Consider the following 252,516-nt stretch of genomic DNA (forward strand, 5'->3'; position numbering starts at 1 on the left):
GCTCTGGCGGCCAACACAAAGGATTGATGCTCTGGAGAGGAGGTAGGGATACTCTGTGATCAACCAGTGGGTAGATGAGTGTCCCAGCTGGAGGTGGGATCTTTAATTTTATGGCTTATCTTCCAAAGCTTATACCTCTGTCTTCATAAACACTAATTTCAATGACTCGAGGTCCTCTTTCAGTAGGTCTTTCAGGAGGAAGCCGTGGGGAGAATATATCTTCTCATTCTGTTCTTGAATATATTTAGAGACCTTAGAACCTTCTCATAATGAATTTCCATGCATAAGAAGATTGCATTAGAGTTTGAACTGTTTCTTCAAACTGCTACCTATCAATCTGGTTTTCCAGCTATACTGGGAACTCAATCCGGAAGTGGCAGTATGTGCCACTGCTGTTGTCTCCTTGAATAAAAGCCTTCCAGGACACCAGCGCCTGCAGCAGCCTCACGGCCAGGTCAGGACCACCCAGCTGTGAGTTCTGGGAGGGTGGTGAGGATGTGCCATGGTCAGATTTCCAGCAGGAGCCCAGGACTCCTGCTTACAAGCCCCTTGGATGCACCACCACCCTCGGACCTCCTCACGAGTCCCCTTTGTGTGTGTCATGGCTGGCCTTCAGCTACCGCCCTGCCCAGGCCCTGTGGCCCCCACATTCCTGTTTGACCCTGGAAGCACCAACCCTGAGTGCAGATATATAGGAAAGAGAAGTTGGCAGGCAGGGCTTACATGGAACAGTGGAGTCTCTGATCCCAGTGGATGACACAGATGAACCAGTACCCAAGACTCTCAGGAGGTGGATAATAGAAAAGGGGACAAAGAGGAGGATTTACACCTCTGTGGGCAAGAGGAATGGTGGAGCAAGTGATGGTGTGGGAGTTAGTGAGGTGCCCCAGGTGTTCATGTGCAAATATTCTTAAGTTGGGAGAACACTCAGCTGACAATGGAGTGCCTGAAGAGCCGCTATCTTTAGTCTCATTTACACCAAGCTGAAGTGAAATGAGGCTCTAACTCCTGAATATTTTGAAATATTCAGTTTTCAATGACCTTTCCAACTCCCCTCTTCTTCTCTCTCTCTTCTAGCAACATTTGGTGAATAGGTTCTCTGATTAGCCATGTGGTCAAGTGCTAGTTAGAGCAGGGTGTGTGGAGACATCCTCCCTTCCTACCCCAGGCTGAGTGAATGACACTAACTGCTGATGGATGTCCCAGGACGGTTATTAGACAATATGGCTATGGAAGGAGCCCAGAGAAGTATCAGAACCAAGTTATTCAAATGTTTTTGATATGTTAATGTGGTATCAAAGTGGTGAATTTAGTGACATTAACGGTCTCTCTAGTTTCCTGATTATTTACTTTTTTTTTTTTGCAGTTCTGGGGTTGAACTCAGAACCTTGTACATACTAGGTAAATACTTTGAGCTAAACTTGATTAAGTCATTTAAATTAGTTATTTAACTAAGTTGATAAAATATTTAAATGGAAATAAGATTAAACAAAGGTGAATTAACATCTCTCGGATAAATTAGAAGCAGTTCTGAAAATCAAATTCTGGTGGCAAATTACCACACTAGCAGCTGAAATATCTTTTCTGTATTGTCCTTTTTTTCTCCCAGGAATTTATCTTTAAAGTGATTGGTTTAGGAGATTGATTAAACAGCCCACAGTAGAGGTTCAAGTCTAATAAGAAGTGACTTAAAAGTTGACTGAGTCCCTCTAATTTTTGCTCAATGTAAGGCAATATTGTATAATTACGATAATTCAAGTTGCTGTTTGTGTAGGAGTTAGTCATATTTGATTACCCATGATTTAGATAGGGCAGATGTTCTGTTTCTTTTTGTAGGGAAGGAAACTGAGGCCTAGAGGTTTAAATTAGTTGTTTGAGGTTGCACAATTCTTGAATGACTGAAGAGCAAGTTGAACTTCAGCATATTGTGAGCTGGCTGGCATAGTTACTATGATTTGTAAAGTTGCTTGTACAGTCTTCCATATGCTAGTCAGTTTTTCTTTTCTTTTCTTTTTTTTTTTTTTGGTAACCGAGACACTTTATTTTTTGTCTTCTTCCCTCTGTTCTACTTCCTTTGCAGTTCGTCATGCTTTGTTGAAAGACCCTGATTTTGTTTATTATCCATCTTTGGTCTATTTTAAAAGCAAAACTATTTTGTATACTTAATCTTACCTTGGAGGGATTTGCATATTGTAAGGTTAAATGCAAAAGCAAGATGGGGAGAAGTCTATGTAGCATGATTTGATTTTTATAAGACAAACAACCCAAACCCCTGAATATATGATAATAAATATTTATATATAATTAGAAGCATGGAGTATAAGCATGTACTTATATTAAGTATAAGTACATCCTGAGTTATCAGTGTTGTTTATCTAGCAAAGATGGAAGGTAGTGGAGTAAGAAATAGACTGAAGGAAAAAGTGATGGTGGTGGGGAGTAGCAGGGAATAAACAAAGGAATTACTAGAAGAACAGTCTGTACAATGTCCCACTGATTTTTAAAAACTTTTTTTAGCTGTAGATGGTCATAGCACCTTTATTTTACTTATCCATTTTTATGTGGTGCTGAGGGTCGAACCCAGTGCCTCATGCAGGCCAGGCAAGGGTTTTACCACTAAGCCACAACCCCAGCCTAATACTTAGGATTTTTATATTGAGAAAAGAGCAAGCTATTTTTTTTTTATTGTGGGCAAAAAAATTAGTGCATAAGTCTTCCTTAAACAGAAAGTGTCAGCATGTCTCTCGAGTTAAAAAAGAAAGTTATATATTGAATCCATAAAAATCAGGTTAAATACACAAGGTACAGTTCAAATGATGTGATTCTGGCTTAGAGGAAAATAAGTTCTGAGTACAATGCTTTAAATATCAGCATAATATTTGCACTTTGATATCCTTTGAAGATTAGTTTTTATATTGGGATACCAAATGACATATTTTCTTATTGCACCCTATTTCTCTTTACATCTACCTGTGTACCTGTATCTATTTGTTGAACTGGTAATCTGTTACGTTTCAGAGCCTTATTGTTCTGATGAAGGATATCCATTAATAAATCAGTGGTCAACTGTGAATCATGTTGGACACACTGCCATGTGGACACATTCTGGGAACACTTTTATTTTGCGTATTTTGATATATTGGTACACGGAGAGTGACCAGCTATATGCATTGTTACCCCTTGGTACTCCGGGCTTTTATTTGTGCTATTCTTTTACTTGCTCCGCAGCAACTGTAATTCTTTGTTTGTAGAGCAACTTGCTTTATCTACCATGGGTTCATGAGCCCCACAGGGAAGGAGATAGTGTCTTATTCATTCATAAATTCACTTATAAATCATAAATAAATGATTTAATCACTATCTCATGCCTAGAACATTGAATATGTCTATTTTTTTAAAATGACTAAGTGACCATGGAGGAAGATAACATAAAAATTATAAGAAAAAAAGCCACTTTCAATTTTCATAGTTTACTTATTCTTATGGGTCATCAGAGGAGGAAAACATTTTCCCTTTGTCCCAACACAGAGAACTTGAGTGAGATGACACCAAGATTTCACCAGATTTCTTATTTTTCATTTTCTATCAAAAATTAGCCCTGTTCCTGGTTTCTCAAACAATTTTGAAGAAATGTTTCTCTGGTTTTAATTTATAATGGTACAGTTCTAGAAGTTTTTTTAAAAATTCTTACATTAAATGTTATTTTAATGTATGTTTCAATGCAATTAATTGCACATAAAAGAAATCTAAAAAATATAAAAGCATATATAGTGAAAATGTGTCTCTTTCCTCAAAGTAATCAATGGTACTAGTTTCTCCTCCTCCCTCAACCTCCTTTCATTTTTTTTTTTTTTTTTGGTACCAGGGTTTGAAACCAGGGGTGTTCAACTACTGAGACACATCCCAACCTGTTTTCAAATTTTTATTTTAAGAGAGGGTCTTGCTAAGTTTCTGAGGCTGGTTTTGAACTTGAAATTGTCCTGCCTCAGCCTCTTAAGTCCTGGTTATCAATATGTGGCACCATGCCCCACTTCTTCTCTCTCTTTTTTCTGCAAGAACATGTTATGCATTATGAACATGAATACATGCAAATCTGTATAGTCTTTCTTCATTAAGGAGCCCAGGATAAAGATTTCCTTCATCTTGCTTTTCTTTTAACAATTTGTCTTGGGGATAGTTTTCACATGTACAGAGCCTCATTTAAAAGTTTTATAGTTTTCTGTTTCATGGGTATTCAATAATTTACCTAATTAATCCTTAATTAATGGGAATATAGATGGTTCCAATTTTTTGCTCTTAGAAACAGCAGTCAATATTCTTGCATGGGTGCCACTTTTCTTGTGTTTATACACTGTAAGATAAATATCTAAGAGTGAAATTGCACTTGAAAGGGAACTCCATTTAATTTGATAGATATCTGCATAATGTCCTCTCTAGAAACTGTGCCAATTTATGTCTTTCTCAAGGACCTGGGGGTGTGTCTTTGACATGTAATCATCAAGGAAGACACAGCTTCCATTTCCAAGTTTCTGTGGGAGGGAAGGAGCCTGACCCTGGTGGGCTAACTTCCAAGTTGTCAATCAATTTATTGGATTGTCCATGCTGAATACTGAATTCTGGTTTATTGCTTTTTCAATAACAAAACTGAAAGTTTTCTGTGTTGACAGATTTGTTTTTAATTTTATTTCCCCAATGAGTTTTAAATTGATGACTTTGTCATTTGTACAATTTGTACATATTTCAGAAAACTGGTAGCCCACACATTCTAGAAAATAATAAAGTAATTAAAAATACATAAATAAGTAAAATGAATAAAATAAAAAATAAATAAATCAAATAATAAATAAATAAAATATGTAAAAAACCAATATGAACAATTTTCTGAATGACATCAGTTAATTTTCTTTTTAAAGAGAAGATAAAATCATACTAAGTGAGAAAAGCCAATCTCAAAAAGCCAAAGGGCGAATGATCTCACTGATAAGTGGATGATGATACATAATAGGGGGTGGGAGGGAGGCAAGAATGGAGGAAGAAGGGACTGTATAGAGGGAAAAGAGGAGTGGGAGGGGTGGGGGGGAGGAAAAAAATAACAGAATGAATCAAACACCATTACCCTATGTAAAGGTATGATTACACAAATGGTATGCCTCTACTTCATGTACAAACAGAGAAACAAGTTGTATTCCATTTGTTTACAATAAAAAAAAAGTAGATAAAATCAGAATCACAATCTTTTAAACAGACTCTTAAGGTACTATCCCCAGTAATTTCTTCATTGCACATTTCATATCAGTGTTCCTCAGACTATATATGACAGGATTAATGAGAGGAGTAAAGACAGAATAAAATAGAGTTACAATCTTCTGCATCCCAGCTTCATGCTCAGATGTTGGACTCACATACATAACCATTACTGAGCCATAGAAGAGTGAGACCACAGCCAGGTGAGACCCACAGGTGGAGAAGGCCTTTCTTTTTCCAGCTGCTGATGGGACCTTCAATACAGCTTTGAGGACAAGGACATAAGACCCCATGATGAACAGAAAGGGGATAAATAAAAGCAGGGAGCTTAAGGTGGAGCTTGTCAACTCTATAACAGGGTTTCTGGAACATGTAAGGGTTAACAGAGGACCTGGATCACACAAGAAGTGGTCAATAATCCTGGATCCACAGAAGGACATCTGGGAAATGACAATGATTGGAATCAGGAACCAGAGGAAACCAAGTACCCAGCAGGTGAACACAAGGATGTTGCAGAGACGCCCAGTCATAAGAGTAGGGTAGTGTAGGGGCCTGCAGATGGCCAGGTACCGATCAAATGCCATAACTGCCAGGAAAAAGCATTCTGCAGAGCCCAAGGAGAAGAAGAAATAGAACTGGAGGAAGCACCCAGAGAAGGAGATGACCTTGGTGTCAGACAGGAAGTTGGCCAGCATGTTGGGGACTGTGGAGGTGACATACCAGATCTCCAAGAAGGAGAAGTTGGCCAGCAGGATGTACATGGGGGTGTGGAGTCTCTGATCCCAGTGCACAGCACAGATGATGGAACCATTGCCCATGAGGGTCAGGAGGTAGACAGTGGAGAAGAGCACAAAGAGGAGGATCTGCTCCTCCCTGGGCCCAGGCAAGCCCAGGAGGATGAAGCCAGTGATGGTGCTGGAGTTGCTGGGGGAGCTGAAGGATTTCATGTGTCTGTGAGCTGTAAAAGCACCTGCAATTACCAAACAACAGTGCAGAGACAAATAACGACCCAGATGTTTTTTTATTCATCTTCAGAAATGTAATAAACATTTATACAGCAATAGACAGCTTTTTCTCTAATCCTGAAATATTGTCCTGTTTAATGACTTTAGAAGTTAGTGGGTATCAGTGGATAGACAGAATTTTCTTTACTTAAATGTACGGAAACATGCATAGTATATAAATATATAGCTTAAAAAGTTATTATAAAGAAAACACCACTGCGACTACCACTGAGGTCAAGAAATAGCATATCACTTATACCTGGACTCTCCCCTCATGCTCCATGCCAATCATTATCTCTGCTTCTCTGCTCCAGTTTTGACATTCTTCTTTCCTTATGGTGGTTGCTTCCTTGTTTTTCTGTATAATTTATAAACTAAGTATGTACTCCTAAACAATGTTCTTATTTTTTTCCCTGTTTTTATACTTTGCACAAATGAAACTGCACTTTTGGACTTTGGGCTGTTTCTTTCGTTTGGCTGTAAGTTTGTGAAATTCATGTTGTTACATGTTTGTGCATGTGGTCCATTTTCATTACATTGTATGAATAAGCAACCACTTATTTAATCATTCCACTGTTGAAAGCTTTATTTCCAGTTATTGTTATGATTTGAGTCTTAAGGAGCGATATTATTTTTGCCATATAGTTCATCTTTCCTGGTTCACTTGTAAATACACTTGTGTAGGGACAGCATGCCTTCTACTCTGGTAGATTAAGGTACACAGTTGTCCATCGATTATTGCCCTGTTCTCCACTCTCGGTGGCAGTACATCAGAGATTAGATTGTCCGTGTTCTCCTCTAATGCTCAGGTCTATGTGAGAGCCTGGGGAATGTCATGTAAACTGAACTGCATTTTAACGACTTCCCTCCTTTTCTTTCATCTATGGTCATGGGGAACACTTCTCTCCCTGGCAGTATTTCTTTAAGAGTAGGTGGTTCCATCAAAACTGCTCCATTGTCAAGAGAAACTATTCCGGGAATGATAAAGAAAACAGTTGCCAACCCTGGGTTAGGAGAACAGTTGAATGCAGAATAAAATTTTCAGCCACTCTGGGAAGTTCATTATCCATTTTCATGAGCCTTGTGATCAGCCCTATGATTTAAACCAGGTATTTCCTTACTGTACCTGTTTCTTTTCCTACATGCCTCTACCAAGAGTTCTTTGAATTGGTTCACTCAGGAACATCTTCCTGTGCAGCAAGATTTAAATATCACTTTGCCATGGGCTTAATGTCAATTTTCCTGAGAAGTTATTTTATTAGAAGTGACTGGGAATTAACTGAATGCTTTACACCTAGAGAATTTCCAATAATTATTCATAAAATGAATGAATAAATGCAGTCTTTCGGTTCCCAAAGAAATATATCTATTTGAGGCAAAACTGATTCAAATTGTTTGGCTGTGGAAGAGGGGACCTTTGGGACTATTTGGAATCACTTGTTTCTTTGCGATAGTTAACTAGCTTGTTGATTCATGCTATTTGCAGTCTACCAATTTCAGGAGTAAAACATTCAAATTAATTTTAGGAAGTAACTGCCTCTCACTCTTGTTAAAACAGTTCTCTGGCCCTTGATGGCAGGTGTAGTGGAGGGACAGAATCAGCCTTAATTTCTTCTTGTTGAAACAGATTTTTAAAAAATTTTCTGGGTGGAGAAGGCAAATTTGCAGAGTCCATTGTTTCTTATCCCATTTATACCAAATGTGGAAACTGTCATTATTGATTTAATTTAAGGAAATTTTCACTTGAAAGGAAGAGACATTTTTTTTTCTTCTCCCAACCACAGCTTAAGAGCACCTCCAGGTAGAGTAACTAGGATAATTATACTTCTGCATAATAACTTTATAAAAAGTAACAACAATCCTTTATAAATGACACATGCAGAAGAAACATGAAAAATATTTATTTTCCACTTTTCTGGAATATATCATCTATTAATCAGTCAGCCATAAAAAAGAAAGTTTGCATAGTTATCCAAGGAGACTGACAATAATCTGCTTGGAATATTGAAAAACAGTACGATTTCCCTGGACAAATCACAGATGGTGATGGGAAAGTCTGTTGACTACAGTGTATTGTTATTTGGAAAGAGACTAGAAGACTGATTAATATTTTAGAACTTATAATATGCTTGAAAAAGTGTTCCTTTCTTAGATGTAGTTCTAGATTTTATCTGACTTCCATGACAGGTACACTCATGTGTCCAATAAAATTTTCCAAGATGCTGTTGGTTCATGTCTTAATATATATTGCCTCAGTCCTTTTGTGGAAAGAGCATGTTCCTGTTCCTTGTACTAAAAACTTACATTTTCTAAGTTCTCTTTGACTCTGATTTTAAGGACATATGACCAGGACTAAGATTAGGTCTCAAGATCTCAAATACTCATTTCTTTTGAAGGTGAATTTAAACCAGATGTAAAAATATATAATAAATTTTTGCATTAATTACTTTTTTAGAATGAAAATGTTAAGAAGGCGAGTTTAAAGCAGCTATTTAATCAAAAAATCTTAGTTTTGAATGAGGTCATTAATAAATGTTGGAGCCATGAGAGTCCTTTAACTGCTAATGAATGAAAGGAGTGATTTGAGAGAAAATTTACTATAATAGATAAAGGTGATTTATGGATTTTAAGTAATATAAAGTTAAAAAAATCTGTTTTTTGATCTATAGGTTAGGTAGCGACTAAAGGAAAAGTCAGTTCTTTGCAAAATAAAATTACTAATTATGATTGAGCATTTGAATCAAGGTGTTTTTCAGGATGTTTCTAAATGGTAATGTTTTGAGATAATCATTTTTCTAATTATTTAAAATTATTTTCAGCACTGAATGGTTTTGTTAATGTTCAAACAAAACCTGTGGTCTATTTTTTTTTTTTTATTTCTTTGTTTTTGCAGTATTGTGGCTTGAGCTTAGGGCCTTGCACATGCTAGGCAAGCACTCTACCACTGAACTACATTTTAGCCCCCATAGACCCTATTTTATTGTTTCTTTTTCTGGCCCCTCACATCCAATTCGTTAGTGATACTTGCTGCTTCTGTTGCTATGCTATGACTTCTGCACTTCTCTTTTTTTCCCACTGCCTTGTCCTAAATTCAGACTCTATTAACTCTTTCAGAGTAATTTCATGCCAGAAAGTCTTGCACAACTCTTTAGAGAACAGGGAAAATGTGTAAACCATTCTAGGTAGGCCAATACTATTTTATGCTCAACCTGACATAGTTAGCCAGACTCCATTGCTCCTCACCTTTTATTACTTATCCTCTCTGTGCAGAAGAAACTATGATATTTACCTGGCACAAGTCGGAGCTGGAGCTGTCAAGAAAACAAACCATCCTAAAACATAAAAGTCTATGCTGAGCGTGTAGCTCAGTGGTACAGCACTTGCCTAGTATGTGAGACAACCTGGGTTGCATTTCCAGCACTGAAGAAAAGCACAGCAAGACAAGACAAAACAAAACAATAAAATAAAACAAAAATGTCTAGCTGATTCACTGTGCATCAGCTGCAGAGGGTTCTGTGAACACAGATACGATATTGCATTTATGGACCCAGGCTACATGGATTTTTTGACTAACAAGAGCAATTGCTTTTTTGGGGGGGCGGGGTTCAAGTACTTCTTAAATTAATCAAACTCAGAAAAGTTGAAACAGGTATACCTGAGACAGGTTGTATCATAGTGTTTGAGGAAAACACTATGATACATATCCTCAACACTATGAAGCATATCCTCAACATACGTAATTTTCCCTCAAGGTTCAGGATGTGGAAGTCTTGGTACCTGACCCTGTGCCCCCAGTCTAAAGTCAGTCCAGAAAAGACTTATGGCAATGCAGTTCCCTCCTCTAGCTAGTTTGCACAAATTCAGCGAGGGGACGACCACATCTGTGACTCTGGATAATCAGTTTCTAGAAAATATCTTTAAAAAGCAAGAACTATTGTCCAGATTGATGGTAAATGATGGACAGCTGTGTCTAATAGAAAAATCCCTGAATTTAATGTCAAGAACTTTCTTTACCAGTTACAGGAAGTTAATGCTTAATATCTTTAGGTATAAAATGGGCATAATTATATTCATGTACAAATATATCACAATGAATCTGCACATACACACATACACATATACATTTAAAATTTTAATGCACTAATTAAAATAATAATTCAGTAATGTGAATAGAAGGGAGATCAGTAGAGTAGAGCAAGCAGTGAGGGGAAGGGATGAGAAGAAGGGACAGGGAAGGTAGTGAGGAATGAGGTTGATCAAATTATGTGTGTGCGAATATGGCATGATGAATCCCAAAATAATGTATAATTGAAATGCACCAACAAAAGAGGGCAAAACTGTGACTTTTAAAAGTGCTATCATAAATATTCTGAAAGGGAAAATGTGTGTGGAAGTACCTTGGCCAGTGTCTGACCAGTAAGAGTTTAAAAAGTCAGGCTCACTGGTACACAACTGTAATTCCAGCTACTGGGAGGGCTGAGGCAGAAGGATGGTAAGTTGAAGGTCAACCTGGGCAACTTAGTGAGACCCTGTCCCAAAAACAAAATAAAAAAGGGGCTGGGATATAGTTCAGATGAACACTCCTGGGTTTTATCCCCAGTATTGCCAAAAAAGATAAAAAAGAGTGTAAGAAATATTGGTACTCTGTGTATAACCACAGTAAATTCAAAGAGAACTGTGGGTTAAGACCACAAGATTCTGCAACTATATGAATGTCTTTTTACTCTTCTAAACACTCTATCATGTTATTACCTGTATCAGCAGAGAGAATCCCAAACTGAATCCTCTCAGAAGTTTCCTTTTTATTTTCTTTGAGAGCAGTGATAGTCTTTTTAGCCATAACCAGGAGGAGAGACAAGGTGGTGACTGTGATGTGTATTCTTGATTTAGTTGACTGAAGGGCGGAGGGTTAATAAGCAACCATCAGGCAGTAACTTAGTCTGTTTCTCCTGATCCTTAAGGATCCATATATTGGTTCTCAAAGGAGAAGAGTGTTGAGAGACAGCTCTGTGCTTGTTATTTTCTTCCCTTGGGGCATGCCTTAATTTTTATATTTTTTGGTTGTTTTTTAAACATTAAAATATAGCATCTTTTGTTTACTTCAAACTTCTCACAGGTGGAATGAACTATCGATAAATAACTTGGTAGATTGATTAACCAACCTAGGAATAATACCGTCCGTAACTCCCCTAAGTGTGCCTACCACATGGCCAAGGAAAATCTTACATCTTAAATCTTAGGTGAGGGGAAAAGCATTCCCAGATACCCATACCTGATCTGACATTCACAGAGGAGACTCAGAACTATTTCAGCTGGTCTGATGCTTACAGCTAAGCTGTGCTATTCTCTTGTTGAGCATAAACAATCTCACAGGTTACAACCTCAATCAAGGGATCTGATGAATGTTTGAATTGTTTCCAGTTTTTGGTTATTATAAATAAACCTACTAGCAACTTTTGTGTACACATCTTCATATGGCATTTTCTTTCTTTGACTTGGGTAAAGAACTTGGGATGAAATGCTTTATCAATTGTTAAATGCATGCTTCATTTTGAAAGAAAATTCCAAACTGTTTCCAAAGTTGTTGTACCACTTGAAATTCCCAGCAGCTGTCTATGTGAACTCCCAATTCCTTCATATCATCATCCACACTTGTATGGTCAGTCCCTTTTGATTTTAGCCTTCCTCATGTGTCTGTACCGGTATCTCATTGTGGTTCTACTCTGTATTTCCTTAATGACTTATGATATGGACCATGTTTTTAGTTACTTGTTTGCTATCTGTTAATCTTCCATTGAATGTCTCTTCAAATCTTTTGCACATTTTAAATTAGGTTGTTTGTTGTCTTTTTTCCCTTGTATATATTTGAGGTGTGCAACTCGTTTTTATTTACACATACAGAATTAAATGACAACTACAGTCAAGCCAAAGAACACACTCATCATCTTACATAGTTACTTTTCATGTGTGTACATGTGTCTCCAGAATACTTCAAATCTATCCTCTCAGAAAATTTCCATCAGGTGATAAAATGTTATTAGCTAGGCTTCATGGCGTATATCAGTCTCTGGACTTATTCATCCTTCATGACTGCAATGTATACCTTTGTCCTGTGCGTGCCCACCACTGCATGCCCACCACCTCTGGCAACCACTGTTCTACTGTCTATGTGTTCCATCCAATTCAGAAGCCACATATAAGAGAGACCAGGCCATATTTTTCTCTCTGTGCATGGTCGATTTCACTTACATAATGTCCTCCAAGTTCCATATATTCAAGGGAAGTGAAATAAATATGCATCATGATTCATAATAGCCAAGGAATGAAAATAACCTAAGTAACTATCAGTGGATGAATAAATAAATAAAATGTAGTATATAGGTATAATGGAATATTATTCAGCCATAAAAAGACGTTATTTGTAAGAGCATAGATGGAACTGGGGATCATTATGTTAAGTGGATTGATCCAGGCCTGGAGACACAAGGACCATGTGATCTCACTAATATGGAAATCTAAAACCATTGATCTCATAGACATTGAGAATAGAATGGTGAGTACCATGGGCAGTGGAGACTAGGATGAGATAAAGAAGGGGGAAGGTTGATCAAAGGTTGATGAGTTACAGTTAGGAGCTAGAAGTTCTGGTGCATCATTGCACAGTAGGGTGATTAGAGATAAAGAGCATGTCTGGACATTTTAAAAAGCTAAAAGAAAGGATTTTGAACATTTCCATTGTAAATAAATGCTATATATCTGAGGAGATATTTTAATTTTATTTAAATACTATACAATATATGCATATATTGAAGCTTTACATGGTACCCATTAAATATGTATAAACTTGCAACTTTTAAAATAAATTTAATTTAAAAAGATGGTCATACAAAATATAGTGTCAATTCATGTTCAAAACACCAGAAGAACTAGGGATAGTAGGAACATACCTCAACATTGTAAAAGGTATATATGTTAAACCCAAGGCCAACATCATTCTAAATAGAGAAAAATTGAAAGCATTCCCTTTAATAACTGGAACAAGACAAGGATGCCCTCGTTCACCTCTTCTATTCAACATAGTCCTTGAAACTCTAACCAGAGCAATTAGGCAAAAGAATGAAATTAAAGGGACACAAATAGGAAAAAAAGAAGAGCTAAAACTATCCCTATTTGCCAAAGACATGATTTTATATTTAGAAGACTCAAAACGACTACCAGAAAATGTCAAGAACTCATAAACAAATTCGGCAAAGTAGCAGGATTTAAAATTGATTCATTAAAATCAATTGCATTCCTATACACCAATAACAAATCCATTGAAAGAAAAATTAGGAAAACTATCCCATTCACAATAGCCTTAAAAAAAAAAAACCTTGGGAATCAATCTAACAAAAGAGAAAGACTTCTACAATAAAAACTACAGAACACTAAAGAAAGAAGATGGAAAGATCTCCCATCTTTTTGGATAGGCAGAATTAATATGACCATACTACAAAAAGTGCTATGTAGATTTAATGCAATTTCTGTTAAAATTCCAGTGATGTCAAAGGGAAATGAAGGGAAGGGAAGAGGGAGGGGAATAGGAAAGACGGTAGAATGAATTGGACATGACCTATATTCATAGAGGAATGCTTGACTAGTGTAACTCCACATCATGTACAACCACAAGAATGGAAAGTTATATTCCATTTGATGTGTCAAAATACATTCTACTGTCATGCATACCTAAAAAGAACAAATAAAAATTAAAAAATTCCAATGACATTCTTTATAGAAATAGAAAAAGCACTCATGAAATTCATTTGGAAAAATAAGAGGCCCAAAATAGCCAAAGCAATCCTTAGCAAGAAAAGTGAAGCAGGATGCTTCACAACACCAGACCTTACTTCAATTATGCTACAGAGCTATAGTAAAAAAAATAAAAAATGGCATGATATTGGCACCAAAATAATCAGATAGATCAATGGTACAAAATGGAAGACTCAAAGACAAACCCACATAAATACAGTTACTTCATACGAGACAAAGGAGCCATAAACACACATTGGTAAAAAGACAGGCTCTTCAACAAACGGTGCTGGGAAAACTGGAAATCCATATGTAATACAATGAAACTGAACCCTGTCTCCCACATGCACATAACTCAACTAGAAGTGGATCAAGGACATAGGCATAGGACAGAGACCCTGTACCTACTAGAAGAAAAAGTAAGCCCCAATCTCCATCATGTTGTCTTAGGAACCAAATTCCTCAACAAGACTTTTAAAGTGCAAGAAGCAAAATCAAGAATCAATAAGTGGGATTGTATCAAACTACAAAGCTTCTTCACAGCAAAGGAAACAATCAAGAATATGAAGAGGGAGCCTACAGAATGGGAGAGAATCTTTGCCACCTGCACCTCAGATATAGCATTATTCTCCAGGAGATATAAAGAACTCAAAAAGCTTAACACCAAAACAAACAAACAAACAAACAAACAAACAATCAAACAAACAAAACTCAATTGAAAAATGCAAAGGAACTGAACAGGTACTTCACAGAAGAAATACAAATTGTTGATAAATAAATTTAAAAAAATGCTCAACATCACTAGCAACTAGAGAAATGCAAGTTAAAATTACACTTAGATTCCATCTCATTCCAGTCAGAATGGCAAATATCAAGAATAAAAATAATAATAAGTGTTGGCAAGGATGTGGTGGGATTGCAGATTGGTGCAACCAATATGAAAAGCAATATAGATATTACTCAGAAAACTTGGAATGAAAACCACCATTTGACTCAGTTATCCCACTCCTTGGCATATACCCAAAGGACTTAAAATCAGCATACTGTAGGGACGTGGCCACATCAATGTTCATAGCAGCTCTATTCACAGTAGCTAAACTGTGGAACTAACCTAGGTGCCCTCCAACAGATGAATGGATGAAGAAAATGTGGTACATATACACAATGGAATATTACTCAGACACAAAGAAGAATGAAATTATGGCAATTGCCAGCAAATGGATGGAACTGGAGACTATCATGCTAAATGAAATAAGCCAATTCCAAAAAACCGAAGACCAAATATTCTCTCTGATATGTGGATGCTAACTCACAATAAACTGGGGTTGAGGGTTGGGAGGGAAGAATAGGAGTTCATTGGATTAGCAAAGGGGAAAGAAGGGAAGGGAGGTGGGAAGGAAATAGGCAAGACAATAAAACGAATTGGACTTAACTTTTCTATGTTCACATGTGAATACATGACCAGTATAACTCCACATCATGTACAACCACAAAAGTGAAAAGTTATACTCTATGTATGTTTGATATGTCAAAATACATTTTACAGTTATGTAAAACTAAAAAGAACAAATAAAAAATATGAAAAAATACCCATGGCTTCTTTATAGAACTCAGAAAAACAGTCCTAAAAATCATCAGGAGGAATAAAAGACCGAGACTAACGAAAGCAATTCTAAGCCAAAAACAATGCCTGAGTCGTTACAATACCTGACTTCAAATGATACCACAGAAGTAGAATATGAAAACTGTATGATACTGGCATAAAAAAAACAGATGAAAAGAACATAAGAGAAGACACAGAGACAAATCTGCACTGATACAGTCATCTGATCTTTTACAAAGGTGCAAAAACATATATTGGGTAAAAAGATAGCCATTTTAACAAATGGTCATGGGAAACTGGTTATCCTTATGTAGAAGAATGAGACTAGATCCTTATCTCTCACCATAGACAAAATTCAACTCCAAATGGTTCAAAGACCTTGTAATTAGACCAGAAACTATGTAACTCCTAGAAGAAAATGTAGAGTGAACACTCCAATATGTAGGCACAGGCACTGACTTTCTCAGTTCTACACCTATTGCTCAGGAAATAATTCCAGGAGTTCATAAATGGGAAGGCATCAAATTAAAAAAACGTCTGAACAGCAAAGGAAACAATTAGAAAGTGAAGGGAGAACCTACAGAATGGGAGAAAATCCTTGCTTGGTACTCTTCTGAAAGAAGAGTAAATCTAGAATATATAAAGAACTCAAAATACTTAACAACAAAAAACCAAATAACCCAATTAATAAATGAGCAGAAGAACTAAACAGATACTTCTCACAAGAAAAAATACAAATGGCAAACAAATATGTGAAAAAACTGTTCAACATAATTAGAAATTAGGGGAATACAAAGAAAAACTACACTGAAATTTCATCACACATCAGTCAGAATGGTAGCCATCAAAAACACAAACAATAATAAATGCTGGAGAGTTTGTTGAGAAAAAGGGACACATTTACACTGTTGGTGGGATTACAAATCAGGTCAACCACTATGGAAACCAGTGTGAAGGTTCTTCAAAAGACTGGGAATGGGACTATCACATAATCCAGTCATACTGCTTCTTGGTATTTATTCTAAAGAATTAAAGTCAGCTTACTGTAGAAATACATGCATATACATCTTCCTAGCAGCACAATTCACAATTGACAAATTATGGAACCAGTGTAGGTGTCTGTCAATTGTGAATGAATAAAGAAAATGTGATATAGATACACAAAGGAATTTTATTCAAACAAAAAGAAAAATAAAGTGATGTTGTCTGCAGGAAAATAGAAGAAATTAAAAACATGTTGAGTAAAATAAACTGAACATAGAAGGTCAAGGGTTATATGTTGCTTCTCTTATGTGGAAGATAGAGAATAATAAGGAAAATAAAGGTGTATGTGTGTGTGGGGCAATCTCATTAAAATCAAAGGGAGATGAGTATGGTATAAGAAAGGGACAAGAGGGGAGAGAGAAGTGGAGGGAAATTGGAGGAATCATATTAATCAAAGTGTATTGTTCTGTTGTGCCCATTTATGAATATGAAACAACAAATACCATCATTATGTACAACAATAATGGACTAATAAAAATATGAAAAAAATAGAGGCATTGAATTCCTTTAATTTAAATTACCTTCTACCAAATCTTGATTTGAAGGCAATATGTATTTTAATTAGCATGTTCTAGTCCATCACTTGACAGTCAGAAATGGAAAAATTTGAGACTTTGTCTCTAAATGCAAATGGATAAAGCCATGTTTGTCACCCGCAGATGTAAATGGGGGAAATCAAATCAGGGAGAAAACATGATCCACTCATGAGCTCTCATGAATTTTCACTACTTTTTGCGAGTATCTTAATTTTTCTCAAGGCTGCCTTCATGTCTTTGTTCCGGAGACTGTAGATGAGTGGGTTTATAAGTGGGGTCACTGAGGAGTAGATCAAGGTTACAATCTTCTGTGTCCCAGCTGGATTTCCAGAGTTTGGGCTGATGTACATCACCATGAGTGTTGCATAGAAGAGAGACACCACAACTAGGTGAGACCCACAGGTGGAGAAAGCCTTGCGTCTTCCAGCAGCTGAGGGGACACGAAACACTGCTCTGAGGACCAGGGTGTAGGATGCGAGGATGAAGAAGAGAGTGATGAAGATAATGATTGAACTCAACAAGGAACAAGAAAGCTCAATTCCAGGGGCAGGAACACAGGACAGGGCCAGAAGAGGGCCGGGGTCACAGACAAAGTGGTCAATGGTATTGGGACCACAAAAGGGGAGTTGAGTGATAAAATAGATAGGCACTGGATAGCAGAGGAAGGCTGTCACCCAGCAGAGGACCACCAAGACAGCGCAGAGACGATTGTTCATGATGATGGGATAGTGGAGAGGCCGACAGATGGCCAAGTATCTGTCAAAAGCCATAAGGGGCAATAGGAAGGTCTCATTGATACCCAAGGAGAAGAAGAAGTAGAACTGCAGGAAGCAGGCTGTGAAAGAGATGGTTTTGGTCTCAGACAGGAAGTTTCGTAACATATTTGGGGCAGTGGTGTTGATGTAACAGATTTCCAGGAATGAGAAGTTGGCTAGCAGGAGGTACATAGGGGTGTGGAGCTTATGGTCCAGCTTCACTGCACAGACAATGGCCCCATTTCCCATCAGTGTCAGGATGTAGGACACAAGGAACAGGATGAAGAGGAGGACCTGGGTCTCTCTGGAGCAGGAAAAACTCAGGAGTATGAATTCAGTCACCATGTTGGCTCCTGATGCATTCATGGCTTCCTAAGGGCAGAGAAGAAAATGGCAATGTCACATATAACTTCATTTCCTAAACCTTTGATCCTCAGGGATGTTGCTTTTTTTTTCTTTTTTCTTTTTACATCATGAGTTCCTTAGTCTCTGTTGTTCTATTCAATAAACTGATGAAGATAATACTGCTAACTACACTGTGGAAGACTGTCAAACTCTGTGAGAATGCTTTGATGACAAGACTTTGGATTTTTTTATTTAATTTTGTTTCTATATTTTGCAATACTGGGAATTGAATTCATGGCCTTGTGCATCTGGGAAAGTGCTCTACCACTGACCTACATCTCTAGCCCCAGACACTGGATTTTTGCATTCTATTTCTTTTGTATTTCTGAATGTTCTCATAGTCAAAAACAGTGTCTTTTGCAATAAGCCGCTGGAGAAGGTTAATGAGAGTGAATGCAACTTGTGTAAGGAGGTAATAAAGTTACATGTTGGTGTCCATAGAATGAAACATGATACTTCTAGTAATAATTACATGTGTCTTCAAAATGGGATACACAAATGATAGATATCACAGGAGGAGAGAGAAAGGTAATGAATAACACAATGAAATCTTAGTGCATTTCACCTCTTGTTGTACAATTCACTTTTCATTTTGCAGGTATCAGTGTTGGTATGTAAAATAACCCAGACAGAAAGTACCAAAAGTGCCATCCTACCTCTCTGTTCACCAAATTTTGTTCACTCAGGAAACCTTGGACTCTCCAGACATCTGCATAATGGCTTTCAGTTTGGTTCCATTATTTACCCTTATACAACATCTGCAAAACCATAGTCTATGTAAAGTCCACTTGTATGTAGAAGTGACAGTGGATTTGGTATATAATTTAAGATGTTTCAGAAATCTGCCTGGGGTATCAGGATTTGAGGGAGATATTTGGTATCCTGATTTGTTGATGGGTGAAGAGGGTGGCAAAAGCCATACTCCCAAGCAGACACCTCTGTGTCCCGAGGCAAAGGTGGGAGCCACAGAAGATGTGTCTGGACAGGAATCCTCTCGTTTCCCCATTCCCTCTGTCACTTGAATCTCATTACAGTTGGAAGGTTGGCGTTGTTTGGAAAGTGAAGGGAGAATCCTCATAAGAACCTCCTTCTCTGAGTTAGACTCTGTTTGGGACATGGTCTGACTTCCTTTGTGAGAGAGGAAAAACAAAGCCAATGAAATCACCTAAGATTTGGTTGCCAGAAGTTTCATCTGAATAGTTGATTGGTTTTCAGTATGATTTCCATTAATCTTTTGGTCCTAAATGCCAAAGTGAAAATGATAGAGTGATGTTTATTCAGGTAAATGTAGGTTCAGAATACAGTCCCAGACACTATAGAAATTTATAGTTAATAGTATTCAGTAATGTGTCAGTTACAAAATGAACTACTTTCCGGATCGCATCAGGTTCTACTTTTGAAGGATAAGTTTGGTTATCACATAGGACGGAAGGGATTCTGAATTTGTCACAACATACCTCAATTGAAGACTCTTTTTAAAGCCTGTGAATACAGCCTCCTAGGCCTAGAGTGGCTGTGGGTATTTCCTCTAGAGCAGGAATTCTGACCTCAGAAACTACAAGGACAGAGTAAACAGTATGAAATATTTGGTGAGGAATATCAAGTGGGAGTGGACTCACCAATCTGGTGTGCTCCATTATCTTGTTGCTCTCCCTTCCTAGAGGCCGATCATGTGCACTTTGGAAAAAGAAAACATTGCTAAAATAAGAATCATAGAAATAAGGGAGGGTTTTCAGGCCTGCTCCTGATAACCTTTTTTGTCAGTCCTCTCCAGATGTTACCTTACTAAAATTTCTGTTCCTCTAAAGAGCTGGTTCTCACTGAGTCCAATTTGTGATTAATAAAGACAGAAGTTACATACTTCTGAGGGTCTTTCCTCATCTTCCTGTTCCTCACTTCCCTAAGTTTCTCAACCCTCTGACCTGTAAAGATAAACCTCTTTCCATCAATTTATGTGATTTTAGGGGCTGTTCTTCTAGTCACACAAAAGAAGGCAGAGCTAAAGGGCACGTGTAAGAGTTGTTTTACACTTGTACCTCTCCCAAACCCATCTTCTCCTGGAATTGGTGATACTGTGTCATGATCTTCTGTTTTCATTGCAGCAAAAGACAGACAGGGCAGAGTGCATGGCCTCCTTGGAAGCCAGAGACCATAGCAGGGGTGGGGGTACTCAAAACACTTGGAAAGGGACTGGCATATTTATTATGAATCAAAGATTTATCTCTAATAAGTCTCCCATACCTGCTCATCCTGAGGGATATATTCTGTTATGGATTGCACATGAAGGCTTTCTGTGGGAAGACTGTCAATCCCCAGTGTTCTCTTCCCCCTGGAGCCCATGAGTGTCTCCAGTGGTGATCACATCCCATGGGATTCTGAGTGTGCACATTTAATTTCTTCTATTAACAGCTAAGTGTTAAGATGGAGCAAACACTAAAGCAACGATTCCTGTTCTTTCACATACCATTTTGTTCATATTTTGAATCTGTCTGCATGTTTTGCAATCCTTTATTGGTCAATGTCAGAGTTATTACATTATATTTCTCATTTACTTTTTTACGACGCAATCAATGATTTGAGAGGGTGTATGCCATTTAAATTTTTTTTGTAATTTTCTTATTTAAAAACTTTTAAAGCAAATGATTATATTTTCCTGGCCATCTCTGCACTTCTAGTATGATACCCATAAATATGTACTGTTTCACTGTGAGCAGAACCCAGGAGCACAGACATGGAGGTATGTAGGGAAATGCTGAAATTCTAGAGTACATCTCCTCATTTTGCCTTGAGGTTATTTCAGTGTTTTTAGCAGTTTCCCTAATATTTGACATAATTGTTGAAATTTGCTTCCTTTGGTTAAGTGAGGCATTACTTAAAAGATGACATAAACTTTTGGACCTCTTGTTTTCATTATTTTTAAGTGTGTGCATGTGTAAGCAGGGCTTGCACATCCCGACTCAGGCATGGAACAGGACTGTTTCCATTATTGGTTTGGAGCCGTCTCTACTACTGAGACCAAGCAGTTAATGCCTTGTAGTCATACAAGGCATTCAAAAGCAAAGGGAGGCTTTTGAACTGACTCATTTTCTCAGTATTATTCCTATGTGGTAGAAATATTTTTGTCTTTTAAATGGTAGCAACACTTTTAGAAATGATGAGCATTTATATCCTAGGATGCTCAATTATTTTGCTTTACAGAGTGTTTATTCATTAAAGCCTTTTGCTTTAAAGGCACAATGGCCAATTTTCTTGACACTAAGTCTCTGTCAGAATTATTTTTATGAAGCAAGAATTTCAGTATCCCTCAGTGGGTGATAGGGCCATGTTGACATTGGAACTGAAGAATTAACCTTCAGGAATTAACAGAAGAGAAATGAGAAATCAGTTTTCATCTTTAAAAATATGTATTCTAATACATAACAAAGTCATACCTCCTAGAGAGGAAAGCAACTTGTAAAATATTTCCTCCTTATATTTTATCATAAAAGATGATGACATAGTACTGATATTAAGGAGGATGAGAAGCATCAAGCATGATCTATGTCGTATGGAGGAGTTGATGGTCTTAATGAGTACCGAAGAAAAATCTCAAATTCATTAATATATGATGTGTTGTATGAAATAAGCATTGGTTCAGCATTCATATTCATGTTTATTTGTATTTTTGGTCTGACACAAACCACCTCTGTCCTATTAGGCACAGTTGCACAGACTAAATATTTTATCTGTTAAGTACCTCAAATAAAATATATACTCAATAAATGCTCTTCTTCTCTTTCACCCTTCTTTGGTTATTAAATCAAATTTGGTTTTAATTAATTATTAAATTTAGTGTTTTCTCTGGAGATTTTTTATTATAATTTCATATTTGTGAATAAAATAATTCAGATTGTACATGTGCATTAGTATTCTACCATTTTATTAAACAATGAAAAATATATAAATACAATTTTAAATTTAAATGAATCAGTAATAAGCAGAGGAAAAAGAGAGCTAGATACATTAGAAAACATAAACTAGAGAAAGATACCAGATTTCTGTCACAAAATATAGTAGATCTAAATAGGGTGTGGTGGTACATAATAAATAAAACTCTCAATTTGAAGATCAAATATCTTTGAGTATCTCTGAATCTATGATAAAAGGAGCTCAAAACATTTTTCTAATTATGTAATGAGACAATATAAGTCAGAGAAATGAGCTTTTTAATAACATGATACTTCAAAAATTTATTTGATTAGGTTCCCCCATGGTTTATTCAAAAAATTTTAAAAATTAATTCTGTTCAATTTTATTATACAATACACAAAATGCATAAAACATTTATATTAAAGCTTAATGACCCCACACCGAGGTCTGACGTCGCGGAGCACACTCCCCCACACCAAGGTCGGTCTGGCGCTGAGTCTGCCTGCCCGCCTGCCCCCCTACTGCTGAGGGACACTGCACCTGCCTCTGTGCTGACTCAGCACACCTTGCTGGGATCCCCATCTTCTTTGGAGGCTGGTACAGGCACTTTGAATTATTCCTGAGGGTGTGGCCATCATCATTGGAAGGGTGGCTCCTGTCCTGAGACACCTACAGGAGACTGGAGGCCTTTTGACAGGTACCTCTATTTACTCACTTATATCCTACACCCTTTCCCTATCCTCTTGTTCACAACTAGAAATATTGTAAATAGCAATTGAACTGATCTTGTTTTAAAAATATTAAAGTCTTTATAGGGGCTATCTGGTTCAGGGCTGCATTTTCTCTGTATTGGGTACTACTGGTATTGATCTCCCCTTCAAAGGAGAGGTAGTGGAAAACTGCAGGGTCCTAATAAGCCTGCAGGGGGCAAACTTCAGTATCTCTGATCTTCACTGCTTGAGGGGAATATACAGAAACAATATGAAAAAACAAGGGAACAAAGCATCCCTAACAAAACAAGATGCTGTTGTGATAGACTCCAATGACAGCATGGCAGTAGAAAAGACAGAAAGAGTTTAGAATATGCATGATTAAAATGATCCTGAAGCAAAAGACAAGATTTGCAAGACCATTCCAGTAGACAGTTAAAAGAGAAAATGCAAGAAGCAAAAGAACACTTCAATAAAGAGATTGAGATTCTGAAAAAAAAAAAAAAAAAAAAAAAAAAAAAAAAACAACAGAAATACTTGAAATGAAAGAAATAATAAACCAAATTAAAAACTCAATAGAAAGCATCACCAACAGAATAGAGCTCGTGGAAGACAGAATCTCAGACAATGAAGACAAAATATTCAATCTGGAAAATAAAGTTGAACAAACTGAGAAGATGTTAAGAAGTCATGAACAGAACCTCCAAGAATTATGGGATATCATGAGAAGATTGAATTTAAGAATTATTGGGATTGAGGAAGGCACAGAGATACAAATCAAAGGCATGAAAAACCTGTTCAATGAAATAATATCAGAAAATTTCCCAAACCTGAAAAATGAAATGGAAAGTCAAATACAAGAGGCTTACAGAACACCAGGTGCACAAAACTATAACAGATCCAAACCAAGACACATTATAATGAAAATGCCTCACATTCAAAATAAAGATAGGACTTTAAATGCTGCTAGAGAAAAGTGTCAGATTACATGTAAGGGGAAACCAATAAGGATATCAGCAGATTTCTCAGCCCAGACTCTAAAAGCAAGAAGGGCCTGGAACAATATATTTCAAGCTCTGAAAGAACATGGATGCCAACCAAGAATACTATACCCAGCAAAACTAGCCTTCAGATTTGACAATGAAATAAAATCTTTCCATTATAAACAAAAGTTAAATGAATTTACAAATAGAAAGCCTGCCCTACAAAACATTCTCAGCAAAATATTTCGGGAGGAGGAAGTGAAAAACAACAATACAAGTCAGCACAGGGAGGAACTACCCTAAAGGAAAAGCCAATCAAAGGACAAGTAAAAAACCAAAAATAAACCAAAATGAGCAGGAATAGAAATCATATCTCAATAATAACCTCGAATGTCAATGGCCTAAATTCAATAATCAAAAGACATAGACTAGCAGATTGGATTAAAAAGAAAGACCCAATAATATGCTGCCTACAAGAGACCCATCTCATAGAAAAAGATATCCACAGACTAAAGGTGAAAGGATGGGGAAAAACATACCATGCACATGGACCCAGTAAAAAAGCAGGAGTCTCCGTCCTCATATCAGATAAAGTGGACTTCAGACCTAAGTTAGTCAGAAGGGATAAAGAAAGACATTTCATACTGCTTAAGCAAGATATAACACTTTTAAATATTTATGCCCCAAACAATGGAGCATCTACATATATCAAACAAACCCATCTTAATTTTAAGAATCAAATAGACCAAAACCCATTAATAGTGGGGGACTTTAACACACCACTCTCACCACTGGATAGCTCCTCCAAACAAAAACTGAACAAAGAAACTATAGAACTAAATAATACAATCAATGATATAGACCTAATGGATATTTACAGAGTATTTCATCCATCATCGAGCGAATATACTTTCTTCTCAGCAGCTCATGGATCCTTCTCCAAAATAGACCATATGGTATGTCACAAAAAAGCCATTAGTAAATACAAAAAAACAGAGATCCTACTCTGTATCCTATCAGACCATAATGGAATGCAATTAGAAATGAACGATAAAATAACAAACAAAAACTACTCATATACCTGGAGACTAAATAATATGATACTGAATGATGCAATGATAACAGAAATATCAGGTAAGAAATTAAAAAATTCTTAGAAGTAAATGAGAACAATGACACAACATATCAAAACCTCTGGGACACTATGAAAGCTGTACTAAGAGGAAAGATCATTGCATTGAGCTCATACATTAAAAAGAAAAAGTCAACAATTAAATGACCTAACATTACACCTCAAAGCCTTAGAAAAAGAAGAACAGATCAACAACAAAAATAGTAGAAGACATGAAATAATTAAAATCAGAGCTGAAATCAATGAAATTGAAACAAGACCAACAATTCAAAAAATTGACAAAACAAAAAGTTGGTTCTTTGAAAAAGTAAACAAAATTGATAAACCCCAAGCCACACTAATGAAGAGAAGGAGAGAAAAAACTCAATTACTAGAATTTGTGATGAAAATGGAACGATCACGACAGACATCATTGAAATACGTAACATAGTTAGAAGCTACTTTGAAAATTTATACTCCAACAAAATAGAAAATATCGAAGACATTGAAAAATATTTAGTGACATATGATCCTCTCAAACTGAATCAGGAAGACGTACACAATCTAAACAGATTAATTTCAAACACTGAAATAGAAGAAGCCATCAAAAGCCTAGCAACCAAGAAAAGCCCAGGACCAGATGGATTCTCAGCTGAATTCTACAAGACCTTTAAAGAAGTACTAATACCAATATTTCTCAAAGTATTTCAGGAAATAGGAAAGGAGGGAACCCTTCCAAATTCATTCTATGAGGCTAGCATCACTCTTATACCAAAACCAGACAAAGACACATCAAAGAAAGAAAACTTTAGACCGATATCCCTGTTGAACATAGATGAAAAAATCTTAACAAAATACTGGCAAATTGCATACAAAAATATATTAAAAAGATAGTACACCATGATCAAGTGGGGTTTATCCCAGGGATGCAAGGTTGGTTCAACATCCAGAAATCATTATATGTAATTCACCACATCAATAGACTTAAAGTTAAGGATCACTTAAAGTTTCAATTGATGCTGAGAAAGCATTTGATAAAATACAGCACCACTTCATGCTTAAAACACTAGAAAAAATAGGAATAGTAGGAACATACCTTAACATTGTAAAGGCTATCTGTGCTAAGCCCACAGTCAACATCATTCTTAATGGAGAAAAACTGAAAGCATTTCCTCTAAAAACTGGAACAAGACAGGGATGCCCTCTTTCACCACTTCTATTCAACATTGTCCTTGAAACTCTGGCCAGAGCAATTAGACAAACCAAAGAAATTAAAGGGATACAAATAGGAAAAGAAGAACTAAAGCTGTCACTATTTGCTGAGGACATGATCCTATATTTAGAAATCCAAAAAACTCCACTAGAAAACTTCTAGAACTAATAAATGAATTCAGCAAAGTAGCAGGATATAAAATCAATACACGTAAGTCTAATGCATTTCTATTCATGAGTGATAAATCCTCTGAAAGAGAAATTAGGAAAACCACTCCATTCGCGGTAGCATCAAAAAAAAAAAAAAATAAAATAAAGTACTTGGGAATTAATCTAACAAAAGAGGTGAAAGACCTGTACAATAAAAACTACAGAACATTAAAGAAAGAAATTGAAGAAAACCTTCGAAGATGGAAAGACCTCCCATGTTCTTGGATAGGCAGAATTAACATGGTCAAAATGGCCATTCTACCAAAGGCACTATACAGATTCAATGCAATTCCAATTAAAATCCCAATGACATTCTGTTGGGGGCTATGCCATGCGGACTATGCCAAGATGGCGCCTGGCAGCCAGCCCGAAGTTGTTTTGGTCACATCGGCAGTGAGGAGGTTAATTAACATAAGCACACTCAGGTGATTTGTCGTTGGCCGTATTCAATTAAGTCCACACGTACAATGCATGCACATGTGTTCTCGAGTGTTCCTGATCGTGCCTGCTCGTTTTGACCTTTACCATGATTGTGCAGCTGGCTCCTCACCTGATATTCGCATAATTGGCATCAGCCCTACCCTTCACCTCCTGGAGGGATATAAGCTGGCTCTCCTCCAGCGCTGGGGTTCCAGGTTTGAGTTTCCGGTTCCAGGGTTTCCTGAATCTACAATAAACTGTTCCGAATTCAAGAGCCTCACTATTCGTTTGTCTCCCGCGCCAAATTGACTCTGCTGGATGGTGGCAACATTCCTCATAGAAATAGAAAAAGCAATCATGAACTTCATCTGGAAGAACAAGAGAACTCGAATAGCCAAAACAATCCTGAATAGTAAAAGTGAAACAGGAGGTATCACAATAGCAGACCTTAAACTATACTACAGAGCAACCGTAACAAAAACAGCATGGTATCGGCACCAAAATAGACAGGCAGACCAATGGTACAGAATGGAAGACACAGAGACAAAACCACATAAATACAGTCACCTCATACTAGACAAAGGAGCCAAAAACATACAATGGAGAAAAGATAGCCTGTTCAACAAATGGTGCTGGCAAAACTGGAAGTCCGTATGCAGTAAAATGAAATTAAATCTCTACCTCTCACCCTGCACAAAACTCAACTCAAAATGGATCAAAGACATAGGAATTAGACCAGAGACCCTGCACCTAATAGAAGACAAAGTAGACCCAAATCTTCATCATGTTGGCTCAGGATCAGACTTTCTCAACAAGATTCCCAAAGCACAAGAAATCAAAGCAAGGATCAATAAATGGGATGGACTCAAATTAAAAAGCTTTTTCTCAGCAAAGGATACAATCAAGAATGTGAAGAGAGAGCCTACAGAGTGGGAGAAAATCTTTTCCACATGCACTTCAGATAGAGTACTTATCTCCAAAATTTATAAAGAACTTACAAAACTTTACAACAAAAATACAAAGAAACCAATCAATAAATGGGCCAAGGACCTGGACAGACACTTTACAGAAGAAGATACACAGGCAATGAATAAATATATGAAAAAGTGTTTAACATCTCTAGTAATTAGAGAAATGCAAATCAAAACTACCCTAAGATTTCATCTCACCCCAATTAGAATGGCGATTATCAAGAACACAAGCAACAATAGGTGTTGGCGAGGATGTGGGGAAAAAGGCATACTTGTACATTGCTGGTGGAGTTGCAAATTGGTGCAGCCACTCTGGAAAGCAGTATGGAGAGTCCTAAGAAAACTTGGAATGGACCCACATTTTGACCCCGTTATCCCACTCCTTGGTTTATACCCAAAGGACCTAAAATCAACAAACCAGTAACACAGCCACATCAATGTTTATAGCAGCTCAGTTCATAATAGCTAGATTGTGGAACCAACTTAGATGCCCTTCAGCAGATGAATGGATAAAGAAACTCTGGTGTGTATACATGATGGAATACTATTCAGCCATAAAGAAGAATAATATTATGGCATTTGCAAATAAATGGATGGAATTGGATATCATGCTAAGTGAAATAAGCCAAGCCCAAAAAACCAAAGGCCAAATGTCTTCCCCGATAAGTGGAGGATGATATATAATAGGGGTGGGAGTGGGAAATGAGAGAATAATGGGGGAACTTTAGAATATGTAGAAGAAAATGAGAGGGAGGCAGGTTATGAAAAATGGTGGAATGAGACAGACATCATTGCCCTATGTATGTGTATGATTACATGTTTGGTATTAATTTACATTGTGTACGACCATAAAAATGAAATTATGTACCCCATTTGTGTACAATGAATCAAAATGCAGTCTGTAAAAAATTAAAAGCTAAATAAAAATAATTAAAAAATTTTAAAAAAGCTTAATGAATAATTATAAGACAAATATCTAATAGTCACTAACAAGACAAGAAATATATAAGTAACAATAAATATTGGCAAGGATGTGGGGGAAAAATACACTCATACATTGCTGGTGTGACTGTGAATTGGTGCAACCACTCTGAAAGCAGTGTGGAGATTCCTCAGAAAATTTGGAATGGAACCACCGTTTGACCCAGTTATTCACCCTCTGGTATATATCCAAAAGACTTAAAATCAGTATACCATAGTAACATAGCCACATTCATATTTATAGAAGCTCAATTCACAAGAGCTAAGCTATAGAACCAGCCTAGGTGCCCTTCAACAGATGAATGGATAAAGAAAATGTGGTACATATACACCATGGAATTTTACTCAGTCATAAAGAATGACCTTATGACTTTTCCTGGTCAATAAATGGATCTGGTGACTATCATCCTAAGTGAAATAAGCCAAAATCAAAAAACCAAAAGTCAAATGTTCTCTCTGATATCTGAATGCTAATACTCAATAGGGGAAAAGGAAGAATAGAAGTTTATTGGATTAGATAAAGGGGGATGAAGGGAAGGGAGGGAAAATGGGAATAGGAGAGACAGTAGGATGAATCAGACATAACTTTTCCTGTGTTCATATATGAAACTCCATATCATGTACAACCACAAGAATGGGATTAGTTAGAATAAGTAATCATGTATGTATAATATGTTCAATTACACTCTGCTGTCATGTGTATTTAAAAAGAAAAAAAAATTAAAAAGACAAGAAATAGAGCATTTCAGGAACACCGAAGGTGCCTTTGTTCCCTTTCTCGGTCATACCTTTCTGGTCCTAACTTCAATCGTAATGGTTTGTTTTACCTCTTGGGCTTTGTCTTGGTTTGTTTTATTATGCTGTGATAGAACACGTGAGAGTAGGCAATTTATAATGAACAGGTACTTATTTTCTCACAGTTCTGGAAGTTGGAAAGTCCAAGATTAAAGTTCTGGCCTCTGGTGGGAGCCTTCTTGCTGCATCATCACATGGTAGAAGGCAGAAAGGTAAAAGAAAGAGCCTGTTTCTGAAAGCCCTTTCATTAGGGCAGTCCAACCAATAAGGGTAACACCCTTATAGCCTCATCACCTCTTAAATCCTCAGCCCTCAACCACCCAATACCACTATGGGGGCAATTAAATTTCAATGAGTTTTTTTTGGATTGGGGCATGTATTTAAACTATTGCAGGTTGTTTTAACATAATATCATAGGTTGGGTGGCTTAAAGAACAGAATTTATTTCCTATGGTGATGGATGCTAGGAAGTCTAGGATCAAGGTGTCAGCTGATTCTGTTTCCTAGTTTACAAATGTCCACCTTCTCACTGTGTCCTCAAAACATAGAGAGACTGAGTACTGGTCTCTTTTCATCTTTTAAAAAGAGCACTTATTACGGGAGCCTCACCCTCCCAAAGGACCCATCTCCAAATATCCTTGCATTAGGAGTTTGATTTATAGGTTTTAGTGTGACACATTGAGTCTACAGCATACTTATTTGCTTTATAATACTGATCTACCAAAAATGATTTGTTTACTTATTTAAAAAATTCACATAAACAGAATGATATTTATTCTTCTAAAAATCTTATTTTTACTTTACATAAAGTAATATTAACTCCTTGAATTCACTTCAGTTTGATTAGCTTTTGCTTCAAGTATTTTGAAGCTTTGTTGTTAGGCATATACTAAATTTGTAATTCTTATGACTTCCCAGAGAGTCAATCCCTTTTGAATCATGCTGTATCCTTCTGTATTCCCGGTAACATTCCTCATTCTGAAGTTTACTTTGTCTAATATTATTTAGAGTAACTCCAAATTCTCCTGATTAATGTTTGCATGTTATATGTGTTTCTACTATTTTACTTTTAGTCTTTCTATCATTTTATTTAAATTATATATAGACAATAAATACATATCCAGGTTCTGCTTTTCTCCCCAATATTAAAATCTCAGTCTCATACTCATTTGTTTAAATAATTTACATTTAATGTCATTTCTGATATAGTTTTTGGATTAAAATTTACCATTTTTGTAAGTACAATCTTGCTTATTTTATTTGTTCATTTGTTTTCTTCAATCCTTTTTTCTGCCTTCTTTTGGTCTAAGTATTTTTGTGAGTCCCTCTTAACACCATATTTAATTTATAATTTTTATTTTCTTAAAAAATTTTAATAAATGTTTTGGCTAAAATTATAAGTCCTTATTTAGTAAGATTCTAACTTTAAGTAATATTATACTACTTTATGTGTAGTGGAAAGACTTTATTTTTTTTTTCAGTATAATGATGTTCTTATGTATGTTATAAACTCACAAAATATTGCCTCTGTACACATTTTATTCCATTTCTAGTTCTTTTCATTTCTGGGTGGATTCATGTTTCGGTCAATTCCTTCTACTTAAAAAATTAAACATTTCTTGTAGTGCAGGTTGGTATCAATTAATTCTGTTTTGTTTGTATAAGAACGTATGTTTTTACTGGTTCACAGTATTTTATTTTCAGTACTTTAAAAACATTACTCTATTTTATTCTGACTTTCAGTTTCTATTTAGCTCTCTTTGTTATCTTTATTCCTTTATATGTAGTATGACTATTTTTTTCTGACTGCCCTTAAGATTTTTTTGTCTCTGGTTTGCAGCATATCTAAATATACATGTGTTTTTTACGCTGATGGTGGTGGTGGTGGTGGTGGTGGTGTGTGTGTGTGTGTGTGTTTGTGTGTGTGTGTGCATCATGTTTTTCTTTGATCTTTTTTCCTGATTCAGGAAAGTGTGGTCTTTGTTCTTAATTTTGGAAAATTTCTTGAAATACTTCTTTCTTGTGCCAATAGAGTGACACGTAATACCTGGACCCATAATAGACTCAGCAAAACTTAATGGTGGGTAGGAGGTGATGTCTGGGCTCATGTTCCTTTTCAGATTTGAATACCAGTTGCACCACTTACCTGTTTGGGAAGCAGGAGGAACAAAGAGTGCTGAGTCCATGTGTGCTCTCACTATTTGCGGTTACCATTTTGTTATAAAAATGTTATTCAGGTAGAAAGAGAGGCGTGGCAATAAGTGAACAGGATGAAGATGAAGTGACGCTCATTCCATATTTGCTCATCGAAAGAGGAATTATAATGAACAGAGTGAACCCTTTTTTTCCCTTGAGGAATCTATTTGTGACCATGTTAATGCAGTTAATGCAGTTGTTCTTTCCTCTTGATACTGGCCCCTTCAGGAAGCTTGATCTAGAGAATAATTATTGTGGTCTACGGCCATACCACCCTGAACGCGCCCCATCTCGTCTGATCTTGGAAGCTAAGCAGGATCGGGCCTGGTTAGTACTTGGATGGGAGAATAATTATTGTGATGTGTTTATATGACTGTGATTTTGGATAACTAACTTTTACCCTCACTGCCTCAGTTTCCTTATCTTTAGAGTGACAATAGTAACCCTATTTATTTCATATGTTGTGAAGATAAAATGAACTTATACACAAAATGATTACATTTAAATGTAGTGTCTTTCACATTTTTAATGCACAGTAAACATTTCCCATTATTATTGAGAAAGAGAAAAATGTAATTCAGAGCACCAACCACTAACAATTATACCCCAGTGTTTTTGGTTTAGCCTAAATAATTTCTACAGACTATCAGACAAGGTTGCCATATGACTGTGGTGGATCAAGACAAAAGCAAGAACATTTCTGTAATCGACTATGAAGTTAGACAAAGACAAGGACATGTGCCACCACTAAGTTAACAAAATATCACCTTCTCCCAGCTAATATGTGTGATAGTTTTCTTCTTTTTTAAAAGTGAATAACAACTCTAGTGTTGTTACATTCCTCTCAACTTCTAGGAAAAAATGGTTAGGATGGCCATTATGGACTTTTCTGTTTTTTGATAGCACACAATTCAGAACCCTGTTTCCTAGAACTATCCTCTAAACTACACAGCACAAGTTCTGATCTACAATAAACTTGTCTTGGTTCTCATTGAGATGTGCCATTATTTAGTTAGGATGTCCTTTCTAGTTTGCAGAAAATTACCAAAACTGATTGCTATTACTTCCATTGTTGTCATTGATATCTTAAGAAAAACCCATTCATTCTACTGTACATGCAAGACTTACATATCCCTGGCTCTGACTATTTTAATGATCTGATTTTCACTCACTCCAAGTCAGGCATACAGATATATCATGCTCTTTATATTCCAACTGAAGAGTCTTTTTACTAGCAATTCTATGTGCCTGGAATAGTTTTCTCCCAGCTACTATTGATCTCACTTCCTTGCTTCATTCAGTTCTAATCTCTGTCATGTTCTCAGAGAATACTTCCCTCAGCTCTGTTTGAAACATATATCCTCTCTTCTCCCTTGATCTTTATTCCTTTACTCTATTTTTATATCATATAACAAAGTATCAAATGATATGTCTGTTCATTGTAATTCTTTTGCACTCCATAAAGGGTAAGCTTTATGAGAACATAGACTTTGTATTGTGCCTAATTCACTTTTGTATTACCAGTATCTAGAAAAATTTCTGGCAAAAGGGAAGAATGCAGTTGAAAATTGTTAAAATGATGAAAAACTCACTGCAGCATGTCTTTAGAGTCAAGAATAAAATCAAATGTCCTCAGTTCATATGGTTCCTGATATATAAGTGCTGGTTTGACTTAATATTTTTTGACTTTTTGATGGTGCAGTTAAAGCTTTACTTTGAATTTCAGTCTTTTTCTGAGCTAGTGACATGCGGTACCATCCTCTTAGTGACAGTGAACTGTGATTCCCAGTCAGCTCTGAGATCTTGAGTGTAAACAACCCCAAACTTAGTGTGCTGCTTTGCTAAACTATAATATTCTTCAGTTTAGGCAAGTAAAATGTCAGAAAAGTTTTTTTTATAGGACAGTTTGTTTTACTTATTTTATTAGTATTATTCTTTGAGATGAGACCGTGCTAAGTGACTCAGGCTGACCTTGAACTTGCAATCCTCTCACTGCAGCTTCCTGAGTAGCTGAGATTACAGGTGTGTACCACTGCACCTGGCTTCATAGGAATATTCTAAATGAATGATTGCATAGGTTTCACATGTGCTTTTCCTCTTTATTAATTTTATTAATATGTATTAATTGTACATATTAATGGGATTCTTTGTGATATTTCAGCATACACACATAACATGTACTTGATCAAATCTTGTCTCCCATTATTCATTGTTCTCCTCTAGTCCCAACCTCTAGAAATACCTGTTTGATACTCAGGTTGACTTTAAAAAAAAAAAACAAAAAACTTCCATATACGACAGAGAATATGAAGCATTTGTCTTTCTGTTGCCTCATTTCACTTAACATAATGTACAGTTCTACTCATTTTTCTGTGAATGACAGGATTTTATTCTTCTTTATGGGTGAATAATATTCTATTTAAATATACACACCTTATTTTATTTCTTTTTTATTTTGTGGTACTGGGGATTGAACCTAGGGGTGGCAGTTCTGTCTCTTCTCTCTTAAATAAATCCTGCTCTGTTTACTCTTCCCTTCCATGATTTTCCATGGATTTTATTCTTCAAAATTTGAGAGACAAGAACCCAGAGGAAATTGGCTAAGCAGGGAATCTAATCTCATCTCAAAACTCTGGTTTCAGTAGTTCAGACACACAGGATTCCTGAGAACCCAGCTGTGGGAAGTCATCCATGTTTAGCAGAATCAGGCCTGGCTGAGCCCTGGGATACAGAGGTCTGACTCCCAGGAACTGGCAGTCCTAAGAGATTGTTTCAGATAGCCTGGGGTAGGGGACCCTGTGCAGGTGGCTCACCAACTGAGGGAATGCTAATTCTCTAAGCAAATGGCTTCCCTAACTCCACCCATCCTGTTCCTTATAGAAGAAGCCCCTCCTGGTCTTGGTCCTTTACCTGTGTGACACTAAATAAAGGTTAAGTGGGCTCCTCCATGTTGTTGGAGGCCAGATCTGGTATGGTCCCATCTGTCACGCCAACTTCCATATGAAAAGATTATTGGCTGTTATATTGATTATATAAGTTTATTAGTAATTAATTTATAGCCAGCTCTGTCCTCCGAGAGAAATCCCTTCCTTCATCCACACTGGACATAACTTAAACCCCCACAATTTACATTCCTAACAACAGTGTATGAGAGCTCCTTTTTCCACATCTTTGCCAGCATTTGCTATTATTCTTTTTCCAATAGCAATCATTTAAACTGGAATGAGATGATATCTCACTGTAGTTTTACTTTGCATTTTCCTGATGACTAATGATATTGAGTATTGTCTTCTTTTTTTTTTTGTCTTTTTTTTTTTTTTTTTTTTTTTGCAGTGCTTGGGGATTGAACCCAGGGCCTTGTGCATGCGAGGCAAACACTCTACCGACTTAGCTATATCACCAGCCCTTTTTTGTCATTTGTATTTCTTCTTTTTTTGTGAAGTGTCTAGTCAGATCATTTGCCCATTTTTTATTTGGATTATATTTTTGTTGTTTTTGGCTTTTTTGAGTTTCTTATATATTCTGGATATCAATCCTTTGTCAGATTAATAGTTGGAAAATACTGTTCCCCAATCTTTAGGTTATCTCTCTGCTCTGTTGATTGCTTCCTTTGCTGTGTAGAACTTTTTAGTTTGATATATCCTATTGTTTGTTTTTGCTTTTATTTCCTATGCTTTTGGGGTCCTAACCCAAAAAATAATTGTCTACACTGGTGTTTTGAAGCATTTCCCCTATTGTATTGTCTAGTAACTTCACAGTTTTAGGTCTTGCATTTAAGTCATTGATTCACTTAGACTTGATTTTTGTATAGAGTGAGAGATGGGATCCAATTTCAGTCTTCTGCATTTGGGTATCTAGTTTTCTCACCACTATTTATTGAAGAGGCTACCCTTTTCAAATATACATTTTTGGCAACTTTATTGAGAAGCAGTTGGTTATATGTTTATGATATTTCTATTCTGTTCCATTGATCTATGTGTCTGTTTTTGTGCCCCTATAACTATGGCTCTGTAGTATGTCTTGAAATCAGGTCTTGTGATGCCCCCAGCTTTGTTCTTTTTCATTATATGTTTACTTCTCTTAACCATTTATAGTATCTTAAATACAAGCATGTTAAAAAACATTAAAAAAAAGAGACATATATTTTGGGGGGGGGGGCAAATCAATGACTACTATAGTTGAATTATAATATGTCTTATTACAATTTAATAGTTATTAAATTTGGTTGATTTGCACCAGGGCAGCTTTTGGGGGTGGAGGGAGGTAAGGGAAGAATGGAAGAAGGATGTTGTGTAGACGGAAATAAGGGGTGGGGAGTGGGCGGGAGAAGGAAAGATAATAGAATGAGACAGACATCTCATGTACATGTATGAAGACACAAATGGTATGACTCTACTTTGTGGACAGAGAAATGATAGTTATACTCCTTTTGTGTACAATGAATACAAATTTTAAAAAAATAAGAAAAGGAATGTAAGTATGATTTTGTTGTATTTTATAGTACCATTTAGAATCTCCTACATTCTAATGCAATAATTCCTAGCCCTCTTTTTGTATTTCTAACTTCTGGGGGAACTTTTCAAAATACCTGTTTCTAGGTCCCACCCACAATTTTGAGTAAGTTGGTTGAAAAATCCCTATTCAGATAAGGATGGGCATCAATAGAAAGCCCTAAATGTGGTGGTGGATCACTACAACCCTTTCAGCATCTCTGGGGCAGATCAGTGCTTTTCCAACTTTAACGTGCATATGAATCTACTGAGGATTTATATAACAATGAAGACTCTGATTCAATAGACCTGGATAGTTTCTGAGATCTCATCTTCTCACAAGTTCCCTAGTGATAACTGCCTGATAATCCAAAGACCACACTTTCAGTAGTAAGGTTGTATAATATAATGTATTTTAAAATGTGCTGGGGTGGAAGAATATTTAATAAAAAGAAAATGAAATAAAGTAACTTACATTATTAGGCAAAAGGAGGGAAGGAAGTAATTTCCTAGATATTAACTTTCATCTCATTAAACTTTTCCACTAATTTGATTATCATTTCATGGTTTGTTCACTTTAAGTTGACCTCACATTTTTTCAAGGAAAGTTTTTCTTTTCATTTCATCTGCAGGGCATATAAAAAACAAATGGTTATTTGAACAGCTTCTATAGCCATATGATAGAATGACAGAATATAGTGAGGAAATATGAACACATTTATTTGTTTTGTTTAGGTTGACATTATTGACATCTAGGTACCATGTTGGGTTTCTGAAATTACAGAAATTAATAAAGGATGTTCCTGCTCTCAAGGAATTTCAATCTAATAAGGATAGGGAGCATGTGGAAACAGATTTGTGAACAGCTGATTATAACAAAAGGAAGAATGAAGGACATGTTGAATAGAGGCATAGGAGCGTGCCATGGAAGAGGCTGAGAACTCCACCTGGGGAGGCGTCGCTGAGGAAGTGGTCCTTCACAGTCACGTCCACATCTACCTGCCAGCTTCTCAGTGTGTCACTCACAGTGGGCTCCCAGTCTGAATTCAGGTGAGAATAGCTCACTAACATAACATCATAGATCAATTTTAGGAACCTCCTAGAACTTTCTTCAAGGCATCCTTCATTTCTTTATTCCGTAGGCTGTAGATCATGGGGTTGAAAAAAGGGGTCAAAACTGAGTAGAACAAAGTTGTGAACTTCTGCATGCCTTCTGCTTGTCCTGACCCGGGACTCACATATGTTATCATGACTGAGCCATAGAACAGAAACACGACAGCCAGGTGTGAGGAGCAGGTGGAGAAGGCCTTCTTGCGGCCAGCAGCAGAGGGTACCTGTATCACAGCTCTCAACACCAGTGAGTAGGAGCCAATGATATAGAAAAAGGTAGCAAAGATGAGGAGGGAGCTCATGGTGCCACATAAGAGAACTGTCCCTGGGATTGGGACACAGGCTGAAGCCAGGGCCAGCAGGGGACCCAGGTCACACAGAAAGTCATCAATCACATTTGGGCCACAAAATGGCAGCTGGGTGACGAATATCACTGGAACCAGAAACCAGAGGAAACCATAGACCCAGCAAAAAATGACCAGGCTGCTACAGAACTTAGTAGTCATGATGGTGGGGTAGTACAGGGGGCGGCAGATGGCCAGGAACCGGTCATAGGCCATGATGGAGAGAAATAAACATTCAGTTGTGCCCAGGGAGAAGAAGAAGTACAACTGGAGGAGACACTGAGTGAAGGAGATGGATTTGGTTCTGGAGAGGAAGTTGACCAGCATGTTGGGCACATCAGAGTTGACATAGCATATCTCCAGGAAGGAGAAGTTGGCCAGAAGAATGTACATGGGGGTGTGGAGACGGTGGTCCCAGCGCACTGCACACACGATGGCCATGTTTCCAAGCAGAGTCAGGATGTAAGTCATAAAGAATATGGAGAAAAGGAAGATCTGTATTTCCCAGCGGCAAGGGAAACCCAAGAGGATGAAGTCACTCACCATATAGGAGAAATTTCTGGCCTCTGAGCTCAATGTCTTTCCATCCTGTGAGGATTATAACACAAATTACATATCCAGAGGGAGTTACATTTTCTGATTCCTCCCCCCAGGGAAAGTAAGCACACTTTCTTGGTCATAGGGCAGGGGGTCTAGACCAGTGAGTTCTCTTTGTTTTTTGATTGGATACCCCAACAATATAGTTATTGATTGTCCTCTTCTAAATATTTATATTCACTTACAAACTATATATAAACAACTGTCCATCAACAAAGTGAATCTTGGTAAAACTTTTTGGAAAAAGTTTTCTTGGAATTCAAATAAAACTAGAAATCCAAATCTTTTCTTTCTGTATTCCTTTGTGAGTTGCTTGGCATACCAAACTCTGGAGAACACTGGTCTAAACAATACAGATCAGTGTCTGGCTAAAACTAAACTGAGATGTCAACTATGACATAAATAATTCATTTTTAAAATTTTAGAATTGAACTAGGCTTGGTGGCACACACCTGTAATCCCAGAGGTTTAGGAGGCTGAGGCAGGAGGCTGGAGAGTTCAAAGCTAGCATCAGCAAAAGTGAGGCACTAAGCAGCTCAGTGAGACCTGTCTCTAAATAAAATACAAAATAGGACTGGGGATGTGGCTTAGTGGCTGGGTGCCCCTGATTTCAATCTCTGGTACCCTCCCCTTCAAAAAAAAAAAAAATAAAATTGGCAGATGCATGAAACAAAACAATTGTATATTCTAAGCAACATGCAGGAGAGGACATGAGGCTTAAGAAACCAGATATGAAAATAACCATATAGGGACAGAATGACTTTAAGCAAGTTATACCTGGGCTACAATAAATGACCGTTCTGGGCCCTGATTAGTATCTATTCTCTATTTGTAGGTTGTTGTAGTGCATGGGCTACTGACTTTAGTGTGATCAGAATCCTTGGGGATGCCTTTCAAAGGTACAGCTCCACCCTGGTTTGAGATCCACCAGTGTGCCAGAGCATGAACTTTGGAGATACAGCAGGTCTTGGCTGGAATTCTGGCTCTGATGCTTTGTAAGCGGTACTTCCCGGTGAAAGCATTTACTATCTGAAACTACATTACTGTCTCTGTAAAATGTGAATGATTATACATACATAGCAAGGCTGACATGAGACTTGTACAAAGTAATATATACAAAAGTAGTTTATAGATTATAAAGTGCATAAACTATTATAAACTGTTTAGAAATTATTGTGCTGGATATCATTCTCCCTTGTTAGAATTCTATTGGCTACAGAAATCTAGGATGTAATATTTCAAGAGGGACATCCTAATATTTAGGCTTTGGGTTTTCCAGCAGCATGACTCAGCAATCTTGTAAATTAAGCTGATTTTAAAATGCAGAATTTTTTTTTTTTTTTTTTTTTTTTTTTTTGCCTGGGGAATTTTGGTCATGGGACAGGTTAAATATGTGTATATTTTCATATATGTGGGAATAGGAGATAATCCCCTGGATTCTGAGACCACACCAAAGATTCAGCTTGCTAACAGTCTTTCTTAAGGTTGTTTTTTCCCCTCAAATACACCATAGCTCCCATTTTCTTCCTGCAGGCTATCTTCCCCAGCAGGGCTACCATTGCAGTCTTAAATGACAGGATTATTTCCTGATGACTACAATTGTGCTTTGCATTGAGGCCACCTAGATTCCAATCTGCACAATTTCCCGGGTGATCCCTTTCCAGGCTGACCCTTCTCACTTGCTCCCTCGTGGGCCTTCCTGTGAAAGTGAGGATCAGATTGTCCTCAAGTGACCACAATAGATCAGCATAAAAAAAAAAAAAAAAAAATTCAGAACAGGCAGCCTTGTGGAAGCTGTTTTGATTCAACCTTTTTTTTTTCTCTCTTTTAATTTAGTGCTTTATTCAGCTTTAAGGAAACCTGAAAATCAACTGATCCACAGATAGATTCACACATGCTCTCTATACATTTTTTTTTTTTTAATTCAGGGGAACAGAGGACGGTTTATCTGAATTTTGCCTTGATGTAAATCGAAGTTTCACTCAGAAGAAATATGGATTTATCACCCTGATTTTACTTTTTTCTTTCTTCCCCATCTAATAAGCTTAAATGCACTATACCTTTTCATCTCCCCTCCTAACTGTGCTCAGTATCTTTATTTTTAGTTGAAAAATATGTAGTATGATTTTGGAAGTGTTTTTTTTTTTTGTATATGGTACAAAATATTAGCAGAAATCAAGATTTATGGTATAAGAGAAAAATAAAAATATAAAATCAAGGAAGAAAAAACTTGATAACATTAAATATCACTGAAAATATCAATCTGCACCCATTATTTCCTAGCACTGAACATTGAAAGAAATTAGAAGTAATACTATTCCAAATTTTGAATACTTGAAAAAAATACTCAGTCACATTTGTATTAAGAAAAGAGTAGATTCTCACTAAGAGGAGGCAGGGCTTCTGTTGAAGAAAGGATTGATTTCAGGTCTGGGTCCATCTTGTCTTTTCCTGCTTCTTAGAAAGCAAGGAGATACTCGAGAGTGAGTGTGTTAAAAGGACCTAGGCAGATCCCTTGAAGGGGCTTCGGTAGATAATTTTGGGAAAATTTCAGTATCAAAAAGGATAATGGCTGTAATTTATATTAAAACATCAAATGAATAAGAACACTCTAGTGCCCATAATAATGAAACAAACAAAAACGATTTGTTCTACCTTTTCTTAATAACATCAGTTATGTAGGACAAAATAACTCAATAAGCAAAAAATCCAATAAACTCTTATGGAAATTCAATCCTCAACATCTGTGATTTGTGCAGTATTCATTTTCTGTGTTATAATGTACACAAAGGTGTGTGACCAGATGGCACACATACCAGGTGTGTTGGAGCAGCATTTTGTGGGGGCAACTTGTTGACGCAGAATGAATCATAGGCATGTGGGCTCCTTTTACTCATTAAAATCCTAATGGCACACAGAAGTCTGGGATGTGACATTTCGAGGGGGATATCCTAATATTTAGGCTTTGGGTTTTCCAGCAGCATGACTGAACGAGCACTATCTCCTCTCCTAATGCGATGAAAGCCTCACATAATATCAAGATGAAGAAAGCTTGATTCTAGTCCTATTTCCAGGCTCAGAGTTTCTGCTGGAGAGCGGGAATATCACTGCTTCTCCTGCTGTGACTGAAGGCTGTGGTCAGAGCTTTGCAGGTACAATTATAGGAAGTGACAGACGAGCGCTGGGAATCGTGACATCAGCCTGGTGGCAAAGAAAGTGATTGCCCATACTGCTCTCATATCCATGGGACTTCGCAGAGGGCAACTCCCTCTTTGGAGGGGCAACTTGAAGGAAATCAACTTTGGACAGGTTAACCCTTATGTCCAATGTGTATTAGGCGCTTTGGTTTTCTTAATTACACTAGAGGGGAGTCATAGCAAGGATTACTACTTCCTTTCATATATGAAGAGATAAAGGCTCAAAGAGGTTAAATGCCTGAAGTCTTAAACTAGCGAATGGTAGGATAAATTCTATGCCTTTTCTCCTATTCTGCCACTTTCTCCCCATTTGAAAGAACTTCCTGTACATATGTGTCTAAAATGTCACCATCCTAGAGAAAAGATCCAGGGAAGTAATAAAATGTTGCTTTTATTGGTGCTGTTCATGTTATCATATCATCTGAAGGGAGGCAGGTGGGGTCTTCCTCATATCCTACCACTTAGGTGAAATTACAATTTTTCCCCTTTATTTTTCATGACTTTCTTATTTTTGTAATAATATTTTTAAAAACACAAATAGTACATAAAATATTTGATTGCAAAAATTCAGCTTAATTCATTGTCAGTTGTGGTTATAAAATGGCATCAACAGGTCATCCAAAAGGACATCTGCTGTAATTGTTATTTCATGGCATTAATTCAATAAGGTGATCCCTCTTAAATGAACTGGATTAAAAGGAGCAGAGTAGACAGTTTTTGGAAGGGTCATTTTACTCTTTTCTGACTTTTCTGATACACATAGCTTCTCTAAACTTATCCATAGCCTAAGGCAGATCACCCCTCATGTATTTATGCAAAATCTTGAAAATTAAAAAAAAAATATAATTGTTTATTTGCGTTTTTAGTGTTGCAATTCTATTTGTTGGCGCCTTTGATTTATTATTATTTTTTCTTCTCAATTAGATATTATCCTCTTTTCTCTTATTGCCTCCACGAATCCCTATTTTCTACTCATTTTTTTCTAGCACAAAGGGCAATTTGATCAATATGCTATGTCCTCGGGATCTACTTAAAGAGATGGGACCACATCCACCAAGCTATCCACCTGTTTCCTCCTACATTCTGGAGGAAATAAACTGTCAAGTCTGGCTTTTCATTTCTTGGAATTATGTGTTGCTTATATTTACTGACCTCAGAGAAATCATGGATTAGAATAGAACCTTAAGAATCGTGTTTTCTTCTTGCTCTGAACTCACTGAATCTTGGAGCTGGTGGTTTTCCAGCTTCCCTTTGACCAGCAGTGAGTCTGTCTCTTCTACCTTCTTGCTGGTGGTTTTCTAGCTTCTGCTGGAATAGCAGTGCCAAAGAGCTCGTTACAAAGGAAGGCAGGGCTTCACCTTCAGAGCAGCCTTCATTTTTGGAAGTTGCAGTGATCTTCTTGCTCTCTCTCGAGTCACTCTCCCATTTTGATTTACTGCTTTGGTTTTTCACTTCAGGGAAGGGAAATTAGCATTTACTATGCGCCCATCCTATGTGCACCCTCTATAGGCCTTTGAATAACAATTATCCTTTTTACCCCTCCAACAATTGCAGAAGTAATAATAGAGTCACAGGGAGACTGAGTACCCAGTCCATAAACAGTAAGGCCAGTGCTGGGCAAGATTTGTTTCTTTCTCCTACATTGTACAGATGTTCATTGTCAGTCTACACGGCAGCACTAAAAGACATTTGAGGATGGCGTCCGTGTCCTCTTTGAATCTTCTCTATTTAGATTAACACTCTTGGTTTCTTCAACTGAAGATGACGTAATCTCCAGGCCTTCTTCATCCTGTTTACCTTCTTTTTATTGATCATGTTCTTTTTGCAAATATTACACAGAACTCTTCATGCTGTGTGATTGACACAGAGCACAGAGGAATTATAATCTCTTCTGCTTCTGAAAATTCAGGCAGACTTCAACTGTCACTTTCCACTTGATTTTTTACTGAGTTTGCATTCTACCAAAGGCCTGATGGCTTGTTCACAAGAAATACTAAAAACCAGACTGGCCCCATCTGATGCATGTGTTGCTGAGTTTTTGAAGTGAAAGTGGTTTTTATTATTCAATTTTACTGTTTTCAGTCTATTAAGACCTTTTAGACTTTCAAAATATTAGCTTTTAAATTTTTATTGTCTATAAATTGGATTAACATTTTTTGTGAATTTCATCTGTTTGATTAAAATATTATGAAGAACATAAGAAAATGGTTTTTCAATTCACTTAAAATTTCTTCTGTGTTAGCATCGATATTATCAGTGATCATATATAGATGACTAAGCCAAAAATACATGGTACAAAGGTGGTGAAAATCATGTTTTATCTCTGAAAAACACTCCGGTATATATTATTAAACAGATAGTTTATTTAAAATTTGTAGAGACAACTTTTAGACTTTACCTTTATGGTATTAAACAACTGCTGCTTTTGCTCAACTTTAGTTTTTTAAAACTTTCATTATTCAGGAATTTAAAAAGAAATTTGTAATAATCTTAAACTACTTCTGTAAATTCAGCTCCCTGGAGAATAATTTACGTAGGTCTGAATACTTCAGGTACTTAAAACAATTGAGATTTACTTCATTTTCATGTCAATTCTCTTTTGCATGTTTCTTATTTCTTCTTTGTAATGGAAATCATCCTTCAGAGATGTGCATATTCTAATGTTGAAAGACCTTTCCATTGGATCTTAGTCCAGTGAAAAACTCCTTAAATTTTGTAGAGAAACTCATTCTTTTTTATGTCACTATCTTCATTGTCTCTGTATGTACTGTTTGTCTTTCTATTTTTTCCGTGGAGTTACTTCTAAGATGACAAGATCACTTGAGATTTGTGCTTGGAAATTTAAAAAACTCTACAATACTACCTACTATACATAGTTTCAGTGCTTAATCTATTAAAGGGTAATGTTTCATAATATATTTTCAGTAAAATGCCTTTAAAAAACAGCATTAACTTTTTGATTACTGCTTATCATGAACTTTTTTTTATTACTGCCTCTTTGCTACCATTTATTGAATAATTATGTGATAGAAACAATCTTTTCAGGCTTATTTTTAGACCTCATTCTGCTTTATAGCTGTTTATTGATCTAAACTATTTCAAAAATTCAATAAAAGTAGTGCCTATGATATTCTTGTATGCATTTGTATGGTTTTCAAGACAAAGGGTGTTTTGGAACATACATTTATATGCCCACCTAGTGAAATGTCTTTAAAATCAGAAATATTCTTTTCCAATAAAATTAAGGAGCATTATAAGAAGTGAAATTTAAATGTACACATGGTTAAATAATTAACCTCAATATTTCTAGTGAAGATTGTTAATTTAAATATGAAAAATAACATTTTTCTTTTGCCTTTTAAATTAGCAAAGATGAACAAATATGATACATAGTGAATCATCAGTATTGGTAATGGTGCAGTGAAATAACACTCAAAAAATTGTTGTAGGGAATATAAACATCAAAAAGGGATTTCTGGCAGGCAATTTGGAAACAACCAGAGCTTTAAAAAAAATCATGCCCATTAAATAAAAATTAAAATGAATTAAAATGAATAATAAATTCATCATAAAAGTACAGAAGAATTTCCTGGGGAGAATGTTAACATGCAGATTCTGATTCAAAAGGGATGGTTGGGGCCTGGCATTCTAAGTTTCTAATGAACAATGAAGTGATGATGTTGATTCTTTGGCAAAGGTTTATACAGTTATAGAGTTCTGGGCATAGCAAGAGTTTGTATATAGTTCCTTTGTATACATTTTTTGTAGAGAAACTGAATGATTACAAAAGCATAAAAAACTCCTAGAAAGGTATACAACTTTAATAATGACACAACTCAGATAGGTTGTAATTTTCTTATTTATGTGTCTATATTTCTCAAATTTTCTGTGAGCAACATATATTACTTTTATAATCTGAAAAAATAATTATGAAATATTGATTTTGAAGGTACTTACTCTTCTGGATCTTCCACCTTCCCCAAGCACCTTTGGTGACTTGTTATTTCTGTAACATTCCAGAGTACTAAGAAGTCCCCTACTTGTACCATATCTGACTTACCATGTGGGTTATCATCTTCCCTTCATTTGATACTCGAATTGAAAGCTAATGAATTCAGCTTCTGTACCAGCAGGGTTGAGGAGAGAGGGGATCTTTAAGGCTGCATTTTATATTTGGGTGACAAATACCATCTCAGGGGCGGGGATTATAGGTTCAGTTCAGAAAATGGAATGCAACATTCTGAGAACGGATGACCATCCTCTTCTGGAAAAGATTTGTACAGTTTCTCTCCTCTCGTGGAAGGAATCATATCTTAACCTCAGTCTACTTTTCTTCCTTAAAATAAACAAAAAGGAAAATGGCATTAGTTGCATCTTGGGTTTTACTTTAATTGGGTAAGCTTTATATTAAGAAGAATGCTTAAGTTTAGAAAAAAGCTCACAAAACTGTGGGAATGGTAGAAAGGATTAAACAAAGGCAATATGATTATTTATCATTTAGTTTTTCTTTCCTTTCTAATTGATACAATCTCGAAGTAACAGTTTCTTTTAAAGCTAGAACTAAAAGGTAGGAAGGTAGTTTATTAAACTTATATTTCCATAAATATATGTTATATTTTCTGGGTTCCACACTCATGAAATATGAATACAATCTGCCCTTTGTTTAAGGAGTTGGTTCAGGGACTGACAGGGAATGGAGAACAATGTCTGTAGATAAGCCTTCCCTTTCTCTTCATTTCCCCTGGATCTCAGAGTTCTGTCCCCTGTGCTTGTACTTTGAATACATTCGGGAAAATACTTTTTCCAGTTGGAGAAGACATAGTCCCCCTCACGCTCCAGCAGTGATAACAATAAAAGTCTTAATTCTCTCCTTGTCCCTGGTGAAAATATTGCTGGGTTGAAGCCAACTCTCCTGTAGGGAGGAATCTCTTTGCTGAGATTCCCTCTGCTGGATGGACATTACTCCAAGGACCCACTCTTGGATTAATTTATTTCAAACACCTGATACACTTTTTCTCACATTGGACCAGAGATTTTGCTCCATCTGTTGACACCCTGCCTATCTGGCATGCAATTCTGAGTTACTTTGTCTATCTCAACCTACTCCTGCTTACTTGTTTTTGAATTCATTACATGGATCAAAAAGTGTTTCTATGCCATACCTGACCTACTACTTTGCCACACAGACATTAACAGTTAATATTTGTTGAACGCTTGTTATGTGCCAGCCACAGAGATGAGTAATTATGAATAAGCACATTAATTTCCACAACAATCCAATGAGTTTTTAATTACCATTTTAAATTTCTATGTGAGGCCATTGAAGCTTACATAAATTACTTAGCTTGCTCAAGGACTCACATCTAAATATAGTCAAGTTAAATATCTGAATTCTGTACAATCTGAGAGAAGAGCTTGAGTTTTTAAACATTAAACTGAATAGTTTAATCATTTGATTTGGAAGGGAAGGAAAGCAATACTCATCAACAATTCATCTCATGCCAGGCACTGTGAGAAATTCTTACATATGTCATTTTATTTAATTATTGCCAGGTACCACTGTTGCAATTTTTACAAATATTTTTGGTTTTAAATGGACGTAATAACTTTATTTATTTATTTTATGTGGTGCTTGGGATCAAACCCAGTGCATCATAAGTGCTAGGCAAACACTCTACCACTGAGCGACAGCCCCTCCCATGTTGCAATTTTTTAAAGTGAGGCTGTTTGTTCTGACTACCTGTATCTCTCTCTATATACATACATACATGTATATTCATATATACTATATATACATATACATATGTTGATTATCATTGAGGATGAGATAAGTATCTAGCCTCATTCTTCTACCTATGGTTAACCAGTTTTCCCAGCACCATTTGTTAAAAAACTGTCTCTTCTCAGTGTATGTGTTTGGCACCCTTGCCGAGGGTCAGATGACTCTAGATGTGTGGGTTTGTCTCTCTGTCTTCTAGTTTGTTCCATTGGTCTATGCTTCTGTTCTTATGACAGTACCATGAAGTTTTGTTATTATAGCTCTGTAGTATAATTTGAAGTGAGACATTATGATGTCTTCAACATTGCTTTTTAGGGGTTAGGAATTCCTTTGGCTATTTTGGGTCTGCTATTCTTCCAAATGACTTAGGACTGTTTTTTCTAGTTCCATGAAGTATGTCATTGGTATTTTGATGGTGATTGTGTTGAATCTGCATATTGCTTTTGGTAGTATGGCCACTTTCAAAAAATGTTCTATTTGTTCTTTTTAGTTATACATGACAGTAGAATATATTTTGGTATGTCATACATACATGGAGTATGGCCATTTTAATAATATTTATTCTGTATATCCATAAACATGGAAGGGCTTTCCATTTTGGTGTCTTCTCCAATCTTCAATGTTCTATAGTTTACATTGTAGAGGTCTTTCAACTGCTTGGTTAGATCTACTTCTATTTATTTTATTTTTTTGAGGTTGTTGTGAATGAAAGAATTTTCTTGATTTCTTTCTGAGCAGATTCATTACTGTCATATAGGAAAACGATTGACTTTTGTATGTTCATTTTGTAACTGGCTACTTGGCTAATTTGTTGATTAGTCATTTTCTGATGGAATTTTTTGATCTAAGTGTAGGATCATATCATCTGCAGATTATGATAATTTGACTTCTTCTACTTTTATCCATTTTCTTTTCTTTTTTTTTAAATTTATTTTTATTGTAAACAAATGGGATACATGTTGTTTCTGTTTGTACATGGAGTAACAGCATACCATTTGCATATTCATACATTTACATAGGGTAATGATGTTTGATTAACTCTGTTTTTTTTTTCTTCCCCCCACCCCTCCCACCTCTCTTTTCCTTCTATACAGTCCCTCCTTTCTCCATTCTTGCCCCCCTCCCACCCCCCCATTATGTGTCATCATCCGCTTATCAGTGAGATCATTCGTCTTTTGGATTTATGAGATTGACTTATCTCACTTAGCAAGATATTCTCCAATTTCATCCATTTGCCTGCAAATGCCATAATTTTATTATTCTTTATGGCTGAGTAATATTCCATTGTATATATATACCACAGTTTCTCTATACATTCATCAATTGAAGGGCATCTAGATTGGTTCCACAGTCTGGCTATTGTGAATTGAGCCGCTATGAACATTGATGTGGCTGTATCTCTGTAGTATGCTGATTTTAAGTCCTTTGGGTATAGGCCAAGGAGTGGGATAGCTGGGTCAAATGGTAGGTCCATTCCAAGTTTTCTAAGGAATCGCTACACTGTTTTCCAGAGTGGCTACACTAATTTGCAGCCCCACCAGGAATGTATGAGTGTACCTTTTTCCCCACATCCTCGCCAACACCTATTGTTGCTTGTGTTCTTGATAATTGTCATTCTAATTGGGGTGAGATGGAATCTTAATGTAGTTTTGATTTGCATTTCTCTTATTACTAAAGATGGTGAACATTTTTTCATATGTTTGTTGATTGCTTGTAGATCTTCTTCTGTGAAGTGTCTATTCATTTCCTTAGCCCATTTGTTGACTGGATTATTTGTATTCTTGGTGTAGAGTTTTTTGAGTTCTTTATATATTCTGGAAATCAGTGCTCTATCTGAAGTATGAGTGGCAAAGATATTCTCCCACTCTGTAGGCTCTCTCTTCACATTACTGATAGTTTCCTGTGCTGAGAAAAAGCTTTTTAGTTTGAATCTATCCCAGTTATTGATTCTTGCTTTTATTTCTTGTGGTATGAGAGTCCTGTTAAGGAAGTCTGATCCTAGACCAACAAGGTGAAGATTTGGACCTACTTTTTCTTCTATAATCTGCAGGGTCTCTGGTCTGATTCCAAGGTCCTTAATCCATTTTGAGTTTAGTTTCGTGCATGGTGAGAGATATAGGTTTAGTTTCATTCTGTTGCATATGGATTTCCAATTCTCCCAGCACCATTTGTTGAAGAGGCTATCTTTTCTCCATTGCATATTTTTGGCACCTTTGTCTAGTATGAGAAAATTGTATTTATTGGGTTTGGGTCTGTGTCCTCTATTCGGTACCATTGATCTACCTGTCTATTTTGGTGCCAATAACCATGCTGTTTTCATTACTATTGCTTTCTAGAATAGTTGAAGTTCTGGTATTGCAATACCCCCTGCTTCGCTCTTTCTACTGAGGATTGCTTTAGCTATTCTGGGTTTCTTATTCTTCCAGATGAATTTCATAATTCCTTGCTCTATTTTTGTAAGGTACATCATTGGGATTTTAATTGGAATTGCATTGAATCTGTATAGCACTTTTGGTAGTATGGCCATTTTGACAATATTAATTCTTCCTATCCAAGAACATGGGAGATCTTTCCATCTTCTAAGGTCTTCCTCAATTTCTTTCTTCAATGTTTTGTAGTTTTCATTGTAGAGATCTTTTACCTCTTTGGTTAGATTGATTCCCAAGTATTTTATTTTTATTGAGGCTATTGCAAATAGAGTTGTTTTCCTCATTTCCCTTTCAGTTGTTTCATTGCTTGCGTATAAAAATGCTTTAGATTTATGCGTGTTGATTTTACAGCCTATTTTGCTGAATTCATTGATGATGTCTGGAAGTTTTCTGGAGGAGTTTTTTCGATCCTCTAAATATAGAATCATGTCATCAGCAAATAGTGACACCTTAAGTTCCTCTTTTCCTATTCGTATCCCTTTAATTTCTTTAGTCTGCCTAATTGTTCTGGTTAGAGTTTCGAGGACAATGTTGAATAGAAGTGATAAAAGAGGACATCCCTGTCTTGTTCCCGTTTTTAAAGGGAATGGTTTTGATTTTTCTCCATTAAGAATGATGCTGGTCATGGGCTTAGCATAAATAGCCTTTACAATGTTCAGGTATATTCCGACTATCCCTATTTTTTCTAGTGTTTTGAGCATGAAGAGGTGTTGTATTTTGTCGAACGCTTTTTCTGTGTCATTCTTATCCTTAAGTCTATTGACATGATGGATTATGTTTATTGATTTACGGATGTTAAACCATCCTTGCATTCCAGGGATGAACCCCACTTGATCGTGGTGCACGATTTTCTTAATATGCTTTTGGATACAGTTTGCCAATATTTTGTTAAGGATCTTTGCATCTATATTCATCAAGGATATTGATCTAAAATTTTCTTTCCTTGATGTGTCTTTGCCTGGTGTGGGTTGAGGGTGATGTTAGCTTCATAGAATGAGTTTGGTAGGGTACCCTCCTTTTCTATTTCCTGGAATACTTTGAGAAGTATTGGAATGAGATCTTCTTTGAAGGTCTTGTAGAACTTGGCTGAGAATCCGTCTGGTCCTGGGCTTTTCTTGGATGGTAGATTTTTAATGGCTTCTTCTATTTCATTGCTTGATTGATCTGTTTAAATTGTGTATGACCTCCTGGTTCAGTTTGGGAGGAACATATGTCTCTAGAAATTTGTCAATGTCTTTGGTAGTTTCTATTTTGTTGGAATACAGATTATCAAAGTAGCTTCTCATTATGTTCTGTATCTCAGTGGTGTTTGTCGTGATATTTCCTTTTACATCACGAATTTTAGTAATTTGAGTTTTCTCTCTCCTTCTCTTTGTTAGTGTGGCTAAGGGTTTGTCTATTTTGTTTACTTTCTCAAAGAACCAACTTTTTGTTTTGTCAATTTTTGAATTGTTTCTTTGTTTCAATTTCATTGATTTCAGCTCTGATTTTAATTATTTCCTGTCTTCTATATTACTTTTGCTGTTATTCTGCTCTTCTTTTTCTAGGGCTTTGAGCTGTAATGTTAGGTCATTTAGTTGTTGACTTTTCATTCTTTTCTGGAATGCACTCCATGCAATGAATTTTCCTCTTAGTACCGCTTTCATAGTGTCCCAGAGATTTTGATACATTGTATCATCGTTCTCATTGACCTCTAGGAATTTTTTTATCTCCTCCCTGATGTTTTTTGTTATCCATGTTTCATTCAATAGCATATTATTTAGTCTACAGGTGTTGGAGTCATTTCTCTTTTTTATTTTGTCATTGATTTCTACTCTCAGTCCATTATGATCTGATAGAACACAAGGCAGTATCTCTATTTTTTTGCATTTCCTAAGGGCTGCTTTGTGGCATAACAGATGGTCTATTTTTGAGAAGGTTCCATGTGCTGCTGAGAAGAAAGTGAATCCTCTTGTTGAATGATGGAATATTCTATATATGTCTACTAAGTCTAGGTTATTGATTGTGTTATTGAGTTCTATGCCTTCTTTGTTCAGTTTTTGTTTGGAAGATCTATCTAGTGGTGACAGTGGTGCATTAAAGTCAACCAGAATTATTGTGTTGTGGTCTATGTGATTCCTGAAATTGAGAAGGATTTGTTTGGTGTACAGGGATGCACCTTTGTTTGGGGCATAAATATTTACTATCATTATGTCTTCCTGATTTATGGTTTCCTTAAGCAGTATGGAATGTCCTTCCTTATCCTTTCTGACTAACTTTGGCTTGAAGTCCACTTTATCTGATATAAGGATGGAAATCCCCGCTTTTTTACTGAGTCCATGTGCATGGTAGGTTTTTTTCCCCATCCTTTCACCTTTAGTCTGTGGATGTCTTTTTCTATGAGATGAGTCTCTTGCAGGCAGCATATTGTTGGGTCTTTCTTTTTAATCCATTCTGCCAGTCTATGTCTTTTGATTGATGAGTTTAAGTCATTAATGTTCAGGGTTATTATTGAGATATGATTTGTATTCCCAGTCACTTGGCTTATTTTTGGTTTTTAAGTTGGCTTGGTTTCTCCTTTGAGTGGTTTTTCTCTAAGGTAGTTCCTCCCTTTGCTGACCTACATTGTTGTTTTTCATTTCCTCCTCATAGAATATTTTGTTGAGAATATTCTGTAGTGTAGGCTTTCTATTTGTAAATTCTTTTAACTATTGTTTATCATGGAAGGATTTTATTTCGTTTTCAAATTTGAAGGTTAGTTTTGCTGGGTATAGAATTCTTGGTTTGGCAACCATGTTCTTTCAGAGGTTGAAATATGTTGGTCCAGGCCCTTCTAGCTTTTAGAGTCTCGGTTGAGAAGTCGGCTGCTATCCGTATTGGTCTCCCCCTAAATATAGTCTGATGCTATTCTCTCGCGGCCTTCAAAATCCTATCTTTATTTTGAATATTAGGCATTTTCATTATAATGTGCCTTGGTGTAGATCTGTTGTGATTCTGTGCATTTGGTGTTCTGTATACCACTTGTATTTGATTTTCCATTTCATTCTTCAAGCTTGGGAAATTTTCTGAGATTATTGAATTGAATAGGTTGTTCATTCCTTTGGTTTGTATCTCTGTGCCTTCCTCAATCCCAATAATTCTTAAATTTGGTCTTTTCATGATATCCCATAGTTCTTGGAGATTCTGTTCATGATTTCTTACCATCTTCTCTGTTCAGGCGACTTTATTTTCAAGATTAAATATTTTGTCTTCATTGTCTGAGGTTCTGTCTTCCAAGTGGTCTAGTCTGTTGGTGATGCTTTCCATTGAGTTTTTTATTTGGTTCATTGTCTCCTTCATTTCAAGGATTTCTGTTTGGATTTTTTTGAGAATCTCTATCTCTTTGTTGAAATGATCTTTTGCTTCCCACAGGTGCTCTTTCAACTTATTGGTATTATCATTCATTGCCTGCATTTGCTCTCTTATCTCATCCTTTGTTTCGTGAATCATCTTAATCATGTATAATCTGAAGTCCTTTTCTGACATTTCTTCTAACATACTGTCATTGGCTTCTATCAATATAGAATCTAGATTTGTTTGGATCATTTTCTTCCCTTGTTTTTTCATGTATCTTCCCCTCTAGCAGTGCAGATCTGGGGTATTGCTGATTTCCCCCTATATGCTTATAGTGGCCCTATAGGTTTCCAAAACCCTTTCTTTAAGGGGAGATCTATGTTAGCAGTGCCCAAATCAAACACTATGCAATCCTAGACCAAATAGCCCCTATGGGGACAATAACAAAATTGTCATAGTAAACAAAATGAGTTCAAATATTATCTTCAGTAAAACAAACAAGTTTGCAATAAGGTCTGCAGTTTCTAATGGAGGACAAAGAGGATGCAGAGGGATGTAGAATGTGGCTGTTACTGGGATAAGAAAACAATATACAGAATTTCTAGAAAATAGAAAAGGTGAGAGTGTCATCAAAAGAAATCGGATGTTAGCAGGCAAAAGAGGGAGAAAGAGACTCTGAGGGAACAGGTTAACAAAAGAAAAAGAGAGCAAGAAAATCAAGAAATAAAAACAAATTTTTTCTATAAGGAGATAGAAGAAAATCTACTGTATAACAGTCATATGGTAATGAAACCTCCCAGTGTTCAGTAGCCTGATGAATGAGAGGTACCTGACAATGAGTCAAGCCTCCAGCAAGCATCTCAGGATGGGATTTGCCTCACCTAAAGATCAGTGCTACAGCTTCCAGGATTATTCAAGATGGCCGCTCTGGCTTCAAAATGTGTTGGCAAATGGGGAGCTGCAGCTCAGGATGAGGATGTGGTCAGCCGGAGGTCCTGGCGGTGGGATGTGGTTGGTCAGGCAGGGGTCCTGGAGGTCGGGTGTGTTTGATGCTGTTGTGGGATCTTGGAGGCCAGGTGCAGTCAGTCTTGTGTCCCGGTGATAGGGCACAGTCAATTGGTCTGGGGGTCCTGGTGGCAGGGAGCAGTCAGTCGATGTGAGGGCCCCAGAGGCAGGGAGTGATAGGTCGGGCTGAGGGATCCTGGTGACGGGGCTCATTCAGTCCAGCCAGGGGTCCTACAGGGCCTGGCTGTTGTCTGAAAATGGCAGCAGCCACGTGTAATCAAACCTGCAGATACTGGACAGTGAACTTCCAGGCAACTGCAGGCAGCTGGTGCTCCACTGGTGGTCAGTGATTAGTTTGCTGACTGTTGTTGGACCATCGGGAAGGGAACCTCATTTGTTGGGTGATGGATAGGTGTAAGGCAGGCGATGGACAGGAGAGAGGCAGGCAAATGGCGGATGATAGGCACCTGACAGTGAGCAATCTGCACTCAAAAAAGGTGTCGATATGCCGGCAGACTGCAGGTCATCACAGCAGACATATGGGGTAAACACCAGGGGATCGATAAGCAGCAAAAACTGCCTCACTGAGAAACAGATATTCTCTGCTTGAAACCAGAGTTATGGAGCAACAAGGAACGCAGCCTCCCCTAGTGAAGCCAGAATTGGGAACAGGTAGTTAGTGTAGAAATAGGGGATCGGGTCAAATCGAGGAAATGGAGGCCATAAAATCATCTGCCTCTGGAAGTTGGAAACTGCCCCTGGAATGAATGGAATGTCAAGGATCTCTGGAGCCCATTGATTACCAAATTTACCTGCCTTTATCAAGAACTGCAAGCCAGGAACTGCTAATTAATGCCCCCTGGGCCCTTGCCTGCCTGAATCACCTTGGCCCTCCCCCTGCCCATGGCTTTTCACTTAATGCAAAACCAGGCCTAGTCACGTAGGCAGGAAAGAGAGATAAGGGGAGGAGAGAACTGGAGAACAAAAGAGAATTTAACCTATAAAAGATGTAGGGTGCGCTCACTTCTTGGGACTTTTGAACATCAGCCATGGCCCCCTTCTCCCTGCCGGGAGAAGTCTGTATTATTAGCTTTAAATAAAACCTGCTTAATATGCTTGCCTTGGCGAGCTTCTCTAGTGTTCAATCTTCAACATTAGAAGGAGCAGAACTCGTCACCGGTAAATGGCGGTATCACTAGTCCACCATCTTGGATCTCTCCCATTTTATTTTCTTGTTTTGCTTAATTGCTCTTTGTTTATTCTTTCAGATTTTTCTACATAAACATGTAATCTATTTAAAAACATTATTTTGGGCTGGGGAGATAGCACAGTCGATAGAGTGCTTGCCTTGCAAGCACAAGGCCCTGGGTTCGATCCCCAGCACTGGGAAAACAAACAAACAAACAAAAAACCATTATTTTATTTCTTCTTTTAGCTCACTAAACACTTTAACTATGATTTTTCTAAGTTCTTTTTCCAACATTTTCTCTACTGTGGTGTCAATTGGGTCAGTTATTGAAGTGTGGTGGGCTATTTCGGTGGTTCTTTCTCTTGCCTTTTTATTCTGTTTGTGCATCTGTGTGCTAGAGGTGATCACATACCCACTATCCTCCAAAGGGTCTGCTTTAAAGTGGCATAAGCCTGGTGAATGACCGAAAGCATGGGATGATCATTACATTTTTTTTTTTTAAATTCAAGGTACTATTTAGTGAACATCTTTCTTGTGAGAGTTGAGGCTGGGTGGATATTCACATTTTGATTCTTTCACTCTCTGTGTGTCCTATGCTGTACCCAGTATCGGTACCACTTAGAAGACACTGAACCTTGTTTACTACAATCACTTCAGAGCAAAGTCACACTAATATCCAACCTTAGGAAAATCTAAAAACTTGTTGATACTGTTCTCCATTGTTCTAATCCAGGAACAAACTTGTAGCAAAGTTCTGGAATAGGTTAAAAATTTAGTTATTAAATATAATAAAATTACTATAATGCAATATAGTGACTGAAAAGGGGAGGAGAGAAAAATTGAGCAAAAAAAGAGAGAAAGAAAGAAAAAGAAAATAATAATGAAAAACAAGGTAAAAAGAAGAAAAAGAGGGGTGGGGGAGGATTTGAGGCAGTAATGTAAGAGAGAAAAGTGGGGGTAGGAGGAACAAGTGTAAACCTGAGCTAGGAAATAGTAATCCATGCCAAGGTGAAGAAAATTCTTACTGAATCTGGGTTTGAATTTCATCAAGATTTGGAACTTTCAGAAGATGTCCATCTCTCTTTGACTTTGAATACCCCTAGAGTTGCTGGGACTCAGGAGCCACTCCATAGTTGCTATGGACTTCCCACCAGCTGGTTCTCATTTGTCAGCCCAGGTGCCTGAGGCTGGATTCTCAGAGGGCTGTCTGTTGGCTGTTTCTATTGTGTGTGGGATCTCCGGATGTAGGGTTCTGGGCTCTTGCTCTGTCTACTACAGGTCACCCCTCACCCACTCCCCTCCACAGGATCCTCTTCAAAGTGGCATAGAACCTTGGCTAGCAGAAAACATGGACCTTCGTTGTGGGTTCTCTGTGTGTGGTCTGTGGTGCAGAAATGTCCTCCCTGACAGGCACTCCTCTGGTTCATGGGTTCTAGCTTTCACTGTCCAAGATTGTGAACTGCAGGCATTGCTCACCTCTGCTCACTTGGACAGTGATAGAATTCTGCCTGAGTTTGAGCTCCTGTCAGTTTCTGCTCCAAATTTCATGCACCCCCCCACCCCCTGCCTGGGATGGAAACTGCCTTCCTGTCTGGTTTTGAGCTGTTACTTCCCACCACTGGCCACTGCAAATCATGCTTATCTGCATTTTCTCAGTGTAGGCTCCTGTTAAGGCCATTTGGAGAACTTGGTGAGGCTAACTCTTCCTGGAATGGGCCTGCTCCACCCCACTCCCCTCATTCCCTATGGGGGAGAGAGGGTTTTACCAACTTTTGACTAGTAGTGATTCCTCTACAAGTTCAGTCTAGACAGATTATTGAGACATCACACTGTATGTACTTCCTTTGGTTTTATATGTTGCTATCCAAAGGTGACAAGATGCCATGTTAATTGATTCTTCTAGGGCACTGTCAAGTTATGGGCTCCACAAAATGACTGCGTTGCCAGCATGGCTTTCTGTTCAACATCTGGGTTAAGCTGCTTGATTTCCTTCAACGATCCTATTGCTCCTGTCCCATTTCAATTTAGTTGCTTTTCTTTCCTGTTGTTAATGGAGTGAGCTTACATGCTTTCCCTCTCCCTCTGTCTCTGTTGCCCCTCTCCCCTTCTCCCACCCTGGTCTGGATTCAGGGTTAAGGAACTCTGCCTTTATTTTCTGCTCTAGTAACCAAACTTTAAGTCTCTCCAGGTCTCATACTGTCTCAAATTTGGTCCTTGAGCCTTTAGTTTGTCACCCATCTCTCTGGTCAGCTGTTCCTTTAATGCCTCATTTCTGTGTGGAGAGGTCAAGGGTTGATGCCCAGCTCTGCTCCATCATCTTCAGTCTTCAGAATAGTTTTAAAATGTCTAGATTTTCTGGTTTTACATCATAGCTTCATTTTAACAGCAAGTAAAAAGTTGAATAATATGAAAAATAACTCTTCTTAGAAGTATCAGGAAGTGAGGTCACAGAATCATATAATAAACCACATGATCAAGTAATTCACTGCGTAAGAGTCATGTGACAAAATCTAACACCCATTCATGATAAAACACTCAGCAAACTAGGAATCAGGTGGAAGTACTACAAATTAATTTAAAAAAATCTATGGAAAACCTATAGCTAACATTGTACTTAATATTGAGAGACCTGAAGCTTTCTTGCTAAGGTCAGAAATAAGGCAAGGATACCCCCTCCTACCACTACTTTTCAACATCATACCGTAAGTCCTAGCTAATGCAAAAATATGGATAAAGGAAATAAAATTATACAGATCGAGGAGAAATAAGATAATATTTTTAAATGGACTACATGAGTATTTATATAGAAATATCTGAAAGAACAAACAAAGACATTCTTGGAACCCATTAATGATTATAGCAAAGTTGTAGGATGAAAGGTTAATAAGAAAAAGCCCATTTCCTTTTTTTTATACTGGCAATCAAAAATTAAAATTGGAATTTGAAATTAAAAAGCATTTATGTTAGCAACTCCTAACCCAAATGAAATACTTAGGTATAAAGATCTAATTAAATAAACATGAGTTCTATGAGAAAACTTGAATAACTCTGAAAAAATTATTAAAAAAGTAAATAAATGGAGTAATATTCCATGTTCATGAATAGGAAGACTTAATATTGTCAAGACATCGGTTCTTCCCAATTTGATGTATAGATTTGACACAATACCTATCCAAATCCCAGTAAATTATTTAGTGGGTATCAAGAAAATAATTCTAGCATTTTATCGAGAGGCAATAGATTCAAAATAGCCAAAATAATATTGAAGGAGAACAAAGTTGAAGGACTGACACTACCTGTGGGAAGCCACCCATGGCCTGTATGAGAACTGTAATATAAAGCTGATACTCCGCCTCCCAACCACATGTCAATCTGCGCTCTGCCTGCCTCTTACCTTACAGGAATTTCCGGCTTACAGCTGCCGCCATTTTCCTGCTTCCCACCTTACATCCTAACATGCTAAATAGCTATTGGTTCATCAGTCAGCTTGCAAGTATTCTCCTCCGCTACTGGTTCCTTCCAGCCCGGGAGATTCCAATATCTGGGAGAAGTGCACACGCCATCTCTCTCTGATTTCCTTTCTTTTCACCCTGAGCGGACGTGTTAGTCGTCTGCATAATAAAGTCTCTTGCGTGAGACCTCTTGTCTGCGGTGCATTTTTCTGGGAGCTATTGGTGAGCCACAACTGAGACGAGCGAGCGGGCAGCAGTTCAGCGGGATCACAGCAGCCTAGAATCGCCGTGGGTCCCAAGCTGCCTTACAAGAACCAAGTGGAGCTGGGTCATTAACCAGGAAAATGTGGTCTTAGGAACTCTCAGTTATTAATAACTGATGGAGATTGCCTGAGTCAAATGGTCACCCTGCATTAGCTCAGCACTGAAGTTCAGATGCAGGCCCTGGATGTGGGAATGATCTGCTCGAGCCAAATGCCTTGTTTAACTCCACCCCTTATCCTGTTTTTCCTGAAGAAGCTCCTATGGGTCCCTTTTGATCTGTACCTATATAAATAAACCAAGCACAGTCTCCTTCTTTTGTTAGAGCCAGACCCTATGGACAGCTCAATTGGTCATACCCCTGTTCTAAAGATAATTCTGTCTTCTGTTGTTATTTCTGATAAAGAAATTTCTTAGCTATTATTTTGCACCCAGCCCATCCCTCTGGTAGGAACCCTCTTCCTAGTCCATGCAGGAGGTGAGCTAGAACTACCCAACTTCAAGACTTACCATAAAGCTGCAGTAATTAAGACAGTGTGGTATTGGGGAAAGAGAAGACATATAAATCAATGAACTCAGACATAGACTGCCAAAATATGGTCAACTATCTGTCAAAAAAGCAAAGACATCACAATAAAAAAACTTTTGAATAAATGTTATTAGAACAATTTGACATTAACACAGCAAAAAATATGAATCTAGGCACAAATCCTATACCCTTCACAAAATTTAAATTGGATCATAAATCTATAATTAAGACACAAAACAACAAAACTTGTAGATAATAATTTTTTTCTTTTTTTTTTTTTTTTTTGCAGTGCTGGGGATTGAACCCAGGGCCTTGTGTTTGCAAGGGAAGCACTCTACTAACTGGGCTATCACCCCAGCCCAAAACTTGTAGATAATAATATAGGAGACAACTTTGATGACCTTGAATATAGTCATAAAATTTTCAGATGTAGTTCCAAAAGCATGAGCCTTGAAAGAAACAATTCACAATCAGGACCTCATTATAATTAAAAATTTTTGTTCTGTGAAATGAAATGTCAAGACAATGAGAAGACAAGCCACAGAATGAGATAAAATATTTGCAAAAGACATGTAATAAAAGACTGTTTACCAAAATATACAAAACTCTCAAAATTTATAGTAAGAGAAGGAAAAACTTGATTTTAAAAATGGGCAAAAGACCCCAATGTACGTCACCAAAAAAGATATACAGATGGCAAATAAACAAATGAAAAGATCTGCCTTTTAAGTTATCAGGGGATTTCAAATTAAAAGAACAATTAGATATCCTTATACACCTAGTAGAATGGCCAAAATCCAAAACACCAAATTCTGGTGAGATTATAGAGTAACAGCAACTCTCATTCATTGCTGATGGAAGTATAAAGTGAAATGACCGTTTTGGAAGATGGTTGGACAGTTTCTTATAAAGCTAAACAAACTATCATTAGTTGTGCTTATTGGTATTTACCCAAATAAATTGAAAACTTTGTCCTCACAAAAAACTGAATATGGACATTTATGGCATCTGTATTTATAATTGTCAATAAAGACCTAATCAAGATGCCATCTGTAGATGAATGGATATAAATTGTGGTACATCCAGATAAATGGATTATTATTCAGCACTGAAAAGAAATGAAGTATTAAGCCATGAAAAGACATGGAGGGAATTTGTTAAGTGCATATTATTAAGTGCAAGAAGCTAAAACAAAAGGCAAACCTATTACATGGTTCCAACTATATAACATTTGAAAAAGGTAAAGCTATGCAGACAACTAAAAGATCTTTAGTTGTCAGTGGTTAGTTTAACAGGCAGAGAACAGAGGATGTTTAGGGATATTAGTACTATTTGCATTTCAGAATATAAAACTATTCTGTATAATACTACAATGGTATTATTGAAACTATTTTGTATGGCAATACTTATTATATCAGGTTCATTAATACCCCATGAAAATAATGATTTGAGAATCATATTTTGATATGTGCTGTATTTTCCAACTCTGACCAACGTGCCTAGTTGAATGTTTCCTAATTCAGCTTTATCCTCTAGTTATTCTCTTCATGAAAGTGACACTAAGAGAAAACTGAAGTGAGTGAAGTAGCTTCTACCATAGTGGTTGGTGGAAGCCATTTTGGGATGGTCAAGGACCAGTTCTAAAAACCCCAGGCAAAAATAGGTCAGATAGCGATTGCTGCCTTTCATCAATGTTGAGGGATATTTTCGCCTCTCTTTCAGTTGCTATTGGACTGCAGGGTGCAGGATGGGCAGGTTGTGCACTCAGTCACGCTGGGAAATGGCCTTCCCACTGCAGTCTAGGTGAGTGGTGCTTCCCAGAGTTGTACAGTTCATTACCTTTGTGGCTTTTTGTACAGGCTCTGTTATGCCTCAAATAGCAACATCCCACTTGAAGGAGAAAAAAGAGGGAGAGCTATAGAAAAGGTCTTTAAATTGATTTGCATTCTTTGCATTTTTTCAAATGTCCATTTCTAGGTTTGGCCACAACCGTCCATCCTTATCCTATAGACTGAGATTGTGGAAACAGCCACAGTTGCCATTATGCTTATTTCACCCCCAAAATCAACGTCCAGATGGCGGCTCCCCAAAGATCAGAAAAAGGAAGAGAGGAGGAAGGGCAGCAGGCACAGAATATGCGAGTCTCTTTTCATTGTCTGACTTCATAACTTATCTTTCGAAATTTATTATTCTAAGAAGGAAACTGATCATGCCAAATTGCAGCTGTTCTCACTGAGAACAGTAGTTCTCAATAAAGCTTCCACAAGGAGAGTAAAGCTTGTTAGGCTCAGAATATTCCTTAAGAACTCTGAGGGTGACGGATTCACACTTCCAGGCAGCCAGAGATTGCACCCCGTTGCTGCCGCCTCAGAACTCACTAAATTTCTACACCCTAGAGGGCAGTTAGGAGGTCTCCCAGAGTTCCTCTTGTGCAGGTCCTCGGAGAAATCAAACACATAGAGGAGTAAGTAAGCCAAAGGAGACGTGATTTCCTTTAACAACAAACCGGCCAGAGCCCGCGGTGGGGAAGCATTAGAGATTTATGCTTTCTTCTGCAGACTTGACACAGATTCAACTGGAGGTTGGACTTATTCCACCAAGGTAAGTGGGAATGAATTCCCCTTTCATACAGTGGATTGCTAATGCATGTGTGCCAAATGAATGACCTGATGTGTTTTTTTTTTTTAAAGAAGTGAAAGTTATTATAATTTCAATTTCTTATTAATATCAGCTAAAAGTCATTTGTTAAAATTAGATAAATCAAGGATTTTAAATAACAATAACAAATTTGAAATTTTAACTGTAATGATTAACTTTAATAACAATTTTTGACAGATCAGTAGGATATATAAGTCATTATAAAACACACACCTTATTTTCAGAAAAATAAAACGTGTCTTTTACAATTTCCATGTATACTTTCTCAATGTGTGGTTCCTATTTTAAAAATGATGTTGGATTTAAGTCCTGTGACATGGTGGACCTAAAGTGATTTTTAATATATTTTTGAATAACTAATTTATTCATGGGCAAAATTCATATAATTAGAGAGCTATAAAAGTATTTTAAAAAGTGTTTAAGAAATTTGTGTATATATACATTGCAAAACTGTAATGGAAGCTGTACTAGATTTTATAATACTTAGACATTTTAGTTCTTAATGGAAAGTGCATTTCCACCATGTACATCAGTCAATTTCATTGGTAAGTTAATATACTACTTGAAACACAGAATCTCATTTAAAAAAAAAAAAAAAAAACATAGTAAATTCTTTTAGGAAGAGATTGCAGATGATATGAAAAAATATTTTTTGAAATTATATTTGAATGATAGATATGCTAAGTGTGAAGTTCCCAGTCAAAATGTTTTCTTATTTTTGTAGTGTTTTTTTTTGGAGAAATTGATATTAATAACAATAATCTGTAATTTGTTTAACAGCCATAATATCTTCGTAAAAATCAACAAATTGCTTCTTCAAGTAATTTCATAATATCTTCATTGATTTCAGGGTCTTTTATACATTGACTTTTGTTCATTTACTAATTTTGCTTAAATGATTAACAGAACTAGTAAATGTTGAAAGTATATATTTAAAAAGTGTTATTTTTTACTGCAGAATTTGTTTAAACATCGTTTCTTTTTTCTTTTCTTTTTGCGGTACTGGGGATTGAACCCAGGGGCACTTTACCACTGAGCTACTGATCCCTAGGGGGATCAGTTTGTTGTCAACTTTGCTTAAAAATTCATTGTGGTAGATGCTGAAAAATATGTTATGGTGGGTGGGAGGTTCTGTGTTCCAGGTTGTATCCATCTTAGGTTGCAAAGCGAGGGAAGACAGGAGGGAATGCTGATAGTATTCTATAGTGGGCAAAGGAGGGGACAGGCATTCTGAAAATTATTACTATTTTTAAAAATATTTTTTAGTTGTAGACGGACACAATACCTTTATTTCTTTATTTTTATGTGGTGCTGAGGATCAAACCCAGTGCCACACACGTGCTAGGTGAGCTCCTCTGCTGAGCCACCACCCCAGCCCTGAGAATTATTTTTTGATCACACTTTCTCCAGTTTTCTCCAGCTGGTAGAAAACTAGCTGGATTACATTGATTATGGATTCTCATATCATACAGATAGGGGTTCAAATCCTGGCTCTTTCATTTAGTATTCTGTGATGTGGAAAACTATAAAGCATTACTAAAATCCGGAATCTCAGAAATTCTTCCCTGAACAGAAAGCATTTTATTAGCTCAGACCGACAGGACACAACCTCATCTCCAGCCTACCAGATCTAGCATAGGTAAGGCAGTCGAGAGACAGCTGTGTCTGGAGTCCTAAGTTTTAACTAGAATGAATGATTTTCAGAGTTTTTCTAGTTGTGGTTAAATTCAAAGTGCCTACAAAAGTCCATTTAACAAAATCTGTGTAGAAACACTTAGTGAAAGACAGAGGAAGCCAACAGGTTGGGAATCAGACGGGAAGACTATACAGTGTAATACCAAAAAGGGCTCAATTCAAACATTAAAGAAAAGGCAATTTCAGCTCTCTGCATAGGCCCTGGTGGGCTATTTGAGAATTCAAATGTAATATTTTTATTGAAAGATTAACTCAATTCTCTACCATGCTATTTTAAAATATTTTTTGATTGTAAGTATTTTTAATATTAAAAATCCATAAAACTATCATTAAACTTCCATTATTAATCAGATTGAATATCCAGATCGAAGAATATGTCTGCAAACTGAAGATGCTCTCTTTAAATACAAACAAGTAATTTTTAGGAACAATTAGATCTATTTTGCTTTTACTAAATCTGGTTATAAAATTTATCTACACACACTAACATTTACTTTATGCTAGCTATTGTGCTAGGTGCTTTGAAAACATGATCATTTTTAATGCTTGAGGTTTAAATTTTCATTTCCTCAAGGGTTAGAGATGCTGAGCATCTGTTAATATATGATTGCCATTTATATATTTTATATTTATGTATTTTAACTACATTGTTGTTTTCTTGATTATGTAGGTAAAGAAATTGAAATTCAGAGATATAAAGTCATTTGTTTGTCTCAGGTTACAAAGTTCATATTTAATGGAATTAGGATTTCATTTTAGCATTTACTAAATTTTTACCCTTCATTCTTTTAAATAATCTAAAATAATTTAATTGCGGTAAAACTGACCTTCCACTCTTTATTTCTTGGTAGTTTTATTTATTTTTTTCTTGATAAGAAATTACTTTCAATATTTACTTCCATTAGCTCAAATGAATTCCCTGATCAATTTTCTATAGAGAATGATTAAAATATTTGCAATTTTGTCATGTAATTAAAAATACTGATATTATTTTGATCTGGACTAATTTATTTCTATGTAATTTATCAACACAGTTTTTTCAGTCATTTATCCAAATCAAATTTTATTTTAATAGTTTCTTCTGGTATGAATGTGCCTTTGTGGACATTAATTTTTTTTTTTTGTGGCAAGAGTACTTAACAAAATCTATTCTCTTAATTTTTAAGGGTAAAACACAGTATTATTAATTATAGGTCACATGGCAGATCTCTAGAACTTATTCATGCTGTGTAATTGAAACTTTATGGTCACTAAACACCAACTCCATAATTCTCCTTTTCTTCCCTGCTGGCAACCACTATCCACTCTTATGTCCATTCTATTTTCATAGATTTGACTACGTTATTATACCTCATGGTGCAATCATGTTGTATCTGTCCTTCTGTGACTGGCTAATTTCACCTAACAATATTTCCTAGTTTTATTCTTGTTGTCACAAGTGATAGGATTTCCTTCTTTTTAATGACCGAGTAATATTCCATGATAGTTTATACCACATTTTCTTTATCTTTCCATCTGTTGATGAACATTTACTTTTTTCATACACTGGGTATTGTTAATAGTGCTGCAATAAACATAGGAGTGTAGATACCTCTTTGAGATCCTGATTTGAATTCCTTTGGATAAGTAATCATAAATGTGATTGCTAGATCTTATGGTAGTTTTATCTTTAATTTTTTGAAAACCCTCCATATTGTTTTCCATAGTGGCTCCATTATTTTGTATTCCTACTAATAGTGTTCAAGTTTTCCAACTTTCATATCCTCTCCCAGTAGTTGCTGTTTATTTTTAAAATAGCAGTCATCCTGACAGGTAGAAGGTAATATCTCATTGAGGTTTTAATTTGAATTTCCCTATTGATTAGAGATTCTGAGCATTTTTTCATGTACCTGTTGGCCATTTATATATTTTATTTGGGGAAATGTCTATTGAAGTTTTTTGCCAATTTAAAAAATTGGGTTATTTGGGCTTTTTTTTTTTGTAATAAACATCTTTATTTTGGAAATCACTGTTATTTGACCTGTGTTACATGATGCGGTAACCAAATTTTTCTTTCTATTTTTTACAGACTGCATTTGATTCATTGTACACAAATGGGGTACATCATTTCATTTCTATGGTTGTGCACGATGTAGATTCATACCATTCATGTAATCATACATGTACATAGGGTAATGATGCCTGTCTTAGTCCATCATTTTTCATATCCTCCTCCCTCTCATTTCCCTCCACATAATCTAAAATTCCTCCATTTTTCTCTCACCCCCCCACCCTCCCACCCCCATTATGTATCATCATTCACTTATTAGGGAAAACATTCGGCCTTTGGTTTTTGGGGACTGTCTTATTTCACTTGGCATGATATTCTCCAATTCCATCCATTTATATGCAAAAACCATGATATTATTATTCTTTATGGCTGAATAATATTCATTGTGTATATATACCAGAGTTTCTTTATTCATTCATCTGTTGAAGGGCATCTAGGTTGGTTTCACAATCTAGCTATTGTGAGTTGAGCTGCTATAAACATTGATATCGCTGTGTTACTGTAGTATGCTGATTTTAATTCCTTTGGGTATAAACTGAGGAGTGGGATAACTGGGTCCAAAGGTGGGTCCATTCCAAGTTTTCTGAGGAATCTCCACAGTGTTTTCCAGAGTGGCTGTACCAATTTGCAACTCTACCAGCAATGTAAAAGTGTGCCTTTTCCCCCAAATCCACACCAACATCTATTATTGTGTTCTTGATAATAGCCATTCTAATTGGAGTAAGATGAAATCTTAGAGTTTTAATTTGCATTTCTCTAATTACTACAGATATTGAACAGTTTTTCATATATTTATTAATCGCCTGTATATCTTTTTCTGTGAAGTGTCTGCCTAGTTCCTTAGCCCACTTATTGATTGGTTTCTTTGTATTTTTGGTGTAAGGTTTTGTAAGTTCTTTATAAATTTTGGAGATTAGTGCTCTATCTGATGTGCGTTTTGAAAAGATTTTCTCCCACTCTGTAGGCTCTCTTTTCACATTATTGATTGTATCCTTTGCTGAGAAAAAGCTTTTTAGTTTGAGTCCATCCCATTTAATGATTCTTGCTTTAATTTCTTGTGCTTTGGGAGTCATATTAAGGAGTCTGGTCTTAAGCCAACATGATGAAGATTCAGGCCTACTTTTTTTTCTATTTGGGGCAGGGTGTCTGGTCTAATTCCTAAGTCCTTGATCCATTTCGAGTTGAGTTTTGTCCAGGGTGAGAGGTAGGTGTTTAATTTCATTTTACTGCATATGGATTTCCAGTTTTCCCAGCACCATTTGTTTGTTTTTTTTAAAATGCTATCGAGTTGTAATGATTCTTCATTCTTTCTTTTTCCCCTCTTATGGGGGATAGAACTCAGAGACTCTTAACCAATGAGCCACATCCTCAGTCCTTTTTGTATTTCTTAAAATTTTGAGACAGGGTCTCACAGAGTTGCTTAGGGCCTCACTAAGTTGCTGAGGCTGACTTTGAACTTGCAACCCTCTTGCCTCAGTCTCCTGAGCCCTGGCATAACAGATGTGTGCCACCAGACTTGGCAACTCTTCATTCTTAAAAAGTCACTGTGACTTTCCACTAAAAAATATGAAGATGACAAGCATCCCGTCCCCCTTACCCCCACTAAACTCTATATGTTTAATGATAAATGAGGGGAAAAATGTAAAATACATAGGGAAAAAGTGTGTATGGGTGACAAACCTATTCAAACAAAAAGTAAAGCAAGCAATACTCTAAAAAACAGTAAACTGGCAAATTTTGCAAAAGGGGCTGAAAGGCTGTAGCAAATGTGAACGAGAGCCCGAGAGCCCGGTCGGCTGGGCAGGTGGCTCTCCCCATTCCCACGTCCTGACTTGCTCCTTGAGCAGCGGATGGCAAGGAGGTGGGAAGGGAGTGAGTCGCCCAGCGCCCCGCCCCGCAGTTGCGCCCATAGATTTCTTCAACGTGCTGAGGAAGAACGATTTCCCATTATATAAAGCTGATGGTACTCTGCAAAAACCAGATCCTTGAAAAGTTGGAGAAAATAACATATGGAGAAACTGGCTTGTGAGAAGTGGGCAAGATACATCCCAAGCCTCCTAACTCCTTAAGCAGTCGTTGGTTCACTGACTGCAGCCTAGTGTAATAAACTGGAATGAGGTTAGAAAATACAAATACGGTCACCATCAGAGTCTGCATCTCAATATCAAGAAACTGTGACATCCTGGAGTTAAATATGCCACAATTTGTAAATCATCTGAAAAGTGCCAAGAAGAAAAAGCCTTGGAGTTTTTTTTTTTTTTTTTTTTTCACTTCTGTGACCAAAAGACCAAACAAGAACAATGGAGGGAGGAAAGGTTTATTTGGGGACCCTCCGTTTCAGAGCTCTCTGCTCTTAGCTGGCCAACTCCACTGTTCTGGGCACAGCATCTAGTGCTTTTTGCATGGCCCAAAGGAGCGCTGGCTGCCCTACTACAGAGGAAACTTCAAGAAATGCTGGTTTGCTACAGTGTTTTCACTTGCGAGAGTCTTTGGGACTTTCCCTGCTCCATCACGGAGTCACCTCTAGGTCATTTTACCTGGGACAAATACCAAGAGAAGCATGCTCAGTCGCAGTGCCTGTCCATTGCTTCTAGCTGTCCTACACACCTCCAAGCAACGGGTTCAAGATCAGCCTGAAATTGGAAACACAGGATCCCAGGAACACCACACCCACCTGTATCACTGCAATAGCTGGACTGATAGGTGCCCGCCTCCACCTGCGCCTTGATGGCAGTGACAGCAAGAATGACTTCCGGTGGCCGCTGGACTCAGCTGAAGTCCTGCCTGCTGGGAACTGAGAAGAATGGGGTGTGCTTCAGCCTCCTCTGGGATTGGGGCTGAATGCCTCCTCTCGCCATCCCCTTCCCACGAGCTCTTCAAAATGGGAATGAAGCCAGCAGCTGGGACAGGAAGTACTCTCATTTCATTTGCCTGGTCACCACAGGGGACATTCTGGGCTCAGAGGTGCTTGTCACTTTTGGTGGGTGGCAAGGAGCCTGATCCCTGGTGCTGCTTTGACTCCAGGGTCACCTTTCCTGTGGACTGGAGATCTTTGGGGACAACCTGCAGTCACCTGGCACTAAAGGTAAGGGTCCTCGAAAGCAGGACGCAGATGATGAGGGAGATCACCTAGCTCTGTCACAGTCAGCCTGTCCTCCTCAGAACACTCCACTAGTAGGCAGGGGAGGAATGAGGACCAGCAACTTAGGCACATACCAAGGCCTTCAGAGAATAGTCATTGACAGAAAAGTAGTAAGTGTCAAATGAAGCCATACATGAAGTTTGGGATAAAGCACAAATTCCTTGCTGTAAATATCCTGATGTATTCTCAGGCAACTAAATTCTTGTCTATCTTATTTTCGCCTCTAACCCATTTCAAATTGTGGGTAGTAAGATTCTCAAGGTGAATGTCTTTCTCAGGCCTTAAGGGGTTTGAAATGAGCTGGGGTCACACTGTGTTGTACAGATGTTCCAGAAGCACTACAACAAGATGGGAAAGTTATGAGCTTTAAAGTAACACAGTCACAGGTTTGGATCCATCTCTGCCTTACCAGCTATGTGGGTTTGAGCAATTAATTCACCTCTCTAAACCTCTGATTCCACATCTTTAAAAGAATACTTACTTCATAAAGTTATTGTAAGGAACAAATGAGATTATATCTGGTAAATAGAAGGGGCTAAAATAAATTTTTATTGTATTACTGATGCTATTTTTATAGTTATGCTATATTTGTTATAATTACTAAGTAACATTATACTATATTATCATTATTATACTATTACAAAATCAACCACTAACAATGGGAGAATATATATATAAAATGTTATAATAGTGCCACAGACTAAATGAACCATAAATGATATTTTTGTTGATGATGATGATAATGACAGAGATCATCCAGGATAGATTTCGAGATGACTGCTCTTAATGAGGAAAACAATAATAATCCCATCCTCTGAAATCTAAAATGTACTGGTAAACCTAAGGGAAGAGAAAGTCACCTTCCTATTGTCTCAGAATCTCTTTTGTAAACTTCTATTTGTTAATTCAATTAGCCAAATACTTACTGAGCACATCATTGTAAGCTGAGCTGAAGATACTTCAGTGACAGTGATGGACAGTGATCTTGCCCTCATAACACTTTTGTTCTAGTGGGGTAAGAGAGAGAGAGAGTAGAAGTTTAAATCAAGAAATAAGACCATTTCAAGTGCTGGGGATATAGCTCAGTGGTAGAGTGCATGCTTAGCCTAAGCAAAGGCCTGGGTTCAATCTCCAGCACCAAAAGAGAAAAACAAAAAAGTCATTTTAGGTAGATTATTCCTATAGAGGAAAATGAAATAATTTCTCCTTAGGAAACAAAGTCTGATAAAATAGTGACAGTGAAGGTATAGTTATAATGGAAGCTATAAGTTTAATAGCTTTCTTGAAGTATAGTTGATGTAAAATAAATGGCATATATTTAAAGTGTACAATTTAAAAAGTCTTGAATAAATATACACCCATGAAATCATTACCCCAATCAAAATAATGAATGTATATATCTACTGTCCCCAAGGGGAACTTCTTTAGATAGAATTTCTTTTCAGGAAAATTTGCCTGAAAAGTCAACATTTGAATTAAGGCCTGAATGACAAGAAGATACCATCAAGGAAAGCGTGCTAACTATACAGGTGGTACAGCTGATGCTGTGGTCCTGAGATATGAACGAGCTCACTTTATTTCCAGGGCAGAAGCAGATTGCTCTTACTAGAATGCACAGCCTGAGTGAGAAGTTAGTGCGAGTTGATGCTGGGGAGGCAAACTGGCGTCAGAAGATGCAGGGCTTTGTAACCAGAGTGAGGATTTTGAACTTTTCTATACTTATTCAGAAATCATTGGAGGATACTAAGCAAGAGAGTAACAAGTGACAAGATCTGATATACTTTTTGGAAATCACTTGAGCTCATATCCAGAATATAAAAGAATGCTTGTGGCTGAGCAGTAAGTAAAGATATAAACCAAATAGGCAAAGGATTTAGACAGACATTTTTCTAAAGAATATATACAAATGACTAAGACACACTTGAAAAACTGCTTGGTATCATTGATCATTAGGGAAATGAAAACCAAAAATCTCAGTGAGTTCGCTTTACACCCACGAGCATTGCTGCAATCAAAAGATGAACAATTGTAATATTGTGGAAGATATGGAGAAGTTAGAACCCTTGTAAACTGTGGTGAGATTGGAAAATACTGCAGCAACATTTGAAAACAGTTTTGAAGTTACTCAAAATGTTATTATATGACCCAGAAGTTCCACTCATATACTCAAGAAAATAGGAAACACATGTCCACACAAAACACATAATGAGTGTTCTTGGCAGCATTATTCATAATAGCCCAAAAGTTGAAACAATGCAAATGTTCATCAGCTGATGAATGGATAAACAAAATGTGGTATATCCATATAATAAAATACTATTGGCAATAAAAAAGAGAAGATTTACTGATAGTGTTACAGCATAGCTATATCATAAAGACATTATATGTGAAAAAACCCATGCATTGTGTGATTACATTTATATGGAATGTTCAGAACATGCAGATGCATCAAAACAGATGGATTTGTGGTTGCCATGGGCCAGGGGAGAAATGGAAGCGACTACTAATGAGTGTGGGGTTTTATTCTGGGATGAAGAAAATGTTCTAAAATTAGATTGGGGTAATGTTTGTAGAATATACAAACATCATATTGTATATTATACTTAATGTATATATATATATATAAACACTGAATTTATGAATTTTATGTCTTATGAATTGTCAGTAAAACTGTTACCTAAAAAAAAGTGAGAAAGACTTCACTGATATTAGTTCTAAAGCACATGCTGCTTTCCTTAATTAAGACTAGGGATTAGTGAATTAAAGGTCAATTATTTATTAACTCTCATTTGATAAGCTTCTAATTCAATATCATAGCCTGCGTGAGTCAGTAATGAATTGGTGATATCAATCCAAAGCTTTTGCAACAATCTTCTTTGAAAAATTTCTCAGGCACCCACACAATATCATAGCAATTCTTAAAAGTCAGCTATTGACTTTCTCACTAAAATCATCTGAGGATATGGGTTTTAGCTAATTAGGTAATAAGCACATTACTATTGTGACCTACAAATTATTTATAATATTGTAGTTCAATAGGGATAACCTATGAATCTTGTAATTCTGAAAAAAATGATAGTGTAGGCAATGAAATAATTCAAATCTAGCTCAAGGACAACATTCCTTCCTTAGCTTATTAGCTGAACTCAGGTTAAATAAAGCTGAATAAAGTGCAATAAAGATTTATCTCCTACCCCTCGCTCTTTTTTACAGGCTAAAATTTGAAAAGGAAAATTCTGGAGGAAATATTTAAAGTAAACTATCAAATAGGGTTTTCATATTTGCCTTCCAACTGTACTATTTTGATAAAAATCCCTCACATTGACTAAAAGTTAATATTGTTTTATTTTTGACTTATAATGCTGCCTATTTCCAATAATAAATTGAGGGTTTTTTTTTTTTACGGAGACCTCAATAAAACACAAGACAGTTAAAAAAAGTTCTGGTTGTGTTTGTGCATGTCACCAGTTAGAAGGAAATGCACATTCCACATAATAGTAACATCACTGCTAACGTTCATGAATTCATTCTCCTGGGTTTCCTGTGCAGCCCAGAAGTAGAGATTCTCCTTTTTGTTTTGTTCTCGGTCATCTATGTCTTCACTCTGCTGGGCAACAGTGCTATTATCTGTGCCGTGTGGTGGGACCAGCAACTACATACCCCCATGTATACTTTATTGGCCAACTTCTCTTTCCTGGAGATCTGCTATATCAATTCCAATGTACCCAACATGTTATTCAACTTCCTCTCCAAGACCAAGACCATCTCTTACAATGGCTGCATCCTACAGTTTTACATCTTCCTCTCACTTTGTGCCACAGAACTTTTCTTCCTGGCCCTCATGGCATTTGATAGGTATGTCGCCATCTGCTGCCCACTACACTATCCAGTCATAATGACCAGGAAAGTCTGTGGAACTCTTGTGTCTGCCTGCTGGGTGGGTGGCTTCCTCTGGTTGGTGACACCTGCCACCCTCATATCCCAAGTTCCATTTTGTGGTTCAAATGTCATTGATCATTACCTGTGTGACCTGGGGGCATTACTGGCCATATCATGTGTCCCTGTTCCCAAGACAACTCTGACTTGTAGCACTTTCAGTGCTGTGATATTGCTCATCACTTTGTTCTACATCCTTGTGTCCTATATTATGGTCCTTCGAGCTGTGCTTCAAGTTCCCAGAGGTTCAAGCAGGAGAAAAGCCTTCTCCACCTGTGCCTCCCACCTGGTAGTGGTATCCTTATTTTATGGCTCAATCATGGTGATGTATGTAAGCCCAGGGGCAGCCAATCAGCCTGGCCTGCAGAAATTTGTGACCATGTTCTACTCAATTGCAACTCCACTTTTAAACCCTTTGATCTACAGTCTCAGGAATAAGGAGATGAAAGCTGCTCTGAGAAAAGTCATGTGCAAAGTATAAAATTTGTTCCCAAATGGGAGACATCTTGGTGAGATAAAATCTTTTTTGAGGCATCTTGTAAAGAATAAAGAAAAATTATGCTTAAAAGTAAAAAAAAGTGTATAAGATGTAGAATGACCTGCCCCTTGTGGATCTCCAGTGCTGGCCCACCCCACATAGATCCAGTGCTGTACCCTGTACAGCAGCGTCTCTGCTCCCCATATACCAATGTGTTAGGACGCCTCTGCTGCCATCTTGGATTATCCCTGCTGCCACAGCCACCATCTTTTATTGGGTCAGCTTCCATCTTGGGTCACCTGCTGGAGACTTGAGGCTCATTATCAACATACCTATAGGTTAGCTACTGCTATTGCCACTAACTCACGATGTGGATAATTACATCCAGGGATAACAGCCAGGTTCTGAGAGATCATAACCAAGGTCCCTTCAGGCTTGGTTGCATTGCTAGGTGTGCTAATAGCCACCATCTTGAGCAGAGGCAAGAAAGAGCCTTGCAAAGGGTCGGTAGGTGGGAAAAGGGTGTGGGTCTCTTGATCTTGGTACATCCAGCCAACCAGCCTGGCACCTGCTGGAATCTCAGAGACAACTTGGGAGCACTTGTTGGGACCCAACATCAGCCTGGTCCACAACTCCACTGAGTACCTGATTCCACCAGTTTGGCAACAAAAGGACCCTCTGGCTTCTCAATCCCCAGTCTCCCAACCATCCCCTAACCACCAACCAGCCCAGTTCCTGCAACTATGTAGCTGGCACACCGCTTTCAATGTGTGGTCCTGATTTGCCCAATATGGAACAGCTTCCAAGATAGGCACCCGGGTCCCGGAGATCAGCCCTCAGGACCTCCAGGGAGAGGGGTTCCTGATTGGGAAGTCAAAAGGGCAGGAGAGATACAGTTGTAGACTAGGAATTGTGGAGTCCTCAAGTGAGGAAAGGGACTAAGACCAGGCCCCTGTGTCACAAGATTGGACCCCGAAGGACAGTCCTGGGGTGCAGTCTTCCCGAGGGACTGGCAATTGCTATTCCCTGCCTCCAGGAGTCCTGCCTCCTACCTTAGTAACTCTCATCATCCTGATGGTGGAGTTACCAATAAACTCAAGACAACCCCACCTCAGAAGAGAAGGGAGGCAGAGATGATATTGAGCTCCAACAGAAACACTTGTTCAATTTTCCTTCAAGACTCTTTTTTTCTTCTCCCCATTTTTTCTTTTTTCTTTTTTTTTTCCATTTCTCACTCTCACATCCCCATCATCTTTGAAATCAAGTACCTTTCATGCATCAGGCTACTGAAGACTGGGAGGTTTGAATAGTATATTACATTTTTGTTGTACATTCTTTTTTATTTTATTTTTATTGTATTTATTTTTTAATCTTTTATTATTTTATTTATTGTTTTTATTAATTCTATTTTCCTCTTATTTATCTGTTTCTTTGGAGTCTCTTTCTCTCTTTTCTCCTGCTAACAACCAAATTCTTTTGCTTCTGCTTTCACTCTTCCTATTATCTAGTACTTCTATATACTCTTTTCTTATCCCATTAATAGTTACATCTTACACTCCTCTCCATCCTCTTTGTCCACCATTAGAAATTGTAGACCTTATTGCAAACCTATTGTTTATGCTGAAGACAATAATTGAATACATCATCTCTTTTTATACAATACCATTAACATCTTAATAGGGTTAACATGTTAATATTTGGTTTCAGACTGCATATTGTTTTCACTGGGTGCCGTTAATGTTAATCTCCCCCTTAAAGGTGAGGTATTGGAAATCAGCAGGGACACTATAAACCTATAGGGGGGAACTGCAGTGCCTCAGATCTGCATAGCTAGAGGGAAAGATACATGAACAACATGAAAAATCAAGGGAAGAAAGTGGCCCAAACAAACCAAGATGCTATATTAATAGAATCCATTGACAGCACAGTAGAAGAAATGTCAGACAAGGAGTTCAGAATGTATAATTAAAATAATCCATGAAGTAAAGGATGATATAAGAGAGCAAATGCTGGCAACAAAAGATCACTTCAATAAAGAGTTATAAGAGCAAATGCAGGAAGTGAAAGATTATTTCAATAAAGAGAGGTTCTGAAATAAACAACAAATCCTTGAAATGAAGGAAACAATAAACCAAATCAAAAGCTCAATAGAAAGCATCACTAATAGACTAGATCACTTGAAAGACAGAACCTTAGACAATGAAGACAAAATATTTAATCTTGAAAATAAAGTTGACACACAGAGAAGATGGTGAGAAGTCATGAACAGAACCTCCAGGAATTATGGGATAACATAAAAAGACCAAATTTAAGAATTATTGGGATTGAGGAAGCACAGAGATACAAATCAAAGGAATGAACAATCTATCCACTGAAATAATATCAGAAAACTTCCCAAACTTGAAGAATGAAGTGAAAAATCAAATACGAGAGACTTATAGGAACCTGAATGTACAAAATTACAGTAGATTCACACCAAGGCACATCATAATGAGAATGCCCAACATACAGAATAAGATAGGATTTTAAAGGCTGTGAGAGAAAAGCATCAGATTACATATATTATAAGTATATCAGCAGATATCAGTAGGTTTATCAGCCCAGATCCTAAAACCTAGGAGGGTCTGGAACAACATATTTCAAACTCTGAAACAACATGGATTCCAATCAAGAATCTTACACCCAGCAAAAGTAACCTTCAGATTTGATGATGAAATAAAAACCTTCCATGATAAACAAAAGTTAGAAGAATTTACAAATAGAAAGTCTGTGCTACAAAACATTCTCAGCAAAATATTCCATAGGAGGAAATGAAAAACAACAATGAAAGTCAGTAAAGGGAGGAACTACACTAAAGGAAAAGCTAATCAAAGGAGAAACCAAGTCAAGTTAAAAACCAAAAATAAGCCAAAATGACTGGGATTGCAAAACATATCTCAGTAATAACCCTGAATGTTAGTGTCCTAACCTCATTAATTGAAAGACATAGACTGACAGATTGGGTTAATAAAAAGAGACCTCAAAATATGCTGCCTTCAAAAGATTCATCTCCTAGGAAAAGACATCCACAGACGAAGATGAAAGAATGGGAAAAAACATATCACACACACAGACTCAGTCAAAAAGCGTGGGTTTCTATCCTCATATCAGATAAAGTGGACTTCAAACCAAAGGTAGTCAGAAGGGATAAGGAAGGATAATTCATACTGCTTAAAGGAACCATAAATCAACAAGACATAACAATCATAAATATTTGTGCCCCAAACAATGGAGCATCTATGTGTGCCAAACAAACTCTTCTCAATTTCAGGAACCAAATAGACCACAACACAATAATACATGGTGACTTTAACACACTACTCTCACCACTGGATAGATCTTCCAAACAAAAAGTGAACGAAGAAACCATAGAACTCAATAACACAATCAATAATTTAGACTTAACAGACATATATAGAATATTCTATGCATCAATGAGCTAATACACTTTCTTCTCAGCAGCATATGGATTGTTCTCTAAAATAGACCATATGTTATGTCAAAAAGCAACTCTTAGCAAATAGAAAGAAAATAGATACTACCTTGTAATTTATCAGATCAAAATGTAATGAAATTAGAAATCAATGATAAAATAAGAAATAGAAACTACTCCAACACCTGGAGACTAAATAATTTGCTACTGAATGATGCATGGATAGCAGAAGACGTCAGGGAGGAGATAAAAAATTGATAGAGGTAAATGAGAACAATGATACAACACATCAAAATATCTGGGACACTCTGAAAGCAGTACTAAGAGGAAAATTCATTGCATGGAGACTATTCAAGAAAAGAATAAAAAGTCAACAAATAAATGACCTAACATTACATCTCCATTTTTGAGCAATGAAATAGAAGAGTTATCAAAAGTCTACCAATCAAGAAAAGCCCAGGACCAGATGGAATCTCAACTGAGTGCTATAAGACCTTCAAAGAAGAACTAATGCCAATGCTCCTCAAAGTTTTCCATGAAATAGAAAAGGTGGGAACCCGTCCAAAACTCATTCTATGAAGCTGATATCACCCTGATATCAAAAGCAGACAAAGACACCAAGGAAAGAAAAGTTCAAACCAATATCCCTGATGAACATAGATGCAAAAATTCTTAACAAAATTCTGGCAAATTGCACACAATACATATTATAAAGATAGTGCACCTTGATCAAGTGGGGTTCATCCCAGGATTGCAAGGTTGGTTCGACATCTGGAAATCAATACATGTATTTCATCACATCAATAGACTTAAAGTTAAGAATCTTATGATCGGCTCCAAGATGGTGGACTAGAGGGTGACTGCATCTCCTCTCGCTCCAGAACCCAGGATTCAAGAAGGGGAGGCATTGAGAGACACGAACTAAAAAAAAATCCATGGGGTGAGTCTCCCTCACCTGGTGAAGCTCGGCCCAGGTGGCAGGCCCAGATTCGGGAGGCTTATTAGAGTAGGGCAGGGCAGCTAGAGTCTCCCCCAGGCAGCCCTGAGCACTCTGGCAGTGGGCTCCTCCCACAGGGCCAGATACTCCAGCTTCTCAGAGCAGGCCCCCCAGTGAGAGTCTTTCTGCATACAACCAGCTCCAAGTCCCTGAGCCAGTGCACGGCGAGCTCCGGCCCATCCACAGGTTGCTTCAGAGACCAGGACAGGGCAGCCAGGGACTTCCCCAAGCAGCCCAGCTCGCTTTGGGGGGAAGTGCCTTTCCAGGCTAGCTTCTCAGAGCAGACCGCCCAGTGAGAGCCTTTCTACACAGAGCCAGCCACAAGTCCCCAGCCAGTGGAGACCTTGGACCCGCAAGCAGCCTCTGGGACCAGGGCAGGGCACCCAGAGACCTCTCCAGGCGGCCCTGCCCCCCTCTGGCTGCAGGCTTTTTCAACGGGGCAATCCAAGATGGCGGACTAGAGGGTGACTGCATCTCCTGTAGCTCCAGAACCTAGGATTCAAGAAGGGGAGGCATTGAGAGACACGGACTAAAATAGAAACATGGGGTGAGTCTCCCCCACCCGGTGAAACTCGACTCGGGCAGGAGGCCCAGAATTGGGCAGCTAATTAGAGTAGGGCAGGGCAACTAGAGTCTTCTCCAGGCAGCCCTGGGCACTACAGTGGTGGGCCCTCCCACACTGCCAGCTTCTCAGAGCAGGCCCCCCAGTGAGAGCCTTTCCACACAGAGCCAGCTCCAAGCCCTGGAACCAGTAGTGGGCTAGGGACAGCTTTCTTCAGAAGTACTGCATTAGCAAGTTACTCCAAGACTTCAGGCTACTGAAGGCTGGGAGGTGATACACTGGAAATCTACAGGGACACTATAAGCAAATAGAGGAAATCTGCAATATCACAGAGTCCCACTGACATCTGACCAATATGAGAAAACAAGGGAGGAAAATGTCCGAAACAAACCTAGATACTATATCATTAAAACTCAATGACAGCACAGCAGAAGAAATGTCAAAAAGGGAGTTCAGAATGTACATAATTAAAACAATCAGGGAAGCAAACCAGGAGATGAAAGAGCAAATGCAGGCATTAAATGATCGCACCAAACAACAGTTAAAAGAGCAAATATGGGAAGCAGGAGATCATTTCAATAAAGAGTTAGAGACACAGAAAAAAAAAAAAAAAACAAAAACAAACAGAAATCCTTGAAATGAAGGAAACAATAAACCAAGTAAAAAACTCCATAGAAAGCATAACCAATAGGATAGAACACTTGGAAGACAGAACCTCAGATATTGAAGACAAAATATTTAATCTTGAACACAAAGTTGACCAAAGAGAAAAGATGGTAAGAAATCATGAACAGAATCTACAAGAATTATGGGATATCATGAAAAGGCCAAATTTAAGAATTATTGGGATTGAGGAAGGCTTGAGAAACAAACCAAAGGAATGAACAATCTATTCAATGAAATAATATCAGAAAATTTCCCAAATCTGAAGAATGAAATGGAAAACCAAGTAAAAGAGGCTTATAGGACTCCAAAGATACAAAATTACAACAGACTCACACCAAGGCACATTATTATGAAAATACCTAACATACAAAATAAAGACAGAATTTTAAAGGCCACGAGAGAAAAGAATCAAATTACATTCAGGGGGAAACCAATAAGAATATCAGCAGATTTTTCAATCCAGACCCTAAAAGCTAGAAGGGCCTGGAACAACATTTACCAACCCCTGAAAGAAAACGGATACCAACCAAGAATCTTATACACAGCAAAACTTACTTTCAGATTTGATGATGAAACAAGATCCTTCCATGATAAACAAAAACTAAAAGAATTTACAAAAATAAAGCCGGCATTACAGAACATTCTCAGCAAAATATTCCATGAGGAAGAGATGAAAAACAACGATGCAAATCAGCAATGGGAGGAACTAGCCTAAAGGAATAGCCAAATAAAGGAGAAACCAAATCATGTCAAAAAAACAAAAATGAGTTAAATGACTGGGAATACAAATCATATCACAATAATAACCCTGAACGTTAATGGCCTGAACTCATCAATCAAAAGACATAGACTGGCAGATTGGATTAAAAAGAAAAATCCAACAATATGCTGCCTGCAAGAGACTCATCTCATAGAAAGAGATACCCATAGACTAAAGGTAAAAGGATGGGAAAAAACATACCATGCACACGGACACAGCAAAAAAGCTGGAGTATCCATCCTCATTTCAGATAATGTGGACTTCAAGCCAAAACTAGTCAGAAGGGATAAAGAAGGACATTATATACTGCTTAAGGGAAGCATCAATCAGCAAGACATAACAACCCTAAATATTTATGCCCTGAACATTGGCTCATCCATGTATGTCAAACAAATCCTTCTCAATTCCAGAAATCAACTAGACCACAACACAATAATACTAGGCGATTTTAACACACCTCTCTCACTGCTGGATAGATCTTCCAAACAAAAATTGAGCAAAGAAACAATAGATCTCAGTAACACAATCAACAATTAGACTTGACCGACTTATATAGAATATACGATCCAACAAAGAATGAATACACCTTCTTCTCAGCAGCACATGGATCCTTCTCTAAAATAGACCATGTTTTATGCCACAAATCTACTATTAGCAAATACAAGATGATAGAGATACTACCTTGTACTCTATCAGATCATAATGGATTGAAATTAGAAATAAATGACAGAATAAAAACCAGAAACTTCTTCAATACTTGGAGATTAAATAATACATTATTATATGATGAATGGATAACAGAAGACATCAGGAGGGAAATAAAAAAATTCTTAAAGGAAATGAGAACAAAGACACATATTAAAATCTCTGGGACACTATGAAAGCAGTACTTAGAGGAAGATTTATTTCATGGGGTGTATTAAACAAAAGAAGTAGATATCAACAAATAAGTGACTTAACAGTACAGCTCAAAGCCCTAGAAAAAGAAGAGCAGACCAATACCAAAAGTAGTAGAAGACAGGAAGTAGTTAAAATCAGAGTCGAAATCAACGAAATTGAAACAAAAGAAATAATCGGAAAAATTAACAAAATAAATAGTTGGTTCTTTGAAAAAAAACCAAAATTGATAAACCCTTAGCCACACTAACAAAGAGAAAGAGGGAGAAAACTCAAGTTACTAAAATTCAGAATGAACAAGGAAATATCACAACAGACACGAGTGAAATACAAAACATAATTAGAAGCTATTTTGAAAATCTATACTCCAACAAAACAGAAAACCTCGAAGACATCAACAAGTTTCTAGAGACATATGAATTACCTAAAATGAACCAGGAGGACATACACAACTTAAATAAATCAATTTCAAGCAATGAAATAGAAGAGGTCATCAAAAGTCTACCAACAAAGAAAAGTCCGGGACTAGATAGGTTCTCAGTCGAGTTCTACAAAACCTTTAAAGAAGTTCTCAAAGTATTCCATAAAATAGAAGAGGAGGGAACCCTCCCAAACTCATTCTATGAAGCCAATATCACCCTGATACCTAAACCAGAGAGAGACACATCGAGGAAAGAAAATTTCAGACGAATATCCTTAATGAACATTGACGCAAAAATTCTCAACAAAATTTTAGCAAATTGCATACAAAAATATATTAAAAAGATAGTGCACCACGATCAAGTGGGTTTTATCCCAGGGATGCAAGGTTGGTTCAACATCCAAAAATCAATAAATGTCATTCACCATATCAACAGACTAAAAGTTAAGAATCACATGATTATTTCAATAGATGCAGAAAAAGCATTTGATAAAATACAGCATCCCTTCATGCTCAAAACACTAGAAAAAATCGGGGTAGTGGGAACATTCCTTAACATTGTATAAACCATCTCCGCTAAGCCCATGGCCAATATCCTTGTAAATGGTGAAAAACTGAAAGCATTCCCCCTAAAAATTGGAACAAGGCAGGGATGCCCTCTTTCACCACTTCTAGTCAACATCGTCCTTGAAACTCTAGGCAGAGCAATTAGACAAACCAAAGAAATTAAAGGGATACGAATTGGAAAAGAAGAACTCAAACTATCCCTATTTGCTGATGACATGATTATATATTTAGAGGAACCTGGAAATTCACCAGAAAACTCTTAGAACTCATAAGTGAATTCAGTAAAGTAGCAGATTACAATATCAATGCTCATAAATCCAACGCATTTTTATACATAAGTGATGAATCTTCAGAAAGAGAAATTAGGAAAACTACCCCATTCACAATAGCCTCGAAAAAAATAAAATACTTGGGAATCAATCTCACAAAAGTGGTGAAAGACCTCTACAATGAGAACTATACAACACTAAAGAAAGAAATTAAAGAAAACCTTAGAAGATGGAAAGATCTCCCATGTTCTTGGATAGGAAGAATTAATATTGTCAAAATGGCCATACTACCTAAAGTGCTATACAAATTCAATGCAATTCCAATTAAAATCCCAATTGTGTACCTTACAGAAATAGAGCAAGCAATTATGAAATTCATCTGGAAGAATAAGAAACCCAGAATAGCTAAAGCAATCCTTAGCAGGAAGAGTGAAACAGGGGGTATTGCAATACCAGATCTTCAACTCTACTACAAAGCAATAGTAACAAAAACGGCATGGTATTGGTACCAAAATAGACAGGTAGATCAATGGTACAGAACAGAGGACACGGACACAAACCCAAATAAATACAATTTTCTCATACTAGACAAAGGTGCCAAAAATATGCAATGGAGAAAAGATAGCCTCTTCAACAAATAGTGCTGGCAAAACTGAAAATCCATATGCAACAGAATGAAAAGAAACCTCTATCTCTCACCCTGCACAAAACTCAACTCAAAATAGATCACGGACCTCAGAATCAGACCATAGACACTGCAGATTATAGAATAAAAAGTAGGTCCAAACCTTCAACTTGTTGGCTTAGGATCAGACTTCCTTAACAGGACTCCCATAGCACAAGAAATAAAAGCTAGAATCAACCACTGGGATAGATTCAAACTAAAAAGCTTTTTCTCAGCAAAGGAAACTATCAGTAATGTGAAGAGAGAGCCTACAGAGTGGGAGGATATCTTTGCCACTCATACTTCAGATAGAGCACTAGTTTCCAGAATCTATAAAAATCTCAAAAACTCTACACCAAGAATACAATAATCCAATCAACAAATTGGCTAAGGAAATGAACAGACACTTCATAGAAGAAGATGTACAAGCAATCAACAGATATATGAAAAAATGTTCACCATCTTTAGTAATAAGAGAAATGGAAATCAAAACTACCCTAAGATTTCATCTCACCCCATTTAGAATGGCGATTATCAAGAACACAAGCAACAATAGGTGTTGGTGAGGATGTGGGGAAAAAGGTACACTCATACGTTGCTGGTGGGGTTACAAATTAGTGCAGCCACTCTGGAAAGCAGTATGGAGATTTCTCAGAAAGCTTGGAATGGAAGCACCATTTGACCCAGCTATCCCACTCCTTGGCCTATACCCGAAGGACTTAAAATCAGAATTCTACAGAGATACAGCCATATCAATGTTCAATGCTGCTCAATTAATCATAGCCAGATTGTGGAACCAACCTAGATGCCCTTCAGTTGATGAATGGATAAAGAAACTGTGGCATATATATACAATGGAATATTACTCAGCCATGAAGAATGATAAAATTATGGCATTTGCAGGCAAATGGATGAAATCGGAGGATATCACGCTAAGTGAGATAAGCCAATCTCAAAAAACTAACGGACAAACGATCTCGCTGATAAGCAGATGAGGACATATAATGGGGGGTAGGTTGGGTTAGTGTTAGGATTAGGGTTAGGTTTAGGGTTAGGGATAAGGAGCGTGGTAAGAATGGAGGAAGGAAGGACTGTATAGAGGGAAAAGAGGTGTGGGAGGGGTGGGGGGGAAGGGAAAATACAGAATGAATCAAACAACATTGCTCCATGTAAATTTATGATTTTTAATTAAAAAAAAGCATCTTATGATCATTTCAATAGATGCAGAAAAAGCATTTGAAAAAATACATTACCCCTTCATGCTCAAAGGGAAGAATCGAGGAAGTTTGGATTGTGTAGAGGGAAATGAGGGGAGGGGAGGGGAGGACTGGGGGTAGAAAAGATGATGGAATGAGACAGACATTATCCTATGTACATGTATGATTACATGAATGGTGTGACTTTACTTACTGTAGAACCAGAGACATGAAAATTTGTACTCCATCTTTATACAAAGAATCAAAATGCATTCTGCTGTCATATGTAACTAAATAGAACAAGCAATAAAAATAAAATAAAATAAAATTATATTAAAAATATGTAGAATAAATGATTTCATAGAATTCCTTAGAATGGAATATTAGCATAGATTTGATTAGAATTGATCAGAATATTACCTGCTGAGAATTATTTGAAATTCACAATTGTGCATTTTGTTTTGCTTTTTTTTTTTTTTGGTTTTTGTGTATGGTAATATTTTTAATTTAAAAATCATAATTTCTTCTTTTATGAAGTGTCTGTTCAGTTCAATTGCCATTTATTGATTGGATTACTTGTTTTTTATGGTGTTAAGTTTTTTGGGTTCTTTGTATATTCTGGAGATTAATGCTCTATCTGAGGTGCAGGTGGTTAAGATTATTTCCCATTCTGTAAGCTCTCTGTTCACATTCTTTTTCTTTTGCTGTGAAGAAGCTTTTACCTAACTATTTATTGATTCTTGATTTTACTTCTTGTGCTTTAGGAATCTTATTGAGGATGTTGGTTCCTAAGCTGACATGATGGAGAGTTGGGCCTAACTTTTCTTCTAGTAGGCTCAGTGTCTCTAGTCTAATGCCTAGGTCCTTGATCCACTTTTAGTTGAGTTTTGGGCAGGGTGAGGGATAGGGTTTTGATTTCATTGTGCTACATATGGATTTCCAGTTTTCCCAGTACCATTGGTTGCAAAGGCTATCTTTTCTCCAATGTAGTTCATGGCACCTTTGTCTAGTATGAGATAACTGTATAATGAGATAATATCCTTAAGACACCTTGACAACAGGTTCTGTTGCAAATTGATGATGACCATACCATCTTCCAAAATAATACACCTGATAATTTTTATCCAATATTTAAATTCCATTTAATGGTGTCTACAGACTCCTTGAGGCATAGACTCCTAGGGAGTTACAAAGTACTTATCAAAAATTTCTAGGTATACCTACAAATTGCATGTGTATAACACGAAGTAGAACCTTGAGGGGGAGAAATTTCTTCCCTTGAAAGTGATGTGAGGACCACAAAGAAAAATATCAATAGATACATTAACTTCAGAATGGAAAAAAGTTCTTCTGATATTAAATAAGGTAGGTTATTTCATGAATTGTGAGACCATGTGCTGTCAGTGTAACTCAGAAAGCACTTACATCTATTCTATCAGATATAATTTTCATCTGGAATAAAGGAAACCCCAGTAAACAAGCAGGGCTGGCTTCATGCAATGAGTAGTCTGGTGGTGCATTTCTGATAGTGTGACTCAGTTATGTCACCAAGAGACTGACTGTTTTGCTCTTCTTTTCCACTTTTCTGTCCTGCAGTCTTTATTAATAACTATTGCAACTCCAAGCATCACACAGGTAGGAAGAAAACAGTAGGAACACAGCACAGGAGGGTCTGCTTACATCTCATGGGCTTCAACTGCATGTTATGGCTGTCTCTAACTGTAGGCCTCTGGAAGGTGAATTGTGTCCAACTTCTGTTAGGGGGAAATGAGAAGGGAATTACAACAGGTATTGACTGAATCTACTTAACTATTTTTCACACCATTAGACTTTATTTTCATCCACAGATGAGATATATTTCTCTGTAGATAAATTGGCAGAAAGCATATGGAAAAGGGACACAAGTAGAAATATAATTTCTTAAGCATTAACAATATCCAATCTTATTAACAATAAAAAGCTGAAAATTTCAACAAGAATTAAATATTTTTTGTCAAAGAACTGAGATACGTGTTAAGTGACATAAGACAGTCACCAAAATAAATAGTGCATGATCTTACCCATACATGAAATTTTAAAATATTAATCTAGAAAACAAGAGTAGAATGGTGAATACAAGAAACTGGGAAGAGCAGGAAGGAGGCAGGGATGAGGAGATGCTGGTCAACAAATACTAAACTAGAAAAGATAAATTTTGGTGTTCTACTGCACAGTAGGTTAACTATAGATAATGATAATGTATATTTTAAATAAAAATGCTAATGGAAAGATTTTTGGATTTTTTTTCACCACGAAGAAATGATAAATATTTGAGAAGCTATGTTTACCCATATGTGAATATTGCATACTGTATAAATGTACTGAAACATCACATGGTCTTATAAATATGTATAATTTTTATGTGTCAGTTAAAAAGATTAAAAATATATATATATGCTGGTAAAAGAAGAAATTGGAATAATTATTTTGAAAGTGATGGTACTATGTATCAAAATATACCTGACATAATAATTTTACTTCAGGATATTTGGCCATAGGAAATAATATGAAAAAGTTTTGCAGAAAAATCTGATAATTGATGTGTTATCTATATTTTCATATATAACACTGATGATATATTTAGGGAAATGATAAGGAGGACTTGAGGTGCTCAAGAGAGGCAAGAATCTCTCCTAACTCACAGAACTTCTTTTTTTTTTTGACATTTTTAAATTAAATTTTATTTTTAATTTTCAAAAGTAAAAAAGTTATAACACTTCATATAAACTGGTAACAAAACATTTATTAAGTTAACCTCAGACATTAATGTTTTCTTTTTCTTGAAAATAAATATATTTATATCACATCCTTTAAAAAAACACACTAAAGGATACTTGTGCTTACTTTCTGCAACAAAATTCTAATACATCAATGTTTTTCATGACACTTGAAATATTGTTGTATGTCAACTTAACCTTTTAGAAACTTACCACTTTTCACAATGAGAAAGTAGAAAAAATATAATCAAAAGGAGCAAGCCTAAATCATTTATTCTGTCAAAAGATGACATATATAAGTGTGGGGATCAACATAACCACAGAGATGATTACTTCTGTTTCTAACCTTTACCTCTGGCTCAGGAAAAAATAAGTGATAATGCATAATCTGTTGATGAATATGAATTCACAACCAAATTCTTCCCCATTTTATAAGGAAAGAAATAAGGTTTAATGTTTAAGAGAGAAATCAGTTTAATACAAGTTCATTATTATCACAATTTAAGAAATGTCCACAGGGATCTCTTAGAAAGCAGGTTATTGTCCATTCACCCCATTTGGGAGATTTAGGCAAATTTTTCCTACATATTTTCCACATAAGGAAAAAAATTGAAAACACATTTTGCCCTCACACATATTACTTTTCCTTTGCACAAAGTTCAGATTAAATGTCTTTAAAAGATCACTTCTGGTATTTGTCCCTCAAGAGCTCATGTACAGGCAGCTTGGTGCCTAGTGTGGCAATGTTAAGAGGTGATGGTACATTTAACAGGAGGGCCTAGTGAGAAGTCATTACTAGCCTTCCTATTCTCTGGTGTCCTGTCTCACCACCCTCCTGCATGGATTGTGATGTCATTCACTATGAAGTGATATAGCCAGAGGCCCTTGCCAGGGCTGTTCCTTTGGACTTTCGTCCTCCAAAACCATGAGCTAAAGAAATGTCTTTTCTTAATAAGTAACCTACCTAGCCTTGGGTATTTTATTATAGCAACTGAAAACAGACTAATACAACTTATATCTATTTTAGCAACAATGTAAATGAAAAGAAACCTTCATTTTTAAATAAAAATCATAACATCATTTTTTTAAACTACAAATGGGACACTCATTATACAGGAAAATGAAGTAAATAGCAAATTCTTATGTCTAGATAATTATTTACCATAATTAATGAGTGTGACTTGAATCTCTCAAATTATTTTCAACTCAAGTAAAGACAATCAAGCTACTGGAGTCATTTCTTCATCTGAGTCATTTGATTCACCTTTTAGTTCCAATTCCTCTAAATTTTTGTCTATAGTTAAAATAGTTTTCCTCTTGCCCTTCTTAGGAACTGCATCATTAGCACAGAGCTTTCTTGTTTTAATGTTTGGCAATTTCTTCAGATCAAAATCCCATTCCCTAAAAGTTTTCAGATTGCTTGCATTTAAAATGCCTGGCATCTCAAGGCCATATCCTTCATACTGCTGTCGCTCACGCTCCATCGGCTGCTTGATAACTGCTTCCCGGGAAACGCGCCGCCTTCCTTGCCTGTCTTTGATGCTGTTATGTAACTCGATCTGCTCCAGCTCACTGCTAAATCTATTTAAATACCTTTCAACTAATTTACAAGCATCTTTCTTTGAATACCCCGATTTTTTTGGATCCAGATGATTCTAAAACCACTGCAGGTTTTCACCAATAAGATTGAGACTAAGGCCTTTTCATTCTTCAACTTTTTTTTTTTTTTTTTTTTCCTGTTTGTGGGCCTCTCTCATAATCTGAGCTGCTTTTCTACTATATGGATGGATGACTTTTTTTTCCCCCATACTGTACTTTTCCCCTTTGGATCTTTAGCATGGTGACGTCCGGGAGGCCGCGGGGAACTTCCGCACTCCAGGCCCGACAATCACCAACCCAATCCACAGCAGCGAACACCCGCACTCCAGCCCGAACACACGTGGTGCGGCGGGAGTCACAAAACTTCTTGATCAATATAATAAAGATACTGAAGACAACAGCAGACATAATTTATGAATTATACAGAGTTCGGAGATTGAATCACATAGCTAGTGTGGAAGGGATCCAAAAGTACATTTCCATCACAAATCCAGATTCCTACTCTTCTTGCCAATCTTTTCTCATGTCAGAATATTATGGAATAACAATGTGAAGAAATACCTATGTACAAATATTAAAGAATACAAGTGGAATCACAGTTATTTGGTGACTTTGAGGATATCTTGATACATAGCAAAGCAGGTCCTGAGAGGTTTATGTGGTTTTGATGAACTTCTGGGTAACTGGTCAGACTGAGTGCCATAAAATAATGCCCGCACTTGGACATAGTGGATAAAATAGCAAAGAAATCCAAACTGATGCAGCTTTAATATATCCTGATGTCTAATTTAAAGACCACAAGAGTCCTGAATTATGAGGATAGCTGAGAATTGTGGCATTTATAATATAAATAAAGCAATGATTAGTAGTGATGTGATAATTATGACACTACCCTTATGAGAAAGAAAAGATCAACAATAAACATGACACTTTTAGGTAATTAAAAAAATAGTACTGTGTACAATTTAATTTCATTCAGAGAAAAATATACATTAAAAAAAGCTATAGATCAAAATAGATACAAACTCTGGATTCAGACTGCTTACTTAATTTCAAAACTTGTCTTTATCCCATATTGATTGACTCTGGGCAAATTACTCAAATTGTTATTAGTCTGTTTTCCCAATTTTAATTGGAGATTATCCTAATATCATTTCTATATCATAGAGTATTTGGTATTAAATGGTTAATACATGAAAGCATTTATAGCAGTGCCTGGCCCTCAATAAATATATCTTATTATTAAAAATAATTGCCTCAAAATGCATTAGTTATTTTTGAGAAGTATGAATACCAGTGCTTTCTTACTTCTTTTTAAATTTTATATGATCCTATTCCTATTACATTTCCATAAAGAAAAAAGTATTGATTTATATTTTTTGAAGTTTTTGCAGTTTATTAATCATGCTCATGAAAAATTTGCACACTTACTGAAGAAAAAGTCATCACAGAATCTTCCCTGCTTTAGCTTTTTACCAGCACCAACATGTGCCTTTGCCGTCCTGCTGACCTTCTTCATTCTGTTCTTATGTTCCTTTTGCTGTTCTCTTGAGGTCTTTTTCTTCTTATACAGGTCATGTCTTGCCAGTCTATAGTTAGGTTCATTTTTCTTTGAAAAATCCAAGAAAACATAAATCATGTCAAAGTCAGTTTTCTTGCCACCTCCAAAATAAGTTTTGAATCCAAACACAAAGGTAACACCTGGTGTGGTTTTGTACATTTTGGCTAGCTTTCCCTGAACTTCTGTCTTAGGTACTGCTGCCTTCCCAGGGTGAAGGACATCAAAGACCATTTCTTTCCTTTGAAGTAGCTGGTTGGTCCTGTGCTTCCTGGTCTGGATAGTTGCTGTGTCATTCGTGTTGGGACCAATCCTTAGGAAGCCAGGGAGGAAAAGAGACAGAAGTGCTGATTTTTAAAGAAAGAAACCTGCTTTGGTTATTCAAGGAGATCTGTGTAAATTCAAATCAAAAAGTTATTTTTGTCATATTCCTCCTTATTCATTTGTCTTCTGGTAGATTTATGCTAAAAATCCGATTCATGGCACAGAATTTGATGACTGCCTTCTGGCTTCACTTCAGCAAATTAGAACTCTCATACTCATGTCTTAAAAGGATATTTCTTGGGGTTTTATGTGGATCAAATAAGAGATCACATGTACTATGTTTGTAAAATCAAAGTACATTACCAATGTCAGTCATTTTTTGATTATTATCTTATTAACATGTCCAATGTACTCTTCTCCAGCAGCCTCCACAGCTGTAATCTTGTCTGTGTTTGCTCACTTTTTCCTCCTGATGTCACTGTTATGCCTTTTCCTCAATAAAAGAAGATACAGGGCTGGGGTTGTGGCTCAGTGGCAGAGTGCTTGCTTAGCATGTGTGAGGCACTGGGTTCGAGTCTCAGCACCTCATATTAATAAATGAATAAAATAAAAGACCTATAAGCAGATCTCAGATGAATACATCTCCCTCCCAGCTCTAGCAGCGTTCTGCCTTACCTGGTATCTCTGCTTTGCTTTCTGATGCCAGATAGAATGACTTCAATGAGGCAGCCATCTGCCTTCTTCAGAGGCCAGGCCTCCAGCTCAGGCAGCTTCTTCCATCCCATTGAACACAATTTTTAGATGTATTATTGCCAGGGGTAAAATGAAAGAAAGGAGTCATTTTGGGTCCTGGGAAGAAATGTTAAGATCAGGTCCACCAAGTGTTTCGACTCTTGGGACTTGAACGAATTTGCTGAAGACTGGACAGTGTGGCCCATTCTTTGGGTCTCAAAGGCAGAGTCTCTGAAGCTCAGAAACACTGCCTAGTTCAGCAGGCTGGATCTCTCTTGGATCAAAAGCCTCCTCCACCATGGCAATAGTTCGATGTGTCTGGGCTTAGGTGGGAGGAGAGCCAGCCCCTGACTCTTGGTTAAGGACATATGAACGTTAAAGCAGACCTGTCCAGGAGAATATTGAGACACAAATAAAATTTCCTGGATACCACAGAGAAATTAAAAAGATACACCAAAATTAATTTGTATCATCTGTTAGTTCAATACATCAAAGTATCATTTCAACATGTAATCAACATCAAATTATTCCCAAGGTATTTTGATTCATTTTTTTTTTCACAATAAGTCTTGGGAATTTCATGTGAATTTTATACTTAGGACACATATCAGGTTGGACTAGCCACATTTTGAGGGCTCAGTAGCCACACATGTAACTAGTGCTTACTATGTTAGTGCACCTCTGAGGCATCTTAGGTTATCCTTGGTCATGGGAGTGTGGTGAGTTAGGCTTAGTATGCTGGGAGCTTTCATTAGTAATCTTGAATAAATAACTTATTGTGTGTCCTTCATTCTCTCTCTCTCTCTCTCTTTTTTTTAACCTCTGTCTTCTTCCTCCAAAGAATGCTTGAATTTCAAAACATGGTTTTTAGAGAGGAGGTAGACATAAAATCCTGGAAGCAGCCAAAGAAACCAGGAGAATCTTTTCCTACTTCTGATGCAGTTAGATCAGGCCATCCTGAGAAAAGGGGCACAATGGAATTAGTATTGATGTTGTCCCTGGCCGAGTGCCGTGGGGATGGATAAAGGTTTGAGAGGATGGGAAAGGAGCTTTGTTGGGAGCTGACAGAGTTCTGTGGTCTACTCTCTAATTTCATTGATGGTGGGATGTAGACCAGTAGATTTGAGTTTTTAAACACAGAACTCTTGAGCAGTCAAAACTTCTTAAACTCCAGTCACATCCCAAGTGATATAGTCAGTATTGATGATCCACAGATGTGTAAGATAAGATCATTTTTAAGAAACTTCTGGCTTACGAAAATACAGATGTGTTAATAATACCAATCAAAGTGGGTGCTAAGAGAGGGAAGCATATGATACCAAAGAAGCACATAGGAGTGTCATACTGAGAGTAAAGGGTTGGTGTGAAATGAAAGAGAATGTTTCACAGAAACTGATTTTTTTAAGTACAGGGAACTGAACTCAGGATGCTGCACATACTACCACTAAGCTGTATCCCCAGCCCTGGAAGCTGACATTTCAGCTCAGCTTTGAGTACTGAAATTCTTTAGACAAGGGGGGAGGGTGGTGGAAGATGGTTACCTGTAGAAGGAGTGGTATACGGAAGGCCCTAATGCCCAACTGAGCATAGAATGAATGTGGGGTCCTGCAAGGAGATGATGTTAGAAATGCAGGCACTTATATACATATGCTATGGAGGTGGAATTGGATCCTTTAGGGGAGAACCAATGCTTAAGGATGGAATGCAAGGAAGTGATATAATAAGATTTGCAGTTTTGAAAATTTGGTATCTTTAGGCAGAGGTTCTGGGCTGTTGAATTACTTGATGCCTTAATTAAGCTCCCTCTCTTTTTCTCCAATGTATTGTAAGCTCTCCAATTAATTTTAAGAAGGTGAATTAAAATTAGTTGTATTGTCAGGATCTTTTGGGAATTCCATAATTCCCTTTGGACATACTTCCAGGGTCTCATAGTCTTAGAAAATCATGGCAGGAAACCTCTGTGTACACTAAGGTCACCAGAATTTAAAACTGATTAATGGCCTGAGGTTTCACTTGGGTTGGCATTCAATTGTAATCATATTTTGTTTCCAATCGTATGTGCCCAAACTGAACTTCTGAATGTTTCATGAGCCTTACAGCCACAAATAGTAGAACAATTGTCTGGAGATCTATCATGTATTTGGCATCTGAACACAGATGCCAAACTTAAAAACTTAAAAAGTAATAATAATAAAAAAGTAACATTAAGAAGTAAAAAAATAAATAAAAGCAGTTTTAAATATTAAAAAAATAATCATTGACACATTAATTGTACCCATTAATGGAATTCACTTTTATTTCCATACATGCTTAGATTATACATTGATCACATGACCAATAAAAAGAAAAATGTGGTGGGGCTTCCATGGCAATGACCTGGCTTATTTCAGAGCCAGTGAATTCGGAGAATCATCTCTCCATCACATGCCCATACTGAAACAGTGAGGCAGCTCGGTGGGTCTCTGTGGCTGTGGGTGGTAGGTGCAGCCTTCCCCACCAGATGTTAATTTCTTGTGGTCATCAGTCTTGCATGCCATAGATCTGAAGGGCAGACAGGGGTCAAGTCAGATGAAGAGTCGGAATCACCAGCAGCATGCGTGAAGAGCCAGCCTTTCATGCTGAGGATAAAGAGAAAGCAACAGTAATGAAGAAAACACTGAACCTTCTTTGAAGGGAAATGTGGCTACATTGACCAAAAAAATAAAGTGCTCACACTTTTCTACTCAACAGTTTCACTTTCAATATTTTTCAAATGTCTGTGTACACTAATAATTTTTCAGCAGTGCTTGTCATAATTGGATTCTAGAAACAAACAGTAGTCCATTAACAAGCAACTGATTCAAAAAATCATGGTGTGTATATTCAGAGAATGGAAAACAACATAGCTCTGTAGGCACACACCTGTAATCCCAGTGACTCTGGAGGCTGAGGCAGGAGGATCGAAGTTCAAAGCCAGCTTTAGCAAAAGCTAGGTGCTAAGCAACTCAGTGAGACACTGTCTCTAAATAAAATACAAAAAATAGGACTGGGATGTGGCTCAGTGGACGAGTGCCCTGAGTTCAATTCTTGGCACCCCTCCCCAGCCCCCCAAAAGAAGAATTGAGATAGATATAGATATCCTGATAAGGAGCAATGTTTAAGAGATAGTACCAAGCGAAGTAAGAGAATGGTGTGCTGTCATTTGTTTAAAAATGTGTTTATACATATATTTGTGAATGCACAGATATTTCTCCATAAACTATAATAGTGTTTCCCTTGAGGAGAACTGAGTTTCTTGGGAAGGAAATAGCTATCTTTATTGTTTATTATAAAATATCATTTATTTTTATTTATTATATAAATATTATAATGCTATTATAAATAAATAATAATTATAGATTGCTATTATTTGTTTTTTTTTTTAATTATAAACAAATGAGATACATGTTGTTTCTCTGTACATGGAGTCAAGGCATACCATTTGTGTAATCATAAATTTATATAGGGTAATGTTGTTTGATTCATTCTGTTATTATTTTTACTTCCCCCCACCCCTCCCACCCCTCTTTTCCGTCTATACAGTCCTTCCTTCCTCCATTCTTCCCCCCTCCCTAACCCTAACCCTAACCCTTACCCTAACCCTAACCCTAACCCTAAAGCTAACCCCTCCCACCCCCCATTATATGTCATCATCCGCTTATCAGCAAGATCTTTTGTCTTTTTGTTTTTTGAGATTGACTTATCTCACTTAGCATGATATCCTCCAATTTCATCCATTTGCCTGCAAATGCCATAATTTTATCATTCTTTATGGCTGAGTAATATTCCATTGTATATATATACTACAGTTTCTTTATCCATTCATCAACTGAAGGGCATTAGGTTGGTTCCACAATCTGGCTATGGTGAATTGAGCAACTATGAACATTGATGTGGTTGAATCTCTGTAGTATGCTGATTTTAAGTCCTTTGGGTATAGGCCGAGGAGTGGGATAGCTGGGTCAAATGGTGGTTCCTTTCGAAGCTTTCTGAGGAATCTCCACACTGCTTTCCAGAGTGGCTGCACTAATTTGCAACCCCACCAGCAATGTATGAGTGTACCTTTTCCCCCACATCCTCTCCAACACCTATTGTTGCTTGTGTTCTTGATAATCGCCATTCTAATTGGAGTGAGATGAAATCTTAGTGTAGTTTTGATTTGCATTTCTCTTATTACTAGAGATGTTGAACATTTTTTCATATGTCTGTTGATTGCTTGTACATCTTCTTCTGTGAAGTGTCTGTTCATTTCCTTAGCCCATTTGTTGATTGGATTATTTGTATTCTTGGTGTAGTTTTTTGAGTTCTTTATATATTCTGGAAATAAGCACTCTATCTGAAGTATGTATTATTATTTTTTTCTATGTGGATGGATTACTTAAATAAAAGAAGGCTTTGGAGGACAGAATAAATGCACTGTTTTTGACTTTAACGCATCTCTAATAATGGGTGACGGACAAGATAGTTCTTGATAATATGAACATATTAGTGTAAAAAAAGATCTGTCCTTATATTTCTTTTGTTTTCCCTATATCAATAAATGGCAGACATTTTAATCCCCTGTTTAAGTTGAATCCCTTCATTTGTGTCCTGTATCTTGCCCTCTACCACAGTCAATGGGTCAGTCCCTTGGTCTACACCTGTCTGCACTCTACCTTCAAGCCCCTTTCCCTACTGATTGCTTAATCCTTTCGTCACAGAAAGTGAAAACCAAAAACCTAATAGCTCTTCCTTAAGTGAGCACACCCCTTCAGTTCCAGTCTCTCTCTCTCCTTCTTTGTAGCCCGCCCTTAGGTTATACCTATTCTACTTCCCAGTCTCACTCACTCCTCAGCTTGCAACATTTTGTCCTCCTTCACAACTTCATTGAATTTTTGCCAGGGTCAAAATTAATTTAGGGGGTTAAATAAATTTTCAACTATGATTTCTTATTTTGTTGGACTTTTTAGTGGTATTTGACCAGGCTGACAACTTCCTCAAAGAAAACTCCATTTTCTTTGCTTTTATATTGGTGCATTCCTCTGTTCTTCTCCTCTGTTCTTTCCTTTCCTCAGTTTGCTTTTTATATATTTCTCTACTTTTACCTTATATATTTATTGATGATATTTTATATAATTGCTGATGATGTGACTTCAGACTTTTTCTCTTTTCTTAGATGTGTTCCTTAGGCAGACTGGCTCTAAGTTCAAAATACCCTTTCTATTCTAACAACTTCTAATATTTTTACAAATCCATTATTCTCTTTTGGGCTTGAAACTCACTTCCAACTTTGGACTAGTTGCCTCTGCTTAAACGTGGAGTATCATATCTACCACTGAATTCATCAGATTACCTCAGATTTTCTGTGGTTTCCCAGTTCAGTAAGTAAATTACATTTGGGAAGAAGTTTTTATTCTATGATACTAACAGTGAATGGAAAAGCATCTAGGAAACAGGAGTTACTCAACAAATATGTGACTGAATGACTGAGTGAAGGAACGATGCCATATGGGATAAATATCATCAAAGGCCTAGGACAGGACATTTTGAAGCATACACAGTAAGATATTGAGAGATAGTGTCAATGGTCTGAAGGTCATAAAATTAGGTTGCATCTTTAATGATGACTATGAGTTAAAAAATAACAGGAATTAATCAAGCATTTAATTCCCTGTGCTAAATTTCTTTCTGCTTAAAGTATCATTTTTTTTTTTTTTTACTAAACTCTGAGTGGTATAGCAATGTATTTGTGAAATACTGCAATTCAAATTTATTTAAAAAAGTAAAAAGGAAGAAATAAAATTTTATGAAACAGCTAATAAATCTTTCTGGGAGCTAGTTGTCAAGAATTCAGCAATGATCTTGAGAACATACATGACCTATTTCCAGGAAGAAGTGTTCTGGAGCAGGTTGTATGTAGTACTTATATTTTCTCAGTGCATTTTTTTTTTTTTTTGCTATAGGAAATTCTTTCATTTTAAAAAATTAATTAGATACAAAATGAGAACCCATGGTCCTTAGAGCATTTTAAGTAAAAAAGATTAAGACAATTACTGAAAACCGCTGCTCCTAGCCTGGGTTGCTTCAAGTGGCTTGCGTCGCTTCTTGCTCTTACGGCCTGACCAGCGGGACAAAAGACACGTACTCTTCAGAAGTTCATGAAGCAGCTTCCCCTTTATTCAGATATCACCCTCAATATATAAGCAGTCTCATGCATAAGCAATTGTAACCAGATATGTCCATCCAATCCTGTTAAAGGTCAAGCAATCACTCGCTCAGCATACATGTAAAGTATATCTGTCCATGCACTAGGTGGCTGAACTGATTATCATACAGCCCATTGTAAACGCTTCCTGCCTTTCTCCAGACATAATCAGGACACTGTTTGCTCTCTGCCAGTCGCCATCTTTAGATGTATGTGGCGTAACCCTGGGCCCCAGGTTTCGCGCACCACAACGCCCCCTTTCTGTTTATAAAAGGGACCGTGCCTGTCTTAGGTTGTCCACGGCAGAGCAACATCCTTACCCGTCATTGGACAATGAGGCTCTAGCCCTCATTTCCTGTCTTAGGTTGGTATGAGCTCCCCATGAATCTTACCCATCATTAGCTACCGGTCCAGCATATTTAACCAGATGTGGGGGGATGGGCCAGCATCAATTGCAACAAGAGCTTGGTGAATAATGGCTGTTTCTCTGCACGGATGTATATGCATTTTGTATATGCACAGGACAGATACAACACACAAGAGACCTCCCCTGGACAAAAACCCAAACCATTCTTTTCCCCATTGAACAGCGGACTGCAGAAATGTGCCAATTGTAAAAGTAGGAGGATATAGAATAGAGGAGTTGGTAAGGGGTACAGGATAGGGCCCCGTCTTTACTATCCCCCATAGTTCACACGAGTCTTCTCCATTAACTTGGCGAGAAATCGCCAGCACCATCAGCAGGAGAAGCCTCCTCATCTTCTTCCTGTTTTTGGGTCTCTGTTGAGGCCTTGACCAATCTCTCCGGCACCCAAATTGGCGATTGTGTGACCTGTGGGAAAACAAAAACAGACCCTCGGGTCCAGGTTAATACCGGATCTGGGCCTTTCCATTGTCCTGATAGAATGTCCTTCCAGAGCACTTGAGGTAGATGCTTTTTATTAGGCTCTGAATGGTGGTCAGCAGCTGATCGGCCCTCAGAATCAAGATTTAAAAAATTTAAAATGAACAAGACAACAGACAATTTGTCTTTTGGGGATCTGTATGAGGCCCCTATTCCCCCTTTTTGTTTATAAAGGGTGTTTTTAAGCATTAAATGGGCACGCTCAACAATGCTTTGTCCAGCAGGATTATAAGGAATTCCTGTGACATGTTGAATACCAAAGGTGGAAAGGGATACTTTTAACACCCTAAGGATTAATTCTGCTACAGATTCAGTAAACAAGGCTAAGTCCTTGTTAGGGGCATAATTCATGTGAACCCATAGAATAGGACCCTTTCGCCAAAACACTCCTGTGGGTAACTTATTTGTGGTCAAGACAATGAATGGTAAAGGCTTAGTTAGGTCAATATGATCAAGATGAACATTTTCCATAGCTGTTTCAACAAGCTTGAGAGTTGTTCTAGCCTTAGGGGTAAGCACTCGCTTAGAAAGAGGGTCAGAATCACCTTTAAGAATATCAAACAGGGGGCCCAAACTTGAGGTGGGTAAATGAAGGTAAGGTCTAATCCAATTAATATCACCCAAAAGTTTTTGAAAATCACTTAAAGTTCTAAGCTTGTCCCCCTGAATGGTAATTTTAACGGGTTTAACCATAGTTTGATTTATGATAGATCCCAGGAAGTTTTTGGTGTCTGTGATTTCTACTTTATTAATGGTAATGTATAAGCCCCATCTTTCCAGCAACTTTAGTAAGGAATTATAACATTGCTCTAAGACAGGTTTTTCCTTATGAGCTAGCAAAATATCATCCATATAAGGATAGATTAAAAGTTGAGGGTTAATTTGTTGATACACACCAGGGTGGAAATTAATCTGATTACCTTGCCCTTCATATGGTCCTTGGCCTGTCAGCATGTTTAGATTCCATTGAGGATTGCCTGCAATTGCATTACATCAGGCAGTATCAGAACATAACTCCTGGTCAGCCACCTTCCATTTTAATATGGCTGCACTTTTGTTAGGATTGGAAGCCATACCCAATCCCCTTAAAGTCTGATCTGACTGTTGAAGTGGCCAGGCTTTGGGCCATTCTGTAATTTTGATAATACTTTTGTCAGCCCCAGTATCTAATCCCTCAAAACTTTTGCCTTCTATTATTAACTTTGTCATAGGCCTATCTTTTAAACCCCATGTTAACATGACCATATTTTGGCCAGTAGAACCTAATCCTTTATTTCCCCTAATAATATTTTTTGATGGATATTGATTATAGCAACTGGGTAAGACCAACAATTGTGCTATGTGATCACCCTGAGCTATTATTACTAAACCTCTTGGTGAAGAAGCAAGGATTTTTATTTCTCCTGTAAAATCAGGGTCTATAACTCCAGGGACAATATTTAATCCTTTTAAAGCAGAAGAACTCTTCCCCACTGTTCCTTTGGGTAATGGGCTGACAGCCGAAGTAGGTATTGGTTGTACTCCCATCTCTGGAGTTAATACTGCTCTGGCGGAGGCACAGAGGTCTGAACATATACTTTCTCTTTCAGAAGCTTGACTTGATTGTTCTTTTTTTACAGTTTCTAATATCTTTTCCCCTTCTCTTAACTGTTTTTGAGATTTTGGCTTTTTGGAAGTCAGACAGAAACGAACTAATGTACACATAGCTACAACAACAAACAGAAACCAAACAAGAAAAGGTAACACATTAACAACTTACACATATTTGTTATGGGATGTCTCTTGGGACAGCCTTTCAATATATTCTTTCTCTAGGAGAATATTCCGTTAATGTTCCCTCTCTAGGGGAATCTTCCATTAAAACCTTAAGGCAACCGTTCCTCAAATAGGGAAACCTTCTCATTAATTACACTAGAGAAACTGTCTTTTACTTACCTGAGTGCTCACCCATTCCTAGTCCGATCCTCATCTGATCCCAGTCTGGGCCACCACTTACTGAAAACCGCTGCTCCTAGCCCGGGTTGCTTCAAGTGGCTCGCGCTTCTTGCTTTTACGGCCCGACCAGCAGGACAAAAAACACATACTCTTCAGAAGTTCATGAAGCAGCTTCCCCTTTATTCAGATATCACCCTCAATATATAAGCAGTCTCATGCATAAGTAATTGTAACCAGATATGTCCATCCAATCCTGTTAAAGGTGAAGTGATCACTCGCTCAAGCATACATGTAAAGTATATCTGTCCACGCGCTAGGCAGCTGAACTGATTATCATACAGCCAATTGTAAACACTTCCTGCCTTTCTCCAGGCATAATCAGGATGCCGTTTGCTCTCTGCCAGTCACCATCTTTAGATGCACATGGCGTAACCCTGGGCCCCGGGTTTTGCCCACCACAGACAATAAGAACCTTTGCATGAAAGAGCTTAAAGTGTTATAAACTCTCACTTTTAGTTCATATTCTTTTAAAGAAAGATTGAAGTAGTTGTTAGTCTGTTAGTCTGCTAGTTGTTAGTCCATTCATCAGTATTTTTCAACATGAACTAATACCTTGAAGTTGGGTGTGGTTAAAAGATTATACCTAAATGCCCAGAGATGTGTGAGTGAGTGCAATATATGCAATTTACATATGTAATATATGGAGTTTTAAAAGCTAGCATGTGAGCTGCTGAAGAAGGATGGTGAGCTTCTATTAGCAAGGACAGAAAATGAAGGGCAGAAAGAACAGCATAAGTGAAGCCATGGTGGTTAGGAGTTGATGTTATAGACCCCAAAATAGGTGAAATAGAGCAATTAAATAATATTTTCCAGTTATAAAGAAGAATAAAATGATGGCATTTGAAGGTAAATGGATGGAATTGGAGAATATCATTCTAAGTGAAACAAGTCAATCCCAAAAAGCCAAAGTCTGAATGTTTTCCCTGATAAGTGGATGATGATACATAATGGAATTGGGGGAGTAGGGGGTAAGACAAGAATGTTGAAACTTTGGATTATGTAAAAGGAAATGAGAAGGGGGATGGGGCGGGGGTATGAAAGATTATGGAATGAGACAGACATTATTACCCTATGTACATGTATGATTTCACAAATGGTGTCAATCTATATTATGTACAAACATAGAAACGAAATGATGTACCCCATTTGTGTACAATGAGTCATAATTCAGCCTGTAAAAATAAAAAAAGATTTTGTTTCTGCATGAAGAGAGAGCTTAAAGAATGGGAATATTTTGCCACCTGTACTTCAGATAAAACATTAATCTCCAGAATATATAAAGAACTCAGAAAACTTAACACCAAAACCCTCCAAATAAGCCAACCAATAAATGGGCAAATAATCAGAACAGACACTTCACATAAAAAGATATATAATTGATCAACAAGGATATATATTATATGAAAAAATGTTCAACATTTCTATCAATTATATAAATGCAAATTAAAACTACACTGAGATTTCATCTCACTGTAGTCAAAATAGCAATTATCAAGAATACAAGTAACAATAAATGTTGGCGAGGATGTAGGGAAAAAGTCATACATTGTTGGTGGGACTGCAAATTGGTGCAACCACTCTGGAAAGCAGTATGGAGATTCCTCAAAAAACTTGGAATGAACCCACCATTTAATCCAGTTATCCCAGTCCTTGGTCTATATCCAAAGGACTTAAAATCAGCATACTGTAGTGACACAGTCACATCAATGTTTATAGCAGTTCAGTTCATAGTAGTTAAACTGTGAGTGAAATTATGACATTTGCCAGTCAAATGGATGGATCTGGAGAATATCATGCTAAGTGTAATAAGCCAATTCCAAAAAACCAAAGGACAAATGTTCTCTCTGATATGCAGATGCTAACACAAAATAAGGGTGGAGGAGGAAAGAATAGAAGTTCATTGGATTAGACAAAGGAGAATGAAGGGAAGGGAAGGGGGTTGGGAATAGGAAAGACAGTAGGATGAATCAGACATAACTTTCCTACGTGCATATATGAATACATGACCAGTCTAACTTCACATCCATGTGCAACCACAAGAATGGGAAGTTATACTCCATGTATGTGTAAAATGTCAAAATACATTCTACTGTCATGTATAACTAAAAAGAACAAATACAAAAATCAAAAAAGAATTTGTTTCTGTTCATAGTTCTAATTTAATTCTATAATATCTAAAAATGACATTATATGAAAGAAAGTTTTAAGCATCCACATTTTAACTAAACTTTAATTATGACTTTGTTTTCTGTGACTGACTTTAACAAAAATTTTACTCTACTTACCCTTTCAGTCTTTTAAGAGCTTTAAAATTGGCCTGGGCCAACTTCCTGCAGTTGGGTTTATAGTTCCTCTCTTATTGCTATTAACCAAATGCTGTTGGGGTGGACAGTTTTTTCTAAAAAATTTTCCTGTAGCTATGCCCATTTGATTCAAGGTCCTCGAAGGTGCTTACCCCACAACCACTCCACACTATTGCCCACTATATAAGGTTTTTCTTATGTCTGCTTTTCAGGTTTTAGTTAAAACTAAAGGAAGAATGATTATGCTTTCTTAAATACAGAAAGACATAATATCATACTTTTAAAAACAAATCATATCTGAATAAGACCTAATGGTAATCTATTGGTAAATTTATTCACTGACATTCACTTTCTATTTCCTCCAAGTAAGTGCTCAGACTCTAAAAAAATTATTTCCTTAATTCTTCCTATAATTTTAGAATTATATCTTTGAAGGGAATAAAACCAAATTACTTGTCAATACATTCATTCATAGATTGCTTTCACAACATCAAAATGTTAATATTTGATGCTACCTGTCACATTATTTTTCTCCAACTAACTTTTTTTTTTCAAAAAGTAGGTCAAACATGAAAGAAGTCTACTTAGTGTTCACTTAAAATACAAATGAGTGTTCCTGATTAGCAGTTTCTTCAAGTGGTGCTTCTGGAACTCAGACCCTTTCTATTTGGCCCTATTTTTGTTTCATTGTCTTTGGTAAGTGGTTTCCAGCAACACTGTGGCTCAGTTGCATTAGAACTTATTGAGGCTCTTGCATGGGTAAGGATGGTAGTCCTGAACATCAATTCTAATTACATTCTATGTACTCAGAACGTGAACTCATGAACTCTAGAACTCAGGCACATGACATATTATCCTTGACAAAGGTTTCAAAAATAGACATTGGAGAAGAGACAGCCTTTAAAAAAATGGTGTTGGGGAAGCTGGTTTTCCACATATAGAAGAATGAAACCAGACCCTTATCTATCACCCTGCACAAAAAGGAATTCAAAATGAATCAAAGACCGAGGAAATAAACCAGAAAATGATGCAACTTCCATAAGAAAATGTAGGATCAACACTCCAGCATATAGGTGCAGGCAATGACTTTCTCAATAAAACCCCTAAAGCTCAGGAAATAATGTCAGAAGTTAATAAATGGGATGGCATCAGATTAAAAATCTTTTGAACAGTAAAGGAAACAAGAATGTAAGACAGAACCTACAGAGTGGAACAAAATTTTTGCTCACTACTCTTCTGACAGGCTTGATATCTAGAATATACAAACAACTAAAAAACATACTTAACAAAAAAAGAAAAAATATAATTAATAAATGAGCAAATGAATTAAACAGACATTTCTCAAGAAACACAAATGACCAACAATCATATGAAAAAATATTCAACATCATTAGCAATTAGGGAAATGTAAATTAAAACTAAACTGAGATTTTATCTCACTTCAGTCAGAATGGCAGCCAAAAAAATACGAACTAATAAATGTTGGAGAGGATGTGGAGAAACTTTTAACACTGTTTGTGGAATTTTAAATTAGTACAACCACTTTGGAAATTAGTGTGGAGGTTCCTCAAGAGGCTAGGAATGTTGAACATTTTTTCATATATCTTACACAAATGGTATGCCTTTACTCCATGTGCAAACAGAGAAACAACATGTATCCCATTTGTTTACAATAAAAATAAATTTAAAAAAAGGCTAGGAATGAACTGCTACATGATCCAGTTATACTACTCTTACTTTCCTAAGGGATTTAAGTCATCATACTGTAGTGATACATGCATATCCATGTTTATAGCAGCACAATTCACAATAGCTAAACTATGGAACCTGCCTTGGTGTCATCAATGGACAAATGGAATGAGAAAATGGATAGAATTTGAAAACATTATGTTAAGTGAAAGAGGTCAAATTCAGAAGGTCAAGGGTTATGTTTTTTTTTTTTATATGTGAAATCTAATGAGGTAGAAGGAAAACAAAGGTGGAGGACTCCCATGAAAATCAAAGGAAGATAAATAGAATACAGGAAAGGGACCAGGGGGAGGAGGAAGGAAAAAGGGAAATACTGGGAAATGATATTGACCAAATTATATTGTTATATTGGGTGCATGTATGAATATGTGACAACAAAACCCACCATTATGTACAACTATAATGTGCCAATAAAAAATGTGGGAAAAAAAAAAAGAAGTCAGGCATATAACCACTGAACTCCAAAGGGTGCATAGAAATGTTATCTAGATTTGAAGAAAAAAATTGTTTTGTCTCTGTTCCACAACTGATATCTTAACTTCTTGTTTGATTAACATCTATTCGTTTTGATGTATATATGGTGGATTAAGAGTTTGTAAGGAGGAGGATCCAAGATGGCGGACTAGAGGGAGGCAGCGTTCCTGGTCGCTCCATAACTCCAGTTTCAAGCAGCGGATATCAGTTTCTTGGTGAGGCAGTTTTTGCTGCATATCGATTCTCTGGTGTTTACCCCATTTGTCTGCTGTGATGACCTGCAGTCTGCCAGCATATCGACACCTTTTTTGAGTGCAGATTGCTTACTGTCAGCCACCTTTCATCTGCCATTTGCCTGCCTCTCGCCAGTCCATCGCCTACCTTATACCTATCCATCACCCAATGCACGAGGTTCACCTCCCGATTGTCCGACACCAGTCAGCAAACTGATCGCTGACTGCCAGTGGAGCACCAGCTGCCTGCTGTTGCCTGGAAGTTCACTGTCACAGTACGTGAGGGTTGATTACACATGGCTGCCGCCATTTTGAGACAACAGCCAGGCCCTGTAGGACCCCTGGCTGAACTGAATGAGCCCTGTCTCCAAGATCCCTCAGCTTGACCGATCACTCCCTGCCTCTGTGGTCCTCACATTGACTGACTGCTCCCTGACACCAGGACCCCCAGACCAACTGACTGCGCCCTATCACCGGGACCCCAGACTGACTGATTACACCCGGCCTCCAGGATCCCACAACCACACCAAACACACCCGACCTCCAGGACCCCTGCCTGACAAACCGAATCCCACCACCAGGATCTCCAGCTGACCACATCTTCACCCTGAGCTGCAGCTCCCATTTGCCAACACATTTTGAAGCCAGAGCGGCCATCTTGGATAATCCTGGAAGCCGTAGCTCCAAACTTTAGGTGAGGCAAATCCCATCCTGAGACGCCTGCTGGAGGCTTGAAGCTCATTGTCAGGTACCTCTCATGCATCAGGCTACTGAACACTGGGAAGGTTCATTACTATATGACTGTTATACTGTAGATTTTCTTTTTTCTCCTTATAGAAAAAATTTAAGTTTTTATTTCTTTACTTTTCTTGCTCTCTTTTCCTTTTGTTTTACTGTTCCCTCAGAGTCTTTCTCCCTTTTTTGCATGCTAACATCCAATTTCTTTTGATTACACTCTCACCCTTTCTACTATCTAGAACTTACATATAATCTTTTCTTATCCCATTAACAGTCACATTCTACATCCCACTGCATCCTCTTTGTCCTCCATTAGAAAATGCAGACCTTATTGCAAATCTGTTTGTTTTACTGAAGATAATATTTGAACTCATACTGTTTATTATGACAATTTTGTTATTGTCCTCATAGGGGCTATTTGGTCTAGGATTACATAGTGTCTGAATTGGGCACTGCTAATATTGAGTTCCCCTTAAAATAAACGGTTTTGGAAACCTATAGGGCCACTATAAGCCTATAGGGGGAAATCTGCAATACCCCAGATCTGCACTGCTAGAGGGGAAGATACATGAACAACATGAAAAAACAAGGGAAGAAAATGATCCAAACAAATCTAGATTCTATATTGATAGAATCCAATGACAGTATGTTAGAAGAAATGTCAGAAAAGGACTTCAGATTATACATGATTAAGATGATTCGCAAAACAAAGGATGAGATAAGAGAGCAAATGCAGGCAATGAATGATAATACCAATAAGCTGAAAGAGCACCTGCAGGAAGCAAAAGATCATTTCAACAAAGAGATAGAGATTGTCAAAAACAAACACACACACACACACACACACACAAATGGAAATCCTTGAAGGAAACAATAAACCAAATAAAAAACTCAATGGAAAGCATCACAAACAGACGAGACCACTTGGAAGACAGAACCTCAGACAATGAAGACAAAATATTTAATCTTGAAAATAAAGTTGCCTGAACAGAGAAGATGGTAAGAAATCATGAACAGAATCTCCAAGAACTATGGGGCATCATTAAAAAGACCAAATTTAAGATTTATTGGGATTGAGGTAGGCACAGAGATACAAACCAAAGGAATGAACAACCTATTCAATGAAATAATATCAGAAAATTTAACAAGCCTGAAGAATGAAATGGAAAATCAAATACAAGAGGCTTACAGAACAGCAAATGCACAGAATCACAACAGATCCACACCAAGACACATTATAATGAAAATGCCTAATATTCAAAATAAAGATAGGATTTTGAAGGCCGTGAGAGAAAAGCATCAGATTACATACAGGGGGAGAACAATATGGATAGCAGCCGACTTCTCAACCCAAACTCTAAAAGCTAGAAGGGCCTGGACCAACATATTTCAAGCTCTGAAAGAACATGGTTGCCAACCAAGAATCCTATACCCAGCAAAACTAACCTTCAAATTTGAAAACGAAATAAAATCCTTCCTTGAAAAACAAAAGTTAAAAGAATTTACAAATAGAAAGCCTGCACTACAGAATGTTCTCAACAAAATATTATATGAGGAGGAAATGAAAAACAACAATGTAGGTCAGCAAAGGGAGGAACTACCTTAGAGAAAAAGCACTCAAAGGAGAAACCAAGCCAACTTAAAAACCAAAAATAAGCCAAATGACTGGGAATACAAATCATATCTCAATAATAACCCTGAACGTTAATGACCTAAATTCATCAATCAAAAGACATAGACTGGCAGAATGGATTAAAAAGAAAGACCCAACAATATGCTGCCTGCAAGAGACTCAACTCATAGAAAAAGACATCCACAGACTAAAGGTGAAAGGATGGGAAAAAACCTACCATACACATGGACTCAGTAAAAGCGGGGGTTTCCATCCTTATATCAGATAAAGTGGACTTCAAGCCAAAGTTAGTCAGAAAGGATAAGGAAGGACATTCCATACTGCTTAAGGGAACCATAAATCAGAAGACAAAATGGTAGTAAATATTTATGCCCCAAACAATGGTGCATCCCTGTACATCAAACAAATCCTTCTCAATTTCAGGAATCACATAGACCACAGCACAATAATTCTGGGTGAATTTAGTGCACCACTGTCACCACTAGATAGATCTTCCAAACAAAAACTAAACAAAGAAGGAATAGAACTCAATAACACAATCAATAACCTAGACTTAGTAGACATATATAGAATATTCCATCATTCAACAAGAGGATTCACTTTCTTCTCAGCAGCACATGGAACCTTCTCAAAAATAGACCATCTGTTATGCCACAAAGCAGCCCTTAGGAAATGCAAAAAAATAGAGATACTGCCTTGTGTTCTATCAGATCATAATGGACTGAGAGTAGAAATCAATGACAAAATAAAAAAGAGAAATGACTCCAACACCTGTAGACTAAATAATATGCTATTGAATGAAACATGGATAACAGAAAACATCAGGGAGGAGATAAAAAAAATTCCTAGAGGTCAATGAGAACAATGATCAACATATCAAAATCTCTGGGACACTATGAAAGCGGTACTAAGAGGAAAATTCATTGCATGGAGCGCATTCCAGAAAAGAATGAAAAGTCAATAACTAAATGACCTAACATTACAGCTCAAAGCCCTAGAAAAAGAAGAACAGAAGAACAGCAAAAGTAGTAGAAGACAGGAAATAACTAAAATCAGAGCTGAAATCAATGAAATTGAAACAAAAGAAACAATTCAAAAATTGACAAAACAAAAAGTTGGTTCTTTGAGAAAGTAAACAAAATAGACAAACCCTTAGAGAAGGAGAGAGAAAACTCAAATTACTAAATTCGTGATGTAAAAGGAAATATCACGACAGACACCACTGAGATACAGAACATAATGAGAAGCTACTTTGAAAATCTGTATTCCAACAAAATAGAAACTACCAAAGACATTGACAAATTTCTAGAGACATATGTTCCTCCCAAACTGAACCAGGAGGTTATACACAATTTAAACAGATCAATCAAGCAATGAAATAGAAGAAGCCATTAAAAATCTACCATCCAAGAAAAGCCCAGGACCAGACGGATTCTCAGCCGAGTTCTACAAAACCTTCAAAGAAGAACTCATTCCAATACTTCTCAAAGTATTCCAGGAAATAGAAAAGGAGGGTAGCCTCCCAAACTCATTCTATGAAGCTAATATCACCCTCAACCCACACCAGGCAAAGACACATCAAGGAAAGAAAATTTTAGATCAATATCCTTGATGAATATAGATGCAAAGATCCTTAACAAAATATTGGCAAACTGTATCCAAAAGCATATTAAGAAAATCATGCACCAAGATCAAGTGGGGTTCATCCCTGGAATGCAAGGATGGTTTAACATCCTTCAGTCAATAAACATAATCCATCATGTCAATAGACTTAAGGATAAAAATCATATGGCTATTTCAATTGACGCAGAAAAAGCGGTCAACAAAACTCAACACCCCTTCATGCTCAAAACACTAGAAAAAATAGGGACAGTAGGAATATACCTGAACATTTTAAAGGCTATTTATGCTAGGCCCATGGCCAACATCATTCTTAATGGAGAAAAACTGAAACCATTGCCTTTAAAAATGGGAACAAGACAGGAATGTCTTGTTTTACCAGTTCTATTCAACATTGTCCTCGAAACTCCAGCCAGAGCAATTAGGCAGACTAAAGAAATTAAAGGGATACAAATAGGAAGAGAGGAACTTAAGCTGTTACTATTTGCTGATGAGTGATTCTATATTTAGAGGATCCAAAAACTGCTCCAAAAACTTCTAGGCATCATCAATGAATTCAGCAAAATAGCAGGCTATAACATCAACACGCATAAATCTAAAGCATTTTTATACACAAGCAATGAAACAACTGAAAGGGAAATGAGGAAAACAACTCCATTTGCAATAGCCTCAAAAAAATAAAATACTTGGGAATCAATCTAACCAAAGAGGTAAAAGATCTCTACAATGAAAACTACAAAACATTGAAGAAAGAAATTGAGGAAGACCTTAGAAAATGGAAAGATCTCCCATGTTCTTGGATAGGCAGAATTAATATTGTCAAAATGGCCATACTACTAAAAGTGCTATACAGATTCAATGCAATTCCACTTAAAATCCCAATGATGTACTTTACAGAAATAGAGCAAGCAAGTATGAAATTCATGTGGAAGAATAAGAAACCCAGAATAGCTAAAGCAATGCTTAGCAGAAAGAATGAAGCAGGGGGTATCACAATACCAGAACTTCAACTATTCTACAAAGCAATAGTAACAAAAACAGCATGGTTATTGGCACCAAAATAGACAGATAGATCAATGGCACAGAATAGAGGACATGGATACAAACCCAAATAAATACAATTTTCTCATACTAGACAAAGGTGCCAAAAATATTCAATGGAGAAAAGATAGCCTCTTCAACAAATGGTGCTTGGAAAACTGAAAATCCATATGCAACAGAATGAAATTAAACCCCTATCTCTCACCCTGCACAAAACTCAACTCAAAATGGATCAAGGACCTTGAAATCAGACCAGAGATCCTGCATCTTATAGAAGAAAAAGTATGTCCAAATCTTCAACTTGTTGGCTTAGGATCAGATTTCCTTAACAGGACTCCCATAGATAAAAGCAAGAATTAACAACTGGGATAGATTCAAACTAAAAAGCTTTCTTTCAGCAAAGGAAACAATCAGTATGTGAAGAAAGAGTCTACAAGAGTAGGAGAATATCTTTGCCACTCATACTTCAGATAGAGCGCTAATTTCCAGAATCTATAAAGAGCTCAAAAAACTACACCAAGAATACACATAATCCAATCGACAAATGGGCTAAGAAAATGAACAGACACTTCACAGAAGAAGATCTACAAGCAATCAACAGATATATGAAACAATGTTCAACATCTCTAGTAATAAGAGAAATGCAAATCAAAACTACCCTAAGATTCCATCTCACCCCATTAGAATGGCGATTATCAAGAATACAAGCAACAATAGGTGTTGGCGAGGGTGTGGGGAAAAAGGTACACTCATACATTGCTGGTGGGGCTGCAAATTAGTGCAGCCACTCTGGAAAGCAGTATGGAGGTTCCTCAGAAAGCTTGGAATGGAACCACCATTTGACCCAGCTCTCCCACTCCTTGACCTATACCCAAAGGACTTAAAATCAGCATACTACAGAGATACAGCCACATCAATGTTCATAGCTGCTCAATTCACTATATCCAGATTGTGGAACCAACCTAGATGCCCTTCAGTTGATGAATGGATAAAGAAACTATGGCATATATATACAATGGAATATTACTCAGCTATAAAGAATAATAAAATTGTGACATTTGCAGGCAAATGGATGAAATTGGAGGATATCATGCTAAGTGAGATAAGCCAATCTCAAAAAACCCAAAGGACGAGTGATCTCGCTGATAAATGGATGATGACACATAATGGGGGTAGGAGGGGGGCAAGAATGGAGGAAGGAGAGACTGTATACAGGGAAAAGTGGGGTGGGAGGTGTGGGGGGAAGGAAAAAAATAACGGGATGAATCAAACATTATTACCCTATGTAAATGTATGATTATGCAAATGGTATGCTGTTACTCCATGTACAAAGAGAAACAACATGTATCCCATTTGTTTACAATAAAAATAAATTAAAATTAAAGAAAAGAAAAAAAAGAAAAAAAGAGTTTGTAAGGAAAGGAGATTGGTAGTTCTGGGTATCTGGGAATAGAATCTTTCTAGATTTAGTGGACAAGCTGACATTTGGGCAACATGATTGGGAAAGTCTTGGTTTAGGTTTTTAAGCTTAATGTTTGAATATAATGGTGCATCTCATGTTAGAAATATTTTGTTAACTAAGAGGTAGTTTATTTATTTTTTATTTTTTGTGATAATGGGGATCAAATCCAGGGACTCATAAAAAGAGATATTTAAGATTAGGAGAGGAAACTCTGGAAGAAACACTATTGTGCTGGCAACCTGGAATATGTGTAGTGTGACACATATGCATGGAGGTATTCCTGCAGCATTCATCTCCAGGGTGATACTTACTGAGAAGAATCACATGCAGGTCTGTATCATGCACACTAATGGTTCCCACTGCTTCCAGGGTTGAGGTCTCCGGAGACGGGGCCTCAGAGTCCAGGGATAAGCAATGGGGAATAGAGAGTTTTGTGGCACGTTTTAGTTTGTGAACCTTGTGAAGAAAAGAGCCAACGGTGTTTTACTAAGAACCTGATCCTCCACACTGCTGGGCTGAATTTAGGTTCTGTGTGGTAGGGTATGATAACCAACTGTGAGCAATAATGTCCTATTATGTCTCAATGTCCTCTTTGCTTTATGTGTTGCATGAAAAAGGAGCATGAAGTTCCCTGATTATTCTTTACAAACAGCTTTCCTATCATATAAGCCTTATTAAGATAGAGGATTAAGGACATCTTTTTGGCCAACTTGTTTTGCTCTTGCGGGTGATCTTCCAGAGGATTGTATTCCTACCAGAGAAAAATGGGTAAAGCTTTGTGTAAGATTGTCACAATAATTTAGATGACTAACCCTCTAAGTTTCCATTTCTCTTTCACACAGATCACAGCATAGCCCACCTTCAACTACTGTGTGTGGTGTGCAGGTGAGGAAAACTCTGTAAATAGTAGTTTATTTCATGAAATATCATACTCATATTCAAAAGAGTCAAAAGAAAAGAGTGAGCTGTGCATCACCTGTTGGGATCTGAGAGGTACCTAAAGGCAAGAGCAAGATGGAGGGTATATTGTCCACAGAATGGGGCTATTGTGCAGGGAGTGACTTCCTCCTTCCTGTGAGGAACTCCAGGCAGAGGGAAATCTGTGGCAAATGGAAAGTGAAGTCTTGCTTTCCCCCTGTTCTTCTCCTCTGCCTTCTGGGTGGCATTGAGTAACCACTGGTGATTTAAAGGAAGGGAGATTAGGTTTCTATCTTTGCACATCTTCTGAGTCCTGTCTTGGTCTGTTTTTATATACTTCACGCCGTGACAAGCTCTTTACACTTTTTTCTTGGATTATTGAACTAACTTTCAAATAGTTTCCTGCTAATTTCATTAACCTGTACCAAGTTGTCCTGAAAACTGGTGTTTCTATAAAGCGTTGGTAATTTTACTCTTTCGTTAGTTCACCCACCTCCAGTTGTTTTTTTCTTACCAGCAAAATGAGATTGAACTAGTCAGATTGGCGGTGTGTCTGATGGCCCTACCTTTGTTACCTCTACTCAATAATTCTTTTGAAAGTACTCTAACTTTTATCTTTTGGACTCTTTCTCTCTCTCTCTCTCTCGTGTGTGTGTGTGTGTGTGTGTGTGTGTGTGTGTGTGTGTGTATTATTATGATGTAGTAATGTTTCTCCTTCCTCATTGGCTTTGGAAATTTTATCTTTGACAAGATCCATTTTCCATTTTACTTCACAAAACTTTTGTTATTATTTTTAGCTGAGTATAATATTGATTCTCAAGCAACAATAAAAAATGTTTTTGTCATATTTCTTTGTTACTGTGTCCATGGTAGCACCAGAATAAAGATGGAGGGATGCTGGCTAACATCTACCCCACAATCTGTATCAGTTCTCTATGGAGTTGCCACAAATGAACAGACATTCTAAGTAAAAGTAGTATATTTGATATGCAAATGAAGTGCCAAGATGAATCTCCTCAGATTTCTTCTAATCCAATTCAAGTGCCTAAACTCCCTGTATTTAGAAATTATAGTCAACATACTGTTTGAAGTTGATTTGAACAGAAGGTAATTGATCTGAGCTCAGTAAGATCAAAGGTTTTCCTTCTTTTATTCATTGTTCTTTCCTTATTTCCTAGAACAGTGCCTGACGATTATAATGTGTAAATATATATTTATTGAGTAAACTAAAAAGGAAGGAAGACAAGAGGAAAGAACAGCCCATCTTTCTAAAGAGAAGATGGTAATCCACAAACTCAGATTGAAGAAAATTAAAAAAATGTATTTCTTCCCCAAGAACAGGAAAACTATGTAAATATCTCTGTCACCTCAACAGGTCAGACCGATGAGGGCCTCAGAGACTAATAGCTCTGGCTCTGTGAGTGAGTTCCTCCTCCTGGGCTTCCCCTGCAGCTGGGAGATCCAGATCCTTCTCTTCGTGATCTTTTCCCTCATCTACCTGCTGACTCTCACAGGGAACACGTCTATCATCTGTGCTGTGTGGTCCAGCCGGAAGCTCCACACACCTATGTACGTCCTCCTGGCCAACTTCTCCTTCCTGGAGGTCTGCTATGTCAGCTCTGATGTGCCCAAAATGTTGACCAACCTTATCTCCCAGACCAAGAGCATATCCTATGCTGGCTGCCTGCTCCAATTCTACTTCTTCTTCTCCATGTGTGCTGCTGAGGGCTTATTTCTGTCGGCGATGTCTTTTGATCGATTTCTTGCCATTTGTAGACCTTTGCACTATTCCATCATAATGACCAATCGCCTGTGTGCTTGGTTAGTCATCTTCTGCTGGTTGGGTGGCTTTCTTTGGTTATTGACTCCTGTGACCCTAATATCTCAGGTTCCCTTCTGTGGTCCAAACACTATTGACCATTTTCTCTGTGATTTGGCGCCTTTGCTGGCATTGTCCTGTGCTCCTGTACCTGGAATTACCTTGGCTTGTGGTATCATCAGCTCTCTCATCATCTTCCTTACCTTGCTGTACATCCTTGGTACTTATTTCTGTGTCCTAAGCACAGTGTTAAATGTGCCTTCAGTTTTGGGAAGGCGCAAAGCTTTCTCAACTTGTGCCTCCCACCTTGCTGTGGTGTCTCTGTTCTATGGTTCGGTCATGGTGATGTATGTTAGCCCAGGTTCTGGGGACTATCATGGGATGCAGAAATTTGTGACTTTGTTCTATGCTTTGGCAACTCCATTCTTTAACCCCATTATCTACAACTTCCGGAACAAAGATATGAAGGAGGCATTAAAGAAATTTCTCTATGTGTTATGATAGGAAATCTCTATGGGACTCAAGAGTCAAATTTGAAATAATCTTAATGTTTAGGAGGATGAAAAGATCACAAGGCAGATGAGATAAAGTTTCCACCCCCCCATCCTCTTATTCTATTTTTATATGTTGGGGAGACAATTTTAAAGGATTCATTAGACCTATGATATAAATCTTAGGAAATTATTGCTATTATGTTCCTGATATGTCTGTACTGTATAGAGACTTCTTTGTTTTTGCAATTTATCTTAACAGGACTTTGATATACTTCTTTATGACTGAGGTTCTGCTTACTCTTTGGGTTTTTATTTCATTTTGTTGGTGTATTTCAGCATCCTTGAATTCTGCCTTCACTGAGGCAAGTTGTAGCTAAGGCAGGAAGATCACAAGTTCAAGGGCAGCTTCAGCAACTTAGTGAGACCCTGTCTCAAAATAAATAAATAAAAAGGACAGGGTAGTTCAGTGGTAAAGTGCCCCTGGAGTCAATTTCCAGTACCCCTATTCCCACAAAAAATGTTATCGAATGTAATGCAAATGCACAAATACTTTACTAATAATGACCAGATTAGAAGTTTAGACTATATGAGGTGGTCAGACTAGAAAACCCCACAAAATCCAAACCTTCAACATCAGGGACAACTTTAAAACACTACCTTTGTATTCTTCATGATTCCAAATATAGATTTAGCCACAAATGGGCCCTCAATAGTGTTGATTGACAAACCCTGTTTCCTTTTAGCCTCTGCCATCACATTAGCATATCCAGGCACTTGAGTGTTAGTACTCAATGTGAGCCCAATGCCTATAGAATTTGTGAGGTCACTACCAACCCAGGTCTAAGGTGCACTTAATTTTTCATGTAGTTCTCTATAGAACTCTGGATAAGTGTTCCCCAAACTTAATTTCTACTATCTACCCTCTTATTTTCTAGCGTAGTAACTTAATTTACAGTATAACACTTCATGAGGAAACCTTGGGCTAAATCCTGGTCTGGGATAAGTTCAGCAATAATATTACTTCCAAATTATAGTCAAATAGTTGCAGGCTTTTGCTGGATATTTTTACACAACGATTCACTTTAAATCCAAATGTTTCATCTTATATTTGTTAGTTTCTTTTTTAAATTATCTCTTACCATCCTTATTCTCCAGTGGTTCCACTTACCTATAACTGGAACTTGATATCTTAACATTATAATTCCACATCTTCTTGAATGCACAACTAATCTTCAGCCTCTTCCCTCTGATCCTTAGTTATCGTAACTCATCATTTTTGTCCAGGTTCAGCATGCTGTGCCTGTGATGACATAGTAACTTCATAAATAGTCTCTCTAGTTCTGACCATTGTTGTATTTCAGAATTATCTTCTTAAACCTCCTTTCCACCAGTTCTCACCCTTATTTCCACTCTAATTATACACAGGACAAATTCCAAATTCTTCAGTGTGTATGTAATTTGAGGTTTCTCTCCACCTGTCCTCAAATTTTATTCCTTTTTTACTAAATATATGTCCTATCCTTACTATTTGACTTATTATCTCCAACTGTAGAATAATGATAGTTTTACAAGCCGAACTTAAAATTGTTCTGTTCATACCTTGCCCATTTTTAAACAGCACTCATGAAACTTCTCTTGCCATCAGACTGTTATTTTCTGTTTTCTTTTTTTTTTTTCGAACAGGGAGGGCAATACTGAAGTAATTCAGTTAGGAAAGAATGTAGTATACTTGGGACAAAAGTGAATGGATTGGGCCAATGGAGATAAATTCTTTGCAGAAAAATAAAACAGTTGAAAGGAATAGATAGCAGTGGTAGTGGGGGATGATGATCTTCTGAATAGGCTGGTCTGGGAAGGCTTAACTTAAGCTGAATTTTGAGGAAAACCAAAGAAAAAAATGAGGGAGTTCAATCTGGATTACTTCAAGTTTTCTGTGAGCAAGAAAACAAGTCAACTGAGTGTGGAAACACTAAACGCATGTGATTAGAGCACCAGCTTCAAGGGGTTGCTACTAAGAAAGGCAAGAAGATTTAGGTTCAGAAGATACACTGTTGAAAAATGTGGCTGACTCAAGACTGATTTGAATATCCATGGCCTGTTCAGGTTAAGGCGTCTCAGATCCCAGGACTCTTTTACTCAGTGCTGATAAGAGTTAAAGACATTGCCAGGGGAGGAGCACTGTGGGAATCCTTGTAAGTGTGGTCTTTGTTGGCATTAGGCTGGTAGAAATGGCATGCTTGATAGATTGCCTCAAAAAAGAACTAACATTAAGCAATTATTGTTAAAAAATAGGAAATGTTTCTCCTGGTTTTTAAAAATTGTATGTGACATATTTAATTGATTTTATACATAGAGGTAGATTTAATCAACTTCAAGATTTAACCAGTATTCAAGTTTTCAGTGAGGGTGGTTGTTTCCATATTAAAAAAAAATGATTTACAATGTAAAGGTTTATATATATAGTTCTATAAAAATGATAGGGAGATATACTTTATATTGTCTCACGATAGAACAAGACTAAGCTATATTTGAAGTATGTACATTATCCTGAATTTCTCATCCTGTGGTAAGACAAAGCCTGAAGCATGTCTATTGAAATAAAGGAGAAGAACATACATTTAAAATTAACTAATAAACATCCATGTGGAGATTCAAGTAGATAGTTGGGTCTTTATGTATATGAGGTTGCATACATAAATTATGCAAGTCTTTATATGAGATTGGGGGGATGGTATTTAAAGCTATTTAATTCTTTGAGATCAATCAAAATCAGTGCAATCTAACAGTAATATAATTTGAGCCACATATATTTTTTAAAATATTCTAGTAGTCATATTAATAAAGGTAAAAAGAAAGTAATATTTCAAGTAATATATTTAACCTAATTCACCCAAAGTATTATCATTTCAACAGTAATTGCTAAGAGCACTATGAATGAGATATTTACACCTTCTGATTACATTGTGTTCATAATCAGCATGCAACTTCATACATAGAGTGCACTTCAGTTAGGACTAGTCACTTCCTGTTGGGGGCTGTGCCATGTTGGCGGCGCTGGGATGGCGCCTGATCACATCGGCAGCAAGGAGGTTAATAGACATAAGCACACTCAGGTGATTTTCTTGTCCACGCACACAATGTATGCGCATGTGTTCTCGAGCACTAATTGCCTGCTCGGAGCATCTCGCCTAATCTTTGCGTAAGAGGCGTGGCCCTGCTCTCCGCGTCCTGGAGGTGATATAAGCGTAGGCGGAGCGAGACAGAGACACAGCAGCCATTAGAAGCAGCCAGAGGGAAAAACACACTACAGCAGCCATTAGCAGAAGAAAAGCAGTAGCAGAAGACACGCAGCGCGGCAGTAGCCAGAGAAGACACGCCACAGCAGCCATTAGCAGAAAAGTCAGAAGAAAGAACACAGCAGCGAGTAGGGGCAGCAGCGGAAGGCAGATCGCGGAATGGAGAAAAGCCTGTCTTTCTTTCAAAGTTTCTCTCTTAAGCAAAGTTTCTTTCTCTCTGATAAGCGGGGTCTCTCTCTCTCTCCTCTCAAAGCAAGTAAACCTCATTTCCTCTATCCTCTATGAACAAGCAAGAAAGCAGTGCACTAAAGAGAAAGATAGAAGTGCCTCAGTTTCCACTCCACCACTCATAAGTCCTGTGCAAGTTGTTGCTGCAGGCGGTGACAAATATCCATGGATTTTGGAACTGCAAAAAGCCAGCGACAAGTGGTGGCCCGTACTGGGAATGGGGAGCATGCGGGAAAGGAAAATTAGCAACAACCTTACAGGAAAAAAAGGGAAAATCTGCACGGTGGGGAAACTGAGGAACCTCACAGGAATAGGGCAAGGGAAAATTCAAGATCCGCCTCCGGGAATAGATACAGCAGGGAAAGTAGGAACCTCGCAGAAGTCTCTGGCCAGAGCAGTTTAAGGGCGAGGGATAGTAAAAAGAAATAGTGTTGGTCAAAAACTAAAGGTCACAAAGGAGATGACAGTGAAGTGCAAAAATGTGTGTATTTGTGTTTGTGTTTAAAGCTAAAATAAGTCAAGTAAAATAAGTCAAGAAAAGTTAAAGTAGTATACAGGAAGCTGAGTCGAAGAGGGCCCAGGTACAGGGAACTGGGTAAAGCAACCCCCAGTGGGGAGGGCCCAAATACAGGGAACTAGGTAAATTAACCCCCAGTGGACTGGCCAGGTATTAAAATAATAAGATTTTGTGTGTTTGTTGTTTGTCAAGAGTTCATGTCTTTGATCAGAATGGATGAAGGAGCTCTGGAATGTATTTTTTGTATTGTGTTTGTACTACTGTTAGTGTGGCCTTTGTACAGTGAAGGATAAATTCAGAAATATCATGAAGTCAGTTTGAAGGGATAATTCAAAAGGAGGCATGAAACAAGAAAAAGAAGTGCTGGGAGAGGTTAAAAAGGAAGTTAGCTGGGGTAACCAAAAACAGGAAAGTTCTGGGGAGAAAGGAAACACTGGGGAAGAACTAGAAAATAAGGAAACCAGTGTATGATCATGTGTTCAAACGCTAACAGAAATAAGCCCAGGGTTTATAGAGGAAAAGTTGTTCAGTGTGCCACAAGGGGATCTTCATAAACAGGATCTAAGAGCAACAGAAAAGAACTGTTAAAGAAAACAAAGTGAGGAATAATTGTGTGGTAATGACTTGGAAAGTCAGAAAGCTTAAGAACAAGGGAAAAATGTAGGAGAAAGCTAAACCTAATACAAAAAACCCCAAAAAGGAATAACTAAGTGGTAGTGAAAACTTAAGAACAGGGAAAAAGGAGAGAGCTGAATCTAGTACAAAGAACTTAAAGAGGCAGTTACAACTGATTGGAAAAAGCTATGCAGAGCAGTGTTATTTGGAGGACAATGTCTGGTTGGAGAGCTCAGTGGCAAGAAATAGCTGTTGAAACTGCTTGCAGAAATGTAGACTTCCATTAATGCACTTTTATGAAAATGTTCCATATGGTTCTGAATTCATCTAATTCATCTCCATTCTATTTGAGCTTGGACCTATTAGATGCTTATAGCTGGTGTTTAATTCTGCTTGTTGAGCAATGGCTAGTTTGACCTAGAGAAAAAGGATGGTAGTTGGCTTCAACCTTTTATTGGGAGACCTGGCTTTCTATCAGAAATGTCTCAGCTCAAATCCGTAAATCTGAGGTCATAATGGGCTCATTGAGGGAGGTTTTGGACTGGAAATTCATTGGTTAGAAAGGATACTATGATGCTTTAAATCATCTAGCCAACCTGAATTTTCAGCACTTGAGATTTAACTGAAGAGTGTGTAGTGTCCCCACGTTCTTTTCATGACCATAATAAAAGTGATATGCTTAAACTAACTGCAGCCAGCAAGAGTGCATATTAACAGTGCAAAGAAATGTGATAAGGAAAAGACAAGAGTGAAAGACGTGTGCGTTTCATGGGTGTTGCATTTGAAGGTTTGCATTTGCCTGAAGTCAATGTAAATGCACCTCAAACTGAAGGGAAGAATATCGAGCCTTTGAGAAGACGACTTTGGTGTTTTCTAGATGGTTCCTGAATGAGTGTTTGTTACTCGAAATTTGAAGGAGGAGAAAAAGAAGTACACTGAGAAAGAGAGAAGAGTGATTTTCTTTCAAATTCTTGGAAGCAACACAGCCTGTATGAATTGTCTGCTCTTCCTCCTTTTCCCGTTTGGGAACAGACTTCTTATTCTTTGAGAATCCCTTTCTTTCTGCTCACTCTTCTCAGATCAACGTGCTGAGGACCACTTCCTCCTTGCCTTGGGTCATTGCGAATTATACCTGCAACTGTATCTTTACTTTTCCTATTACTGCAAGGACAGGAATCCTTGAATCTTAATGATAGTTAATAAAAAGAATGACCCATCACTTACAAACGTTTTGTCTTCTCTGAAGTGATATGAAGCCCACTAGCTTCCGTCATCTTTTTATCTGAAAGAGAAGGCAAAACAGATTGGTACTAGGTCAGATTTTCCTAAGAGATTTTCAAACATGTGTGCCTGAATAGACAAGTTAGAAGTCTTGCAAGGAGGAATGGGGGATTTGTGAAGTAATCACTTATTACATGATGTACTACTGTGTGATATAGACTATACTCATAGATCAGAACACAGGGAACATTTATAGCCCCCTTTTGTAGCAGCCCTACAGACAGTAGATGCTGCACTCAAGGAGCTCCCACCTGTGTCCTCTGAGAGATCCTAGGTGTTCAGAATTTTGGATTCTGAGTCATCCTGCCACAGTTTGTGCTTCATGTAAAATGTAAAGTCATCTTTAGGTGTAACACAAAAAGGAACAGAGCACCAGGCAACTCTCCACTTACATATGCACCTATTTCTGGCCTTCTGTTGTACTGGAGGCTGCCCTTCAGACACAGCAGGAATAATCACAGGGCACCATTCAACCCCCAGTATTTTCCTTTCACTGATGAACTTAAAGAAGAGATTGTCTCTGTGAGTCCCACAGTGAGACTGTCACCTAGTAATGACCCTGCTGGTCTGCTGCTAACCTGGCACCTCAACTGTGGTTCTAGATTAAAAAGCCAGCACCATGTTGGATGTTACCAGTTACTTTAGACTTTGGGGGTTTCCATTTCACCCCGCGGAGTTCTTCAAGTGATGATTAAAATCTACTTTAGCAAATCCCCTAATGCTGAACCCTTACCCAGTAAGAGTAACCTCTCTGACTATTCTTATCATTCAGTGTTGTGACATTAAAAGGAGGTCCTTACCATAATTGTATCATTACCTCTTATATACCTGTATGGAAGTACCAACCTGTACCCCATAAATATGTACAATTAAATATGTCAATTAAAAATTAAAAAACATTTATAGAAAGTTGGTCTCATTTATTTCTCTGGTAGACTCCTGGAGGAGAGAAATGATGCATGCTGGTATTGTCCAGTTGCATTCAGACGGTGAGTACAGGAACTCCTGGGGTCTACGTAGCATTCAGAACCTCCTCTGACACCCTTGCCCAGGTGTACTTTTATATTTTAAAATTATCCTTCCTCTGACCCAACACTCTCTCCAGGCTTCCTATCATATTTAAATAATAGTTTCTAGTCTCTGTTATATTTTGATAAATGTTAGCAGATTTAACATACACCATCTAATATAAGTCTCATCGCATTCTTCTGAAGAGAGCTCTACCATTTTAAAATAGTTAAACAGATGCTCGAAAAAGCCAAGAGATTAGACTTGGTTGTGATTCAACCTGGTTTCTTTTTGTTCCATGAATAGATGTCTGAAGTGAAAAATTATGCCTAATACGCCAATGGCTTCCACTTGTTATGACTTTGTGGTCATTATTATGCTTTTTGGTCACTGGAAAACTTCGAATGTTATTTTGGGTTATAAAATATTCTTACTTCCAACAATATATTTGAAAATTTATTCAGAAGTTGGGCTCTAGGGCTTCAATTCCTGTTTATTTAAGTACAGACAATTTTACTGAAACAACAGATGCCAGGGGTAAGCAAAGATTATTCAAATTGATCATTTCAAGAAGGAACATTCAAGGCAATGAGTTACTTTAACAAATAATTCCTGAAATATTTTAGCAAAGTAGTTCCTGAAAAATCCCTTGTAAGTGCAAAGCTTCAGATCGTTTTCTTTCCTTGCTTCTTTTTTTAAAATTTATTTATTTTAATTAAATACAATAAATTTACATAGGGCAATGTTGTTTGATTCATTCTGTTATTTTTTCCCTCCCCCACCCCTCCCACCCCTCTTTTCCGTCTATACAGTCCTTCCTTCCTCCATTCATACCACCCTCCTTATCCCTAACCCTAAATCTAACCCTAACCCTAACACTAACCCCTACTACACCCCCTTATATGTCTTCATCCGCTTATCAGCAAGATAATTTGTCCTTTAGTTTTTTGAGATTGGCTTATCTCACTTAGCATGATATCCTCCAATTTCATCCATTTGCCTGCAAATGGCATAATTTTATCATTCTTCATGGTGGAGTAATATTCCATTATATATATGCCACAGTTTCTTTATCCATTCATCAACTGAAGGGCATCTAGGTTGTTTCCACAATCTGGCTATAGTGAATTGAGCAGCTATGAACATTGATGTGGCTCTATCTCTGTAGTATGCTGATTTTAAGTCCTTTGGGTATAGGCCAAGGAGTGGGAGAGCTGGGTCAAATGGTGGTTCCATTCCAGCTTTCTGAGGAATCTCCATACTGCTTTCCAGAGTGGCTGCACTAATTTGCAACCACACCAGCAATGTATGAGTGTACCTTTTTACCCACATCCTCACCAACACCTGTTGTTGCTTGTGTTCTTGATAATCACCATTCTAATTGGGGTGAGATGAAATCTTAGGGTGGTTTTGATTTGCATTTCTCTTATTACTAGAGATATTGAACATTTTTTCATATATCTGTTGATTGCTTATACATCTTCTTCTGTGAAGTGTCTGTTCATTTCCTTAGCCCATTTGTTGATTGGATTATTTGTATTCTTGGTGTAGAGTTTTTTGAGTTCTTTATAGATTCTGGAAATTGGTGCTCTATCTGAAGTATGAGTGGCAAAGATATTCTCCCACTCTGTAGGCTCTCTCTTCACATTACTGATAGTTTCCTTTGCTGAGAGAAAGCTTTTTAGTTTGAATCTATCCCAGTGGTTGATTCTAGCTTTTATTTCTTGTGGTATGGGAATCCTGTTAAGGAAGTCGGATCTCAAGCCAACAAGTTGAAGATTTGGACCTACTTTTTCTTCTATAATTTGCAGGGTCTCTGGTCTGATTCCGAGGTCCTTGATCCATTTTGAGTTGAGTTTTGTGCAGGGTGAGAGATAGGGATTTAGTTTCATTCTGTTGCATATGGATTTCCAGTTTTCCCAGCACCATTTGTTGAAGAGGCTATCTTTTCTCCATTGCATATTTTTGGAACTTTTGTCTAGTATGAGAAAATTTTATTTATTTCGGTTTGTGTCTGTGTCCTATATTCTGTACCATTGATCTGCCTGTCTATTTTGGTACCAATACCCTGCTGTTTTTGTTACTGTTGTTTTGTAATAGAGTTGAAGATCTGGTATTGCGATACCCCCTGCTTCGCTCTTTCTACTGAGGATTGCTTTAGCTATTCTGAGTTTCTCATTTTTCCAGATGAATTTCATAATTGCTTGCTCTATTTCTGTAAGGTACACCATTGGGATTTTAATTGGAATTGCATTGAATCTGTATAGCACTTTTGGTAGTATGGCCATTTTGACAATATTAATTCTGCCTATCCAAGACACGGGAGATCTTTCCATCTTCTAAGGTTTTCTTTAATTTCTTTCTTTAGTGTTCTGTAGTTCTCATTGTAGAGGTCTTTCACCTCTTTTGTGAGATTGATTCCCAAGTATTTTATTTTTTTCGATGCTATTGTGAATGGGGTAGTTTTCCTAATTTCTCTTTCTGAAGATTCATCATTTATGTATAAAAATTCATTGGATTTATGAGCATTGATCTTGTAACCTGCTACATTACTGAATTCACTTATGAGTTCTAAAAGTTTTCTGGTGGAAATTCCAGGTTCCTCTAAATATATAATCATGTCATCAGCGAACAGGGATAGCTTGAGTTCCTCTTTTACAATTTGTATCTCTTTAATTTCTTTGGTTTGTCTAATTGCTCTGACTAGAGTCTCAAGAATGATATTGAATAGAAGTGGGGAAAGAGGGCATCACTGCCTTGTTCCAGTTTTTAGGGGGAATGCTTTCAGTTTTTCACCATTTACAAGGATATTGGCCATGGGCTTAGCATAGATGGCCTTTACAATGTTAAGGAATGTTCCCACTACCCCAATTTTCTGTAGTGTTTTGAGCATGAAGGGATGGTATATTTTATCAAATGCTTTTTCTGCATCTATTGAAATAATCATGTGATTCTTAACTTTTAGTCTGTTCATGTGGTGAATGACATTTATTGATTTCCGGATGTTGAACCAACCTTGCATCCCTGGGATAAAACCCACTTGATCGTGGTGCACTATCTTTTTAATATATTTTTGTAAGCAATTTGCTAAAATTTTGCTGAAAATTTTTGCATCGATGTTCATTAAAGATATTGGTCTGAAATTTTCTTTCCTTGATGTGTCTCTGTTTGGTTTAGGTATCAGTGTGATATTGGCTTCATAGAATGAGTTTGGGAGGGTTCCCTCCTCTTCTATTTTATGAAATACTTTGAGACGTATTGGAATGAGCTCTTCTTAAAGGTTTTGTAGAACTCGGCTGAGAACCCATCTGGTCCCGGACTTTTCTTTGTTGGTAGGCTTTTGATGACCTCTTCTGTTTCATTGCTTGAAATTGACTTATTTAAGTTGTGTATGTCCTCTTTGTTCAGTTTAGGTAATTCATATGTCTCTAGAAACTTGTTGATATCTTCGAGGTTTTCTGTTTTGTTGGAGTATAGATTTTCAAAATAGCTTCTAATTATGTTTTGTATTTCACTCGTGTCTGTTGTGATATTTCCTTGTTCATTCCGAATTTTAGTAATTTGTTTTCTCCCTCTTTCTCTTTGTTAGTGTGGCTAAGGTTCTATCAATTTTGTTTATTTTTTCAAAGAACCAACTATTTATTTTGTTAATTTTTCCAATTGTTTCTTTTGTTTCAATTTCATTGATTTCGGCTCTGATTTTAACTATTTCCTGTCTTCTACTACTTTTGGTGTTGGTCTGCTCTTCTTTTTCTAGGGCTTTGAGCTGTAGTGTTAAGTCATTTATTTGTTGATTTCTACATCTTTTGTTGAATGAACCCCATGAAATAAATCTTCCTCTAAGTACTGCTTTCATAGAGTCCCAGAGATTTTGATATGATGTGTCTTTGTTCTTGTTTACTTCTAAGAATTTTTTTATTTCCCTCCTGATGTCTTCTGTTATCCATTCATCATATAATAGTGTATTATTTAATCTCCAGGTATTGTAGAAGTTTCTGTTTTTTATTCTGTCATTTATTTCTAATTTCAATCCATTATGATCTGATAGAGTACAAGGTAGTATCTCTATCTTCTTAATTTGCTAACAGTAGCTTTGTGGCATAAAACATGGTCTATTTTAGAGGGGATCCATGTGCTGCTGAGAAGAAGGTGTATTCGTTCTTTGTTGGATGGTATATTCTATATAAGTTGGTTAAGTCTAAATTGTTGATTGTGTTATTGAGATCTATGGTTTCTTTATTCAATTTTTTTGGACGATCTATCCAGTGGTGAGAGAGGTGTGTTAAAATCGCCTAGTATTATTGTGTTGTGGTCTATTTGATTTCTGGAATTGAGAAGGATTTGTTTGACGTACATGGGTGAGCCAATGTTCAGGGCATAGATATTTATGATTGTTATGTCTTGCTGATTTATGCTTCCCTTAAGCATTATGTAATGTCCTTCTTTGTCCCTTCTGACTAGTTTTGGCTTGAAGTCCACGTTATCTGAAATGAGAATGGATACTCCAGGTTTTTTGCTGTGTCATGTGCATGGTATGTTTTTTCCCTTCCTTTCACCTTTAGTCTATGGGTATCTCTTTCTATGAGATGAGTCTCTTGCAGGCAGCAAATTGTTGGATTTTTCTTTTTAATCCAATCTTCCAGTCTATGTCTTTTGATTAATGAGTTCAGGCCGTTAACATTCAGGGTTATTATTGTGATATGATTTGTATTCCCAGTCATTTGTCTCATTTTTGTTTTTTGATAAGATTTGATTTCCCCTTTATTTGGCTATTCCTTTAGGCTAGTTCCTCCCATTGCTGATTTGCATCGTTGTTTTTCATCCTTTCCTCATGGAATATTTTGCTGAGAATGTTCTGTAATGCCGGCTTTCTTTTTGTAAATTCCTTTAGCTTTTGTTTATCATGGAAAGATCTTATTTCATCGTCAAATCTGAAAGTAAGTTTTGCTGTGTATAAGATTCTTGGTTGGCATCCATTTTCTTTCAGGGCTTGGTAAATGTTGTTCCAGGCCCTTCTAGCTTTTAGGGTCTGGATTGAAAAATCTGCTGATATTCTTATTGGTTTTCCCCTGAATGTAATTTGATTCTTTTCTCTCGCGGCCTTTAAAATTCTGTCTTTATTTTGTATGTTAAGTATTTTCATAATAATGTGTCTTGGTGTGGGTCTGTTGTAATTTTATATCTTTGGAGTCCTATAAGCCTCTTGTACTTGGTTTTCCATTTCATTCTTCAGATTTGGGAAATTTTCTGATATTATTTCATTGAATAGATTGTTCATTCCTTTATTTTGTTTCTCGAAGCCTTCCTCAATCCCAATAATTCTTAAATTTGGCCTTTTCATGATATTCCATAATTCTTGTAGATTCTGTTCATGATTTCCTACCATCTTTTCTATTTGGTCAACTTTCTTTTCAGGATTAAATATTTTGTCTTCCATATCTGAGGTTCTGTCTTCCAGGTGTTCTATCCTATTGGTTATGCCTTCTATGGATTTTTTAACTTGGTTTATTTTTTCCTTCATTTCAAGGATTTCTGTTTGGTTTTATTTTTCAGTATCTCTAACTCTTTATTTAAATGATCTCTTGCTCCCCGTATTTGCTCTTTTAACTATTGATTGGTGCGATCATTTAATGCCTGCATTTGCTCTTTCATCTCCTCGTTTGCTTCCCTGATTGTTTTAATTATGTATGTTCTGAACTCCCTTTCTGACATTTCTTCTGCTGTGCTGTAATTGAGTTTTATTGATATAGTATCTAGGTTTGTTTGGGACATTTTCTTCCCTTGTTTTCTCATATTGGTCAGATGTCAGTGGAACTTGTGATATTTCAGAATTCTTCTATTGGCTTATAGTGTTCCTGTAGATTTCCAGTGTATCACCTTCCTGCCTTCAGTAGCCTGAAATCTTGGAGTAACTTGATAATGGAGTGCTTCCAAGGAAAGCTGCCCCTAGTCCTCTACTGGTTCCAGGACTTGTGGCTGGCTCTGTGTGGAAAGGCTCTCACTGGGGGGGTCTGCTCCGAGAAGCTAGCCTGGAAAGGCACTTCCCACCAGAGGGGGCTGGGCTGCGGGCTGCTTGGGGAAGTCCCTGGCTGCCCTGTCCTGGTCCCTGAAGCAACCTGTTGGCAGGAATTCGTCGCCCTGGTTCAGGGACTTCAAGCTTGGTTCTGTGCAGGAAGGCTCTCACTGGAGGACCTGCTATGAGTTGCTGGAGAATCTGGCCCTGTGGGAGGAGCCCACCGCCGGAGTGCGCATGGCTGCCTGGGGAGGACTCTTGCTGCTCTGCCTTACTCTAATAAGCCACCCGAATCTGGGGCCTTCTTGAATCCTGGGTTCTGGAGCGACTGGAGATGCAGTAACCCTCTAGTCCACCATCTTGGATCACCCCGCTTCTTTATTTTAAAATTTATTTTTATTGTAAACAATTGATATACATGTTGTTTCTGTTGGTACATGGAGTAACAGCATACCGTTTATGTAATCATACATTTACATAGGGTAATGATGTTTGATTCATTCTGTTATTTTTTCCTCCCCCCACCCTCTTTTCCCTCTATATAGTCCCTCCTTCCTCCATCCTTGCCCCCCTCCTACCCCCCTTTATGTGTCATCATCCGCTTATCAGTGACATCATTTGTCCTTTGGTTTCTTGAGATTGGCTTATCTCACTTAGCATGATATTCTTCAATTTCATCCATTTGCCTGCAAATGCCATAATTTTATTATTCTTTATAGCTGAGTAATATTCCATTGTATATATATACCACAGTTTCTTTATCTATTCATCAATTGAAGGGCATCTAGGTTGGTTCCACAGTCTGGCTATTGTGAATTGAGCAGCTATGAACAGTGATGTGGCTGTATCTCTGTAGTATGCTGATTTTAAGTCCTTTGGGTATATGCCGAGGAGTGGGATAGCTGGGTCAAATGGTGGTTCCATTTCAAGGTTTCTGAGGAAACTCCACACTGCTTTCCAGAGTGGCTGCACTAATTTGCAACCCCACCAGCAATGTATGAGTGTACCTTTATCCCCACATCCTAGCCAACACCTATTGTTGCTTGTATTCTTGATAATCACCATTCTACTTGGGGTGAGATGGAATCTTAGTGTAGTTTTGATTTGCATTTCTCTTATTACTAAAGATGGTGAACATTTTTTCATATGTTTGTTGATTGCTCGTACATCTTCTTCTGTGAAGCATCTGTTCATATCCTAAGCCCATTTGTTGATTGGGTTATTTGTATTCATGGTGTAGAGTTTTTTTAGTTCTTTATGTATTCTGGAAATTAGTGCTCTATCTGAAGTATGATTGGCAAAGATTTTCTCCCACTCTGTAGGCTCTCTCATCGCATTGCTGATAGTTTCCTTTGCTGAGAGAAAGCTATTTAGTTTGTATCTGTCCCAGTTATTGATTCTTGCTTTTATTTCTTGTGGTATGGGAGTCCTGTTAAGGAAGTCTGATCTCAAGCCAACAAGTTGAAGATTTGGACCTACTTTTTCTTCTATAAGATGCAAGGTCTCTGGTCTGATTTCAAGGTCCTTGATCCATTGTGAGTTGAATTTTGTGCAGGGTGAAGGATAGAGGTTTAGTTTCATTCTGTTGCATATGGATTTCCAGTTTTCCCAGCACCATTTGTTGAAGAGGCTATCTTTTCTCCATTGCATATACTTGGCACCTTTGTCTAGTATGAGAAAATTGTATTTATTTTGGTTTGTGTCTGTGTCCTATATTCTGTACCATTGATCTACCTGTCTATTTTGGTGCCAATACCATGCCATTTTTGTTACTATTGCTTTGTAGTATAGTTGAAGTACTGGTATTATGAAACCCCCTGCTTCATTCTTCCTGCTAAGGAATGCTTTACCTATTCTGGGTTTCTTATTCTTCCAGATGAATTTCACAATTGCTTGCTCTATATCTGAAAGGTACATCATTGGGATTTTAATTGGAATTGCATTGAATCTGAATAGCATTTTTGGCAGTATGACCATTTTGACAATATTTATTCTGCCTATTGAAGAACATGGGCGACCTTTCCATCTTCTAAGGTCTTCCTCAGTTTATTTCTTCAATGTTTTGAAGTTTTCATTGTAGAGATCTTTTAACTCTTTGGTTAGATTGATTCCCAAGTATTTTATTTTTTTTGAGGCCATTGCAAATTGAGTTGTTTTCCTCATTTCCCTTTCAGCTGTTTCGTTGCTTGCGTATAAAAATGCTTTAGATTTCTTTCCTTGCTTCTTGAGAAGATCCATAATAGAAGCTCATGTTGACACTGGGGTTTGTTTGAACTCCTGTCATGGTTCTTTGAACGTGGGAGCTGGACCCCTTTCAGATGTCATCTTTGGTTAGGTTCTGTAACTAGGTTCACACTCTTCTCTATTAAAGACTTGAAGCTTTAGCAGAGCTATGTGGGGGCAGAAATCAGTTAGCTTGTCTCTTGCTGAAGCTGACAAAGGTAGAGAAGCAGCCCAATTACTCTGCTTGTGTCCACCGATTGCTGCAGAGGGTGGGTGATTTGGACCAAATACATTTCTGTGTAGCACTAGCGAGGTTCTTTTACTGCTGTCTCCATGTCCTGTGACTTCTTCAAGTGATGACTCTTGGAAATACTATTGATGTATCTAAAAGTTTTGGACTCATGGACGTTTTCATATTGCAGTTGGAGAATCTTTTTTAATATCTTCCTTCAATGACCTGCTTATGGAAAAAGTCTGTTGATTCTTTTCCTGCTGGAGCTCACGGAGCTCAGAGAATAAAGCTCTGGGTTGCCCTATTCTGTACGTCCCAGGAAAGGCTAGACTCAGGACAGAGAAGATGTGCTGTGCTAGAGCTGTTTCTTGGGCAGGGCTTCCTCTTCCATGTGGCCTCCTCCCAATTTATCACGAGTGAAAACCTAGTGAGTGTGATGCTCAGCTATTCAGGGGTTACCACCACGTGACTTATAACCTACTGGTGCTCTTTGTGGTTATTCAGAAGTAATGATCTATTTCCATAATTTTAGAGTGAGGATAATTGTTAGGGTTACTTATGTAACTAGTTGTGTTCTTATAGTCCAATTTGAAAGAGGGGCCCATAGAAAGATTGGGCTATTTCTTATGAGAGGTGGTCATAGTAAGGAAGAAGAAGCAGGGAGAGTGAGGACAGGATAAAAACATCGTGGCAGAAAATGCAGACTGGAGATCAGGGTCTCTGGACAGCACAGAAAATATCTCCCAGAAAGAGGAATGCTTGATGTATTCATCTATCTAAATTGACCTCCATAACATCTCAAGTTGAATCTGTGCATAGGCTGTGAGTCTCTGGTGGCTTCTGAGAAACTGGGTTTGAGAGGTATGTGGTATGTTTTGAGTGGAACGTGGTCAATTTGAGTTAAAATTTACATTAAACTGTTCAAATTACCTGCAGGTGAAAATAAAAGCTCACCAAAAGCATCTTCTACAATAATCTTTTTTCTCTAATGTTCTTTACTGATTGCATGACATTATGAAAGTATGGAACCTCACTAAAACTGTTAGGTTAGTTTTCTAACCTATTAGTAAGGCATTGATAAAAATATGCCCCAGAGGGTTGTAGGATATGGTTGTAGGTGCATATAATAAATGAAGTATGAAGAGACTGTCCTCAAATCATATTCAGGGTATAATAGTTCCATGAGGGCACTGGGTGGAAAGGAAGTTATTCTGTATACATTGGATAAAGATTTTTACCAAATACATCTACTTTGAAGAGTCACTATGCTTGTGATATTATTGAACATTTCACAAATTGCCTTTTTTTAAGGCAATACAACATTTGCTATATTAAATATGAATTCTCCCATTTCTTATTTGCTTCACATGGAGTATGTCTAGAAACACATACTTAAAAATTTGGAGACCATGAATACAAGTGGTTTGTCTTAATTTAATCAACTGATGAATACTCAGAAATAGTGCACATTATTGAACTAAATGAAGTAGGCTGCAGTGCTACAATCTGCATATAAGGAAGGTAAGTGTTTATTTGGTTTAAAAAAACCAGTCAATTTAAAAAAACAAACTTCAGATTTTGGTAGCAGTTGAGGGGAGTGTGTAGAGACAAGAAATCATGTACCAAGTAAAAGAGCTTTTTATTTATATCCTTATAAAGAGTTCATGTCTTAAAATATATTAGACAACTTGGAAGTTAAAATTTTGTTATTATAATATTTTTTTTAATTTATAAGTTCAAAACAACAAAAGTTACTAATTTGGATTTCGTTACATTAAGTGGCAACAATTTGAATTATGAGGTAAAAGTTTTCCTGCTAGTCTGAGATATGCAAAATCAAGTTAATTATTGTTTCACAGTTGATTACAGCAAAAACACACCTTTATAAACAGCCTACACACACCTTTATAAATAGTCAGCTTAACTAAACACCACCCATTTTTTCATCTCCTTTCCTCTTTGTCTCAGAAAGATAAATGACTATAGAATGAATGAAACTTAGGAATCTAAAGTGAATTCAAGGTTAAAAATAATCAGGAAGGAATCAGCATCTTACACTGAAAATATTTTGGATGTGGTTGTAAATCAGGCATTTTTCTAATGCAAGCAATTTGTTCAGGAAATTATTCACATTTTATTCACTTTCTTTCAGTGAAATACAAAGAAAAACAAAAAAGAACCTGCCCCAAGAGAGTTGGGTTAGTCAGATTTTTGTCACTGTGACAAAATACCTAGGAGGAAAGATTTATTTTGACTCCTAGTTATAGAGGTTTCAGTGCTTGGTCACTGGGCCCCATTGCTTCGAACTTCTGATGAAGCAGACTGTCATGGTGGGCAGCATGTGGTGGAGGAGAGGTGCTTAGCTCATGGCAGCCAGGAAGAAAGAGAGAAAGGAAGGGACTGGGGATAAGATATACTATTCCGGGGCATGGCCCCAGTGATCCATTTCCTTTAAGCAAGCCTTACCTCCTATAGCTTCCACCACTTCCCAATAGTCCATTCAATTATGAACCCATCAATGCATTAGTTCATTGATGAGTTCAGAACCATCATGATCCAATCATTTCCCAAATACCCATCTCTGAATTGAACTTTGCTACCCTGGGGATTACACCTTGAATGCATCAGCCTTTAGGGGCTATTTAGATTGAGACCATAGGAACATCTCCTCTTTTTGGAAGTCCTCAGAAAGCATTTCTGTCAAAGTCCAGACAGCCTCAAATTCTTTCTTCTTTCTTAAAAGAAGACCTACAACTATAGTTGTACCTTGCTTTCTAATGCAAGTAAGTTTCTGCCAGCTGTAAGTACAGGTCTGGAAATTGCATCTTATTTACTGACTGTCTTTCATTATATTTTAGAGAGTTAATGAAAGGATTGATGACCAGGGTTAAAATAAAAAATATTGTCAAACTAAGAATTGTGATTACATACACTTTAAAGAAGAAAAGATTTTTAGAGAAGATTATTATAATCCTTAAATATGTCTCAAAGCAAAAATACTGAACTAGAATCTGGTCTTGCACCTGTTATGACACTAATTTATAGCAAGGAGAGTGAAATCCTGATGTGTGCCCAGAACTTTACATTTAGTGCATCTATTTTGGATAAAAAATAGCTACTAAATTTCCAATTGTATTGTGGGTCCTGAGTGACCTCCCATTTATCATCTAGCTAAAGCTATTAGTTTGTTTTGTTTTAAAATCCTTACAGTAAAAACATGTATTCTTTGGAGGTGGATGACAAGATCATGCCAGTGTGGCTGGACTTTTTTCATACAGAAATCCTTCCTCTAATTTGGTAACCAGTGAAGAGCAATACATGTAGGATTAGTTTTGAAGCAAGTCTAGGACCTAGATTACATTTTTACGTGCTCACCCATTTCTGAAATACAAAGTGTATTCATGCTGCCTTTTAGAAAGTGAGTTATATATGAAATTTCTAAGACAATTTTATTTCTTAAATAAGGCTAACCCATTAGAGTAAATAGTAATATTTAAGATACAGGGGGCTTTATTAGCAGTTACCTAACCAAAATAATTTAATTCTCCAATGTTCTCACCTACATCGGATTAGGTAGGTAGTGATGGAACGTAGATAGCCACGATGTTTGATTTATGTTTTATGAACAGGATTTCAGTCCCAAAGACTCTCCTTAGGGCATCCTTCATCTCCTTGTTCCTCAAGCTATATATTAGAGGATTACACAGAGGTGTTATCACAGAATAAAATAAGGTGATGATTTTTTGCATTTTTACCGTGTGCCCTGATTCAGGTCCAACATACATCATCAAGATAGAACCATAAAAAAGGGTGACAACTGCCAAATGAGAAGCACAAGTGGAGAAAGCCTTGCGTTTGCCTGCCACTGCGGGCATCCTCACCACAGCTAGAATCACCAGAGCATAGGAACAAAGGATAAAGAGCAAAGTGCCAATCATGAAGAAAGCATTGAAAGCAGAGTAAACGGACTGGGTGGTGGTGTCCTCCGCACAGGACAGCATCATCAGTGGGACAGGATCACACACAAAATGGTTGATGATATTTGGACCACAGTAGGGTAACCGGGAAATGAGAACAACCGGAGTTATAAAGAGGATGCACCCACATGACCATCCAAAGACGACGAGGCCAGTGCACAGCTGCCGGGTCATGATGCGTGGGTAATGCAGAGGACGGCAGATGGCCAGATACCTGTCAAAGGCCATGATGCAAAGGAAGAAGCCCTCATCACAACCAAAGGAGAAGAAGAAGTAGAACTGTGCGAAACAACTCACAAAAGAGATGGACTTGCTTGTGGAGAGGAAGTTGGCCAGCATGTTAGGCACGGTGGAGGTGACATAGCATATTTCCAGGAGAGAGAAATTCCCCAGGAGGATGTACATGGGAGTGTGAAGGCGCCGGTCTGCCCTCACAGCACAGGCGATGGCTGCGTTGCCTGTCAGGGTCAGAGTGTAGGTTACCAAGAAGAGCCCAAAGTAGAGGAGCTGCATTTGTGGGCTGGAGGGAAAGCCCATGAGGATAAAGTAGCTAACAGAGAGCTTGTGTTCTTGGTTGGACACATTCATTGGTGCAGAAGTCATGGAGGTGACAGAGGTTATTGCTGTTTAATGTCCAATGTTGTTTTTTCCTGGAAACATCAAATTTCTTTATTGTTGTTATTATTTTCCTTGCCATGTTACATTATAATTAAACATAATGATAGGATCATTATGCCATATTCATATATGCATGTAATATAATTTGATTAATCTCATTCCCCAGTACCTTCCCCTGACCTCTTGTTCTACTAATCTCCTTTCTATTATTATTACTTTTATTTATTATAATTATGTATATATGTAGAATTTATTGTGGTATTAACTTTTAAATATTTTGATGAAATAATAAACAATGAATTTCCTGTTAAAACCAATAAGAGTAATTTCCACAACCTTTTCCTCAAGAGTATGATTTTATTTTGTAAATTGCAAATAATAATACAAATCAAAAACATACTGGAGCAAACCAAACAAAGCCAAAAGAAGGTGGTATAATCTTTGTAATTGATAAGTTGCTTCATCTCTATTTCTGTGTTTTGTTATATGTTTACCACGTAGAGCACAGTGCATACAAATCAGTGCATGTGAAATTCGTTCTAAAGTATGAAATAAAGATGATTTATTAAAATTGGCCATATTGATAATGGTACTAAGTGAAGTGCTACTCACATTAAAATATTTCCAAAGGTCCTGAGTCATGTCGATGCAATGAATGAAGCTGGCATATTCCTCTTCTTGCCTTCTTGTGGTATTGTAAAATAATTAAAAGGACTTTTCTGGTTCCACAACATATGGTTTTTATATGATATTCATTGCACGTTTTGGTGTTTAAGAAGTGTTTTTCTCTCTATCAAGACTGCCGGTTTCAGCTACACAGTAGAGAGGAAGAGTCCTACACTTTTGTGCCTGAGGTTCTCCTGTTGAAAATTTTGATTCAGTCCCATGTGAGTGTGAAAATGAAATATGCTACTTGGAGCAAACGACCTTTGGAAGAGAAATTTCTGTGAGGGATTATAATATGTAATGTGGACAATTTTGCTGCAAAAGTGCTAACCTGTAATCCCAGTGATTTGGGAGGCCAAGACAGGATGATTGTAAGTTCAAGGCCAGACTAGCCAATTTAGCAAGGACCCTAACCCTCCAAAAAAGAAAAACCTTGTTGCTCAGTGGTAAGGCACTGTTGGTTCTATCCCTAGTGCCAAAACAAAGCAAAACAAAACACCATGGAAGTTGTTTATTTGTGTCTGTGTTTGTGTGTGTCTGTGTGTAGTTTCCATGTAATTTTCTTAATAGCTGATTTCTGTACTTGCTCATTTGCTTCCTTTTTGCATAAAACCACATTTTAAAAAATACTCATTGTAGGTGTTCTCTGTTGAAACAACCTTGAAATGTGATTTTTGCTTCGCTCACCTGTACCACCCCCTCACAGTCTGTTGTTACTAAAATGAAGTTTAACTTTTACATATCTTTTTTGCTTAGGATCCTGCTGTTGGTTATCACATTTTGTGTCTAAAGTGGAAAGACTTCTGTTGGTACAGTCTGTCCTTTGTATCTGTGGGTTCCACAACTGTGTTTTCAACAAAATGCAGACTGAAAAAAATAGCATTTGTACTAAACAGAGATGTTTTTCCTTTTCATTGTTCCTCAAACAACACAGTCTAACAACTGTTTGCAAAATATTTACATGGTATTACATATTATAAATCATCTAGAGATGGTTAAAAGCATATGTGAGGAAGTGTGTAGGCTATATACAAACACTACAATACTTTCTGTAAGGGGCTTGGATATCTGGTGATTTTTGTATCCATGGGGCATTCTGGAATCAACCCCACGGATATTGAGGAGCACCGATATCTCATTGCCTGTGCAGAATGTGTGAAGTGTGTATGCAACCTGATGGCTCAGTTTATTTGTTTGATCTATCAATCACACCATGACAGGTGGAGAAGTATGGGAATATGGCAGATACTGTAATTTCTCTAACTACAAGGGTTGTTTGCATTTTTTTTGTTTGTTTGTTTTAAGGGATATGCAGTCTCTATTGATTGGTTGTGATCATATAGTTAGATTAAAACAAAATGCTTACTTATGTTTTTTATCCTGAATGACTATGATTTTTCTCAGGGGAGGCTGTTGTACAGTATTGGAGGAAGAATGAAAGCCATTTTTTTTCTTTTGAGACAGCAAGATGAATCTTACCCATTTCCAATCAATTATTAAAAGTGAAAAACTTAGTGCCTTCAAGTTGAAACCTTTAAATTTCACTTGTACACATATATTGTGATTACATGCATAGGCAGAGAGAAGGCAGTGATGTTAGTGTAAGACAGTGAATAAGTTTCAAAGACATCCTTACATGGGGGATGCTTACACATGATTCATGTTGCAGTCTTTTATTGAAGCAGATATTCACTTAGCTGCCCTGTAAGTCTTAGCAATTGTCAATCTCTTCACAACTCATTTGACTGAATGTTTAAAACTTATTTTGTTTTAGTCCTTTATATTATGCCCCCAGGATGCTACTCTACTTTAATTATTTATTTCACTGACATTGAAACCCGAACCTCATATATTATATTAAAGACAATACTTACCCTGCTTGAATCTTATGTTGTAGTATTTCTCAGGGATACTAAATTACAATCCCAGGAAGGTCATATAGTGCACCAATACAAAAGCACACAGATGAAACATGGGTTTGTCTTCAAAGAAAGATTGTTTCACATGAAACCAAAGCAAATTAAACTAAGTGAAACTGACAGCAACATGATGGCTGCTCAGATATTAGAGTAGAATCAGAGAGTTCCCTGTTTCCTCCATAGAACAAGCAACAAAATTAATATGATATTGATACTAAATCTACCTCTAAAAATTTATCAGTTACACATTTTCACACAAAACCCCCAGGTCTCTTTGTAAACAATACTCAATAATATTTTAAAAAGATAAGGAAAGTAGATAAATATGTTCCCAACATTGAAACAAAAAAATTAATATTTTTAAGTTTTCACTTCTGAATTTTGTTTGAATCAAATATTTACATATTTAGAGCAAAAAGAAAGCACTTTCCAGTAAATCGACTTATGCATAACACTCGACACTTGTTGTGATATGGTATGGCAAATTTTAACTCACTTGCTGGTATGTGCTGAGAAGAAAGTTCTTCTAGGGGATTAAAATGGTGCCCCTGAGGGTGAAAGAGTGTGAGGGGCTTCTGAGAATTGGACCATGCAGTTTGTAACCTGCCATGAGTTCTGGAGGGTAAATTTGAAAAGTTTTTTATTTCTTTTGCTTCAATACTCATGTTTATGGTCAAGATAAAAGTCCAGATGAAGGTAACTTTTTCTATTTATTTACTTACATCATGGCCTTTTGAGATTTAAGGACCCTCCCCTGATATTATTAAAGTACATCTTTGGCACATAAGATAGTTTTGTAATTTTATTCATTTACAGTGAAATCCTAAGACCAGCCATTCCCTGAGGAAAACAGCACTTGCAGAAATAGGTTCTTACCCCCTCTTGGCTTTAAATACCAGATATTGCAAAAGGTTCCTGGGGAATAATTAAACAGAAATAAAACTTGTAAGACTACAATAAGAAGATCTACCATCTGAGCTACCTTCTCTTTTGAAGGACAATATATACTTTGCCCTCCATTAAGAGATCTCAAATTTGTTGTTCAGGGACGTGTCAGTTGCATCATGTTCATCATTGGAAAGGTAGCATTTCAGGTGCTAAGACAGCTTCTGTGCTGTTTAACCAACTTGTATGGAGTGATTAACAGATAGTGTGACCTCAGTGGGGGAAACAAAAGAGAGAAAAATCCTGCTTACATTGAGAGTTCAGTTCAGTTCAGTTCAATTCAATTCAATGTGGATGTGGATGTGGATGTGGATGTGTGTGTGTGTGTGTGTGTGTGTGTGTGTGTGTAAACAGAAAAATGAACAAAATTATTAAGGAATAAGTAAATTATATATATATAATATATATATATATATATATATATCACTTTAGAAAAATGAAAGGTGGAGTGGGTTGGGCATTGCAGTAGGGATGTTGGTCTTGGAATTTTAAACAGAGTTTGAACCAGAGTTGGAAAGGCGGAGGAATAGACCCATGAGGACAGGGAGAGCACATTTCAGGCAGGAGGAACAGTGGCTGCTGGAGACTAGATGGGGGCATATGCCTGACTTAGCAGAGAAAAGCAGGGAGACCGTGTACTGCAGCAACATGAACCAGGGACATGCCCCTTTCTGATGCCAGGCTTCCTACCTCCTTTTTACAGCATCTATATTTCACTGTAGTTTTAACTCACATTTTTGTTTTCTACAAGATTTCAAGATTTCAACATAATTGATTCTCCCATAGAACCTGTTAGAATTTAACCAACATTTGCAAAGCATTCTCTGGATTGGCTTTAGTTTTTCTGATTATAGCCATTGCCATTCTGCAGCCTTATAGTTCTGTTATATTCTAAACAGCAGATGGTTTCAGTACACACTGAATGCCAAAGCAAATAAATAAATAAATAAATAAAAGAAACATCTAAGTTGAGCATAAAATCTCTTATTTTTTTTTTGTTCCTGGAATGGACATGTTTTTAAGTTACCTGATATTAACGTTGGGAAGCAGCATAGTGGAGATTGAAAGGACGACTCATCCGATAACCTTAGTCATGACTGTTTTTTCTGGTACTGTCTTGCATGTTTCCATCACGCAAGCCTGTTACTTCCATAAGCTGCCTTTTCACTCTCGACTTGCTCTTCTTTTGTGCAGAAGCTTTCTGTTGTGATGGAGTGTTACTTGTTTATATTTGTTCCTTTTTTGCATTGACTTTGGTATCATGTTCATAAAATTATCACCAACCAAGGTCATGAAGAAATCTCATATTTTTTTCTAGGTCTTTGACATTCTTAAGTCTTTTTCTTTTTAAATTCTTTACTTGTCAATGAACCTTTATTTTATTTGTTTATATGTGGTGCCAAGAGTTGAACCCAGTGCCTCACACTTGCCAGGCCAGCACTCTATAACGTAGCCACAACCCCAGCCCTGTTCTTAAGTCTTATACTTAAGTCTTTAATCTGTTTTGAGAAGATTTTTGGGTGTATTGTAAAATAAACGTTCAATATTTTTCTTTTACATGTGGATATTGTCTTCTTCATATTATTTGTTAAAGAATCAAGCCTTTCTACATTGCATTGAGCCCTCTTTTGAAGATCAGATCACTGATCTTCATACTATTCCTATACATGTTATTGTACATGTGTATAGTACAATTTATACATATGTATAAATTTATTTATGCATAAATTTATTTATGGTTTCTCTATTCTGTTATATTGGTCTAGATACCTATTTTATCAACTTTATTCTTATTTCTCAACAGTGTTGTGGCTTTTGTAGTTTCATACGAGTTTTAGGATTTATTTCCTCTTTATATGTAAAAAGTCTGTGTTAATTAGGTTTTCATTGCTGTGACAAATAACCTGACAAACAGCTTAAAAGTAAGTAAGATTTATTTTGGCTCATGGTATCAGATGCTCATGCTTACAGGAGTTTTAGTTCATGGTCAACTGAGTCCAAGACAGAAACATCTTGGCTGAAGTGCGTGGTGGATCAAAGCTCTTTACCTCATGGTATCTGGGAAGCAAAGAGAAAATGAGAGAGGAAGGGGCAGGGATGCCTCCAGTGACCTGCTTCCTCTAACTGTACCATACCTCCTGTGGTTTCTACTGCCTCCCAATAATGGCATCAAATACAAGTCTCTGAATGAGTTAACCCACCCATGAGGTCAGAACCCTGATGATCCAATCACTTCCTCAAAGCCCTACCTTGCATCACTGCTGCATTGAAAACCAAGCCTTCAACACACGGCCTTGATGGGACATTGCAGATCTAAACCATAAAAAAGCCATTAAAATATTGATAGGGATTCAGTGAATGTGTGGATTACTTTTAGTTTTATGGATATTTTAACAATTTTTAAGTTTTTCCATCCATGAATATGGGATATTCGTTTCTTAAGTTCTTAAGTTCTAACAAAATGTGTTGTAGTTTTCAGTGCACAAGTCTTTTGCATCCTCGGTTAAATTCACTTCTGAGTATTTTATCCTCTTAGATGTTGCCATGGAGTCCTGCCTCACCTTGAGCCCAGAGCAATGGAACCAGTCATCCATGAACTGAGACCTCTGAAACTGTGAGCCCCAAATAAACTTTTCCTCCTCTAACACTGTTCTTGTCAGGTCTTTTTGGTCACAGCACTGAAAAAGTTGAATAAAGCAGGGAGGGAGGTTTTCAATTAAAAATTTAATCTCCTTAGTCATTTTTGCTCTTCTTTTATTCAATTTCTTATTGAACGAGTTTTGGTAGGGTGTGTTTTCCTAGGAATTTATTACTTCTTTGTTTTCCATTTTTTGTTCAATGATTACTTATAGTAGATGCATAGTACTTCTATTTTTATGACATTACTTATGATCTCTCCTTTTTCATTTCTGATTTTAATTATTTGAGACTTCTTTATATTTTCCTATGTTAGTCTAACTAAAGTTGGTCAATTTTATCTTTTCAACACACTCTGAGTTTCCTCAATTTTTTTCTATTTCTTTTCTCCTTATTTTTTTATTTCTATCCAAATATTTAATATTTTATTTTTTCTGTTAAATTTGAAACTAGTTCAAATTTTCATTTTCTTTTTTCTTGAGGTATAAAGTTAGGCATTTTCAGACATGTTTTTCATTTTGCTGGATGTAGGTATTCTAAGTTTCCATCTTAGTACTGTTTATGCTGCTTTCCAATTTTTTTTTATTGTAAGCAAATGGGGTACAACTTGTTTCTCTGTACATGAAGTAGAGGCATACCATTTGTGTAATCAGACATTTACATAGGATAATGGTGTTTGAGTCATTCTGTTATTTTTTCCTTTCTGCACCCCTCCTACCCCTTTTTTCCCTCTATACAGTCCCTCCTTCCTCCATTCTTGCCTCCCTCTCACCCCCTTTATGTAACATCATCCACTTATCAGCGAGATCATTCGGCCTTTAGGTTTTTGAGATTGGCTTGTCTCACTTACCATGATATTCTTCAATTTCATCAATTTTCCTGCAAATTCTATAATTTTATTATTCTTTATAGCTGAGTAATATTCAATTGTATATATATACCACAGTTTCTTTATCAATTCTTCAATTGAAGGACATCTAGGTTGATTCCACAATCTGGCTATGGTGAATTGAGCAGCTATGAACATTGATGTGGCTGTATCTCTGTAGTATGCTGATTTTAAGTCCTTTGGGTATAGGCCAAGGAGTGGGATAGCTGGGTAAAATGGAGGGTCCATTCCAAGTTTTCTAAGGAATCTCCACACTGCTTTCCAGAGTGGCTGCACTAATTTGCAGCCCCACCAGCAATGTATGAGTGTACCTTTCTCCCCACATCCTCGCCAACACCTGTTGTTGCTCGTATTCTTGATAATCGCCATTCTAATTGGGGTGAGATGGAATCTTAGGGTGGTTTTGATTTGCATTTCTCTTATTACTAGAGATGTTGAACATTTTTTCATATGTTTGTTGATTGCTTGTACATCTTCTTCTGTGAAGTGTCTGTTCCTTTCCTTAGCCCATTTGTTGATTGGATTATCTGTATTCTTGGTGTAGAGTTTCTGAGTTCTTTATATATTCTGGAAAATAGTGCTCTATTTGAAGTATGAGTGGCAAAGATTTTCTCCTACTCTGTAGGCTCTCTCTTTGCATTGCTGATAGTTTCCTTCACTGAGAGAAACCTTTTTAGTTTGAATCTATCCCAGTTACTGATTCTTGCTTATATTTCTTGTGCTATGGGAGTCATATTAAGGAAGTCTGACCCTAAGCTGACATGTTGAATATTTGGTCCTACTTTTTCTCCTGTAAGATGCAGGGTTTCTGGTCTGATTCCAAGGAACTTGATCCATTTGGAGTTGAGTTTTGTGGAAGGTGAGAGATAGGGGTTTAGTTTCATTCTGCTGCATATGGATTTCCAGTTACCCAGCACCATATGTTGAAGAGGCTGTCTTTTCTCCATTGCATGTTTTTGGCACTTTTGTCTAGAATGAGAAAACTGCATTTATTGGGTTTGTGTCTGTGTCTTCTATTCTGTACCATTGATCTACCTGTCTATTTTGGTGCCAATACCATGCCATTTTTGTTACTATTGCTTTGTAGTATAGTTGAAGTTCTGGTATTGTGATACCCACTGCTTCATTCTTACTGCTAAGGATTGCTTTAGCTATTCTGAGTTTCTTATTCTTCCAGATGAATTTCATGATTGCTTGCTCTATTTCTGTGAGGTACATCATTGGGCTTTTAATTGGAATTGCATTGAATCTGAATAGCATTTTTGGTAGTATGGCCATTTTGACAATATTAATTCTGCCTATCCAAGAACATTGGAGATCTTTCCATCTTGTAAGTTTTCTTTAATTTCCTTCTTTAGTGTTCTGCAGTTCTCATTGTAGAGGTCTTTCACCTCTTTTGTGAGATTGATTCCAAAGTATTTTATTTTTTTCGAAGCTATTGTGAATGGGGTAGTTTTCCCAACTTCTTTTTCTGAGGATTCATCACTTAAGAATAAAAATGCATTAGACTTTTGAGTATTGATCTTATATCCTGATACTTTAGTGAATTCACTCATGAGTTCTAAGAGTTTTCTGGTGGAATTTCCTGGTTCCTCTAAATATGTAATCATGTCATTGGCAAATAGGGATAGTTTGAGTTCTTCTTTTCCTATTCATATCCCTTTAATTTCTTTGGTCTGTCTAATTGCTCTGGCTAGAGTTTCAAGGACAATGTTGAATAGGAGTGGTGAAAGAGGGCATCCCATTCTTGTTCTAATTTTTAGGGGGAATGCTTTCAGTTTTTCACCATTTAGAATGATATTGGCCATGGGCTTAGCGTAGATGGCCTTTACAATGTTAAGGAATGTTCCTACTACCCTATTTTTTCTATTGGTTTGAGCAAGAAAAGGATGCTGTATTTTATCAAATGCTTTTTCTGCATCTATTGAAATAATCATGTGCTTTTTGACTTTTAGTCTGTTCATATGGTGAATTACATTTATTGATTTCCAGACGTTGAACCAACCTTTCATCCCTGGGATGAAACCCACTTGATCATGGTGCACTATCTTTTTAATATATTTTTGGATGTGATTTGCTAACATTTTGTTGAGAATTTTTGCATCAATGTTCATTAAGGATATTGGTCTGAAATTTTCTTTCCTCGATGTGTCTCTGTCTGGTTTAGGTATCAGGGTGATATTGGCTTTATAGAATGAGTTTGGGAGGGTTCCCTCCTCTTCTATTTCATGAAATACTTTGAGGAGTATTGGAATGAGCTCTTCTTTAAAGGTTTTGTAGAACTCAGCTGAGAACCCATCTGGTCCCAGAGTTTTCTTTGTTGGTAGGCTTTTGATGACTTTTTCTATTTCATTACTTGAAATTGATCTATTTAAACTTTGTATGTCCTCTTGGTTCAGTTTAGGTAATTCATATGTCTCTAGAAACCTGTTGATGTCTTCAAGATTTTGTATTTTGTTGGAGTATAGATTTTCAAAATAATTTCTAATTATGTTTTGTATTTCAATTGTGTCTGTTGATATTTCCTTGTTCATTCCGAATTTTAGTAATTTGAGTTTTCTCTCCTTCTCTTTGTTAGTGTGACTAAGGGTTTATCAATTTTGTTTATTTTTTCAAAGAACCAAATTTTTATTGTGTCAATTTTTTTGTTTCTTTTTTTTCAATTTCATTGATTTCAGCTCTGATTTTAGCTATTTCCTGTCTTCTCCTACTTTTGGTGTTGCTCTGTTCTTCTTTTTCTAGGACTTTGAGCTGTAGCATTGCTGTTTATTTGTTGATTTTTTCTTCTTTTATTGAATGTACTCCATGAAATGAATTTTTCTCTAAGTACTGCTTTCATAGTGTCCCAAAGATTTTGATATGATGTATCTTTTTTCTCATTTACCTTTAAGAATTTTTTAATATCCCACCTGATGTCTTCTGTTATCTGTTCATCATTTAATAGCATATTATTTAATCTCCAGGTGTTGAAGTAGTTTCTGTTTTTTATTCTCTCATTTATTTCTAATTTGTATCCATTATGATCTGATAGAATACAGGGTAGTATCTCTGTCTTCTTGTATTTGCTAACAGTAGCTTTGTGGCATAAAATATGGTCTGTTTCACAGAAGGATCCATGTGCTGCTGAGAAGAAAGTGTATTTGCTCTTTGTTGGATGGTATATTCTATATATGTCCATTACGTCTAAATTATTGATTGTGTTATTGAGATCTATGGTTTCTTTGTTCGATTTTTGTTTGAAGAATCTGTCCAGTGGTGAGAGAGGTGTGTTAAAGTCACCTAGTAATATTGTGTTGTGGTCTATTTGATTCCTGGAATTGAGAAGGATTTGTTTGACGTACATTGACGAGTCACTGTTTGGGTCATAGATATTTATGATTGTTATGTCTTGCTGATTTATGCTTCCCTTAAGCAGTATGAAATGTGCTTCTTTATCCCTTCTGACTAGTTTTGGCTTGAAGTCCACATTATCTGAAGTGAGGATGGATACTCCAGCTTTTTTGCTGAGTCCATGTGCATGGTATGTTTTTCCCATCCTTTTGCCTTTAGTCTATTGGTATCTCTTTCTAGGAGATGAGTCTCTTGCAGGCAGCATATTGTTGGATCTTTCTTTTTAATCCATTCTGCCAGTCTATGTCTTTTGATTGATGAATTCAGGCCATTAACATTCAGGGTTATTATTGAGATATGATTTGTATTCCCAGTCATTTGGCTCAGTTTTGTTTTTTAACACAACTTGGTTTCTCCTTTATTTGGCAGTTTCTTTAGGGTAGTTCCTCCCTTTGCTGCCTTACATCGTTGTTTTTCATCTCTTCCTCATGGAATATTTTGCTGAGAATGTTTTGTAATGCTGGTTTTCTTTTTGTAAATTCTTCTAACTTTTGTTTATCATGAAAGAATTTTATTTCGTCTTCAAATCTGAAGGTAATTTTGCTGGGTATAAGATTCTTGGTTGGCATCCATGTTCTTTCAGAGCCTGAAAAATGTTGTTTCAGGCCCTTCTAGCTTTTAGGGTCTGGGTTGAAAAATCTGCTGATATCCATATTGTTTTCCCCCCTGAATGTAATTTGATTTTTTTCTCTGCAGCCTTTAAAATTCTATCTTTATTTGTATGTTAGATATTTTCATTATAATGTGCATTGGTATGGGTCTATTGTAATTTTGTATATTTGGAGTACTATAATCCTCTTGTACTTGATTTTCCATTTCATTCTTCAGATTTGGAAAATTTTCTGATATTATTTCATTGAATAGTTTGTTCATTCCTTTAGTTGTTTCTCTGTGCCTTCCTCAATCCCAGTAATTCTTAAATTTGGCCTTTTCATGATATCCCATAATTCTTGTAGATTCTGTTCATGATTTCTTACCATCATCTCTGGTCAGCTTTGTTTTCCAGATTAAATATTTTGTCTTCAATGTCTGAGGTTCTGTCTTCCAGCTGTTCTATCCTATTGGTTATGCTTTCTATGGGGTTCTTAATTTGGTTTATTGTTTCCTTTATTTCAAGAATTTCTGTTTCTTTTTCAGTATCTCTAACTCTTTATTGAAATAGTCTTTTGCTTCCTGCATTTGCTCTTTTAACTGTTGAGTGGTGCAATCATATAAAGCCTGCATTTGCTCTTTCATCTCATCGTTTGCTTCTCTTATCATTGTAATTATGTACTTTCTGATCTCCCTTTCTGACATTTTTTCTGCCATGTTGTCATTGGATTTTATTAATGTAGCATCTAGGTTTGTTTGGGACATTTTCTTCCCTTGTTTTCTCATATTGCTCAGGTATCTACCCTTCCAGTAGTGAAACTCTGAGATATTGCAGATTTCTTCTATTGACTAATATTTTCTCTGTAGATTATCAATAATTCACCTCCTTACCTTCAGTAGCCTGAAGTCTTATAGGAACTTGATAATTCAGTGCTCCACAAGGAAGCTGCCTGTCTAGGGGTGGTGGCCTCCAGGTGGGGGATATTCCCTACTAATGGGCAGAGGTGCCGTGACTTGTTGACTGATGGTCAGCCAAAGGGGGACTAGACTGTGGTCTGGGGAATGGCAGGTCAGGGCCTGGGTCTCCAGTGCTAACACCCTGGTGGGAAAGCCTCACTCTGGAAGGGAAGACTCAGCTGGTGGGGATCTTTTGCTGGGTAGCCCTCCTCTGCGACATTCCCTTCAGTCCGGACCTACCTCCTGAGCCAGGGATTCTTGCCCTGTGAGGGAGTCTCTCGCTGGGCAGCCCTCCTCTGTGATGTTCCCTGGGATCTGGAACTACCGCCTGGGCCCGGGAGACTGGCCCTGTGAGGGAGTGTCTCACTGGGGGCTCTCCTCTGAGAGGCTGCCTGGGGTCCAGTCCTGCTGCCCGGGCTGGGGAGCCTTGCTCTGCGTGGAAGTCTTTCGCTAGGCAGCCCTTCTCCACAATGCTCCTGGCTGTCCAGGTCCACTGCTCCACTGGGGGAGTCTCACTGGGTAACTCTTCTCCATGAAGTTCCCTGAGTTCCAGGACTATTGCCCCCCGGCTGGGGAGTCTCGAGTGGGAGAGACTCACCTGGTGGCTCCAAGTGGTCCTGAGTCTCTCAATACCTCTTCTTCTTGAATCCTGAGTCCTGGAGTGACATGAAATGCAGTCACCCTCTAGTCCGCTATCTTGAAAATCCTTTCTAATTTTGTTATGTTCTGTTTTAGATTTTGTTTTATTTTATCTCTGTTTTCTAATTTTTATTTTGACTCCTTTGACTCAATTCAAAAAAGTCTTGGCCAAATTCCACATATTTGTGAATTTTCCAGTTTTTCTTTCTCTTACTGATTTCAGGTTTCGTACACTGGGGGTGGAAAATATACTTGGCATGATTTTCATATTCTTAAGTTTATTTACACATTTGTTTTGTGGCCTAATACATGACCTATCCTGGAGAACGTTCTGTGTTTATTGAGAGGATTGTGTATTTTGTGGTTGCTGAGTAGAATGTTGTTTTGTTCTTTAGTATTATTTAATACTGCTGTTTCTCTATGGATCTTCTTTCAAGATTTTCCATCCAAAATTGAATGTCATAAGTTGAAGTGTACTGTTGTGAATATGTTGCAGTCTCTTTCTGCCTTCAGATCTGTCAGTGTCCACCTTACATATTTACATGCTCTTCTGTTGGGTACATATATATTTGTTATATCATCCTGATAATTGACCATTATATCATTATAAAATGTCCTTCTTTGACCTTTGTGACTGATTTGACTAAAAGTATATTTGACTTGATATCACTATAGTGACTCTTGCTCTCTTTGGGTTATCATATGCATTAAATGTCTTTTTGTATTCCTTCACTTTCAGTCTTAAATCTGTAGTTAGTATTGTTGACAGACAGACTAGAGCAGGCTTTGTTTTTCTTTCTTTGCTCTTTTTTTGTTTGCTGGGGATCAAATCCATGGCTTCATCCAGGTGAGGCAAATACTCTTTTGTTGAGCTACATCTCCCATCTCTACTGGATTCAACTAAGAAATTTGGACACTCTTTGTCTTTTGAATGAGGTGCTTAATTCATTTATTTTTAAAGTAATATTAATGAGTAAAGACAATTGCCCCGATTTAATTGTTTTCTTTCTGTGCTATGGTTTTTTTTGTCTCTCTTTTCCTCTGTTACTGTCTTCTTTTGTGTTTTATTGATTTTTTTTAATTGATATGCTTTGTTGACCTTTTCTTTTTCTTTGAGAATCTTCAGTAGGTATTTTATTTTGTGGTTACCACAAGACATACATAAAACCTCTAATAGATGTAACAGTTTATTCTAAGGTTGAAACTTTAATCACACACAAAATGCTATGCTTTTATTGTCCCCCACTTTGTTATTATTTATTTTTTATTGTAAACAAATGGGATACATGTTGTTTCTCTATTTGTACATGGAGTCAAGGCATACCATTTGTGTAATCATAAATTTACATAGGGCAATGTTGTCTGATTCATTCTGTTACTTTTTTCCCTTTCCTCCCACCCCTCTCACACCTCTTTTCCCTCTATACAGTCCTTCCTTCCTCCATTCTTACCACCCTCCTTAACCCTAACCCTAAACCTAACCCTAACGCTAACCCTTCCCACCCCCCATTATATGTCCTCATCCGCTTATCAGCGAGATCATTCGTGCTTTAGTTTTTTGAGATTGGCTTATCTCACTTAGCATGATATTCTCCAATTTCATCCATTTGCCTGCAAATCCCATAATTTTATCATTCTTCATGGTGGAGTAATATTCCATTGTATATATGTGCCACAGTTTCTTTATCCATTCATCAGTTGAAGGACATCTAGGTTGGTTCCACAATCTGGCTATTGTGAATTGAGCAGCAATGAACATCCCTGGGATAAAACCCACTTGATTGTGGTGCACTATCTTTTAAATATTTTTTTGTATATGATTTGCTAAAATTTTGTTGAGATTTTTGCATCAATCTTCATTAAGGATATTGTTCTGAAATTTTCTTTCCTCGATGTGTCTCTGTCTGGTTTAGGTATCAGGGTGATATTGGCTTCATAGAATGAGTTTGGGAGGGTTCCCTCCTCTTCTATTTTATGGAATACTTTGAGAAGTATTGGAATGAGCTCTTCTTTAAAGGTTTTGTAGAACTTGGCAGAGAACCCATCTGGTCCCGGACTTTTCTTTGTTGGTAGGCTTTTGATGACCTCTTCTATTTCATTGCTTGAAATTGATTTATTTAAGTTGTGTATATCCTCCTTGTTCAGTTTAGGTAATTCATATGTCTTAGAAATTTGTTGATGTCTTCGAGGTTTTCTGTTTTGTTGGAGTATAGATTTTCAAAATAGCTTCTAACTAGGTTTTGTATTTCACTCGTGTCTGTTGTGATATTTCCTTGTTCATTCCGAATTTTAGTAATTTGAGTTTTCTCCCTCTTTCTCTTTGTTAGTGTGGCTAAGGGTTTATCAATTTTGTTTATTTTTTCAAAGAACCAACTATTTATTTTGTTAATTTTTCCAATTGTTTCTTTTGTTTCGATTTCATTGATTTCGGCTCCGATTTTAACTGTTTCCTGTCTTCTACTACTTTTGGTGTTGCTCTGTTCTTCTTTTTCTAGGGCTTTGAGCTGCAGTGTTAAGTCGTTTATTTGTTGATTTCTACTTCTTTTGTTGAATGCACCCCAAGAAATAAATCTTCCTCTAAGTACTGCTTTCATAGTGTCCCAGAGATTTTGATATGATGTGTCTTTGTTCTTGTTTACTTCTAAGAATTTTTAATTTCCCTCCTGATGTCTTCTGCTATCCATTCATCATATAATAGTGTATTATTTAATCTCCAGATATTGGAGAAGTTTCTGTTTTTTATTCTGTCAATTATTTCTAATTTCAATACATAATGATCTGATAGAGTACAAGGTAGTATCTCTTTTTGTATTTGCTAACAGTAGCTTTGTGGCATAAAATATGGTCTATTTTAGAGAAGAATCCATGTGCTGGTGAGAAGAAAGTGTATTCATTCTTCGTTGGATGGTATATTCTATATATGTCGGTTAAGTCTAAATTGTTGATTGTGTTATTGAGATCTATGGTTTTTTTATTCAATTTTTGTTTGGAAGATCTATCCAGTGGTGAGAGAGGTGTATTAAAATCGCCTAGTATTATTGTGTTGTGGTCTATTTGATTTCTGGAATTGAGAAGGATTTGTTTGACGTACATGGGTGAGCCAATGTTCGGGGCATAGATATTTATGATTGTTATGTCTTGCTGATTTATGCTTCCCTTAAGCAGTATGAAATGACCTTCTTTATCCCTTCTGACTAGTTTTGGCTTCAAGTCCACATTATCTGAAATGAGGATGGATACTCCAGCTTTTTTGCTGTCTCCATGTGCATGGTATATTTTTTCCCATCCTTTCACCTTTAGTCTATTGGTATCTCTTTTTATGAGATGAGTCTCTTGCTGGCAGCATATTGTTGGATTTTTCTTTTTAATCCAATCTGCCAGTCTATGTCTTTTGATTGATGAGTTCAGGCCATTAGCATTCAGGGTTATTATTGTGATATGATTTGTATTCCTGGTCATTTGACTCATTTTTGTTTTTTTGACATGATTTGGTTTCTCCTTTATTTGGCTATTCCCTTTGGCTAGTTCCTCCCGTTGCTGATTTGCATCGTTGTTTTTCATCTCTTCCTCATGGAATATTTTGCTGAGAATGTTCTGTCATGCTGGCTTTCGTTTTGTAAATTCCTTTAGCTTTTGTTTATCATGGAAGGATCTCATTTCATCATCAAATCTGAAATTAAGTTTTGCTGGGTATAGGATTCTTGGTTGGCATCCATTTTCTTTCAGGGCTTGGTAAATGTTGTTCCAGGCCCTTCTAGCTTTTAGGGTCTGGATTGAAAAATCTGCTGATATTCTTAATGGTTTCCCCCTGAATGTAATTTGATTCTTTTCTCTCACGGCCTTTAAAATTCTGTCTTTATTTTGTATGTTAGGTATTTTCATAATAATGTGTCTTGGTGTGGGTCTGTTGTAATTTTGTATATTTGGAGTCCTATAAGCCTCTTGTACTTGGTTTTCCATTTTATTCGTCAGGTTTCGGAAATTTTCTGATATTATTTCATTGAATAGATTGTTCATTCCTGTGGTTTGTTTCTCTAAGCCATCCTCAATCCCAATAATTCTTAAATTTGGCCTTTTCATGATATCCCATAGTTCTTGTAGATTCTGTTCATGATTTCTTACCATCTTTTCTGTTTGTTCAACTTTGTGTTCAAGATTAAATATTTTGTCTTCAGTATCTGAGGTTCTGTCTTCCAAGTGTTCTATCCTATTGGTTATGCTTTCTAGGGAGTTTTTTACTTGGTTTATTGTTTCCTTCATTTCAAGGATTTCTGTTTTTTTTTTCAGTATCTCTAATTCTTTATTGAAATGATGTCTTGCTTCACGTATTTGCTCTTTTAACTGTTGATTGGTGCGATCATTTAATGCTTGCATTTGCTCTTTCATCTCCTCCTTCAATGACTGCATTTGCTCTTTCATCTCCTCGTTTGCTTCCCTGATTGTTTTAATTATGTAAATTCTGAACTCCCTTTCTGACACTTCTTCTGCTGTGCTGTCATTGGGTTTTATTGATATAGTATCTAGGTTTGTTTGGGACATTTTCTTCCCTTGTTTTCTCATATTGGTCAGATGTCAGTGGGACTCTGAGATATTGCAGATTTCCTCTATTGGCTTGTGGTGTCCCTGTAGATTTCTAGTATATCACTTCCTAGCCTTCAGTAGCCTGATTCTTGGAGGAACTTGATAATGCAGTGCTTCTGAAGAATGATGCCCCTAGACTGCTAGTGGTTCCAGGGCTTGGAGCTGGCTCTGTGCAGAAAGCCTCTTTTTGGGTGGTCTGCTCGGAGAATCTGGCTGTGAAAGGAGCCTTCCACCGGAGGGAGCAGGGCTGCTTGGGGAAGTCCCTGGCTGCCCTGTCCCGGTCCCTGAAGCTGCCTACGGGCCAGAGCTTGCTGCTGGCTCCGGGACGTGGAGCTGGTGTTGTGCAGAAAGACTCTAACTGGGCGGCCTGTTCCCAGAAGCTGGCTGTGTGGGAGGAGCCCACTGTTGGAGGGAGCAGGGCTACCTGGGGAAGACTCTAGCCACCCTGTCCTGCTCTGATTAGCCACCTCTATCCGGGCCTGCCACCCAGGCTGAGCTTCACACGGTGGGGGAGACTCACCCCGTGGCTCTATTTCAGTTTGAGTCTCTCAGTGCCTCCCCTTCTTGAATCCTGGGTTCTGGAGCGACAGGAGATGCAGTTACCCTCTAGTCCGCCATCTTGGATCACCTTGTGGAAAGAGCCTCCCCACTTTGTTATTGATGTCACAATTTACATCTCCTATATATGTGTATCTACTATTGTATTGTTGAAATTATAGTAATTTATACCATTTTGTCTTTTGACTTTTAAATTAGAATAAAGCATTTTGCACAGCACCATTGCATTACACCACTGTTGTCTGTATTTTTTTTTTTATGTATTTAACTTTGCCAGTGTCCACAGGCTTTAGTGTTGATGTTTAGTGTCTTTTGTTTTAAATTTGAAGACCTTTCATATGTTTTATGTAGGGCAAGTGTAGTGATTAGCTCGTTCAGCTCTTACTTGCCTTTTCTTCATTTTCTGTAGCACAGAAATTATGTTCTCATAATCGTGTTCTCTCATCTCATCTGAGCTCTCATGTAACCTGTAGAGTTTAGATGCCTAGGACAGAGAAGTTCTGGCAATTTTTCTCTATCAGTATTATTTTGTTGCTTCGAAATGATCTCTTTGATTTTACTTTTGGTGACTTAATTATAACATGTTTCACTATGGACTTCTCTTGGATTCATCTTATTTGGTATCCATTGGCCTCATAAATCTGTGTGCTCCTTTCTCTTTTTAGATGTGGCAAGTTTTCAGTCAGTATTTCCATAAGCAAATTCTATCTTTCTTTCTCTCCTTCCTTATTTCCTTTCTTCCTCCCTCTGTCCCTCCTTTTTTCCTTCCTTCCTTCCTTCCTTCCTTCCTTCCTTCCTTCCTTCCTTCCTTCCTTCCTTCCTTCCTTCCTTCCTTCCTTCCTTCCTTCCTTCCTTCCTTCCTTCCTTTCTTTCTTTCTTTCTTTCTTTCTTTCTTTCTTTCTTTCTTTCTTTCTTTCTTTCATTTTTACCGAAATACAGTGGTGGATCCCAAATGTACTGCTGCCAGAGGCTATCAGGCTGTTAGCTAACTGCTCTCCTCACAGCTAGTCAGCAGACTATTCCTTGAGGCTAGCTCTGAGTGGCATACCTCCAAGGTAGCGGTAGCCAATGTTGTCATGTTTCTTTATTCTCTTCCAATGGTACTAGTTCTTAGGTCTTTTCTTGACCATGACATTTGTGAGTCACACAGGCCAGTCATTTTGTATAATGTTCTTCAATTTGCCGTACATAATTCAAAATTAGATTCAGGGTAAGTATCTTGGCAGGCAGAGACTCTACATCCTTCTAGTGTATTGTGTCATCTGCATGATTTCAGTTTCCATTTGTGATAATGCTTACTTTGATTCAAACAGTGTTTGCTAGCCTACCCCACCATAAAGTAAGTCTTTTCCCATATATTATCAGTTAGCAGATCACGAGGAGCTAGTTTGAGTTATATAAATATCGAATTGCTCATCAAGCATCCAATTTACTCATTTATTTATATCCCTATGTTCTCAAAATTATTTACCGAATGTTACAAATTCATAACTATTACATATTAGAAGTCCAAATTGTCCCTGATTTGACTGGTGGGAACCTATACCAGCTTACTTTTGTATCATTTTCATTTGCCCCTATAATTCTTCAAGCACTTCCTTGATTTCTGGCAACCAAGTGCACATTCCAGGATTGTTTTGTATTTTCTGTATTCTAACCCCAGAATTAGCCATTTTTTTCAGAAAGTTCTTGTTCCTGTGGTAGAGCACAGTAGGTGTGCTCATTGTTATTGGAGCATCACTGCTCCCAGGCCCTATGTTGACAGGACTATTTCTATATTTATCCATATATATTGGAAACAATGAATTCATGCTGATATATACAATCCCATTCCACTTATTCTAGTCTTTCAACCTTTCTTTACTTGCTACCTCACTTTTCTGGGAGCAAGAAACCTGACTTGTGTTATATGTAATGATTAACTTATTTGCTAATCTTCCTGTATGCCACCATCCTTCCATTTCTTTGTCTGTGAAGATGGACTTGACACCCTGCTTAGGCATGGACACCTTCCACCAGGCTGTCCACACACTGATACACTTCTAATTCTTATTATTTTCCAAAACTGCATGCTCAATTGTCCCTCCCCTACCACCCTCCAAACCTTCTTGGACTCCAAAACTTCCATCTTGGTCACGGCATGTATACTCTCCACCAGACACCCACATCTCTGCTAGATCTGATGGCTGAATTACTTAAAAAGGGAAGGAAAGAAGAAGAAAAAGAAAGGAGAAGAGGGAAAGTGCTTCCTTCTTTTGAATAGGAATGAATATTATAGTTATTCTGTAATGTTGTTTCTCCCATGAACCTGATGGAACATTTTAAATGACAGATTGTGCATTAATGCCTGATGGCAGAATAAGATGACTCTTTTGGGGAATACATTGCACATAACTTTCAAGTCATAGAGATGATTGATCATGGTGAGGACAGAACATGGTACACTGTGTTTGTATTTCTGATGGCCCAAGGAATCATAATCTTTTATACTGTGACTGCCATTGACCTATCATGAGATTATATCTATTTCTCCTGTTCTTCAACGTAGGCTGGTCCACTGACCCTTATTGACTAATAGAATGTGATCGAGTGATGCTGTGGAACTTTCAAGTTTGGGCCTTATGAGATCTATAGCTTCTACCACTGCAGCTCGAAACACTTGGAGCAAAACTAAGATGCTCCAGTTGAAGCATTAGCTGAGCTTCCAGTCAACATTCAGCGCCAAGTAGTAGCCAGCCATTTAAGTGATGATTCCTGTCTGCTTCAGGTGTAATCATGCTTACACACTGGGCTATTACCATGTGGAGCAAAAATGTTTCCCAGATGAGTGCAGAAAATCCACAGACTCATTGAACAAGATAAATGGTGTCAGTTGTTCTAAGTCACTAAGCTTTGGTCGGTTTAATATTGCAGTCATAAATAATCAAACATGCTGGGATACTGAAATGTAAAATGGGGACATCTGTGTGGACTTTGAATAAGTCAAGAATCTTGAATCTGTCATTCAGCCTACCTTCCTGTGGGTAATCCCAGGTCTGAGAATATTATCTTTTCTTCATCTCCTGATTTAAAGAACAGACTTCTCTGTCTTTCAGAAACACTCTGCTCATTTCTTCTTTTTGTAAGTGTATCATATTTAGGGACCATTAGGTTTCTCCTTTAGAACATTGTATTTTTCTCCTGGTAATACAAATTCAACTTTCCCTTTCCTACTGATACTGCCGGTTACCTTGATGAGTCCTACTTCCTCAGATGTTGAAGTATAACAGCAGAGAAGCACAACGAGGCAAGTGAAGAGTAGAAAGTAAGAAACTTTATTAAAGAAAAGTAAAAACAGACTTCTCCTGGGGAGAAGAAGGGGATCCAAAGGCAGAATCCACAGGATGAACAAATTTTGCCCTTTTTATAAGTTTTGTTCTCCTGTTCCTTCCTCCTTATCTCTTTCTTTCCTGCCTAGTGACTAGGCTGTTTTGCAGGTGAGATGGCAAAAAAGTGAGAAGCAGATGGGCAGGGGGAGGGCCAAAGTGATTTAAGCAGTTAGGTCCCAGGGATCATTAATTAGCAACTCTTTGCCTGCAGTCCTTGGTAAGGGCAGGTAAATTTGGTAATCAGTGGACTCTTCACATTCCATTCTCTTGGAGGGGAGGGGCAGTCTCCAACTTCCCAGATGCAGATGGCTTTCATGGCCTTCATTTTCTCCATTTGACCTGATTCCTTATTTCTACATTAGCCGCCTGTCCCCAATTCTGGCTTTGGTATTAAAGGGAATTAAAATTCTAATTTCATGTTTTAATCACTGAGTTCTGTCATCATGTCATCCAAAACATATCAGGGGAAAAAAGAGGTGCTGGATAAGATTACTCTGGCAAGATTTTCAAATAAATATTTCATGTGTGTTCTATTGTAGGGCCCAACATATGGACATGCAAATTTGAAAATGAATGATATCACATGTCTTTTTTTAGAATCTAAAATGTATTTATAGATAAACATAAGTGTTCTGACACTTTTTTGCAGCAATATTTATGATGAAATAAATATTGCATCAGCACAGGCAAGGGACTCCCAGGTGAGTCCACTTTACATTTCTAGAACCAACTTTGGCAGGCAAGATTTGGATACCTGAAGCAGCTTTGACACATGCTCATCTTCCCAAAAGATCCTCTTTAGCAGTAATACAAAAACAGCAAACTGCAGGAAAGCCCCCCTCCCTTTTCTTGTGCACCCTCTCTGGCCATATTCTGCCTCTAGACACTGCCCTTTAGGAACATTAGGGACAATCACGTGCTTCACTTAACCTCCCCAGTGTGCCTTCCTTCCAGTGCCAGGTTTGAAGGTGAAGGCCCTCCCTGAATCCATCAGTGAGACTGTCACCTAGTTTATCCTCTGGTTTGGGGCCCACCTGTTACCTACAGGTTGCCTCAGGACTTAAAAAGTCAGACTAAGAATGGATGTCACTAGTGATTTCAAGGACTCCTGAATTTCCCCTTTCAATGATAGTAAATTTGACTCCGCAAATCCTGAGCACCTTCCCAATCACTTCCTAAGAGAGAGCTCATTGGCCCTTCTTATTCCAGAGATGTGGTGGTTTAAAGTTATTGCCCTCTCTGGCATCTATAGGTCACCCAGGAATGGGACTAATGCTCCCTCTGAGGTCCAGTGACCATCACACTTCAGTGTGTGGAAGAATCACAAGGGGTCTCGTTTTGCACTCGGATCCCCTGGGCCTTTCCCACAAGCCTGTCCTATGTGGGGCTCTGTGCCAGAAGATTTTACATGCAGAGTGTCAGGGAGGTGCTGCCTGTTAAAAGCGACACAACAAATTCACAGTGGCTTAGAGATAAGACTTGGCTTAAGTGCAGCTTGACTCTTTCTTTCAAGAGTACTAGTGAAAGTTATATCTAATTTGAATCTGGCTACTGGTAGCAGACGTAAAATTTGTATTTATGCCTTTCATTGGCTCTGGTCAACACTTAAGTCATTTTGGGGGCTTAGTTCTTAAATAATATTGTTACTGAAGTACTAGCTTTGATAAACAGCTTGATTTAATGAAGAGACATTGGAAGTTAGACTCTGGAGAGAAAATTAATTCATTTTTGACCTCAAAGAGCTTATAGTGCATCAAGTCACTTGAATCAGAAAAAAAAAAAAAAAAAAAAAAATTAGAACTCTATCTCAGCAAAAATCCCATCCAAGAGGTAAACTTCAGATCCTATTCATTTTTAGCAATTAAGTAAATACACCATCATCCCCTGAGGATAGCAATGGGCAGTTTGGAACAAGTTCATACTTCTAAAGAGGAGGAAAGAGGAGGGAGGAGGGTGGTTTTCTGAGCCTTCCTTCTTCAGTGAGGCATCTGTGATTCCTTTTAGTATCTTTTGCTCTTCAAGCTTTACGCAGGTGGGTCCCAAGCCACAAGGTGGCAGAATAATCCCCATAATTTCTTGAGCAAACTGATGGAAGCCCTGGGCCTTTAAATGCCTACTCACTCTGCCTGTTGGCTGGGAGGAATTCAGAGCAATTATCCAGAGTGGCATCACCTAGATCACTAGGTCCCTTCTGTCATCCACCCCAATCTTATTCTCCTTTCAGTGCTAACTCATGGACGCTGAAAGTTCACACTTTTTTCTTTTTTTTAAAGAACTTGTATTTATTATATTTTGCAACTATGATCTTTTAAAACAGTGGCCTTAGGAAAGCTGCTTTGGCAAGCAACTGTAGAGGCTCCTGTGGAGAGGAAGTGAAAAGACTGGGCATATAAACAAGTGCTTTTGGCACATTCAAAGCGCAGGGGATAGTTCACAGAGCAAAATGCAGCCCTATGTAAGTGGGTTTCAGTGTTAGGATAACATCATTAAGAGTAGAACAGATTGTGCTCAAACCTTGCGGTTTATAATTAACACATTGCTTCCAAATATTCCGTGGCCTCTGGTAAATAGTCTTCTGCTCACATTCACCCAGACTAATCAGAATATTTCCATCAGATTCCATGCTGGGTCAGCACCTGTTTAGACAAACCAACAGAGCCAAAGAACTCCTTTCCCTGGCCAGCTATGTAGTAGTTGGATGAACACAACTTTGCTTAGTCATTGTCATGGTGTCTATATGGCTTTGAAGCTTGTTTTCACACAAATCATACAAGTATTTTATTATGTCAAAGTTCACTGTTCTTGCGCAGCTCTGATGAAGTCTAGTGAAACTGTGCATTTGTATTTTGGTCCTTCAAGCTGATGATCATGGCAAACCAGGGTTAACAGCTGAAGGGTCACTAGAGAGGTGATTTGGGAAAAGATATTTGCTGTTGGAGCAACTCTGCTGTCCATGATGATATATAATATTGCTAATAATTTGTCTAATGGAAGTGATTTTGCCCAGGAGATGACTGCTTGTCTTTTCATGTTTATTTAAAAAGCTGGTTTTCTTGATTTTTCCATTATACTTAAGGAAGACTCTCTCGTCACTTGTTGCTGGATTGTATGATGCAAGGTATGCAGCAATTAGAATAAACTTAGAGTAGTATGGAAGTTCCACATGAGTATATACTGAGAGACCTTTTAGTTGTCCAGGATCTGTATCATCTTTCTGTAGCTTCTCCCACTGGAAACTTGATATTTCCCTGAGATAAACAGTCTGCATGGCTGTTGGGGTCTTCTCTGTCACATCCTGGTGTGGAGGAGGAAAGGGTTGATTGCTGGAGGAAGATGCTGGTGGTTTTTCTATTACGCAAAAAAACTTATCTACTCAATAAGCACATGAGAGCCAATACTCTTTTTATGAGAGGGGGTGTGACAGGTGCGGCCATCAACTCTGGCCTCTTTACCTATGGAGTCACCCAACTCTCCTTTATTTATAATACACAGGTAAAGGGGGCAAGGACCAGGAGAAGCTGCTTCTGTGATGGACAGGATAGTGTGGATTTAGGGGCATCATCCTCTTAGGGGGAAAATTCTAGAAGGAGACAGGGAACCACTCCCATGCAGCGCCACATACTTCCTGGCAGTTCTAGAAGCCAGGCCTGTGTCCCATGGCTTAACCTAGTCTGATTCTGCTAAATAAGGACAGCTTCCCACACGTGGCTTCTTCACAGTTTACGAGTATCACATTTACTTGCTTCTCTTTTAACCACACGTGCAAAATATTTAGGAAATTTAAGTACTGCTAGATGTCCAAGCTCTTTCAAATCCTGACAAATAGTATAGAAAACTCCAAGAAGAATATTAAGGTAGGCAGCATAAAAATCAGATGAATATTCTGGAGAAGGATCATGGGATAAGATCTTTTGAAGGTTCCTTATGATATAATCAGAGAAATACGAGACAAATGGCTCAAAGCATCCAGTATTTGGACGAAACTTTTCTCAAATAATTCCACTGAGATAACAGTCACATTTCTGCCTATCAATTCTTGTAACCTAAGAAATTCAGGCAAAAGATTTGCTTCCATATCTCTTAGATAATTCTGCGTTATCTAGAACAAAGTTTACAGTCTGATCCTTGAGACTTTCAGCTTTGGTTCCTTGTTTAAATAAGCGAACAAAGTCATTAACTGTTTCACAGGTTATTTTAGTAGAACATGACTCCTCTGAAGAACTAAGATGACTCAACTTGTTTAAAATCTTTTCCAAAAGTAGCCTCAAGATAAAGCTTTCAACACAATTCACAAAGACGTGTGGGAGCACTGAAGTTTCCAACAAAGTTCGTGTTACATAGGTCTTTCCGCTGGCAGTATGTCCATAAATAAAAGTCGTTGGAAAGCTGAAATGATGCCTTTCTCCAAACAGAGACTGCAAGGTGGAGACTTGGGACTCACAACAGTGGACCATATTCTCTTAGTGAGGCATTTTGGCAGGTACCAGTGAAGAGGGAAGAGGGGCTCGTGACCAGCCAGGTGTCACCAGCAAGATCCTCTCTTCTGCCTGGTGGTCCTGGCTCCCTGAACATTTATACTTTGGGAGACACCAGATAGCATTTTGGGTTCCAGACTCCATCTCAAAACCATTTCACATCCAACTCGATGATCTGTTATAGAAAACATCTATTGACTTTCTGCCATTTTAATGGCTACGTAGCTTCTTTCCTATGAACTTTTCATTATTATGATAATCTGTGTACCTCAATATCAGTCCCAGTCCTTTTTAGTCAAAGGTGAAATGTAACTCAGGAAAATGCTTCCATAAAATCACATCACTTCAAGAAAATGTTGCAAAGTCAAACTTTCTGAAAAAGCAGCATTCTCCAGAACATTTTCACACGTTTCCCCACTACAAGTTTAGAGATTGTATGTTTTTACAATAATTCTTCAGCTTTTCCCACATGCTTTTTCTTATCTTTCTCTTCTTTGTGATGGCATGGCAACCCTGACTCTGAGGCACTTGTAGCAAGCTCTTTGGCTTCTGCCTCACCACAGGTCTCTGGCCTCAGTCAGTGAAACAGGGAGAACTTGAGCCAGGTAGTCTGAATGTGCCAGGATCATCCTAACTCATTCACTGTCTGGTAAAACAAATATTTAGTGGAACGGCAAATAATTAATCAAATAAATAATTGAGCAAAAACAACAGCTCCTTCCTTGGGAACCAGGAAGTCATTTACTAGATAAGCTAAGGGCCCCTGATGGACAGTAGGTCCTGATTGGGTTTCTGGATGTGACTGTGGAGCAGAAACTGGCATCTGACATCAATTAGAATGAAGTGGTCCACCTGTAGTGGGTACTGGATCATTCTTCTGCTGAGAATAGGTTTGGAAGCATCCAGGCTGGTGGAGGACCAGGCACCTATGTGAGCAGTACATTTGGGATGCCTCCATGGCCATTTCTGCCTCCCCTGAGCAGTGTGTGTGGCTCTGAGTCCTGTTTCCTTCTGTCATTTGGGAGGAGGAAAAGAGACTCACAAGAGCATACTTTCATTTAATACTGACCTGGGAGGACAAGGTGCAATCATTTGTATTTGGGTTTGATTTCTACAATGTACAACTCTGCTGCTCTTCCCCTCAATAGGTTGTACCACATTGAAACTAATTTGCAGTGAGAGTGAGTTTAAGACCTATGTATTTAAGACTTCTTAGAGAGTCTCCCCACCTTAGAAGTAGCTTTTCAAATTTTAGGTTTTTTTAAGTTTCCATGTTGAATCCTCAAATTTAAGGTATGGGGCAGTGATAACATTTTGATACATCATGGTAATTTCCTAAGCTTTTTGCATGAGATAGGCCTTTTAAGCAATCCTGTTTGTGGAGTTTTATGGTGAAAAAGTCTTGAGACTCACAGTCAGGTCATGGTACTCTCCACGCCCTCCACCTCCCTTCTGTCCTATGTATAGTTTCAGAGCAATGATTTGTGAAGGCTTTCCCTTTTGGGGCTATCTTGTAAGATTAATTTTTTAACAAATATTTCCTGCTTATATTATACAAGTGGAACTACATGTTCATCATAGAAAACACTAGAGAGCCTATCAGCAAGAAAAAAATGATAATATAACCATTTAACATAGGAGGTTTTCTCTTCCATCTGTCTTACATTTATAGTTAGACTCATCTTTGTATTTAAACAAAAAATTGACTGTACATGCTTATTTATTTATATTCATATTTTAATATTGAGAACTGATTTGTTAATTTAACAATAATAATTCACTGTCTCTGTTTCAAGCAATTTTCTGAATGATCATGGATATAGCAATGAAAAAAAATGGTTAAAAGTCCCAGATTTGCTTAACTGACATTTGCTTTACTTAACTGACATTAAGTAAACTATATAGCTAGAGGGTAATGAGTTTAGGTGGAGAGAAATAATGAAAGACAGGTTTACGTGATTGTGTGTAGGAGATGTCGGGGATGCAACTTATTCCACCCCCCCCCAGTTTTATTAAGGTTCAATGTTGAATAATATTCCATTCTCTATGTTAATCACATTCTAATGTTTTAAAAAATTTCAACGGATACACGAAAACATATTTCCACATTTCTGCTACAGCTCCTCTCTCTCATTTGTAGACTCCACCCTCCTTTGGTCATTAAATATTAAAGTTCTGTGAGGCTGAATTCCAAGACTTCAAATCTCTTAATGCTATGCTATCACCTAGGCCATTTATTCTTGAAAACTTTCATTACCACTTATTTGCCATAATTACATTAAATTACAAGTTACATTCTTAGAGTTTCCAATGAGAACTGCTATATGGTGTTTCGATCTGACCGCTAGATGATATTTTTAGTTGGATGTTTTGGAGGTACCTCAAACTCAACTCCAAAACTGATTTAATGATCATCATCTCCCTCCTCCACCACTTATTGAAGCTCTTCATCTTCAAAGAACAATTCAGATGACCTAAGTCATTTGCCTCTGGGGTCACCTAGACATTGATCTCAGGATTCTGAGAGCTTAGTTGCTTTGCCTTGTAAGGCTGTATACGTTTTACTTTCTTGTCCGATGATATCACTGAGCATGAAAGTACCAAAAGAAGCCCCAGTGCATCCTCTACATTCCATTCCTATTCCTCCATGTCCCTGTTAGGTAGCAGCAACCATTGACAATTAGAATAAATCACTGTGACCGGTACAGTGAATCTTTTGACTATCGGCATATTCAGATAATCCACCTATGAACCAAACCTGAGGTTCTCTCTTCCTCAGTCAGAAGGTTATATGAAACTGGCTCCACTTCCCACCTTGAGCCCAGAGGTATGAACTGAGGAAGAGATGTGGTATAATGAAAGCTTATCTGTGTCTCAAGGAAGTGCTTCTTAATGTACCAAATAATTTGCATTCCATCAAGTGACAAGGAGCTTAATAACAGGACAAATATAAGTTGGGTGAACAAAGTGTAGTCAATAACTAACTTAAACAAAATTACAAATACAAAAAACACTTTCATAATAACACAGTAATTTATTGAGTCACTTTTATTTCTCCTTCCATATAATCAAGACTAATGAAAATTGCATGAATTTTCCTTAAGACCCACAGATGAAAATCAGTATTAAAATTATGAACACTTTAAACTTACTATTAAAGTCATTTTCAAGGAATTTCCAAAGTATTTATAGTTTGTAGTTTTTAGGCAATTGTTCAGCTATTTGATTTATATTTCTTACACAAAGTATAACATAAAACACTCCTTCCTACAGAACTCACATAAATCCTGCCTTTCTTTTTTTCTAGAAACTACAAAACTTTATTAAAATACATGAAATAACATAAATAAATCAAGAATAATTCAAGATAATATTCTTGATTAGAAAAATTTAACATTATATGATATTATTTCTTCCTAAATTTGTGAATAAATTTTAAGCAATCGAATTTCAATAAAAATACAAAACAAGCTTTTTTGAAGTGGAAATAAACTAAATTACAGTTTATCTGAAAGAATAAAAAAGCAAAGAAAATTTTAAGAAAGAGATCTAGTAAAAATGATCTACATTTACTAGATATTAAACATTTGGGGCTGGGTGTGTAGCTCAGTGATACAGTACTTGCCTATCACGTAGAAGACCCTAAGTTCAATCCCTAGGATGAAAAAAAGAAAGAAAAGAAAAAACCCTGTAATGCTAAAAATAATAAATCCTGCCTTCCAAGTCCAGACAATATTTTCAATCCATTTTCTCATGGTCAGTGCTGTTTAAGATGATAATGGACCTTCATTGTATCAGTCCTTAATAAAATATGATGAATATGTAGACACATATCATCCTTGTCTTACTAAGGTAAGTTGCATTTGAGAGAAGTAGTCTGTCTCTCTTATATTTTATGAACACCTTGTTCAATTCTGAAAATTTTCCTCAGAGCATCCTTCATCTCCTTGTTCCTCAAGCTATATATTAGAGGATTACACAGAGGTGTTATCACAGAATAAAATAAGGTGATGATTTTTTGCATTTTTACCGTGTGCCCTGATTCAGGTCCAACATACATCATCAAGATAGAACCATAAAAAAGGGTGACAACTGCCAAATGAGAAGCACAAGTGGAGAAAGCCTTGCGTTTGCCTGCCACTACAGGCATCCTCACCACAGCTAGAATCACCAGAGCATAGGAACAAAGGATAAAGAGCAAAGTGCCAATCGTGAAGAAAGCATTGAAAGCAGAGTAAACGGACTGGGTGGTGGTGTCCTCCGCACAGGACAGCATCATCAGTGGGACAGGATCACACACAAAATGGTTGATGATATTTGGACCACAGTAGGGTAACCGGGAAATGAGAACAACCGGAGTTATAAAGAGGATGCACCCACATGACCATCCAAAGACGACGAGGCTAGTGCACAGCTGCCGGGTCATGATGCGTGGGTAATGCAGAGGACGGCAGATGGCCAGATACCTGTCAAAGGCCATGAAGCAAAGGAAGAAGCCCTCATCACAACCAAAGGAGAAGAAGAAGTAGAACTGTGCGAAACAACTCACAAAAGAGATGGACTTGCTTGTGGAGAGGAAGTTGGCCAGCATGTTAGGCACGGTGGAGGTGACATAGCATATTTCCAGGAGAGAGAAATTCCCCAGGAGGATGTACATGGGAGTGTGAAGGCGCCGGTCTGCCCTCACAGCACAGGCGATGGCTGCGTTGCCTGTCAGGGTCAGAGTGTAGGTTACCAAGAAGAGCCCAAAGTAGAGGAGCTGCATTTGTGGGCTGGAGGGAAAGCCCATGAGGATAAAGTGGCTAACAGAGAGCTTGTGTTCTTGGTCGGACACATTCATTGGTGCAGAAGTCATGGAGGTGACAGAGGTTATTGCTATTTAATGTCCAATGTTGTTTTTTCCTGGAGACATAGAATTTATTATTAATTTTATAAGGTGGTAAACAAAGTGTTTCTTGAGCAGCAAAACTGACCTGCAAACTTGCAAGACTCAGTTCTGAACAAACAATATTATTTTTAAAAGTCACAATAATAGCAAGGAGGAAAAAATATGAATTGGAGACAAATTTTACTTCACTAAGAACCCTAGATTAGATACTAGGAATATACTCATTTTACCTGCATTATTGATATTGTACTACTTTTCTGCATATGTGGAATTATTTTGACACTATTATGGATACTTTATAATTTATTTTTTATGACAGTGAAATAATAATAAAGTACTAAATCAAGATATTTTAAGAGACCACATCTCAATATATTGCCTAATAGGGAACAAATTAATATTTATTTTTACTTTTGGTTACTTACAGTTTTTATAATGATACTAAAAAAAGCCTCTGTCACTTTAGGATAAAGAGGTTTTTATGCTACTTTGTGTATCCTAGCAAGATTTAGTATTTAAAAAATACTTTTTTCCCTCGTAGACAGCTCAGTGCAGTGTATACTGTTAGGAAGAATCCTATGCTTTGTTCTCTAAATTGATCTGCCTAAATATTTTTATATAGTTCCAGGTGGATATATGAATATTACATACCATTTTTGGAATTGGCCTTAGGGAGATCAGCTGGTCTGAGTGACTGTGGATAAGTCCAAAGTACCTGTACTTGTTAACCATAGTCCAGTCAGCTGCAGGAGTAATTGAAAGACTGGTTAAGTTTTATGATTATGGAACTGATAGTAAAATTTTGACACATTTTCAGTGAAATTTGACTTATTTTTCACTCCTGGAAATATCTTTAGATTTTATAAATAATAATAAGTCAAGGAATGCTTCTCAAAAGTAAGACTCTCTGACCCTAATTAGAGAAATTCTTGTCATATTTGTTTATGGGGAGATAATATCAGAGTTTCTCAGGCCATATTACACAGAGATGATTGACTCTTTTGAGATCCATTGAGAGGGCACTAAAATAGTAAGGACTACTATTTAAGACTCTGATTGCCCTTAAACCTGCATGAAAACCAGTGTAGCAAATTGGGACAGCTGAATCCTTGAGTCTATGCCTTGTCTCAATTTAGTCTGTTAAATGTTTCTAAAAAAATAATTCACTCAGTCACAAAAGTATTTTGAGAAATTAGTCCCCTAATATCTTGTTTCAATAACTTATACTTCAGTGTGTTATGTTTTTGTTCTTAGTCATTCTTTTGTTCTATTTACTGAGGATCCTTTTTTTAGTCATTTAATTTATTTTATATAGAGAAGTATCACTAACAAAGTATTTGTTTCAAGTCGTTATTGATACTTGCCTTTTGTTTCAGAGTATTTCTTGGGAATACTTGTCCAGAACTGCAGTTTAGAGTAAATCCTGTAGTGCAACAATAGCAAAAATGAAATGAAAAGCAATATATAAGCTTGGGAGAGATATTATCTTTGGAAAGAGAAATATGCCATATTTATTCATCAAGTAAAAAAAATCATCAAAATAAATAAATCTGGTTACTTAGTTAATATAATCCTTTCATAAAATTCTAAGCCTCTTTATATGTATATATCTGTGTGCATGTGTGCACATATATATACATATATAGATCACATTTTAGAGGGAAATGATAACCAAGTAAAAAGTATCCATCAGAACTCAGGTAAATAAGAAAATCCACTATTTTAACCTTAACTTTTTGTCAGTTCTAGTCTAATGAAGTATTTTCATTGTTCTCAAAGACAAGAAGAAAATGTTTCCTATTATTTTTGAAAAACATTGAGCGTGCATGGCTCACATGTCATAAAGTTTCCACTCACATCCTGGATGAATGCTGAGAAGGTCAGAGATAGGGGAGAAAATAATATTCCACAGAGCAAAAGACAAGTGGGAGACTTCTAAGAAATTGGATCATCCAGTTCGTAATCACCCACAGGTTGCAAAGAGTGAGCACTAAAGATAATTTTGCTAACTTCAGGGTACATGTTAGAAGAGGAGATGAAAGTCCAGATGAAGGTGTCATGCATATTTATTTGCTTGCATCATGGTCTTTTGGGGTTTGAGGCTCTCTCAATGATTTGATTCTATTTTCTCAAAAGAGGAGGTAATTTGTGAATTTTATTTACAATCAAACACCAAATTTTACTGTTCCCCAAAGAAAAGTGAAGATGTAGAAATAGATTCTTTCTTTCTTCTCTAGTGTTCACATATTACAGAAGGCTCCTGTGGATTAACTAAATAGTGAAAGAGATCATCCTAATAGCTACCAGAGGAAGCGCTGTTAGGTTCCCTACATACATTTCAAAGAAGAAGAAATCATTCTTTGCTTATCAAATATCTGTATTTGTATAGTTTGTTGGAGATATTTGAGTTGGACATTATGTAGACCACAAAGCGTGGACAGTTCAAGGAATTTAATTGGCATCCTGTTATTCCACAATTATTTATCAAATGTCTATGAAGGGCCAAATGTTCTCTCAGATCCTGGAGATATTGTAGAAAACAACTCAACTCTCACAGTTATTATATTCTCTTAAAGAGAGAAGAAAACAAAGACCTAAATAAGGTAATCATATAGTATATTGAAGATAATAAGGAGAGAAATGAGACACGGAGTGTGGTGGGGAAGTTAGAATGGGAGGTCATGATTTAACAGTGACAGGAGAGCTGTGTGGGGAATGTGACATTTAAGCAATGTCCCCAATTGGAAGAACAACCGGTGGTTATCTGTTTCAAGCCAAAACAACTGTCAGAGGACCCTCAGGCAGAAGAAAGCCTCATAGAATGATAGCATAACAGCAAGCAGGCTGGTGTGGCTGCATTGGTGTAAGCAGTGGGGACAGCAGAGGAACACAGGGTGAGGCCCATCACTTAGGGTAGGCTGTTTGTAAGGACTTTGCTTCCACTGTAAGAAAGGGTCAGTATTTGAGCAGAAAACAAAATGGTCTGGTTTAAAAATTTTCTATCATCCTTCTTTTTAAAAAATTATTATTATTATTTTTTATTTTTTACAGACTGCATTTTGATTCATTGTACACAAATGGGGTACATCATTTCATTTCTATGGTTGTACGTGATGTAGATTCATACCATTCATGTAAGCATACATGGACATAGGGTAAAGATGTCTGCCTCATTCCACCATTTTTCATACCCCACTCCCTCTCATTTCCTTCTACATGATCTAAAGTTCCTCCATTCTTCTCTCACTCCCCACTCCCCCTACCCCCATTATATATATCATCATCCACTTATCAGGGAAAACATTGGGCCTTTGGTTTTGTGGGATTGGCTTATTTCACTTAGCAGGATATTCTCCAATTCCATCCATTTATGTGCAAATGCCATACAATTATTCTTCTTTACGAATGAATAATATTCCACAGTTTATTTATCCATTTATCTGTTGAAGGGCATCTAGATTGGTTCCACACAATCTAGCTTTTGTGAATTGAGCTGCTATAAAAATTGATGTGACTGTGTTACTGTAGTATGCTAATTTTAAGTCCTTTGGGTATAAACCAAGGAGTGGGATAACTGGGTCAAAAGGTGGATTCATTCCAAGTTTTCTGAGAATTCTCCACACTACTTTCCAGAGTGATTGCACCAATTTGCAACTCCACCAGCAATGTAAGAGTGTGCCTTTTCCCCCACATCTACGCCAACATCTAATATTATTTGTGTTCTTGATAATAGCCATTCTAATTACTCTAATTAGAGTAAGATGAAATCTTAGAGTTGTTTTAATTTGCATTTCTCTGATTACTAGATATGTTGAAGACTCCCAAATCACAAGAAATCAAAGTAAGAATCAATAAAGGGGATGGACTCAAACAAAAAGTTTTTTTCTCAGCAAAGGATACAATCAATAATGTGAAAAGAGAGCCTACAGAGTGGGAGAAAATCTTTTCCATGCACACTTCAGACAGAGCACTTATCTCCAAAATTTATAAAGAACTTACAAATTTTTACACCAAAAATACAAATAACCCAATCAATAAATGGACCAAGCAACTAGACAGACACTTTACAGAAAAAGACGTACGGGTGATTATCATCCTTCTTTTAATTTTCCTGTTTTAGAATAAGCATAAATGAAATGATATAATGTGTGCATAGTATCTGGAATCCTTTCCTCATACATTTCTGATATTTATCTGTGCACTTTCATATATTAAAGTAAAATGACACTTCATGGATTTTCATCACTGAATAATATTTCTTTATCTGTGAACTTTCATATAACCATAGTTCATTGATTTTCCTTGCCATGTAAGATTCTTTTGAGTGCTTATACCACAAGAATCCATCTATTGCTAATGGGACACTTGGATTATTTTCAGTTTTGAACTGTTATGGAAAATGCCACTGTCAATGATATGCATATGTTTTGGCATTTACTTTCAAGAATTTATGTTGTATGTATATGAAATTGCAGGATCCTAGAGAATGCATGTGTTCAACTTTAACAGATAACCTGCTCGAGAGTATTTTAAAAATGTTTATTCAAAGGTATACATCCATGAGTAATACATGACAATTCCTATTATTCTATATCCTTTGCCAGTTCTTGATTATGTCAGTTTTTAAGACAAAATCATTTGGGAAGATACGTAGCCATATCTAATTGCAGTTTTAATTTGCATTTCCTTTATAACTAATGTGGGCACATTTTCTTATATTTGTTTATTGTTTGGATATGTTCTTTTTCCAAAATGATTTTTCAGACATCTTACCTATTTTTTTTTTCTACTGAGCTTATATTATTACTTTAAGACTTTAAAAATGTATTTTTGAGGCTGTGTTTCCTCTGCTCCAAGATGTCCAGGTTCTCCACCCTTAGTGTCTGCAACCCTTAATGTTGCAAGTGTGCAGAGATCTAAAGAGAAAAACCTCAGGACATCTTGGAAGTTGGGAAAGGAAATCCAGGAAATAGAGATTTCAAGATGACAGAATAGAGGCATCTAGCCCTCCTCTCCTCCCCACAAAGGAGAACCAAAGCATGTAGGGCCTCATTTTGAGGTGAGTGATCATGGGAGACCACTGGAGATTAGCAAGACAGAGACTGGGACCTTGTAAGATGCAGAGACCAGGGACGCAGCATAGTAAGAATAACAAAATATCCTAGCATCTCTCTTCTCAGCTCCACAGCTGAGTGGTTGGGTAGTGTCGCCTCTGCAGGGGTAAGAGTAAAAGAGAGAGTTCCAGAAAGTTCTCCAAGTATTGGCAATGTTACCTATTGGAATATTTCTGGGCCCTTATAGGCCTACAGCCTAAACAGATAATAGGCCTGAAATCCACACAGTAGTCTGGCTTGGGAGATATCCTTTCCCACTAACCCTACAGCTGCTGCAGCCAGGATCCATCTGGAGAAAGGACCTATTGTCTGAATTTGGACTGCTCTAGAGGTCAGAAGCCCCTTCATATGTCTAGCTCTATCTCTGGGACTCTACAGATATCCCACTGGGTCAGTGGATACCTGCCACAAGCCTGACTTGACTCAGCAGAATGACTGACCAGCCTTGTTGGGGGCCCTGCACTGTAGGGGATTGGTTCTGGGACATGGAGGGGGAGGGAAAGCATGGCCTTAAGGACCCAGGAGACAAGGAGCTTGCCCTCTGAGACAAGTGATGTTACCAGTCTCGTGCAGGTTCATGCTCATGCCAGGACTGAAGGCAGCCCATGTGGTTCTCACTGCTCCTTCCTCCAGGCACCTGCTACAGACAGGGTGGGGAAGGAATATCATGGTTCTATCGCTGCTCCCCACAGGGGTGTGTTGAGGTGGCCTTGAGCAGCACTGTGGGAGCATAGCCAAAGGAGATATCTCGAGAAAGTTCTCCCAGCTCTGGCTACATCCTGAGCACTCCAGTGGGCATTTCAACTGAAGGCGTCAGGAAGAGAAAAACTCCGGCTGTCACCTTGTTCCTGGGTACACAAGGTTCCCCAGAGAATTCTGCCTGCCTCAGTCATGCTCAGCTCCCATTGCTTCCTGGTGGGCACTGCAGCTTAAAGATTCAGGGGGAGAAATGCCCTCATAGTTGTCCTGACCCCAGGCATGCAGGGCTCCAGGGTCCAAGGTTCTGCTCTTGGGCTGGCACTCCAATAGTAGCAGCAGAGGGAGCACTACAGGTCCTGCTGCTGCCACTCCAACTGCTGGCTGCCCCCATACCTGGACTGACAACACACTGCTGTCAGGACTGGGGTGAGCAGCACAGAGCGGGTGCTGTGATTCCGTCACTACCTCTTCTCATGAAGTGCTTGGGCATGCACTCCTGTCTGGCCAGAGGCCAAGTCTCCAGACACCTCACCACTACTGGTTCATTCATTGTCAGAGGTCCTTACAAGTAACAGAGCCAATATCAACGGTCCCGGAGGAAGCCCATCACCCAATAGGTGTTAGCACTCCTATTGTAGGAGTAGCCATACAGTGTGCATCGTACGCATTCTGCTGTGCATAGCACACCTGCCTCAGCTGCTAGAGTGTCTCTAGAGTGTGGGCTACAGAGACCATGGGTCTCTGACATGTAATACATTGTCCCCAAATTCACTTACCACAGTCAAGGAAGCTACAGGGAGATGGCACTATGGTGCCCTGTTGGAAATAAAGTCAACATTCCATAACAGACAACCCAAGACACTGAAAGTTGCTTACTAAGAAGGCCATTCCATCAAAGTGATAAAGATATCTGAGCCATCAAATTTTGCAAATCTCAATCTAGGAACATAAGAAATATGAAAACATCAAGGTAATGTGACATTTCTGAAAGATCGTAATCCTTTAGTCATAGACTCAAAGAAATTTAAGAGGATGAAATGCCCTATAAAGAATTTGAAAGAATTATTATTAAAAAAGCTCAGTGAGATACAAGAGAATAGAGTTGAAACACTGAAGTTAAATTAGGATATGAGTAAGAAATTAAGCAAGGAGACAGAGATTTTGGAAAAGAACCAAACAAAAGTCTTGGACTTAAAGAGCTCAGTTAGTCAAAAGTTCAATTGAAAGCCTCAACAGAGGAGAGATAGTGTAATAAAGAACATCTTGGCTTAAGACAGGTCTTTTGAAATACCCCATTCAAACACACACACACACACACACACACACACACATACACACACACGAATAAAGACAGCATTCAATATCTTTGGGACGATATTAAACAAAACAAACATCCACATCATTGGTTTGGGATATCTGACAAAGAGGAGATAAAGGTTAAGGGCATAGAAAATATGTTTTATAAAACAATAGATACCTGGAATTAGCCAAGGTATCCAGAAAGAGAAGAATGAATAAAGGAAATATGGTGTATATACACAGGGTGTATCATTAAGCCATAAAAAAAATGAAATCCTGGCATTCGCGGCAAAATCAATGGGATTGGAGATTATGTTAAATGAAACAAACCAGACAGAGAAAGGCAAGTAGCATGTGCACTCTTTCATATGTGGAAAGTAGCTGAAGTTTATCTGAAAGTAGAAGAGGGGCTGGGAAGGGTATTGGAGTGCAGGTGGGCAGTGAGGCTGGAATAAGGGTGTTTGGACATGATCAATACATTGTACACGTGTGGAAACATCACCCTGAATGCCATTAATATGTATAACTAATGTATTAATAAAAAAGATAAAGAATATATTTTAGACATAAGTCTTTTGTCAGTTACAGATTTTTTTTCCCCATCCGTGTGGCTTGTTTTTCCATTCTCAATTTTATTTTAATGAACAGAATTTTAAAATTTTAATTTGTCTGACTTGCCAGTTCAGTTCATTTATAATTAATTTTTTGCTTATTTCAAAGTCATGAAAACATTTTACTTTATTTTCTAGAAAGTTTAAGACATTTCACCTTCCACATTCAATGTCTGCAATCTGACTTGGCTCACTTTCTGTAAGTGGTATGAAATTGTACTCAAATTTCACTTTTTTATATAAAAATCCATTTGACCTCTCATATTTTTTAGATGAAAAAGACCTTCATTGACCACCACTATGAAGTTCCTTTATCATAAACTAAATGTATGTGTGTACATGAGTTGGCTTCTGGATTCTTTATTTGGTAACATCTGGCTTTATGTACTCATTGCATCAGTAGCATATTCTCTAAATTAGTGTAGCTTTTAAATGTAGTTATTTTATTTTTACTGTTAGGAAAATAACACAAGCTTATTTAAGAAAAAAATGGATAACAGAAAAGAATTAGAAGTTTAAATCATTCACAATGCTCTTACTAGGGCCATTTCTATTTTATATTTCCAATCTCTGTCTTCATATTTCATACAGTAGATGCATATGCAATTATTTTTACACTTGGAATTGTATTACATCCCATTTGTCAATGTCTTTTATTTCATTGTTATATATTGATTCTTTTCCTATATAGCACTATATATGCTTGGAGCATGATTCTTAATGAGTGCAGTATCCATCTTTTATCATTGTACTTTATCCTTCTGTTTTGGGGGCACTTCTTTTATGCATTTTCTGAGAATCTGTGAAAAATTTCTTAGAAACAGATATGAGTATTTTTTAAAGAGGTTTACCCAATTTTTGCCTATTTTAACTTTGTAGCAAGGTAAGGTGTCTTGGTTAGAGGTAAGTGGAAGCAGAAGAGTGTAGTACTGGATTGTGACTTAGAGGAAGAGACACTAGATCCAAAGTTTTTGAAACAGGAGCTGTGACAGAACTGAAAGTCACTTAACCTTTATTTATTTAAATTCATCATGTGTAAAATGTGGTAAAAACCATCATTCATCTAATGCTGTCATTGAGAGAAACTCAGGAATTAGGGAAACTGAATTTGTCAGACCTTTGGTAAGTCATAAGCATGATTTCGATTTCACTTCAGAGCACTGACAAATAACTCATAGATTCTTGTCCCATTCATCTGGAATAATGTTGTTTTTTTTCCAAATGAGTGAATATTTTGCTTTCAATGGAGGCAGAATGAATTTATTTTGAAAAAACACATGAGATTCTAACATCAATTTTTTGTGTATTTGCTTTTTTTTTTTTACCATTCGCTTCATTTCCTTTATTGTGTGATTAATATAAATATCTTGCCATATAAAATCAGTAGTTTGTAGCAATAACATTTTTTACTTCTATGTCATTTTCCCCCATCAACTGTCTCAAAGAAATTTAAGGTACATTTTTTTCCCCATGTTTAGCAATCAAATTCCAATGTAAAAGTACAATACAAGCCATATGTAGGACTTGGGATTTGTTGGTCTTTTAAAAACAAGAATAGGAGAAATGCAACAAAATGATCTTTCCACTTTTTTCAAAACCTTTCAAGGAAAGGATAACTCATAGGGCCATAGAAGATCCATTAACCAAACCCATTTTCTCCACCTGCCAAGTCTAACACCCATTCCATAGTCTTAATATATATTCCTGAATGAAGTTATACTGTTCAACTTTTATTACAAAACCATTTAAAACTTCTTAGCACTAGATGGCTTCCTATAATGCCAAACGAATCGTGTATTTGCTTTTTGAGGGATGTTTTGTGCTATGAAAGGATTAGCGGGTATCAGAACTGTCTTATGAATGAATATCTTATTTCCAGTACTTTAAAATGTTCTCTCACTAGGAATTGGTATCTTCATCTGTACCGTTTTAATAGATTTGAAGTAAGGATCACCTAGAGAACCCCTGGTCACCTCAGATGAGGTGTTGGCATTCCAGGTCCCTGCCGAAAGATATTTCTATATGGTTAGATACCCAGAACCCTTAATCATCTCTATCTTGTTTGGCTTTCCTTAACCTTTTCCGAAGTTGCTCACAGAAAGCATCCCACTCCACCTTTCCTTGGGGCAAATCAAAATAATCCTCCTTTTGAAGCCACCGGGTGAGGCGGTGATAGCTGCGTAGCTTCCGCCTATCAACAGGCTCCAGAAACAGCAGCAGGAGGCTAGCTGTCCCAGGTCTGGCCACCAAGTGATAGGTGGCAAGCCTTAACTCCAGATGGCACCAGGGACTCTCCAGGGCTCTGCTGCTGAGCACACAGAGGGTGGCTCTGCTGTTCTCCATGCTGGCAGCCATGGCATCCATCCTGTCCTGCCCAACTCCAAAGTCCCTCTCTGGCAGGCACAGCCTCAAGCCCTCACCTGCAGGAGGAGACTTCTCTAGGGCAGGAACAAGTTCTTCCAGCACCCAGTCTTGGTCCTGCTCACAGTAGGATATAAAGACATCATAGCGGAATTGGCTTCTGGGGCCACGTCCAGCTAATTTCCACCACCACGCATGAAAAAGAGTCCGGAGGTGGTGAAGCCAGGGCCATTTTGGGCAGCCAAGCAGCGTAAGGATAGTGAGCAGGAGCACCAGAGTAAAGCTGGCAAGAAAGCCCTGAAACTCAAGATCATGTGCACAGTGATGAGAAAGGAAGGAGAGCAGTGGAGTCTTGGAGTAGTCAGAAGCATTGGCCATGCAGATGGATTTCTCCAGCCCATACACAAAGGTGTTGGGAGCCTGTGTTGCCCAAGACCCCACCCAGGAGCTTTCACACTGGCAGGTGAAGGTGACATCTGAGAAATAAACATATGGAGGCATCTGGGGGATTAATTCCTGGAGGCTGCTATCTAACCCCAGGGCCCATTCAGAGTTGAACAGCAGTAGCTGCAGGTGGTCCAATTCCCTGAAATTGGACTTGGAGAGGTTTCCAAGATTCAGGTGACTCAATGCCAGCACCTGTAACTGAGGCACCTCCTTCAGTACCATCTCCAGCTTCGTTGATCTTGACTCATAGAGGAAATTCATATCTCCCAGCTCGAGCACTCGTAGATTGGGCATTCCAAATAGTTCCAGGTTTTCTGTGTTCTCATAATCAGACCAGAAGTGCAAGTGCTCCAGGACAGGAAACTGAGGGAAGGATCTCTGAGACCGTAGACTTGAGAAACCCAAGAAGCTTATGCCTCGCAGAGTGAGGTGACGCAGGGAGGGGAAATGAACTGAGGCGTTGTATGGAAGTAGTGCCACCTCAGAAGTTTGTAAGGTAAGGTTCTCCAAGAGCAAGAAGGGCTCTTCACTGGGGATGTTAAACCAGATGCACGATTCTGCCCATATCTCTAAGCTGAGCAGAGCTGGAGACCAGGGAGGATAGAGGTCCAGCGTCTGAAGTGAACCCAGCTGCAGATGGCTTAGTCTCTGGGGACCCTGGAGCTGCTTGGCTGAGATACGCTCTAAATAGGTGCCTAGCAGGTTCAGTGAGGTGAGAGCAGGAAGAAAGAAGAGCCAGCCTGGGTTTAGCACCTTAATTTTGTTCCAGCTCAGGTCTAGGGTCTTCAGCCACTTCAGTCCCTCCAGGCTCTCACTGGATATGTTGGAGATGTTGTTGCCACTCAGCCAGAGCTCCTCAAGTTGAGGAACGAAGGAGAAGGCCCCGTAGGGCAGAACACAGAGCTCATTGTGGGACAGATCCAGCACTCTCAAGTTTGTGCTAACCAGCCCATCTGGGAGCACCAAGGCTGGGCCCAGCTTATTCATGGATAGGTTGAGCCTTTGAAGCTGGGGCAGGGCATTCAGGAATTTGATGGGAAGAAATTTCAGGCTATTGGCCTGAAGGCTGAGGCATTCTAAGGAATGGCAGCTTGAGAGATCGCCGTCCTCTATGTTTTGGATTCGATTTCTCCCAACGTCAAGTGCACGAAGTTCAAAGTAGCCTGACACTTTCCCAGGCAGTTTTTCCATACCTGTACCCACGAGGGACAGAAAGTCCAGGTGGAGCAGTCCTGAGCCTAAAAGGCCTAATGCATTTAATGGGGTACCATCCAATATCAGGGAATGGAGCTGCAGGCCGTTCAAGGCTCTGACACCTGCCTGGTTCAGCTGCAGGTTGGAAGACAAGTCCAATACCTCCAGAGAGGGAGACCATGGTCTGGGGCTGGCTGTAGGAGAAAAACTAGGCACAAGGTTTGAGAAGAGCCCTTGAAGCTCCTGCAGCTCCCTCAGACAGCTGTGCCTCAGGGCCAGATGCCTAAGGCTGATTGGCAACTGGATGTTCTGGCTATAATTCAGGCAGTAGCCTTGAAAGGAAAGGCTACTGAGGAATGTGAGGGGCTCCAGGGCATCTGGAGGGAGAAGCAGACTTAAGCAACAGGGAGCATGATGCTCAAAGGAAAGGTACTGCAGCTGATTCAATCCTTGAAAGGCCTCAGATGTAATCTTGAGGGTGCCCAGCTGTAGCCTCAGAAGCTGTAGGAAGGGGAAGCGAGCGAACTCCTTAGCTGGCAGGATAGGAACCATGCCCTGGAGGCAAAGTGCCTGTATATCCCAGGGCACTGCTCTCAGGGTCTGAGTCAGGTCTTTAACATTGGAGCATGAAGCAAAAGTGTGCAACCCTGGGGCCAAAGGACAGAATGGGACGTAGAAGGAGAGATTTGACAATAGGGAGCTATCTGCTATGGTACAATCAGGGACAGTCCACGCCTGGCTCATGAGTCCACCATTCATCAAATCCAGCAGTAAGAGAGGGAGGACATAGGAGGAGAGCAGAAGTCTTTCCATCTTTGGTATCGCTTCTAGAATAAGAGGAGAAAGAATAAGAGTGTCAAATCCTACAGTAATGGATAATCCTAGCCTCAGATCCTTCTAATACACATAGCATCCTTGTGATTTGGGAGACATATTGAAGAAAAAGTTCTGTGACTATGATATGAATAATACATTTGATCAAGTAGGGGACTCCAGTTGTGCTCATTTATGTGTGACTCCATGCAAGTAGAGATTCAAGGAGGCAGAAACCCAGAGAGGGAAGAGCTAGGTACCTGTGTTAGGTCCAGGGGAGAAACTGATAACACTTTCCTATCTTCCTGCTGGGGATGATTAGCTCATGTTACTAAGTCCTTTGGAGGGGAGCCTGCAACTATGCATGTGTTCATTCCAAGTCAAGGCAGCAAATTTAATTGTCCATTACAGAGTGGACAGAAGGAGGAAAGAGTGGTGATAATACAAACACAAAAAGACATAACTATACACTCTTATTTGATCTGTAACTATGTGGTGTATGTGGGCCCACTGCCTTATTTTACTCATGAGGCAGCTGACTGTCAAAGAAGTCAAGTTACTTGGCCAAGGCTGAAGAAGTAGAACTAGGCAGGATTAAGGAAACATTTTAAATGAATTCTACCATTGAGTTTTTGGAAAATGGTCCCCAAAGCTAGTTCAGGCAAAATATTCAAGAAAGTAGGTAAAATAAACAAGGTAATGAAGTTGAAAAAGCAATTAAAGAACCATAGAGTCTTGATACTTTTGTGTTCAGAGCATAGTGCTGGAATTGGGGTAACAGGGACTTGAACCACCTATGCTAAAAGCTGTGACTTTTTACTGAGACCTGCAGATACCCTATGGGTAACTGAAAGCAGCATAAAGTTTGACATCTCTGCCTTCTTTTTGTATCTGTGTCCTTTGTTACCTTAAACTGTGGGACAGACCCCTACTCAGCTCTGCTGGTAGGTATGTTGATAATTTAAGGAGTGGTCATCTAATAACTAGTAATACAAGGCTTATTATTCTTCGATTTACTTAATCTATCTTGTCCCGTCAAGACTGATGCAACATTTGTAGCATCATATTTAAGACATTTGGAGTGAGGACTCGAAATCTGCAATCATTGCCCTTTGCAGTGGAGCTTTGTAGGCACATCAACCCAGGATAAGACTGCTTCTCTAAGCAGGAGCCATCTTCTAAGGGGAACTGTATCACACCCTTCTAGGATCATAAGTCTTACAGATAAACATCCTGGGCAATAAGTGGAAATTACCCCCCTCAAGTGATACAGAGCTTCTTCAGAGCCACATTGTAGAAGAACTGAGAAAATGATCAACCAGACCACAGTTTAACCAAAACAGCTTAACTGTGTAGACTTCTTGCCCACAGCTCTATTTCTTCCTCTATTTAAACCTACAGCTCATGTCATCAACCTGAAGTCAGGGCTGAGATGCTGGATCTCATTTTGCCTTCCCAATATGACCATATTGATTAAAGTTCTTTTCCTGTGTTTCACTCTTACCTTTTCTGTTTGTTTTTTGGCATGAGTGGCTGGATCTGGTTTCTTGGGACCTTTAGAGTCAGACCTCTCTGTCCTAGGACTCTGGTAATAGTAGAAGTTTGCATTCACACTTTCCTTTGTTTACTTATTTCTCTTTTATGGTTAAAGCTCAAACTGACCATTATGAAATGAGTAGAAATTGCACATTTCCTGTTTGGGTCCCTGAAAGAATGAAAAGAGGCAGGAAAGCAGACTGGTGCTCTGGGAATGAGAGATATCAGTGAGGCACCAGTGAAGGGCATTGATCTCCTGAGAGGGTAACTGATACCCAGAGGGGGATTTTATATTGAAAACATGGACTTCTCCATCTTTCTCTTGAGTTCCCATGGCCATGACTTGCTCAAGTGGTGCTGTAAAGCTGGCTCTGCAGCACTGCTGCGCTCTCCTCCAGAAATATCCCTTCCGTTGTGGGAGCATCATGGTCACAGCACCTCCGACTTCAGCAAGAAGCTGAGGAGGAGGCCCGGGAATTCATCTGGATGACTCAGCCTTATTACTTATGGCATTTGCCACCCCTGATGCCCTGTCTTTCTCTTTCCATGGCTATTCCCTACTTTTTTGAAAGACTGTTCCTTGAACTTGGATATGTCACCTAGCATGTTTTGTTAGTTTTGGGTTTCCCTCTCCATTTTAATTTGTAGGGAGATTTTAGGGGATGGAATATCTCTCAGACCAAGGAGACACAATGACCTTGGGACAGAGATTCTAGGAATTTAGAATTCTAAGCTGCAGAGTTGCCTTTTTTCCTCAGGAGATTAGGTTTCGTGGTATTATCCACTTGCATACTTATATCTATCCTCCACAAATGATAGTTCCTCATTTGGCCAGTTAAATTTGTAGCACGACTTAGCTCAAACATTCCTCTCAAGCTCTCCTAGACCCTGCCTAACTCCTGCCCCTGGCTTCCCCATAAGAGAGGCAAGTTCTCCATATAGGGGCTAGTTTTTTCCTCCCTGTCAGTTTTACCAATTGCTCTTCTTCTGGTCTATAAAACTCACCTGGCACAAAGGCAGCAGCTAGTTTATCTCTGAGCACAGGAAATGGAGGTCAGCAGAAATGGAGCTGAAATTTCTTAGGAAGGATTTTTTCTCATCTTCTCATGAACAAAGGAGAAAAAGCCTTCCCTTCTGTGATTCTTTTCTCCTCTGTCCAGTCATACTTCAGTATGACACTCCTGTTATTAGCTCTAGTGTAGGAAGTTCCAGGGAGAGGGGAGGTTTCTTTGTTAACCTCTTGATTTCTCCCACATTGCACCATTTTCTCTTCCTTTTCTCTCCTCATGACTTTCTCTATTTCATGGTTTCCTCTTTCCTCCTCTGGTTTGGGGATTTCAGTTTCACTTTGTATCATATCCTCCTGATGTCTGAAAGGGCAAGTCCTTCTTCATTTTCCAGGAGAGCTTTCTTCCTTGATACAAGGAGACCTACTGCCTCGACATTTCTAACTTCCCCACCCATGCTCCTGATAGTCTTTTCTTTCCACAATTTTTATTGTGCATTATATTGGTGGGATTTGTTGTTACCTATTCCTTCATGCACACAATATAATTTGGCCAATATCTCTCCTCAGCACTTCCCCCTCCCTCTCCTTCTAATTGTCTTAACATTAGAAGACATTTCCTTTAAAGCAGGAGGATTAAAGAGGGACACACAACTTTATTGGAGGGAACCTGGCTTTGCCCCTGAGGTTGGAAATGCAGAGGAAAAGGGAGGAGAGGAAAGGCTGATTTCTATCTAAATGATAGGATCTTCTTTTCCAGAACATGGGGAAATTTCTGGGAAGGAAGTCATAAAATCAGAACTAGGTGTTGACTATTTAATATCCCAGTGTGAGAAGGGTCCCCAGATTCAGATTCACATCTTGCTTAATTTGACTGAAACCCTTTTCAATATTTTTTCTTGCCTCTGTTCTTACAATAACAATGTCTGTTATAAGTTTGATTTTTGTAGATATTTGAATAGTTCTCTCATCTCTTATTTCAAGCATTCATTTTTCAAATATCATGTGAAGTGTTTCTGTTGAGAATTGAGAAACAAAGTTAAATTCATTTTTCCACAGGTGAGTTTTGACTGCAAAATCTTAAGCTCTTAATTTTTTTTTGCTTTTTAATATTTTTGTCTTTGAAATCTTTTCTATTAAACCTGTTTTTCTTGCTGTTTATTTGCAAATAAAGATTTATGTAAGTGAAATATCAACTTCCTAAAGCAAGACTTCCGAGAAAAGGGGCCACTTCTAAACTTCAGTCATTGTATTCCTTTTCTTATTTTGTGCCTAACACAACCTCAATTTTACTCTGGTAACAATGTGCCCAGCTTAAGAAATGAGATGGCACAGGCTATCTTGTGTATAGGGATCATCATTTGACACACACGTGTGCAAGCAATAACACAAGGAGGTCATAGGTTTGCTTCTTTTTGCTGTCTGAAGCTTCTGCCGTCATCTTCAGATAATAAGGTGCCCTTAGGAAGAGAAACATTGATCAGGAAGGACTGGTGAAAACTGCAGAAGAGCCAGGCTGCCCAATGACAACGTAGTTGCTCTCTTTGAGTCTCATTTTGGAACTACTACCTTCAGGCTGCCATGCACTGATCACCTCTAGAAGTACTTATAAGAGGGGTGGAGGGAGTAAACCAGACATCTAACCACTAGATCTTGTTACTTGAATTTCTATTCTAGGTAGCTGAATCTAAGTTTAAAACACATGACAGTTCTGGGTCATTGGATAGATGCTGAGTTTCCCTTTTGCTTCTAATACTTTAGTGGGTAAAAGGTGGAATAACTGCAAAATTTGATAAAAGGTTCTTATTTATTCCAGAGTAATTATTGCTTAATAAAAAGGTAGTATGATTCCATAATGGTTACTTTTTATTAAGTAAGATAGTTCCTTACATCCTGGATTCTTTGCTTCTTTGGAAATAATTGAATTATTATTTTTAAAAAGAGGATCATTTTTAATAAGATGATTGAATGTAAGTTTTAGTCAGATAAATGGCTTATGTTATTTGAAAGAGGTGAGGATTTAAGATATGTTGTAATAAAAAACACAGATAAATAGTGGGTAGGTAAGCAAAGCATAATTATTCAAATTTTTAATGAAAATTGATTCTTTTTTTCCATTTATTTATTAAGAATCATAAATTTACATAGGGCAATGTTATTTGATTCATTCTGTTATTTTTTCCCTTCCCCCCACCCCTCCAACCCCTCATTTCCCTCTATACAGTCCTTCCTTCCTCCATTCTTACCATCCTCCTTGTCCCTAACCCTAAACCTAACCCTACCCCTAACGCTAACCCCTCCTACCCCCCATTATATGTCATCATCCGCTTATCAGCGAGATCATTCGTCCTTTAGTTTTTTGAGATTGGCTTATCTAACTTAGCATGATATCCTCCAATTTCATCCATTTGCCTGCAAATGCCATAATTTTATCATTCTTCATGACAGAGTAATATTCCATTGTATATATATGCCACAGTTTCTTTATCCATTCATCAACTGAAGGGCATCTAGGTTGGTTCCACACTCTGGCTATGGTGAATTGAGCAGCTATGAACATTAATGTGGCTGTATCTATGTAGTATGCTGATTTTAGTCCTTTGGGAATAGGCCAAGGAGTGGGATAGCTGGGTCAAATGGTGGTTCCATTCCAAGCTTTCTGAGAAATCTCCATACTGCTTTCCAGAGTGGCTGCACTAATTTGTAACCCCACCAGCAACGTATGAGTGTACCTTTTTCCCCACATCCTCACCAACACCTATTGTTGCTTGTGTTCTTGATAATCGCCATTCTAAATGGGGTGAGATGAAATCTTAGGGTAGTTTTGATTTCCATTTCTCTTATTACTAAAGATGGTGAACATTTTTTCATATATCTGTTGATTGCTTGTACATCTTCTTCTATGAAGTGTCTGTTCATTTCCTTAGCCAATTTGTTGATTGGATTATTGTATTCTTGGTGTAGAGTTTTTGAGATTTTTATAGATTCTGGAAACTAGTGCTCTATCTGAAGTATGAGTGGCAAAGATATCCTCCCACTCTGTAGGCTCTCTCTTCACATTACTGATAGTTTCCTTTGCTGAGAAAAAGCTTTTTAGTTTGAATCTATCCCAGTGGTTGATTCTAGCTTTTATTTCTTGTGCTATGGGAGTCCTGTTAAGGAAGTCTGATCCTAAGCCAACAAGTTGAAGGTTTGGACCTACTTTTTATTCTATAATCTGCAGTGTCTCTGGTCTGATTCTGAGGTCTGTGATCCATTTTGAGTTGAGTTTTGTGCAGGGTGAGAGATAGAGGTTTCTTTTCATTCTGTTGCATATGGATTTTCAGTTTTGCCAGCACCATTTGTTGAAGAGGCTATCTTTTCTCCATTGCATATTTTTGGCACCTTTGTCTAGTATGAGAAAATTGTATTTATTTGGGTTTGTGTCCGTGTCCTCTATTCTGTACCATTGATCTACCTGTCTATTTTGGTACCAATACCATGCCGTTTTTGTTACTATTGCTTTGTAATAGAGTTGAAGATCTGGTATTGCGATACCCCTGCTTTGCTCTTTCTACTGAGGATTGCTTTAGCTATTCTGGGTTTCTTATTCTTCCAGATGAATTTCATAATTTCTTGCTTTAATTCTGTAAGGTATATCATTGGGATTTTAATTGGAATTGCATTGAATCTGTATAGCACTTTTGGTAGTATGGCCATTTTGACAATATGAATTCTGCCTATTCATGAACATGGGAGATCTTTCCATCTTCTATGGTTTTCTTTAATTTCTTTCTTTAGTGTTCTGTAGTTCTCATTGTAGAGGTCTTTCACCTCTTTTGTGAGATTGATTCCCAAGTATTTTATTTTTTTTTGATGCTATTGTGAATGGGGTAGTTTTCCTAATTTCTCTTTCTGAAGATTCATCACTTATGTATAAAAATTCATTGGATTTATGAGCATTGATATTGTAAGCTGCTAATTTACTGAATTCACTTATGAGTTCTAAGAGTTTTCTGGTGAATTTCCAGGTTCCTCTAAATATATAATCATGTCATCAGCGAACAGGGATAGTTTGAGTTCCTCTTTTCCAATTCGTATCTCTTTAATTTCTTTGGTTTGTCTAATTGCTCTGGCTAGAGTCTCAAGAATGATATTGAATAGAAGTGGTGAAAGAGGGCATCCCTGCCTTGTTCCAGTTTTTAGGGGGAATGCTTTCAGTTTTTCATCATTTAGAATGATATTGGCCATGGACGTAGCATAGATGGCCTTCACAATGTTAAGGAATGATCTCACTACCCCAATTTTTTTCTAGTGTTTTGAGCATGAAGGGATGCTGTATTTTATCAAATGCTTTTTTGCATCTATTGAAATAATCATGTGATTTTTAACTTTTAGTCTGTTGATATGGTGCATGACATTTATTGATTTTCGGATAATGAACCAACCTTGCATCCCTGGGATAAAACCCACTTGATCGTGGTGCACTATCTTTTTAATATATTTTTGTATGCGATTTGCTAAAATTTTGTTGAGAATTTTTGCATCGATGTTCATAAGGATATTGGTCTGAAATTTTCTTTCCTCGATGTGTCTCTCTCTGGTTTAGGTATCAGGGTGATATGGGCTTCATAGAATGATTTTGGGGGGTTCCCTCCTCTTCTATTTTATGGAATACTTTGAGAAGTATTGAAATGAGTGCTTCTTTAATGGTTTTGTAGAACTCGGCTAAGAACCCATCTGGTCTCGGACTTTTCTTTGTTGGTAGGCTTTTGATGGCTTTTTCTATTTCATTGCTTGAAATTGTTTTATTTAAGTTGTGTATGTCCTCCTGGTTCATTTTAGGTAATTCATATGTCTGTAGAAACTTGTTGATGTCTTCGAGGTTTTCTGTTTTGTCGGAGTATAGATTTTCAAAATAGCTTCTAACTAGGTTTTGTATTTCACTCGTGTCTGTTGTGATATTTCCTTGTTCATTCTGAATTTTAGTAATTTGAGTTTTCTCCCTCTTTCTCTTTGTTAGTGTGGCTAAGGGTTTATCAATCTTGTTTATTTTTTCAACGAACCAACTATTTATTTTGTTAATTTTTCCAATTCATTCTTTTGTTTCAATTTCGTTGATTTCAGCTCTGATTTTAACTATTTCCTGTCTTCTACTACTTTTGGTGTTGGTTTGCTCTTCTTTTTCTAGGGCTTTGAGCTGTAATGTTAAGTCGTTTATTTGTTGATTTCTACTTCTTTTGTTGAATGCACCCCATGAAATAAATCTTCCTCTAAGTACTGCTTTCATAGTGTCCCAGAGATTTTGATATGATGTGTGTTTGTTCTCATTTACTTCTAAGAATTTTTAAATTTCCTTCCTGATGTCTTCTGTTATCCATTCATCGTGTAATAGTGTATTATTTAATCTCCAAGTATTGGAGAAGTTTCTGTTTTTTATTCTGTCATTTATTTCTAATTTTAATTCATTATGATCTGATAGAGTACAAGGTAGTATCTCAATCTTCTTGTATTTGCTAATAGTAGCTTTGTGGCATAAAACATGGTCTATTTTAGAGAAGGATCCATGTGCTGCTGAGAAGAAAGTGTATTTGTTCTTTGTTGGATGGTTTATTCTATATAAGTCGGTTAAGTCTAAATTGTTGATTGTGTTATTGAGATCTATGGTTACTTTATTCAATTTTTGTTTGGACAATCTATCCAGTGGTGAGAGAGGTGTGTTAAAATCACCTAGTATTATTGTGCTGTGGTCTATTTGATTTCTGGAATTGAGAAGGATTTGTTTGACGTTCATGGATGAGCCAATGTTCGGGGCATAGATATTTATGATTGTTATGTCTTGCTGATTTATGCTTCCCTTAAGCAGTATGTAATGCCTTCTTTGTCCCTTCTGAGTAGTTTTGGCTTCATGTCCACATTATCTGAAATGAGGATGGATACTCCAGCTTTTTTGTTGTGTCCGTGTGCATGGTATGTTTTTACTCATCCTTTCACCTTTAGTCTATGGGTATCTCTTTCTATGAGATGAGTCCCTTGCAGGCAGCAAATTTTTGGATTTTTCTTTTTAATCCAATTTGCCAGTCTATGTCTTTTGATTGATGAGTTCAGGCCATTAACATTCACTGTTATTATTGTGATATGATTTGTATTCCTAGTCATTGGACTCCTATTTGTTTTTTGACATGATTTGGTTTCTCCTTTATTTGGCTATTCCTTTAGGCTAGTTCCTCCCGTTGATGATTTACATCGTTGTTTTTCATCTCTTCCTCATGGAATATTTTGGTGAGAATGTTCTGTAATGCCAGCTTTCTTTTTGTAAATTGCTTTAGCTTTTGTTTATCATGGAAGTATCTTATCTCATTGTCAAATCTGAAAGTAAGTTTTTCTGGGTATAAGATTCTTGGTTGGCATCCATTTTCTTTCAGGGCTTGGTAAATGTTGTTCCAGGCCCTTCTAGCTTTTAGGGTCTGGATTGAAAAATCTGCTAATATTCTTATTGGTTTCCCCCTGATTGTAATATGATTCTTTTCTCTTGCGGCCTTTAAAATTCTCTCTTTATTTTGTATGTTAGGTATTTTCGTAATATGTGCCTTGGTATAGATCTGTTGTAATTTTGTATATTTGGAGTTCTATAAGCCTCTTGTACTTGGATTTCCATTTCATTCTTCAGATTTGGGAAATTTTCTGATATTATTTCATTGACTAGATTGTTCATTCCTTTGGTTTGTTTCTCTAAGCCTTCCTCAATCCCAATAATTCTTAAATTTGGCCTCTTCATGATATCCCATAATTCTTGTAGATTCTGTTCATGATTTCTTACCATCTTTTCTGTTTTGTCAACCTTGTTTCAAGATTAAATATTTTGTCTTCAATATCTGAGGTTCTGTCTTGCAGGTGATCTGTCCTATTGGTTATGCTTTGAATGGTGTTTTTAACTTGGTTTATTGTTTCCTTCTATTCAAGGATTTCTCTTTGGTTTTTTTTCAGTATCTCTAACTCTTTATTGAAATGCTCTTTTGCTTCCTATATTTGCTCTTTTAACTGTTGATTGGTTTGATCATTTAATGCCTGCATTTGTTCTTTCATCTCCTCGTTTGCTTCCCTGATTGTTTTAATTATGTACATTCTGAACTCCCTTTCTGACATTTCTTTTGCCGTGCTGTCATTGGGTTTTATTGATATATTATCTAGGTTTGTTTGGGACATTTTCTTCCCTTTTTTCTCATATTGGTCAGATGGCAGTGGGACTGTGTGATATTGCAGATTTCCTCTATTGGCTTATAGTGTCCCTGTAGATTTCCAGTGTATCACCTACCAGCCTTCAGTAGCCTGAAGTCTTGAATTAACTTGATAATGTAGTGCTTCTGAAGAATGCTGCCCCTAGCCCGCTACTGGTTCCAGGGAGAGATACCTGGAGAGGTCTCTTGCTGCCCAGCCCTGGTCCCAGAGGCTGTTTGCAGGTCGGAGGTCTCCACTGGCTTGGGGACTTGTAGCTGGCTCTGTGTAGACAGGCTCTCACTGAGCGGTCTGACCCGAGAAGCTAGCCTAGAAAGTCGCTTCCCGCCAGAGGGGGCTGGGCTGCTTGGGTAAGTCCCTGGCGCCCTGTGCTGGTCTCTGAAGCAACCTGCGGGCGAGCCAGAGCTGGCAGCGGGGCGGACCAGAGCTGGCTGCGCTGCTTCTGTGCAGAAAGACTCTCACTGGGGGGCCTGCTCCGCGAGGCTGTAGAATCTGGCCCTGTGGGAGGTGCCCACCACCAGAGTGCTCAGAGCTGCCTGGGGGAGACTCTATCTGCCCTGTCCTACTCTAATAAGCCGCTTGAATCTGGGCCTGCCGCCCAGCTGAGCTTCAGTGGGTGTGGGAGACTCACCCCGTGGTTCTATTTTAGTCCAAGTCTCTCAATGCCTCCCCTTCTTGAATCCTGGGTTCTGGAGTGATTGGAGATGCAGTCACCCTCTAGTCCGCCATCTTGGATTGCCCTGTGGAAAAAGCCTGCAGCTGGAGGGGGGCAAGGCTGCCTGGAGAGGCCTCTGGCTGCTCAGCCCTGGTCCCAGAAGCTGCTTGCGGGTTGGAGTTCTCCGCTGGCTTGGGGACTTGTGGCTGGCTCTGCGTCGAAAGGCTCTCACTGGGCAGTCTGCCCCGAGAGCTAGCCTAGAAAGGCGCTTCCCGCCGGAGGGGACTGGGCTGCTTGGGTTAGTCCCTGGCACCCTGTGCTGGTCTCTGAAGCAACCTGTGGGCGGTCTGGAGCTGGCCGCGCTGCTTCTGTCGAAAATTGGTTCTTATGCTAGTGTTAAGCAGTGGGCTTGGGGCAGAGACGGATGTAGATGGAAGTTCCCAGGGAAAACATTTTTGTTTAGGAAGGTTCATTGGAGATTCATGTGATTGCATAGTATTTTCCTCCATTGTTTCTCTTTAGTTCTGTTTCAAGCATTTAGAATGAAAATTGCAAGGACAGAGTTTGGTGCCACAGATCCCTTAGACCTGCACAGAAAGAGCTGATTCTGAGAGAGATATAGTCACTAGGGTTCTAAATTTACACTTCTCTACAAAGTGCCCACTTGGAAAAGTCTCTGAGAAGCTCTGTAAAGACAACCTTATAAGTCATCCTAGCTGTAGCATTTTTCAATTCTTAAGCATAGAGTAGTAGGGAAGCTTAGGTAAACTATGTCTAAAAGCTTTGCTGGAAGTTATGTGCTTATTTTTAGACATTGATTTTCTAAGTTCCACACCCAAATTAGAGGTAGTATATATTTTTATCATGGAAAACTTTGACAGATATTAACAAAGGAGAGGAAACAAAGAATTTAAGTTACCCATATCATAAATCCATGTAAAATTATATAATAATGTTTCATGGTCTGCCTTTTTCACTCAATAACATATTTTATGTACTAAATATTTTACATATTTCCTCATATAATTTGTGTAGTTACTCTCCTAAAAACAACTGAACAGAAATTCCTTTGTGTTCCCCTACACTCATTTGTCCTCCACAAATCCTGCTCTTTGGTCAGCATGGCCCAATGGTGCTGAAGGCAGCCTGGGACTTCCCAGGAGAGAACACGTGGCACAGCAGGAAGCTGACTGAACTCCAAGTCGGAACTGGTTCCTTCACTTACTGAATGTGACCTCAGACAATGTAGTTGCTCTCTTTGAGTCTCACTTGTGAAATAAGTATAGGAATATCTACCCTATTTCTGTGACAGCAACTATGTGAAAGTGTTTTATAAATGCAAAGGGTTTTAAAATGAAAGACATGAACAATATTAATTGAAATTGATTCCATAATAATATGCATAAGGTGTTATTCTGATTCGCCTCATTTATTCATCACAGTCACTGTTTGACATATTATCAGTATGTCTATTTTTTTGATTAAACAAATCAAGGCAGAAAAGCCAAATAATTTAGATTTGAAGTCAATTTACCTGATTCCAGAGTTCTGGCCCTTTCCCTCTTTAGTAGTAGAGAGTGAGGGCTCTGTAATTAGTTTGTTTTGGGTTAGAAACTCCAATGAGTCAAGTTCACTTTTTGTGCTGGTTTTGTCCTCAGTAATTTGGAGATAAAATGCTACTGACCTGGCCTCCTGTACTAAATCTGTAAGAGCTCATTTTTATGGTGGTGGTTTTCATAAGTCATAAGTATTAAATAAAATAATAGAGCAATGACTTAGAAGGATACCTAACACAAAACAAGTGAATCAAAACATTTTTTTTCAATGTTGCCCAAAGAGCAAACCCCATAGTAGTGAGCTTGCACACCCAAACTTATCAAATGAAGAATTCACACTTTTTCAGGTAATATTGCTTGCCTGTGCATCTCATGCTCTAACTTTTCTAGAATCTTGAAAGTACATGATGTTTGGTTGTACAAATCAATTTTGTTTTGTAGGGGAGTTAGTTGTAATTGAGGGGAGATTCAGTGTTTGGTCAGCACAACAAGCATTTAAAGGCAGCTAATAGACTCCATGGCTCATGTTTAAAAGTAAAAAATGCTGACTATTTTCATTTCCCTTGAGGAAACCACTAACCAGCACGGTTATTTTTAAATGCTACCCTATTGTGTTCTTCTGAAAGCTTAAATGTGCAGGGGGAAAAAACCAACACTATGCTTTTTATTGCTAGCCCTAATAGGCTTATCTTCCCCTCTCTATCAAGCATATAGTTTGGATTTGAAAAAAATACAGTGTATTAATTGTAGTGTAAATAATTTAACATTATGGGAAGGGCTGTGAGCCAATCATAGTATTTGGAGTTGTAAAGTGAGACTGTTAAAAAACTAGTGGCCGCACAACGATATTAACTTAGTGATCAAAGCAAAGAATTGTGATATTATGGTGGAAATGCTGCCAGTCCTGACAACTTGTTCTTCTTGAGGTTTTTTCTGATCATGTTCAGTAAATTTAATAATCACATACCCTGGAAAGTGATGTAGAAATAAGAAACATCCCTATGGGGCTATATAAACAAGAGATAATAGCAGTTTCCATCATAAGATTGACCAAGGAGTTTGACAACCTCTTACATCAAAGGAGCAAATAGTTCTCTTTCTGAAATGTTCATGCCAAAATTTACAAATGCATTCCTACCTTTTGAGCTCAGTAATGGTCTCTTTCAGGACACTGTTTTAAGACAAAAGCCCTAAAAGTAGAATTGTCACATGTACATAATATTCCTATATCCTGAATTTTCTGGGTGAGTTCTGTTTTGAATTAGATGACAAATCCTAATTTAAGTCTGCAAAATATTTTCATGACAAATCTTTATGAAGATTTCATTGAGATATTATTTTATAACTAAAGAATGCTAATAACTGTAATGTATAATGAAGACTGGTAGTAGATGGAAAAATTATGTTGGAGTGTTCAGCAACCTGTACTAATTCTATAAGAGATCATTCTTATGGTGGTGGTATTCATTTTTCTTCTATTCTTCCTCCTGAAAATTTCCTTTCTTACATCCTTTATAAAAGAGTTCTTAGCTCCTTGGAAGTTAAGTCTTCCTTCTAGGAAAATGTTCACCTCACCACATAAAAATTCACAATCCATATCATTATTGTTCAGCAGAATAGTATGATTTTTAAAAGCAGTAACTATAAAACTTGCTATAACATGGAAACAAATTCAACATTATATTAAATAAACACTTATAAATAAAAATAGTAAGATTAGAGTGATTGATTCTGGATGCTTTTTTCCTTTAAAAATATTCTTTAATTTGTTTTCATAGTTTAAGTGACAAATAAGAGTGAAAAGTCATTTTTTTTGAGCTTTGTCAAATTATCCCCGAGTAAGTAATTTCCCTGTTCTACTCTTAGGAGACAAAATTCTATTACCTAAAACTTGAAGGACCCATAAAGTTTTTGGTGTTGCCTCATTTAGGTAAAAAATTAGATGCCCAGGACACTGCATTTCTAACTATTCCAACTGGTGTTGCTGTACATCGAATTAGATGCTTCTCCTTAGAGGCTTAGAAAAAGGTAACATATAAAGAAAAACAGCATACATCTAGATATCACCAGGCTAGAATATTTTATTGTCCTATAAAAAGTTTGGTAAATAGCTCAAAGGGTTTATTTTATTTTTCAGGAATGATCGTACAATAAAGCCACATAAGGTAAGAACCAAAATAGGAAACTATGTTTTCCTCCTTTTATTCACAATCAACTAACAAAACAAACCAAATGACATAGTTATAATTTTGTTTATCTCATAACTATAAATTTAAATTATCAAATAGAATAGGGGAAGTTTTTCACAGATAATTCATATGAAAACTATCCAGAAAACACACATTGTGTACCTTCCTCAGTTACTACACTGTCTGAGTTTCAAGGAAAATCCATAGGCATCCATTTATCTATGTAATCTGGCCACTTTAATTCTACAAATGGCCTTATCGATATTTAATTTCATAGCTAATACAGTCAGTATCAGTACTCACATTTGTAGATCTGGATAACTACATAATTCTTAGTATATCTTGCTAGACTATACTGACCTGATCATACAGAAACCATCCAATATGCCTCAGATTATGTTAGGACTCCCTAAAATTTTCCTCAGGGCTGCCTTTATTTCCTTATTTCGGAGGCTGTAGATGAGGGGGTTAAAGAGTGGGGTCACCATAGCATAGAACAACGTTGCAACTTTCTGCATCCCAGCAGAATGTCCCAGTCCTGGGCTCACGTACATGACCATCAGAGAGCCATAGAACAGTGATACCACAGCCAAGTGAGACCCACAGGTGGAGAAGGCTTTATGTCTTCCAGAGGCTGAAGGCATACGTAGCACAGCTGTCAGGACCAGAGTATAGGACCCAAGAATTAAAAAAAAGTTACCAAAGATAACTAATGAGCTTAAAGTGTAGCACAACAGTTGAGTTCGTGGGGCAACATCACATGCCAAGGCAAAGAGTGGCCCTGGATCACACACAACATGGTCAATGACATTTGTTCCACAGAAAGGCATTTGAGAGATGAGAGCAATGGGAATTAAGAACCACAGAAACCCACAAACCCAGCAGATAATGACCAGTTTGGTACAAGAATTCCCAGTCATGATATTAGGGTAGTGCAAGGGACGGCAGATAGCTAGATATCGATCAAAGGCCATGACAGTCAAAAGCAAGCATTCAGATGTACCCAAAGAGAAAAAGAAATAGAATTGGAGGAAACACCCAGCAAAAGAGATGGTTTTTTTCTCCGACAGGAAGTTGACCAACATCTTGGGGACTGTAGAAGAGACATACCAGATCTCTAGAAAGGAGAAATTCCCCAGGAACATGTACATGGGAGTGTGGAGTCGCTTGTCACACAACAGTGCACAAACAATGGCCCCGTTCCCTATTATGGTGAACACATAGGTTGTAGTGAAGAGAGAGAAGAGGAAGACCTGAATCCTCCACTCACAAGAGAAACCTTGGAGTATAAATTCTCTTACAGAAGCAAAGTTGGAATCTGGCTTGGAGATATTCATTAGGTCGGTAACCTGGAGGGTCAAGAGACATTAGTAGTTTAAAATGTGGTTTCTATTTTTTTTTTATTAATAAAGAGTCAAATTAGATACTGATCATTTTTAAAAGAATCATCAGGAAGATATCATACTTTAATTTTTTCTTGGTTGTATACACTGACTTTTAAGAATACCAGTTTTCTACACAAAAATAAATGTTTGCCTGTTCTAATTTTCTCCCTGACTATGTGACTGTAGTTGAACTAGATAAAGTTAAACTCATCTTTTAAGTGTGTTATTTTGGGTCAGGGTGATCTATATAGTTTCTGGTAAGCATGTAACACAAAATTGGCACTCAGTTAATATATTAGTTTCTTACCCCAAACCCTACTTATAGTGCAATAGACTCAGAAAAGAATATTTTAATTTGAATATTTATAGTTCAGTTAAATATATTACTTAGCATTATTTAAATATATACAAATGGACATATTTTAGAGTAAGTTAGTAGTAATCATTTTAATTCGTTAGTTCTGAATTTCTATGGTTACTGTTAGCTTGAGCACAAGAAAACTGCAATTTTATAAAATTACTTACCAATGCTGATTTTTAATATTGTAATGTTGCAATGTCTTCTGTAGAAAAAGAAGCTGTAAACTTTTACCTGATCTTCTTTCACTTTGGTTTCGTAGACTGATATTGTCACTATATTGACACAGCAATATTACATTTATTTGGTCAATATGTGCTTATTTTGCAAAATAAGATCTAAGCACGGAGGATTTTTGCTTTTTAGAAGTGTTTTCTTTTCCCCCATAAAATGTTGAGTTGATTTTTCTTACACGCTTATGTAAAATTAAAAATTTCTACTAAATTAAAGAAGTCAAATATTTTCTTTTGTCTTAGATAAATTTCCTTCATCCCACATTTTATGAGAAAGACATCAGGAATTTGTTACATGAAAAAAAAAACTTAAAAAAAATACACAGGGGTATGAACCTTGAAAGTCATGAGGACTTATATTTTAAGTGCAAACACAAAATTTTCAAAGAAGTTTTCCTTCCAGCCTGGTGTGCACACTGGTGCTGTGGGAAGTCTTTTACTATGATCAAGAAGAATATGCTATGCTCATAGGTATCTCTTTTTAAAACACTCTGGACCAGAAGCACTAATAAATCAATTTCAAGAAATTATGGAATGAGAGGGGAATGACTGAGAGGTGTCACAACCTTTAGCAGGACACCCAAAATGAAGTCATCGCAGTTTTGACATGACCTAAATCTCTAAATGACTTCTTTTATAATCACTGTCTGGCCTTAGCTAGATAATGACTTTTACTGCTGCACAAAAAGTAAGTGTGCTTTCTTTCTCTCACATTCTCTTGGGATTTGGCCTCTATAGCATTAGGGAAGAACTTCTCTTCCAAGTCAGTGGGTCTTTAAAAAGCTAATGATTCTCTGAGGAACCAGTAAAGATGGGACAACTTCTTTAAGGCACCATTTCTTACAAAGAACTTGGCCATTTGAAATATGGATTCTAGAAACTTCCAAAAGACATAGTTTGAGGAAAAATGAGACACACAATACATCCCCAAATATTCTGACATGAAGTTGAAGAACTTTTCAAAATCTCTTTTGCCTCATGTATTGAAGGATACAAAACTCAATGAGAAAATTGTCATTATTTATCATTTTTTGTACCAGGGGTACACAGCCCCCCTTTTAATATACTTTATTTATTTTATATTTTATTTAGAGACAGGGTCATACTAAATTGCTTGGGCTCTTGCTAAATTGCTGACTTTGAACTTGCAATCCTCCTGCTTTGGCCCCTGGGATTACAGGCATGAACCACATGCTTGCCAGGAAAATGTTGAGGTACAAACATTGTAGGGTATTGAATACGAATTTACAGGATTTAGAAGAAGCACTTAGAAAGATAGTATGACAATTCTTTAGATATGAAAGGTAAAGAAGTATTAGCATTTAAGTTACGTGAATGGCTTCCCAGTTAGCATGAGTAAAGTATTTACCTCGTTTTTTATGTAACAACTCTTTTATTTATTTATTTATTTTTTATTGTAAACAAATGGGATACATGTTGTTTCTCTGTTTGTACATGGCGTAAAGGCATACCATTTGTGTAATCATAAATTTACATAGAGTAATGTTGTTTGATTCATTCTGTTATTTTTTCCCTTCCCCCCACCCCTCCCACCCCTCTTTACCCTCTATATAGTAGTTCCTTCCTCCATACTTGCCCCCCTCCCTAACCCTAACTCTAACCCTAACACTAACCCTTCCCTCCCCCCCATTATGTGTCATCCTCCACTTATTAGCGATATCATTCGTCCTTTGGCTTTTTGAGATTGGCTTATCTCACTTAGCATGATATTCTCCAATTTCATCCATTTGCCTGCAAATGCCATAATTTTATCATTCTTTATGGCTGAGTAATATTCCATTGTATATATATACCACAGTTTCTTTATCCACTCATCAATTGAAGGGCATCTAGGTTGGTTCCACAGTCTGGCTATTGTGAATTGAGCAGCTATGAACATTGATGTGGCTGTATCTCTGTAGTATGCTGATTTTAAGTCCTTTGGGTATAGGCCAAGGAGTGGGATAGCTGGGTCAAATGGAGGGTCCATTCCAAGTTTTCTAAGGAATCTCCACACTGCTTTCCAGAGTGGCTGCACTAATTTGCAGCCCCACCAGCAGTGTATGAGTGTACCTTTCTCCCCACATCCTCGCCAACACCTGTTGTTGCTCGTATTCTTGATAATCGCCATTCTAATTGGGGTGAGATGGAATCTTAGGGTGGTTTTGATTTGCATTTCTCTTATTACTAGAGATGTTGAACATTTTTCCATATGTTTGTTGATTGCTTGTAGATCTTCTTCTGTGAAGTGTCTATTCATTTCCTTAGCCCATTTGTTGACTGGATTATTTGAATTCTTGGAGTAGAGTTTTTTGAGTTCTTTATAGATTCTGGAGATTAGTGCTCTATCTGAAGTATGATTGGCAAAGATATTCTCCCACTCTGTAGGCTCTTTCTTCGCATTGCTGATAGTTTCCTTTGCTGAGAGAAAGCTTTTTAGTTTGAATCTATCCCAGTGGTTGATTCTAGCTTTTATTTCTTGTGCTATGGGAGTCCTGTTAAGGAAGTCTGGTCCTAGACCAACAAGGTGAAGATTTGGACCTACTTTTTCTTCTATAATCTGCAGGGTCTCTGGTCTGATTCCGAGGTCCTTAATCCATTTTGAGTTTAGTTTCGTGCATGGTGAGAGATATGGGTTTAGTTTCATTCTGTTGCATATGGATTTCCAATTCTCCCAGCACCATTTGTTGAAGAGGCTATCTTTTCTCCATTGCATATTTTTGGCCCCTTTGTCTAGTATGAAAAAATTGTATTTATTTGGGTTTGTGTCCGTGTCCTCTATTCTGTACCATTGATCTACCTGTCTATTTTGGTACCAATACCATGCCGTTTTTGTTACTATTGCTTTGTAGTAGAGTTGAAGATCTGGTATTGCAATACCCCCTGTTTCACTCTTCCTGCTAAGGATTGCTTTAGCTATTCTGGGTTTCTTATTCTTCCAGATGAATTTCATAATTGCTTGCTCTATTTCTGTAAGGTACGTCATTGGGATTTTAATTGGAATTGCATTGAATTTGTATAGCACTTTAGGTAGTATGGCCATTTTGACAATATTAATTCTTCCTATCCAAGAACATGGAAGATCTTTCCATCTTCTAAGGTGTTCTTTAATTTCTTTCTTTAGTGTTGTATAGTTCTCATTGTAGAGGTCTTTCACCTCTTTTGTGAGATTGATTCCCAAGTATTTTATTTTTTTCGAGGCTATTATGAATGGGGTAGTTTTCCTAATTTCTCTTTCTGAAGATTCATCACTTATGTATAAAAATGCGTTGGATTTATGGGCATTGATCTTGTAACCTGCTACTTTACTGAAATCACTTATGAGTTCTAAGAGTTTTCTGGTGGAATTTCCAGGTTCCTCTAAATATATAATCATGTCATCAGCGAACAGGGATAGTTTGAGTTCTTCTTTTCCAATTCGTATCCCTTTAATTTCTTTGGTTTGTCTAATTGCTCTGGCCAGAGTCTCAAGAATGATGTTGAATAGAAGTGGTGAAAGAGGGCATCCCTGCCTTGTTCCAGTTTTTAGGGGGAATGCTTTCAGTTTTTCACCATTTAGAATGATATTAGCCATGGGCTTAGCATAAATGGCCTTTACAATGTTAAGGAATGTTCCCACTATCCCTATTTTTTCTAGTGTTTTGAGCATGAAGGGGTGCTGTATTTTATCAAATGCTTTTTCTGCATCTATTGAAAGAATCATGTGATTCTTGACTTTAAGTCTATTAATATGGTGAATTATGTTTATTGATTTCCTGATGTTGAACCAACCTTGCATCCCTGGGATGAAACCCACTTGATCATGGTGCACTATCTTTTTAATATGTTTTTGTATGCGATTTGCTAAAATTTTGTTGAGAATTTTTGCGTCGATGTTCATTAAGGATATTGGTCTGAAATTTTCTTTCCTTGATGAGTCTCTGTCTGGTTTAGGTATCAGTGTGATATTGGCTTCATAGAATGAGTTTGTGAGGGTTCCCTCCTCTTCTATTTTATGGAATACTTTGAGAAGTATTGGAATGAGCTCTTCTTTAAAGGTTTTGTAGAACTCGGCTGAGAACCCATCTGGTCCCGGACTTTTCTTTGTTGGTAGGGTTTTGATGACTTCTTCTATTTCACTACTTGAAATTGGTCTATTTAAATTGTTTATGTCCTCCTCGTTCAGTTTAGGCAATTCATATGTCTCTAGAAACCTGTTGATGTCTTCGAAATTTTCTATTTTGTTGGAGTATAGATTTTCAAAATAGCTTCTAATTATGGTTTGTATTTCACTCGTGTCTGTTGTGATATTTCCTTGTTTATTCCGAATTTTAGTGATTTGGGTTTTCTCTCGTCTTCTCTTTGTTAGTGTGGCTAAAGGTTTATCAATTTTGTTTATTTTTTCGAAGAACCAACTATTTATTTTGTCAATTTTTTGTATTGTTTCTTTTGTTTCAATTTCATTGATTTCAGCTCTGAGTTTAACTATTTCCTGTCTTCTACTACTTTTGGTGCTGTTCTGTTCTTCTTTTTCTAGGGCTTTGAGCTGTAGTGTTAGGTTGTTTATTTGTTGAGTTTTACTTCTTTTATTAAATGCGCTCCATGAAATAAATTTCCCTCTAAGTACTGCTTTCATAGTGTCCCAGAGATTTTGATATGATGTTTCTTTGTTCTCATTTACCTCTAAGAATTTTTTAATTTCCTTCCTAATATTCATCATATGAGAGCATATTGTTTAATCTCCAGATGTTGGAATAGTTTCTGTGTTTTACTCTTTCATTTATTTCTAACTTCAATCCATTATGATCTGATAGAATACATGCTAGTGTCTCTATCTTCTTGTATTTGCTAACATTAGCTTTGTGGCATAATATATGGTCTATTTTAGAGAAGGATCCATGTGCTGCTGAGAAGAAAGTGTATTCACTCTTGGTTGGATGGTATATTCTATAAATGTCCGTTAAGTCTAAAATATTGATTGTGTTATTGAGATCTATGGTTTCTTTGTTCAATTTTTGTCTGGAAGATCTGTCCAGTGGTGAGAGAGGCGTGTTAAAAACACCTAGTATTATTGTGTTGTGGTCTATTTGGTTTCTGAAATTGAGAAGGATTTGTTTGACATACATAGATGAGCCACTGTTTGGGGCATAGATGTTTATGATTGTTATATCTTGCTGATTTATGCTTCCCTTAAGCAGTATGAAATGACCTTCTTTATCCCTTCTGACTAACTTTGGCTTGAAGTCCACATTATCGGAAATGAGGATGGATACTCCAGCTTTTTTGCTGAGTCCATGTGCATGGTATGTTTTTCCCCATCCTTTCACCTTTAGTCTATGGGTATCTTTTTCTATGAGGTGAGTCTCTTGCAGGCAACATATTGTTGGATCTTTCTTTTTAATCCAGTCTGCCAGTCTATGTCTTTTGATTGATGAATTCAGGCCATTAACATTCAGGGTTATTATAGAGAAATGATTTGGTTTTCCGGTCATTTGGTTCATTTTTAAAATTTTGTTTATTTATTTGTTTGACACAACTTGTTTCCTCCTTTATTTGACAATTCCTTTAGGATAATTCCTTCCTTTGCTGATTTGCTTCTTTGTTTTTCATCTCTTCCTCATGGAATATTTTGCTGAGAATGTTCTGTAATGCTGGCTTTCTTTTTGTAAATTCTTTAAGCTTTTGTTTATCATGGAAGGATTTTATTTCATCATCAAATCTGAAGATAAGTTTTGCTGGGTATAAGATTCTTGGTTGGCATCCATTTTCTTTCAGGGCTTGAAAAATGTTGTTCCAGGCCCTTCTAGGTTTTAGGGTCTGGATTGAAAAATCTGCTGATATGCGTATTGGTTTCCCCCTGAATGTAATTTGGTTCTTTTCTCTCACAGCCTTTAAAATTCTGTCTTTATTTTGTATGTTAGGTATTTTCATTATAATGTGCCTTGGTGTGGGTCTGTTGTAATTTTGTGTATTTGGAGTCCTATAAGCCTCTTGAACTTGATTTTCCATTTCATTCTTCAGATTTGGGAAATTTTCTGATATTATTTCATTGAATAAATTGTTCATTCCTTTGGCTTATTTCTCTAGGCCTTCCTCAATCCCAATAATTCTTAAATTTGGCCTTTTCATGATATCCCATAGTTCTTGTAGATTCTGTTCATGATTTCTTACCATCTTCTCTGTTTGTTCAACTTTGTTTTCAAGGTTAAATATTTTGTCTTCAATGTCTGAGGTTCTGTCTTCCAGGTGTTCTATCCTATTGGATATGCTTTCTATGGAGTTCTTAATTTGGTTTATTGTTTCCTTCATGTCAAGGATTTCTGTTTGGTTTTTTTTCAATATCTCTAACTCTTTATTGAAATGATCTTTTGCTTCCTGTATTTGCTCTTTTAACTGTCGATTGGTGCGATCATTCAATGCTTGCATTTGCTCTTTCATCTCATCGTTTGCTTCTCTGATCATTTTAATTATGTACATTCTGAACTCCTTTTCTGTCATTTCTTCTGCCATGCTGTCATTGGGTTTTATTGATGTAACATTTAGATTTGTTTGCAGCATTTTCTTTCCTTGTTTTCTCATATTGTTCAGGTATCAGTGGACCGCTGAGATATTGCAGATTTCCTCTATTGACTTACAATGTCCCTGAAGATTTCTCTATATATCCCCCCTTAGCCTTCAGTAGGCTGAAGTCATGGAGGAAGTTGATAATGCGGTGCTCCACAAGGAAGCTGCCTCTCTAGGAGTGGTGGCCTTCAGGTGGGGTATAATCCCTGCTAGTGGGCAGAGGTGCCTCCACTTGTTAACCAATGGTCATCCAAAGGGGACCTAGGCTGCGGGCCTAGGCAAGGCCTGTTTGGGCCTGAGTCTCTGGTTTTACCGTCCTTGTGGGGAAACCTCACCCAGCAGGGAAGACTCACCCGGTGGGGAGGTCTCGCTGGTCAGTTTCCTCCTAGAGGTTCCCCTCAATTTGCAGCTACCGCCTGGGCTGGGCTTCCTTCCTCTGGAAAGTTCCCAGGAGCCCGGCCCTACCTCCTGGGCCTGGGAGCCTCACCCTTCGCAGATGAATCTCCTTAGGCTGCCCCTCCTCAGAGAATTTGCCCACAGGCCTGGAACCTTCGCTCCGCCTAAGCCTGTCTCTGTGCGGCTCTTCCACCCAGAAGCCTCCTAGATCCTGGGACCCTGCTCTGCATCTAATTGCCTGGCTGTGTGGCCCCTCCTCTGAGCAGCCACCTGTGGCCCCGAACAATCGCTCTGAGTCCCAGAGACCCGCTACAGGCCTCTTCCTCCAGACAGCCACCCAGTATTCCGGTGTAGTCACTAGGTGTCCAAGAAACTCACTTCGTGCCTCCTCCTCCCACCAACCACCCGCAGCCCGGGGCAATCAATCACTCCGAGTCGAAGTGACCCTCCCCGTTCCTCCTACTTCTCCAGATAACCCCCCGGGTGTTCAGGAGCAGTCCCTCTGAGTGGCTCTGAATCCACGTGACCCGCTGCACGGGTCCTCTGGGCAACCGCCCGGAGCTCAGGTGCGGCCACTCAAGACCAAGCGTCCCACTACGCTTCTCCTCCAGGCAGCCCCCCTGTGTTCAGGAGCTGTCACTTTAAGACCAAACAACTCACCACTCGCCTTCTCCTCTGAGCAGCCGCCTGGAGCGCTAATGCAGTCACTGCGAGTCCAAAGGACCCGCCGCGCTCCTCCTCCTCCTCCTCCTACTCCTCCGGGCAGGCCCCGGGGTTCAGAAGCGTCGTTCTGAGTCCAAACAGCTCGCCGCGCGGCTTCTCCTCTGGCAACCGCCTGTAGCTCTGGTGCAGTCACTCTGAATCCAAGTGGCCACGCTCCTCCTCCTCCTCCTCAGGGCAGGCCCCGGTGTCCTGAGTCCACACAGCTCTCCTCGCCACTCCTCCCCTGGGCAGCCGCCAGAGCCCCAGTGGTTGCTCCGAGTCCCAGCGCTGTGCCGAGCGGCCTCCTTTACGGCGCTCCCAGCTCTCCGAGTTCACTGCTCCAGCGGGGGAAGGGGCATCTCACCGGCAGTTCTACTTCACAAAGTTTCCTACGTTCCGGGACCACCGTCCCATCCGGGATGCCTCCCCAGGGGTGAGAGTCACCCGGCTGCTTTGAGTTGATCACAAGCGTCTCAATATCTCCTCTTTTGAATCCTGAGTCCTGGAGCAACATGAAATGCAGCCACCCTCTAGGCCGCCATCTTGAAACCCAACTCTTTTATTTTTATTGCTGTGATTGTTTCTGACCAGCACTGTTACAAATTCAATTTCTTCTTCTCTCTCTGTACAGACATGTCCTGTGTAACATATTCTGTTTTTCTTACTTTAAAACCAACTCAGGAATAGATTCCCTTATGACCTCTCCCCCCATTTTTCCTTGATAATCCTCACTACTCAAAATATTTATTTTTCTGGTTTGTCTTTCACTCTGGGCTAGGGATGCCTCTGTACTAGCCAATGACAATGAGGGTGAGGAAGTTTAATTCGAATGGAGTGCTGTGGGGAGGGAAGGGTGATAGGTGGTGCACAGAGGAACTTTGGGACTGTGAAACGATTCTGTGTCATGCTGTAGTGGTGGACACATGCCACCATGCATTTATCAAAACCCATTCAATGTACAACACAGAATGAACCCTAATGTAAACCACGAACTCTTTTTGTTGGTGGTGGTACATTGTGGCATGTTCATTCGTGCAAAAAGTATTTTCTTGATTTAGTGTCTCTTTCATTTCTACCTTATGTAATTTGGGGTCTACACAGTAAGACTAAACCACCAGGTGGTAATGAATGCTCAGACCAAGTAGTATAAAATACCGAGGACATCAGTAATGCGTGCCCTAAGCATGCTTATTTCTGTACTAGTCTGACAAAAATGAAAAAAAAAAAATGTCTTCACATTGACAGGCTGAGAAGGAAAAGATTATTTAGATCTTAATTACATCTCACTCATTCTACCTCAGTCCCTAGTAACACCTAAAATGTAGCTTTGATCTTATTTATTTGTCTGCTCAAAAGCCATCAAAGAATCTGGGCCCAGTGGAGCAAGCCTGCCAACTCAGTGACTCAGGATTCAAGGCCAGCCTGGGCAACTTAGTGAGATCCTGTCTCTAAAAAAGAATAAAAAGAGATGGGGATATAGCTAAATGGTAAAGTGCCCCCGGGTTCCATCCTCAGTACTTAAAATAATACAATAAAATGAAATGAAAAAATAAAAACAGTGGTTTCATTATTCAGAAAATAGAATCCAGATTCCTTAATTCTTCATAAATTAATTTATTACTTCAAATTTTTTTTACCCTTCTTGCGAGGTGCTATCTCATTTCAGTTCTGGTTTGTATTTCCCTGATAATTAATGATGTCCAGCTTTTCATATACTAGATGGCCATTTGTACATTTTCTTTTGAGAAATGCACATTCAGATTCTTTGCCCACTTTTTAAGAATCGGGTCAGAGGATTTCTTTTTTCCTATTGACTCATGTGAATTCTCACAGCCCTCCAGACGTTACCTTTTCCTTCTGTTTGTTTTCTTGCTATGCAGAAGCTTCTTAGTTTCATGTGGTCCCACTTGGAATGAAACAGGAGTGAGCTTCCTGTGATGGGTCCTGGAACGGTGAGGAACCAAGTGCCTCCTTCCAACTCACTCCCCACAGTACACCCGCTGGTCCAGGGAATTATCCACGTGTGATGCTGTGTCGGCTTGAGGGAGGGCTGATGTTCAGAGAAACTTCTTCCCCCCACCACCCCCCCAGCATGTCTTTCCTCAGCTCTGCATAGAAAAGGGAGTGTCGGCTTCACTTCCAAGTTCTGGGATATTCACAGGGGCATTCTTGACTGTGGATATTTGCTAGTTGGGTTTTTGAGAGGAGAATAGAACCAAAGAACTTCTATTCTGCCTTCATGTTGCTGTCAAACCCATCTTTAGCTTTTATAGAAAACTTGGAATGGAACCACCATTTGACCCAGCTATCCCACTCCTTGGCCTATACCCAAAGGACTTAAAATCAGCATACTACAGTGATGCAGCCACATCAATGTTCATAGCAGCTCAATTCACAATAGCTAGATTGTGGAACCAACCTAGATGCCTTTCAATTGATGAATGGATAAAGAAACTGTGGTATATATACACAATGGAATATTACTCAGGCATAAAGAAGAATAAAATTATGGCATTTGCAGGCAAATGGATGAAGTTGGAGAATATCATGCTAAGTGAGATAAGCCAATCCCAAAAAACCAAAGGCCAAATGATCTCTCTGATAAACAGATGATGATACATAATGGGTGGTGGGAGGGAGGCAAGAATGGAGAAAGGAGGGACTGTATAGAGGGAAAAGAGAGGTGGGAGGGGTGGGGGGAAGAGAAAAATAACAGATTGAGACAAACATCAGTACACAAATGATTACACAAATGGTATGACTCTACTTCATGTAAAACCAGAGAAATAAGTTTTACCCCATTTGTTTAGAATGACTCAAAATAAATAAATTTTAAAAATTATAAGAATAAAGAAACAAAAAAAAGTGATTCACTCACCACCACTATAGTATTAGAATATTAGGATTTTGATGATATATTTACCTTTGCAGTTAGTTTTATAAACTTGTATGTTTTCATATTTTTAATTAGGGTTAGTTGAAATTGAAAATTGTCTTTTAGCATTTCTTAAAATGGCACATGGAGTGGTAATAAAACTTCCATGGCTTTTTGTTTCTTTACCTGCAGGATGATTTTGCCTGGTATAGTCTTCCTGTTTGGCAGGATCTTTTGCTTGTTTGTTCATCTAGTATTTTAAATATCTCCTCCCACTCCCTACTGTTCTGCAGGCTTTCTCATAAGGAAATTATAACTTGCATTATCGTGGTGGTTCCCTTTGTGAGAAACACTCACTTGTCCGAGCTCAAAGAATGGATTAAGAGATACAAGTTACAGCAAAAAGCAAGGTTTACTTCAATGCTGATCTTGCAAGATCAGGCACTTGGTGTATGGGGTACAACCAGTGTTTTAATTCCAAGGGCACAAGATCCCTTCCCCAGTTCCCCACTGGTTGAGTACTATGGGTTGCACAATCTTCTGGAATGTCACTAAGGTTTTACTGTCTCCTACTGAATTATTTAAAGAAACCTACCTTTAGTTGTCCCCACCTCCCTTTGTTCTCTGGTGGTAGAAAACTCCCCTTGGATTGAGTGCCTTTGGACAAGTACACAGTTTATCTCTGTTGGTCAGATTGGGGTGAAGGCTTTCCTTCTCACCTCCTGTTTGTCAAGGAGCTGTGAATTTTTATACTCTGATCTTAACTGGTTGTCATTTTCCATTCTGCTCTCCCCTCCAGATGCCTTTCTTATATCACAGGTTCTTTTACATTTAAAGTTAAACACTGTGTTCTGAAAATAAACCACAGGACTTTATTTCTCACACTTTACACATCAAAACTTGATTTTCTCTTGCTGGTTCCAAAATCCTCTTTGTTTTTGACAATTTGATTATAATTGTCAATGTGGATTCCTTTGGGTTTATTTGACCTTCTTTGAGCTGCTTTCTTGTGGATGTCCATTTTCTCCCCCCATTTGTTAAATTTTTATCCTTTATTTGTTTTAATTGGTCTATTGTCTTTTACGTCTCCTTTTTAGACTCATCTGAAGTTTATGTTGGTCCATGTGCTGGTGTCCCATACGACCTTTAATCTTTTTGTACTGTCTCATACTTAAAAATTTTTTTTTTCCTCCAGTAGATGAATTATTTACAAGTTTTACCTATCTTCAAGTTTATTAACTCTTTGCTTGATGCAATTTGTCTTGAAGTCCTATGGTGAATATTTCAGTTTGGCTATTGTTCTTCAGCTCCATAATTTCTGTATGGTACCATAACAGTGGTCCACTTCACCTTTGAATATGGCCCTCCTTGCTCTGAGACTTAAAGAAAATTTTTTCTTTCTCTGTTCTCCCCTCTCCCCCTTCTTAACAAGAATAGGGAGACAGTTTTGTCTTTTCTTCTCCTAGTTAATTGTCCTTGAACACACCCACTGCAGGAAGGAGATGTCTGCCAGAGGACAAGAGCTTATTTGTCAGCAGTCACTGACACCATGGTCTAAATAAAACAGTCTGGATGGAGAAACAGAGGAAATGGTAAAGACTCGCCATGGATTGTAGGCCTTTGCAGTTACTGAAGCTGAGCTACCAGCTGAGGGAAAGCCTCACTCAGCAAGCTGTGGTGTGAGTTCCCCGTGCTACCTCACCTCATGCTGTGTGCTGGAGCTTGCCTTCCCCCAGTCCTTCGTCTCAAATTTGTTGCCAGACAGAATCACTTACGGATGCTTGGTTTGTTTACATTATTACAATGTATAGCTTACCTATAGGTTGGTTCTGTTATGTTTTAACAAGTGTCTTAACCTGATTGGATAATGTGCCTAGATATGTCTTGTACAATCCTAAGTAAAATTAGATCTGTGCCTTCTGAGCCTGGTCTCCGATGTCTGTTTACTGGGAGGCATCGTTCGTCCTCACCCTCAGCGGACCCCTGTCTCCAATAACAACACAAATCAAAACTATAATGATATTTGATCTCACTCCAGTGAGAATGGTAACTGTATAGAATACAAATAATAATAAATGCTAATGAGGATGTGGAGAAAAAGGGAAACTTATACATTGTTGGTGAGACTGCAAATTAGTTCAATCCCTCTGGAAAGCAGTGTGGAGATTCCTCAAAACTCAAGGAATGGAACCACCCTATTATCCAGTTATCCCACTCCTTGGCATTTATCCAAAAGAACTAAACTCAGCATACTATTAATGATACATGAACATTAATGTTAATCACATGCAATTCACAATAGTCAAGTTATGGAATTAGCTCAGGTGCCTGTCAACACCATGGACACACGTGTACACACACACACATATAACCAAAATCAAAACCCCAAACCAAAGCAAATCAAAACTGAACAAAACCAAACACATTATATTTTGGGTGCAAATGTAGGAATCATACTCTATGTTCCATGGAAGCTGAGTTGGAGGAGCTTTGCTAAGAATACTAGGATGTGACTTTCACAGAGTGGGTGGGTATGAGATTGCTTTTGATTCTGATAAAGAACAAGAGAACACAGCATGAATGAACCATCATTAATATTCAATTAACATTTATTGAGTGTTTTCTACATGCTAAAGATAGTTGTGAGGACTTTAATATCCATTATCTCATTAAAATCTGACACTAATTGTTCCGTGTTATAGGAATTACCATTCTAATTTTATAGATGGAATTAAGTGACATGTCAAATTCAACAGTTGATTAATGGAAGAATCAAGTTTATATCAAGAACTTCAGATGTGAAATCTTATATCCTTTCAAAGATATTACAATAAGATTGAAAAAGAAATCTAAGTACAAGTTGAGTAGAAATAAAATGCTTTCTCCTCCCTCTACCACTAAAAAGTACAGTATAGCATTATGTTGACTGAAGTCCTCCCTAATATTCATCCCTCAGAGCCCATCCCAGGGAGTTTTAGGTGTTTTTTTGGTATGTGTGTTCCTGTGACAACCTGTATATATATATAACAATCAGAACCTTAATTGCATTTTATGGTAATTAGTTTTTTACTTGCCTGCCTTATCCTCAAGACTGTTATTTGAGGGAAGATAATATGTCTGAATTATTTTCATAATTATCTTCATAGTCCAGTGTTGAGCACAGTCAAACATAGAGGAGGTAATCAGTGAATATTTTTTGGATGAATGATTCAAAATGTAAATTTTCTAGTTCGCCCACATTACACTAAACTAGATTATTACACACTCCTGGATCTGCTGCCAAAGGTGTTTAAAGAAATTTTAAACTTTTCCCGAACTTTCCACAGGGCGCTTTTCATCTCCTTATTCCTGAGACTGTAGATCAGGGGGTTGAAGAGTGGGGTTACCATTGCATAGAACAAGGTCATGATTTTTGGCATCAAGGTGGAATGGCTGGACCCTGGGCTCACATGCATTACCATAATGGTACCATAGAATAACAGCACCACAGCCAAGTGGGAGCCACAGGTAGAAAATGCCTTATGCCTACTAGATGCTGAGGGCAACTGAAGAACAGCCAGTAGAACCAGGGCATAGGAGATGAGGATGAAAAGGAAGCTAAGGAGGATGATGAGGGAGCTTAGGGTGTAGCTAGTGAGTTTGGACATAGGGGCAGAGGCACATGATAGGGTCAGCAATGGGCCAGAGTCACAAACAAAGTGGTCAATTACATTAGGACCACAGAAAGGCAGTTGGGAGATAAGAATAACAGGTACCAGATACCAGAGGAAGCCACACACCCAGCAGGAAACCACAAGGTTGAAACAACGTTGTCCAGTCATAACTATGGCATAATGGAGAGGATGACAGATGGCAAAGTATCTATCAAAGGCCATTGCTGAGAGAAAGAAGCACTCAGTAGAGCCCATAGAAAAGAAAAAATATAATTGCAGGAAGCAACCAGTGAACGAAATGCTCTTGGTCTTCGCAAGGAAGTTGACCAGTGTGTTAGGGACAGTGGAGTTGACATACCAGATCTCCAGGAATGCAAAATTCCCCAGAAGGATGTACATAGGGGTGTGGAGATGCTGGTCCCAACACACAGCACAGATGATGGCTCCGTTGCCCATGAGGGTCAAGAGGTAGATGATGGAGGAGAACACAAACAGCACAACCTGAATCTCCCTGCTGCAAGGGAATCCCAGAAGAATGAATTCACTCACTGACCCAGAAGAGGATCCCAATCCAGAGATGTTCATTGAGTCTGTAAGCTGTGCTGCAATGAGACATTGTTATCATGAGACCAAGTCAAATGACTGAACACAACAAACAAGACTCTGATCTGATCTTCACTTCCTTAACCTCATCTCCTTCTTGCATCCCCTCAAATCCTATGGCCCAGTTATGTAGTTTGCACTTCCACTGAATGACATGCTAGTCTCTGTACCTGACATACATGTTGCTTCTTTCTTCTTTCTCTCTGTTTGTTCATTCCTCCTATGCCCTGTCCTTTCTCCTCTCCTTGTTTTGACTTTTTGTTTGTCTTTCCTTTTTGCCTTGGGTTACTGGTGCTTGCGGTTTACATTGTTCATCAATTGACTCCTTTAGGAAATATTGCTGGATTCACAATCATGTATTAATTCTTTGTTCTGCCATAATAGCTGATATCTCTGTGTATAAATTATTATACTAAGCTTATGATGACTTTCTTTCTTTACCATTATGTGAGTTTCATAAAGGGAGACATCGTATTTTTTCATCTCTTATTATCTGCACCTAGCACAGTATAGGCCACTTCATAGGCATGCCAACATATTTGCTGCACTAACATTAGACACAAGAATTATTATTTTAAGTTAGAAGAAGTGAGAAGTAACATTCTAAAATTATAGAGCTCCAAAAAATGTTCACTTTATATTTTGACTCATGGCTATTTCTTTTCACTTTATACTTTGGATCATGGCTATTTCTTTTCATAGGTTAATTTATATACTAGACTATAAACTTCTGAGCATATAGGGCAAGTATTTATTAGCTTTGATTCCTTTTCATTTTTTTTTTTTTTTTTGGTGGTGCTTAGGGTGAAACCCAGGACCTTGTGCATAGTAGGCAAGTGCTATATCACTGAGCTATAGTCCCTCTTTTCAGTATCTAATCTTGTAAGAAATATGTGCTTGTAATTTATTTCTGCCTTCAGTTGAATCTTAATGCAGGTAGCTTCCCACCTGGAACCCTTAATCATTGCAAGGAAACAACCATTCTTCAACATTGAAGCTGGGCTGTGGGGGCAGATGGTAGCAAGGGTCAGTCAAAGAAGAAGAGGTGATAGACCAGTGGAGTATGACATTAGAAGAATCAAAAGTATCTGCTTCACTGGAACAGTCTGAATTTTAGCATTAGAGTCTTGCATCTCAGAAAGCCCTTTAGACCCAGGAAAATAAGAATGATTTGGTCACCACCTCACATAAGATCCTGAAGCTGACTCAACCTACCTCAAAAATGCACATGCACTGAATCCCTTGGGTTCTACTGAGGTCCTTCCCTTTCAATTTTCCATAGAGAAAAAGGAAGACCTCAGTATATGACCCCTGAGAGTTTTGAGAAGATACATGGAGGTACTACAAGATACCTGGAAACAACGAGGGCTGCTCAAATTGTTTCCTGAGAACTGCTTGATGCTGTGGAGTACCAGCAATCTCATCGCCAACTAAGGCCACAGTCTGGATTCAGAGCTTTGTGAAAATACATAACCAAGGTTCTAGGGTGGATAGATGCTGCCCTGATGATTTTATTTTCCTCAAGACTGAGTTACACCATAGTTCCAGCACTTTTGGATCCAGAAGTTTTCCTCTGAGTCTCTCTGCTTTTCTTTGTTCTTTGCTCAGTTTCTATTTAATTCAATTTTTTTTCTAAAGATATTGTCTAGAGAAAAGGACTCTGAAACCCTTGGAAAAGGGGACTTGTAACTGGAGGAAGTTACCAATGAGACTGATGGACTCAGATTGTAAGAAGGATTTAGTGGTTGGTATTGTGGTGTAGATTGAACTAATGATTTTACAAACTATTTAATGATATTGTCTTTGATGACAAATCTAATAAAGGAAAGGTGTAACTATTTAGGAAAAAGAGATCTAAAATGGTTAATTTGGTTTCCTCACTTAAAATAAGAAATTTTTCTTTTTTTCCAAACACCATTCAGATATTTGTATTAAGTACATTCATTAATGTCTGACCCTTCCTTCAGAAGAATTTTGAATTTCTCCTTGTTGGTCAATACTTCGGTTTGGCCAAGTTTCCCATCTGAGTGTGCTTCCTTACCTTGCTGTGATATCATAGAATCTATTTCTACCATACAAAACCATTACTGTGATTTCCCTAGCTATGATGTTCACTAGTTAGACTATTTTATATGCATGTAAGTAAAAACAACACAAAAAGCTAAAATTCTTTAAAATGCATTTGTGAGGCACCTTATGACTAATTTGATTTCTTCATTTCATAACCTACCAGGACTTCTCAGTGCTTGGAAATTGTTTATTGACTCTTTTTTTTTTTTTCTTTTTAGTTTTGAGTCTCTTTGGAACCCAGTAACTACATGTAGATATAACTTCAAAAACATACCCAGGGGAACAAACTTTTAATTCTGTCTGAAATGATTTAGTTTGGATTGTTGGTCATAACTGAACTATTCTTATCTCAAAAGATATCATACAGCAACTCATAGCAATAAAATAGAAAAATTCACATTTTACAAACACATTCATCTGTACTTATTTAGATAATAACAAACACCAGATTTTCCCCAAAATGAAACCTGTTTGGATTTGTCCTTCAGATCTTTCATTAAGGACACCACCACTAATAACCACCACCACAACAAACTAGGACTCTCTAGAAAAAAGAGCAGGGTGATTTCTGCATATCTAGGAACTGTAGCTTGAGAGGAACCACACATCAACATCAGATGTCTTTTCTTCTCAGCCTCAGTTTCAAAAGTGTGTTACCAAGAATCTCAGCCAAACCAAATCATCTTTTGTACAATTAATTTTGCAATAACTGCAAAGAGTCTCACCAAGGGAAATGTCAGGAAGATGATATAGATGACAACTTGGTAGTAGTCTTCAATTTTTCATTTGTAAGGAGAGATTCAAGTACTGCTTATATTAATAGTCTAAACAGACTGCAGAATACTCTATCCTTGACAGTATTTCCAGGGATTAGATCCCTTGTGCTTTTGAAAAAAAAAAAAAAAAAAAGACTTCTCATCTCAGAAAGCCTATGGGCAGGATTTCTGGTCTCTCTCAGGCCTGCATCTGCCTCTACCTTCTGTGATTAAATGCCTTGGGGAGAAGAACCATGGAAAAAAAAAGGAGGTATATGAAATAAATATGTGGATGTATCTTCTGAAACCAAAGTCAATTATGATTTTTCCTTTACTCTGTAAAACCAAGATTTCTCTTGGGAAAGGTGACAGACATATAGACAAATGTAGAAATAAATCCCCAGAGATATGTAGAATATAAAAAAGAAATAATATATTTTCTTCTTGTGAGGAAGAAAATAGAGTTGACTTAAAGAATATTTTGTTTATAGTTCATAAGGCAAACACCCTTACGGTATATTTCTAGTTTTATTAGAATCAATGGTCTAATCTTCATAGCTCTGCAGTCTCATGGCATGAGGATATCTATCATATTTTTTCTTTTTTTCTGAGTTTGTGTGTGGATGTGTGTGTGTGTGTGTGTGTGTGTGTGTGTGTGTGCGCGTGCGCATGCACATATACACATAGGTGCGAGAGCTGGAATTTTTGATTAGTAGAAAGGGCCCAAAAAACCATATTCCGAAAGTACTTTCTCTAACTTGTTTTCTACCCATTTGGTTGACACATGCAGCATGGCAATAGTACCTTTTCTACTCAAAATTGTAACAATATCAGTCATTTTTTACCACAGTACCTGGTGGGTATTTCTAATTCAATAAATATCTATGAAAAAAAAATACATGTTCTTTTGAGCCCTGTTTCCAGGAAATATTAATAGACATTAACAGAAGAAGTTTGGTGATGAAATCAACGTGATAAATACTATTTTGAAGTTAAATAGGTTGTTTTTTCTATAGGTGTCTTAGATCATCTGAATTGTCAAGATGTGTGGTTGACCCCCTAAATGAGATCGTGTCATAAAGTGATGACCAAACTTATTTGAAGCCGAATACATTGATTTATTTCCCAGAAAAAAAATCTCTGGATTGGCGATATGGGAAATACTGATCAATACTTCTTTTTTTTGGCATGTTACAAAATTGTCTTATCTTTGCTTAAAATAGAATTTGTATGTGTATTTTGCCTACTTAGTTGCAATGAGTAAATATGCACCTTAAAATTTTGCATTCCTTGCATACCAGTGGCTCAATAAGTATTTCCTGATAATGACAATAAATTTTCAAACATTAATATAATCAGATATTATAATACAAATAAATATCTTAAAAACTTGGAAATAAGACAAAAAAAAAAAAGGAGATGAGAACGCCATGTCAAGGAATAGTAGAAGACCACCTAGTAAAACTGTCAGACCTGCTTACCTACAAAATACCCTGGCTCAAACAGCAACCCTTTTTTATTATTATTTTTTATTTTTACACACTGCATTTTGATTCATTGTACACAAATGGGTTAACCTTTTCATTTCTATGGTTGTGCATGATGTAGATTCATACCATTTGTGTAATCATACATGTACATAGGGTAATGATGTCTGTCTCATTCCACCATTTTTCATACCCCCACCCCTCCTTCCTCTCATTTCCCTCTGCATAATCTAAAGTTCCTCCATTCTTCTCTCACCCCCCACCCCACCCTCATTATATATCATCATTCACTTATCAGGGAAAACATTCGATCTTTAGTTTTTGGGGATTGGCTTATTTCGCTTAGCATGATATTCTCCAAATCCATCCATTTATCTGCAAATGCCATACTATTATTCTTCTTTATGGCTGAATGATATTCCATTGTGTATATATACCAGAGTTTCTTTATCCATTCATCTGTTGAAGGGCATCTAGGTTGGTACCACAATCTAGCTATTGTATATTAAGCTGCTGTAAACATTGACATGGCTGCGTTACTGTAGCATGCTAATTTTAATTCCTTTGGGTATAAACTGAGGAGTGGGATAACTGGATTAAAAATGGGTTCATTCAAAGTTTTCTGAGGAATTGCCACACTGCTTTCCAGAGTGACTGCACCAATTTGCAACTCTACCAGCAATGTAAAAGTGTGCCTTTTTCCCCACATCCACACCAACATCTATTATTGTTTGTGTTCTTGATAATAGCCATTCTAATTAGAGTAAGATGAAATCTTACAGTTGTTTTAATTTGCATTTCTCTAATTACTAGAGATGTTGAGGACTTTTTCATATATTTATGAATTGCCTGTATATCTTTTTCTGTAGTGTTTATTCAGCTCCTTGGTCCATTTATTGACTGGGTTCTTTGTATTTTTGGTGTAAAGTTTTGTAAGTTCTTTATAAATTTTGGAGATTAGTGCTCTATCTGAAGTGTGTGTGGAAAAGATTTTCTCCCACTCTGTAGGCTCTCTTTTCACATTATTGATTGTATCCTTTGCTGAGAAAAACCTTTTTAGTTTGAATCCATCCCATTTATTGATTCTTGCTTTGATTTCTTGTGCTTTGGGAGTCTTGTTAAGGAAGTCTGATCCTAAGCCGACATGATGAAGGTTTGGGCCTACTTTGTCTTCTGTTTAGTGCAGGATCTCTGGTCTAATTCCTAAGTCCTTGATCCATTTTGAGTTGAGTTTTGTGCAGGGTGAGAGGTAGAGATTTAATTCCATTTTACTGCATATGGATTTCCAGTTTTGCCAGCACCATTTGTTGACCAGGCTATCTTTTCTCCATTGTATGTTTTGGGCTCCTTTGTCTAGTATGAGGTAACTGTATTTTTGTGAGTTTGTCTCTGTGTCTTCTATTCTATACCATTGGTCTGCCTGTCTATTTTGGTGCCAATACCATTCTGTTTTTGTTACTATTGCTCTGTAGTATAGTTTAAGGTCTGGTATTGTGATACCTTCTGCTTTACTTTTCCTGTTCAGGATTATTTTGGCTAGTTGAGGTCTCTTATTCTTCCAGATGAAGTTCACGATTGCTTTCTCTTTTTCTATGAGGTATGTCATTGGAATTTTAATTGAAATTGCATTGAATCTGTATAGCACTTTTGGTAGAATGGACTTTTGACAATATTAATTCTGCCTATCCAAGAACATGGGAGATTTTTCCATCTTCTAAGGTTTTCTTCAATTTCTTTCTTTAGTGTTCAATAGTTTTCATTGTAGAGGTCTTTCACCTCTTTTGATAGATTGATTCCTAAGTATTTTTTTTTTTGAGGCTTTTGTGAATGGAATGGTTTTCCTAATTTCTCTTTCAGAGGATTCATCACTTTTGAATAGAAATGAATTAGATTTATGTGTATTGATTTTATATACTGCTACTTTGCTGAATTCATTTATTAGTTCTAAAGGTTTCTGGAGGAGTGTTTTGGGTCCTCTAAATATAGAATCATGTCATCAGCAAATAGTGACAGCTTGAGTCTTCTTTTCCTATTCGTATCCCTTTAATTTCTTTGGTCTGTTTAATTACTCTGGCTTGTGTTTCAAGAATGATGTTGAATAGAAGTGCTGAAAGATGGCATCCTTGCCTTGTTCCAGTTTTTACAGGGAATGCTTTCAGTTTATTTCCATTAAGAATGATGTTGGCTGTGGGCTTAGTATAGATAGTCTTTACAATGTTGAGGTATGTTCATACTATCCCTATTTTTTTTTTTTTATGTTTTAAGCATGAAGAGGTGCTATGTTTTATCAAACACTTTCTCAGCATCTATTGAAATAATCATATCATTCTTAACTTTGTCTATTGATGTGATGAATTATGTTTATTGATATCTGGATGTTGAACCAACCTTGCATCCCTAGGATAAACCCCATTTGATCATGGTGCACTATCGTTTTGATATATTTTTGTATGCAATTTGCCAGAATTTTGTTAAGGATTTTTGCGTCTATGTTCATCAGGGATATTGGACTAAAGTTACTTTTCCTTGATGTGTCTTTGTCTGGTTTTGGTATCAGAGTGATACTAACTTCATAGAATGTGTTTGGAAGGGTTCCCTCCTTTTCTATTTCCTGGAATACTTTGAATACTTTGAAGAGTATTAGTATTAGTTCTTCTTTAATGGTCTTATAGAATTTGGCTGAGAATACATCTGGTCCTCGGTTGATTGGTAGGCTTTTGATGACTTCTATTTTGGTGTCTAAAATTGATCTGTTTAAATTGTGTATGTCTTTCTGATTCAGTTTGAGAGGATCATATGTTTCTAAAAATTTGTCAATGTCTTTAATATTTTCTATTTTGTTGGAGTGTAGATTTTCAAAGTGGGTTCTAATTATGTTATGTATTTCAGTGTGTCTGTCATGATCTTCCCTTTTTCATCACAAATTTGAGTAATTCGAGTTTTCTCTCCCCTTCTCTTCATTAGTGTGGCTAAGTGTTTATCAATTTTCTGTACTTTTTCAAAGAACCGACTGATGTTAATGGCCTAAACTCATTAACCAAAAGACATAGACTGGCAGATTGGATTAAAAAGAAAGACCCAACAATATGCTGCCTTCAAGAGACTCATCTCATAGAAAAAGACATCCACAGGATAAAGGTGAAAGGATGGGGAAAAACATATCATGCATATGGATTCAGTAAAAAAGTGGGGGTCTCCATCCTCATATCAGATAAAGTGGACTTCGAACCTAAGTTAGTCAGAAGAGATAAAGAAGGACATTTCATACTGGTCCAGGGAAACATAAATCAGCAAGACATAATGATTTTAAATATTTATGCCCCAAATAATGGAGCATCTATGTACATCAAACAAACCCTTCTCAACTTTAAGAATCAAATAGACCAAAACGCAATAATAGTGGGTGACTTTAACACACCACTCTCACCACTGGATAGATTCTCTAAACAAAATCTGAACAAAGAAACTATAGAACTAAATAACGCAATCAATAATCTAGAGTTAATGGACATGCATGTAGTATTTCATCCATCATTCAGTGAATACACTTTCTTCTCAGCAGCTCATGGATCCTTCCTCAAAAGGAAGACCAAATGCTATGCCACAAAGAAGTCATTAGTAAAATACAAAAAAATAGAGATACTACTTTGTATTCTATTAGACTATAATGGAATGCAATTAGAAATCAATGATAAAATAAAAACGAAAACTACTCCTGCACCTGGAGACTAAATTATACACTATTGAATGGTGCAATGATAACAGAAGACATCAGGGAAGAAATAAAATTTTCTTAGAGGTAAAAAATAATAATTACACAATATCAAAATCTCTGGGACACTATGAAAACAGCACTAAGAGGAAAGTTAATTTCATTGAGCTCATATATTACAAAAATAAAAAGTCCACAACTACAAGACCTAACATTACATCTCAAAGCCCTACAAAAAGAGCAGCTCAACACCAAAAATAGTAGAATACAGGAAATAATTAAAATTAGAGCTGAAATCAATGAAACTGAAACAAGAGAAACCATTCAAAAAATTGACAAAACAACAGCAACCCTTAACTCAAGAAATGAAACAAAATGTGTGCCTTTGAAATTCTTTGTGTCTCCTTGACCTGTCTGGTTCTAGAGGTTCTGCCTTTCTTTTTAAAAACCTTTTGTTTGTCTTTTTTTTAGTTATACATGACAGTAGAATATATTTTGACATTTCATACATACATGGACTATAACTTCTCATTTTTGTGGTTGTACATGATGTGGAGTTACACTGGTTGTGTATATGAACATGTCCAATTCATTCTACAGTCTTTCTCATTCCTGTCTCCCTTACCTCCCCCCCATTCCCCTCCCTCCAATCTAGTAAACCTCCTTCCCCCCAACCCCTGCTATTGTGAATCAGCATCTGCATATTGGAGAGAACGTTGGGATTTTGTGGTTTGGGGGATTGACTTATTTCACTTAGCATGATAGTCTCCAGTTTCATGCTTTTAATGGCAAATGCCATAATTTCATTGTTCTTTAAAGCTGAGAAATATTCATTGTGTATATACACCACATTTTCTTTATCCATTCATCTGTTGAAGGACACTTAGGTTGGATCCCTAATTTAGCTAGTGTGAATAGAGCTGCTATTGACATTGATATGGCTGCATCACTATAACATGCTGATCTTAAATCATTTGGGTATATGCTGAGGAGTGGGATAACTGGGTCAAATGGTGATTCCATTCCAAATTTTCTGAGGAATCTCCATACTGCTTTCCAGAGTGGTTGCACCAATTTGCAGTCCCACCAGCAATGTATGAATGAACCTTTCCCCTGACATTCTCGCCAACATTTATTGTTACTTTTATTCTTGATAATTGCCATTCTGACAGGAGTGAGTTGAAATCTCAGTGTAGTTTTAATTTACCTTTCTCCAATTGCTAATAATGTTGAACATTTTTTCATATATGAGTAGACCAATTGTATTCTTCTTTTGTGAAGTGCCAGAGGTTCTCTAAAAGGTAATTTTCAAGGGATGTGCAGAAAACTTAAAGAAGGATAAGGACACAGTATGTACCAAGAATATAAGAAGCAGATGTCATCGGGACAGTGAAGATATTTAACAAAGAAATTTAAGAGGGAAAAATATAATAAAGTTAGTTTAGAGATAAATTTTTAGTATAATTTTTGATAGCAGTATAAAAGTGAATTCTGTAAATAATGATATAGGTGATTTTATGGGAAGAAAGCTCAGAATTTTCAGGCTCTGGTTTGTCTTTAGAACCCTTCATGGGATCCACAAGGGGTATTGCTGGCCAGTACCTGAGTCGTAACAATTTATGTCTGGGACAGCTGGGCAAAGCATGTTTCCCCCGTGTTGCAGAATAAAGCCTTGCTTCCTTGGTGGGGAAAAAGGTTCATTTGCAGAGTTCTCACTTGTCAAAGATTGTTGGTCATTGATCTGTTTTTAGATGACTATTTTAAAAATGAGAAACAGGAAGATTTTTATCTCTAAGTTAAATCTATTTGCTGCTTGGAGACCAGGAAGGCCTGACTTTTCTGTGAGTTATATTTCAGACAAGAATTTGAAAGGTCTGGCTTACTGTGGCAGGAGGACATGGCAGCAATCATCTCTATGGAAAAGCTCTGCTGCCGTCCACCTCTTGGGCTAGAGACAAGGATCTGTCTGTGTGCCCAGTGTTGCATCTGAAGTCCTTGCAGACTTGTGGGATCTCTCCAGGATTCTTGTGCTGGGCACTCTGATTTCCAAAGTGAAAGGGAAATGGTAGGGACCGTGGTCTTCTGTTCTGCATGTAGTATGTCTGAATAATAATGGATAAATAGTAAACATTCCTGGAAGGCCACCTCTTTGTTATTTTTCTCCCTGAAGGAATTGCTCACATATTTATGTCTTCATGTTCATTTTTATTTATGACTGAATTTTTAAATGGAAACTGAAAACCCTTTGTGTGTTATAAATGATAAAATTTTTATTTTTCTTGTGAGAATGTCAAATATTTTTTATTCTTGGAAGAAATAAATATTAGATTAAACCTTTTTCATTTAATGGAGCTCTTGTTCTCTTGGCTTATAAAAGATAATATTCTGTTGTATAAATTTAAAATAAGAAAAGACACTGAATTTTTAATACTTTAAATGTGTTAGGTTTTTAATAAAAATGAGAACATCAACAAAACTTCTTAAATAAACTTCTAAGAAGAATTTCTTTGTAAGAATTCAAGTTCAGATAGTTGGAATGAATCTTTGGTCCAATTAAACTGGTATGATCATTTTGGTTTAGAACCAATGATATGTTTTCATCATTTTATAATAGGTTGTAATATAACAGATACATTTTATTTTTTGAGACACTTTGTTTTCTAATAGAAAAACAAGTTACTCTGAACTATATAATCTTCCTATTCTGGTTCCACAGATTAGATGAACTAATATTACTTTCTCATGTCTAATAATATTAAAAATGAAAAAAATTATGAATTAAAATAAATTGAATATTTTGGTGAGTGATAGTGAATGATTCTAATAAATATTGATTCAATAGTAATTTTGTTGCTCTTTTATATATTCATCCTATACATAATCTCCAACATTCTTTATTAACTTTAAGACCTTGGACTAGCATTAAATTGAGTTAATTAATTAAAGTGTATGGATACTTAGATAATTATTACTAAGGGAAAATGAAAAAAACATTAATGATCAGGCATATTATTAATTTGCCTTCTTTTATACATCACAGAAAACTATCATTTAACAGTTTGATACTATGTTTAATTACTCACAGACCATGTTGGGTACAGGTTTATTTTTACCTTTTATTTAAGACGTGAAAAAGAATGTGTGACTACAGGTGTTCATAAAATGTATGCTTATTGCTACTCTCTACTAAGATGCTTCTGTGTGACAGACAATTGTCAGTCATCAACCTTGTGAGTTTTTCTATGTTCTAGAGGAAATAGAACTTATTACTTTGTTTGAAAGTTGTAATTAATATGGACAGTTGGGGCAATATTAAATATATCATTGTAGGGAAATATAAATAATGTACGGGTGAGATAATAAATGTCCTTTTATTTATTAAAAATTATAATTTCTGCCTAGTGAGGTGGCACATGCCTGTAATCCCAGTGTCTTGGGAGACTGAAGCAGGAGGACCTCAAGTTCACAGTCAGCCTTAGCAAAAGCAAGGTGCTAAGCCATTCAGTGAGACCCTATCTCTAAATAAAATACAAAAAAGGGCTGGGGATGTGACTCAGTGGTTGAGTGCCTCTGAGTTCAATCCCTGGTATCCCTAACTTCCAAAATTGTAATTTCTTTTAAATAATAATATTTGTGTGAGAATGCAAAAGAAAATTTAAAAAGATAAAATTCAAGGTGATTCATTGAGTTATTCAAGTCTGAAGGAAAAAAAAAAAAAAAAACAACTTCATTTGTCTTAAATTATCGACAAATAATATTTTCCAAGACAAATCTTAGGTTAATTTTCTAGTTCTGTTCACTGAAAATATGGTAAGGGTGAAAATGTCAGTCAGGCTTTTGGAAATTTTGCTTATGTTGAAAATTATGTGATTGTTACTTTTTTTTTTAATCTGGAGTTAAAAACCAATGGCCTATTAATTCCTGATGAAATGTCTAGATTTGAACCTTCCTGAAACCAACAATTCTAAGGGCCTTGGAAGCTATGCTGATAGAGTTGTTACAGGAGATGTATATTCTATGTGACCTGACTTTTCTAAGTCGTGGAGGATCCTGCACCCAGCTGTGTGCATCTCTTCCTTCTCCCCCTGAGCTTTCACCTTGCTGGGGATAGGAAAGTTCTGAAAACTAGACTGATGTGAGAACTCCTTCTGCAAAAGAGAAATGTCTGACACTATCTTGCTGGTATGCTTGGCCTCCTGTCTTTATCGTAGAATAAATTTCAAGTATGGGCTCCTTGGATCTTGTAACTGTAAGTTCAGTTAGAAAGAAAGCAATAACATGTTAAAAATTGTACCACATTGGCTCTGTGTTAGTCAACTTACTCTTTTTTTCTTTTCAGTGCTAGGGGTTGAACCCAGGATTTCACAAATGCTAGGCAAGAGCTCTACAACTGAGCTATACTTCTAGTCCTACCTTATCCTTAAGATTAAACCAAACAATTGTGAATTCTTTATTGTCATGTCATATTAATGCAATACTAAGCTTCTCTACTTTCTTCAAGTGATAATGGCCAGCTCGCCTCTTCAAGACAATGATTGTACTGCATATGTAGAAATAATGCCTTCCATAAAACTGGTTTGGTATTAGTTCATAGCCTCTGCAGGGCCCCACTTTACAAGTAATGAGGAAAGTTATTTCCTGGTAGGCCAAATACCTTAGAAAATACAGAGGATATGAAGAAAAAAAGAAATTCATTCACATTTAAAGTTACTGTAGCAAAACCTAATGTATATTCATGATTTTAGTTTTCTAACCTCTGAATAGATAAGTAATAAAATCAATAAAAAACATTCTCTGGGATTATAAAGATATGAAAATGCAACACTGGGTACTCATGTGACTTACAGAAGTTATTTCTTTGGCCTTACTGGTTGAATGTGATTTGCTGTCTGTGTAAAAAAGAGATTTGTTTGTATTAATGAAAAATTCTTGCTGCACATATATAAACCATTTCAGACAAATAAAATTTAAATGCAACAAGGTAAAAACAATGCAATTCAGCGTATTTTTGGAGGCTATGATAATTTCTTCACCATTTAAGAAAATTTCTAAATAAGGTAAAAACAGTGATTATGTGAGCTGTTGATGGCATATTCAAATGTTGCTTAACAAGACTGTCTACTGGTCATCTGACTCTAGAGGTATGTAATTTTGTTTAACTTACTATTTGCTGTTCATTACTATTTCTGAGATTTTCAGACATTTTATAATTATATTTAGTTATATGACATAAAAAAGTTCCAATTTTTGTTGATATCCTTTTATTCATGGTAGAAAAGATAAACCCAAATATTAAGATTGCATTGCCCTTTAAGGCATTAATTGGATCACACAGAATTTTAAAAATTTATTTTGTGTTCTTTTTGGGCTTAGATTATTTAAAATCACATATTTCATATTCTCTTTTGAGCTGATTGTGTTATTCTGCTGTCTCTCATTAATGAGATACAGTTTTTGACATATGCTCCTCATCTATTTATGAATTATGTTTTATGACATTTAAAATATTGTACTTTGACAGCAACAATTTATAAAAAATATTCAATTACATTATAATGACAGCAGTTTTGTTTTCTGGGTGGGATCCACGAGTAGGTGCCAGTAGATGACCTGCTCCAGGTGTCAGGTCACTGGGGTGTTTTATCAAGGCTCCCTAACACCATGAAGGACGTGTTTCTTCTTCAGGCTCCAGGGGTAGCTTGGTATTGAGCCTTCAGCTTCTGCCACTCCAAGGCACATGGCTGAGATAGAAACCAGTGGGAATCTTCTTCCTCAGGTACAGATTGAGACATGAAAAATGAGTGGCATACTAAGTCCCAAATTAATCACTACAAAGTAAGTAAAAGGACTGGTCTGTTATGCATCAGGTCTGACGGTTTCAGAGCCTACAGGGTCAGTTTTCAGGCAAGAACTGAAATGCCGACAACTCAGACAGCAGCAGCCGCTGCCTAGGGAATATCAGGGCTCATTAGGCTGAGCGGTGGTGTGAGGACCTCGAAAACCTCAGCTTCAACAGAGCTCTAGGGACAGAAGATTGTTCCAATCCATACAGCCAGACCTCAGTGAGGGCTTGGCTTATAAGGAAGCAGTTAGGGCACAGACTGGGCAACGGTGATGGTCACCTGATGATTGCTCATTTTCGGAGTTTGAGACTGTGAGAAGGGGGCTGGTGGGATGAATGGCAAGATCTGGTATTCCTTCCTTGAAGCCACATAGTTCCTGACAAGCAATGATGTAAGCTTCTCATACATGTTAATTCATAATCCACTCTCCTCCCTGCTCCTTCTCTGTCTTGGACGTCATTTTCATGTTTATGCTTATCATAGTCCATGTTCTTTTTCTCTGTAATGCTGGCATTTATCATTTTAAATTTAAGTGATCATTTGAGCTTTGGTTCTAGGTTCATACACTTAAAACATTCACATAGAAATGAAATTCCTATAGCATCGAAGAATTTTGGGGCTAGTGATATACTGGAAGGTGATTACAAGGTTTGGATGTGATAGGACCAATTTTAGATCTCTGGTGGCACTGGGTTCATGAGAATATTGTCTTAAGACTACTTGATTCACTGTGGACCTCTAGACTGCTCTGATGCTGAATGCCCTTCTCTGTTCACAGCCCACCGGCTAGAGAACAAGGACTTTGGGTTACTTACCCCAATTTCTCCCCCTTTCAGCAGGGAGCAGTTTGGAGATGTCGTTGCCCATTTTTTCATAGAAATGGAATGTTGAAATTGACATTGAGGAAATGTGACAGTGGTCTACATTATACTTTGAATATAACCCTTGCTGCTCTGAAAAAAAAATTAACTAATTCTACTATAGTTCACCTCAGACCCTATTTTCCATTTCTGTAATTATTTCATTTGCTTTTGCTAAATCTTCTTTATGCATTCCAAGTGCAATTTAAAATTTAATATTTCAAATAAGGCCAAAAATGTTTCCAGCAGAGATTATACCCTTCTTGAGAAGAAATGTTGCCATGAGTGTCAATTTGAAGGGTACCATTTTCTTGGTGTTTCAAGAGAAATTGGAAAACACAATTTACAACTCCAAAAGGAGTTAAGATGGCATTTAAACTCCAGCTAGAAAATCACTTCACATTGTTGGCGTGGTCAAGCTTTTTCCTCTACTAACACTTTTAATTTAACATAGATGTAAAATAGCAAAATATACCACATTTTTTGTTTTTAAAACACAAATGTCATGATGAGAACCTTACTATCTTTCTTAGTATTTTTCTCATAGACCTTTCTTGTCCTATGTTCAGGAAAAGTACAGACTAGCCACTCAGCTGATCATGAGTAAACCCTGGGTTATTTGAGGAGCTTTATTTTTGTTCTTTTCCCTTTTGGCAGTGCAGGCCTTCCCAAAAGACTTTCATTTCTCATTAAGCATTCTAAATTTCTTTGGCTTATTCGTAAACTAAAAATCAATTCTTTTGCTATTCTTAGGCCTTGTAACATGAAATGCTTGATAGGGTTTGGTCCTTTTGCTAAGACAGTGATAATAGAACTGGCATTTTTGAATGTGTCTCCTCTGGCCCTGCAGAGATTTGGCAAGGAAAATGTTTCTAAATTGAATTTATTTCTTAGCTGATATATAAACATAAAAATTGTATATATTAATGGAATAACACACAATGCTTTGATACATGTATGCACTGTGAAATGCTCAAGTTAGGTTAAATATGTATCTGTCTTCTCAAACATTTATCATTTTTTTAGGATGCAAACCTTCAAAATTCTTTCTTCTACTACTTTGAAATGTTGTTATCCACAGGAATAGCACATCTTGCCTAATTTTTATCTTATGTAATTGTAAAATTTTGAAATCACTATTAATCAAAAATCTTTAAATATCTATTTAAAGTACCAAATATTTATAGTACTGAAATCCCCTGATATTAAATAAGACTAAAGAAGTAGGTCATAAATTAGGGTTTAAAGATGATTTGTAGTAATTTGGGTATGCTTTGTATACTTTCTCTTGTTTAATCCACCTTTCTGATTTGTTTAATTTTGATCTTGTCCACTTAAATAAAAACTTATCTTTCTTTCAATATGTTCTGTGGCAATAACAAGGGTACAATACATCTTTCATGAGCTATGTTTTCACATTAAGAAGCAATCACAGTTTTTTTCTCAATCATATTCTAAGACTAAGTAACAGAATGTTCTGGATTATGCTTTTCCACCTTTTTTTTTTTCTGGTATACAGAAATCTATTTGCAATCTTTTAAAATTTGTTAGACTTTTTCCAGTTTCCACAAGATAATATTTAAAATGAGACCCAGAGTTCCAATGAGAATTTGATCCCTATTAAGTGAACATTTTAGAACACTAGAAAGAACATCATAATACCTTTTCCTCATGGAAAATTTAGAATCCTTGTGCTATCTGAGGAGTATTGGTAAATTCCCAATATAGCACAGCTCTGGGATATATGACAACAAATAGTTTCCTATCCTGTAGTTTTTGCTTTATTTTCCAATTGGTTCCAGAAAGAAAAGTTGTTCCTTCCATTAATTATAAAATTAGAGAGTTAGATGAACCTGGACACCTGGCTTCATAGGCAGGTGAAGAGGATGGCCAAAAAAAAAAAAAAAAAAAATTGTGACAGAGGCATCCAAAAGTTGCTTGGGCTCAAATCTTTCTCACACCTGCTTGTCTTGAACTAACGCCTCAGAGAAGGACATTATTGAGAACACTTCTTGTCATTAATACTTTTCTTTTAGGAATTTATGTTCTTTATCGTCTGTGCAAATCTCTGACACCAAGTATAATGCTTTTATCAAATATCTTTCTCTGAATAACTTGAGAGAACTAACTACAACATGGAATAGGTAACTAGATACAGAAAAGTACAAGTCTTATTTTATATTTTGCCTAGAGCTGGTTGTAGACAGACTATTGTTTAATTTAAAACTCTTAATTACTTCAGCGGAAAAAAATGTGTCAATGTTCCCTGAGTTTTTATTTGTAATTCAAGATATTCCCACCCAATATTGGGCCTGAGTGTGAATGTAGAGAATGAGAAAATGGACAAAATGATGTTTTAGTGTATCCTTTACTTTCTTATGTGTAAAGAATTGTTGAAGAGTCTAGAAAACCTGATGCTGATTCTTCTTACTATCTTTTTGTATAATGGGCCATGGTGCCCTTCTGTGCACGCCTCATTGTTATGGATTATTGCCTTGGTACCTTTTCTCAATGATGAGTGTCTTCTAGTCATTACCTTACTTACCCTGAGTTGGATACTTCCCTAAGCTTTAAAGATAAATATTTTCATTCTTCTGACCCTGTCTCTACAAACTCCCCAATCTCTGTAGCCTGGAATAATAATAATGATAGTAATAAATATGAAGAACACGGACTCCTTTTTCATTCCTTCCTAATTGATTCACGTTTCATAGAATAAACATTTACAGTAAGTGCTAACCTTTGCACAACATAGACATTCATTGTTGACAAAGCTCTCCCTTTGATTTGGTCAGTCATTGAACTTCCGTTATGCAGTAAGCACTGTGGTATAGATATAAAGATGAATAAAAAATTTTCTTCATTTTTTCCTTTTGTCTAATTTAAATTTTCTTGTTTCAACCCAGTTCTTCTTTCTTTAGGTCTTTTGGTACTCTTGGCTTGATGAAAAAAGGAAATGACTCTAGAGTGACAGAATTTGTACTTCTGGGTCTGTCATCCTCCTGGGAGCTACAGCTATTTATCTTCTTAATATTTTTGTTGCTCTATGTTGCAATTGTCCTGGGAAACCTGTTGATAGTGGTAACAGTGCGAGCTGATGCTCACCTGCTCCAATCTCCTATGTACTACTTCTTGGGCCATCTGTCATTCATTGACCTGTGCCTGAGCTGCGTTACTGTGCCCAAGATGTTAGGGGATTTCCTACAGCAGAACAAGACCATCGGTTTTTTAGGATGTGTGGCCCAGATCTACTTCCTGCACTTTTTGGGAGCCAGTGAGATGTTTCTGCTGACAGTTATGGCCTATGATAGGTATGTTGCCATATGCAATCCTTTGCACTACCTGACCATCATGAACCGCCAGCTGTGTCTTCAGTTGGTTTTTGCTTGCTGGTGTGGGGGTTTCATCCACTCTATCACACAGGTCATTCTGGTCATCCAGCTACCTTTCTGTGGCCCCAATGAACTGGATAACTTCTACTGTGATGTTCCCCAGGTCATCAAGCTGGCCTGCATGGACACCTATGTGGTAGAGGTGCTGATGGTCTCCAACAGTGGACTGCTGTCTCTCGTCTGCTTTTTGGTCTTGATCTTTTCTTATGCTATCATCCTGATCACCCTGAGGACTCGCTTCCGCCAAGGCAGGAGCAAGGCACTGTCTACCTGTGCCTCCCACCTAACAGTGGTCAGCCTGATCTTTGTACCATGTGTATTCATCTACTTGAGGCCTTTCTGCAGCTTCTCTGTGGATAAAGTATTCTCTGTGTTTTACACAGTGATCACACCTATGTTGAATCCACTCATCTACACTCTCAGAAATGCTGATATGAAGATAGCTATGAAGAAGCTGAGAAAAAAGCACATGGCATCCTGTTGCCCTGTTAAAAGATAAGCAGGAAGAGGTGACTTAGAAAACAGTTTTTTGTGGGACTCTCTTACCTTATTCTGTACATGTATGAAAACAATTCTGGTGACTTCAGTGTAAGACAAGGTATCATAGAATTATAATGAATCCCTCTTGATAAGAGTTGGGAGAAGTGGTGGCTGTAAATATGAAGCAGGGAACCCAGGATTATTTACTGGCTGACAAATGATGGAGGTTAATTGAATGAGAGGGTCAGAGGAACCGTCTATCATTCTGTCTACAAGTCTTTACTTTATTCAATTCATTTTACTATGTCTCTACTCCAGTGAAAGAAGACATTACATCTTCTTTTGTGTCCTACTTCTACAGGGTTTAAAGAGTCCTAGTGTGAGATCTGCCTGACATTTCATCACAATCTTTTTTGAGTCAGTGCGAATTCCATTTTTCCTTGTTCTAACAAAGCTTGTAAACAATGTTGAACTCCCCATACATTAGAGTTTACCAAGGAACTGTGTTCCATACTGTGCCAAATTTTAAAAATAAGGTCAGATGACTCAGGTGAATGGACATGTGCTCTTCATCATGTTTGGGAGTGAAGGAAAGAGGCCTGGGAATGCTGGGGTCATGAAAGCCATCCCTGTGCTGCTGCAGAGAATTCTCTGGAAGAGGCATCTCTTTTTCACTCTGAGTTTTTCTTTACGTGAAATTATAGTGGGGTCAACTTGATGAACTTCGTAATATTTGAGAGCTCTGGGCTCTAAAGAAAAAGAAAAATAAATGACCTATTGTTTAAAGCATTCTCCCTGTCCTGAGGTGCTCATGGTCATGACTCCTGGGTCACGCATGTGCTCTGAGGAATAGACAATATCACTGAACTTCACTTTTACCCATGAACTCAGAGTCGTAAGCCACTTGCCCAAATTGCTTAGAAAAAAATGCAATTAACCAAGAAAGTTAGTAATTTTAGACAATTGAGCTAATTTTTTTTCTCCTCAGAAAAATGCATTTATCCAGATTTTTGGACTAATTTCTTGATTTCTACTATATCTGTATAGGAGCACCAGAACTAGACAATCCCTGAAAAAAGGTTCACTTAATGTTTATGTTCAAAGTTATCTATTTGTGATGGAAGGCTCCTTGCAACTTTTATGACTATGGAAAGATATTTATTCTATGCTGAATATAAAGATAATGATAAAATTTTTGCAATATTTTTATATTTTCTCACTTTATTCCCTAATCAATTGCTATGGAGAATTTTTCAGATTACTTAGTTGAAAAATGTACCTAAAAAAGAAATATCTGAAATTCCAACAATTACTAGGATTTTCTAGCTAATTTGCAATATTCTTGGACATGTAAAAGCTATTTTTGTATTGGAACAAATCAAGTCTTTTCAGTTTTTGTGCTGAAACTTTCTGTTTAAGAAACAGTGTATGAATATATTTATGTATATGAGTTTTGATACAGAAGAATTCTTCACAGACCAGGATCATGATGACCACTTGGAAATTTCAGCACAGGCCAGGTGAGGGCATCCCTGGCAGAACACCTGCCCCTCTTTCTGCTTTACTACACTCAACATTTCAACAGAAGTTCTTTGCCTACAATGAACACCCTGAAGAGCAGAGGAACACCCTGAAGATAATATCCCGAAGAGTGGGAAACTGTGAGCCAGAGAGTACTGTGTGGGTTGACAGAGAGATTTAAGTGGTGCTGTGGATCAGCCAGGCGCACTGTAAAGACACGAAGCTTCAGTCTCTCTGAATCAAGGTGACTTTATCATCCCTCTTTCCTGATGTTCCTCTTTCACAGCAAAATTGGGGTCTTGTGAAATCATTTTAAATGTCTTGTTGATATCTGGGGTTGGCAGCATTATATTCAGAAAAGCAAGAACTTCACATATTCTCTTTTGCAGTTTCAATCTTCAAATATTTGCTTAACCAATGATCTATGTTAAAATTCTTCTTATTAATAAATAAATAGTTCGCACTTTTTAGACTGCACATGATTGGTAGTGTCTGGGTGTCCAATGCAGTGGTTTTCTGCTCAGATCATGGCCATCTTCCAGGGGTTACATGAGCCTCTTCTATGGGTCTGTTGTGATAGTGGATCATACCACTTGTGTGTGTATCCCTAGACCAGGCGGTTGAAGGACACTGTGTAAAGTGTGTGGCAGGGCGTGGACATCTGGGTTGCAGGATCCACATTAATACCTGAGAGGCTTCTTGTGATAAGTTGGGAACCAGGAGAAACGGTGGGCTGGAGGCTTTGTTCACATGGCCACATTTGGTGCAGGAAATTTAAGGATGTTGAGAATTTTAAACTGGAAAATGATCCTCCAGTAATTATGAAAGTATGAGATGATAGTTAAATTTTGTTAACTTGATTTGAAACTTTCAGATATATATTACTTGGGGTCCTCTTGCCCTGTGTTCCATAGATATTTTGTGTGGGTCTGCCTCTTTTTTCCAGCTTTTATGACCCTCTGGTTTACTAAAATAGCTAAAAGGAAACAAAGTCAAGTCTAACTTAGGAAATCATGAGAGAATTATTGATTTCATATTTCCAAGATGCATCATGGGAAGTAAGACTGTCCACATTTATAGTCTTATCTCAAAAGTACATGCGTTGGGTGGGGGTTGTAGCTCAGTGGTAGAGTACTTGCCTAGCATGTGTGAGGCCCTGGGCTCAATCCCTAGTATCACATGCACACACACACACAAAATCAGATTAAAAACTTAAATATAGTATGTAATATAATTATGTGATATATACTCTAATTATACAATGAGAAGATAATAAAGCATATTTAAGTTCTAGGTTATGATTTACTACCTATTAGCACCTGAGTCATCTTCATTGAAATATTTATAGAATTGAAAACTTGAGACTTAATGGGTTAATAATTTATTATTATGGGTTAATAACTCATTATTAACTGGTTATCCTTTCATTAAATTTACAGCCATTTGCTATGTGTCTGGAAATGTGGTACGCACCTTGAGTCTTCCCCCAAGGATTGACAGATCACCCAAATATCAATTATAGAATCTCTCAATATCCAACAAGGGTGGTAACATGGCCCTCCAAAAGAAGATGTGAGCCCAGATGATGGGAATGAGTAGAACAGGGAGGTTCATTGTACAAATTCCAAAGTCCAATGACCATCTTGGGCTCCAGCTTCACCCCTTTACCAGAGGACCAGTGACTTAACCTCTCAGCATCCCTTTGTTTATACAACAAAGAGAACAAGAGCATCTACCTCAAAGGGCTCTCAGAAAATGGGACAAAAAAATACTTTGGTAAAGTTCTAATAAAAGTATATGATATGGTCAGAATTTGATAACTGACGGATTATGTTACTATTATTACTTATTGTTCTAGCAAATTAAAAGGGAAGCAGGCCAAAAGAATAGTAGAGTTGTTAGATTCTAGAGAACCACAAGGCAGAAAGATGAACTTGATCCAGGTCACTGCTATGTGACAACAAAATTCCTAACATTCCCCTAGTCATATTGAAGCAATCTTGACACAGGAAATTTAGGATAGGTGATACACGTGCCCTCAAAATTATGTTTAAAAAGTCACATTTTAAGTGCTTTTAAAATGTTCTGGTTAATAATACACTTCCGAGGTTTTTATGCAATCATTTCTCAATTTAAATAATAAAAAATTAGAACAGTTTGAGATTTACAGAAAAGTTGCAAAGATAGTACAGAGTGTCTATATACCTCAGGCCATTTCTCCTCTTGTCTTACCTTATTATGTCATATTTGTCATAGCTAATGAATCAATATTGATGATTATTATTAACTAAACTCCACCCTTTATTTAGATTTTATTTTAATATTTTGCTTAATGAATAGGCATCCTCGAACTATTCATTTTTGACATATTATCATGCCATTCACTGAAGTATGTGACACTGTTCATCTCAAAAGAAATTTGAGAGGAGAAATCTGATAAAAACAAAACTGCCACAAGTAGGTATGTCCCTGTTTAAACAAGACCTCTATTTGTAACTTAGTCCTAGAGGAATAAAATGTTAACAACAAATGGCACTCTTTTTTTGTGGTAACATGGTAATCATTTTTTGCCTCAGAAAATCACTCTAACCAAAGTAAATGCTATATTTGTTATGACTATATCATTCAGACATTTTTTGGTCAACTTTTAGACTTCGCCTGAAAGTTCATGTTGTGATTTAGTGATGAACTTTATGTTAAATTTCAAAAGTATAATCCTCAACTCCTGACAAGCCCCTTTGACATAAATCCCTTAGAAACACATTCGTAATAATAGGACCAAGGCAATGTCTTGTAGGTGACTGCAGCAAAATTTTAAATAGGGTAAAATATTTTATAGTTTAATAAGCAAATAAACTATTCTGTGATTGGGTTAGTGATGACACTAAGCATTATCCTTTTCCTGCTCTATCCCAACTTTGAGTTGTTTATGCAAAACTGTGGGAATTGCCTATTTATTAACTAGTTACTTGTCAGGCAGCCTTCAACATAGTTTTGCAAGAAGTTATTTAGTGGAGATCACACTTGCACTTTCTCTGCCTAACAATAATCTCTAGGTGCCACCCAACCACTTGCTCAGCAATTCCCTCAGGGTTCTGATGGTACATAAAAATTGCTGAGAAGTTTCTTCCTCTGGGCAGCCAGGAACACAGAAGGAAGCTCCTGTGGATAAGAACACCAGAAGCCATGGCATGGATGGAAACTCACAAAATTTTATGAGAGAGAGATAGAGATAGAGAGAGAGAGAGAGAGAGAGAGAGAGAGAGAGAGAGAGAGAGAGAGAGAGAGAGTAGAGTGAAGGAACCCGGGATCTTAGGCTGTAGGAATGGACGCAGGCATATTCCCAAAAGAAGCATCATTTGATGATTATTGTACAGATCTCCACCTTTTTGTGTGAATATTCACATTTTTATCTCAAAAAACTTTTTTTTGATCTGAGATCTCAGGTTGTTGAATCTGTATTGTGGACCACACCCAAGAAGGCAGCCAGAGTGAGCTTCCATCTGCAGTGACCCCTTAACTGTGGGTGAAAGAGGCAAGGGCAATTTTCATTGATTCAAATTACATTCAAGGACGAAGAGAAATCTCAAAACTCTTTGCTTGCTTTTCAATATCCGTTCTAGTAATTCTACTAAGTAATTCTACTTAGTAACTCTGGAAATAGTTTATATTACAGTTCAAAGGGCAAATTAATATTATTTCAGTTGGAATTTTGTCCCAGTTTTACCAAGAACAGTGAAACCTAGGTAATTCAATTTCCTCTCTGTGCTTCATTTATTTTACCAGTCATTAAATGAGTGGAATAAAATCAAGTGATCTCTAAGATTCTTTTTATCTATATAAGTATGTGACTTACATAATCTATGTCCTAGTCAGAGGATTTGGGGAGGTCATTTAAAGGTATTATTCTAATATGAATGGGTTTATATCAGGTATTGAGTTTTATTTATCCTTTCATGTTTCACATTTCAATACCAGGCAATAGAGAATATGCTCAATACATATTTGTTAGGTGAAAGGATAAATTAATATTGGTGCTGCATAAAACAGAATATCAATGAGATGATACCTTTTTTTTTTAAAAATCTGCTTGTTCAAGTTATTATTCCTTACCTTTTAGTTCCATACAATTAATAGTTTTCTCAACTGTGAAGCATGAGAGGAACAGGTTATGATTGATTGATAGTAAATTAATATTGAGTGCCCAGAGATATGAAAACAGACACATGGGTCATCATGTCTAGTGAAGGATGTTGAAGTCAAGGACACTATTGCTCAATGTGCTTTACATCAGGTGGAGCTTGCTGTTAGGAAGAGATTCAGAATGCTTGCTCTGTCTTTTGTAACTCATCCACTGGAGGAACTAAGACTAAATCTTTTTCTCAGAGGATTTCAGAAGATGTCCTTCCTCCTTTGCTCCCTTTCTCCCTTCCTCCCTCTCTCTCTCTTTTTTCTTTCTTTCTTTCTTTCTTTCTTTCTTTCTTTCTTTCTTTCTTTCTTTCTTTCTTTCTTTCTTTCTTTCTTTCTTTCTTTCTCTCTCTGTCTCTCTCTGTCTCTCTCTCTCTCTCTCTCTCTCTTCTTTTCCTTTTTCTTTCTTTTGTTCTTTCTCACATTCTATTTTAAATAATTTAGGCAAGCTCATGGAATTTAGAGGAGCAAACTTGTTTCTTTAACACACAGATTCCATTATAACTGGTATACATTCTCTGGCTTTGTCCTAGAGAGATCACATTTGACCTAAGCACCTAGACAAGTCAGTGGAAATGATCAGTTCCATACAGGTGGTGGCACAGAATTCAGATATCTGCTACTGATGATCCTGAAATGCCAGCACTAAAGCAATAATGATTAGATTTGCATGTCACTTTTATGTGCCTTGTCTAATTTGATGCTTACCATGATGCTTACCATGGGCGGCGTTATTTCACAGAGAAGCACTCTGTAATTGACAGAAGTTAATAAAATTGTGTTAAAGTTACAAAGCCTGAAAGAAGAGATGGAGCCATGAGTCTAACCCATTTGTTCTCTTTTTAAATCATGTGTTCTTTCTCACAATGAGGATAGTAGGAAGATTCTGAACTCTAGACTTTGATTAATTTATGACCTGATGAAGGAGATCCTAGATAAAGCTGAGTTCCTACCAAGCAGGAAGATTAAAGTGCCTTCAAATCATCTTCGGATATCTTTGCTTGAACTTTTAAAGAAAGCTATATAGGAATATGAATTATATTTCCTATTGCTCCACTCAAAGGAATATATGTGCCTTTGAATATTATATATTCAAAGGAATAAATAATATTCCTGTGACAGGAATTAGGTGATGAATATGGTGAGGAGGTTAGTGTACTGAGATCACTGCTATTGGGCCTCCCATTCTCCCTCCAGTCACCATGTTCTCCAGTAGCTAAGATGTGGAAAATGATGACATATTCACTCAAAGCACAGCATGTATGTTAGTGCTTTATTTGTGATATATATTTACTTCTTACAGCACTTTATGTGACATGTAGTGTTCTTACTCATGATTTCCCCTGTGTGTGTGTGTGTGTGTGCGTGTGCGTGCTGGGAATCGAACACTAGCTTTTGCACATGTTGGGCAAATGCTTTACCACTGAGCTACACCCCTAGCCTACATTACACTCTGGAGAAAAACTGAAGCAAAGGGAAGTTAAGTAACTTACCAAAAGCTATACCATCAGCAAGAGGTAGACCTGGAATTTGAACCTTGGCAAAGGCAAACTGAGTTCCAGGTGTCCTCATTTTTACTTCCTCTTTTTAGATTGGTCCTTTTTAGTTAAACATCACCGTAGACTCCATTTTGAAGGCATCCTCTTTTTAGCTTTTCTCCACCACTTCCCATTCCAGTTGCCCTTTTGCTGTGATATGATCTTTATGGACAGATTTCAAACTCCTCAATTTAACTCATGAGAACCTTTATGATCTGGTCAGATCTTCTTTTCAGTCTCATCTCCAGACACTTCCTTGTGTGGATTCTGTTCTGAGTCAGATCAAGCTGGTTGGCATCCTCCAGGGAAGTTGTCATGATTCGCACTTCACATACACTGTTCACATACACTGGAATGTCCCTCCTGCCCTGTCCACTCTTCTGTGCCCACATTCTCAAACCGCTCTGAACTCTCTTCATCATTAAGTCAACTCTAACACATTTTTCATTCCACTTAGCATGACCTCTTCTGGAAAGGCAACCCCAGCTCTCCCGGGCTACCTTATCCCTTATCACTGACAACCGTGATAGTTTACCTGTGGACCTCCTCCATTTGATTGGGAACACATGTCAAATGAAATAATCTGGATTAACAAGCAGGATCACATCACTTGCTATTGGATCTCCACTGTAAGTTTACTTTGAGAAAATGTGGGCACAAACTTTGCATGCTATAATGATATTGCCAGTTGCAACTGTGTTCTTGTCTCTAAATAGTGTATTATAGTTAAAAACCCAAACTCTTCACAATTAGCACAATATTCTTTGGAGTATTGGAAAAGGTTTAAGACTTTCAAACAAGAGAAAATATTTGGTAGCTTGGATAACATCAGACCTAGCACATATGAAGTTGTTAAGAAAATAAATTTAAAAGTTCTATTACATAGGTTTAAATACCAACACTGCCAACTGCTTGCTCTATGAATCTGGGCATATTTCTTACACTCTTTGTGCTTCAGTTTCCTTATTTTTGAAAGGGGTAATACTGAAAATACTGATGTACTCTTTTAATAAGATTGTTATAGGAATTAAATGGTTATATAGAAAACAGTTAAAATTATATCTGGCACATAGTAATCACAACTTAAGTGTTTTCTATTTACCTAAACATTCTTTTTTAATCTTTATGATTTTCCTGTTGGTGATGACTAAGAAAAATTTTCCTCTTCTGGTATGGTGTACGAAATATTCAAAGAATTCAGAGATATGAAATGTATTCTACAACTGAAGGACTTTGCACTATAAAAGAACAACTGAATTTTTAAATTCAGTTTTTCTTATGACAGTATCTATCTATCTATCATCTATTTAATATTTCTATGATTTATTAAAGGGATGTGCCTTATGTGCATCTCTGACCATTATGTTGGACGATTTACCAAATTTCTTTATCCTTTGGTGCTTTATTTTGTAAAATGCAGATAATAAAATTATGATGTTGTTATGAGGATGAGGTAACATCATCAGGAGTTTAGCACAAAAGCCTGCATATAGAAGAGTGTTCAGTAAACGTTGACCAGTATTCATAGTATCCCCAAGAGAGGAAGATACTATAGTTCATTATTTCAGGAATAAAGTTATATAAAAATTTTAATACTTTCTAGTGTTGCCTAACTTTTTAATAATAACTGAACAGGTCAAATTCTACTTATAGAGATCCTACTTTATAGATTCAAATTATAAAGAAAAATAATAAATACAAAGAAGTTACACTGATGATTTCATTTAATTCTGAAATGATAATTTCATCATTCATCTTTTATGGATGAGCAAACAGATTCAGAGAAGATAGATTTTTATCCAGAGTAATCCAGTTGATGGAGAGATCCCAACTTAAACACCCCTCAGCTCCTGGACAGTGTTCTTTCCACTTTCCATGCTGAAAAGTTATATTCTTAGCAAAGACAGAGAATAGCTAGTAGTTTGCAATATATCATAAAAAGTCATTTTTATTTTGAAGAACTTCTTTAGATTTTGTCTCATGATCTGTCTCTTTTAATAGTTCTTTTCTGATTATTCTTATTTAATACTTTTATCGGAATGCCTTAAGCACTCCATATACACTTTATAAAATGGTATTGGACACTAATTTTTTTAATCACCATTTAAGTATTATCTTTATGGAAACTTTTATTCCTAATTCTTATGTATGATTACATGGACAGAGTTATCTGGGTCTTTTTCAAGTCGTAGGGCTTGAGAATGATATAAACCTCAACATTTTAAAACTTTTCCATGCTTTAGAGAAGCATAGGACAAAATATTTCTCCATATAAGTTAACCACTCCTCATGTGCCCCCTACTGGCAAGTGAAGAACTTTTCACGTGCAGGTCGAAGGTTAGACTCACACTCCCCCAATGCTGACTTACAAGCAGGAGTTGTTTGTAAGCAAGAGGCCACTGTCTGTGTTGTTCTCAGACATTAAAAATAACTTAACTTTTAATTACATTGAAACTTTAAATCCAATTTAAAAGCTGTAAATGGAGTTGTCTTTTCTTGATTAAATAAACTGTTACTTTTTTAACATTTACCTATATTATATTAAAAATATTTGTCCAGAATTTTAGACATGAGATCTCAGATTCTGACTTTTTGTTTTTATCTAAGGTCTCAAAACTTATTTTATCCACTTAATAAATAATTTAAGTTTTTTCATTCCAAAGAGAATCCTTGAGGAGAAGGGAGAGAGGGAGATGACAGGGTAGGTAAGAAGCAAAGTGGAGGAAGAGAGAAGGAAAGGGGAGGTGTATTCTTGTTTGAGAGAAACTCAAAATGGAAAACTAAATGGAACAAAATGTTCAGTGTGAGTCAATAAAATTAATGAGAAAAGCATACATAAACCATGTTCAAAAAATATAAAGAATTGTCTCTTCCTTATGTAGCATTACTTAGATATTTTCATGCAATTGTTCCTATTACATTTGCCCATGTTTACCGTGCTTATAACTTGTGTTTATTTTTTTAGTGAACCAGAGCCAATCCCAGTTCTGCCTGGGGCCCCATGGAAGTAGTCAACAATGTCACTGAGTTTATATTCCTGGGACTTTCCCAAGATCCTGGGATGCAATTGATACTCTTTGCCGTATTCCTTTTCTTCTACATCGTGATCATGGTGGGAAACTTACTCATTTTGCTTACAGTTTTTTCTGATCCCCGGCTGCACACACCCATGTATTTCTTCCTCAGTAATCTGTCCTTCGTGGATATTGCCTATTCCTCAGCCACAGCTCCCAAAATGATTGCAGACTTTGTTTCTGACAAAAAGACCATTTCCTACTGGGGCTGTGTAACTCAGATGTTTACCTTCCACTTTTTTGGTTGTGCTGAGATTTTTGTTTTGACCGTCATGGCTTTTGATCGTTATGCTGCCATCTGTCACCCCCTCCGCTATACTACCATCATGAGCACCAACGTTTGCACCCTGTTGGCATCACTGTCCTGGTTGGGGGCCCTGGGTCATTCTTTTGTCCAGACTCTACTGACCTTTCAGCTGCCCTTCTGCAAGGCTCAGGTCATTGACCACTACTTTTGTGATGTCCACCCGGTACTAAAACTTGCCTGTGCTGATACAACCCTGGTCAATATGTTGGTGGTGGCCAACAGTGGTCTCATCTCTCTGGGGTGTTTCCTCATTCTTCTGACCTCCTACACAGTCATTCTATTTGGTCTTCGAAAACGGTCTGCAGAGAGTCGGCGCAAAGCTCTCTCTACCTGTGGATCTCACCTGACAGTAGTAACTTTCTTCTTTGTTCCTTGTATCTTTATTTATCTCCGCCCATCCACTACTTTTCCACTGGATAAGGCTGTGTCTGTGTTTTATACCACCATCACCCCGATGCTAAACCCACTCATCTATACTCTGAGGAATGGAGATGTGAAGAATGCCATGAAGCGTCTGTGGAGCCACAAGTTTTCTTTAAAGGAGAAGCAGAAGAGATAGTTTGTCAGAATTGCAAACTCAGAGAATTAGCTGGTACCTTCAGTGGTCCCTAATTTTTCAAAAATTTTAATGATAGTCCCTGAAACTGTCTTGCATCCAACAGAGAATTGCTTGAATTTACTTCACCGTGGGTTAAACTTAAACTTGTCCACACAGGCAAGGTCTACCCTCTTTTTTCTATAGTGGAAAACCTCCTCAGTATTTCCTTTCCCTGCCTCAAATCACTTTCATTTACGTGAAACACTCAGTAAGCTACAGTTTGGCGATTTAGGATGGCATTACGAGGGAACGATGTTCCCAAAGAATTCGATTGTTTATCTTAGAAAAAGTAGAACTTCCTGGAAGCTGCATTCCCTCCTTCCTGCTTTCTTAGTCTTTCACACAAATATCATAAAATCTAGTAGGGGAGATGGATTTATAAAAATTAATTTTACCATAATATATAACAAATATAGATGTAGAAATATATGCTGCCCATGATGAACAAGTTAATACAAATTGAAGAACTGTTCAAAGAATGGTTTCAGTCCAGGCCAAAATTGAAGGTATTTTACATATTTTGAGATGGTGAGCAATGTTTAAAAAGATCCTTTTGGAGAATTTTAGCACTTTCCCATTTCAGTACTATATTAATATTTTTACTAAAGCAATTTCACTTTCATTTTTCCCCAACACACAGACTAGATTAATTAAAACAAAATGAATTGGTGTTTGAACTTTTGAAAAGACTAAGTCAAAAAGATATGGTTCCATTATAAATTTTGATTAGAACTGTTTTCAATACTCAAAAAGGACAAAATGGAATAAGTTCATTTTGTTTCTGTGGTTTTATTTGTAAAGTTAGAAAAAAGCTGGGTGTTCTCAAAAGGTATTTTTATTCTGAGGAATTACTTTGGATCTTGTCTCCTATCTTTCAAGAGTTCAGAGATGTTTATTGTTGTCCACTGCTTATTTCCTGTATGCTTTATGAAACCCCGTATAAACTTACAAAACTTTATCAGACATTTATTTTTGTTTTGTTGTTAGTGATTTCAACCTCATTTCTACAACTTACGAAGAGCATAAATAATGCACATTGCTTTCTATTCTAAATGTATTGCACAGAGATGGCTCCATATCAGGCACCTGTCAGTTTTACCAGTTGTCCTCCCAGTATCCATAGTTCCTTTTATTTCCCTTAGTAACCGAGACCTGACTATGGTAGTTCTGGGGAAATTCTGAATTGTTCTGTCTCTCCTTGGCAGCTGGGTGTGAACAGGGGATGTCAACAGAAGCTGTGGGGGCTCTTTTGAGAACTCTTTGAAGTGGTTTCTCCATACTTGAGACCTCCCAGACACCATCACCATTAACATTTAGTTTTGTTGTATTTCCTTATACTCATTTTTCATTTGCCTTTTCCTGTGCCAAAAACTCATTTTATTATAACACCTGATGTTTTTAAAGATAGACAAGAAACACACTGAAATTGTGGTTAAAATGGCAAGTTACATTAGGCATTCTTTTCTCTCAAGAGCTAAGTGTAATAATGTAAGCAACAACAATAACAACAGTGGGGGGAAAAAGTTTGGATCAACAAGACCAATGAAGACAGGAAGGAGGTTAGAATAGCAGACAAGACCCCCAAAAACATTTGGAAGTGAGAAGACAAAGAAACGGTCACTGATGGGCCGGGCAGAGAAGGCTGACTCTAAAGGACCAACAGGTGAATGCTGAGGAGAAAGTCACCTCCTGGAATTCCCAAGGTGCTTTGGACATCAGGACACGTGGTCAGAGGAATGGGGAGGTTCAGGGCTGGTATGGAGACTAAGAGAAAGGAATAGTTCACTCTCCTGTCCTCTCTTTCTATACCTCACTCCCAGCTACCAACAGAGACATATGATTCACAGACAGAAAGTTGTCAGGGCTTTGAACAACGTCATGATGGGCTGGGGGAGCATGGAAGCCTTGGTTTCCATCTCCTGCACCAAAACAGATATCCTTCCACTGTCTTCAACTTCTGTTCCTCACTGTGCCAACTACAGTTGTTACCTAAAAAGTAAGTGCCTTCGGCTCCTCCCTGCATTGTACGCATTGTTTGTTTTTTCTTTTTTTCTTTTTTTTTTTATTTTGATAGCAAGGATTGAACCTGGGGGCACTTAAACACTAAGCCACATTCTCAGTCCTTTTAAATATTTTAGTTAGAGACAGGGTCCTGCGGTGCTGCCGAGGACAGCTTTGAACTCACGATCCTCTTGCCTCAGCCTCCCTAGCCGCTGGGGTTACAGGCGTACACCATGCATTGAATTCTTGATCCTGTCTCTTGCTCTTGTTTTGCTGTGTCAGTGTTCCATACTCAAAGAGTACCTGGGAGGTAGATTTTATTAATCTTTGCATGATTTAAAATGTTTATTCTTTCTTCTTGAATCTGATGGCTGGCCTTGTCCTATACAGATTTTTAGTCTAAAAATCTATTTGAAGCACCTCTCCTACTGTATTCTAGGTTCAGTTTTGCTATTACAGTATTTAGAATTTTGCTCATTTATTTGTAGCCAGTGTATTTTCTCTTTCCTAATGATTTTATAATTTCTCTTTCCCAATGATTTTATAATTTCAGTCTCTAGGGTAATAAAATTTTGAGATAATTGCCTTAGTATTTTTGAAAAATAATTGAGCTGGCACTCAATAGATCTTTTCACGTCCAGAGCCTTAAGCCTTTGGTTCTAAAAGATTTATTTTCATTTTTTTCTTTTAAATTTCTCCCTTCTGCTTTCTTTGCTCTCCTAAAACATATGAGTTGAGATCAACATTTTTTTAGATTCCACGTATGAGTGAGATCATGCATTCTTTTTCTTTATGGGTCTGGCTTATTTCACTTAACAGAATGTCCTCCAAGTCCATCCATATTGTCACAAATGACAGAATTTCATCTTGTTTATGGCTTATTAGTATTCCATTGTGTATTTATGCCACATTTTCTTTTTTTATTAATTGGCTGATGGAAACTACAGCTGCTTCCATTTCTTGGATGATGAATGTGAAAGTACTGCAATAAACATGGGAGTGCAGATATCTCTTTGACTTAGTGATTTTATTTCCTTTTAATACATACACACATAGGAATTGTTGGATTGTGTGGTAATTTTCTTTTTAGTTTTCTTGAGGCATCTGTATTCTGTTTTCTATAGTGGATATATTAATTTAATTTCTTACAAACAGTGTGTGAGGATTTAGTTTTTACACATCTTCATCGGCATGCATTATCTTGTGTTTTTGATAATAACCATTCTAAGTTAAGTGAAGTATCTCATTGCGGTTTTGACTTGCATTTCCCTAATGATTACTAATTTTGAGTATTTTTCATATATATTTGTAGGACTTCTTTTGAGAAATGTCTATTAGATCTATGGTGCATTTTATTTGATTATTATTTTTGTTTCACTCTTGAGTTTTTTGACTTTATGTATTCTGAATATTAACTTCTTATTAGATATAATGTTTGAAAATATTTTCTCTTATTCTGCATTTTCTTTTTGTGCTCTGAATATTTCCCTTTCTGTGAAGAAACATTTTTAGTTTGATAGAATTCTATTTATCAATTTTTGCTGTTCTTGCTATGTACTTGGAATTATGTCCAAAAAAGGCCTTACCCAATCCAAAATTCTGAAATATTTGTCCTTTGTGTTTTACTAGCACTTTCATAGTTTCAAGTCTTACACTTGGAGTTGATATTTATAACTGGTAAGAGATAGAGGTTACTTTATTATTCTGCATGTGGATATCTAGGTTACCTAGTACCATTTTTTGAAATGACTGTCTTTCCTTCTTGTGTGTCCTTGGCTCTTTTGTTAAAAATCACTTGATTGTAAATGCATACAGCTACTGTTGGACTTCATCTTTTGTTCCATTGGACTACATTTCTCGTTTGTTTCATTTGATTTGCCTTGACTGTTTGCTTGTTCATTTGTTTTTTGACTTTTGAGTTATGGGTCTCACTATTTTGCCCTGATTTTACCTCCTGGGTTCAACAATCCTCCAGTTTCAACCTCTTAAGTAGCTAGGACCACAGGTACATGCCAACATACCCTGCCATGTGTCTGTTATTTTGAATTCTCTATCAGGCAATTCACAGCTATCCAATTCTTTGGGGTTGGTTACTGGAGATTAATATTGTTTCTTTGGTGATGTCATATTTCCCTGTTTTGTGTTTGTTATGGTTTAGATATGAGGTGTCCACCTCATGTGTGAGACAATACAAGAAAGTTTAGAGGTGAAATAATTGGGTTTTGAGAGTCTTAACCTAATTCCTGCATTAATCCATTGACATGGATTAATTGGGTGGTAACTGTAGGCAGATTGGGTATGACTGGGAAAGTTGGTCACTGGGGGCATGCCTATATTTTGTTCCTGGTGAGTGGAGTTCTCTCTGCTTCCTGATTGCTATGTTCTAGTTGCTTTCCTCTGGCCCACTCTTCTGCTATGATATTCATACTTACCTCGGGTCCAGAGCAATGGAGTTGGCCATCTATGGACTGAGGCCTCTGAAACCATGAGTCCCATAAAACTTTTCATTTCTACGTTGTTCTTGTTGTACCACACTAACCAAAATGCTGACTAAAACAGTTGTGGTCTTTGGTTACTAATCTCAGTGACAGAAGTTGCCAGGAAACTCTGTGAAGTTAGCTGCTATACCCTGCAGCAGAAATTACTCAGGCCCTTGGTGGTGAAATCTGTGGGTGTATGCAGTGACTAGGTGTGCTGAGGTCCTCAGTACAGAGGGTTAAAGGAGTCCTGTTTAGAGTAGGTATTGGAGACCACATTGGTTCTCACTACATGGCTGATACTGATGGTCCTGATCCTTTCTGTTTATTCCAGCCATTACCATACCACTATCATGTGTCAATTTCACCAGCAACATGAATAGGGTGAAACAGAAAGTTTTGCTTGGGCATTATCTAGTAGACTGGTTAGACTGATTATTCACTTCACTTTCCTTTTGAGGAGAACACACAAGCCAGGTAGTTTTCTCTCTATGATAAGTACTTCCAGATTGGGAAATGTGATCATCCAGGCAAAATAAAACTGTTCTCCTGATTTCTTTGCTTGGTGGTTCTTGGGGTTTTCTTCCATTATACTGCTTTAGTTTCTTAAGTGGACTCTGGCTATTTCAGAGTTGATTTTATGATATTTAAATTAGGTGTCTTTATTAAAAAATAATTTTTGCTATTAACTTTAGTTAAAATATCATAAATTCTGCAGTTCTCAGAGTTGATTTTATGATATTTAAATTAGGTGTCTTTGTTAAAAAATTTTTGCTATTAATTTTAGTTAAAATATCGTAAATTCTGCAGTTCTCAAATACAATTACAAAAAAAGGATTCTTGCCGTCATGTTTGTTGATCAAACTTATGTGACTATTTAGCTAAAGCAATAAGATAAAAGATCAATTTTTTATAATAGTTCAAATTAAACTAAATTAGCATTATTGGTATTTTCATGTACAACATTTCTAAGTGTATACTCTTTTGTTGAATATATTTGTGTTCTTCCTTTTCCATTGTTCTTCATTGCTTTTTTTTAATCAATCTCATATTGATTATTTTATCTGGTCTCAAACAAGTGATTTTAGAAGAATAATTTCTGAAAGATATGAGATTGTCATCAGTCTGATAGAATAAAATTGAGGTAAAACCCAAAGTTATTCCTCACAGAAATTCATTTGTTAAAGTGGATAATCAAGTAATGAAATTAATGTCAGTATATGAGAATTGCATACCAAGATTGCAGATTTAATAAAATACAATTTAGTTAATCACACATTCACTTAATATTTATAGCATACTATTTACTATGATCAATTCCTGAACAGGAATCAGTACAACAAAATTCTTGCTCTTCTGTAACTCATTATGTAGGTTATAACTCACAACATTCGTATCTGGAAGGAAATTGCCAGTGCAAGCTGTTATTTCCGGGTGAGAGATACAGACATATATAGGTTTTGTGGTTTCATATATAGGACAGTCAATTATAGGTTGATTCGCAGAAACTGTTTTTCTCTTGTTACTCTTTGTATGCTCAGTGACTACAACAGTGTCTGATAGGTAGGTAATTATTAAGCATATGTAGAAAACACTGAATAGTTAGAAATATACTTTGGCTTAGGAGTTAATATGCAATTCCTTCTTTGCAAACATGGGCAAACTGTTCAAACAATTTATGTAGTATTAATATTGCATTTGGACATATCTCTATTTCCCCAAGGATCTAGCATCTCTAAATAATACAGTCTGTTTTTAAAATTTATTTTTATTGTAAACAAATGGGATGTATCTTGTTTCTCTGTTTGTACATGAAGTAGAGGCATACCATTTGAGTAATCATACATTTACCTAGGGTAATAGTTTTTGATGAATAATACAGTCTTGGATTAGAAATGCACATGATATGCTAGAGGATCCATCATTTGTCATCACATTTTCCACCCCGAAGCCTGGGAAATTAGTCATTCTTGACTTGTTCTGTGCAACGAAAAAGTTGTGTTTCTATACTCATTGGATGAAGCACACATAAACTTTAAAATTATTCCCTCAGGCTCTTATTCCTACCTGGCTATCCCTGGACTCCAGAGACTTGATTTTCATAGTCAAAACCCATGGTGCTAGTTAGCTCATTGTTACATCAGGACAGGAAATGATAAATACCAAAACGCAGGTGACAGAGCCCTCTGTTGTGGATGCGGGAAGAGGCATCTTCTACCCCCTCCACTTTAGTCTCTGACCACACCAAGCCTGGCAAGTAATTGGTAGGTGGAAGAATACTGTTCAGAGTTTACTTAAATCACTTTATCTTTGAGACAACGAGATGGGCAAAATGATGGGGTAACTATGCAAATGCTCAGAGACTAGAGGTAAGAAGCAGTAAGCCTCAAGTAAGGAAGTGTCATAGGGAAAAGTAGTGACAAGGTAGAGCAGGGCTTAGCCCTGGAGGCAGTGAACAAAATCTTAATTGACTGAATCCCACCAAATAAAGCAGCTTAGACTCGTATCTGAACAGGATGTGGGGGAGACATCTGGATAATTTCATACTTAGAAAATGAGCCATTCTTGAATAAGCTCAAACATGGAAAGCTATTCTGATTTATGGGTCCTCAGAGGGGATCCTGCAAAAATTTGAATATTGTCACTCTTGGAAGAATGTCAGGATACATCACAAGATTTGTGTTTACTTCTCTTGATTGCTGTTCGAGTGAGCACTGTGAAAGGCATGAGGGAGGAGAGGCCTTTGACATTTCGTTTTGAAGGGATTGGAGTAGGTAGTAATAACAATGTTGAAATTGAATAAGAAATTAAAAAAGAAAAACTTAAAGTAAAAAAAAAAAAAAAAAAACTCTTTCTTAAAGTAACATGGGATGGAATACATATTTTAAAAAGAAAATTCCAGGAAATAAGATAAGGTTTTATGAAGGCGAGCTAGAAAAGACTAAATGAATTAGTAAAACAATTAAGTTTCAAAGTATTTAAATTTTTTCCCTTTGAAGTAATTTATTCATTTATTTATTCACCTAAAAATCCATGTAATCTTCCATCCATCCAGGCAACATGGAAGACCTAGTGTGCCAGGCTCTATCTTAGGCACCAGACAGATATATAAAAGAGACATACTCCATGACCCCAAAGGGCTCAGAGTCTCTGGAATATTCTAATCAAAATATAAACTGAAAAATTATAATGTAATAAGTTAAAATTTTTATTGGAGGTGTGAACAAAGTAGTAGTCCATGGAAGCCCAAATGACGTCTCTGTGGAGCTTGTTAGAAATGACAGAGACAGGAGGGCCTGGTGGCACACAACTGTGATCCCAGTGACTTGAGGCTGAAGCAGGAGGATTGGAAGTTTGAGACGAGCATGGCAACCTAGCAAGAACTTCTCTCAAGATGAAATAAAAAGGGCTGGGGTGTAGCTGTGATGGACAGGCTCTGGGTTCAATCCCCAGTATTAGCTGAGAGGCAGAAAAAAAATGACTCACTCAAAATTTCAGGTATTTTGAAAAAGAAACTTATTGAGAGTGACTAAGAGATTGGGTAGTAATGATTTATGAACAGTCACAGGATTGCTGGTCTGGGAAAAATCGGGGGAGGTGGTAGTGTTTAGAAAGCTGCTCTTGTTTTCCTTTCTAAGTTATTTCTTAGACTTGTTCCTTGTTTTCCAGATACAAGGATGAGAGTTGGAGACAGAGAAGTGTAAGCACATATGGAGGGACAATGGTTTGGAAGCATATGTTAGGATGATGGTTGTCCTATTGAAAGGGGAGTGATCATCATCATCATTTGTTATGTTTGAACTATGTGCCAGATGTTTTTCTCAACTTTACAAAATGAATTCACTCATTAATCCTTACGATAACACAACCTGGAAGGTAGATGCTATTGTTATTCCATTGCACTGATGGTGTGCACTGAGGCAGAGAGAGGTGAGTTCCAAGGGCTACACAGCTGGGAAGTAGTTTAGCTGTGTTAGAAACAAGGCACTAATGCTCCCTATCTCTTAGAAGAGAAATATTCCGGTACTAGTTTATCCTAAAAAATTCTCGTGTTGAGAACCACTCTTCTCTGATCCAAATGAATTCTTCTTGCCTAGTTTACAATGGGCAACAATGTGTACAGGAAGTCAAGGTAATTATGCATCTTGGTATTTTTTTTATTACTGGCTTATTAATGAGATTCAAGTTCCCCAGCTCCCCATACACCCATCTAGATAATGAAGATGCTTTTGTTACTCCCTCCTCACTGTGTCTCATAATAAAATAGGTGAGCTCCATGTCTCTAGAGTAGAAACCACTTCACATTATTTAGTATCATACCTATGCACAACAGCCATATCGTGGCTCCTCCATATGGTTGCTCACATAATTTTTATTTACCTTTGGGGATTTTTCTTTCAATTTAATTTTATTTTCATAGGACCTTTTAGACCTAGAATTTTTTCTTAAAATTCTAGTTAAGATTCTTCATATTTTTTAGAAGGAACTTCTATAGAAGAAGGTTGAATGACCTTCTCAACATCACAGATTTTGGTGGCTGAGTTACGATGTGAATTCAAGTCTCAAATGTTTTTCAGTGCTTTTCTAGTTGCATCTTAGACTTGGGTATGAGTTAGTATTTCACTCTCTTAAAAAACTGAGTTCTTTGAGAAAATTTTGGAAATGTTTAAAAAAACATACATGTGTGTGCAGGTGGGCCTGCATGCATGCAGCTATTTATAAAGATACAATAAAAACCTTAAATAATGATGTTGTTTATGTGATTCCTTACCCCACTGTTTCAAAGATATCTTTTATAAAAACTCTATGCTCTAGCATGACTCTTACTGGAGTAGGATAGTGTCTGGAAATAACTTCATGTATTTCTATATTTTAAAAAAAATCTAGTACCTTCCTGTTGCATTCATCTGCACTCTTCCCCCCACCCTGGCCCCAACCTCAGTGCCCATCCCTCTGCGTTTCCTTTAATTTGATAGACAGCTTCTATACTACAGAGGCTAATGTCCCTTCCTTCTCTGGGGAATGTTTTTCAATAAAATGCCACTTAAAGGAATCTGTTTAGGAACAGTTTTCTCTTTTATATAATATTTTTAAATAATCTACCTATTGGTAGTTGTGTAACCCATAACAATGTAGTGTTGTCTTCCTGAGGAGAAATATAGGACTGAATCCTTTCTTTTTACAGCTTGTTTCCTTTGTTGATATCATCTTTCTTTCCCCCCATTTTCCTCGTCTCTTGATTTCAGCTTAATCCTTCCTGTGCTGTTGAAGTAGATGCTGAAAGCATTCCTTCTGACTGTGAACTCTGTGGTTATCAAGAGTGGCCAGCATCTGAGAGATGCTGACTGATTCACTCACATATTCATCTCAGGAAAGTGAATGGTCAATGGCTACAGATAATGACGAATTTAAAAAAATAGCCTGTTGTATGAAAGTAAGCCAGTATTTCTTGATTTAGTTTTTTTTCACAATTTTAGGATCTATGTGACAGCCTTCTTGGACTACCCAATTAGTTGGGGTAAGAATTCTCTGTGTGTTGCTCAGAAGTTGGCTAGATCCATGGATGAATATTACCTTGTGAGTAAGGAAGAATTTCTGCACAGATTCCTTGTTTTCCCCAAACCACTGGTCCCTTGAGGAGAGTTCACAGTTCACTCATCTACAGGGAGGACCCTGTACTCCTATGTGTTCCCAGAATCATCCTCTAGATGCTACATCCCTGCAGACTAAGTAAAGAATGGGAATTCACTGGGTGGTGTTAGGAGAGCAGAATTGTATTCAGAGATTTGGAAAGGGTGTGTGTCAGGGTGGGGATGGTGGGATGAAGTGAAATTCCTTAACCAACTTGCAGAGGTGCTTTAAAGTAAGTACTGGTTTGGAATAGACATCCCTCCTGAATGGTAACCTCAGAAAGAAATGCCCTACCTCAGTCTCCATGGACAGCTCATCTCCCCCAAGAATTCCCCACAAATGTTATTTCTTACTCTAGATTTTATTGGCACAGTTTCCAGCCTTTCTTAGAATGTGACAGAACATACCTGTTTTAGTCAGCATTTTCATTGCTGTGACTAAACCATCTGACCAGCACAATTATAGAGAAGGAAAGGTTTAGTTGAGGGCTCATAGTTTCAGAAGGCTTAGTCCATAGAAGGTCAACTCCATTACTCTGGGCTCGAGGTGAGGCAGAACGTCAGGGTGGAAGAGCGTGGCAGAGGGAAGCAGCTCCCATCATCAGGAAGCAGAGAGAGACTCCACTCTCCAGATACAAAATATCTTCCCCTAGCCACACCCTAGTGAACCACTCCCTCCAGCCACAAGCCACCCGCTTCCAGTTACCACTCAGCCCCAAGGATCCCTTCACTGAGTAGGTTAAGACTCTCACAACCCAATCCTTTCTCCTCTGAACCTTCTTGCGTGAGCTTTTGGGGATGTCTCACATCCAAGCCATAATGAGATCTAAATATGTGTAGTAAATTCAATCATTGTAAGTAGGACCTGGGTACTGCTGGATGACCTTCATTTGAGACGCAGAGGGGAAAAAAAGGCCTTTTTAAAAATTTTAAAAATTTTGTTCTTATTAGTTATACATGGCAGTAGAGTGTATTTTGACATATTATACTTATATGAAGTAAAACTTCCCATTCTTCTGATAGGAAGGCATTCTTTTAAAACCTTTAGCTCTTTTATGGAGCTAAATTCCAGCTGGCTTTGGTGGTTTGAAAATAAAAACACGCAGTCTATTACTGAATCCTACCAGTTGTATCTTCTAAATGTTTTTCCTAAACCAACTATTCATTTCTCTAAATAGCTGTTGCTATATCTTTGATTAAGCCTCATGTTTTCTGTAGTCTTGTCTCACTATAATTTTAATCATTTAGCAGCCAGAATGATATTCCCAAATTATAAATCTTATTCACAAATGTCCTGGATTTTATTCTAAACAATGTTGGAAGTTATATTAAAACCTGATTTTCTCAGAAACTTTCCCCTGTGCCAGGTCCTTTATATTTACTGTTCTCCATTTCTAAAATTTGTTTATCTTGACCTTCAGAGTTAATTGAAAAGCCATCAAGTCAGAGAAACTTTTCCGTAACACTCCATCACTAGGCCACCATATCCCACCATATCCCACCACTATTTACTCTCCATTGTAATCCCCTTATCTTATATTCTTGTCCCTTGTCACTAGTGGTAATGATTTTGCTTTACTTATTTGCATTTTAGTATTTGCCTATTTGTTTATTTACCTATTGTCCATGTTTCTAGAACAGAAATTCATTGAGGTGGAAGCTGAGTCTTCCCTGCTCATTGATGTATTCTTTGCAGTTAGTACACAGTCGTTCCTCAATCAACATTTGTTGAACAAACAAATAATTCACAGAGACACAGAGCTCTATATTCTGGGATAGAGCTTTTGATATCATGTGTAAGAATTTGTTTTGAAACGTGTTAAATGATAGATGATGACCAGGGTCACAATTATTGAATGTTTTATGAGGACATGTTCATATTTACCAAAAGAACCTAAACTTTTTGTCCTTTGTTGAGGACATGGCAGGGTATAATGGTGTGTTTGTGTGTGTGTGTGTGTGTGTGTGTGTGTGTGTGTCTGTGTATTATGTGTAGTGGCTGAACATTGTTAGCTTGGGGAAAAGAGGGCATCATTGGCTGCCTGACTTGTGGGTTGAGATGCTGCAGTCAAATGTCTCTTTTCAATTTGACAGTTATGGGGAGAGGGTGGGAGGCACGAATGCTCTATACTCTAAATTTCTTTCCTAAAGAATAAATAAGGTTAGTTTTTGTTGTTAATGCAAAGTATGTATCATTAGTTTCTAATTTGACACTTGTATTTTGAGCCTTGAAATGCAAAAAGGAAATCTCTTTGATACCTTTTAAGGTAAAATGATCCTTTCTGTTCAATATACCTGATGCATTTGTTTTCCCAAGATACCCACACTCGTTCACCTAAATTATTTCTGTGTAGGTCAGTGCCATGTCCACTTCCTTTTTGATGGGAAGGTATAGAATAAGACAGAGGAGTAAAATGGTGACTTTATAACAAAAATTGGAATGCTATTGCTGTCCCTCTGAAAATGAAAAAATGCTTAGGGTTTTGTAATAGCACTTACTGCTTCAAAACATTCTTCTCCATTAAATAATAATAGACATATTATTTAATTAAGAAAAAAACAACCTAACCAGGTGTGGTGGTGCACCCCGTGATCACAGCTCCTCAGGAGGCTGAGACATGAGGATGGCAAGTTTGAGGCCAGCCTAGGCAACTATCTGAAAATAAAATAAAAAGGTCTGGGGTGTAGCTCAGTGACAGAGCACTTGCCTAGAATGAGGAACACCTGTGTTCAATCCTCAGCACCAAAAATGAAAACAAAACAAAACATAAAGAACAAACAACCTAATCACTTCCATCTGTTTGCATAATACCAAAATACCCAAATGAACAGAATAATCATAATGTGCCAAAGGCTCCATGTGGAGATTTTCTTAATTGTCTGAAACTCCTGATTTACTCATCAACAAATGTAAATGAGTTGGTACCCTCTGAATCTGCAACTATACCCTTGCCGTGTCATTACTTAGGAAGGCTGTGTATGCACTGCTTCCTCCCGGTAGGAAAGTGAAAGCATTGTTTTTTGGAATCGTAGGAACTATGTCATTGCAGATAACCAAGTTTTTAAGAAGGAGAAGGGTTGAAACTGGAGGCATTATTTTTCTTTTGATCAAAATATTTCAAAACTGAATTTTATACGTCCCTATCTCCTACATGATTAGCTCTCTGAGGCTCATACTGGGCTCTTCACCAGCATGGAGACACTCCCTCCTTTGCTAAATAGTCTCACACTATTGAGTTTTCAGGGTGCTTTTGTTTTTCCCTCTCAATGCTTGCTGTCAGATTCCTGGAAAATACTGGTGTTATTTTTTGGGGGTGGGTGGGTGTCTACTCATATTAAGTCTCTTGTCATCATAATGCAATGCTTCTGTAGCATATTAAAAGTGATCTATGTTCATTAATATTAATGAACTTTATGCTTCTATAGCATATTAAAAGTGATATGTGTATGTTCATAAATTATGTACAAATTGACTCAGTAGGTTCCAAGGCAGAAATACTGGATTTCTTTAGTTGATAGTATGCATAGTGTCTGTAAATGCCTGTTACATCTATTCATTTTTATAAAACCTTATTTTTTATTTTCCTAAGAAACACTGAGATGAGAGTATTATAAGTCATCACATCAGGAGAACAGAAGCAAGGTTCTAGTATTGACTGTTGGTTGCAAGAAATATTTGTTCTGGAGTGGCAGTTTTGAACATTATTTAAAGGGGGAAGTGTATTTGGATTGTGAGTGATTATTTCATTTTTATTTGATGGATTTTCTTTTACATAGCAGTGTCAGAGTCAATGCTGGATCTTAAGTAGAAGTCTAAACATAATCTTTTTCCTACTCTCTCCTTGAAATGGCAAAGTGGATCATTATAGTACAATTTGCTTTGGTGATGAGCATATCTATTTCTCAGATGACTATACCTTCCTCCTGCTTTCCAAGACAGTGGATAAACTTCATGATCAGTGTAGTGGTGGGTATTGAAGATCTGGTCACAGCCAGAAAGATTTTCATACAGACAACCTAGATATTATCTATGGTGGCTGTTAACCTATTAATAAGAATTAAATTATAAATTCTTGTTATGCAATATACATGAAGCTCTGGGGTCACTTATTAATTAAAACTAATATATAGATA

At 37.4% G+C, this 252,516-nt stretch overlaps 12 protein-coding genes and 3 pseudogenes across 15 annotated transcripts; 4 read left to right on the forward strand and 11 right to left on the reverse strand.

Moving 5' to 3' along the window:
- Window positions 1–5,249: 5,249 nt before the first annotated feature.
- Window positions 5,250–6,203, reverse strand: LOC306655300 (olfactory receptor 11G2-like; the record flags this gene model as incomplete). Its single annotated transcript, XM_079129680.1, has 1 exon — window positions 5,250–6,203. The coding sequence occupies exon 1, from the start codon at window positions 6,189–6,191 to the stop codon at window positions 5,250–5,252; it is 942 nt and encodes a 313-aa protein (XP_078985806.1). The 5' UTR covers window positions 6,192–6,203.
- An 11,192-nt stretch (window positions 6,204–17,395) lies between these two features.
- LOC306653380 (olfactory receptor 11H6-like) lies at window positions 17,396–18,340 on the reverse strand (the record flags this gene model as incomplete). The annotated part of the gene is made up of 1 exon (XM_079126384.1): window positions 17,396–18,340. The coding sequence occupies one exon, from the start codon at window positions 18,338–18,340 to the stop codon at window positions 17,396–17,398; it is 945 nt and encodes a 314-aa protein (XP_078982510.1).
- A 19,115-nt stretch (window positions 18,341–37,455) lies between these two features.
- LOC306655301 (olfactory receptor 11H6-like) lies at window positions 37,456–208,431 on the reverse strand (the record flags this gene model as incomplete). The annotated part of the gene is made up of 2 exons (XM_079129681.1): window positions 37,456–38,316; window positions 208,348–208,431. The coding sequence occupies 2 exons, from the start codon at window positions 208,429–208,431 to the stop codon at window positions 37,456–37,458; spliced, it is 945 nt and encodes a 314-aa protein (XP_078985807.1).
- Window positions 72,595–73,533, forward strand: LOC306653394 (olfactory receptor 11G2-like; the record flags this gene model as incomplete). The annotated part of the gene is made up of 1 exon (XM_079126400.1): window positions 72,595–73,533. One exon carries the CDS (start codon window positions 72,595–72,597, stop codon window positions 73,531–73,533), a length of 939 nt encoding a protein of 312 aa, XP_078982526.1.
- Window positions 87,386–88,764, reverse strand: LOC306653654 (translation machinery-associated protein 16-like; annotated as a pseudogene). The gene is made up of 2 exons: window positions 88,632–88,764; window positions 87,386–88,587 (listed from the first exon to the last, which is right to left on the reverse strand). The product of its transcript is annotated as a translation machinery-associated protein 16-like (transcript).
- LOC306653655 (small ribosomal subunit protein eS24-like) lies at window positions 89,765–90,963 on the reverse strand (the record flags this gene model as incomplete). The annotated part of the gene is made up of 2 exons (XM_079126660.1): window positions 89,765–90,227; window positions 90,854–90,963. 2 exons carry the CDS (start codon window positions 90,961–90,963, stop codon window positions 89,765–89,767), a joined length of 573 nt encoding a protein of 190 aa, XP_078982786.1.
- LOC306653656 (olfactory receptor 11G2-like) lies at window positions 113,567–114,502 on the forward strand (the record flags this gene model as incomplete). The annotated part of the gene is made up of 1 exon (XM_079126661.1): window positions 113,567–114,502. The coding sequence occupies one exon, from the start codon at window positions 113,567–113,569 to the stop codon at window positions 114,500–114,502; it is 936 nt and encodes a 311-aa protein (XP_078982787.1).
- On the reverse strand, window positions 133,478–165,751 carry LOC306653657 (olfactory receptor 11H6-like; the record flags this gene model as incomplete). Its single annotated transcript, XM_079126662.1, has 2 exons — window positions 165,658–165,751; window positions 133,478–134,535 (listed from the first exon to the last, which is right to left on the reverse strand). Exon 2 carries the CDS (start codon window positions 134,486–134,488, stop codon window positions 133,478–133,480), a length of 1,011 nt encoding a protein of 336 aa, XP_078982788.1. The 5' UTR covers window positions 134,489–134,535; window positions 165,658–165,751.
- LOC306653658 (origin recognition complex subunit 5-like) lies at window positions 158,327–158,979 on the reverse strand (annotated as a pseudogene). Its single transcript has one exon. The product of its transcript is annotated as an origin recognition complex subunit 5-like (transcript).
- On the reverse strand, window positions 159,357–160,194 carry LOC306653660 (origin recognition complex subunit 5-like; annotated as a pseudogene). Its single transcript has one exon. The product of its transcript is annotated as an origin recognition complex subunit 5-like (transcript).
- On the reverse strand, window positions 162,733–180,204 carry LOC306653369 (olfactory receptor 11G2-like). Its single transcript, XM_079126371.1, has 3 exons — window positions 180,086–180,204; window positions 165,658–165,749; window positions 162,733–165,020 (listed from the first exon to the last, which is right to left on the reverse strand). The coding sequence occupies exon 3, from the start codon at window positions 164,971–164,973 to the stop codon at window positions 164,005–164,007; it is 969 nt and encodes a 322-aa protein (XP_078982497.1). The 5' UTR covers window positions 164,974–165,020; window positions 165,658–165,749; window positions 180,086–180,204; the 3' UTR covers window positions 162,733–164,004.
- Window positions 173,129–180,217, reverse strand: LOC306653355 (toll-like receptor 11). Its single transcript, XM_079126356.1, has 2 exons — window positions 180,086–180,217; window positions 173,129–177,558 (listed from the first exon to the last, which is right to left on the reverse strand). Exon 2 carries the CDS (start codon window positions 177,542–177,544, stop codon window positions 174,773–174,775), a length of 2,772 nt encoding a protein of 923 aa, XP_078982482.1. The 5' UTR covers window positions 177,545–177,558; window positions 180,086–180,217; the 3' UTR covers window positions 173,129–174,772.
- Window positions 192,091–193,062, reverse strand: LOC306653420 (olfactory receptor 11H12-like; the record flags this gene model as incomplete). The annotated part of the gene is made up of 1 exon (XM_079126424.1): window positions 192,091–193,062. The coding sequence occupies exon 1, from the start codon at window positions 193,036–193,038 to the stop codon at window positions 192,091–192,093; it is 948 nt and encodes a 315-aa protein (XP_078982550.1). The 5' UTR covers window positions 193,039–193,062.
- Window positions 208,432–226,119: 17,688 nt separating the features above from the next.
- LOC306653384 (olfactory receptor 4Q3-like) lies at window positions 226,120–227,060 on the forward strand (the record flags this gene model as incomplete). Its single annotated transcript, XM_079126388.1, is given in 2 exon segments — window positions 226,120–227,035; window positions 227,038–227,060. Coding segments are annotated over 2 exon segments (939 nt in total).
- A 10,108-nt stretch (window positions 227,061–237,168) lies between these two features.
- On the forward strand, window positions 237,169–238,235 carry LOC306655302 (olfactory receptor 4S2-like; the record flags this gene model as incomplete). The annotated part of the gene is made up of 1 exon (XM_079129682.1): window positions 237,169–238,235. The coding sequence occupies exon 1, from the start codon at window positions 237,297–237,299 to the stop codon at window positions 238,233–238,235; it is 939 nt and encodes a 312-aa protein (XP_078985808.1). The 5' UTR covers window positions 237,169–237,296.
- Between the last annotated feature and the right edge of the window lie 14,281 nt (window positions 238,236–252,516).

The sequence above is a fragment of the Sciurus vulgaris genome (genome assembly GCF_902686455.1).
Source record: "Sciurus vulgaris genome assembly, chromosome: 2".
In the NCBI taxonomy this organism is placed as follows: Eukaryota; Metazoa; Chordata; class Mammalia; order Rodentia; family Sciuridae; genus Sciurus; species Sciurus vulgaris.

Coding starts and splice junctions, on each gene's coding strand:
- LOC306653369 (XM_079126371.1), bottom strand. CDS start 164,973: ATGACTTCTGCACCAATGAATGTGTCCGACCAAGAACACAAGCTCTCT.
- LOC306653355 (XM_079126356.1), bottom strand. CDS start 177,544: ATGGAAAGACTTCTGCTCTCCTCCTATGTCCTCCCTCTCTTACTGCTG.